General features: G+C 34.4%; 7 protein-coding genes across 12 annotated transcripts; 3 read left to right on the top strand and 4 right to left on the bottom strand.

The window, feature by feature from the left end:
* Positions 1 to 737: 737 nt before the first annotated feature.
* On the bottom strand, positions 738 to 14,339 carry LOC106664310 (LIM and SH3 domain protein F42H10.3). Of its 2 annotated transcripts, none has more exons than XM_014389923.2 (8): positions 14,079 to 14,339; positions 13,858 to 13,952; positions 7,127 to 7,211; positions 6,947 to 7,047; positions 6,339 to 6,430; positions 4,798 to 4,980; positions 4,584 to 4,738; positions 738 to 1,605 (listed from the first exon to the last, which is right to left on the bottom strand). In XM_014389923.2, exons 1-8 carry the CDS (start codon positions 14,145 to 14,147, stop codon positions 1,429 to 1,431), a joined length of 957 nt encoding a protein of 318 aa, XP_014245409.1. In that variant the 5' UTR covers positions 14,148 to 14,339; the 3' UTR covers positions 738 to 1,428. The 2 variants fall into 2 exon arrangements, with proteins under 2 accessions (XP_014245409.1, XP_014245408.1); XM_014389922.2 differs by having other exon boundaries at positions 4,798 to 4,983; positions 14,079 to 14,338.
* Positions 14,340 to 18,349: 4,010 nt separating this feature from the next.
* LOC106664374 (kinesin-like protein KIF23) lies at positions 18,350 to 29,795 on the bottom strand. Its single transcript, XM_014390054.2, has 15 exons — positions 29,695 to 29,795; positions 27,989 to 28,160; positions 27,557 to 27,924; positions 26,629 to 26,796; positions 26,370 to 26,568; positions 26,125 to 26,263; positions 23,946 to 24,142; positions 23,777 to 23,878; positions 23,607 to 23,698; positions 20,000 to 20,127; positions 19,724 to 19,932; positions 19,518 to 19,664; positions 19,220 to 19,444; positions 18,915 to 19,157; positions 18,350 to 18,855 (listed from the first exon to the last, which is right to left on the bottom strand). Coding segments are annotated over exons 1-15 (2,556 nt in total). The 5' UTR covers positions 29,697 to 29,795; the 3' UTR covers positions 18,350 to 18,690.
* Positions 29,796 to 33,186: 3,391 nt separating this feature from the next.
* LOC106664332 (general transcription factor 3C polypeptide 1) lies at positions 33,187 to 54,212 on the bottom strand. Of its 2 annotated transcripts, none has more exons than XM_014389992.2 (32): positions 53,804 to 54,212; positions 53,546 to 53,739; positions 49,181 to 49,317; positions 48,866 to 49,112; positions 48,400 to 48,784; positions 46,042 to 46,258; positions 45,786 to 45,981; positions 45,607 to 45,725; positions 45,406 to 45,544; positions 45,171 to 45,348; positions 44,983 to 45,113; positions 44,671 to 44,905; positions 44,418 to 44,607; positions 44,269 to 44,359; positions 44,027 to 44,204; positions 43,792 to 43,963; positions 43,623 to 43,719; positions 41,492 to 41,953; positions 41,286 to 41,423; positions 41,011 to 41,198; positions 40,817 to 40,928; positions 40,240 to 40,448; positions 40,007 to 40,184; positions 39,842 to 39,931; positions 39,634 to 39,785; positions 39,410 to 39,563; positions 39,262 to 39,347; positions 39,063 to 39,207; positions 33,914 to 34,362; positions 33,653 to 33,845; positions 33,465 to 33,555; positions 33,187 to 33,406 (listed from the first exon to the last, which is right to left on the bottom strand). In XM_014389992.2, exons 1-32 carry the CDS (start codon positions 53,877 to 53,879, stop codon positions 33,255 to 33,257), a joined length of 5,781 nt encoding a protein of 1,926 aa, XP_014245478.1. In that variant the 5' UTR covers positions 53,880 to 54,212; the 3' UTR covers positions 33,187 to 33,254. The 2 variants fall into 2 exon arrangements, with proteins under 2 accessions (XP_014245478.1, XP_014245477.1); XM_014389991.2 differs by having other exon boundaries at positions 39,410 to 39,566; positions 53,804 to 54,211.
* A 2,880-nt stretch (positions 54,213 to 57,092) lies between these two features.
* Positions 57,093 to 69,150, top strand: LOC106664335 (acidic leucine-rich nuclear phosphoprotein 32 family member A-like). Its single transcript, XM_014389997.2, has 8 exons — positions 57,093 to 57,342; positions 62,851 to 62,994; positions 63,105 to 63,224; positions 63,683 to 63,795; positions 63,872 to 63,948; positions 64,011 to 64,114; positions 64,174 to 64,279; positions 65,966 to 69,150. Exons 1-8 carry the CDS (start codon positions 57,295 to 57,297, stop codon positions 66,019 to 66,021), a joined length of 768 nt encoding a protein of 255 aa, XP_014245483.1. The 5' UTR covers positions 57,093 to 57,294; the 3' UTR covers positions 66,022 to 69,150.
* A 5,344-nt stretch (positions 69,151 to 74,494) lies between these two features.
* LOC106664304 lies at positions 74,495 to 242,283 on the bottom strand. Of its 4 annotated transcripts, none has more exons than XM_014389909.2 (9): positions 242,051 to 242,283; positions 207,998 to 208,061; positions 104,522 to 104,615; positions 98,423 to 98,580; positions 96,719 to 96,808; positions 83,679 to 83,814; positions 76,771 to 76,900; positions 76,599 to 76,703; positions 74,495 to 76,540 (listed from the first exon to the last, which is right to left on the bottom strand). In XM_014389909.2, the coding sequence occupies exons 3-8, from the start codon at positions 104,576 to 104,578 to the stop codon at positions 76,624 to 76,626; spliced, it is 651 nt and encodes a 216-aa protein (XP_014245395.1). In that variant the 5' UTR covers positions 104,579 to 104,615; positions 207,998 to 208,061; positions 242,051 to 242,283; the 3' UTR covers positions 74,495 to 76,540; positions 76,599 to 76,623. The 4 variants fall into 4 exon arrangements, with proteins under 4 accessions (XP_014245395.1, XP_014245394.1, XP_014245396.1 ...); XM_014389908.2 differs by lacking the exon at positions 242,051 to 242,283 and adding an exon at positions 232,051 to 232,142; XM_014389910.2 differs by lacking the exon at positions 242,051 to 242,283 and adding an exon at positions 232,051 to 232,141 and having other exon boundaries at positions 96,743 to 96,808.
* Positions 225,210 to 226,299, top strand: LOC106664302 (factor V activator RVV-V alpha-like). Its single transcript, XM_014389906.2, has one exon. The coding sequence runs from the start codon at positions 225,305 to 225,307 to the stop codon at positions 226,217 to 226,219; it is 915 nt and encodes a 304-aa protein (XP_014245392.1). The 5' UTR covers positions 225,210 to 225,304; the 3' UTR covers positions 226,220 to 226,299.
* On the top strand, positions 236,837 to 239,282 carry LOC106664303 (prefoldin subunit 5). Its single transcript, XM_014389907.2, has 5 exons — positions 236,837 to 237,205; positions 237,267 to 237,401; positions 238,793 to 238,867; positions 238,931 to 239,036; positions 239,105 to 239,282. Exons 1-5 carry the CDS (start codon positions 236,900 to 236,902, stop codon positions 239,191 to 239,193), a joined length of 711 nt encoding a protein of 236 aa, XP_014245393.1. The 5' UTR covers positions 236,837 to 236,899; the 3' UTR covers positions 239,194 to 239,282.
* Positions 242,284 to 244,072: the final 1,789 nt, after the last annotated feature.

Here is a 244,072-nt window from a genome sequence, read left to right as displayed (position 1 = left end):
TAAATGTTAATAAACGTTTTTACTTTATAATTATTATTTAAAACAAGTTACTGTTGCCTGACATTAGCCACAAAAAAAAGTGTGAACTGAGAAGAAAAAAGATATCAATGCACAATAAAACCAAGTGCTGGACGTTTTGTATGGCCTCCTGTGATTAGACAATGACCAAATTTTCCTAGTTTGTTTTGATAATTTTGGCCATTTCACATTAAGGCCAAATGTGTTCAATATTTATAATCCTTCGTCATTATGTACAATGTACAATTATTGAACATAATGTTTGTTTTTGTATTATTTGCATACTTTAATGAACAAGTGTATTAACCCAAATATGTCTTTGTGGCAGGATTAAAATAAAAAATGCATTTATTCAAAATTCTGATTATTTTTATTTGGTTGTCTATGTCATATCGTGTTGCAATTGCCTTGATTGTACGATAATAATTGAACAATCCTTAAAAAAAGTGATCTCGTTAATTTTTCAATGGAATGTATTTTTGAAATGTAAAAAAAAAGTTTTACCATACATATTTTTGTATTCTATGCAAATGGTAAATAATTCAATAAAATTGTTCTTTTGAAGTAAAGCATTTATTTTTCATATACACAGGGAGATTTGTTAAGTTCAATAAACTTATTTAAGTTAATCCATATACCTTTTTATCAAATATATTTATCAAAAAATTCAACTTACAAGATACATAAATCTAAATAAAACAAAAATAATAAATCCACAATTAGGCGAATAAAAACAATTTTATTTTAAATTTTAAGGCACTTTTTTGGGTAGAATTGAAACACAATTTCAGTGTTTGTTCGCAACGAAATAATTTAAATGTTCAAAGTAATGAGACTAACTTGAAAATTCAATAAAAATCACAAGTGACATTTCTTTGAAACGAAAGTAGGAATTAATTGTTCATTCCGCATTTGTTGGAGGATTTACTTTTAAAAATTGTTATGTTACTATAGTTAAGTAATAGCTTTTACAGTTAGGAAAAAAAAACTTTTGTCTGAATGGTAACTTGATCGATTAAATAAAAATGATTAAAAAAGAGTTGTGTTTTTAAAGTTTAAAATTAAATGGAAAAAAAAATTAAAATATATTTTTTACTTAAAGGCACATTTTCAAATCAAGTTTGGCTCTGATAAAACAGTATTACATCCTAACTCAATGGTTAACAAAAAATTGTAATTAAAATAGAGCAGAAATAAATATTTAAGCATAAATTACAGTTTACATTTAAAAAAATGCAATAATGGAATGGCCAATTATATTTCAATACAATGGAATGAAAAAATTGGATTTTTTTAAAATGAAAAATTAAAAAAAAAGAAAAAAAAAGTTAAAAGACATTTCAAATGCTCAAGCGGGGAATTTATCGGTTGATGATACACCGGTTTATGTGATGTGAACGTGGTTTTAATTTAAATGGCTGGTTCAACATAATTCGCTGGGAGCATTCCCATCTGCCCAGTCCTTTGAACGAGGCCCGTCATCCAGCCCGCGTCGACAGCAGTACAATCAACTATTATATCACCATCTATGAAAGACACTTCATCACGATCTTGGGCTTCATAGTCGTACATGGCTCTGTAAACTCTCTGAAAAAAAATTAATATATTATCTTAAACAATTTATTATATTATTTTTATGCAAAGAGGTTGAGATGAAAAATTTGTGTCACAAGCAAGGTTTTGAACCCACAATATCTGGATTGAAAGATGACGACCGAAATGACGATGATATAATTAGCTGAGATATAACTCGTAAAAAATTAAGTAGTTTAATAATAAATTGTAATGCAGGGCCTGATGGATTACCAACCTATATTTTTAAGAAATTGTTCAGAAACTCTAGTCAACCCTTTAACTCTATTATTTAATAAATCTATTAATGAAAATATTGTACCTGATGTTTGGAAACAAAGCTATGTGATACCTTTACATAAATCGGGAGATAAATGTTACATTGAAAACTACAGACCTACTTGTAAATTGTCGGTTATACCAAAGATGTTTGAAGATATTATCTGTGAAATGTTAATACCAATTCTGAAGCAAGTTACAGTTGATGACCAGCACGGATTTCTTAATGGTAGGTCAACTTGTCCAAATCTTTTATGTTTTCAAGTTTTATCTTCCTTTGATTCTAAGGCCCAAATGGATACTGTATTCACAGATTTTTCCAAAGCCTTCGATACGGTGGATGATGGCATTTGGATCAGAAAGTTACTCTACACAGATTTGGAAATCAACACAATATTATGGTTAACATCCTTCTTAACAAAGCGATCACAAATTATAAAATGTGGCAATTATGTATCGAACCCAATAATAGTGACATCTGATGTTCCTCAGGGAGAACCTCTTTTATTTACAATTTTTATACATGATCTCCCTCTGTACATTAAACATAGTAAAATTAAGTTGTTTGCTGACGATGTCAAGTTATATAAATCCATGACCTCGGTGTTGGTCTGTAACTTGCTCCAGAGTGACCTAGACTGTTTGGCTTTACGGTGCCACCACAATAAAATATACCTGAATGTACAGAAATGTAAAGTTATGACATAAGGTCTGGGACAAAAAGATAGCCCACCCAATATTTTTTCTCTTAATCAATTTTAACCATTGAAATAATTTTTTTAAAATTTTTTTATTGATATAATTTTTTTTATTTATTTTGAACCGATTTTCTCCATTAGGAACTGTAAAAAAAAAAAAACTACAACTAAGAATGAATGAATAATACTTGATTTAGTAGTATATATAGTATATATACTAGATTAGTAGGAGTAGGAAAGTAATTTTAAATTTTTTGAAGTCTCCAGAAATCTATGGGACAAAGAAATCTGGAAGACCACGGCAAAAACGGACAATTTTAAGGGTTGCATCCAACTCAACTTTAAATTGCTGCGAGAGCTAGTGTAGTGACGAATGTGAAAAACGTCCAAAGGATCATTCGTGCAGCTCCTCACATCAAAAGAATGAAAATGAAAGGCATTTCACCTCTAAGCAAGGCGTGTAAAGAAAGAAGAAAGGAGTTTGCCCATGAACATGTGCAATGGAAAGATGAATGGAAGGATGTCCTGTTCACCAATGAAAAAAAAATTCAATCTCGTCCTGATGGCTGGGCTCACTATTACCATGACCTACGGAAAGAAGAGAAAGGGTCATGATATGGGGTGGTATTGGCTATGATCACAAAACTGATATTGTGTTTATTTCTGGTCGAATGAACAGCGAACCATATGTTAATTTGTTAGAAAACCAATTAAAAAAATATTTTGAACTTGTTCCTAAAGAGAACGTAATTTTTCAGCAAGATAATGCTCCAGTTCACACGGCAAAAGTTGCAAAAGAATTTTTTAGAAAAGAAAGGAACAGAATTATAGATTGGCCGGCTAGGTCCCCGGATTTTATTATCATCGAAAATGTATGGGGGCATCTTGCTAGGAGTGTTTACAGCGGTAGCCGACAATTTCAGGGCGTTGAAGAATTGAAAAAAACAATTCAGGAGGAGTGGGCCAAACTTCTACAAGAGATAATTCGTCATCATTTTGACTCGCTTTTAAATCGTATGATTGCTGCATTAGAAAAAGGTGGTGCATATACAGGATATTAAATTTAATTTGTGTTATTTTAATTGTGTTTTAATAAAGAATTTTATTATTGTTGTTCACTGTGCTATCTTTTTGTCTCACCCCAAATCAAGTATTATTTATTAATTCTTACAAATTATTTTTTTCCAATTCCTAATGGAGAAAATCGGTTCAAAATACACTACATATTAATAAATAAAAATTATACCAATGGTTAAAATTGATTAAGAGAAAAAATATTGGGTGGTTATCTTTTTGTCCTGGACCTTACAGTAAATATACAAATAATATTAACTATACCTAGATTGAAGGTGTTACGCTAGAAAGAGTGGAAGAAATAAGAAATTACATTTGATAGAAAGCTGTCTTTTGATGGTATTGGTAAATTGAGAGCTGATAGTATTAAACTATTGGGTTTTATCACGAGATTATCAGCTGACTTCAATCATAAAAATGTATTCAAGCTTTTATATAGCACTTTTCATGTTATTTTGGTCTGGAATCCGCACTATATTGTGAAGGAGACCAAACTAGAACAAGTGCAGAATAAATTTCTGAGATTTACTGTTTTCAAACTCGGAATAAGAAGAGACCCCTATGAATATGGTCATGTAATGTCCCAAATAGGTCTAATCAGTTTAAGTAACAGACTAGAACTACTTGACATGGGATTTCTTTACAAGCTACTAAATGGGACGATAAATTGTGATGAACTGTTAGCCATGATAAAATTAGATGTGCCTAGTTTCAATTCGAGAAATTATAATGTATTCTGTTACCAAATGCCTTCTACAAACTCCTATGCAATAAAAGGCAACAAGTTCAATGTGGATTGGTTCCATGACAGTTTTTATCAAGTCAAAAAAACTATATTGCATAAGTTATCATTGTAAATCATTGTAGATGTTGTAATGTACATTGACCCGTGTATAAGTAAATAAATAACGAATCAACATCAATTTTTCAAAAATAACTTACACCAGAGGCACGATGTGGTGGAGGTTGTTGTTGTGGCTGTTGCTGGTGTTGTACCACCTGATGGTTTGTATTATGAGAGCTGAGCGATCCGTAGTAATTGTTTACAGGATCTAAATCAGCTATAGAACCAATTTGCCTTCCAACAGGACTGTTAACTAAGAAAAAAAAAACACATGAGCAAATACATAAATGAGAAAAAGTATTAAATAAATACCTGGTCCCCTTTCTGAAGTGTATATAACCGTTGAAGTCTGTCGTGCCGAATATGGCGAGTTTTGAACTTTATTGTTCATTTCCGCATGGATGTAATCCCTGTTTACGGGCTGCTGGTGATGATGAGTTGGAGGCCGTACGTTGTATTCTTGGTGTTGTTTTAGATTCATATTTTCAGCATCGCCTGCTATACAGAACGGGAAAAACTTTTCTTTTAAAGTGATTATTAAATACGCAAAAAATCAATAAATCTTGAACAAAAATTGATGAATTAATTCTGACACGATACTTTGAATAATAAAGTATCATATTGGAAACTCTAACCACTCGGCCACTGTGAGTCTAAGTTTGAATAATAAACTTAGACTCACAATGGCCGAGTGGTTTGGGTTTCCACTTGTATTTGCTACAAGAGTGGTCCTGGGTACAAATCCCAGCATAGCTCATGGATTTTTATCATTTGCGAATAATATGTAGAAAGTACCATAAAGTGGTTTGACCACCCCACCACGACAGCCAACACATAAACATTAAGCCCTCATGTAGGAATGTATAGGAATTACTTTACTTTTTAATTTAAATTATTCACAATTAGGCCCGCAATTGCAAGCGGTTAGGACATCTGACTCATATTTGCCCGGCTAGCAGTCCTGGGTTCGAATCAGCAGAGCCCATGGATTTTTAATTTATAACAGTTTAAAAAATGTTTTGTAAAGTGGTTTGACCCTTCGCCCACGACACCCAATGTGAAGATGGACGTTAAGCTCTGTAAGACAGGACTTTTAAGTTGAAATTATTCAAACTTGGGCCCACAGTGGCCAAGTGGTTAGGGCAACTAGTCTACTCTAAGCTAAAGTTTCTGGAATACTGGCAGAACCCAAGAGATTTTGAGTACAATTGAAAAAAAATATTCCAAAATGGTTGATCCAACGGTTAACTGGACCTACCATCCTAACAAAGTAAATTTACTTTACTCTTTTTCCAAATTTAAATTAACTAAAAACTAAATAGTTAAATCAAGTGTGATTGTCTGAATTAAAAATTTAAAAAGCACCTTTCTTGAAATATTTTTCACATTACTTAGCCACTACCTACCTTCTCTTTATGGCTAATATTAACAATTAAATAAAATTAATATAAACTGTAACTAGTTAAGACATATTTTTACATATTTAACATATATAAATGGCCAATGTGATTTCTGAACAAAAATGATGATATAAATATTATTATAAATATTTTAAATGCTTTTCTTGAAACTTTTAGTTTCAATTCTAGTGTAATAATTGTTATTATTTTACTAAGACCTTAACTCAACAGAGACAAAGAAAAGTTATTAAATAAGTTTTATTCAACAGATAATTTAACTTTTCACAAAAATATTGTCTTGCGTCTTCTATTGCATTTGTTTCTTTTTTACAATTAAAATGCCGTGGGGTTGTCGTCACCTGTCGAAACGCTGTTATTAAACCCATGGGTTGACATTTTTTTTAATACAAAATTATTTTTAAAAAAAAGTTTCGGCATAATTTAACAAATTACCAGATGGTCCAGTATCGACAGGCTCTCCGTTGATATTTCTCTTTTGTTCCATTGCAGCTTTTTTCTCCAGGTCGCCGTGATACGCAACATTACTGTTAAAACAAAACGATAATTTTAAATTTGAACAGGATTCATTCAAGTAGAATTTACATATAAACTATTTGCATAAATAATATTAGTTATATGTCCTGTTGAATTAGCCAATCTGAAAACAGATTGGTGGTATCCGACGAATCGAGGAGGGAAACACAAGCGAAAAACCTTTAAGTTTACCTTTAAGAATTTAAACCTCCTTCAGTTCCTATTCGTTAAATTAAAAAAAAAAAAAAAAAAAAAAAAAAAAAAAAAAAAAAAAAAAAAAGTGATAAAAACCCTCTAAAAAAGCCAGCGAATATGGTTAAGTGTATCCACCGCCTAAAATTTAATAGCCAAACTTGAAAATCGAGTTTTCCACTGCCTTGCATTGTTCGTTTTCGAGTCTATCCACATCAAAAATCATTGACAATACACCAAAAACACATAATCCATAGCGTTTCATTTTTTACTTGATCAACTTGTAAAATAATGTACAATTAATCTCGTTAATATTTATATTTATGGATATTTACCTTATAATTCTAGAGTTCTGTTTTATCCTTAATGTTTCCGGATCGTCGGCGACTTGTGTCAATTTGCCTTTTGTCTTTTCAAACTCCGCATGATATTTTACCTGAAAAATACAAATTTACATTAATAATTCACCTCAGAAGAAGATTGAAAAAAAAAAAAATCAACTGATAAAAATTTACATTAGACTGTAGTTTTGTATTTTCAGCGATTCTCTTCATCTCCGGAGTGTCTGCGACTGTTGTGGCCTTGGCTTTTGGAATATGCCTGCAAAACAATTTCAGACTTAACATTTTTTTTTAACAAGGAATTTAATGTTAGATTTAAAAATTAAAAAAAAGCTTTGTACATGATAAAAATAATCCTTCGCTTGTTACACATGGGAACAGGAATCATAGCAGATGTGGTTGAAGGTGGTAAAAAAATATCCAACTAGTTTACTATTGAGAAATAGCTTAATGAGCTTTATTATAATTTTATTTCATAATAATTAATTTTTTAACAAAATGTTCTTGTGGTGAATTAGTACATCTGCAATTGTTCTTACTACTGAAATATATTATTGTTTGTTAATTTTATGTTAAAAATATCTATTTTAAGTTACAATAATATTAAAAGCAATAGAAAACTTAAAAAAAAAATAAATAAAAATCAGAAAAGTAATTAAAAACTAAAATCTAACTTGATTATTTCTATCTCAAATACTTTTTTAAATAATTACAAAAGCATTGACTTGCAAAGACTCAAGGCTTAATGACCAATACGGTTGCAGCCTTTAATTTATTTAAAAAATTAAAAAACATGAAAAAATAAATAAATAATTACAGATTAAATTTAAATAGTCAAAATTATAAACAGTTAATAATGAACAGGCAGAAATGTTTAAATTATTTTAGTTAATATTCTCAAAACACAATAACTTTGTTTGTCAGTAAGAATGCTCGAAATGTCATATTAGCAGTTAGTAAAAATTAGAATTTCAACGGCATTTATGCTGTTTTTCTTTGCAAAATTTTATGATTCTAATTATAATTCAATAAAATTTGAAATAAATTATGTTTTGAAAAAGTAAATAACTACAAAATTCCTCAAAACGGATATGTAAAAAGCTCTGTCGGATATCAACAGTTCACTCATTTCCTTGTCTTTGTCTGCGAAATCAGGAAATAAGTGAGGTCAACAAAATTGTTTTTTCCCCTCATACCCAAGATAAATAGTTTATACAATAAAATTGAAATTACTTTATCAAAGGCAGAGTCAATTAATTTTAATTGATAATTTTTTATAAATGCTAATTTTGTACTAGTGCAAAGTTCTCAATTCACTAGTCATTTTAATATTGACTTAAAAAAACAGTGAAAAATGTTTCTATAAATATTTGACTTTTGAATCATCCATTTCAGGCATTTTTCGAATTGACCAGTAATAATCTAAACTTGTCCTCTGAAATAAATGGTTCTTCAAACTTAGGTGCGAACTTATCTAACTTAATTAGATAATTACTCCCTTCTTTTTATTTGATTTTTGTTTATTTAAACAAGTTTTTCTTCTGATTACATGTGTTTCTTATATTATAAAATAAGTTGACTAAATAATTATCGAAAATTGAATTACATATTTTACATTAAATTTACAAGATGCTGAAAGTGGAGAAAAAGAGAAGGAAAAACCTTTTATAAGAGCTAATTTTAAATAATAATTTTACATTTACAAGCATTTGCAATAAAAATTTTATGTTAAACCAAATTTTCCTTTTTAACAAATATAAGAAAACTGTCAAATAATTCTTTAGAAATTAGTTCTCTTGCAGTTGCCAGCCAGACATAGCCGCTCGATGTTGCATTGCAAATTAAATTTAATTTCCATCTGTCTTGATAATTACATCCATAAGATGGTTTCAGTTTTGGAGAAGTGCTTCTTGACAACTTTGGTATAATTCTTAAATGGTGGGGATAGAATCTATTGCTTCCATGGTCAATGTGAGAGCCCTAAGTCAGTTTGTATAGTGTGACAAGTGATGTTTTTTGTGTTCATAAACTGTCGGGAAGAATTCTTTTATCCATGGCTGTTAATTATACTGTCCCATTCATCGTTCCATACTTACTTTTTTACCTGAATTTGTTTCAAAAGTGATGATGGTTTTTTGCAGTAACTAATGCAGAGATCATCATTCGCTGCTTCCTTCGCCATTTGATCTGCAAGTTCGTTGCTGATGGCACCGACATGTGCTTTAGTCCAATTGAATCGAACTGTTCAAAACATATCTTTCTGAAGCTGGTGTAGTATTTTTCTACTATCCTCAGCAAGCTAAATTCTTATCGATCAATTTTTTTAGAATGCCAAGAGACACCCGACTGTTGGTTATAATGATCACTTTTTTTGCCAAGGTATTCATTGTTACCACCATCCATCAAAGCACGTTTAAAATTCCAAACAATTTAGCCTGATTATTTGAGCAATTCTCGTCCAATCTGTACTTCAATACAGTCGATATCCCCTTTTTCAAAGACAACAATGGAACGTCTCTCCTTTTTTACTTATGTCCATGTAATATCAAACATTTTTCTTGCTCATAGACTTCTGAAGATGATTCTTCTGAGCGATGCTTAAATGCTCTTCTGCAAGGGATTTTTTTTTTTTTTTGTGCAGTGTTCCATTCTTTCAGATTTTCAAAGAGTGCACTAAAGATCCTCCAGCCACCCCTCTGGCAGACATTTTCTAACCAATGCTGTAAAAAAACTGTTTTGTTTGAGTTATACTAGCAAATGAAAATGCTAATAAACCAAGATCTTTTTTCATTTATTTCATTAATTTTTTAAATTAGTAGTTCTGTTTAAGAAACGTGTGGATGGAAATTAAAACTGGAATACTAAGGATTTTTATCCATTCCACCTTCTCCAAATGCATTTAATATTAGAAAATTTGCATCAAATAAAAAGTAATAAAATTAATGTTTATTAATATATTTTCCATTAATTTCTATTGATTCATTCAATAAACAGGATGTTGGTCACCTGGTGGGCTGTTCGAGACATTGCCTGTTCGGGGACAATGCACTGATTGTGAGTCAGAAACACTCCCATATACCACTCCTACCATTTTTAAAAACCCTTCCTTTAAATGGACACCATCTGATATTTTGGCAAAATGGTGCGATAAATATAAACCTTTATCAGGACGCAAAAGCCTTATCTTAATAGAATTTCCAGTCTGATTTTGCTTTAAAGTTTTAAATGTGTTCTCTTTTAAAATATGTCATTTTGCTCGGTACAGTAGCGAAAATTAACCAGGGTCTCATTTCACATTTCATATTTTATTGAATAAGAATTTGGTAAAATGTATATTTAAATGCATGATTAATTATGTTTTAGAATCAGAAGAGCTATAGAAAAATCTTGTCTGTGCCCTCATTATTAGATCAATTATAGTGGGTATATACAAATTTAGAAAGCACAAATAAAAAATGAAAATAAATAAAAAAAAGAATAGAGCAATGAATAATATAGGAAATGCTTGCTTATGCCTATAAATGCATCTAATTACCATAAAAAATACTAATTTGAACATATAATTTTGTTAAAAACAAGAAATTCACTAAAGGAAGATAACGTACTTGACAAAAGTAAAGATATCATTTACAAAACAAAATTAATAAACACAATACGAAATATATGATAAAAACAACCCTTAATTAATTAAACAAATACACTCGACTGATTTAGTGTTTACGCTTGAGTTTATCAACTGATTTGACGCTATGGCGTAATATGTAAAAATTATTTATAGAAAAGGAAATAAATTAAGGCTCTGTTTGTTTATAAATTTATCTGTTTGATTGATCATACGGAATTCTATGAATCAAAAAGTTCATCCTATCAATAACAATAATTATTCAATATTTAAAAAAAGGATATGTACTTATAATATGCTTGTAATCATTACCAATCAAAATTTATATTATGCTTATATGTGCAAAAGTAAAAATTATTTATCTATTTATAATTGATAATAATGGAGAACACATGTGAAACAAAGACAAATGGTGTAATTTTGAAACGTGTAATTTTCAAAACAAAAAGTTTTATGTTTTTTTTTATAATTTACTGGTAGTTGTTGGGGGAATTCGGTCAGAACTTCTAGATTTACTCAACACATATATTTATTGGCCGACATTTTGGAAATTTTTTTGCTTTTTCAAGGCGGAATTTAAACATGTTAAATATAAAATTTTATAATTATTTTCCCTTTTAGAACACTATATTAAATAAAAAGTTTTTTTTTTTTTTAAATTTAAATGTAAATACAGGGTTTTCTGCATTGAGGACTCATGCATGAAAAAATAGGAAATAATCACACCAGGTCTCATAAAACTTATGTATTTAATACATTCAAGTTCTGCCTTGAAAAAACAAATAAAACTTCCAACCAGAAAAAAGTTTCGACAGTCTAGAAATATGCCTAATATTCATAGATAATATTAATTTATAATCGAGGACCGCATTGGTCGAGTGGTTAGGGCGTCCGACTTGCCATGCTAGCGGTTCTTGGTTTAAAGCCCATGGCTTTTTAATTGATAATAGTTCGAAAAACGTACTGGAAAGAATAAAGTATTTTATTTTTTTACCAATTTGTAACAATTAAAAAAGATATACATATAAATGAACCAAGATATCGGCTTTTCAGCTTATGACAGGCCACACAGTTGAGGGTTGATTTCCACCTAAGCCCCTTGACTTTTTCCCATCTATGACACCTAGTTGGGCATTTATCTGATATAGGGATAATGTTAGGGAATTTAACTGCAGAGAATTTAAAAGCATTAGAAGCCTACTTGGTCAAGAGCCCCTTCAATCTAGGGACTCTCAGGAAGACAGTAATCTACAGAATCCTGTATGACTTCATATGCAAGAATCTAATTTCATTCTAATGCATCCTATATTTATATTTCCAATTTTGGCTTTTATTTTTAGATGCTCTGTTTTTGTCTTGCGGTGAGACTTGCGGCGTTGGCCGGCTGGGAGGCTTTCTCTCTCTCTCTCTCTCTCTCTCTCTCTCTCTCTCTCTCTCTCTCTCTCTGGGTGGGTTGGCCCCAGCCCCCGGGAAGAATTTGGTCCTTTCCATAAAATGTTTATAAATGGTTTTCAATCACACTGTCCAACAGGGATCTATCGATGTTATTTATGTAGAGAAAAGAATGGTTGAGCCTATGGGCACCTCCTCCTTGTCGGCAGCTGTGGCGGGTCTCTCTCCATCACGGCCTATGTTAGTCTTTGACCAATGGACTTTTGTCTAGTCTTGGTCTTGTTAGTCGACTGCCATAGCCTTGCATGCAGCTCCTTAATGTTGGATCTTGCGACTTTTCCTCTATAGTTGCAAGAATCTACACCTTACATCGGACCACAAAATATATAATGTGTTCTGCAGTCTCCACTTCTTCCTGGCAGTATCTGCACTGTATTTCTTCTGACAGTACTCTTATCCAGTGCATAAGTGGAAGTGCACTGTAAGGAGTCCAACCAGAATTCTGGCTCTGTTGCAATTACCTTCAGTAATTTATTTGTAAGTCTTGCAGATGGCATCTTTATCTTCTATGAATCTCTTCGCGCCCCTCATACTTGTGGTATTGCTCCACCTGATTTGAACTCATTAAGGATCCATTTTTGGATGTATCTTTTTTTTGGCAGGGGGTTAGGCGACTAAAGAATTTATATTGGCTTTTTGTCATTGTCTCTATTCCCAAACATCCCAAGCCAGGGTCAGGTCATTGATGTCACTGACTTCTACCAGGGATTCCATACTATGCCATAAGCTTTTTGCTTTTACTACGCATAAATGCCGCCAGAATGTCAAAGAAAATGGTTGAGATTTGAAATGGTTATGATTTCAGACAGAAAAATTATAGCAATTTTAAAGTCAGTTCAGTCTTAGGATTCACTCAGAGGTCTGGAGCACCCATGCTTCTCTCTTTATCCGATCTAATATGCAGTCATAAACTTCGACAAATTTGTCAAATGCTACAGCATCAACATTGATATTAACGAAGTTCCACCTATGACACAAAAGCGGCTGACTCAGCCTCTTACAAAATTTTTGCCCTTAAAAGGAATTTGGAGGTTGAAGAAAGTCAGACTAGACTGACCCAGTTAAGGGGCATACAATACCGGCCATTCAAGGCACAAATTTCAATGAGGGGAAAGGGAAATGGACTGACTCATCCCTGTCTTTAATTTCTAAACAGGGGGGAAAAAAGGAGAAAAGGAAAAAAGGGACAATTAAGCCTAATTCGTTTCAATTAGTCATTTATCATTTGCATTAAATGGCTGGCATAAATGTCTTTTTAAAAAAAAAAAAAAAAAGGAAGATATGAAAATGTAACGATGTATCTCAAGGCTAAGATGACAATGGTCATAACTTAAAATTAACCATGATATCAACAAATCTGCACTTTTTAAAAATGTTTTATAATATAAAATTTATCTTGCGCAGTATAAAAGTAAAGTTTCTAGAATTAAAATTTTAAAATTTTCCAAATTATTTTTTTTTCTATTTTGAGAAAGTATTGTACATTTGGTAAGCTTATCATGATAACTAAAGCGTGTCAAAACCTGTCATATGTCAATGTGTCAAACTTGGCTCAAAATCCTTGTCCAAAAGTTTTCCAATCTGAAATTTTTTTACTGGACACAAAGATGATTCGCAAAGTAAAGCATATGAATTTAAACTACTTATAAATACAAAAAACTATAAAATAAAATTGCTTTTGGGTGTTTCATACATTGAAAATGTTACAAGATGATTCAAATTATAAAAAAATTAAGCTTTATAATAGAGACGTGTTTTAAGTGGCATGACACAGCCGGCTAATTTTATTTAATTTTTTTTTTATAATAAATATAATTAAAAAACAACTTACGCCTCGCAGTATGGATCTTTGTTGAACCCTTTGTAATTCCTCATGTTTAATGTCATATTGCAGACTTGACATTTGAAACATTGCTTGTGCCATATCTGTAATAAAAACCCGGACTTAGAATTTTTTGCTTTTTTTTAACTTTCCAACTTGGCGGACTTTTTTTGGCTTATGAAATTGAACGATTTTTTTTCTCCTTAAAAAAAATTGTTATTAAAACTTACTTTGTCTAAACACTTAAGCTCTTCTATCGGGTACACTGTTTTCTCACATCTGGCACACTTTTTATTCATTTTCTCTACTTTTTATTACATAAAGCACGCAAAAACTAACGATTATCGGATGGGTTAAAATAAAAAAAATAAATAAATACAAAACTTAAAGAAACTTAAAAAAACTAAACAATTTAAAAGTAAAATCGACTCAAGTGTCGTCGGCCATAAAGAGAACTGAAAGTGAGTGAATAAACAGTAAAGGGGGTTTTACCAACGGAATTCGGCCTTGAAAGTACAACCCATAAAAAAAAACATAAAAATAAAAAAATAAATATTTAAAATCCTGAGTCTTTTTTCGCCACGAGGTTTTAATCGAATTCAATAAACGAAAACGAAAATTGTTGAAGTTATGAAAAAAATCTAAAAGCCCAATGGAGTTTGTAAGCTTATGGAAGCGCCTATTTTCAAACAGAACATTATTCGACTATCAAACTGTTAAAAATTAATAATTTCAAGTTTTGAAAAAAAATAAGTATAAACGAATTCACCCTAAGAACATAAATTTACAGCAAGTAGTAGGTTATGGCAGTCAACTGCGTAAATATCTATATTGATAACACAGTTCCATGCCTGATAGAAAACGCACAGACCAAACCCCTGGATCTAAAGGGCTGAAATTTTGACAGTGCTTTCTTATGACATGGATAGCCGCTAAAAATTATTTTTTATTTTTAAGTTTCATCCGTATCTTATATGTATAAATATATAAAACAGTTCCATGACTGACTGACAGACAATGCACAGACCAAACCCCTTGATCTAAATTGCTGAAATTTTGATAGTGCTTTCCTATGGCATCAATAGTGGCTAAGAAATTTTTTTTTGGAATTCCAACCCTATCTTCTACGTATATATAAAAAACAGTTCCATGACTGACTGACAGACAACACACAGACCAAACCCCTTGATCTAAATTGCTGAAATTTTGATAGTGCTTTCCTATGGCATCAATAGTGGCTAAAAAAAATTTTTTTTTTTAATTCCAACCCTACCTTCTACGTATATATAAAAAACAGTTCCATGACTGACTGACAGACAACGCACAGACAACTTGATCCCTTGACAAACCCCTTGATCTAAAGGGCTGAAATTTTGATAGTGCTTTCCTATGAGATGGCTAGTCGCTAAGAATTTTTTTTTTTTTTTTTAATTCCATCCCTATCTATATATACAAACCAGTTCCATGACTGACAGACAACGCAAAGGCCAAATCCCTGTATCCAAAGGGCTGAACTTTCAACAGAGCATCCCTATAATGACATGGATAGCCGCTAAGAAAGAATTTTTTGAAATTCCATCCCTATCTTTTATATTTATGAAACAGTTCTGTGACTGCCTGACAGACAACGCACAGCCCAAACCCCTGGATCTAAAGGGCTGAAATTTTGATAGTGCTTTCTTATAATGACATGGATAATCCCTATGAAAGGATTTTTTAAATTCCATCCCTATCTGTATATTCAAACTAGTTCCGTGACTGTCAGACAGACAACGCCCAGAACAAACCGCTGGATCTAAAGTGCTGAAATTTCGACTGTGCATTCCTATAATGAGATGGAAAGCTGCTAAAAAAGGATTTTTTTGAAATTCCATCTCTATCTGTGTATATATAAAACAGTTCGTGACTGACTGACAGACGACACACAGACCAAACTGCTGGATCTTAGCCACTGAAAATTTTTATTTTTGAAATTCCATCCCTAAGGATATGGACAATTTATTTGTCCATATACAGACCGAAGTGAACTGAAGAAGAAAAGAATTTGAGAAACGGGGGATTATATTAAAATGTCATGCTAGCAATCTGCATCGCATTAGGAAGGTACATGAAAACGGAGTCCTGCATGGACAAAGTTGTGGGTAAAAGCTAGTCTTTATACATACTTGTAATAATAACGAGTGTTCTTGCTTACCTACCCCTTTTTGCTTACAACTTTGGGTATTTTGGTGTGACATTGGACTCAAATTTGATTTTTCATTTACACATTGATTCTTCAGTCTCTCATCTGAGAAAGACCTTTTATAAATTTAAAATTTTAGGCAACATGAAAATCTCTTAACTTACTTGCCTCAATCTATCAACCAGCCTGTGGTATCGCTTTCTGGGTGGTACTGATAAATGCTACACTAAGACTCTGAAAAATTATACAGTGAATTTAAAGTTATGAATCTATACCAAATCTTTCTTACACGTTCATGTTTGTATATTTAAATTATTTTGTAACTAGTTGCATCAATAAATATAACACAAGACACAATTCATTGCTTAACTCACATTTTTACAATACAGGCTACATAATATTATAATTTTTTATTTAATATGGAATAATAATATATTATATATAATTTTTTTTAAAATAAAGAGAGGATCATTTTGAAAATTTCAAAAACTATAAAAAAGGCAAAAAATGTACAATTTCAAAAATTTTAAATTGTGAAGATATTTTAATGCCAATATTTATTTATTTTTTATTATAATAAAATTGTTTTGCATTACCTTTTTGTAAAGATATATTTTGTTTCTTTCTCTGAGGATCTATAAAAAAACTCCTGCTGTCTAGTACAAGCTTTGCTTTTTGACAGCAGACAGGGATTTACAAAATATTATTTTTTATAAATTTATATGTAATGTACAGTCTTACTAATTTTTGCAAAAAAAGATTTATTATTCATATAATTGTGAATGCCTGAAACTCTGATCGAACTGCTCCATGGATATTCGTTCTTGATGGCTTAAATAAAAGCCCTGGACTCAAATTTATTCAGAAAATTATTAAAATTATTAATTGTTAATCGGGAGGATGATAAATAACTAATAAAACTAAATATGGTTGGAGCAATTTAAATTTTGAACATGAACTTCATAGTCAGTAAGGAAGTCCCGATCGACGAAAATTTGTTAATTTTAGAAATTGATCAGGGATGTGGTTCAATGAACAAAACTTTTATAAGTTTGCCAAACTTTCATCGTATATATTTCGCCTTCCTCAGGGCAAATTTATGAAAAAAATGAACTTTTGGAGTAGGGAAGCTGGCACAGATCACTGTTCCGGTACCTCAGTGTAGGGATATTTAAATGTATTGACTTTATGTTAATTTATTGGAATAAATGTAATTTTTTAGTGTGTTAGGAAGGGGTTGTTTAACCCCGCCCGGAGGAATATCGAGTACTCTGGGGTGAGTGATGTCTAGAGGGTAAAAGTAAAAGATCGACTGACAGTTAATTGTAGAAGTGGTCCAATGAACAAAACTTTTAAGTTTGCCAAGATTTCAATGTATATTGTTCAACTTTGTCAGGGTAAATTTATGTTTAAAAAAAATAATATAAGGGATTTGGAATCCACATGGACTTCTCTGTTAAAAGTCCTTAGTTATGAAATTATAATACATTTACCACAAACCCTTTGGGACTATTTTTTTTTTTTTTTTTTTTTTTTTTTTAAACACCTCTTTATTAATCGAAAACTATAGCGAATTACAGAAACTGTTAAAAAAGTTAAAGAAAAAAAAAAAGTTAAGCTGTAAAAAGTTCTGTAACTCACTACTTGTTTTTGATCGATAAAGAGGCTTTTTTTTTAGATTGTAAAGTCTTAATATTTTTTTAAAAATAATTGTTATATTATAGTTTCATAATTACAGACTTTTAACGAAACATCCTTGCAGATTCCATTTCCCTTAGGTATATAGGGATGGTTAGGGTTAGTTTAATACAATAATTAATTAATTATACTTTTTGTCTAGTCTTGGTCGAGATGAAAACATTAGTGTCACAAGTGGGATTCATACCCACGACCTTCGGCTCAATACGCCGTGAATTTAACCGCTTGAGCTATCATGACTTCAATCTCAAGTGGTCAGAGTAGCAGCATATTGAGCCGAAGGTCGTGGGTTCGAATCTCGCTCGTATCACTTTTTTCTTCTCAACCAAGACTAGATAAAAAGTATAATTAATTTAAATAATTAAATCAATTATGAAAAATATTGATCACAATAATTAAGTATATATTAAGTTAAAAAAGTTAAAAGGGAGTATTTTACCTTCATTGGATATTTCTGCACATTTTGAGGTTTTTAATGCATGAAAATCCGGTCTTTAACAATCACTAACAGAATTGACTAAAACAGTACATCACCATATTGATGTTAAATGTGACCTAATAATTTATAATTTAAAAAAAAAAAAAAAAAAAAATGGATTATTTTTAGTAACAAGTCAAGAGTACAGGGATATTTTAATTTATTAATAATTTATACAGAGATGTTAAAATTATTGCTTTAAAGTAGGTAAAATTAGTTTTATCCCTAATTCTAATTAATAGGTTAACATCCCTCGTGTGAACATTCGAGCATTTAACAAAACAAAATAATAATAAATAAAAATAAAATTGCTGAATATTGACATAATTTTGGTTTTGTAATATACATATCACAATTAATTATATAAGTTATGATTAATATTAACAAAATTGAACGCACATGCAGAAGTATTAACAAATTAATCATATAATATAAAAATATTATTATTGATATTCAAATGATAAAATTATAAGCTAAGGTAGAGTTAATGATGACGACGTCTGGAATTGACTGCCGAGAAGCAATTTTCTTGGCAGTTCTCACCAGGCCTTTTTGACGGGGAAGAGTTAGTAGGCGAAACCTGGCGAAGGACTTCGATATCATTGAACATGACTTGGGCACCACCCCCAGATGTCGGTATCACATCGCCCTGTTAATTTAAATTATTTTATTATATACATTATAAACAAAATATTGTCAGTTTAGGACCTTGTACAATCTAGTTTCGATATCACCGTCGCTGTCTTGACCATGCGTCAATAGACAGTATTTGCTTGCGACTTCAGTCACATCTTTGGCGTCTGTTAGTTTTGTTATTGATTTTCTCCTCGCCATTGTTGGCTGCATAATCGTACCCAGAGGGATTTGAGCACCTGGGCGGTGGTCAAGCCAAAAATCGTCGCCAGCAGATCGCGACCTTCGATGTCTTCTGTTCGCCACAGGTACACCCATCTATGTATATACAAAAATATTTGTTTGTAATAAAATAAAATAAATTTTTAAAAAAATCAAACCTTTCGAAAATCCCTTGAGGAAGGCGTGGTGCTACTTGGCGTTGCGTTATTTGCAGCAGTGCGAGCGGAATGGACAGGAGTTTGAGGAGTTTTTGGAACGAGCGATTCGGCTGATCTGCTCTCGGGGAGTCTTGGCTTAGCGAATTGATCAAAATTCGAAACATCATCACTCGCAAGGATTTTCTTGACAGCTTTCAGCTTTTTCTCTTTATTCCTCATTTCATACTAAATGGTTTTAAATATTAATCGATTTGTTAATATTTTGTCATTTAATATTTATTTAAGAAAAGTTTTTTACCTGCAAGGCAGACCTTTGGCTTCTCAATTTACGCTCCAGGTCTAGATTCAACCTTTCTTGCGTCTGGGCTATTTTTTGAGCAAAGTCCTGTTTGGTTTTTTCAGTTTCCATCTTTTTTTTATTTATGAGCAAGTCCTTTTCTGAGAGCTTTGAAAAGAAATCAAACTTGAACAGATGCCCAATATTACACATTAACCTCGTCTTACCTCTCTCTTAAGCCGCTTGACATTAACTTCATAATCATCTAATTTCCTTTTCATTTTCAACAACTGCGTGTCACTATTTACTGCTTTGTTCTCCAAGTTGATCACCTTTTCCTTTTCAGAATCGAAAAGATTCTTGAGAGTGTTAAGCTCTTGCGATGTCATAATGGCCTCCCTTTGGACGACCAGGATTTTTTTCCTGCCCTCTGAACCTTGAGGAAAAAGAAAACAATTAAAAATATTAAAAATTTTCCTCTACAATGTGTAAAGGTGTCTTACAATTTTCTTTAATAGATGATTTCACTTTAGACATATAATCCAACCCCTCTTCAAGATTTTTGATCAGATTCGGCAGAATGTTGTCGTCACATATGTCGATAAAACGCACATCTGGAAGATTGCTAAACCTAAAAATAATGCTATCGTGAATAATTATGCCTTTATAATTGAATACCATGTTGTTTTAATTTTTTTGTTGCATTTGATTAGGTAGTGAGATTTCCTCCTGAATCCTGTCGTCTGTGAAATAATGAACCTGTATTTTGGTCATTAACGATTGTTTGAGTCAGCCTATCATTGCCTGGTTGGTCGCTCAGATGTGTTTCAGCAATTACCTTTTTTCAGTGAAGTATCTTTAAATAAGGTGACAGGTATGGTGTGTATGTCTTTATCTCTATTTGTCGGTTCCTTTGTTGGATTAAGCCCAGGTTTTTGATTGTAGGATGATGGGACAAAATTGATTTAAATTCATCATTACGGATTGTGACATAATTTTTGTCGCTCAGTCACAGCGTCAAATTAAACTTTACAGCCAGCCATAGCATGAATATGTACATATTGGGTGTGTGCATAAGTTTTTGGTTTTCAGAAACAAAAATCAAACTTTCAAACTAAAAAATGTATTGCAGACCCAAATGATCGAACAACAGTTTCCTTTGTTTTAATTTGTCGATGTCATGAGGAATTACCGACCGCATGGCTTCACTAAAAAACACATAAATTTTCTGTTTTCTGCAACATACCGTTAATATTCTGGTAGCAGAAATATCTTTTTTTTTTAATTATTATTATTATTATTTTTTTTAAATAAAAGTCTGATGATTTAGACAAGAAGAAATCTTTTTTTTAATTTTATGTTGTTTTTTTTTTTACGAGGATATTTCAACTATGAGGTTATATGAACTCTTGGGTGTAGATGTTTAAAAAAAGCTCATTTGTATGACTCAAATGCAAGTCCACTGATTACAGCGATGACCGCTGTGTCTACGCCTAAAACTTTGCGGCCTTCAAACATTTTCTCTCAATAATCCCCTACCTTTTAAGTGATTGTCTGGAAGGCAGAACAAGTAAAAATCACATCCGGAAAGGACTAACGGAGGACATTTGTTGCCAGCCTAACTCGGCAATTTTACTCTGAGTGCAGCTGTGTGAAGCCTGACGCTGCATCTATTCACCAGGGTTGGACATTTTTTCATAAACATGGCATGCACAGTTACTTACACCGTGAAAGTACCAAAACAAGGGTTTGGTTGCGTGGTAGCAGTTCCCAATAAATTATTCTTCAAATATCCCACTAAACAGACACTAGGACTTTATGATAATCCTGTTCTTGGTGTCGGTGGTGGTGTTTTATTCTTCTTGCAAAATGGTCCTTCGTCATTTAACATTTTTATAAATGATCCACTTCTTATCTGCAGTGATCAAACAGGAAATAAACCCTTCTTTATTCTTATTAATGTGTGAAATGAAAAAGCTATGCAGTCTTTCTGAGGGAGAGTTTTACAACGTAACCAAGATCGGATTCTTTCTAATGTTGTGAGGTGTACCTGAAATCTCTCTGATTGCTCTGTTACAGGTTATTTGTCCTCTCCTCAATTCCACTAAAAGTTGTAGGTGTAATTAGGTCTTCCACGAGGCTGGTCTTTAATTCATCTGTCTCCATTACAAAAACATCTGTTGACTTACATATTCAATACGCTATCTTCATAAATTTCAACATCTGCTGCTCTATGCCTAGATTGAACTCGTATAGTGAAACAATGCCTCAAATGAATTTTATCTGATTCTGTACAAGTTGCACTTTATTTTAGACTGACATTTGGGATTAACTACCCTTTTTTTTAACAAGCTCTTTCAATAGGCCTTTCCCAACCCTAGAGCTAACGGGGTGATAAATGGCATTTGTAAGTCTAAATTTGAAAAAAACTGTAAAAACTTATGCAGACACACATTATGTACACCATTATCACCATCAGACTGAGTGAAATAGCAAAGTAGGTCTTAGAATATTTCAGCAAAGAAACAAATTATATTTGTTTTTCAAGCATCAAAAAAGCCCTAATTACAAATTTTTGGGAAAATGAAAAAATGTTTTGTGTTTTTCCCCTTGCCTTATTGCCTCAGATATTTTTCGAAAATTACCAAAATCCATATATAATATTTAGCCGTCATAATTGACCTTATTAATTATTTTAATTAATTATACTTTTAATCTAAGGTTTCATTTCAACCAAGACTTTGGATTAAAAACACCAGTGTTGACTCCACCGATCTATAAATAAATTAGAACCGGAGATATAAAATAAAACTTTTGAGGAATTTTTGTTGATTTTATCCTTATTTATCTCATTTATAATTATACAAAATCTAAATGTTTTTATCCTAGGCTTAAAGAAGAGATATTAAGAAATTCAACTATCCAACGGTCGTAATAACGTTGAATTTGGATAGAATCCAGAGGATTTAAGAATTTTTACTTCAAACACCAGACATCAACATAAAAGAATTTGCCTTCAAATTCACCCTAAAAATATCTCAATTTTGAAATGCTATAAAAATTTGTATTTACTGGTTTTACAGAACAGTTAAAACAAAACCTTTTTTTAAACAAAAATGGTTTTTGGCCAAATGAAAGCATCTCTTGTTTTTTGTAACTTTTTAATTACCTAATTTATTTTAATATATCTATTTTATTATCCTAGGTTGGCAAGTGTCTAATATTTTTTGTCCTAACCACTGAAAAAAATAGTTTCATTATGCGTCCTTACTCTTCCCCTTATCTGTTAAAGATGCTTAAAATAAACAAGTCAAATAAAATTTACAATTTAACTTGTGCTTTTAGGTTCGACTTGTATTTTTGCCCCCTTATAGAATAGAATAGAAATGCTTTTTATTTCTTTTCCTCAAAATAGCAACATACAAATATGAACTGTACAAAAAGCAAATACTCATTTGAGATATCAAATAACAACTGTTAATAAATATATAAATATTGTGTACATTTAACATTCACAAAATAAATAGACTTTGAATACCGTTAACAATCTCACACAATAGTAACAAGTTGTAGTTTCAAATAGTAAAAAACGAGAATAAGTAATTAAACAAATGAATAAATAGTTAAATATATTAAATTCTTGGGGTCAATTGATTTCTATGTTTTAATGCATATATTACATAATTGTATAGTTCATGCCAATTTCATCCATTTAAATATTCAAGAAATGTATTTCAATTTTATTAAAATTTTAGGGCAATTTTATTCAAAAAAGTTTTTCCATTGTTCCGCAGAATTTGGCAGATACATACAAAATGGAAGATAGGTTCATCTGTTAACATTGCAGAGAGAACACTTACGCCTCTCCTCGCTTCTAGTGTATGAACAATTTAAATTTAACATTTCACACCTAGTTTTCATTATTATAGACATAAAGTACCTTCAAGAACTGTCTTTTAAATATGTGTTTTCCCCTAAGTGGGTGTTGATAACTTTGTATAATGGATGAAAACGCGTGCTCTCTCTCTCTCTCTCTCTCTCTCTAGACTTGTATTTTTGCCCCCTTATATTAATGTCCTATCAGGAAAAAAAAATCATACAATAACTTACCAATGCGAGGAGAAATATTTGTCATCGGAATCTTTTTTATCGCCACCTTCATTTTCTTTGTTTTCTGACTCTTTCATAATCTGCTGATATGCCTTGACAGATTAAAAAAATAAATAAATAAATAAATAAATAAAAATTGTTAAATAAAATTTAAAGCAATTGTAACTTACGTGATAAGCCTTCCTGCGACCAGGGGTGAAGCATGCGGTTTTTATCGGGGTGGAAACTGCAACTTGTACCTCCTGGCTTGTTTCAGCGAATTTCATCACATGCTTAAATTACAAAATTAAAAAAAAAGTTACAACAGACAATAAAGAACTAATCGAAACATTTATTTACCATTAGTTCATCAAACTCATCAACGCGTGGGCTGATGCAAATGACCATAGTAACTTGACCATCCCCATCCAAAAACGTCTTAAACAGGTGGGTCAACTTTGAGTCTCGGTACGGAATCATTTTGTTCGCACCATTCTGGTTCTCTCTCAATAATTCCAGACAAGTCCGAAGAGTCAGCAGAGAGTTGTTTATATTACCTGAAAAATATTTACAAATATAGTGGGTGTTTTTTTGTAATGTTACCTTGTAATGTGACCTTGTTTTATCAAAGATATAATAATTCTTCATGAGTCTAGACCTGAAAACCGCTGTAGACTTTGAAAATGGTCATTGTCCATTAAAACCCCAAATATTTTTCAAATATTATTATTAATTTTATATTTAACATTTGTCAAAATTTTGACTCTTTTAAGACCCAAAGAATGGTTTTTTTCCCCCTTGTGTTGCCTAATTATTATTATTTAAATCTACCCTCCAGTTTTCCCTCTATTAGGTCTTTCCTGAAGGTAATTTTATTTGAAAATTTTGAAGAAAAATGCATGTTATTACTCATTTTGTACATAAAAAAATGCCTGCATCTATTTAGACCCACAGATTGCAGCCCACGTGATTTTTTTAAGTACAATTTTTTTTTTGGAATTTTTTAATACAATAAGTAAAGACAACTCACTCAGACAGGAAAAAGGGTTGGTTTAGCAGTACTAGTCGCACCTTAATCCCTTACCCTTAATCTATTATATAATGTAAATAAAATGTTAGCATAGGTTTTATAGTCTGTGTATAATAATATTAAGCAAGTTTTAAACCGTGTATAAGCACGTTGCAAAGGGGCGATCGGCTGTAGGCTTAATTGTGTACAAAGTTTTTGAGATATCAGCGCAGTGTGTAGGGAGAAAAGTGCCAATCAGTGGGAGAGTTGACAACGAAGCCTGCAGAAGCGTACCTTTCTTTCTGCTCATTTTTTGGTGTCTACTCTCCATCGTTTCTTCGAGTCTGAGACCACATTGCACATCTGTGCTAGCTCACTTCACGAGTTATTTCTTGTATTCATTTACTATCTGCGAACTGAGAGTCAATCGAATCTACCAACTTGTCTCGTCATTCCATCATCCAGCTTCTTTTCCATCAACACCCAGCCTACATCATCTTGGACAATAACATAACCCTCAATCAGATTGTTCTTTTTTTTATTTTATGTATTTATTAGTCATATCTTTTTTAGTTTGACATTATTAATTTTACTACAATAACGTACCTTTATTATCGCATGCAATATTAGATGGTTTCATGTGATTTTTTCATATTTGTTCTTTACATATATGTTTACATATTTTAATTAGAACTTGTATTGGCATTATACCTCATTTTATAAATTAAATTTGCTCTCGTTATTAGCAAATTCTTATATTATTTATCATTCAATTAATTAAGGTTTTAAGTTGAAATAAAAGTCAGTGTCACGAGCGAGATTCGAACCCACGACCTTCGGCTTGATACGCCTCTCCTCTACCACTTGAGCTATCATGACTTCGATCTCCTCGAGCACTAACTTCCCATCTCAACCCCACCTTTTGAGTTTTCCCTCCTTTTTGCCATTTTTCAAATGTCGTGTAATCTATTTAATTCTCGGCAACAAGTGAAATGGCCACGGAGAGCTTTAGTGAAGTATACTTCAGTTTAATTCATTAAATTCACTATTTTTCGTGGTCCGCTTGACCAATTAATATCATTCAATTAATTAGGGTTTTAAGTTGAGATAAAAAAGTCAGTGTCATGAGCAGGATTCGAACCCACGACCTTCCGCTCAATACGTCGCTGCTCTACCACTTGAGCACATCAAAATTTTCATTTTTCCCTTACGTGCATAATAAATAAACATTTGGAGAAAAAACCTAGTTTTTCAGTTAAAATAATTATTATACAACTACTACTATCACCCTAATCCCTTATCCTTCGTCTATTATAAAATTTCCAAATTAAAATTTGTATTTGTCACCTATGTACATACTAAATAAACATATGGTGAAAAAATGAAAAAAATTGTGTCTAAAAAGACTCGCCTGTTCATGTTACTTTTTTACTGATGGCTGTATAAGTGTTAAACAGTTTTACAAATTATGACATCAATAAAAAAAATATTTGAGGTGTAAAAGAACATATTTTTGTTTAACAAAAATACCTGCTTCACGGAGACGTTGGCCTGTATTTTTGGTCCGATTTGTCCTTTCACTTCCAGCGAGGTCCACTAATGACAGCTGGCTGACAATCATTGACGATTTATCACTGCATAACTCTTTGCCATCTTCTTCAAGAGGCGCCTATACAGAAGAATTTTTACATTTATATTTTCAAGGATTAATTTTGTAAAACTAAGAACAAAAATGATCCACCTATGTGAATTGAAATGTCATTAATGATACGTACTTGGACGATCCGGATAGTGAAGGCGGAATGGCTCCTACTGGACTCAGAGTTGAGCATTGTTTGGGCCATCCTCCTCCTCTTCTGACCCTTGTAATAAAGTTCAAACGCCTCATCCGCTGTTGACACCTCGATTTCATTTACACCATGAACAAACATATTGTGGTTTGAATCTTCCCGCACTATCTTTTGCTGTAATGATCTGAAAAGAGATAATTTTTTAAATATTTCTGTTTGTAACTTATGTAAAATTTATACATACTGAGGACGTATATTTTCATCAAGATCTTCTAGTAGATCGTAAACAGAATTGTTGTAAATTTCAACATACGTTATAAATACACTATAACAATTGTCTTCATCTAGTGTCATTATTTTTGTATCCTCTCGGATTCTTGATATGATGTCTGCTTCAAATTCTCTTTTATCACTGTGAAAATGTATGTTGTGTAATAAAAACAAGACTTTTACTATTTAGAAAAAAATCATTGGTGGTACAAGTAAATTTCAAAAGAATTACAAGGGAGGGCATTGGACCATAGCCTAACAAACTTCATGTTTTTCCAACCAACCTTCAATACGTTGTTGATTAGGATTCAGTTACGGTAAGTAGATTTGTTACGACAATCCAAAGCATAAAAAAATCATGGGGAAAGCCTGGTCGTGCATCAACATCAACGGCGAAGTGAAATAGTCATTCACAGATCAAATGTTCTGCATTTCGTGGGATTAACTTTGTGTAGTATACTATCAGCTGTTAAAACCAAATAATGAAACCATCATTGGTGATCGCTACTGACTACAATTGATGCATTTGAACCGTGCATCGAAGGAGAAATGTGCTAGTTAAAACTACTTGGAAACCCTCAAATGAGTTATCCTACCCCACAGACAATTGTTCTTTAAGATTACTGCTTATTTCGATCAATAACTCATGGCCTGTTAGGCTGTAGGAGCAGCATTTCCGTTCTTACGAGGAAGGCAAATGATGGGTCAATTCTATCATTGCCTCTAAAGACCGGTCAGTCATTCTTTCAACACGGAATTTGTATGCTCCTAAAAAGATGGGAACAGTAGTGGCTAAAAAAGACGTTACCATTTTTGTACAGCAAAGCCCCAATTAAAAAAAAAAAATCTTTAAAACTTACTTGTACCGATAAATAAAACGCTAAGGTTATAGAAATACTTACTCCTTTACTTTTTTATTAGCAGATGACAATTTTAGCAATAAATCCTGATCCCTGTCAATTTTCGCATCGGATTCACTTTGGATATCAAAACCGTTTAGTTTGTCCGGCTTGAAGATAAATTTTTTCGCCTGGTACTTCCTTATGCTGTTAAAAATGACATCGAGAGACCTCGGCATTATTCCACCGTTTTGTGGAGAGCCTGACATCGTATATGTCTTTCCGCTGCTTGTCACCCCATATGTAAAGATTAGGGCATTCCTTCCGCAAAGGACGTTTTCAACCGACGGCAAGGCTACAGTATCGAAGACTCTCTTTTGGCCAACTGACTCGTTGAACACTTCCTTAAAACTGAACTGCAGACCACGGCACTAAAAATCATTCAGTATTAAATATGCTTTCAAAATAAAGCGTAATAAATAAATATCGACTTACTACTCCATTACGTAGATTTGCAGACGAAGGAGGTGTCAATTGAATGTAGTTAGGAGGGATTATTTTTAAAATACTCAGTTCAGGGCATGCCAAAGGTCGTACTCGGCAAAACACCTGGATTGGTTCTTTAACAGCTCTTGCGGCTCTTAAATTTTTTCTCACCCTTTGATTCCTGTAAAATTTAACATTAGGAAAAACAAATCATAATTTACTATATGTGAATCAAATAAAGTTTTTTAGAAGCATCATTGATTAACGAAGGATGTCAATGGAGTGTCAGAGCAATCATAATAATAGACAATACCATCACCAGATCAGAAGGAGAAACATAGCTGTTAATATGAAATTGGCCTAGCAAAATGTATGGAAGCTTAAGTAAGACCACCAAATGCCTTGGTTTGGTGGAGCCGTCTACTATGGAGAACTTGGAGAACTGCATGTAGTAGCAAACAGACTATACCAGGGGGAACTGGAGAATTATATGGCCTTGGTTGCGATTTGTTAAGTGGTGATGATCTCGGTCACCGACACGGTGGGCAACCAATGGCTACTAGATGGATCTCTGATGTCCACCATCTTAGAATCGATTTGGTCGGTATGGGGGTGGCAATGAGGAGGGCAGACTTGCCAGCCGAATGTACTGGGCTAGCATGTGGGGCTAGTACAGACGCTCTCTCACGTCCTTTCCGCCCAAAGAACAACTCATCGTGACTTGGGATTCAAATAATTGCCCTTTAGAAATGTGTGGTGTTTAGTGAACGTTATTTAATGATTATTTGGGATTTGTGGGCACTCTCAACACGACACACAATAATGACACATCGACACAAAAAACAAAAACTTTGAGCCCTGAAGAGGATGTCAATAAAGATCGAAACGTTGGCATGATAAAGACGTAGGAGAATAAACTTCAATGTTGCGCCAAGGTGATGTTCTTAAATCCGTTGGTCACTTCTAGGTAGGTTATAATATGTAAGTGCTTATGTATGAAGAATAAAGAGTGTGTTAAAATTAAGTCTTTACAGGTTTTTATCCGATTCAATCCTGAAAAGGGGCCTACAAAGAAAATATTTTTCTTAAACTTACGTCACATCAGACCACATCTCACGATCTCCAAATAATACTGAACTTAATGCTGGGTGACATCAGCATAAAGATTAAATTGGGAGAAATTAAGAACTAATGGAAGATCATTTATAAGGAAAAGAGTAAAGGTCCAAGAATAGAGCCTTGGGGTACACAAGCTTAAATTTAGAAAGAAAAGGAGATAGAATTTGAAGTTTTAACTCTCTGAAATCTGTCAGACAGGAGGAAATGAGCAGCAGTAGAAGAAAAACCAAAAAGATACAGTTTCCAAATAAGGAAATTATGATTTACAAAACCAAATGCATTGGAAAAATCAAATAGAACAATAATAGTACAATGCCTAGGCGAATCTAATCAAAGGGGCTGTCACACAAGTATGAAATTTTCGAAAGCCAGATTGAAAAGGGCATGGGAGTCAAAAAATAACGATATTTGTTTAAATAAAATCTTCTCAAATGCTTTGGATAGTGATGGGCGATAGTCATTAGCAAGATACAATATAACAAGACTAATATAACAGACTTTTTTTTTAAACTAAAGCGTGACAAAATAAAAATATGATTGTAACATGACGTAAAAATTATTATTGCTTATAATAAATTACACACTAATTCACTTACATAACTGTTTTCGTAGTTTTTAAGCCGGTTCCACTCAAGTCCTGATCCGTTGACAATCCTCAAGTCTCAACTGGCAAGCTGAAGTTAACGGTTTTTCAAAGGCATCGATCCAACTTTGAACAACATCGATTGAACACGTATCGATGGGCATAAATCGAAATTTTCAAAACTGTTTTTTTCAAACTATTTTGGACATTTAATTATAATTTACTTATTAATTTTACAGACAAAGCCTATTAAAATTATACAATGATTACAAATATACTTAGGAGAGCTAATATATTGAATCATTACAGAACATAAATATTTAATTAAAGAAATAACTGACCTAGAATTATAATACTTCAAAAATCCTTCTTGATTCTTTATTCTATATAATCTAAACCTATATAATATCTATATAATATAATCTATATAATCTAAATCTATATAATATAATCTGTATAATCTAAATCTATATAATATAATCTATATAATCTGTACAGGGTGTTCGGCTACTCATGTCACCAACTTTGCCAGTAGATTCTACATTCAAAATTGAACCAAAAAGTTCCATGTTAACTATGGTCCAAATCTCAACAGTTTCGAAGTTATTCCCCTATTTCTGATTTTTTAAGATTTCACTACCTCGCGTGAAATAAACAATGATAACTCCAAAACTAAAAGGTTTTGGATAAATCCGTTGATACCATTGAAAACTACGTTCAATTTCCATTAAGATGTGATCAATACTAAACTTATAAACTTTGGTAAAATTAGTGTTTTAGTAGCCAGAACTTTGAAAAATGTTTCTTTTTTCAAAGTTAAAAAAATTACTATTATGTCTCTAAACTACTATTTCCAAACCTAGAAATTAGTAAATTTCGGAAAACGTACTCCATTTAATATGGTTTTTAGTCGTGTAATTGTTTTTTCAATTACTTTCTTCACTTACTTTCATCTTTGAAAAAGTAATTAAAAAATCAATTACATCACTAAAAAGGAAATAAATGGAGAAGCTTTTCTGAAATTTGCTGGTCTCAAGGTTTGGAAAAAGTTGTTTAGAATCAATCATAGTAAGTTTTTCAACTTAAAAAAAAAACTTTCAATGTTCCAGCTACTGAAACACTTATTTCACCAATGTTTACAAGTTTAGTATTGATCACATCTTATTGGAAATTTAACTAAGTTTAAATTTTTTATAAATCTTTATAATAAAAAGTTTTCAATTCCCCTAAAAAGTGAAACAGGGGACTCTGAAACTCGCTACGTGTTCGAGAACTCTTCTTAAGTCGGCGGCATGCCTACACGCTCTCTGTATGGAGCCAAGGCATGACACGCCTTTATTATGTGGGACACATCGAGCAAACTTTCTCCGCTATAATGCATTATATTATTTTTGTGTATATATTTTTTGTATATATACACAAATGTATGTATAATTCCTAGTCGTTATCATTATATAGACAGGGTGTTTAATTAAATCGTCATGTTGTTTCATTTATAAGGATTTTATTGTCATTTTGGTCAACTTTGTTTTTTTGAACGCGTACAAATTGCTAGAAAAACATACTCTCTAAACCACATGATTATCAAAAAGGTATCGATAGATCTGCTTCACGACTTAACCAACGAAGCATACCATGCATTTGAATTCAGAGAAAACCTGAATATGGATATGTGCGATCTAAACAGGGCATTTGACACAAGATCACTCCAACCTTTGTAAAAAAATATAATTTTTTGGAATAAGGGGTAATGTGTTAGAGTTTTGTAAAAGCTTTCTTGCAAACTGACAAGTTGTAAATAATGTGAATTCTAGGTTTAGAAGTTCTAGTCAGGATGTCCACATGGGTCAATAATTAGACCTATATTTTTTATTATATATGTTAATGATGTTAGTATATTGGTTAAGATTGTATATGATGTTACTGTCCTATAATTGACAGATGACTGAAGTGTTTTAACCAATTTTATTTAGATTATTTATTTACCTACTTGGGCAGCCAGGCCACTCAAAAAGCAAATATCTCATTGGTAATAAAGTTCAGTGATATTTGGCATTGCATCCAGGCGCTGTCAGACAGGGACAAAAACAAAATTACTCTTGTGAGAATTCTTCCTGTGGTCTGCTGTTTGATAAAACCTATTGTTTTATATCATTCTAGTATGCCTTTTTTTACTCAGATGTGTTTCAGCATTTCGTCAGTATGTAGGGGTTATATTTGTCAAACTGACGATGGCAAACGAAACACAATTAAAATCAGTGAGGACAGACATACCAGAATGATAGGTAACTATCAAACAATAAAATTACGCTTGTTTAGATACCAGAGTTTACATACAGTAGGAGGCCGGCAAATTGACAAAGTTTGGAAACCCTTTTGCCCCATACCAAATTGCCAAAAATGTACATCTATCAAACAATGAATTAAGAAAAAATCCCTCAGTTCAATTGGAATGCATCTAGTGTAGTGAAAAATGTTAGTCAAAGGACTATCAGAAACTAACAGTATTACTTCTAAGAGATTAGGTCTAGAATGATAATAGGACTTTTGACTGCTCTCCGTACACATACGTGCAGAATTGCAGTAGCAGAAAAACCGGAAGGAAACGGCATAACATGTCCTGTGTTGGTGTACAATGAGATTCCTACACCTGGGAAAGGCAAAACCTAAAGGATAAATATGGAAGTCCTTGACAAAGTTTTGGGATCTTTTAAAGAGCCTTAAGATTAACGAAGAGTTCTAGATTTCGGATATTGCACAATAGACAAAGACTGGTCATGGTTTGTTAGGTTGTCAACAGATCGACTCACTTTAACCTTTAACCTTGAATCGCTAGGCACGATCTATGCAAATCTTAAAAAAAGATAAAACATCAAAACTTCATATGGAACTGTGGTGGTGTCGAAATTTTAAAATAATCACTAATTTCGTGGTCCACTTGACCAATTAATATATTACAATTAATTAAGGTTTTTAGTTGAGATAAAAAAGTCAATGGCACGAGCGGGGTTCGAGCCCACTCCGTGGCCATTTCATTTGTCGTCGAGAATCCAATCCGATTTGACGTCATTTGAAAAATGGCAAAAAGGAGGGAAATTCCAAAGGTGCGGTTGAGATGGGAAGTTGGTGTCCGAGTGGATCGAGGTCACAATAGCTCAAGTGGTAGAGCAGTGGCGTATCAAGCCGAAGATCGTGGGTTCAAATCCCGCTCATGCCATTGACTTTTTTATCTCAACTGAAAACCTTAATTAATTTTAAAATATAATGTCATACTAATAAATAAATAAATGCCCCTTTGTGAGCAAAAATGTAGAAGGATGCTGAACAGTAAGAAATATATAAATGGCTAAAAAAAATTGTCAAGAGAGGACTATGATTCATGATTAAATAAAATTATGATATTGCAAATAACAAATATTTCTGTATTCTTTCTTTCTTTGTATTGGATATATTTAAAAAAAATTATTTAACAAAAAATAAAATTATTTATTTTCACAATGTCACGGCTATGCAGGGGTGACAATAATAAAATCATTAAATAAATTCATATGTTAATACAAGTAAAATTGCATTTTATAATCTATCGAAAATTTTGGCGTAAGTCAACGCATCCACGTAGTCTCTCTTGTATGACGTTTTCCCTATGAAATGGCCCAATCTCGATATCGCTAGACTATCGGGCTCCACGATTTGTGTGGAAGGGTCTCCAAAGCCGGAAAAGTCCTCTGAAAATTCAAAAATAAGCTTTTTGTGTTATGATAAATGTAACTTAATAAAACGTACCGATAATAATAGGGGATCTCTTTGAGCACAAGGTCACTTTATTCAATTGTCTGACTGTGTGCATAGTTATACAGCCTATTTTTACCAATATCTGGAACAATCAAGTTCGTTAAGAGTGAAATATTTTTATTTGTGAAACAGTGTAGTGAGATTTTGTGATAAATATTTACAAACTTTATTTCACTTACATCAAGAAGATCAAAGGTGTGCACAGGCTGAAGCGCCGGTGTAAAACGTTCTGAGATGCTTTTCAAAGATGTGCCTGGAAAAGTCATACAGTGACCTAGTATAGAACCTAAAAGCCGATCTAGAACTCTGTGGTTTAACGTTCCGTCGATTCGAATCCAAGGCCGGATTGAAATATGTACTGGTTCCATTGATCTAAGGGTTATTTAAAATTACACATGAAAGTTTCAATTTTTATCATGGAAAATAACATGAAAACTTACGAAAAATCCATTTCTTGAAATCTATTTTCTCTTGGAAGATTGACCCATTTCCTTTTTTTCTGATAGCTGATCGTTTTGGGGAAAATCCGCCCTTCGGGTGGTGAAACTGAATTTGTGTCATTTTTATCTTCCGATTCGGGAGGGGTTTTCGGCTCTTCCTCGTCTATATCCATACTGCCCTTTGCCGTGTTGTCGTCATCACACAGCTTGGTTTTCTTTTTCACTGGTTCATCGTCTTGTTCGCCTAAGTTTACATGGAAGGAAACGTTGCTCGTGTCTTCCAAACATTCCCTTTTGCTGCGTGGTATATAGTAAGATTTCACGAGCCAATGCTTTGTGAACATGTTGAGGACAAATCGAACATTGACACATCCGGTTTTTAACACATACTGTCTCATCACCAATGAATCTAAGATGTCAGCAATTTCTTTCGTACCTCCAACATTTTGCTGAAATAAATCGCCATTTATTAGAACAATTTTGAAAAATATTTGAAGTTTATATTTAATAGTAACAGTGATTGTTGTCTGGGTTTCTGGGCACGTCGGCCTGGAGGGTAATGAACTAGGAGGGTGTGACTAGGCGGGGGACGTCCTACCCTTCAGATCAGACCATCACGATCAGGCCTTCTGACACTAAGCACGCAGTGAAAAACACAACAAAAGAAAGATGGTGTGGTCATCAAAAAGACTCTTGTGAGTCAAGAGTACCTGAGCAGGAGACAAGAGATCGTCCTAACCTGACTGAGGATTGGCCATACGTGGTTGAACTGCTGTTGGGCCAAAGCCCACATACAGTTCTTATGCACAGAAAGAATGCTCGATGGGTCCCATGTATTTTTTTTTTGCACCAAAAAATTATACAGCCATGTTACAATATATACAATTTGATATATACAATTTAAACAGTTCATATTATATTTTCACAGACACATCATTTAAAAATTTTATTATCAAGTTATACACACTCGGATTCTTGAATAGGCTTTACTTTCCGTAGTTGGGTGTTCTACTCCTTCTTTCTCCAGATCCTGGTAGAATTTATTTCTGGCTGACGAATGTTGGCTGCAGTGAAACATTATGTGAGTTAGGTCCTCCTTTACTCCGCATGTGTCACAATTTGGGTGTTGTTTTATGCCAATCTTGTGAAGATGATGCAGAAGCCATAGTTTGTTCTTAACCGATGTATGGTGGTTTTGTCTTTTTTTGCCATGTCTAGTTTGTTAAACCACGGTATTGTTTTCACAAATGGAAGTAATGTTTTATAAGCCATTCCCTTATCCGAGGCAGAGTATTCAGTTTGCCATTCTATTTGAATTCTTGTTTCCAATATTTGAAAAAGGTCTGTGGAAGGAATCCTTATGATTCTAGGGGTGAGTAACTGTGTAGCATTTTTTGCAAGTTTGTCAGCTTTTTTGTTGCCGTATATGCCTTTATGTCCTTTAATCCACACGAAAGAGACCTTTTTTTTTAAGTGGAAAAGTTGTTGACAGTCTTTTTTATGTCAGTTACAATATAATTCTTAATGTTAGTAAATGTGTTTTGCAAGCACTGGATTGCACTGAGGCTGTCTGTGCAAATTATATGATTCGTTGTAGGAAGGTTAAGTGTAAAGAAAGTTAAAGCTGCCTTAATTGCTAATAATTCCGCCGAATAAATTGATATCTCTGCTGGCAAAGGAATTGATTCCCCTTTATTGATGCTAGGGCAGAACCAGGAGCATCCAACCTTACCAGACATGAGGGATCCCATCGGTGTCCCATGTAATATAGGCATGTTGCCTTGGCTCCATACAGAGAGCGTGTAGGCATGCCACCGGATGTAAGAATAGTTCTCGGACATAGTAGCGAGTTTCAAATATGTGTTTTATGTTTCTGTGTTTTATATGAGTGACTGTATTTATTAGAATGAATACGGTGGAGGTGATGGTGGAATAGCATTCCCATTAGATTTGTTTGTTATTGTAGGCAGGTCGATGGAGGAATATTGAGTACTCCATCTACCAAATAGAATGAATGCAATGTATTGGGTTGTCCGGAAAATAATGCAGGATTTTGGTATTAAACAAAAAAAAAAGAAACTAGTTACTTTAAAGCAATGTTCTTTAATCAAAATAATTTCCCATACTCTCAATACATTTCTCCCAACGTGTTGGTAACTTATTAATTCCGTCTGAGTAGAATTCAGAATTTTTAGAATTGATAAAGTCAATAAATGCATTTTCCAGTTCCGTTTGATTTTTGAATATTATGTGTTGTAAGTAGTGGTCCAGGTGTCTAAAAAAATGGTAGTCAGTAGGCGAGAGGTCCGGAGAGTAGGGTGGGTGAGGCAAAGTTTCATAGCCAAGCTCCAATAATTTTTGTGACGTTACACGTGACACATGTGGTCGAGCGTTGTCATGCAACAAAATGGGCCCTTTCCGATTGACCAAAGAGGGCTTCATTACTGCCAATTTCTGATGCATGGTATTAATTTGGTTACAGTATGATTCAGCATTGATGGTTTCGCCAGGATTTAAGAAGCTGTAGTGTATTAAACCAAATGAAGCCCACCATACCGTAACCATTACCTTTTTTTGATGAGTTGGGGGCTTTGGAAAATGTATTGGAGCTTCTCCTTTGTCGAGCCACTGTCCAGAACGTCTAGTGTTATCGTAGAGAATCCACTTTTCGTCACATGTAACAATTCTGGCCAGAAATGGGTCATTTTTGTTTCGACAAAGAAGTGATGCACAAACATCAAAGCGCTGATTTTTTTGGCGATCGTTTAATGAGTGTGGAACCCAATTTTCGAGTTTTTTCACTTTTCCAATCGCCTTGAGGTGGTCAGCGACGGTCGTTTTACTGACTTTGAGTTGCTCTGCAAGTTCTCGAACAGTTGTTTTGGGGTTTTCTTCCACCACTGATCGCAGAACATCATCATTAAGAGAGGAAGGCCTTCCACGACCTTCTTCATCTTCAAGGCTGAAATCTCCCTCCCGAAATTTTTTAAACCACCTTTGCACAGTGCACTCATTAACACAACCCTCGCCCCAGACTTGGTTAATGTTTCTAGCCGTTTGGGCTCCGCTTCGGCCGAGTTTAAACTCGTAAAAGAAAATCGTACGAAATTCTCGCTTTGACATTATAAGGATGACTGAATTATTTCCAAGTAGCGGAATGCTACAGAGGTAAACAAACAATATCATTTGGAAGAGGAATAATAAGTGTTGACATTCATACAAATGAGTAATCCTGTAAACGGAAACAGAATATTTTATATAGATTTTTTTTAATGAAAACTTAAAATCCTGCATTATTTTCCGGACAACCCGATATATAGGTGTGAATGTGTATTGAATGTGAGTTGTAATATTTTGCATGTGCTCAAGGCTGGAGAAAAAAAATACAGTATAAATCCTGCTCGTTTGAACTAATTGAGGGCTTTGCTAATGGGTAATTTTGCTAATCAATGCTAACTAAATGGCAACCCAATTAGTTCAGATTAGAAAAAATTTATATTAGCTGTAAACCAGCAATAATTTATAAGTGATCAGTAAAACAAAATGAAAAAGCTTGTTACGGCTTAAATTGCTGACATTTAGTGGAGATGGGAGTGTAAAAAAACCTTGTTGAACATAGATAAAAAAGTGTGTGGTGATATTTGTGATCGTTAATCGACAATTATATAGAAATCGTGAGATGCGGTCTGGTGTGATGTAGGTTTTAGAAAAACATTTTCTTTATCATGCCAAAGTTTCGATCTTTATTGAGGATCATCTTCAGGGCCTGGGATTTACAAACATTGTTTAAATTTAAAAAATACATTTTGGATGTGGAAAAGTGAATTTATACAATGCAAAATATATTTTTTTATATATTCAATCAAAGTATTTCTACTCACTCAAATGTGTAATTGTGCCATTCTTGGATTTTGAAGGGGGGGGACTTATAAAAACTTCAAAATGCAACGTATATAAACCTAAAACAGCAAAATCTCACTGGCACTCTCAACACGACACGCAAGAATGGCACAATTACACAGAAGACAAACACTTTGAGTGAGTAGAAATACTTTGATTGAATATATAAAAAATATATATTTGCATTGTATAAATTAACTTTTCCACATCCAAAATGTATTTGTTAAATGTAAACAATGTTGGTAAATCCCAGGCTCTGAAGATGATCTCAATAAAAATCGAAACGTTGGCACGATAAAGAAAATGTTTTTATGAAACCTACATCACACCAGACCGCATCTCACGATTTCTAAATAATTATAGATAAAAAAAGTTGGGTCAAACTACTGTTAACAAAAAGAATGACAAAAATATACATAAAGGGACCAAAAATGGATAATAAAAAATAATAATAATACACCCCCGCAGAGGAGAAGAGAGGAAAACCAATTAATGATCTCAAATTACCCTAAAACCCCGGAGACCACCCAGAGGGTTGGTTTTATGTTCAATAAAAATAAAATATTCTTGAATAAAATACTGTCTAAACAGCACCACTGTAAAACACCGAATAAAATCATGAGTTGAAACAGGTCTTGGCACATCATAGCTAGAGAGCCTGCGGTGTCATGTGTACAACCTGCTTTGGACTGATAGATCCAACGAGTCGACAAAAAACATTACGTGTGAACTTAGCTTTAGAGCACTTGTATACGTCTGGTTTTTTTCATCGGACAACGGACCTACAATAAACAGACATCATGTACGTATGAGATTTTCCACCATGGCTTCGAGTACTGTCTCTCCCTGGCTCAGTTTTGAACTGGTAGAGTTCACACATGTGTCTAATATTGAACAATAAGAAAAAAACTATTGGCCTACTATTTATACAAGAAAAACAAACAGAAAAATCCGTTGTATGTACACACACACTTTCATTGTAGCCTAGACAACACTACAAGCCTGGTAAAAACCACGGTCCGTTTTTCCGATGAAAAAAATGGACAAATGCACTTAAAGTACAGCGAATTCGCCATATAGTTTGGACTTGAGTAGACAATAACTGACCATTAATACTAATTTAATTAAACTGGAAAATATAAAAAACTTTATTTTCCCGACTAAAAAGTTTCCTCTCCGTAATTTGTAATTGCTGCACCTTGAAATTAATTTTAAATAATTATTGTTTGAACTATTCCTTCTTATTTACCTCAATATCGTTGTATGTTGCTCCAAGTTCTTTTTTGCACTCCAAAAACGTTATCAGTTTTGTAAGATTCGCCTCATCATGGTCTTGTTTCAATGTATCGATAATCGTAGCAGAATCTGTGTGCGCCTCCGGAAAAATGGCCAATCTAGGAAATAATTTTGTTAGTAAAACCTTGCCGATCTTTTGTCCAAAAGCTTACCTCTTTATTTCTGCTTCTATTGTGCTTTTAATGACCTTGTCATAAATTGCTCCGTGCACGTTTTCTTTATTTAAAGTCACAGTTATCTTTAAAAAATAAAATAAAATAAAATAATTTATTTTAATGGATAAATAAATTAAATACCCACTTTGCAAGGTTTTAAAACAAAATAATCATGAGCATGCTGTAAACCTTTATCCAAATACTCGGAAGGTTCATCCCTCATCATGTACAAGGCCAATCTCGAGGCAGTATTTGCCACACCAGATTTATTAGATAAATTAAATTCTTCGCCAAAATTACTACTAAAATCAATTAATTGTTAAAAAAAAAAAGAATATTTAATAAAAATTAAATAAAAAATATACTTACGGTTCTTTCTCTCGTGAGCTTGTTTCACTGGTTTGTGATGTTTTCCGACATGTCTGTATGTCTTCTTCTTCTTCATCTTCATCAGTCTGAGTCTCAGTTTTGTCTAGTTTTTTATTCGACGATGAAACAACCGAAAGCATTTCTTTGAACCTCTGAAAATAATTTATTTTCATATATATGTTTTAAATAAGTAAATTTTGTTTTATACCTTCATGATCAGGTTGTAACTTTCCTCAGTTTCAGACAGCCTTGGATCGAGTACGATTAAATGTTCAGGAAAAGTGACTCCCATTTCAACCTGTGAATTTTTTAAATTACAACTCATAATTAAAAGAGGAAGTGAAATTTAGAAAATTATTTATCAATTACTAACAAAACCCGCTGAATAAAGTTCGACCATGCTTGCACACTCTCCTCCGTTTGTGACGTTAAGCTCCACATCCGTTATTATATTTGAACCGGGCTGTTCCAAATCGAGAATACTCGTGAGGCAGTTGTGCGCTTCAGAGTAAATCTGGTATTGGTACCTTGTTTGCAATATGTTCACGTACCTGTGGGAAATTTATGAAAAATCAACTCGGCAATATTATAAAAACAGGCTTTTACGTTATTGAGAGCTGGTACGGCGATGAAGACAGAGGGAGACAACCAGTATGAGCCGATCGCCATTTCTTGTGTCTCTTCCGGCAAGAAACGATAGACATCGTCCTACACTTAGTCATAACAGACCTTAGAAGCTTATCTGGGTATTGTTGGTAGATGAAAAACAGCTGGTACGAATATGACGTCTTGTCCGTTGTACAACACAGTGAGCTCTAAACATTTTAAACTCGAGATATTGAAATTATAATATGGATGGTTTATTTATTTTTTAAAATTTTTAGTTCTTTTTTTAAGATGGTTAAAGAAATTTTAAAATCTACACTGTTTTGACATCTTGTTCCAATTTCAAGTAATTTATTTCTGGAATTTTTTTTTTGAAAATGGCACGGAATGCCAAAACGCCGTAGATTTGAAAATTTCTTCAATATCTTAAAAAATGGCCAATAGATACAGAACGTTTGGACGATTTGAAAATTTCTTCAATCACATTAAAAAAAAAGGCCTATAAATAAAAAAATAAATAAATAAACCACTCATAAAAAAAGAACAAAAACAGAAAAAATATTTTAGTCATATTTACGTGTATGATTGTGTTGACTACGGAGCAAAGTATGTCGACTGTATTCTGAACTTCGTTAAATGTTCCATACCTCATGTTTAGGTTTTTGGGTACGACCGTTTTATACGCTTTTCTAAAATCAGGCATTAACATAAAATACCTCATTTTTTGACTAGTTTTAACTAATTTATTTATTTAAATAGGGATATATTCACTTGAATTCTTCCAGCGTATCAGGAATTGAAATGTTGTCCAGCGATATGTTATCCTTGTTTGTGATAGTCTTTAACTTGCCGAGCAATTTGTACACCAAACTTGTGAATATTTTGTCAAACTCTTTTTGATATCCTTTTGGCCCCTCGCCTTTGGCTTTTATGAGCGCATCGAGTTTTTCGACAGAGCTCTAAAATTATTACGCATATTTGTATTATATTGTTTGACTATTCGACTGTATAATTTTCAAATTAGACGAATTTTTCTCAATACTCACGCTAAACTTATCGTTAATTTCTGGATCCTGTTTTATTTCTTCTAAACACATGTACACACTGTGTGATGTTGAAGGATTGCGCATCATGTAGTGCATCCTCCTCTGGCAAGCTCTGGATGTTTTGTTTTTAGAAATTTCCTTTAAAAAAAAAAAAAAAAAATGTAGTTTCAATTTGATTTTTTAAAGCGATATTTTGTTAATCTTACCGGGTAAGTTGTGTGGAGAATTTCTCTTATGACGAAGAAATTTTTAGCTATGTGTCGTTTGTTGTTTGTTGTCATGTAAAGCGATGCAACCTTACAAATCAACAGTAGATTGTCCTCAGCAGACATCCAGTCGACTCTTAACTTCACCATTCTTCTCAATGCCTCTTTATCCACTTGGTCGTAATACGGCCTCCTGCCGAATCTGGTGCTTTTCGGTTTGACTATGCGCGTTATTTTTCTGTGTTTGGCTCTCTTTTTCAACTTATACTTGGACTTTTGATCGACTTTTGATACCTGGGCGCCTTCTGCGTTACTAACCGGTGAGACATTTTCACTATTATTAACTCCACTAGTACTGGTAGGTTCGTTATCATTCTTCTTAGACTTGCTTTTCTCTTTATCTGACGATTTTTTCGGTATGCATGCTTTAGTTGCTTTCTTCCCAACATTCTTTTTCTGAACCTAGCAAAAAATAATATTTGAAATGTCAATCAATCTTATATATTGCTTATAAGCTCAATGGACCCTCATTACAGTTCTTAAGACTAATTTTTGAAACTAGTGGCCTTTATATGACCCCTCTATATGGAGCCAAGGATTGGCAGTGCAATTAAATAAAATGCATCCAAATCAGACATATCACATGACCCAGTCGTGTCAACCTCGCCTATTCTTAATCGGGTGGAGATGATCTATGATTCAGTTCTTCCGGGATCACCCATCGACCGTACCATTGAAATATGAGAGCTTATATGCCGTTACAAATCACCGTATGCACTAAAGTAATTGAGTGGGTACTCCACCGTTGACCCTCCCACAATATACATTCAAGCAAATAAAAACTTCCTGTCTTATAAGGAGACTTCTATCATTATTATCCGATGATTTCTCTCATGACTGTCTTTTGTTTTCTAATGAAGGGGGTAACAAGCTGTAGTAAATATAAATAAGACGTTAATCTTTTTTTTTTGTAACGTTTTGGTTGAAAAAAAATAGTGTCACGAGGGGATTCGAATCTATGACATTCAGATAAATACGCCACTGCTCTCTCACTTGAGCTATCGTGACTACGATAGTTCGATCCACTTGGACACCAACTCCCCATCTCAACCTACAACCTTTCGAATTTTCTCTCTTTTTGCCATTTTTTGGTGTCCGAAGTCACGATAGTTCAAGTGGTAGAGCAGCGGCGTATTTATCCAAAGGCCATGGATTCAGATCTCGCTCGTGGCACAAGCTTTTTCATTTCAACCAAAACCTTACAAAAAAGATTAATTAATTGAAAGAATTTGGTCAATAGAACACTAAATATAATGAATAAATAAGACGTTTCATCCATCCTTAAATAGTTCTTCCAATCAGCGGGTTCAAGGGAAAGATCTTTCATCAAATTAATGTGTGTATTACAGCTTCTGTTCAGGAGTCACTTCTTACACCATTTCCTCTTCTGTTTTTTTGCTTTTAATATATAAACAAACAGCAGCGTGGCACAAGAGATAGTCATCCATTTTGAGAAGGTAATTCACTAGATGACGTTTGGAGCGACTGGCTGTGGAGCGGTCGTGAATGCCCCCTCAAATTTCAGGAACTCCAAATGGAGCTGTACGGCTTGGCACGGTTCCATTTGGCGCGATCATGAATGGCCACCTTTAAACACTGTTCTTACAAACTTGGTCTAAATTCTAGTTGGATATCGTATAAAAAAAATGTACTGAACATTAGTTCATTAGAAGATGGTAGATCATCAATTGATATTGTTTTTCTTGCAACACTTTTAAGGATTATGATTAGTCATCCTGAATTGTTGGAGAAGATATCCTTTAATGTACCAGATAAGAGGACCAGATTCACTCCTCTGTTCTTTATACCATTATGTAAAACGAACTACATAAAAAATGCTCCCATTCCTACAATAATAACTAAAGTAGTGATCTGGACTTATTCTGTTCATCTCTGGTCAAAATTAAAGCTGTGTAATTCCATATAATTTGAGTATGTGTACTGTTGTAAAATTGGCTACTTGCCGTTGATGTAATAAATAAATAAATTAAAGAAAATAAACAAGTAAATAAAAGTGTTCTTTTCTTTTTTTTTTTTTTTTCGTATGTGTGGGTGTCTTGGAGTGACTTACCCCTTTCATATGAGGAGGATCTAGGATATTTTTAACAGTTGGATGACTTGGGTCAATTTTGCCTTCATTTGTCCAATACCAATTACGCTTCAAGTGACTATAAAAATTGGGATTATATATAAAAACAAATATACAATTAAAAAAAAAATTGTCTGAATCAGTAGCTTACACAAACATATCGCTGTCAAGACCACCCGCACCAAGTTTGTCGCCAGGGAGGTAGCCCATATCTAACTCAACTGCTTCTTCAATCTGTCTCGGACTTATTGCCTCCAAAAGCTGTAATTTTGTTGTTACATTTTCGATGACGACGGGTTGCCCTGTCATGCTTGTCCGACATCCTAGTATAATCATGTTATATAATTTTTTTTTTCCGTAAGGTTTTAATGGAAATAATGCCTCACCTAAATTTGTATGCATGGCGAAATTGCACAAATCGTACCAGTATTGTTCGACATCTTTGATCGTTTTAAAATTATAATTCATCTGTTCGTATTTCATAGAAGACGAAATGTGATTGTACCCAGATTCAGATGTTGTCGTGTCAAGAAGCACAGCGTGTTTGTTTAAATAAACAAACACCTAAAATTAATGCATAAAATGATCAAGTCAGACGATAGTCGGGGTTTTAAATTGTAAAACCGACCTGATCTTTCTCCTTTAATTTGTGTGGTCCCATTTGCAATAGGCCAATATAGCCAAGGCGTGAAACAATGTCGCTTATTGAAAATATATACCTATAAACAAATCACACTAATAAAATATATTTTGATCGTGATTTCAATGAGCACTTACTTCCGATTGACAGTCAACTGGTTAGCAATTTCATGCGGGAGGTGTTTGACCAAAAAGTATTTCCTTATTGGGTGGTTCAAATAATCCATTATGTTTGGAATGTCATATGGAACGTTGACTATAGCGAGGAAAAGTGTAAGCGGCAGTCGGACAAGAAGATCGCTTATGAGGCACCAACCCTTGCTGTACCCTTTACAAAAAACAAACAAAAAAGTATAATTTTAAATCATAACTACTTAAAAGTAAATTTTACCTTCATGAAATGGAAGAGGAGAAATGAACATTCTCCAGTCAATTGTCGTTCTGTACAGCGTTGACATTTCTTTGATAAAACTTTCATCTACTTTCGCTTCCGCCACAACTGACTTAAGCACGTCTTCGTCTGTGATGGGGTTTCCATCATAGCTGTAGAGCAAGTAGTGCATGTACATATGTAGAATTTTCATCCGAACAAATTTAGGTTTGAACCCGTATTTTCGCCCTGCTTTCTAAAGAAAAACCGACCAAATACACTGTTAAAAAAAGAAAAAATCCAGTTTTTTTAAATAAAAACAAATCAATTTACTTGGTTGTATGTTAAAGTTTCATATTTAGCCGCTTGGTTAGCTTTATCATTCTTATTTTTCATCAAGTCTTTCGTTATAATCGGCAGCTTCATTTTTGCTTGTTCAATGGCCGATTGGATTTCAGAATGGTCTGAAATATATTAATTTATTTTTTCGAGATATTTCTATTTTTTTTTTTTTTCGGTACCTTGATCGACTGAAGGATGACAGATGAATGTCATATGCTTCTCCCTCCCGTGGCCCTTTAGGGTCACCTTAATCGTTCGAATGTGCCCGTCCAGTTCTAATTTTTCAATCAATCTTTGTACAGTTTTTCTATCAACAGTGTACATAGAACCTTCTGAGTTTTCCTCCTCGTTGATCATCTAAAAAGCTTGGCATATAGACAAACTATCCGTTAAAAGTTTTATTTTTATAATTACCCTTTGTAATTTTTGAGGGTCATGGATCACTTTGTGCGTGTTAACGGCTTGCATGATTAAATTGGCCCTTTTTAGAATCCTAACTGTCAAGTTGTTCATCTTAGATGTAGAAGGGTCACCAGTTAATGATGGAAAATTTCTTTAAAAAAAAGAAAAAAAGAAGATTATCACGATAAGCAGAGAAATGTTTAAAAGTCATACTTGTCCGATGTTGGTTTGATGGTAGAAGCGACAATTTTAGTTTCTATAGCATCGATATCCTCCTGACTGGGCCTTGAAGTCGGCAACGGTTCTTTCAATATATTTTTAAAGAAAGAAGGCTGAAAAATAAAACGAATGAATAAAATATAATTATTCCGGCTAATTATTTATATTAATACCCCGTTTTCTTCGACGACTTTTAATTTTTTTTTAACCGGCTGTTTCCCTTTTGCTGCCCTTTTGTTTTTCGTTTTACCGGTGTTAGTACCATCATCTTCATCTTGTGGAGTCACCATTTCCATCAATTTACTCTTCTCTGCCATCATCACATTTTTCATCATGTATTTAGATGAATCAAACTTTTTACTATAAAAGCTACAAAAAAAAATTAATTAAATTAAAATATGCAAGGATAAAATTTTTAAAGAAACCTACTGGTTTATACGTTGTCGGCCTAAATCAATCATAGCAGTGCCGCAAATGTTGCGTTTTAAAAGATATTTACAAAGGCATCGGGCTTGCAGTGAAGGGGCTGCTAGCAATGATCCAATAGAAACTTGCGTCAATCCTCGAGGGCCGGCTTGTTCCACAAAGGAATAACACTGCCTGATCATCGAGCGGTCCAATCTTCTAAAACTCGTATCAAGCAAACCTAAAAATAATAAATCATTGTTTTAAAAAATACCAAGTTTTAATTTTCATTATGTAAACTGGTCTTAATACAAGTTAGATTAAATAGTAAAGCTGTGATTTTTAATAAAAAACAATAGTTTATAAGGAATTTGGTACTTGTTTATGCTAGGGTGTACATCTGATGAACCGCAGGAAACAAAGGTATGTCTTTAAAATCTGGAGGGAGTAGAAATGCAACAATTGAATAACCTCAATAAATAACAAAAAATATGGGCTAAGGGAAAGTCTTCGTACAATGGTGACAGGGGTCATCCAGCTAGGGTCTACCATTGACAATTGGATCATTGTATTAATCAAATAGATGGCCATCAACCGTCATAGAAGGCCTTTGACCACCAGACCTCAAAAATTTGTTTTTCTTTCCCTCCACTCTATGGCAATACAAAAGGAAAGGATTGGAAAATCAAACGAGTAAAGACCAGGAGTTGAGTCATGAGTCTGCTGACAAAGAGCGTCCGGAGACAAGGAGGGTCCAAAAACCAAAGAAAAGGAGAGTCCAAAAACCCAGAGCAAAGGAGAGAGAGTGAAAAACATAGAGGAGAGAGATCAAAACCCAGAGAAAAGGAGAGACCGAAAACCAGAGAAAAGGAGGAGGAAGTGGGAATGGGAGGAGGGAGGGAGAGCAAAAAGCAGAGAAAAGGAGGAGGGAGTGGGAGAGGGAGGGAGAGAGAGCAAGAGAGAGAGGGAGGGATGGGGAGAGAGTGAGAGGGGGGAGCAAAAAGTAGAGAAAAGGAGGAGGGAGTGGGAGGGAGAGAAGGAGTGAGGAGAGGGATAGAGAGAGAGTGAGAGGGAAAGAGAGCGAAAAGGAGAGTACAACATCTAGAAACAAGGAGAGTCTGAAAACCCAGAGAAAAGGAGAGACCAAAAACCAAAGAAAAGGAGGAGGGAGTGGGAGTGGGAGGGTTGGGGAGAGAGTGAGAGGGGGGAGCAAAAAGTAGAGAAAAGGAGGAGGGAGCGGGAGGGAGAGAGGGAGTGAGGAGAGGGATAGAGAGAGAGTGAGAGGGAAAGAGAGCAAAAAGGAGAGTACAACATCTAGAAACAAGGAGAGTCTGAAAACCCAGAGAACAGGAGAGACCAAAAACCAAAGAAAAGAAGGAGGGAGTGGGAGTGGGAGGGATGGGGAGAGAGTGAGAGGGGGGAGCAAAAAGCAGAGAAAAGGAGGAGGGAGTGGGAGTGGGAGAGAGAGGAGGGAAAGAGAGCACAAAGAAGAGTCCAAAAACCCAGAGCAAAGGAGAGAGAGTGAAAAACATAGAGCAGAGAGACCAAAAACCAGAGAAAAGGAGGAGGGAGTGGGAATGGGAGGAGGGAGGGAGAGCAAAAAGCAAAGAAAAGGAGGTGGGAGTGGGAGAGGGAGGGAGAGATAGCAAGAGAGAGAGGGAGGGATGGGGAGATAGTGAAAGAGGGGGGAGCAAAAAGCAGAGAAAATGAGGAGGGAGGGGGAGTGGGAGGGAGAGTGAGGGAGGGATGGGGAGAGAGTGAGAGGGGGGAGCAAAAAGCAGAGAAAAGGAGGAGGGAGTGGGAGTGGGGGAGAGAGAGGGGGGAAAGAGAGCACAAAGGAGAGTCCAAAAACCCAGAGAAAAGGAGAGACCAAAAACCAGAGAAAAGTAGAGACAAAAACCAAGGAGGACCAAAAACCAGAGACAAGAAGGGACCAAAAACCAGAGAAAAAGAGAGACGAAAAACAGAGAAAAGGAGAAACTAAAAGCAAGAGACAAGAAGAGACTAAAAACCAGAGAAAAGGAGGGTTCAAAACCAGAAAAAAGGGGTCTATGAGTATGCATGACCTACAAATGGGTCGAATGTACGCATATGCATGTAGTGTAGATGTTTTCTCAGGTGTCAAAGACCAGAATATAGCCTCTTGAGTTTTCCTTGTCTAACTGTAACAATGTTTTCATGAGGGTTTTGTAATCATAAGTTGACTATGTGTGCATATCTGGCATCGATTCACTTTTCTTTTCTTTTTTTTTACTATACAAAAAGTAGACATGTGCGTACCTCATATTCTTGTTTTGCTTAGAAATAGGGATATGGAGCAGTGTGGAGTTTACAATTCCTAAAAATAAATTTAAGTCAAATTTTTGTATTTATAAATGTTACCATTTTCATCATCATCTTCATCTTCCTCTTCACCATCGAAATTTTCGTTCGGGTTCATTAGTTTTAATATCCGTAATGATTTTTCAGCAACGCCCGATTTCATTTTCCACTCGTACATCGGCGCTTTCGGATAAATCGTCCTGTACGACACCAATTTGCTTTGAAACACTTTCGGATACTTTTGCAAAATTTTCTTTATGTCAAGCTTGGCGTCGAAGTGTTGCAACATGGTTTTATACAAGGCGAAATTTCCCGGCTGTTGCTTCAAGTATTCAAAAAGTTTTTCAACGTCTGATTTCTGCTTCGACTTCACTTTAGAAGAAAATTTAGGAATGTGGAGTAAAGATCCTGTACAATTATGTTTACCAAGTTTCAAATGGAAAACCTAAAAAAACAAATTTTTATTCATAAAATATGCTTTAGTTTGGTCAGTTTTTTTAAATCACACAGGAAAAAAAATATTCACCTGCTTTGTTATTAATTTATGCTTATAGAGAAACTTTCTATAATAAAAAAGCATTTTGGGATCTTCAGTTATAACCTGAAGTCCATATTTTCCCTGGGTGATTTCACCCGAATATCTCGATCTGCCGATTCTCTCTAAAACGCAGTATTGAAGATCCGTGAGTTCCACGAGTGGATTTAATTCTGGAATCGACAGAACTTGTTTTCTTGTGCACTGATCAGCTACAATAACTAATTTTTCTCCCCAACTTAAAAAAATAAATAACAGCTTTAAAACAATTCTATAACATGTCACAATGAGAATGATATTAATTACTTTGCGATCACTTCCGAATAAGACATTTTACGAACGGAAGATGTAATGTCGATCCTTTCATGAAAAGTACTGCAAGACCCTTTGATGCCGTTGTATATAACTGGCTTATGTGGATACGGACATGGAGGTATATTTTCCTAAAATTACAAAATAAATTAGGCAATGATTAAATAAAAAACAAAAAATCAATCATTTAGACGAGCATATTTTGATGTCCAATAAATACAAAACATAATTAGTCTTACAATCAAAAACAAATTTATAACGAGGAACCGCTCATGTCAACTATGGAAATATTTGAAGAATGATGAATGTGAAACATTCAACAAACTTTAGGTTAAAACTGATCTAAAACTATTTACCACTTTTCCTTTGACTTGTAAAAAAAAAATTGAAGTTTATTACTTGTTGAATCAATTCTAATTTTGAGAGGAAAAATGAAAGGAAAAGAGAAACCTTTCTCCTTTAATGATTCTTTTTTTTTTTTTTTTTTTTTTTTTAACGAGGGTATTTCAACTACAAAGTTATTTGAACCCTTGGGGTGCTGGTGTTTTTGAAAAAAAGCCCATTTGAAAGTATATCGGGTTCGAATGGAGGGCCACTGGATTCGAACCTGGGACCTTTACCTTACAGTGATGAGCGCCTAAACGCCTAAACCACTGCGGCCACCGATGTCCCTAAAGATTTGTATTTTTGTCTGAAGGTGGTACATGTAGGATCTGCTGTAGTCTGTGGAAATGCCGTCAGACATCCTTTTCAACTCTGATCACACCAAAGAACAACTTAAATCCAAACGACCATGATATTCTTATAAAATTAAAGAAATATCAAGTCATACAAATGGATTCGTGGCCAGGCTGGCATAATTGAGAAGGAAACAGCGTACAGAATCGCAAGAGCCTCAACCGGTACTCTTCGAGTTCGAGCCTTCAGTGACTCCGCCATCACTTTATCCAGCTCTGGAAGGCCTAGAGGCATGAATGAGGACGCTTAGAAAACAAGCGCCTTGATTAAAAAACAAAATTCAACAGACCTTCCCAAAAAGAAGAAACGTATAAACCCTCTAAGCTGGATAGTTTCATCCTCAAAAGAACCTTTAACCCATATGTCCACATCTCCTATCACTGTATCCCACATCGTAATTGATTGTCCTTTAGGCTGCTCTCATACTGGATGCATAATTTTTGATCGTCCATATTCACTTAACATACAAAATTTCCCAACGTTGGTGATGTTCAACCAACTGACTGTGAGACTAAGTCCTGACATACAATTTGATCCCAACAACCCGGGATTTTCGACTACGGCTTTCTTCCAATGGCCGAGAAAATAACGTGCGTTCCTCTTCTACTACAGTGATATTTGTTAAATTTGAACCAGTGGTATAAAATATAACAGAATTTTAATTTTAGTAACAATTTTTCGTTTTTTTTCATAAATATATTCTCTCATAGACGAGAATTTATTTACAATTTAGGAGGAATCATATGCACCAGTTCACAGAAAAAAAGGCAAACTATTTTGGATCCATTTGCTTTATGCAACCCCAATATTTTGAACGAACTTGATAAACAAAATACACTAGCTTACTCAATTAATAATGGATCTAATAGTCATATTGGGGATGGAAATTTCATTGGCGACTCTTACATCCTGTCTGGTAAAAGTTAGACCTCTGTCCAGGATAAAGCCGAGGTATTTAATGCACTCCAACCAGGAAATACAGTTACCAGCTACTATGACATGTCCAGTCACCACATGGTGAAGAGGTTGACTTTTTGTTTTAGATTAATTGATTTTAAGTTTACATTGCGAAAATAGGCGATTCTGTCAATATTCGAACTCACCCAGTCTCTTGATTGGCCTCCACGATGCTATGAACCATGCTAAGTCGTTAGCGTAGAGGTCCATTCTGTACTTCTTGATTCTTGGTTATGCGACACACAAACATTTCTGTTTTTTTAGTTACAAATAATATTTATTTTATATATAGCCAGAGAGTGCCAAAAGCCTTTTTGAGATAGGACAAAGCCATCTCAGTGTGCATCTTATTATTAAAACCCTCTGTTATGCTACTACGCTTGTAAGCTGACCCTGTGTTGCTAAGTGCACGTTGGAATCCAAATTGTTCCTTTTTTTTATAATATGAGCTTCCATGCACTAGTAGCAAATGTTGAAATATTTTGCTGATTTGTAAGCAGTCAGCAGAGGATCTGCAAGACCATACATAGGCCCCGAACCTATTCTTGGGATAACAAGACCAACTATAGAATCTTCCATCGCAGAATGGATCCAAGCAAAACAAAAGGAGAAGTGGATAAACTCTAGCGGTGCTAGACATAGTAAACTTATGATGAAACAACCCTCACCGAGACTGGCAAAAGCACTGCTGCAATTGGAGATGGCCAAACTCAGAGGTAGGACTACTAACCTGTCACTGGCATCTGAGAAAACATCTACACAACATGAGTATATAAAGCGATGGTCGCATTTGCAGATTATGTAAAGAGGAGGAGGAAACAGCCACTCATATCATCTTCGAATGCGAAGCAACAGCTCAATGGAGGTTTAATCTAACCTACGTAAAAAAAACTTAGGGAATCAAATTGCAGCAGCAACAGTCAATGACCTGATACTTCTAAGAAGAAGGATTGAGTCTATTGACTGAACTAAGGAACTAGGAAAGTACAGCCAGAAGGCTGCAGTGCCTGGGGAGTACAAACCCCGATTCCTAGTATCCTTTTCTACCATACCATACTAAGCAGACAGCATGTAACTTGATAGTGTGCCAAGACCTGCAGGTTGGCTCTCTATGCAAACAACCTTGCTCCATTAACATCTTCTTGAAGGCCAAGCACAGTAACGAGAAGGCTCAGCACCGAAATTGGAAAAGTTGCTCGCTTCTGCCAAAGAAACTTAACATCAACTCTGCGCCAAAACAGAAGCCATGCTCTTCACCAAAAGAAGACCTGCAGTAATCGACCATGTCATGGCATCAGGAAATATCATTCAGTCCTTCTTTTGGAATATCTGTGCTTGACAATGGATAGCAGCCTGACATTCACCAAGCAGGAGATAGAATAGACCGCGGAAAAACTGCTATGAGTCTGCTGTTTCCTCTACAATCGTGGGACTCCATGTTGAGTGCTTTTAACAAAAAGCTCTTTCAGCAGCATTGTTAAGCCCATGCTTCTGTACACTTGCCCTGCTTGGAGCATCACGCCAGACAAACCTCAACATGTTACAAGTGATCCAAAATAAGTTTTTGAGGTTTGTCATCCCCTGCCCAAGATGGACTGAGCGCCTCCACGAGATGAGCAAAATGAAGACCATTCCCATGGAGGTGAAATGAAGAACGCTCTTCAGCAGATGTGCTGCCAGCAGGAATGCCCAATACAGAATAATAGAAGCCTACGACCTTAATAAGCTCTTGAAAATTTACTTATTAAGTTACTTGGGCCCTAAAAATCTATTTTGTGTTTTGATAGTGTGCCATGTGGGTTTTCCTGTTTTTTGTTAAATATGATTTTTGATGTCTTTCAACGGTTTGTAAAGTCAAGAATGACTATTGAAAATGTGAGTTAGTAGTATTACAGCCTTATGCGGAAGGAAAGTCTGCCCAGAGGCTTTTTGTTTCTTCTTGTTTTTTGTGATCCTGCCCACTTCACCTGGTGATAAAGAAGATAATCTGCTTAGACAACAGTATTCTTGATGTACTGGGAAGTTGAGCCAAAGCCATTTGTTGAAACAGACTTTGACATCAAAGTATCTCTAGTGAGCTTGGAGAGGGTGTCAATGGTAACTAGACCTCTCCTCAACAAAGCCCTGCCCACGCTTTAAATTTTAAAAGGATCAGTTACGAGAGATCCATGGGGTTCCTGCGTGGGGCGACTTCTAAAGATGATCATCGGAGCCCTTGCATTAATGCAGAGGCGGTATAAACTTAAAGTTTATTAATGATCAATAAGGAAAATTACAAGATACATAATGATAACCCTCTTTGAACCCAAAATTGATTTACAAGTTGTTAAAAGTAAAATATATTTTTTCAACTACTAATAAATTGAACAACAATTTTATAAAATCCTTGTATTCATTGTCTATGTAATTGTGACACTGTAATTCTGAGGATCAACCATCATCCTGGTCTGCCTGTTCTAGTTTTGTATGTCTGATGTGTTTGCCTTTAATCATATTTCTTCTTCAGTGGTAGGTCGTGTGTATTTTGTACCACATCCCTAAGTCGCCATTACAAAATTAACTCAAATCAACCACTAAAGATGGTGAAAAACTTCATCAGTGAGACAAAGAGAACAAGCAGGCCAGGACAATCAGAAACAATTCATAAGTTAATATGCAATATACCGGTTCGTAATAATTTCCTGCAGAGTCTACATGGTCCAATCTGTGGAAGATGACCAAAGGGCTCCTAGGAACTGGCAGTTCGTAGAACTCGACATTGGCCAGCCTGCGGATAAAGTTCCACAGATAGACTTTGGTGCAATCTTCAATCGGCTTGATCGGAAAACTAGACCGGTCATCAATACGAAGCCACAATGCTACAAAAAATAAATTAAATAAAAGATAGTTTATTAGTAATTCAATTTGTATAAGTAACAATACCTTCGATGGTTATTCCATCGAGCCCTTCGAGCGCAATCTCTTCGAGGAGTGCTGCTACAAAATTTTGATCATTCATCGTGCTTTACGGTTTTCTAGTTCTGAAGTGATGATCCTTGTGACATTTCAATAAGTCTAAACTTATTTATTTCACCGTGGGGCACATTTTTTATACATTCACAGTATGGAAAAGTTCAAAAGCATAGGGGTAAGTATATTGTTCATGTTCGAACACTTTTGTGCTTTCCTTTCTATATTCAAATTTACTGACACGCAATGTTTGTATGTTTAAGACAAAACCTACACATTTGCTATCTTGTTGTGTTGATCAACCATCAAAAGAACTACCTGCAGGCTGCAACATCAACTAAGCCGTCCCTTACTCCCTTCTCTTTTCTCTTTTTCCACTTCATCATAAACAGGAATAACAATATTTACTTATCTTTAAATAAAGGAATATTATCCTTTCAGACAAATATTTATTTGAATAAACAACCGATGAACGTATTTCATTGATTTAGAACCTATAAACAAACACTTTGAGACATAACAAAAGCGGGAAAGTAATCAAATTTAAATGCGCCCGTACGTGAATATTAGTGTTTTATCAAACATTGTGAACATTAAAAAACAATGTTTCCATAATTTCCCATTACATAAATGAATATTATTGTTTTATCAATATAAACATCAAAAAAGATGTTACTTAGTTTAGGTTTAAATAAATGATTATTATTGTTTTACCAACATTACAAACATTACAACAACAATATTTTCAGAGTTTTAGATTAGATAAATGAAAAGTATTTTTTTAATAACATTGTAAACATTAAAAAACAATGTTTCCATAAAATAATGGAATGAAATAATTGGAAAAATGTTTCCATAATTAGATAAATTAATATTATTGTTTTACCAACACTACAAACATCAGAAAATAATGTTTCCATAGTTTTGGAATAAATAAATGTATATTATTGTTTAACCAACATTACAAACATTAAAAAACAATGTGTTCCATATTTTTTGATGAGATAAATTAATAATTGTTTTACTAGCAGTGTAAACATTAAAAAACAATATTTCCATAGTTTTGGATTGGGTAAAGGAATATTATTGTTTTTCTAGCATTGTAAACATTAACAAACTTGTTGAATATTATTGTTTTACCAACATTAAAAAACAATATTTTTTAATGTTTACAATGCTGGTGAAACATTGTGAAACAAAAATATTTTCATATATTATTGTTTCTACAATATTACAAACATTAAAAATCAATGTTTCAATATATTTAGATTGGATAAATAAATATTATTGTTTCTACAATATTACAAACATTAAAAAAACAATTTTTCAATAGTTTTAGATTAGAGAAATGTATATTATTTTTGCACCAACATTACAAACATTAAATAACAATGTTTCAATATTTTTAGACTAGAAAAATAACTATTATTTTTGTACCAACATTACAAACATTAAAAAAAACAATATTTCCAAGTTTTGGATTAGGTAACTGAATATTATTGGTTTTCCAATATTAGAAACATTAAAAAAAATGTTTCAATAGTTTTAGATTAGAGAGATGAATATTATTTTTGTACTAACATTACAAACATAAAAAGCAATGTTTTGATATTTTTAGATTAGAGAAATAAATATTATTGGTTTTCCAATATTAGAAACATTAAAAAAATGTTTCAATAGTTTTAGATTAGAGAGATGAATATTATTTTTGTACTAACATTACAAACATAAAAAGCAATGTTTTGATATTTTTAGATTAGAGAAATAAATATTATTGGTTTTCCAATATTAGAAACATTAAAAAAATGTTTCAATAGTTTTAGATTAGAGAGATGAATATTATTTTTGTACTAACATTACAAACATAAAAAGCAATGTTTTGATATTTTTAGATTAGAGAAATAAATATTATTGGTTTTCCAATATTAGAAACATTAAAAAAATGTTTCAATAGTTTTAGATTAGAGAGATGAATATTATTTTTGTACTAACATTACAAACATAAAAAGCAATGTTTTGATATTTTTAGATTAGAGAAATAAATATTATTGGTTTTCCAATATTAGAAACATTAAAAAAATGTTTCAATAGTTTTAGATTAGAGAAATGAATATTATTTTTGTACCAACATTACAAACATTAAAAAAACAATATTTCCAAGTTTTGGATTAGGTAAATGAATATTACTGGTTTTCCAATATTACAAACATTAAAAAGCAATGATTCCATAGTTTTGGATTAGGTAAATGAATACTATTGGTTTTCCAATATTACAAACATTTAAAGAAACAACAACAATATTTCAATAGTTTTAGATTAGAGAAATAAATATTATTTTTGTACAAACATTACAAACATTAAAAATCAATGTTTCAATATTTTTAGATTAGATAAATGAATATTATTGTTTTACCAACATTACAAACATTAAAAAACATGTTTTGATAGTTTTAGATTAGATAATTGAATAATATTGTTTTGCCAACATCAGAAACATGACAAAACAATGTTTTCATAGTTTGGATTATATAAATGAATTGGTGAGTGATGTGGCAAGATTGTAGGGTTGAGATCACATTTAAAAAGAAATCACCTTACCACAATTTTTGTCGGTTTTGCAAATTACTTATTTATAAACATTAATAATTTATATTATCGAGTTAAAAGTTGATAAAGATTATTTAGATATTTTTTTCAGCTTAATTCTTTATTTTATCTGATTCTGGTGTCGCTGAAGCAAGCTCATTTTCCTTTCCTCTGCTGTTAGCAATTTTTATTACTTATCTTCAATGTCCCCATTTTTGAATTCTTTAGGTTTATTTTTTAATAAAATCTTCTAAACTTCTCGATTTGTTCATATTCTATTTCTTTTTTATTTACTTTTCAATCTTTTTTATTTCGCCTTCATTCAATCTCTCTCAAATATTTTTATTCCTTGCCTATTATTTTTTTTTTGTTCTTATATATAATTGTCTGCTCAGTTGAGTAAATTTATGATATAGTCAACTTTTTATGGATAGGAAAAATTCTGTGTAATGATTTTACATAAGTAGGTAAAATCATTTTATAATTTTTGAAAAATTAAAAATTTTTTTTTTAACGGTGTGAAGTTAGTGGTGTAAGGGAGAGTGAAAGGGGTTGTGAAAGGGGATGAACGATGAGCGATGAGCGGCGATCGGCGATCGCGTGGTGGGAGTGAGATCGATTTGATTGGGCCCGGGACCGCGCGGGGCGCCGCCTGCTCACGTTCAGCGATTCCCGCGCCCGTCGCACAAACCCTCGCCACCGACTCGACGTACGTCGCCATTCGCCATTGTCGATCCGGAATCTGACGTGAACGAGCACCGCGCTTGAGCCAGCCGACAGCCGTACGAGCCTCCGCAGACGTCCGAGAGATCCGCCGCCTCCGCCAGACGAGACATCGCCGACCCCTCTCAATTATCGTCCCGTCTACACCGTAAAACATGGAGAAAAGGATCGAATTGGAAAAACGGGGAAGAAAACCGGACCAAGTGAGTTTTGTTGTCTTGTTATTTTTCTTCTCACCTTTATAAATTTGTCATTTTTTTCTTTTCTTTTTAAAGTAGTATTTTTTTTTTAATATCCTTTTTTTTGATTATTTAAAAAAAAATCCTTATCTGAATCAACGTGCGGAGAAAGCGCGTTTTATTTATAACCAAAGGAGTTTCTTCCTGACCAATCTTTATTAAATAGTAAGTATTTATTATTGTTCTGTTCTTATTTTTTTAAACCTTAATTTAGGGCGAGTTTTCCACGCCGTATCGCGGATTGCACAAGGGCCGATCTATTTTTCCTTTCCCTACTGAAACAAAAACGTTAACGCGCAATTTATCAGAATACGGTTCCTATTAAAATCCAAACAGTTTTGGACGTTAATAAGTTGTTTATTGGCCCTCGTGTGGCGTTTTGGACGTTTGCCGTCTTTGCCGGGCGGCAGAGGACGTGGGTCGGTTTGTTTACGGCGGCCGCTTCGCCGGGACGTCTGAAGCGGTGGACACGCCGCACGGCCACGATCCGAATCATTTTCAAACAATCCAGCCATAAAATCTATTAAATAAATTAATAAAAAAAAATCGTTATTAATTCTATTAAAAAAATCTAAAATAAAATCTTAGGGTTACGCCATCCTCCCACCATTTAATTTGAAATTTGGGGTTCGCTTAAAATGGATACGTGACATTTTCCAGGCGCTAATTTGTTCTAATGGTCGGCCCTTAATCAAACCTCGTGGTGACCAATAATTTCCGTTTAAAAAAAGAAGAAAAAAATCAATATTCTAAAAACATATATTAAAAAATTCATTTTACCCAATTTAAAAAAAAGACGTTTTTTAAATTCGAAATTCTATTACTACTATTTTTTTTTTTCAAAATACAATTTTTTCGGGGTTAAATCGTTCAACCCTTTTTTGAGGGGGTTTGTCTCGAGTTTCGTAGCGAGGCCGAAATGCGCCATCTTTGCCGTTTGGTCGATTTCGATTCGTCTGCGCACTTGCGCGGATCAACTTCAATCTTCTCGCTTCGCCTCGCCCCTCTGAAAATCAGCCGGCTTAACTGGACTTGGACTTAGCCGGGGAGGATACGCTTGATTTGAATTGAAAAGTCGGCCGTGAAAGAGTGAAGAAAAAAAAGATATAAACTCGATCAAAATCATAAGCAACGTTTTCGCCGCGTGCCATCTTTGCCGTAGGGCCGCTTCGTTGTTTCCCCGTTTTTTTCAAACTTTCTAATTATTTTTATCGTCGAACCAGAACACAACCAGAACTAGTTGATTTAAAAAAATTTTTTTTTTTTCTACTGTTAAATTTTTTACATACAGAATTTTACCTAGATTAAACAGGCTTGTTTACTTTCCCCATTAGGGTGCCCCTTCACCCTATTCCGCGTCCATGCCTTTCTAAAATAAATCTTAGATCTTACTATACTTTACATTTTTTTTTTTAATGATTTTTCAATCAGTCTACTGGTCCTCTCAATATACTTGTTAATTTTTTCTTTTTGTATCTATGATATTCTGTTTCTTTCTCTTCTTTTTTTGGTTCTTTTTCTGATTTCCCTCTTTTTTTTTAAGGAACTTCAACGAGTTGTTTTTATTAATTAATATTTTTAAGAGTTTTTAAGTGCAATGAGTCATATTTTTCCCTAACCATCCCTAACCATATTTTTCAACATTTTGGGGAAATATGTAGAACTTTTTAAAAAGTTCTTATTTTTATTAACCTTGTAGGATACAAAACCGCATTTAAAAAAAAAAAATAAAAAATAAATGGTTTAAAACTTATTGGAATCACAATAAAGTACAGTCTAGCAAGGAAAAACTCGAAGATTTTGGGAAATCTTTCTTTGTAAAAATTTAACTTCGAGTTTTTGATATTATCTACAAAACTACAAAGTTCTTTGTAAAGTGCAAATTAAATTCTTATAAAATTAAAATGAAAAAGGTAACTTCACAAAAATAGAACACAGTATCACAAGGAACAAAAATGACATACCTACTCCGAAAAATGGGAAGCAAAGAAGGAAGAAAAAATCTGTTTTTGGACATCACTGCACGAAAAATCAATGGTCTAAATAAACGACAAAATATGTCTGAGACATTCAGGTTCAAATCCATCATAACGCCGCTGAAAAATAAAAGGCCCAGAAAACTTCTTCAAGACGATCTGTGAGTCCAATGTAGCGCTGGTCAGGACTGTATTGAGGTTTTATTTGTCAATCTCGTCATTGGTATATTTTACAATGACATCAATCATGGCTTGGTTGATGAACAAGGAATACAATGGTTCCTTGTCTACAAGGTTCTGAGCATTTACTTTTGAACCAGGCAAATAGGTAATCATATTCTTTGAAGCTAATCTGACGTTTCTGGACGGTAAAAGATCGGTATCAGTCCAGAAGTTTCGCCATCTTTGCCTAACACAAAAGTTACTGTTTTGTTCTCTATCTTCGGAACCTACATTTGAAAAATTTTTTCAAAGTGGTCCTTTGAAAGCGCTTCGTCATCAGGAAGAACGTCGAAAGCGTCAGGTTTATCATTGTCGTTTGGCAACAAATCATTTTCATCTTCACTGTAAGTTACTTCTTCAGAAAAGTATTCCTCGTTTTCATTATCACTGATCTTCCTATTTCACGTTGAATTTCTTTGTCAGTTACAAAATGAGAACTATTTGCCATGGCTGAAACAATCCAGAAAGATTACAAAGAAAAGCATCGAGAAAACTAATTAAATTTATTGAAAATAAATTAAATTTGAACTAAAACTAAAAGAACATGTACAACGTGGGGTCATATTGACCCATACCATGACTTTTCTTACTTTATTCCAATATTACAAGGTCACTGAAAAGGGTTCCAGTGGCGTCCACGTCTACAAGAAGACTAGAAGGAAAGCTACTCAAAGCCTCAACCCCTTCCGATCGCTATACTCTGACACACGCACGTTTTGAAATTTTTGGGCCATTTTGACCCATTCGTTGTAGAACACAGATTAACAAAAAGCGAATTATACTCACCCCACCTTTACTCTTCCTAATTCTATATACTACTATGTATATTTTTTGGCTGGAAAGATGTTTATTAAAAAAAAGTATATGTATATATATTTTTTTTACAACTTATTTTATATTTAAAAAATGTAGCTAATGCATAATGCATTTTTAAGACCTAATTTCCTACCGGTCCTCGCATCAACATTCACAAATATACTATACACTACTATGTAGGTCGGGGGAAGATGTTTATTTTACATTAAAAAAAATAAATTTTTGTGCGGTATTTAGTGATGAGAATGAGATGCGGTGTAATGTAGGTTTAGAAATACATTTTCTTTATCGTGCCACCGTTGGGTGAGTACAAAAATACATTGATTAAACCTAAAAATTTTTATAATTGTACAAAAATTCATTTTCATATCTGACATGTATTTGTATAATTTAAACAATGTTTATAATTCCCAGCCCCTAAAGATGATTTCAACAAAAATTGGAACGTTCTAAATTGGTCGTTCTAAATAATTATTTATTTTTATTTACAAAAAGTAGCTAATGCATTTTTTGGACCTAATTTCCTTTCAGCCCCTCATCAACTTTTATATAAATCCACCATATATTACTATATGTAATTTTTTAGGCTAAGGATGGTGTTTATTTTATAAAACCGTTGTACTTATTTATTTTTAATCGTTGAAGTCGTGAGCAATCATTAATGATGTTAGAAAAACACCTTTTTCGTTTATTTGCCAATGTTTCGACCTTTATTTGGGTCATCTACGGGCCTGGGTGAATTTCAAAACATACGTTAATTGTAAAAAAATAATTATAGAAATGGTAGTAAATAATATAAATTTTGAACCAAATATTTCATATTCACATAAAGTGCCCCGCATACCACAACCGGTTGGTAAATAAATGTATATTTATTAAATTCACTAATTTCGTGGTCCGCTTGACCAATTAATATATTACAATTAATTAAGGTTTTTAGTTGAGATAAAAAAGTCAATGGCACGAGCGGGATTCGATTTGAAAAAATGGCAAAAAGGAGGGAAAATTCAAAAGGTGCGGTTGAGATGGGAAGTTGGTGTCCGAGTGGATCGAGGTCACGATAGCTCAAGTGGTAGAGCATGATGATCGTGGGTTCGAATCCCGCTCGTGCCATTGACTTTTTTATCTCAACTTAAAACCTTAATTAATTGTAATGTATATTTATTTTTGATTTTTTTAGAAAATTCATGTTTGGGCCTTATTTCTTTCTTTCCAGTCTTTTCTCAAAATTACGCAGTGTGAGTTTAACTTCAATTTGCTCACCTCCTAGGTATTAATTTATTTTTATTGGGATTTTTAGGAAAACCCGAGGATGTGTAAACTTTCATTTTTTTCTTGTCTCTCGTGAGCCAAAAAGTTTCAAGTTCCAAAAGGATAGTGGGATACAGATAGGGGTTTAACTATTTGCAATGTAAAGATACTCATCAATGTGCATTTTTTTGTTTTTATGCTGAATAACATTCATAAAAACTGTACGAACATTGTTTTTCTGATTCACAAAATCTTCTTCAACTTCTTTGATCGATTGCTCATGGTACCGAAGGAAAAACTGCAATAATTTCCTCAAATATCTTCGACTTATGAGATTCTGGATGTGGATGGATATGGATTATAATTGGAGAAACAAAATATTAAGTTTGAGAGGCTTTTGTCCATCTCATCATTATTTTTCTCATTTATAATTACTCTATCAGGCCGCATCTCACGATCTCCAAATAATCATTTGTAATACTCTTGAATTTGGATAAAATCAAGAGGAGTTAAGAATTTTTTAAGTGGAATTGAATGGGCATCGGAGAGAATGAATTTGCTGTGCCAAAACTGACAAAGATAAAGCACAGCTTTTGTTGACTACCTGTCTGAAGTCTTCACCGTTCACCTTCAGTCTTCAAAGCCCATTTCCTCATTCAGAAATTTAACATATTAAAAACTTGTAAAAATAGTTTAAAAGGCTTTTTAACTTTCTCCTTGGGGGGTACCCCTTCACTCTAAGCTCATGTCATTCTAAACCCTCTTACTTAAACATTTTTTTTTGTATTCGCTGTTATGTATAATTTTTATTGAGTTCACACCATTTTTGATTGAAATTGTCTTATTAATCAACACTTCTTGTCTGATTAATTGATTAGACTTTCTGTGTAAAAATAAAAATAAAATAAAAAATAAAAACAATTTTTAAAATATGTATGTTTCATTTAGAATAATAGACTTTTACGCTTTATTACACAACAAAGTTGTCGTTCTAGGATTTGCATAATTTTATTTTATTGTGGTATACTAATAATTATATACCATTGATAAAAAGTATGCAATATAAATTTTACAACAGACACCAGTATTTTTTATATATGGAAATAATGGTCGAAATTGTAAATACATTTTTTAAAATCTACAAACGAGTGCTTATGGAAGTTTATTTTAACGTATATAATTAATTTTTTTTTGTTCATGTTTTTAGATTTACGAGCTGAACTTGGATAATTGCCGAAGTCTGACGATTGAAGGTCTTACAGATGAATTCACAAATTTGAAATCGCTCAGTCTCATAAATGTGGGGCTGACTAGTCTCAAAGGTTTTCCAAAGTTACCAAACTTGCAGAAGGTGGGTTTTATTTATTTATATGTGCATGAAAAATACATTCGTACCGTAGAACATAAAATTGTAAATGTTAAAAATGTTAGTGGGGTTTTAATAAAATATTGATTTTCTAGTTGGAGTTGAGCGACAACCGTATTTCAAATGGTTTGAACCTTCTTCAGACGAGCCCTAAACTCATATATTTGAACCTGAGTGGAAACAAAATCACCGATCTTGAAACATTAGAACCACTCGTAAGTGGACTGTTTATTTTTATAATATAAATAAAATTTACAAAACATTTATCATAATTTATATAAAAAAGTAAATTTCCAATAAAGCCAATCAATTTATTTATTTTTTTTTTTTTCCCGGGGGCTTCCAACAGTAAAGTCATTTCAGCCCCCTCTCACTGCACTGTTGTGGCCGATGGGGTACTCAATATTCCGCCATCGGCCCTACAGTCTAAAAGATCACTCACTTACAACAAACAAATAAATAAATAAATTACTTATAAATAAATACACGACACAATAATAAAACACAACACAGATACACTTATTTACACAGATATTCACATATTCATATATTTTATACACTATTTACAAGTGAGGAAACACCCCCGTTTCTCTTAGAAAGCGGAATAGGGGATCCAACATTTGACTTGCTCGCCCGAGTACAATCAATTTATTAATATTATTTACATTTACAGAAAGAATTTGAACATCTAAAAAGTCTTGTGCTTTTCAATAATGATGTCACTACTATAGAAAATTACCGTGAACAGCTTTTCAAGCTTCTTCCTTGTCTTAAATATTTAGATGGGTAAGTGTATAGTTTTGTAATTTTTAAATTTTGATTTAAAGTGTTGTGAACTAATTTTTATCCTTGTATATATTAGTTTTGACGCTAGAGAACAGGAAGCTGAAGATAGTGAACAGGAGGGTAATTCCTTAAATGGGATCGAAGAAGACAGTGGTAAGCCAAAGAATTATCAGCTTGAAAACCATAATTTATTATTATTAACCCTATTTTTTTAGAAAGTGAAGAAGAAGAGGATGAAGATCTGGAAGAAGAAGAGGTCGATGAAGATCTAGAAGAAGAGGAACTCGGCTTGGAAGCCGTGTACAAGGATAACCTTGACGTAAGTTCGTTAAAACAAAAAACAAATGAACAAAAGATTCTAGTTTATTAATTTTTTAGGAAGAAAGTGAAGGAGATGATTACGATGGTGAAGGTTCAAAAGAAGAGGAAGATGAAGATATTGAAGAGGAAGAGAGCTTCCAGGTTGACCAAGACACCGAAGATGGTAAGTCCGTCTCAATTTAAGTGTGAATTTAAAAGTATAAAAATATATTTTAGTGAACTTTTTTGTAAACATTTGTTCTTTTTTTTCTTTTAATCTGGATGTTTTTGGACTGTGTGGTGGAACCCATTTTAACCGGACTAAAGCGGGATAACGTCAATTGTTTGGATAATCCATTGAGCCTGTTGGCATGTGGTAAAAGGTGGAAAGAACAATTTCCAATTAAAACTGAACGATCTTTGTATTTTACATAAAAACGTGTAGTACAGTATGCTGTAGCCAAAATGTAAACCAGAAAAAAAGAGCTTCATTAATTATTTCATGATTAGCTAGCTTCATTGTCTTGCAGTTCGGCTCTTTACAATTGTATTCTGAAGTTTAGATTTAAATTTTACCCGTTGTTGAAATCCCAACACCATAATTACCAGCCACATTTGGCAATATCACACCATTCTCGTACACCATTTTTTACTGAAATTGTTTTCGTTAATCCGAGTTCGGTTAAAAAGGGTTTTACTGTATAAAGAATTTTGTGTAACCATCTTCGTGTTAGTCAGGAGGAGGGCACACAGGTTAGGGGTTAGGGTTAGCTTAGGTTAGAATTAAGGGGAATGTTAGGGGGAGGGACAGATTAGGGTTTGAAATGGATTATAGGTTAGGGTTAGAGTTAAAGGTAGGGTTAGGAATAGTCTGGTTAGGGCTAGGCTTGAGTTTGTGCTAATGTTAGAGTTAGGGGTAGGTTAGGGTTCAAAATGGATTAGATTAGTTTTCAGTAGACTATTTACCATGCTGTATGTGTTAATTTACTTTGTTTTGTATACATTACTTTTTGTTAAGTAAACATGGTTATTATTTATTATTTAGTTTGTATGTATAGATTAGGTAGGGTTAGAGTTAAGGGGGTAATGTTAGGGGTAGGATTACTAATATGTTTGGTTAGGTAGAGTTAGGGCTTGAATTAGTGAGAATGTTAGAGCTAGGAATGGGTTTGAAATGAATTAGGGATTAGGGTAGGTAGGGTTAGAGTTAAATTTAAGGGTAACATTAAGATTAGGAATGGGTTAAGGTTAGGGATCAGGTTATGTTGATGAGTTAAGTTGAGAAATGGGTTAGGTTAAATATGATTACATTTAATATTGAGGATAATGTTTGTGTTAGGGTTGGGATCAGATTAAATTAGGTAGGGTTAGAGTTTGAAATGGATTAGGGATTAGGTTAGGTAGAGTTAGAGTTAAATTTAAGGGTAATGTTAGGATTAGGGATGGGTTAAGGTTAGGGATCAGGTTATGTTAATGAGTTATGGGTTAGGTTAAATATGATTAGATTTAATATTGAGGATGTTTGCGTTAGGGTTGGGAACAATTTAAATCAGGTAGGGTTAGGGTTTGTGTTTGGGGTTTTGTTAATATTAGGTTCAGGTCAAGGTTATAAGTGGGTTAAGTAAGGACCAATTAGGTTAGGTGTGGTTAGGGTTGGAGTTTGAGTTTGTGTTGTCAGGGTTAGGGTGAGTGAGGGGTTGAATTAGGGATTGGTTAGGTTACATATCCGTAATTCAATTTTTTTCTTTGAAACTGAAGTAAATATGCAAATACTTATGAGTTTTTTCAAGTTTTATGTTCATATTTGGATAGTATTTTACTACGTTTTTGGTGCTCGTTTTCTAATGGGAAATTTCTTAATAATTTTCAGATTCTACTCCAAGGGGAAAGAAAAGAAAGCATGAGGGTGAAGAGGAAGTAGATTAAGTATTCAAAAAGAGATATTCTTTAAAACATTATTCTATTAAAGGTAAAAATAAAGATTTTGCAGTAAAAAACCTGAAAAAGTAAAAAAAAAAAAATCATAAAATGCAAGTTCATACTTGGTAAAAAAATGCACAACTATTGGAAAGAAGAAAATGTTTTAAAGCATTTTTAAAAAATGAATATATTTTATTACACGCACAAAAAAAAAGAAAAGAAAAAAGAAGCAAAATATAAAAAAAAAGAGTTGATGTTTGCCCAGTCTGAATTTCAACCGAAATATTTCTTCCGAGTGGACACTAACGTTTTATTTTTTAAAATAAAAATATGTATGTTTATATTGTTTATTATTATTTTTTAAATAAATGGTGTTACTTTAGGAGTCATTATGTTTCAACTATTATTTCCGTTTGGGGTCGAGCTTCAACATTATTTTTAATTTTTTCTTAAAAGTTCGTCTAAACTCTGTGTAAGTAATTGGCACCTCAGATTCATCATACAGGTTAGTCGCTTCGGCATGATCGCAAACGACACTGGATTCAATATTGGCGAACTGGAATGGTTTTCTGCAGAGATGAAGACTCGATGAGCCTGCTGGGGACTAAAAACCCTGAGCATCCTGTTGCACTTCAGCGAATGCAACAGATCCCTCTGGTTTCCATAATCAATGGTGCATTTGAAATGGCCCTTACAAATCTTTGAGCTATTTGATTAGTTTCATCAGATGCGATATTGCTTTCCGTTCTGATGAATTAATTGCTGTATAGTCATTGCATTGCTGAAATTCTGCGGGAAGCCCTTTGCAAGCCCAATATTTCCGTTTCCTATCATTCAAAATTTCTTCATATGCAGTGGTCAGGTTACATCAAAAACTTAAATAATTCAAGTATTTTCTGAATCAATAATTTTTGCCTATAATTGTCTGACACCTCAAGAACTCTTTCATTTCACCTGTGTGTCATGCCCCAGGGGAAGTCGGGTTGTGTTGTTAGTCTTCAGGATAGTCGTATATCCTGTGAGGCCATCATCCACAGCTCTTAAGGATAATCTTAGTCTTAGCACCAGTTTTATGTGAAAATTCAAGTCAATCGTGGACCAGTTCTTGCCACGTCAATATATCAGCCATACTTCCTGCATAGCGTGACATCCCCTGAGTCGAGAGATACACCGAAATCTTGGTTGATACCATCCGTCTTTTTAGCAAACTGTCCCTCAACAGTAAACTTTCTCGAAAACACTTGCTGAAGTGAGTAACATCCTCAGTGATAGTGTTGGCGAGAAATGTAGCAATTTTTATTACATGATTACAAGGACTGTGGCAGGAGTTAGTTCAGGCGACTCTGATCTGCGTTGCCAGTAGTTGGGGTGTTCTCATCTGGTGCAAAGACAAGTTGAGTTTTGTAAGGTGTCAAGAGATTCAAGTAGCGAATGGTGGTAGTATTAATTACTAAAGGGGATGCCTCTGGCAAGTTAGGGACGAGGATTTCTCCATGCCACAACCAATCACCTCAAAGATGGTGACCAGGGGCATTACCCTTCTCTATGAATCTGCCAATTTATCCTTTGGCAGTTCGCTCGAAGACGACAAATGTGCAAGTAAGCTGTTTTCCACTAGACGATTGACGTGCAAGGCCACTATTTTTTTTTTTTCCGAATAAGTCATTTTCATTTGTTTAATTTACATTTTTTATCAAGTTATTCCTATTTTTTGCTGGTGTTCCTGCGGAACGTTTTGGTTGAACATGTTTTTGTTTTTTTATTATTTCCTCTTCAGTTGTGCAGTTTTATTAAACCAATAGTTGTGATAATTATCAGGTCGGTTTTAACAATACAACTTTTTTTGGCAGTAAATGATAATTATGTTTATTTAGGTTTTGTTAATTTTTTTAATTTAGAAAAAAAAGTGTATTTAAAAGAACTTGTTTTCCAATAAATTGTGACCAAAAAGAAAAAAAAAACTTAAATTATTTTTATACTGATTGTTTTTATTCAACTTTATATTTTGTAATGTGTATAGGACAGTGTAAAAATCAGGAAGAGTTAACAATACTTGATGAATTTAAGTGCCTAAATATTTAATTAAGGAATACAATAAAAGAAAATGTATTATGTATAAGAGATGACAAATTTCTAAAGCCCTGGCAAAAAAGCCTGTGATCTTGTCAAAAGTTGTAATTTGTCAAATCCGACTTTGATTAAAAGAATAATAAAAACTATAAAAATGGATTAAAATATAAGAACTTGAGATGATTTTATTACTGGAGTTATTTTTTTGAAATATGTATATTTTGTAAAAAAAAAAGAAAAGAAAAAGTAAATTTACAGAGACATGTATAAAAGTGTTTAATTTTGTCTTTTGTACAGGCTTTTATTCTAAATCGCTTGGCACACGTCATATTTGCCAAACTAAAACTGCATGATAAAAAATTTAGATGTAAAATTGTAGGTACCTATTTATTGCTAATTTCATTCAGCTTAAAATTGCTGGTTTTGTAGAGAAGGAAAAAACAAAAAGAACAAAATATTGTGCTGTCCTTTTTTTGTATTTTCCCAAAAGTTTTATTGAAAATAGTTAATTTCAGTGGAGTTAATGCTAGGGTAGTTAGTTTAGAACAGAGTTGATGTTATATACACAAACGACTACTCTCAAAGCCCCTATAGATTTTCCTTTATATGGAAATGGCCTTGTGATTGATGATTGTATATTCTTTTTTTTAATATATACAAATATGTGTATATATGAAAGAGAGGCACTGCCCATAAGTGATTTCTCATAAATGTACAGCTTACTGCATTAAGTTTTCTTTTGTTTGCCAAAATTAAAAAAAGTTTTTAGATTAGTATTCATTATATATAAAAAATTGGTAAAAAAAGCGGAGATTATTTACATATCCCTTTAGTTTGATTTTATGTGGACCATTTGGATACAGTTTGTACGTTTTGGATATTGTTTCGATGAAAAAAAGTGCTCATAAATCTTTTGGTCAAATTTAAATAACTGTTTCCAAATTGATCAAATTACTATTTTCTTCTGTTTATTGTATTATTATAATGTACAGATTCAAGAGAAATTTAAGTAATTATAAAAGTTGTGTAAGAAAGAGGAAAATATATTTAAGAGAGATTGTATTATACAAAGACTATTTGTCCTGTCCTAGAAGTAGTGTTAAAAACAAAAAAATTGGTTTGTATGGTTATGTAATATGAAGTTGATGTATTGTCAATCTAAATAATTATTACCAAACTTTATAACTTTGGATTTTTTTAAAAATATTCACTCCTTTCATTACTAATAATTTTTCGAGCACACGGCATTTCAGCAACTCGTTTACTATCAAACATTTTTTTCTTGAAAATTTTGAGCTTTAGGTTGTAGCAATATTGGTTGTAGTGTGTAAAGTTTTAAAGAGGCTAATTCCCTAACTTTAGGGTCTTAGCTTTTAAGAATTTTTTAAAATTTAATCAAAAGAAGTAACCAAGAATATTGGAATAACACAGTTCTTCGTAAAGCTTTCGAGGGCTTCATTAGGGCTTTGAAACTATTATTAACTATTCTCAAAGTTAACAAATATGAACATTGAAGTAGGAACATGATTTTATACAAGTGAATTTTTGGGTTGATAGTGGTACATAGAACCTTGCATTCTGCAATGGAATTGTCCTAAACCACCTACGGTTTAGGGTTAGGTTAGGTTATGTAAATTCCTACGTCCAAAGTATAGAAATTATCTCAATTTAATTGTTATCAGCTTTTAATATTATTGTTTGTTAGAAAGGAAAAAAGGAAAAGCACCATTTCTTTGCCAAACTATCAAGGAATTCTCCTCTTCATTAGGAAATTGATACTTACATATGAAACTTGTGGATTTAAACAGTGAATTTCTGGATTGATATAACAAACATCTTGTCTATTCTATATCGGAATTGTCCTAGACCCCCCCCGTGGTTACAGTTAGGGTTGGGTTTGGTTGTGTGGTATTTCGCCAAAAAAGGGAACTCGATAAAATTGATATAAGCTTTAATATTGTATTTTGTATTAAGAAATTAGATATAAGACCAATTTGTTATAAAGAAAAAGGAAAACTACTCATTTTCATTGCCAAACTTTCATCGAATATATCCTTTTCATCAGGAAATTGAAGCTTCAGTACGGCCACAACCTTTGAGCGGAACGCATCCTGTGTTGAAGAGAGCCGCAGCTACTTGCTATTTTTCTACAGATTCGTTAATTTACTTCATCTTCATTTATTTATTGTTCTTTTTCTTATTTCTTTGGCAGTGCCATTCCTTTGTTTTCTTTTTGTACTGTTTTTTGTGGATTTCGGTTTTGTTAAATATTAATATTATTAATTTTGTTAATAAGTGCTGAAGGCAATCCCGGTCGACTAGAAGGAATCTCGCCTCGAGCAGGGGAAAGATTCCAGCCCCTTTGGGCTGGGATTCGATAGTCCAGACAGAATGGAAGATTGTTAGTCCCACCCTTAGGTCAGATTTTTCTAAAGTATAGAAAAGTCCACGTCTCCGTATGCTTGGCCCTCGGGGCTAAACATTGCCCAGAAAGTACAAGAAGCCCCCACCCCACAGCCGACCTGCTCCCATCCGGAACGCAGCACCGCATCTTGCCGCCCAGACATCCCAGACAATGCAACTCAAAAGTCAAAAAGAACAAAAATTTTTCCGGTGAGAGAAGTCATTCATACACAGGGGTGACTGCGCCTCAAAACACTGAGGTCCTTGAGACCCGCCCTCCAGAGCATTGACTGATCATATTTATTTTATCCCCACCCTTGTGAATTGGTATAGAAGCTGTACCTTCTGAAATTAGGGACAAAAACTGAATCATTTTACGACACACTGCAAGGCATAGATCCTCTCCAGAAATTTTTTTATCCTCCTCGTGTTCCGGGCGGTTGCACAAGGCAAAAAAAAATTGAAGCTTACATATGAAAATTTTCTTTTCATACATTTTGAATTTCTGAGTTGGTAGTGGAACAAACAACCATCTATTACACAATAACATTGCCCTAAACCACCTCAGGCTTAGGATTAGGTATAGGTTAGGGTTAGAATTGGTTAGGTAGATTCCTTTGCCCAAGGTATGAGAATCAGGAACCTCAATATAATTGATATCAATTGTAATTATTATAATTAGCATCAAAAATTAAAGGATAAGGCTAGTTTGCAATAAAATAAAAATAAAAGAAACATTACTTCGATTCTTTGCCAAGCTTTCAAGGAATGCATTCTCATCAGGAAATTGAACCTTATATATGAAACTTTTGGTTTTAAAAATAGTGAATTTCAGGATTGATAGTGGAACAAACGACCATCCATTTCACAATAGCATTTTCCAAAACCACCTCAGGCTTAGGATTAGGGAGAGGTTAGGTATGGTTAGAATTGGTTAGGTTAGGTATACTCCTATGTCCAAGGTATGATTACCTCAACATAATGAAAAAAAAAAAAAAAATTGAAGCTTACATATGAAAATTTTGTTTTTATACATTTTGAATTTACGAGTTGGTAGTGGAACAAACAACCATCTATTACACAATAACAATTACAATAATTTGCATAAAAAATTCAGGGATAAGGCTAATTTGCAATAAAATAAAAATAAAAGGAACAATACTCAGTTTCTTTGCTATACTGTCGAGGAATGTATCCCCTTCAACAGGAAATTGTTAAATTAAATTACATAATTACACATGTAACTTGTGGTTTTAAAAATAGCTTATTTCAGGGTCAGTAGTGGAATAGACAACAATACATTCTAAAAATGAGAATCGTTTTAAGTCACCACCTTAGGGTTAGTGTTAGGGTTAGGGGCGAATTAAGTTTGGTTAGAATTGTTTAGGTTAGGTAAATTACTATGTCCAAGGTATGGTTAGGTATTACCTCAATGTAATTGATATCAGTCTTTAATATTATGATTTTTTATTAAGAAAAAATCAGGTATAAGTCCAAATTGTTAGAAAAGGAAAAATATTCAGTTTTTTTAATCAACTTTTGAAGAATGTGTCTTCATCAGGAAATTGAACCTTACAGATGAAACTTTTGGTTTCAAGCAGTGACTTCTGGGTAGATATGTGGCCCCATTTTATATCGGAATCGTGTAAAACAGGTTAGGGACGTGTTAGATAGATTCGTACAACCAGGCTAGGTTTGTCTTAAGGTGTTTACACACTAATTAAATCTCTGCCAAGAAAAGACAATAAATATATCAGGCTGAACATTGGTTGCCATCTTTGGCTCGTCCTCATGAAACCAAGGGCCATGTGGAATCGCAGTCATATCAACCATTTTGATGTTACCACCAGTAGCCCAAACCTTGACCGCTTTGTTGGCTCTGATTTGCCTCTTGTACACATTAAGCAAATCATGGCCAAGAAGCCGTTGGTTGTCTTTTGTTGGCCGAGATTTGTTTTGTGTGTATGTGCCTTTAGTTATTCGTTTTGTTAGCATGTTGACTTATCATCGTATATGCTTTGGAGGAGATGGTACCTTCTCTGCTACTGCTGTATCCTATTCAGCGGTTGGCTGAGCACATTTGGAAGAGTACAGAAACCTACCTCTTCTCCACCCTCCATGGTTTTGATTCACGCTGACAAGATCCTCTGGATACCAATCTACCCATCCACCAACATTGAACACCATTTGTATGCTTTCAGCATTATTATTTTTTTAATATTTATATAAATTTTGTGAATTATTATGTTGTAAAATAGGAAAATATTAGGATATGTAAACAAAACTATCATCAAATATGCAATCATTATTGCTTTTTATCATTTTTGTTATTATTTAGTTTGTATGTACAGATTAGGTAGGGTTAGAGTTAAGGGGGGTAATGTTACGATTGGTTAATATTGAGGATAATGTTTGTGTTAGGGTTGGGAACAGATTAAATTAGGTAGGATTAGGTTTGAAATGGATTAGGGATTAGGTTAGGTAGGGTTAGAGTTAAATTTAAGGGCAATGCTAGGATTAGGGATCAGGTTATGTTAATGAGTTAAGTTGAGAAATGGGTTAGATTAAATATGATTACATTTAATATTGAGGATAATGTTTGTGTTAGGGTTGGGAACAAATTAAATTAGGTAGGGTTAGAGTTTGAAATGGATTAGGGATTAGGTTAGAGTTAAATTTAAGGGGGGTAATGTTAGGATTAGGGATGGGTTAGGGTTAGGGATCAGGTTATGTTAATGAGTTAAGTTGAGAAATGGGTTAGGTTAAATATGATTAGATTTAATATTGAGGATAATGTTTGTGAATGATTATGTTGTAAATTAGGAAAATATTAGGATATGTAAACAAAACTATCATCAAATATGCAATCATTTTTGCTTTTTATCATTTTTGTTATTATTTATTATTTAGTTTGTATGTATATATTAGATAGGGTTAGAGTTAAGGGGGGTAATGCTAGGGGTTGTAAATTAGGAAAATATTAGGATATGTAAATAAAACTATCATCAAATATGCAATCATTTTTGCGTAAACTTTGGCTTTGTAAAGCATTTTATATTCCGGAAAACGTTTTTTAAATTTTGTTATTTTTATAACGGATTTAGTTTAATATGTTTTTTAAATACATTTTTAAAGTTGTTAAGTTTTAACATTTCACTCTAATTTAAAAAGGAGAAACATTTGAAGAAGGCTTTATAAAAACTTTACAAACTTATTTTGAGACACTAAAAAAATATTTTTATTTTATGTGGAAAGGGAAACATTTGAAAATAAAACAAGACTGTAATATTTGGGATGTAAAAAGCTTTACATCCAGTGTTGCTACAAATTCTACCATAACAATAGACGAGTTTAAATTTTTTTCTTTTTTTTGTCCATGCCTGACCATTTGGGTGCTATTACTACATTGATTTATTTTACATGAAAATATAATAAATCATGTATATAAATTGTAAAAAGCAAAAACTATCACTAAAAACTGGACTAAATAGTACAAGTGGGCGTATGGTATTTATTGTGTTGTGCGGGGTTACATAACCAGTCTCTTTTGATGCTACCACTGAAAACGCTACAGCAAGAGTATTTTTTTATTAAAAAAAAAGAAAGTTTTTCTCCAGGTGCAGTCAACGTGTTAAGTGAATTCCATAGCAACTCTCAAAACGGTAGCTATCTCAGTTTTCCAAAATTTTCAGATACATATTAGCATTTTTTTTGTTGATCTGGTTAAGGAAGTTTGACTGTTCCAAATTGTATTTATTAAATTTATTTGTTGTAGCCTGTTGTATATTGTACTTTTTGGTCAATCAATCCAAAATCTATTATCCACAAGAAAAAAATTTCTTTATGATTGTACATTTGATTTTTTTCTGTTATAGTCACAACTATTTCCCCAAATATGTTAAAAAACAGTTGCTACTTTATCATATTTCATAGATTGTACTGGTAATAAAAATATCGCATTTTTAATTTGTTAAGAATTAACATTTATTACAAATAGTTACACTTTTCAAAATGTATAATAAATAACAAAATACATTTAATTGTAAATTTACCACTGCTTAATACAATATCAATTATCATCATGATACACCAAAAATAACAGTAACATGCTATCGACATATTTTAATACCTTATAATTACAAAAACGGTCTTAACAATTTTTCACACTAGTTTCTACTTAATATACAAATTGGGCATCATAAATATAAATACTTTTCAATACATAACCTCTTGTCCGAACGACAAGAACGTTTAAATAATTTAAATGGGTCGTCTATACGCTATAATTATTTTCATTGAGCAATATAATTAATCTAGATTTAGCCCTGCAAGTCTTATTTAATGATTGAATCGAGTGCTTTCTCTCTAAAAATCTTTTTTAAAAATCAAATCGGATTTTAAAATGTGATTTAATTCCTTCCCATTTGAATAAACGATTAAAGTTGAAATCGACTGGATTTACGAAAATTAAATGCGCTAAATTGTTCAATACCCAAGAACTTCCTTATTTTATTAAATGGACATTTTGGAATGCAGTATTCGGTTACAATTTAGAGCAGTATTGGTGTAAAAAGAAAAAAAAAAGTTTTTACATATACACGTTTATCATTATGGATGGACTAAACACTTTATGCAATAACAAAGTGCAAATCCAATTATTTAAAACGGATTTAATCTCGTTTTTAGTATTATTAACTAGCTCACGCAGTTCACAACACTTCTGCATCAGGCAATTGAAAATTTTAATTTCTTTTTGCATATTTGAGCACTGATCATTTTAAATGCATGCCTTAAAAATAAATAAATTTAAACATTTAGTAAAACGCAAATACTTTTATTTTAAATTGTGAAATTATGCTGGGCCTGTGAGTCAATTAAATCGATCGAACTGGTTCTTTTTAGTAGCGGTTTGCAACTGTGGAGGTCATATCAATCCCTTTTGTTTTGTATGAAGTTAGAAATACTTAAAATTGGAATGTTATATTAATATTAAAATTTTAAATTTGTGAAGTAGTTTTGAACTTTTTTTTATACCTTATGCAGCACTAGATATCTGTTTAAAATGCTCTCTCCGAATAGGGAGAAATTAGTCAAAACTTGGATATATAAAAAAAAAAAAAGTCAAAATGTTATACAATTAACCAGTCAAATTTTCATAATATAAATTTTTTTTAGCATTTTAAAAACAGTTTTTATATTTTTCATAGAATGCAATTCCGCAGCATTGGCTTTATTGACTTCATTTATTAAACCAAAGGATGAATCTGTCATCATCAGAGTGTGTTAAAATGAGACGAGATAGATTAGTTTACGAGGCAGCGGTTGACAATTTTTTTTTAAAACACATATTTCCCATTTTTTCTTCCAAAACTACCACCTTTTAAACGTCCACTTTAGATTTGTCTGAATAAATTTGATCAAATTCCTCCCGAAAAACATTTTATTTCACCCTCTCATATAGGTAATTCTATAAATTGTAATTACACAAAATGTGCAATATGCCAGTGAGCACTTGCCTCTACCTAATACCTAAATATATTATTTACAATAATATTTACAGCAACATTTCAAAGTCGATAAGTAATTAAACGTATTTAATTTGACATTCATAGACGTTAAAAAATCTAATAATCAACATTGTATACTGTTCTTTAATTGTTGTAAGAACAACTTTATTATTTTAAACTTATGGCTTACCAGCCTTACATAATCTTTATGAAAAGATTGTTCCTACTCACAGTTAGTTTAAACTAACTGTAAGTAGGAATTATCTTTTTTAGAAAGATTGAATAACAAACTCCACCATTTATCATTTCTATTAGAATTATAATTCTAAAAATAGCAGGTTCTTATAAAAAAAAAAAAAAAAAAAATCACCTTCCTATGTGATCTACTCAATTCTCTTTAGGTTCTCATAATTCCAATATGGAAGCACAAACTATAACTATCACAACATATATCAACTATGACAACAATTTAAAATTCATAAGAACTTTGGCACATCCGATTATTACATCCAACTGGTGAAATTGATGGAAAATTTTTTTTCGCCCTGGAAAGAAAGAGAAAAATTATACAAAAGTTCTTAACAGTTTATTACGCTATTGGACCTTTTTAAAAGGACTGCTCGTAATATCATGCTATTAATATAGTCTCGTTGTAATCAGTTTCTTGTCTATTTAGAGAATTTATAAGCTCTTCATTCTGGTTATGAACTGAAACAATTTAAAATTTTTAATTTTGTTTAACTTCAAACAAATAAAACGTTTATTAGCTGATTACCCATTTGGTCTATAATTGGAGCCATTCTTAAAGTAATTCCTACAAGAAGCATACAGGTCAGAAGAAGGAAACCGGCAGTAATTATTATCGTCCACCTTGCTCGTTTTGGAAGATCCTCAGGATCTACAATCTAAAAAACAAAAAGTAATTAGTATTTTGTATTAAAAAATTCACGTTTTAATTCGATCGTAAAACTTCAAATGGCTCAATTTAGCTTATTATTTATTACTGATTTCTGTAAACCCAACTCACGCACGCACGCGCGCGCACACACACACAAACACACAAAAAAATTGATAATACTATTTGATTCAATACTAAAACTTCAATATCCAGCAGACATGGAAGTTTTCGCATTTGCACATGACCTGCTAATAGAATGTGGTAAAACAAAATTTGATTTGGAAATCTTTGGAAATAAGTGCGTATTTCTCACAGAATAATGGTTATACGAAAAGAAATTGTTCAGCGTAGAAAAGTCCAAAGCCCAGAGTATATATCTAAAAAAAAGTTATGTTTATGATATGAATATTATTTGGGGAAAAAACAAAACAGGATTACTGATGAGATAAGCTACTTAGGAATCATTTTCGATGAACATTTATCATGGACTAAACATATTGAGTACATCCGTATTTGCACGATGCAGCTTATACATAATTGGCTAAGTCTGCCAAGGTCTACTGGGGCCTGGGTGCGTATGAACTAAAAATAATATACAAAGGGCAATCATAACCATTCTAACATATGGGGTCCAAGCATGGCAGGAAACCTTCAAAAAGAAAGGAAAAAAATACAGCAGGTTTAGCGCTTAATGCTTTTGACAGTTATGAATGGCTACAAGACAATTTCCCACGAAGCAGCAAATGTATATTGACTATCCATCATCCTCTTAAAAATTGAAGAAATTGTTGATGAATTTTTAATTAGAAATCGTGAGATGCAGTCTGGTGTGATGTAGGTTTCAGAAAAACATTTTCTTTATCGTGCCAACGTTTCGATCTTTATTGAGATCATCTTCAGGGCCCGGGATTTACAAACATTGTTTACATATAACAATTACATTTTATTGTGGGTCCTTTAAGGAATGAGTATATTCCGTCCTTTAAGGTTTGATTAACCCCCTTGAGGCCGGTGATCTGTCTCAAAATCAAAGGAATTTTGATTTGAAATAAAATACGAACACCTCTATTTTGTTTCTTTTAAAACAAAAATGTATTTCCTTATGAATCAAAAATGATATATAAAAAATATAAAACAACAAAACATGAATCTTTGCTTACAAACTAACAATATAAGAATAATTAGATACTATGGGAATAATATGGGCCTGAAGGGCAAAATTAAAATAATCAACCTTGATAGCCAAAATGGAAAATACCAAACAAAAGAACCATAAATGAAAATGGGCCTCACAACAGAAATAATTTATATTAATAAAAATCAAAGTGGATACAAATCTGATTTGACTGGCTTTCAGCTGGATTTTTTTCTTATTGTTTTTCTTCCAATGCCTAGGCTGGACTGAACTATCCGTTCTCGCTTTCCTGCCTCCAGCATGGAGGGGAGAGCCTGGAAATAATTTGTTGTCATAATTTTTGATGTGGAAAAGTGAATTTATACAACGCAAAATATATTTTTTATATATTCAATCAAAGTATTTCTACTCACTCAAAGTGTTTGTCTTCTGTGTAATTGTGCCATTCTTGCGTGCCGTGTCGAGAGTGCCAATGAGATTTTGCTATTTTGTGTTTATATACGTTGGATTTTGAAGATGACTGGATGTTGATGAATATTCAGCAATTAAAACTGAACCCCTGCTCGGTACTTGTAGTGTATGAGAGTGTATATTCTGAACGAGCGGATGGCGGAGGCTTGTGTGTGGAAGATATTACTGGAACTCCGCGGCACTTGTGAATATATAGCAAAATGGAACACTCATGGCACTTTACTGGCGGGGCAGGAATTGTCAATGGTATGCAGGAATGCGTCAGCTGTCGAAAGCCAGATCATTGAAGTCAATAGGACTGGGCAGCTGCGCGATGTCAAGGGTTGTGAACTTTCTACGGACCAGCACCTAATACTACCCACCGCGAAAGGTCAGATGATAAGGACCCAGATCAAACGCCCTGTCCTTGAGACCAACATCATCCGACGAAAGAATCTACCAGGAAAAGCAGAGGAAATCGCCGAGGATCCCCTGGTTGCGACTCTGGAGGAGGACTCCGAGTGGTCGCCGCACTATCTTACCAACAAGGTGGCTTTGGAAACGCTCCTGCTTCGAATTGAAGCAACTCAGACCAAAAGAACGATTGCCAAGGGGTGGAGAAAGAGGAGGTGACAACCCAGCGTCAGTAGGAGAAAGTACGAGTTTAGAGGGAGGCTCCCGTGGGAAGTAGAAGCCAGTATTAGCCCATAAATTGATTTTTACTAGGTCAGAATTGAGATTGTCAAGTTGTGTGGTGTAGATTAAGGTAGTGTTTTTCACTGGGGGGTCCGTGGGCAATTTTTGACTATAAAAAGGGGTCCATGGGTCAAAAAAGTTTGGGAACCACTGATTTAAAGTGATGTTAAACCGTTAATATGTATTATTACTATTTTATTTCCAAAAGGTGTTTGGGTTAAAAGCCACTTTGCCAACCCTTTCGTGTTGGAACTCCAATCCTCTAATTTAAATTGAAAACATAAATATGGTGCTATCTAATTTCCCTTAAATATAATACATCTGCAACCAACCATAACTTTTATGGCACCTTCTTCAAGTGGTATCTTCGAATTTTTTATTAAGTTTGCCAAGTGGGTACTGTAAGGTTGGCCCTTGGAAAACAATTAATTAACCTAGTCGGCCAACTTTAATTGTTGGGGAGTGTAGAGTATGAAAGACAATTAGTTTTAGTTTAATTTAAAGTTGTAGAAAAAGTGTATAGACTGGGAGGGAAGAAATGTGATGACGGATCCCATTTGCGGCATTGAGTCAGTCTTGTTCTAACGCTGGGAAGAAGATGATCGTGGCCGTCTTGCTGATACTGGGTGAGTGTCTTGTGTTTTGTCCCTACCAGGCTGAGTATTTTATGCAATCCTACCACTACCATTCGTAGAATAGTTTTGGGGAACTATAACACTGTAGATAGGAACCCAAGCCCTTATACCCTTATTGTATAATCGACGAGAAACAAATTCATTTATGTAATTTATTTAAAGATAATAAAATGTTAGTATAATAAGTAGTAGTTAATTGTTTTCCAAGGGCCAACCTTACAGTACCCACCTGGCAAACTTAATAAAAAATTCGGAGATACCACTTGAAGAAGATGCCATGTACTAAAAGGTATGGTTGGTTGCAGTTGTAAATGGAAATGAGATTGCACGATATTTATGTCTTCAGTTTAAATTAGTGGATTGGTGCTCCAACAACGAAGAGGTTGGCAAAGTGGCTTTTACCCCAAACACCTTTTGGAAATAAAATAGTAATAATACATATTAACGGTTTAACATCACTTTAAATCAGTGGTTCCCAAACTTTTTTGACCCATGGACCCCTTTTTATAGTCAAAAATTGCCCACGGACCCCCAAGTGAAAAAGCCACATAAGTGATAATATAAAAATTAAAAAAAAAGTTTTGTTGAATAAGTATTTTTGAAATTATAAATATATATAAATTATAATATTAATTACTTTTGTTTAAAATAAAATATAAAAAAATTAATGACTTGGATGAATGTGAAGAGATATTATGTGTGTATAATTTCTAATCAGTTTCCTTCTTTTGTGATGAGGTTCATAACGGCACTGAATTCACGTTCTACCAAATAGAAAGATGGGAAAGCATTTAACAACTTCTGTACAATAACCCATAATGCAGGATATAAAATTGGGATCTGTTTTTGTAACCAGAATTTGTGTGGTATCCTTGTTCAAACATTGGTTTATGTTCGACATTTGTGGATATTTCAATAAGCTGCTCCTGTATTTGTAATGGATTCATCTGTTTGGTATCTGAGTTTGTCCACGTGCAAAAGGGCTCGACAACCAGTCGGGAATATCCAAGTGAAGAATGACTTCAAATCTTTAGTTCAGGTCTGTATGAAGAGCCGTTAAGTGTTGACAGTAGGCAAGCAAATTTTCATCTCTAATTTGCAATTTCGAAAAATTTGGAAACAGAGCATTCTCCTCTTCCAAAGTTTTGTTTGTAAAGAACAAGTTTTGCAACAAACGCATATATTACGCTTTCAGTTTTGATTAAATTTCATTGGTAGTTTCAAATTAGTTTTGTTAAATTTGGCAAATAAATCAGACATACAGGCTACGTCATTTTTTGAGTTAATTAAATTGTGTTGTAAATCATTATCTTTGGTTTCCAGGAATTCCAACACTGAATCAAAGAGCACATAAAATCGATTTAGACACGCACTTTTATATAACCAATGTACTTCTGTTTTATATTAAATTATTTTATATTATTATTTATATTATATTATTTTATATTAAACCCTGTGCGGACCCCCTGTCGTTGTTCAGAGACCCCCAAATCAATTTTAATTTTCCACGGACCTCCTGAATGATACTGGGGACCCCAGGGGGTCCGTAGGGACCACTTTGGGAACCACTGCTTTAAATCATACAAAATAATAGAAACCCAAATGAAACGGCCCGAGAAATAAGAAAATATATAACTATACTAAACGAGAATGGATGGAAAACAATAATGTGGTTAAGGGGACGCTGGCCATCATGTCAGGAATTAGAAGTTTGCTATGCAAAAATTCCCATCAGTTACATTAAAAAGAAATGGGCTGAAAAAACATTTGAAAATTGGGAAAATACATGGAAAGATTCAGTCAAGGGTCATCAAACAAAAGAATATTTCCAAACGATAAAAGAAAGACTGTCTACTCCAATAAATAATTGTGGAGCAGAGATTCAGGCCTGGAATCATATTATTTTTTGCTGCCCGATGTACGATGTTGAGAGAAGCATTCTAATAAAAGAAGTCATTCTTCAAACGGACAAATCTTGGCCCTTAAGAAAAGATGACCATTGAAACCTCAATTCTTAAAATATGCCACCCAATTCTGATATTAAATTTACTATGATTATAACATATTGATGATTAGCGAATCAAAAATAGAACACTTTCTTGGAGAGAGAGAGAGAGCATGCTTTAGCTGTCTTCTTCGACCTTGGAAAAAGCATACGATATGACCTGGAGATTTGGTATTCTTAAGAAACCCTATGATTGGGGTTTAAGAGGGAACACAGCTAAATTTTTAAAAAGCTTCATAGAAATGAGAAGATTCTGGGTGAGATTAGGTACCGCCTTATCTAGTACATTAATTCAAGAAAACGGGATTCCTCAGGGTTCGGTTCTGAGTGTCACTTTATTTGCTATTGCGGTATATGGTCTTGCTGATAATATAGATGATCGTATAGTCAGGCCTTTATATGTCGATGATCTTTGCTTTTACTTGTCTGGAAAAAATCTCCAAAACGTGGGAAGAACTTTACAAAACGCCATTGACTCATATACTTTTTAAAAGGATAGTTCCTACTCACAGTAAGTTACTGTGAGTAGGAACTATCCTTTTAAAAAGTATTGAACACCACACTCACTCCATCATTTATCATTTCTACCATTGACACATTGTCACGAAAAGCAGACGATGTGGGTTTCAAATTATCTTTGTCCAAAACGGTATTTGAACACTTTTGTAGACTAAGAAAACATCATGAAACACCTCGGCTTTTCCTTTCTGGCGTTGAAATAAAGGAAGTCGACATAAAATATTTGGGTGTTTCTTTTGACAAAGCCCTTCGATGGAAACCACAAATAGCCCAATTGTCTAATTCAGGAAGGAAAATACTAAGCCTCGCTAATTATAATTGGGGAGTGAATAGAGACATTCTATTAAGAATATTCAGCATGTACTTAGGAGCAAAGTTTCGATACGGAGCAGCAGGTTACTCTTCAGCACGAATATCAACTTTAAAACCGCTAGATAGGATTTATTACCAAGTTATCAGGATTGCAACAGGGGCGATTAGAACAAGCCCTTTATATAGTCTCTGCAATCATGCCGGACTATATCATTCCGGATCTTTTCAGGGAGGACGCAATTCTTAGGTTTGTTGCTAGACTTTGGTCTAAGCCTTTCCATCTTCGATTTCCTTCAGTTTTCCTTAACCCTCACCAAGATATGTATTCGTTCATAAGAACTAGGACGAGACCTTTGGGAATCCGCGGTACTGAACTGTTGAGATTAGGAGGAAATAATACCTTGGTTGAAGGTTTTAAATTGCTTGATATTCCACTACCTATTTACGTTCATGCAGGGTTCTGGAGTACTCAATATTCCACCATTAACCCTCTCCCCCTTCACATTCATGCCAATAAATACACTCACTCAGCACACAGACAATATAAGAACATTGTTTCCTCCAAAAATCAGAACAGAGGACCTAGATACTCGCTGCCACGTTCAAGTAAAATTCTAATTTCATGTGTGGTGATTAGTGACCATTAATCGATATTTATTTAGAAATCGTGAGACCACCAGACCGCATCTCACGATTTCTAAATAAATTCTAATTTCAGGTGGTCCTACACACTCTGTATATAGAGCCAAGGAATGTCAACCCTTGGGACACATAAAGCAACTTTTCTCTACATGCTGGACACATACCCAGGCTTTAGCACAATTCTTATTCTTAACATAAGAACTTGTCTGCAGATCTAGCATGGCACACAACACTGCCAACTTTTTTTATTGCATTTTTTGTGTCAGACAGCTGGACTGTGGTAGTTAAGTACAGAATTGTATGTCCAGGCCTATCCAGATAGCAACAATTTTTTTGCTAAGACGCTCACAATTTGATTCATTCTTCTAGATTTATTTAATAAAATAGTTACTTTTGGCTTATTGACCAATGGTGGTCTGTTCAGCATGGGGCCGACGTTTCTACGTTTCTTCTTCTTCTTCCTTCTTGTCGCATCGCTGTCTTCTGAGTCCATGTCCAAGGTGACGTATCTCTCTTCACCCCCTCGCCTAATAAAGAGCACAGTTACGATTAGAATTTTGAACCATTTCATGATTTATTCTTACGCTTAAATATCTTTTCTTGCTTTCAAGAAATTTTACAGTGTGTGAATATATGTGAAAATATATTTCTTTGTTATGATATAAATTACACTTATTAAAAAAAATAACACAAACAGTAAACATTGGTAAATTTAAGATTAGCAATTGGAAAATGCATCTGTGATATTTGTCTGACAAGAAAAATAATGATTTTTGGAATTGATAAACTTCTGCTTGTTCATATTTTATTATTTTTTTAAACAAAATTATTGAACAATTTTTAATAATTTAATTATATTTTTAATATTTGTCACAAACCCTCTAGATCAGGGTCTTGAAGAAAAAAGCTAATTCAATTGTTTCTGCCAAGGATGAGTTGAGATCACCTACCAAAGTTAGGTGTTTGTAATCTGTAGAATTTAAAATTGTTTTGCCCTGTTGACCTTAAAATAAGTCAAAAGCTTGACAGTCACAACTGAATTTGTTTTTTTCTTCAAGACCATATCTTGATCCAGAGTATTATTTAGTGAAAAAGTGGTTTGATAATTCTAACGCTGAAAATTTATTTGCGAACAATTTCATCCGTTACTCTTCGCAAGAAGGAATTTAACGATTTTCTTGTCTGAATTCTGTTTTATTTTGGAGAATAGGAAACACTCAAAGACAAAAATACGAAAGCGGTGAATATGCTTTAAGCGAGCTGGTCAGTCTGGTCAGTGATGTTAGGTTACAAAAAATAATTTATGGTGAAGTGCTTATAAATAGCCAATAGCCTCTTATTTACAGAAAATCTACGCTTAGCTTTTGACTTAGCCGACACATTAGTTAATTTTTTAAATCAGAAAAATTGAAAATTAATAACTACAACAAACAACCAAAGCCACCTTAAGATTTAGCTAAAAGGATGCATCAGCAGTGATGAAAAAGTTTTCTTAGCAAAAAGCTTTGGTGAAGTACTTTTTACTCAACAAATAAAGCATTTTTTTTTTATAATGAAGATGAAATAATGAATTTGTTTTTTATTCATAAAGAGCAGTATCGTCTAAAACCTTAATCTAAGTTTTCTCCAGAGAGACGTCTGGACGTAATATTAGATCAAAAGTTCACTGGGAAGAATGTAGACAAAAACAATACAAAAGTAAGAAAAAGTATAGGCCAAAGATTGTGTAGTAAAACATGGTGTCTAGATCTAAAAATAGCCTACTTGCTCTGTCCTAAAACAGTTAAGACATCTTGTCACACATGCCTATGATGGCCAAAAACCTCGGAAAAGAATACCAAAAATTTAAAAGATTTAGAAAGGTTGATATGCTTTACCATTAGAGAGGCAACGTGTACTAACACTATTTCAGCGTTGAAAGAAGTGAGATTGCCACCATACCACCAGAGGATGGCATACAACTGTGCAAACAGGCTCTTAGGATGCAATGAAATAAAGCCTCACCTAAGAAAATTCAACACAAAGTCCTAAATGAAATGGCTACGATAGCGTCTGACAAAATGAAATTAAAAGAAAATTTTGACAGACACTTTCTAATAAAAATTAACAAGGGATGTTTGTAATAAAAACCCTGAAAATAATAGAGCCTTATTATGATACTCGCTGGATCCAAAATAAAACAAGGAGTGTAGGCCCCAATTTTGACCTAATGAAATTTGTAGGCCGTGTACCATCTATTTTCCAAGTTTAGATCCAAGCAATAGAACTATGTGTACAAGAAATACTTGAAAAGGGATTAAAAAGGTGCACAGATTTACATATTTTCAAACTGCTAAGCAACTATGAAGGCTTTAGTCTCCTTTACCTTCAACTCAAAGCTGGTTTGGGAACACCTACCTCCAATTCCAGGGGCCATGGACAGGCTGATCAAAAGCAGGACTTTGGATCAGGACCACTACTGGCACATGTGCCAGAGTATGCTAAAAGCTAAATTTAATGAAAGGATGGAGAAAGTAGTTCCTACACTGACCAAGTGCAAAATGATCAAAGAACATCTCAACCATGTAAATAAATTAAAAAAAAAAAAATTCAACTGATATTATTAAGGAAATAGCCTTTTAAGCTAAAGCCCATTTAATTAACCACCATAAAAATTGGGGAAAACAGAAACTTGCCCACTTTGTAATGAAACAGCTAAGACATCAGAACATTCCTATGTGACTGCAAAGAAGCTCCGAGATGTTACTGCCTCTATGGAAAGACCTCACTTACGCTTAGGAAAATAAGTGAAGAGGAACTGATCTTAAACCTTAAATTTAGTCAATTCACTAGTTTCATGGTCTGCTTGACCAATTAATATATTACAATGAATTAAGGTTTTCAGTTGAGATAAAAAAAGTCAATGGCACGAGCGGGATTCGAACCCACGATCTTCGGCTTGATACGCCGCTGCTCTACCACTTGAGCTATCGTGACCTCGATCCACTCGGAGTTTTATCTCAACTGAAAACCTTAATTAATTGTAATATATTAACTGGTCAAGCAGACCAGGAAACTAGTGAATTGAATAAGTTTAAAATGAAGTATCACTTCATTAAAGCTCTCCGTGGCCATTTCATTTGTCGCTGAGAAACAAATTGATTACACGACATTTGAAAAATGGCAAAAAGGAGGGAAAATTCAAAAGGTGTGGTTAAGATGGGAAGTCGATGTCCGAGTGGATCGAGGTCACAATAGCTCAAGTGGTAGAGCAGCGGCGTATCAAGCCAAAGATCGTGGGTTCGAATCCCGCTCGTGCCATTGACTTTTTTTATCTCAACTGAAAACCTTAATTACTTAAATTTAGTTCACTTTCTAAACAAATGGAAATAAGGAAGGGATCTTCATCACCAGTCACCCCAGGAAAAAAAATGCTTGAAAAGTTGGAAAGTATCAATAAAAAGCAGTTCATAATTATATTAATTTTTTATGGTGTTGAGTGACAGTTAATTAATGATTATTTGGAGATTGTGAGATTGGGTCTGGTGTGACGTAGGTTTATAAAAAACATTTTCTTTATCGTGCCAATGTTTCAAACTTTATTGAGATCATCTTCAGGGCCTAGGATTTATAAACATTATTTAAATTATACCAATAGATGTATGATGTGAAAAAATGAATTTTTACAATGATAGAAATTTTAGACTAAATCAGAATATTTGTACTGATAATAAAGGAAATGTTTTTCTAAACCTACGTCACACCAGACTGCATCTCATGATCTCCAAATAATCATTATATTAATTATTGGTAATAAATATTGGTTATAAATAATTAAATCAAATTTAACCAAAAAATTACATTTATTTAACAATGAACTAGGCAAAAAATCTTGTAAAATCTTGTTGTTAAATCAGATTTTACTTTTATAATCGTAACACCTTGAATAATTATTTATAAAAAAAAAAGGCGAAAAGAAATTTATTTTCAGCCACTTTTACTTTTTGCTTTTGTAAAGGCTTGAAGTCATGTTGACATGCTTGAGAGATAAATCACACTTATTAAAACACCATACTCAACGGGTTTCTCACTCGGGATAGTTATAAATAAAAAAAACAACACCTCTTTTTTAAAATTTAACACCCATGTCTGGAATATAATAAACGCCGTCTCTTTGAATTTTTGAGGATGTTTTTGTGTCTGATGATGTTTAATAACTAGAACCTTGTAAGGACCGTGAGATGAGAAATATAATTTATTCCTTTCATCCTTTTCCTCCCTTGCGAGACACAGTCATAAAATTACTTGACTTACATCGACTCGCATATAATTCCATTAGTTAGTTATTTTGTTATTGGGGAGAAAATATCTCTTAAAAAAAGGATTGATTGTGTCTTATTGTTTACAGTGGAAAATGAACATATTTCTACACACTTTAATCAATTAATTGTGGTAATTTTTTGAAATGGAGTTGAAAATAATAATCTACAAAGGTTGGAAAAACCTGAGTTTTAAAAAATATGTTAGTCACGTGAGGGGTTAAACTAAATCAACGTTGATTAAACCTTAAAAAGAAAACTTAAACATATATTAGACTCTCAATGAAAACATTATGAAAAGAAACAAAGGAACTAATAAATATAAAAAAATAATTATCAAAAAAATAATTCAAAATGAAATATTTCACATCCTGACTGGCGTTTTTCAAGATTTCAAAAGGAAAAACCTGTCAAAAGCTTTCCTGATAGCAACACCTGTTATTTTGTACAATTCGTCCACTGGTGAAAGACCAAAGGAGCCCTTACAAAATAAAAAAAAAGCTCCAATTGGCCCAGTTCTAAGACGTTGTTTTTAGCTGTTTTTCCAGCTTTTAAAAGCTTCTCAATCGACTTAGAATTTCATTTCGACAAGAAAAAAAAAAAACCACCTTTAATTAATACAGAAGTTATAAAATAAGGTTATAAAGTATTTACCATATATGTCAGTTTATGCAAATCTTTTGATTCCCATCCTCAAAATAATTTATGGGATAAACTAAATAAATTTGCAGTACAGGCAACATGTTGAAAGTACTTTCATAAATATGTACTATAAAGGTTCAGAGTAAATAAAGTAAATAACAAAAACTGAAGAATTTTGGGTTTTCCGAGAGTGCCCTGCAAGGAGAAAATCTCAGCCCTCTATTATTTTACCTTTTCATGGGTGATTCGGATTTACATTTTTAAAGATATTGTCATTTCCAGATATTGGAATATATTGAACTAACAGAAAGGTATCGTCATTCTTTTTTTTTTTACGTGAACGACATAGTCTTGTATTATTTTCAAAAAGATTTACAATTCAACTTAGATCTCGAAAAGTACTGAAACGAAAATTGTCTTTTTTTTTCCACAAAGGTAGGAAAAATAAATGATAAAGACAAGACACATCTTATGTTTAATTAAAAATCAACTTATATTGAATTGACATTGCATTGAAATTAAAAAAAAAAGTTAAACTAAAAACAGCATAAAAGAATGTTTTATATGATACACAATCATATAAGAAAAAATTAACAATTAAATTCATTAACTAAATATCTGTAATGCCAAGCAGAGCGGGTATAATTTACAAGATTCAAACTGTCTACAGAGTTTAGCATATCTTTTAATTTTGTTTCTGTTAAAGAACGAACGGTGAGGTGTCGCATTCTGAATTCTGCTAACAGGACATATAGCCAAAAAATGAACCGCTTCCTTTTTTGTCCTTTAGTTACACAATGAACATAGCTCAACCCTCCTTTTGACCCATAGGGTGAAATTTAGGTAAAATAATTTTAAACAGCCAACACAGATCTCTCAAGTTAATCGGCAGTTCATTCTTGAATGAAAATACATTCAGTCTCCAGCAGTTTATAGACGTACCTACTTGGTTCTCTAGCATTCGCCAAAGACTCTTCCCGATTCTGATCTTTAATATTAAATTTGATAGTCGGTTTTTCCAGAGATAAATTGTCTAATGAAGGACTGAAATCGCAATGGTATTTTACAAAAAAGATTCAACCAACTCTGAAACCAAAAAAGTTTTTTTTTAACCACTTCGATTGCAAGAATTCTAGGTAAGTCTGCAGGCTGGAAGTCCAATCGTTCTCAGCGTTTCAACGTGAAAACCAAAAAAAGGCCTACATCGGATGAAGCATACAGTTCAGCGCAGAAGTCGGCAGGGAGAATAGCTTTTTAATAAAAAAACGCTATAATTTCTCTAACTTACTCCGAGCAAACCCCTAAACCTGAGCTGCATAAAAGCGATTGATCGAGAGACCAATCAAGACAATAAAAACATTGAACTTGTGAAAAAGAGGCACTAAATTGTGAGTGACCAGGCTCGACCATATTAAGTGTCATTTTAGCACTATTTTTTGAATGTGAGTTTTAAAGGAGAGGCGAGGAGTCAGAACGATACCCAAGCATTTGAATGAATTTACAACTTTTATTGCCTTCCCACCAAAAGTCCCCATTTTTCATTTGATGATAGTCTGCCATCTTTTCTAAAAATCATAATCTTTTCTTTATTCAGATTAACATTCAAGCCCCATTGATCGCAGTCCTTAAGAATGTTAATGTTTTCTTGTAATTGAAGGGTTTTTTCGAACATAACGACAATGTCATTTTAATAACATTACCACAAACTCTCCCAACCAAACAATCAGGTAAATCGTCCAAACGACCTGGACACGACAAAAAACCGATCAAAAGTGCTTGTTTTTTGAGAAAGCTCTTTTAAATAACGGCGTGGAGCGAAACCCTTCCGCATGACTTTCAGGTTTGGCGGGTTTAGCGGAACTGTGCCCCTTACAACCACATCAAATTCCACTTCCTTATACATCATATTTTCCTTTTTACATATTCTTCCTCAAACCCTACCAAATGTGAGGTGAGGAATAATATTGCATTGAGAAAATCTTCCTCCACGTCTGAGCTCGAAAGGAGTTCACAGAAGCGAGACGTAGTCAGAAAAACCCTCTTCCAATTAAAAAAAAAAAAAATCAAGTTGAGGTGTTCTCTGATTAGAAGATGCCCTGAAGCAATCAATCTATTGTTCAATCAACAATCAACGTTACTTAACTTTCTTTACAAAAGGAGCAGAAATGCATTACACTTCATTTTCGATGAGACACTCAGTTCAGAAGTTGTCAGTCCCTCTCGCCCTCGTCCTTGCTGCGGTTGGCGGTCTACTGGAACTGTTAAAGGGCCCGAGGATAGTATTGTCGTGAAATCTGACCCTCCTGGCTAGTTTAAATAGGTCGCACACCCTTCGAGAAGACGGCTTTATATTCCATTAAATTTCTCATGAGTGATGGGTCATTTTCCATGAGCACGTAAAAAACTACGTTTTTTGCCCACGGCTAAGAAATCGGGCAAATTGGAAGGCGGTCAATTGAAAGCTTATTACAATTTCTTATCTATTGCTATAGTGCGTCGCTCCAGAACGATTTTCTGGGTCCACAGCTCAATTTGAAGTTTTCGTAAAAAGTGCAAAAATTAAGACATTTCCGAATTTACTGAGGAATGATTGAAGCTAGGAAAACATTTTAAAAAGCCATATCATTCAGCGTAAAAATTAAAAAAAAAATTAGAACTAACGTCTGTGACTTAAAAGGCTGAGAAAATGAGAATTTCCAAAGTTGGCCATTTTTTCGTGCAAAAACCAGGTGGTCGGGTTTTGCTTTGATGGGCAGTGCATTGCAATCTTGTTAAAAGTTCATTTTGTTATTAAAAGCAGTCAACTTTTAATACATATTTTAATTATTGTAAACTTGTATTGAAATACTATTTTTGCTTGCTACAATAAAACTAATATACTAGCTCGAGGAGGCTGCGAACACGGGTTTTAACGAAACTTTTGGTCCAAAAATATTAGTCAAACGTACACTTAAGATATTTAAACATACTTTGAAAAAAAAAAAAAAAATCAATCCAGGGCGAGGTTTTGGTCTCATAAAAAATGAAATGTTTGAGAAATTTTTGTTGATGATGGAAATGTTTTTTACTAGGACACTTTAACGTCACGGCATGATAGGAGGAAAATATAAATTAATAAGTAATTTTGTTTGCCAATTTCTCGTTTTCTTCATAAAAATCTGACCTTGATGAACCGTGTAAACTACAAGTAATGGCGGAAACCGCACTTTTGTCGATGAAACGGAGCTATAAAATAAAACGTTTGGAGTGTTTCGGTTGTTTATTACCCTTATTTTATTATTTTTAATGGTGTAACATCTAATCAAAGCTGATATTAGCAAAAGAGGAACAACGAAGCTTTCCAACAGTTTTAATACCTAGGACATTAGATAAAATCTAAAGGATTTATGGATTTTTTTAAGTGAAACGCCGGACGGTAAGAAAAAAATATAGGTAAGGGCGAATCCAGCCCAAAAATGTCTATATTTTGTTCTATATAAAAATTGATCTTTGAGGGCTTTAATGCTTAATACCAATCAGAATTACAATTAATTAAGGTTTTTAGTTGAGATAAAAAAGTCAATGGCACGAGCGGGATTCGAACCCACGATCTCCGGCTTGATACGCCGCTGCTCTACCACTTGAGCTGTCGTGACCTCGATCCACTCGATTATCTCAATTAAAAACCTTAATTAATTGTAATATATTAATTGGTCAAGCGGAAATTAATGAATTTAATGATTTAAAATGAAGTATCCTTCACTAAAGCTCTCCGTGGCCATTTCATTTGTCGTCGAGAATCCAATCCGATTACACGACATTTGAAAAATGGCAAAAAGGAGGGAAAATTCAAAAAGGGGCGGTTGAGATGGGAAGTTGGTGTCCGAGTGGATCGAGGTCACGATAGCTCAAGTGGTAGAGCAGCGGCGTATCTAGCCAAAGATCGTGGGTTCGAATCCCGCTCGTGCCATTGACTTTTTTTATCTCAACTAAAAACCTTAATTAATTGTAATTAATTGGTTAAGCGGACCACGAAATTAAGTGAACCAATCAGAATTTAAAAAAGTATTTTTGTTCTACTTCTGTCTGTTCATTTTCGTAAGTTTTTATAGTTTTAATAATCTCCATCTGCGCATAAACTACGTATAAAAACCATTATTCCCAAGAAAGGCAAAAAAATATTAGTAAAAATTATTCAAATTTGTTTCACTGCTCCAAGGGCACATTTGCAAGAACGATCGCACACGTCTAATATTTTTTATTGTAGTATAAGCATAAAATGTCCCCCTCCCCATAAATGTTGAAGCCTACCCCTTGTAAGACGATAAGTTTTAATAACAAATGATTATTTATCGCTTTTGATTGATTTTACATATTTATACTTACCGAAGTTGTAGTTTTTTTGGTATATTTTTGTTTGAAATGTCTTGTTAAGTATTCGAAAATTTGTAATATTTAATAAGTATTACTTTATATCAAAGTTTTCTTTAGAATATATCAAGAGTATAAATTATGTATAAATTAGTATATTAATGCTGGTCGGCATGCTAGAAACATTGAACAGGTATGCGTTTGGAATAGAATTTTTGCGGCGGTTTGCCCAAAGCCGTGGCCATTGACGGGAAAACTGATGGTTGATCAAATTTCGGTCGGGGTCGTAATCGAATTACGAAACAGCTTTGAGCAACACGAGGTTAAAATAACGAAGACGACAATTCGTTATCAAACGTAAGAACAACGATGGGGAACTGTTTCACATTAAGTTTTATAAAAAAAATAAAAAAAAACAATAAAATAAAAAGTTTTAAAATAATTTGGTTATTATTTTGGTCCTTCTATCCTCGCTGGCTTTGATAGTTTGAAATTTTTTCGTTTTAGTTGTTGGGTAAATGGGTGTATTAAGCAATTGCGATTTGTTTTTCACCAATAAGTTGTTACTGGGCCGAAAGCAACTTTGTTTTGTACTATTTTCAGTTAGCCCCAGTTTCATAGATTCTATCTGAAGTCCGTTTGCGAACTTTACACTCAAGCGCTGAGTCGAAACGAACCCACCGGGCGGTGAAAACGGCCCAGCAACGCCAATTGAACCCCAGTCAACAAATGATAAAGTTTAATGGCGAGAAGCCAACTTTTTCAATCATGGAATTTGATGCCTTTGGAGAAATTAACCGAGACGGAGACTAGGAAGTGGAAGGCGTTCGATTTAATAATTTACTTTCATCAGGAAAATTAAGCCCTTTCCGACTTCACCACTTCTAAACATAATTCCGAAGTAATTTCTTACGATGTTTAATTATCCTTTGCTTCTTAAAATGCAATAACTTCACACTAGACCTAAAACAATTTTAACATATTAATTTATTAGTGTCAATATTATCCAAATACTTTATATATTGATTATATTTATAAATATCCAAAAACTCCTTCTACAATAGCTGAATATACTTAAAAAACAAGATTATAAGTGCTTATTATTATTAGAACCGCAAAGCTCTTGGTTTTGACCTAATTACATACTAAATTTTCCAACTTCCTCAAAAAGCCATTTTATTCTTCACATACCTTTACAATTGTAAATTCCGCACTAAACATTTTCCCTTACTGTGAACACATTCGAACATCATCCTCTTCCTAAAACTTGGCAAACCAGTTCAAAAAGACTCATCACATCGACCAATTATTTTATTTCCCATCAGGTTCAAAATATAAGAAAAAATTCTCCTTAAAAGTATATTGCCAAAATTAAGCTCTTCTAATCTTCTCTCATTAGGAAAATGACGTGTTTGGAAAATAGGCTGAAATAATAATATTTGATTTTTGTTCTTTCCTAGCCACTGGGGCTTCACTTTGACGATGAACGATGACTTTTCTGTTGGCCTAGGTTTTTTTTAGTGTTTATTATTTTATTTTTATCCCAATGCGTTTATTGTTTACAATATAGTTCAGTATTGATTATTGAACCTGATGATAAAACGATAAAAATGCAAGAAAGACAGCGAATCTGTTCCCTTTGGAAGAAATGAACGTCACAGTAAGCTTTTTTTTTACAAGCTTTTAAATTCTTTGATGGGATTCGTTTTTCATCACATGTGATTAATCGATGAAGGAACGATCCGTAAAAGTGGTGACTGGAAAGTGATGACCGGCTTGACAAGCGATCCGTCAAATTTCTTTCCCTGAAATCACTAGGTTCCTGCGCACTTTTCAACAATCCCGAGATTCTTGTGAGTCCAAACGATTGAATAATGGATAACATTTCCCGAGATGACTTACAATACGTGCATCGATAATTCTTCATCGGACCTAGATCAATAAGTCTCCCAAGGTTCTATCTAATAACGCCGAACCATCCTGTTGTATGTACAGCATTAAGATCAAACACACTACAATTTAAAAAAAAAAAATCGCACAGAATACCAAAAATGCTGTTCTAGATTTTAAAAATTAGCGAAATCCAATTCCGACTACTAGATTGTTTTGACACAGGCCGGTATACCGCAAGGTAGTATCCTTGGTCCTCCTATATATCATTTATACTGCTGACCTACCAACACATCCTGACACTATTATCACCACCTACGCGGACGACACCGCAATCCTATCCTGTGACTTGAATTCTGTCCAAGCTACCTCCAACATCCAGGAACACCTTGAGCTTATCGAAGACTGGTGTAAATGGAGGACAAGACTGAACGAAAAAAATGCACTCAGTGTACTTTTACGCTGAAAAAGCAGTCTTGCCCACCATTGTACATCAACAACAAAGAGATACCAGTTTCCACTCAAGTCAAATACCTGGGACTATATCTCGACAGCAGACTGACGTGGAATCCCCACACAAGACTTAAAAAACAGCAACTTAATACAAGACTTGGACTATTACGAAAACTTTTAAGACCGAAATCGACTTTGACAATTAAGACAAAAGTAACACTATACAAGACTTTATTAAGACCAATATGGACATACGGAGTAGAACTGTGGGGCACTGCCAAGCCTTCCAAAATCCAGCGCATCCAGTCCTTCCAATCGAATGTCCTTAAACAAATTGTTAAGGCACTTTATTATGTCACTAACCACACTATCCACAAAGACCTCAACATTCCTTTTGCCAACGAACTAATCCAGTCCAGATTCCAAACCTTCCATACCAACCTTTCAAACCATCCTAACCATACTGCTCGCTATCCATTCATTCCCACCCTGACAACCCACCACGTCGCCTCAACCGACGATGGCCTCGGGACCTCCTTGATACCTAGGCATACACACTGAGTGCCAGCAATGGCCGGCTCCTCAAAGCATGTGTTCTACCGGTGCAGTGCTGGCATTAGAGTATCTTTTTTCAGAGACCGGTTTTCAGAGTATGTTTCCACAACACTGCACACCATGACATACTTGATCATGATCATCAGTATAACAGTGAACACGACTTGAATTTCCCCTTGCAACTCTCCCCTCCTCCTAAAGCATTTATTCCATGAGACATACGACTATTAAACAACTACCCTCACGTAAAGCTCCAGGTTATGATCTAATTATAAAACAATTACAAAATTTGCCCCACAGAGGCTTACTATACTTAACATACGTATACAACGCTGTACTCAGGACCACATATTTTCCATTGAAATGGAAGTTCTCTATAATTAAAATGATTCATAAGCCAGATAAACCTTATGATATTCCAAATTCCTATCGACCCGTTAGTCTCCTTCTATCCGTGCCAAAATACTAGAAAAACTACTTCTCCGACGATTGCCATTGATTGAAAATTCTAATATTATTTCAGATCATCAGTTTAGAGTCCGCACATTTCACTCGACAACTCAACTACATCGTGTTTTATTTCCGAGGGTTCGCAACAAAAGAGGTCATATAAACCCTCAGGGTGCCGGTGTTTTTGAAAAAAAGCCCATTTGTATGTCGGGTTCGAATGCAGGGCAGCTGGAATCGAACCCGAGACCTTTACCTTACAGTGATGAGCGCCGTGTCAACGCCTAAACCGTTGCGGCCACCCATTGAACATATTTGCTTAATACAATATTTGTAGTGGTAAATATCAGTAAATGTAATAAAAAAAAATCAAAGCTCAAAGTTCATCAAAGTTCTCATCAAAGTTTGGTGTTTTTTAAATTGAAGAAAATCATTAGCCAAACATTTCCCCGTCAATAAGCCAATAGCCGCAATTGTTTTTGGTGAGAGGTGTGCCCGACTTTGACAATAATAACAAGAATCTTTACAAATGGAGAAAAGTGTGTCGAAAGGGCGAAAAGAGAAACAGCGAGGTGGTTTTGAAATGAGCGGTAAATCAAACTGAAGATAAGAATGGGTGAAGTGGTAAGAGTGAGAGCTAATTGATGGCCATGCTATTTGTCAGCGTTTGTCCCGCTGGTGATAAATGGTCAATAAGTGTGTGGTGATGTTGCTGAAGAAGGGTGAAGATGGGCGATGCCGTGCAGATGTCCTTTCTCCTAAAGGGCAAATATTAACTGAAAAAATTAACACTTACAGCCTCTTTGACTGTGATACTAACATGGCGGAACCATCATCCCACTGCCTCACTTTGCACAGCGCCGATTTTCTAGAATGCCCCTTATGCCTGAAACAGTTTTAAAATGCACTTTGAAATATCAACAATAAAATAAATTCTTTCAATTAATTAATCTTTATTTAAGGTATTGATTGAAATGAAAAAGTTTTAGTTTGATTTTATTAATATTTTTTGGGTCTTTAGCATCAGTTTAACTGCTTTGGTCTTTCTTTTTCTCTATATAGTCTGCTTGTTTTAGTCGAGCGTGTGCTGTCCTCCAGAAAATTGGATGAAGTTTTTTTGCTTAAGGTGAAAACTGGAGGGATTGTTTTCGTTGATCTTGATTCTCCAACCGCCAGTCCATGGTTTCAAGCTGTGGTGATTTTGATGGAGAGAGGAGGCAATGAGTGAGGATGACATCGGTGAAAGGGATCGTCAGCTATGTTAAGGGGATATAGGCGTAGTGCGAGAATCGTTTCTGGAGGAATATCAGTTTTAGGATAAATAGCTAAGGAAATCTTGGGATATATGAACGTTACGATCGAAAGTAAGATTTGAGGATGAGGATGGAAGTATTTTCTCAAGTTTCCACAGCAGACCCAAGTGCCATACCCGGGCATACTACCATACTTGAGAAATCCCCAGGAAGACCCCCTCGGAACAGTACTGCTTCAACTCAAGGGTTAGATTAACGACAGGTTAGTAAAATTTATAATTTATTAAATTCATCAGATTTCGTGGTCCAATTGACCAAATAACATCTTTCAACTAATTATTATTTATGTAAGGTATTTGTAAAAATGGCGAAAAGGAGGGAAAATTCGGAATGGGAAGTTAGTGTCCGAATGGATCGAAGTCACGATAGCTCAAGTGGTTGAGCAGCGGCGTATTGCGCCAAAGGTCGTGGGTTCGAATCCCGCTCCTGGTAGCACTAACTTTTTCATTTCAACCAAAACCTTACATAAAAAGATTAATTTATAATTAATGTATAATTTTGTCTGATGTTCGACCATATCGCATTTGTTCAAGACGTCCTGGTTCACTTGGTGTGATTTATCACTTTGGTGTAATTAATTAGTACATCTCTCTTTAAATAATAAAAAAACCATAAAAAAAAAAATATGCGAAAATGTCAAAATAAAAAGCGTTTGAGCAATTATGAAGCTTTTTATAATCCACGCCTGCTTTTCAAGCCTTTCGGATGGATTAAAAAACGTGCATTTAAAAAAAATATCTTTTTCCCGTTTGGTCGGAATCTGGTTGGGTAATTGAAAGATAACGTAACGTTTCTGTTTTCACATAAAAAAAAACATTAAAAAGCTCATGTAGCAATATATAATTAAGATTTGATTAAAAGTAAAAGGATTTGCCAAAATAAAGCCTGTCAAATTAAAAAATTAATGGCCATTGTGTATTTTGTAGAGAAAGAGTAACTGATGGCAGTTGTTTAATGATTTGGAATGAATCTGATTAATGAAGATAGTTAATGTAGCTTCTCGTAATCAAGAGACGGCTCCCGGTAAAGAAAGACATTTCTGAGCAAATACAGAAAATGTTTTCATTATTATATAACGAGGTTCTTTTATCTTCGTTAAAATATATTTAAATCACAAAGCAATTTGAAATATCAAATATGGCTTTTTAAATAAAAAAATTGATGAAATTTATCAACAGATCGACAACCTGCAGTGGTGGTGATGGTGGTGTCTAGGAAGGCCTGATTTCTGATGATGGTACTGGGCGTGGTACTTCATGTATCCTGAATCCGCTTTCATCGCGACTACTTTGCTGTCGACCAGGGCGGCCAACAACCACTCCAGCTGTACCCTCTTCCATTCCCCCTGGAAGAAAAAGCACAAGGTTTATAACATTGTACAGAGGTGAGATTAAAATAACGATATTTAGCAAGGGTGGAAGTAATGACTTAGAAAACATGGTATTTGTACCTAACGGCTGACCCCGACTAGAATTATCTTTGTCATAATTTTATAACTTCCGCGATCATTTAGAGAGAAAAGGAGGAATCTGAGAACGTGCAGAACACACGGTACTTACAGCTAAGTATTGGATCAAATCCCGGAATATTTTAATGCAGGTGAGTGCGGACGAACAAGTGGTCTCTGCAGATAGCGAAGAACCTTCCTACTTCTTGCCTAAAGACACCTGGTATGCCTGGTCAATCCAACTCTTTTCCGGAATCTCTGCAGTACGGTTTCACCTTCCTATCTTCCAAATTCTGCCAAGACACCCAGTGATCCTTGTCTATCAATCCCTTCTCGGAAGATTTGCAGTACCTTTCTAGCTTCATGCCCAAAGGTAACCAATATGCCTGGTCGATCCAACTCTTCTTCCGGGGATCCACAGTACGCTTCCACCTCCCTACCTTCTTGCCTAGGAGACACCCAGTAATCCTGGTCGATCCATCCTTTCAGAAGAGCTGTATAACTCTGCGACCTTCCTACCTTCCTTTCGAGAGACACCTGTTAGGCATGTTCGATCCACCCCTTTTATTGGAAGAGCCATAGTACCTTCCTGTTCTCCTGCCCACAGACACCCAGTAATCCTGGTAGTTCCATCCTTTCAGAAGAGCTGCAGAACTCTGCGACCTTCCTACCCTCCTGCCGAGAGAGTAGAGCGCAGAGTCGTAACCTTCCTACTTCCGTTGTACCCCTTCACAGGTTTTAGCCGAGCTTAGAACTGCTACGTCGTCTTTGTAGGGAGAGACGTTTTCATGTGAACGGAAATCGGTTAGGTAATCAAGGTAAATAAACGGGCTTAGCTCATTGCCTTGAGACTACAGAGCAAATAGTGCGACGACTAGATCGGCTGTGAGATCTAGACTGTACTGGAATAAAAGCAGTTCAAGAGGCAGTCGTTTTAGCTTTATTCTACTGTTATAAGATTCTTTACATTTTGTCTATAATACAAATAATGTTTTCTAGAACATTTTATTTATTATACACCAGTTGTATGATTTTATATTACTAGTTCTGTATGATTATTTTTTAAATATTTCTTTTTACTCATAAACATTTTTATTATTATTTATTTAGAGATGAAAGTACACCGTTAAACTCGTCTCAATTAACCTGGAAGAGACCCCCTTAGTTGAACCCTTTCGACCCGGGGGGTTTCTCACCCTCCACCCTTTTTAGCACTAATTAAAATCAGATGGAGTCGTGTAGTGGTGCTGCTGGATGTTGAACAAAAGAAATCGAGTATTTTCTCCCTCTCGTATTCAGTCCAAACAAATTTTATATATGTACGGAAATAATGAATAAACGTTCAATTTAAAAAAAATTCCAGACAATAGTAAAAAAAAAAAAAAAAAAAAAAGAAAAAGAACACGATAAATGGGCGATTAAAAAAAGAGACTAACAGGACTTCAGGGACGAAAGCGAATTGATCTGAATAAATTTATCATTCCTGTATTTAACGACTTAGTCATGTTTTATCATATTTATGTCATTGTTTTGTTTGTTATCGACTATTTTATATTCATGTTTAAGCAATATAGGGCATTCAAAGCTCATTTCATTTGTGCAATTAAATTAACTGCAGGGTTACTATTTTATGAGATAGAGAGGTTTACGGAAGAAAGGTTGTGAAAGGTTGAAGTAGTTGAGATTTTTTAGTCCAATTTGAGATGTACGTTAACCTCCTGATGTCCCGATTGATTGAAACCTGTTTACTGGGCGTCTAATTATTTAAATAATTATAGATAATTTAGATAAAAGAAAACCAGAGAAGAAACGTAGAACACGTAAAAAACCACAGATAACAGAGAAAAAATGGATTTGCTTTATTCTCAATAAGAGCTCATATTTGCAACGTAGTAAGTAACCTTATATTTTTAGAAATTCATACTTTGTTTATAGCAGAAGAGGTAGAAATTGAGAAACAGAGTGGAGAGAGAGAGGGAGATAATTAGCAAAGCGAGAATGTGTAACAAAAAACAAAATAAGGGGACAAAAAGGGAGAGAACAGAAAGAAAGAGAAAGAGAAAGAAAGAGATAAATAGATAGATAGAGATAGAGATAGAGAGAGATAAATATATATATATATATATATATATATATATAGAGAGAGAGAGAGAGAGAAAGATGGAGAGAGAGATTAGATAAATAGATAGATAGAGAGAGATAAATAGATAGATAGATAGATAGATAATCTTATGATTTTTCCTTCTTGAAGGTGGGATAATAGGTCATCTCAAAAAAACCACAACCAGTTTTTATCCACAACGTTTCGGATTTATTTTAATCCTTCCTCAGGTGAGTTAACGCCTGTACACAGAACAAATATTTTTTTACATTTTTAGATCAACTAGATAGAGGTAGAACTATAGAGGTTGTGATAAGAGTCTAGTCAGGTTCAAAATATTAAAACGTTTTTTCGTAGTCTGAATAAGTACCACACTGGCTATTTTTTTAAATAAACTGTTATAAAATATTAATGACGGACGACCACTTTTTTAACCATTGTAAGTAGTGAAGAAACAATGATAACCATGTTGATCTAAAAGTGTAAAAAATATTAGTTCTGTGTACAGGCGTTAACTCACCTGAGGAAGGATTAAAATAAATCCGAACGTTGTGGATAAAAACTGGTTGTGGTTTTTTTGAGATGACCTATTATCCCACCTTCAAGAAGGAAAAATCATAAGATTAACTGTTGAGGTCGAATATAAGAAAAGATAGATAAATAGAAAGAGAGAGAGAGAGAGAGAGAGAGAGAGAGAGAGAGATAGATAGATAGATAGATAGATAGATAGATAGATAGATTAGATAGATAGAGAGAGAGAGAGAGAGAGAGTGAGAGTGAGAGAGGTAGAGAGAGATATTTCTGGGGAGAGGGGTGTTTAAAACTTTTTTTATAAGCCTGTTTTAATGAGGGCTCTTTCTGATGAACATGAGCTTTTTTTGCTTTTCTTCTTGCAACAGAACAACTAGATTACCTTTTCTCTTAACATTTTTTTAAATTATTATTAATAAAGGCAAGCCTTAATATTTTTGGTTTAAATTCCTTAATGTTTGAAATTAAGTTTTATAACAAACAACTGTTCGTTTTAAACGTTAAAACGAAAATATTCGTGCTCATAATTTATTACTGGATTCTTTTCGAATGAGGGCGTCGGGATTTCGTGTAAGATCCCGCGGTTCTTGCTAATTGAACAAAGATATGAAAAGCATCCAGTTTTGTACAACAGAAGCTAATTAAAAGCTGTTTGCTTTGCTGTCATCTCGACCTAGGAGTTGGCCGAGTTATCTTCGGATCTTAATTACAAGGGTTCCAGTTCGCTCCTCTTCCTTCCAAGTATTCTGTTTGAAGAAAATTAATTCCAGAGGGAACGGTGATATTATTATTTGAATATAGATTGAATTACTCCTGGCTGGTTGTTCAACGGGTGACATTGTACTATAATTTACACGTATGACGATATGTGGTGTAACCTTTAAAAAAGAAAATAAAACAAGGAAAAGTATTATATTTTGTATATTTTTAATTTCCCATATTGTTTGTCTAGATTTTAACAATAAAAATAGTATATTTAATGTGTAGGACAGGACTTGGTAAAGTATTGATCTTGCTTGTTCAACTGACTGTAAATCTGACAACTATGGAAGTATCGACATAAATATCTCATACAATAGAATAAAATATATAAAATGCCAATAGGAAATATTTAATTATCATCTCACTCTCTTTCTCCCTTTATCTCTCAATATCACTTTTTCACTTTCTTTCTCCTTTTTTGTGTTAATTATTGTTTCTTTTTACCTTCTTTTTGGTTTGATGTCTTTACCGTTCTTCTTCTTTTTGGGAAATCAATAAATCACTCTTTACTTCTTCTTCTTTCTCTATTTATCTCACTCTGATAATACCTTTCCTATGAACATCTGTTTCTCTTTTTTCTATTACACTTTCCCTCTTTTAATTATTTTATTTTTTCTGTCACTCACTCTCCCTTTTTTTAAGTTCCTTATTATCTTCCTTCTCTTTCTATTTCTATCTGTAGACTCAATATTTTTATCACACTTTTTAAATTGATTTTATTATTTACTATCTCTTGTGCTTGCACTTTTCTAAAGGATATGAACATATGACTTTGTTCATAATCTATTTCTTTCTAACTTCTTCCTACTAATTATTTTATTTTTCACTATTATATTTCTTTCTGTTACTCATGCTCGCTTTTTTTTGTTGCTTATTATCTTCCCCTCTCTTTCTCTCCTCCACATATCAATCTTTAAACGTAATTTTTTATCACACTTTTTGACTCGATTTTATTACTTATTTTCTCTTTTATTTGCACTTTTCTAAAGAATGTAAACATATCACTTTCTTCATACTTTCTTTCTTTTCAACTTCTTTCTATAAATTATGTTATTTTTCACTATTATATATCTTTCTGTTACTCATTCTGGCTTTTTGTGTTGCTTATTAAAATCTCTCTATCTTTCTCTCCCTCTTTACATTTATTTGTATCACATTTTTTGCTCGATTTTATTATTTTCAATCTCTTTTGCTTACACTTTTCTAAAGAACGTAAATATCTCATTTGTTCATACTTTCTTTTTTTTAACTTCTTTTTATTAATTTTATTATTTTTCAATATTATATATCTAATATTATATATCATATTAACTCATGCTCGCTTTTTGTGCTGCTTATTATCTCCACTCTCTCTTGCTCTCTGCCTACTTATCTTTTTTAATTTTTCTCACCCTCTATATAATTATCTATAGACGCAATTTTTTATCACACTTTTCGACTTGATTTTATTACTTACGTGTGTGTTTCTTAGTGACCTGTTGTTTCATAATTTGTTGAAGTCGTGAGCAAGGTTCAAGAATGAGGTAGTATAGAAAAACACCATTTTCATTTTTTACCGACGTTTCGACCTTTATTCGGGTCATCTTCACGGCTTAAAGTGTGGTGCTATTCTAGCGGTGTCATATTGGTTTTGTGTAAAAAACATTGATCACAATATGGCTTCACAAGAATAGTACTACCCTTTATGCTCTGAAGATGATCCGAATAAAGGTCGAAATATCGAAAAAATGAATAAAAAAATGTTTTTCTAAACTACCCCATTCTTGCCCGCTCCTCACAACTTCATCAAATTAGATTTATTACTTACTATCCCTTTTCCCTGCAGTTTTGTAATAGATGTAAACATCTCACTTTGTTCATATTTTCTTTCTTTTGAACTTCTTTATATTAATTATTTTTTGTATCATTCTACGAATTATTTTTTTCTCTCTCGCTCTGGAAATTATCTTCTATTCTCTGTTTCTCCTCTCTCTATCTCTTTCTCTGGTAATTATTTTATTTATAACTCATTTTTTATGTTATTATCTCTGAATATTGTCTGTTTTTCTTTTTTATCCTTCTGTCATTTATCTTCTTTCTCTTTTATGATTCTCGTGTATAGTGGAATATATAAAATATTACGTACAGCACGGATAAATAAATAGTTAAATAGTTGGAAAATTGCATTCAATTAGAAAAGGGGCCAGGAGGGTGGAATCGGTAAGAGGAGTGTCGACGAATAGGAGAAACTGCTGAGTTTTCGTGTCGGGGGTTGGATAAGTTAGAGGGTTGTTAAACAGGAGTTAAAGGGGCTCGGAACGGTCGCAATCACCGACGGATCCCTTTCCTTGTTCTTCCCTAGTATTATGCTAATTACCAATAGAACGATTCTTCCCGCTTTACAAGAAGCGAATTTACGTTTATAAAAAATAGACGATATACAATTTAAAAAAAGATTTTACTTACATCTCCTTGAAAGTCGCCGTCGGTGGCGACAGACTTGTCCATCATATCCGGAGGCATTGCCACCTCTCCACACCCCCAGCATTCCTCATCTAACCTATAAATAAATATAATTGAATTAATTGAAAAATAATAAAAAATAAAACAAAATGAATAGACGAAAAAATTTAATTTCATTAAAATGATCTCTTGAAAGGTGATTCTTTAATATTGTGTTAAATTAATCATTTTTTTATGTGAGGTTTTCGTTGAAATGTAAAAGTTAGTGTTACGGATACCCACGACCTTCGGCTGGGTTCCAATGCCGCTCGTGACACTAACTTCATTTCAACCAAAACCCTACATAAAAAAGATTAATTAATTGAAAAAAGTAATTTGGTCAATCAGACCACTAAATGTAATGGATTTAATTGTGTTAAATTGTTAAACTTGTGTTTGCAAGGACAACTTCAGTCCGCCTATTCTCGCTTGTTCTGCTAATTGCAAGTTGATTACATTTTATTGAAAATATTCGAACTATAGACGAACTTATGAATTTACTAATCATATCCGGGAGCATTGCCTCCTACACCTCCAGCATTCCCCATTTAACCTATAAATAAATATAAGTGAATTAATTCAAAAAATAAAAAATAAAACAAAAGATATGAATAGAAGAAACAAATTTAATTTCATTAAAATGTTCTGTTGAAAGGTTATTCTTTTGCACATTTCTGTTTGCAAGGACAACTTCGGTCCGCCTATTCTCACTTAATCTGCTAATTGCAAGTTCATTGTAGGTTGTAGAAAATTAATTAATCTTTATTTAAAGTATTGGTTGAGGTAAAAAGTCAGTGTCACGAGCGGGATTCGAACCCACGATCTTCGGCTTTAGCCGCTGCTCTACCACTTGAGCTATCGTGACTTCGATCCCTCGGACACCAACTTGCCATCTATTTAATTTCATTGGAATGTTAATTAAAAAATGTTAATTGGTCAATCGGACCACGAACTGTAATGGAATTAATACTTAAACTGAATTATATCTTCATGAAAGCTCTCCGTGGCCATTTCATTTGTCGCCGGGAATCACATAGATTACACGGCATTTGAAAAATGGCAAAAAGGAGGGAAAATTCGAGAGGTGAGGTTGAGATGACACGATCGGATCGAAGTCACGATAGCTCAAGTGGTAGAGCAGCGGCGTATTTAGCCGAAGATCGTGGGTTCGAATCCCACTCGTGACACTGATTTTTTATCTCAACCAATACCTTTCAGAAATAATAATTAATTGGTCAATCAGAACTCGAACTGTAATTGGTGTTTCGTAGACGCCGACGGGAGAAAGTATTGGGTATCTACCCTCCAAGTCCGGGCGCTACCAGGGATAGTTGCCGGCTGTTGCGTAAAGGATTTAGTGGATAAAAATACCGAAAATAAAATCTGGCCAGAAACAACTTATGTTGTCGACTCACAACAGTGAAGATCAGAAGATTAGTTCGTGTTTATCGTGATTGGAGTCTGGGAGCCACTCGCCGGACGAAGCCAAAGGGACGTTCGTGCGTACAGGTTGAAACCCAGGGAGCGACTCACTGAAGACAGCTGATGTACGTTCGTGCGTACAGGGAGCGACTGACGGTTTTTAGGACGTCTTGCTGAAAATGACCTGTTTCTCCCTCCAGCGTCTTGGTGTTTACAAATTTTCTGTTTTTATAATTTTTTAAAATGATAAATTTAAGATGATAAATGATAAGATTTCTAATTAACTATTAATACATAAAAATGTTTACATTGACGTAAGCAATGGGTTATAGAAAATATTCGAACTCCAGACGAATTTAACAATTTGCTAATCTACAAAAGTTGTTACTTTCTGTTACATCTGGCCTTTTGAAAATGCCAACGATAGTGAAAACATTTGTCTTTATTTTAATATATTGGACATATTAGACATTTATTGCTTTAGGATGAAGTACATCGAGTAAATATTTGTACCATCTTTTTTTATAATAATATTTATTTGTATTTTGTACGTATTAATTAAATCTTAACGTTATAAAATCTCGGGCAAAACACTAATGCTAGTGCCATTACTGCACCCGGAGGACACGTGTTATGAGAAGAACAGTTTGTTATCGGGTTCAGGCGAGGAGGTCTCGGGGCCATCGTCGTTTGAGACGACGTGGAGGTTTCTTAACATGGGAAGAAGTGGAGTAGGCAGGAGCAGTAGGTTTAGGATAGGTTGAAAGATTGTGTATGCGGGAACAGATAAATTCTTTGACGTAGAATTCTTCTGAGCAATGTTGATTGGAATACTTGGACTATTTGGTTGTTAGATAGCTTGGTGGTACCCCACACTTCCATGTCGAAATAATGTTTTGTTTTTCCACAGTAGTATAATATATGACTCGTACAGTTCTGACCGGATGTCACTTTTGATGAGATCGCGTGGCCACAGGCGTAGATTGTCAGGATATGCAATTATGGCGTGTGTAACGTAAACAATGTTGAGACCAAAATGATGGGTGGGACAGATCGACAAAGAAAGAAGTTTTAGCTGTAGATACCAAGGACGGGTTTGAACTAGAAGGGGTTCTGTAGTTGCTGGATGCTTTGGCGAGCTGTCTGGATCTAATAATAAGTCCATATCGGTATGACGGTTTTGTTTTTGAAGCAAAGACTGTCTATCGTGTTAGTCTAGTAATGACGTCATAGTTATTGCTCGTGCTAAAGTGAAGATTTGAACTTACATATTTCTCTTCTTAGGACACGGCACAAGGATGTGGTTTTTGGGAGTGATAACAGGGCTGACTGGAAGAATTTGAAGTATTACGACTTCAGGTTCCTCTTCACCCCTTAAACGTATTATCATGCACAGGATTGAAACACTACCTGCACATAAATGAGATTCGTAAAGTGCACAAAAACATGCAAGAAACAACAACCATATCGAAACGATAGGCAGACACGCAACCTCAAGCCACCTTCCGCAGCTATAAAAAACAAGATGCTGAACGCACAGACTTTTCTTGTCTAATAACTATGTACCAAATAATAAAAATATAAAATTCACACTCATTCTGTTGAGTTTGTTGGCACTGTGAGGTATAGAATTTTATTTGGGGTGTCTTGACAATTAATACATCTATGGTCGGAAGGTGTTTTTATTCTCAAAGAACGCCCAATTTCGTCCTTATAAATAAATTTAATAACGCAGATATGACAAGTTGAGTTCCGTACAAATATTTACATCCTCACCCATATCGGTCCGCCTCTGAGCGATATTTGCACAGTTGAACTCCCAGATTTCATGCGAGAGGATAGTTAACATTCAAGCACCGCGGCGGGGAATGTTCTCCAGTCGAGTTTCATCTTGTTCAACAAAACGGGCTCGGGATGAATTTTAGACGTCAAATAATACAAAGGTTTGCTTTTAATTACCACTCGGCCGAACGTCTAAATTTTCCGAGAACTTTTTCACATCGCATTTCAAACCCGTGGCTGGGGGGGGGGAAATAAATTTTTCATTATAAAAATGTCCGATAGTCACGATTGATTTTGATCAAACTGCCTTCATGAATCTTCGATGTAGGTGGAATTTGTGTACGCTGGAGAATAAAACGCACCGTCATTTTTGTAAGGATTATATAGGGATCGATCCATACCGAAAAGGCAAGATTAAAAATAAACACGAACCTAACCCACTAAGGGAGGCTCCGAATGAAAAATACCGATTTCAAGAAAAATTTTTGGTCTGTGGACTGCAAGAAGTGATACGCAATCTTCTATTAATTCGAGATTTTTAAAATTTAAAATATACACTAATTATTTTTTATTTTTGGCATGGCAGATCTGCCTCGGCATAAAGCAAAAATAAAAAAAACATTATTCAGAAATCGTGAGATGCGGTCTGGTGTGATGTAGGTTACAGAAAAACATTTTCTTTACCGTGCCAACGTTTCGATCTTTATTGAGCTCATCTTCAGGGCTCGAAGTGTTTGTCTTCTGTGTAATTGTGCCATTCTTGCGTGTCGTGTTGAGAGTGCCCTCTCTGAGTGACACACTTTGTGCCCTGAAGATGATCTCAATAAAGATCGAAACGTTGGCACGATAAAGAAAATGTTTTTCTGAACCCTACATCACACCAGATCGCATGTCACGATTTCTGAATAATTATCGATTAACGGTCATTAATCACCACACATTAAAAAATCACTTTAATTAATACAACAATCATTTATTTTTATAATTAATTTTATGTTGTATTTTATATAAAAACCAATTATATGTTAAAAAATACACTCAAATTAAAAAAAAGTATCTTTGTTTTTGATTTAATACGAATAAAATAGAATAGAATAAATTTTTATTTGTACATGTGCAATAAAGTATATTCAATACTTTTAGAATGTAGGGAAAGTGACGTATCACTATGGCTTCCTACTATTTACTTAAATCATTTTTATAGAGATAAGAGAAATTCCATAATGATTTGTGGGGAAAAATATGTTCAAAAAAACCACATGCTGAGATAATTATTCAGAAATCGTGAGATGCGGTCTTGTGTGATGTAGGTTTCAGAAAAACATTTTCTTTATCGTGCCAACGTTTCGATCTTTATTGAGATCATCTTCAGGGCTCAAATCACACCAGACCGCATGTCACGATTTCTGAATAATTATCGATTAACGATCACTAATCACCACACACATGGAGAACGATGAAGTCTGTATATAGAAAATGACAAAAAGAGGGAAAATTCCAACGGTTGTAGGTTGAGATGGAGAGTTGGTGTCCGAGAGGATCAAAGTCGCGATAGCTCAAGTGGTAGAGCAGCGGCGTATTGAGCCGAAGGTCGTGGGCTCGAATCCCCCTCGTGACGTTGACTTTTTTATCTCAACCAAGACTTTACGACCTTACATAAAAAAAATAATTAATTGAAAGAAGTATCTTGGTCAATTGACTACTAAAACGTAAATGGATCTGTATATAGAATTAAATAAATGCATATACAAAGTGTAGACGAGAATAAATAAATGATTAAATAAAAAATTAAATACGTAAATAAATATCCGTATAACGTTGTATTTGATAACTATGACAAATTTATAAACCAGGTACATTGTGTTTGATCCTCTTATGTTTCCAATTTGCATTTGTTGGATATGCACAAATGGATCTGCAAATGGGATTTGAGGAAACACTCATACGCCTAAAGAATTTGCTGTCCTATATTTCCTCCTCTACCCCATTTCATGTTAGTTCACTCGTGTAGGTCTGTCCATCTGTAATATCCGGGAGAGGCGGTGGCTAGCGGCAGAAATATATTTTGAATTGCCTGTAATTTATTGAGATTTGTTTTACAGGTAAAATTCCATGCTGGGCATGCAAATAGCAACATTGGTTTAATAAATACTTTATAAATTGGCAGTTTATTGTGTTGGCTCATGCCAGACTCTATTTCTGAGCAATGGGAAAAATGTTCGTATAGCCGCTTTCCCGTTGCCTACAAGATTACTTCTGTGAGCACCAAAATTCAATTTGGTATCAAGAGTGATCCCTACATACCTCACAGTTGAATGTATTTTATAAAAATGTAAATTATTACTGGTTACAAATTTTGAACTATGATTAATCCTTTTTAATTATTGTTATCAGCTTATTCTTAATAATATAATTACTCAATTAATTATACGCAATTTTTTTCGGAATGAATGAAATTTGTGTCTGGCGGGATTCTAACCCATGACTTTCGGCTAAATAATAAAATTGGAATAAAAGGGAGTCGAAATGGGAAGTTTGTGGCATGGGCGATCTAAGTGACGGTAGCACAAGTGGTAGAGCAGCGGCGTATTTAGCCGAAAGTCGTGGGTTCGAATCCCGCCAGACACAAATTTTTCGAAATGAAAAAATTGTGTATAATTAATTGAGTTATCATTAATCAATTAAAAAAAAAAAAAAAAAAAAAAAAAAAAAAAAAAAAACGCAGACAAATTATCTAGAAAAGCCGCTTCAACTGGAACTCCTCGGGATGGGGTACCTCTGGCCACTTTGGGCAGCTTATCTCATCACTTTCCAGATTTTTCTGAGGAGAACCCCTTCCAACTCGGCTTCGAATTGGCCACTCCAGTCTTACCAAGTTTTCTTCTCAAAACAAAAAAAAAAAAAATTCATACCTCCGATCACTCTTTCCTATTCTATTTCTCTTCCTCTTAAACCTTCCAAGAAGTATATAATAATTCAAATTCGATATTGATTCGTTTATTCCGATATTTTCACACAGTAAATTTTATTTTGTAACGAGTTCATTAAAAATTGTTACAGACATTATGCAAGCAAATTAAATCTCCCTCACATAAAAAAAAATCTCAAAGGCTTTCTTACAAAACATCGTTAATGAATATTCACAATCGCTTTTGTATTAATTCGTGATAATTATTATAAATTTATGTTATTAGGGGTATTAGGAGGAAAAATCTTAAAAGCTCGCCGACCCCGGTAAACCGGATGAGGGTTGTTGCAAACATCAATATTTGTTTACTACACTCAACTTCAAAAGTTGCCGCCGTTCTTTTGTCGCCGGTTTCCATTCTTTCATTATTTCCTTCGTTGTTTTGTACCTGTCTTGAGGACTTTTTTCTTTTCTTTATTCTTAATTTATATTCTAAAATTTAGAGTGTTTCCTTTTGGGAAAATTGTCAGAAAAAGTCTTTCTAAGGATTTTTTAAACAATTTTTATCAATATATCAGGCGATTTGTTTTTCGTCTAGAATGAGAAATTAATACAGGATCGTATTAAAAAGTTATAAAAAACAAAAGACGAATTGACAATTTCATTGTGACTTGATATTAAATGTAGGTTGTACAATGTCTTTGTATCTACGACGCTCTTCACTCACTCTTGTCTCTCTCTATCTCTCTCTCTCTCTCTTGAGTCATATCTCACAGGAAGAAAACAAGCTGTAATTGTAGCGAATGGTGAGAATTTTTGAGAAATCTTCGTGAGAACTTGTTAATCTAGAGTTCCACAGGGTTTTGTCTTAGGTCCAATTTTGTTTTTCATCTATGTCAGAGACATATCTGCTTCTATTGAATATAGTAAATATTTGACGTAGGCAGATGACAACCAGGGTACTTCCATGTCACCTTCTGAATTAGAAGATGGTATTAGGAAGGTGAAACTTGGATTTTGAAAGGATTGGTAATTGCGCTAAAAGCATCGACATTGTCGTTCAGAGCGCAGAAAATGAAAGCGATAGTCATTGGTAGTCCCCGATATGTTAATACCTTAGATTATATATATATATATATATATAAAAACTACCATTCCTGTATTATTGTATCGCTCAGAGAGTTCTTTTATAGAAGTGTATTTTTTTGTTATTGTTGTCCTTAAGGGAACCTGTACTCAGGACACATCCCAGGACATAATAAAGTTTTTCTTTCTTTCTCTTTTACCTTTCTTTTTGTATATGCTTATATGGCAGTATGTCTTTATTTCACGCTCAATTTGTCTATCTGCCTGTCTGTGCCTCTCTCCGTTTTGTTACTATGTCTATATTATTGTTTTCTATATGTTTTTATTTCAGAATGCATCTGCGTGTTTATCTGTGCCCCACTTTCCAATTCTACCTCACCATCTTTGCACCCCTTTCCTATGTACGTTTGTCTCACTCCCTCTGACTGCCTGTCTCTCTCTCTCTCTCCCCTCACATATCGCGTGTAGTTAAGAGGGTTTTTAATCACTGTAAATTTGCAGTAGAAGATTGGAAACGTTTGAAAGTAAAATGTTTACTATGTGTATGTTTTTTTTGAAAATGTATGCCTATATTTAATACCATCTCCTATGATTTCTTATGGTTTAAAGAAAGGGTTAATTGGCTGCAATTGAATTCAATATTTCACGAAATTCATCCTTCCTCGATAGCACAACTGCTAAACAAAAATTCATTTTTTACTTAAAAACAACGGTGAAGTGTTTTCATTATCTGATTTAAGGCGTTACTTTTGCAAAATTTAACGTTTTTCTTGACCAAATTTGAAATGGTTTTCTCAATTTTTTTTGTAAAATATAATGAACCTAACTAGTCTTCCAATAAAATTTTAGGTCATTATTTGAAAAACAAAAAGTTATTTTTTCAAATTCCCTAAAAAATTTTTTTACGACGGTGCAACAGCAGAGGTCATATCAACCCTCAGGGTGCGGGTGTTTTTGAAAAAAGCCCATTTGTAAGTACGTCGGGTTGGAATGCAGGACCACTGGATTCGAACCCTGGACCTTTACCTTACTGTGATGGGCGCCGTGTCAACGCCTAAACCGTTGCGGCCACTGACGCACCATAAGCCAAAGCTTTCTTAAAATTGTTCTAAATAATTGGATAATTATAGAAATCTAAAAAATATGTATTTTTGGAAATTTAAGAACCTTTTTGTTACCGAGACAATTTCCTGAGTGTACACACTATAGAATAATGTACGTACTACAACCATTTATGCTGGTTTTCTTCTGGGTAGATAGTTTTACAGCTATTTGAAGCCACTTAAATACAAGAACGTTTATATGTGTGGTGATTAGTTAATCGATAATTATTCAGAAATCGTGAGTTGCGGTCTGGTGTGATGTAGGTTTCAGAAAAACATTTTCTTTATCGTGCCAACGTTTCGATCTTTATTGAGATCATCTTCAGGGCTCAAAATGTTTGTCTTCTGGGTAATTGTGCCATTCTTGCGTGTCGTGTTGAGAGTGCACGTTCCCCTCTCACCTACATCACACCAGACCGCATCTCCCGATTTCTGAATAAAAAAACGTTTATAACTTGAATATATTTATATTTTATAAAACTGCTTAAATAATATCATGTTTAGCATACTTAATGTAAAGGCTTTTTTTCTTACACAAGAACGAATATCGACATGGATCACCTGATCGGCCGTCTTCCAGTACAGTCTTTTCCAACCGTTCCAACATTTTGCTCCTGCTCGGATTTTTTAATATATAAAAGGCGCAAGAGTTTTGCCAGTAGGGCGCCTTTTACCTTTAACGGCGAGTGGAAAGTTTTCATTTTGCCGGAAGGGGTGAATGATGTACAACGATTACCGCATCACGGGAAATACAGCCGAGAGGAGGATTTCCTTCCGGACAAAAGAGCGCATCTTTTGTTTCAACACACTTTTATCTCTACTGACTATAAAAATATTTGGACTGGTACGATTCGACACGTCGATAAAATGATAAATCAGACGAACGCAAACAGAAATTTCCCTGAGAATGTTTTGATAAACTATTGCTTCCATTGTAGAAAATCTTATTAACGAAGTAAACAGCAATGGATACAGAAATCGCCCTGGAATTTTTTCGGTAACACGACTTGGAATACTGCATGAATCTATTGAAAATAATAGTAGCACTCCAAGGGAGAGGGATAAAAGAGGCGGCCACAAGGTCTTCTGAACCTCGACCTGAATACATTTATCGTGCTCCCCTGTTATTTATAACTCTCTGGCCAGCTTCCAGGTATTAATCAGCCTCCATAATTTTGCCAGCGGCTTCTTAGCGCAGGATCTTGCTTGCGGATTTTCCTGTCCTAGTTGCAAGAACCTGCACCATACATACACCTAATGAACCTACCACATACATACATCTCTCTAAAGCTGAATTCGTGTCTAACTCCGGGTCAGCAGCGTACGGCGGTTGCTTTATCAGAGGCACATGAGGGTTAGGGTACTAGATCCTGTTGCATAGACGGAGGAGAGTGCATAACCATCTGTACTACGGAGTAGCAGAAATGTTCCAAAGTCCAGCACCTGCTACATGGGAACGGACTCGTAGTGGCTTAGTGGCGATGCTCCTAGCGGGAACTTAGAGAAGAGGTGTTCTTCTATCTCTGACCTCCGCCCAAGCACTTGCGTATGACGTTCCTTATACGTTCGTACGAGATACGAAGGATCGGACCATCGAAGCGTATAGCGTTGAGAACGCTCAGACTACGCTGACGGAGTCCCTCGAATGCGTGAGAAGTGGCGGATGGGAACGGATAATGGTCGGTGGTGCTTACATGAATGGCGTCCTTTACCGAAGGCAGCCTCCTCTAGGAGGTGGTTAGCAATTCCACAAAACAGGAAGTTCTTACGCTGGAGGAGACTCAATACTGTGGGAGATAGCCTATCGGCCTATCGAGATCTAGGGAGTGCTGATGCTGATGCATTTCAGCCATCTTGGGTAGCCCTTTACGCACGGCATACGGTCTGATGCTCAATGCTGACCCGACCACTCGGATTGGGCAAGCGGGGAGTGAGGTTCGTCTTGGCTCCTCGGGGCTGGACAGCCTCTACACCAATCTCATTGTTCCGACCGAATATTTGAGAACGCATCCAGTCAGGAGTCAAATCAGAATCCTGGTTCGGTTGCGGTTGTCTTCCAGTAATTCTTTTGTAAGTTTTGCTGATGGTCCTTCTATGAATCTCTTCGCGTGCCTTATACCTCTGGTATTGTTCCACCAAGTTTTGGACTTATTAGGGATCCATTTTAAGATCATCTTCTTTTGTGGCAGGATCCTAAGTCACAGAAGATTTCAAGACCGAGAGAGTCCATGTTGCCCCCTCTTTGGACAATATGTCAACCTTTTCGTTGCTTCTACGTCCCGAGTGCCTGGTATCACTGACTTCCGTCTTAGCCTCTATGCAGTGCCAAACAGTCTTTACCTCCACCTCGCATGAGAGTACCGCCTGACTGTCAGAGAAGAGGGCTATCTTCCGGGAATGTATTCCACCTCGGGCGCAGTGTTCAATCGCTATGATTTCAGACTGGAAAACAGAAGCATATTTACCTAGGTTTACCGTCAGTTCGTAGCACTTCAAATTAAAACCTGATTACATACACTAATTCAAAACCACACAAGTTTTTATTGGGCACGGAAAGGCAAAATGAAATCTATACCGATTGAACGTCATGAACGATTCAACAAGAGATAGCCAATCACAATCGGAAGAAAGAGATCATACTTTTTCAGTACAACCACCAGAAAGTGTCACAATGACAAAATGAATTAATGTTTGATCACTATGTGTGGTGATTAGTGACTGTTAGTCCATAATTATTCAGAAATCGTGAGATGCGGTCTGGTATGATGTAGGTTTCAGAAAAACATTTTCTTTATCGTGCCAACGTTTCGATCTTTATTGAGATCATCTTCATGGAAGTTGCATTGTATAAATTCAGTTTTCCACATCCAAAATGTAATTGTTATATGTAAACAATGTTTGTAAATCCCAGGCCCTGAAGATGATCTCAATAAAGATCCAAACGTTGGCACGATAAAGAAAATGTTTTTCTAACACCTACATCACACCAGACCGCATCGCACGATTTCTAAATAGTTTGATCACTAAATGACAAAAATTTGTGCTTATTTCTTGAATTCAAAAACAAAATTAATTTTGTTGTTATGTAAAAAGTAAATTAATATAATTCATAACATATCAATTATAAATTTAATTACATATGAATTTATTTTTTAGCGTCGCGTCGATCACACTAGCCAAGCCTCAATGCTTATATATTAATGAAATTTTTTAAGCGGGAAGGGGCACAAATTCCAGAATCGAACTCACGACTGTACGAGCCGAGAGTCTGACGCCTAACCACTCTACTGTATATCAGTATTGTAAATAATGTAATTAAAGTGGTAAAATCATTATTACTGTAGCAAGGAAAAAATCCATCAGTTCTTTACTGAAGATGGCGCAATGCCGTAGTAATTCAACACGCGAGTAAAGACGGACCCAATACATAACCCAGTGTGGGTTCAACATGAGTTCACCGACTCGCAGACCAACACCCAAAATCAACTTTCTAATTATTCTTAATAAGTTATTTGATTAGACGTTGGTTGTAATCGCTCTCTCTCCCTCTCTCTTGCCAACGACCTGATGGTATATTAAGGACAAAATACCATTCGAATATGTGGCAAGTTCGCCGCAAAACCTTATTGTAATGCAGGACGTACGTCGTCGGTAAGTCATTTAATCGAGTCTGGCATTCGATGCATATCGACCATTTCTCAGCAGTTTTCAATATTAAAAATTATTTTTCCGGTAAATGTAGATGCATTTTTATATGGAATACACAAAGTAGTTAAATAATGTCGAAATTTTGGGACAAAATATAAATGATTTAAATCGATTACTGGTCGCATAAAGGGCCATGTTACACACGCATATTTCTAACCAAACGGACCTGTTTTATATTCATTGGTGTTTTTACGTATGAACTATTATCCGAATACGACCTTAAGAGAAAAAAATGTGAGCAAGAGTAAAGTTTATAAAAGGCCGGAAAAATTGTATTAAGCTTTTTATTTTTTATTTTGAAATGGCCACTTTTTTAAATTCATGCATCAAAGCGATGAACCCGCTGACGATTGGTTCAATCGTTTAAATCAAAACTTTTCGGATCTCGTTACGAGTTCACCTGGATTTTTAAACCTTCCTCAATATGTGAATATATTTTTTCCTGCCGGCTAGCTGCTAGGGCTCCTAACGTTTTGTCTATCTCATATTTTTAAAATTACCCCTATTTTTGATGTTTAACCTTTTCATACATCATTAAAATGTCCTAAATCAATTAAAATATACATTCACGCTATTTTATATCTAACCTATGTTTGACAGGTCTCAACAGTTCTTGATTGTTGTTACCTTCCTCTATAATTAAACCAAAATTATGTATAGCCTAAACCTACGGTAGATAGCCCGGCAAGGCATGATCACCATGACGCCCTCCCTTCACTCATGCCAATAAATACATTCACACATAGTAAAAATTATGCATTCGATCATTCCCTATCCTAAGGCGTAAGTTTATGTAATTGGTTCGACAGATCTGGGGTACTCGTTGTTCCACACAAACCGTGCCCATACACACAACCACTCACGCAAATAAATACGTATATATATATATATATATATATATATATATACAGTGACTCACAGATTCGTTCACAGCTGTATGCAAATTTGGTTATATCATTATTTACTTTACAAAACAATTGTAGGACATCAAATAAACGTAGTTTTTTCATAATTTTATTTATCTTAACACAAAAAACAACCAAAAAATTAAATTGTTCCTTTATCATGATTACTAAAATAATATAAAAGAAATTACCGTGTGCGAACGATAATATGATTGTGTCATAGAAAGTCCTTTAATACTTTGTATGTCCTCCTTTGGCTTTCAAAACTGCATCAGTCCTTCTGGTCATACTTCTCACGAGATTTCTGTACTGTTCTGGATCAGTGTTTTTTCCCAAAGTCGATCGAAGTTTGACGCGTCTCCTGCAGTATCGGCTAAAGATCTTTTTACTTTTCCCCACAAGTGCTCAGTTGGATTAAGGTTAGGTGACTGTGGGGACCATTCCATGACATTAAAACCACGATCAGCAAGCCACTGTTTGGTCAGGAATGGTTTCTTCACTTTTCCCGTCGCTCTTAATCCGTAAACATCTCCGTTTGTTTCAGCACTGTCATCCATATTATCATTATCACGCGGCCTATGCTGAATTTGGACAGCATTGACAATCTGTCCTGATCGAAAGTAGCGTAGATACAACGCCTTTTGGCCTCGGAAAATTTTGTTTTATGACCACTCCTCTTCTTTTTAAAACAACTATCGTAAATTCCGGAAGATCTTTTAGGTTTTGTTATTACCCCAATAATAACAATTTATATTTTTTTGAAATTTCACGATAGAGAAGTCCTTCTTGTAGAGATTTTATTATTTGATCTTTCAAAAATGTTGAAAATGGCTTCACACTGTAATTAAACGGAATAGATCATAACCATTAAGGATAGGAACTATTTTCAATATGTAAGAAAAATAACTAAATTGATGATACCTGATAACAAATTTGAGACGAATTATTGAATGGATTTTGCGCAATTTGCAATGAAGTAACCCGAGACACAAAACACGTAGTAAACTGGCTCAATTCAAAGATATAAACATAAATAATGATTATTAGGGTGAATGTTTGTTTACCAACAGTTCAACGAACTCAATCCTATTGCTGATGTCTGGATTAAAAAATACGGGATTTGCTAACTAGAGATAATAGAAAATTGTTTACTGATGTGAACAAATCTGTGAGTCACTGTATATATATATATATATATATATATACAGGAGGTACATATAGGAGGTACCTTATGCAAAAGCCAGATAATCCCCTCCATAGCTCGCTCATTCCATACAAATCTTACAAAATTAAAATTTTAACTCATCATTGAGTACTGACCTGACTAACTCTATACTAAACAGTACTACTTAACTACTAACTACTCCGTATTAGTGACAATATCTGATTGATCAGTGAATACTATTCTAATAGCAAACTTCCTCAGAGAGCTCTACGTGGGGCTTTCTTCCTTGTGGGCCTACCCTCTGGCTTCACCATTTTGCATTTTTTGAATTTTCCTTTGGAGGGAATTTTCGAGCGTCCAAGGGAGACACGAAATGTGTTTCTTCGACTTTTACATATTCTCATTCTAATAGTTTAATACACATAGCACAATAACCTTTACATAATTTCTTATTAATTAGATATACAAATAATAAGCTATACAAAAAATAGTCTTGTGTCGAAGTATAAAACTAAATAACCTAGACTACTTTAAACTTAATTTGTCCGCGATATTCTACCACAAACACACCCAAACATAATATAACTAATGCAAATAAATAAAATCGATCAAATTAAGAATACTATTTCAATCGACGTGAAGGGGCTCCCATACGCGACCATATAAGTTTATCTGCTTCAGGTATCGAATCAACTTATTATAATCATTGCTGTGCCTTAAAAGGTGTTTAAAACTGCATGCAGACCACAACTGCGGTGCTAATTCTTCTCACATTGTCAATACGTGCTTTACAGATACTTATATGCCTCGTAAAAAGGCACCTCCATGGTCTTTCTTTGGCGAAGAGATGCCCATTGTCGGCCTTGTGTGGCCTACCGCAAGTGCGTTAATGTAATTCTCATTTCCTCCAACAGTTTTATTTCAAGTAGTTTGTCGGTCATGGCGGTCCAGTTCGCCATACTTTTCAGCATTACATTTTAATTTTTCACATCCGCTGAACTCACTGTTGTTTCAGAGTCACCCCAAAATCCCATTCTCGCTTATAAATAACTTTCTAATTTTACCTTCCAGATATGACACTCTCACATCAAATGCTCGATAATTTTCGCGGTGGCGGATAGTCTTGCCATTCACGCAAACAATTTACGTTCATACCAATACAGAACACAAAACAACACCACATTGAAAAACTCTGATAACCCTGAATTCATCAAATAATGTTGTATTAATAATATTTAATTAATTTGTCTACGAGGAGGCTAGATTTCAAGAATAAATCACCTAACAAATTATTTTCAAATTTAAATACAAATAATAAAAGATGAAACTCTCTTTTGTTTTTTTCCGGTTATTGGCTGAAATATCCTGTTGGCCTATGTTACCCAATGGTACATGGGAGGTACACCAGGTTTTTAAGGCTTGTGGGAGCTCACTAATTTAATGTAATAATAACTCCGAATACGGTAATAATAATTTAATACTATTTTTTCACTACCCGATTTTACCCGCTAATATTTACATTTTGTTTCAGTCGTAATAAATTATTTCTGTTCTACTATCAATACAATTAATATCGCACTTATCAATCATTCTTGATAATGAATTTTGAAAATGAAAGCGTACGAGCGTAAAACATTTTTAATTAACGGCACCATGTGAAACCTTTCCGCCTGACAGTCAGGTTTGGCGGGTTTAGCGGAACTTTGCCCCTGTTGGCTTTTTACCTTTTTTTCCATCCTCAAAATGTACTTTAATAAAAAAAACAAGTATTAAAATAATCAGCGTTTTTAAAACTTCATTTTAATCACTGCATTAATTATCCATATTAAGGCAATATTAACGCATTGGTAATTTATTTACTTTGAAGTTTTTACCACCTTATTACACTTTTTTAATAAATTATTATTTTTTAATTTGCAGTACATTACAACCACATTAAATACGCTAACAACTAACACTGAGAAAGGAAATATACTATACTGTTGTATACAATTAATATCAAAAGTCGATAAACTACCTGTTGACCAATATCTTGAGTATTGTATGGGGTCGATTTCGTAAACTGAGATTAACCTGGCTGAATCTGTCCAGCGAAAGGCTAACTAGATATTTGCCTTTTAAATTTGGCGCATTTAATTACCTTCTCTATGTTGATAGAGGATTATTTTTCGTGGTACCGGTTAAGCGAGGCATTACATCTTAGCCGTCTCGCCTCCCTGAGAAACTCAATTGTGTTTTTCCTCGTACTCTTTATATCTTTTAAAAAGAGTATCTCTAATCTCTCGAAAATCTCTCGCTTAATATTCCGATTCGTCGTTTCTATAGACGGCTCTTGTTCTTCTACGTTCTAGTCTTGTTTTTATCACATCATTTTATTATATATCTTGCTGTTTATTTTAGATTATTCTTTGATTATGTTACGTTACTTACTGCTCTTTTTGAGCCTTATCTGTAGAGTTTATATTATAAATAACTAAATATACACAGAACTAGACTTCTTATAGGGAGCGTGTAGGCAAGCGCCAGATACAAAGACAATTCTTGGGAGTAGGAGTCACCTGTTTCGATTTTTAAGGGAAACGGTAAGTTTGTCTGTATATGTTATGATGCAGAATCTTGTACAATAAAAAGACTAAATACAGCATAAGCAAAATAATACATTTAAAGTAAGGTTCTTCTTGACATGGAACAAACTGAACATTTACAATGTACGAGAAGCTTCTTTTTCTTGCACAGCAGTAATCGTTTAACCAGGCAATATTCAGAGTTTAAATTTAAACAAAAATCAAAATTAACCAAAATGAATCGAAAACGTACCTTAAGTAGGAGAATAAATTTGAAAGTTGCGCTAAGGTGACGTCAGACTGTGGCGTTTTTAAATCCATTGGTCACTTCTAGGGAGGTTATAATATATAAGTGCTTATGTATGAAGAATAAAGCGTGTGTTTAAAAACGAAAAAGTCTACGGTTTTTTTATCCGATCCAATCCTGAAAAGGCCCTAGAGATTTTCAGAAGTGGGATTCGATTCAATTCAACCGGCGTGGTAACGAAGAGAGTGGACATAACTTCCATAATTTTAACTTGTTTAAAGTAATTTGAGCAAATGGATCGGAATGATGAGACCACGTGGTGGATGAGGTTAAGCAAGAAACAACTTGTGGCCGAGTTGAAGAAAAGAGGCCTGAACAGACGAAGTGAGAAAGGTGATCTTATGTACTTGGATAAGCTCTCGAAGACGATTTATGTACTGCGTCCGACCTGGATGAAGTGGTCCAACACGAAACTGAGGAACGAGTCAAGCTTTCGTCAGAATATCGTCCTAAGTTCACACTCACGTTCAGAGATGAGAAAGAATCAGGATAATTAAATACAACAACGATTTATTCTTGTTTATATAATTGTATAATGTTTTCATTTAGTTTAATTATTTTCAAACTATTCTATTTGTATTAAAAAACAACTACTTTTTAGATGTATTTAAACGTAACTTACTGATGTTATATTGTTCTTTTGTCATTACTGATTAATCATGCTATGCTCTACTTATTTTGTTTCAATGTATGTAAGTAATTCTATAGATGTAATTCTATCTGATTGTGACTTAAGAAGTGACTATAGGCAAAATTTGGGATGATATTGTAATGACGCTCCTTGCGCAAATTATTGAGAATTTTATAACCTTATGTGATTCCACTTGGAAACGATTATGTGAATTTATGTCAAAAAGAAAGCTAAAAGGTGATTTATGATTTACTTATTATGCTGCTTGTTATATATTTATGTTATGTACTTATAACTGCTGTGCATTTTATGATGTACTAACACCTTGAGCTCCTTATGACTAGTTTTACTAAGGTGAGGTCGAGGGCGACCTCGAGGGTCAGAATTGGCCGAATTGTAGGAGAATACATTTGAATGTTGCGCTAAGGTGACGTCAGACTGTGGCGTTCTTAAATCCATTGGTCACTTCTAGGGAGGTTATAATATATAAGTGCTTATGTATGAAGAATAAAGCGTGTGTTTAAAAACGAAAAAGTCTACGGTTTTTTTATCCAATCCAATCCTGAAAAGGCCCTACACTTAAATCTTTTATTTTGGCACGAAATAGTAAAATTTAATACGTCTTTGTGTCAGTGCACTCCTTTCCGGATTGGGGCTTATCTCCTCTTGCAATGTGTTTGCGATGACCGTCCCCTCTCTTCCACAGTGCAGATTTTTTTCTTCAGAACGATCATCACAATGTAAAATGTATTAATGTCCGGTTGTAGTTTGTATGGATGTCTGTGTGAAGGAGGAAGGATGGCAGTATATTGGGAGCTGATATGACTCCATTGCCGTTAGCTTACATTAAAATAAGCCCTGAAGATGATCTCAATAAAGATCGAAACGTTGGCACGATAAAGAAACTGTTTTTCTAAAACCTACGTCACACCAGACAGCATTTCACAATCTCTAATAGTTAAAAGAAGGTATGGTTTGAGCCGTGGTGTTGTATTCCGAAAATTTATTATCTTCAATTTTTCATTAAGAGTAGACTAAAATGACCTTATTTCCCATATTAAGATCAAAATTACCCCTCAGCTTACACACCATTTACTGCATTTTACGTGACAATAATTATTTTAAATCTTCTCAACGCTAGTAGCTATCTCTTGAAGGAGCCCACCTGAGAATGCTGTAAATGATTCACGTCAAATTTCCACAAATGCGTAGCGCAAACTACTTTGCACACCCATCTCCGGAGTGGAATACCGAGGATTTAGATTAAATCTGTCGTCGTTTGAGTGTTCCGTGTCATCCGGAGAATATTCGTGTCAAAAATGTCATATCTATCACGCTTGCTTAAATTTTAACTGTAGTTCAGATATTTTTCTATGATTGACTAGCTTTAGTTACAAATAATACAAGGTTATTTTTTTACATTTGTTTGTCTGATGAGGACCCACGTGAAGATGATTTAACTTAAGAGACTCTCATATTACATTTTCTCCAGAATTGAAGAGAAATTAAAATTACGATTTTACTTCATTTCTTACTCACTGAGGCTTGGATTTAGGAATCTCAACTCAACCCCCTTTTTGAATGGGGTTATTTGCAAAAATACGGTAGTAATATAACCGAGGGGAATATTTTTACATTTGGATTCCACCTACCGGCAATTGAAGTTTAATATTTAATGTACAAGTTCAGACCGGAGTCAAATGATTATTAGTACATGTTTCGACCGTGTTAAAAAAAGAATTAAAAGTTTTTGTTAAGTGGTGAGATTTTGAATCAAAATTTAAAAAATAAATGATTGGTTCAATAACCGTTTCGTGAACGAACGATTACAAATTAATTTCTATTATTTATGTTTAAAAATTTATGATATAATTGTTAATTGTTAAAGCAATTTTTTAAAATCAGATTTAGATTTTAATGCAGGCCCTGATGATGGAATAATTCCAAAACCTTAACAAGGATAAAAAAGGCTTTGTTTGATGACCTGAATTGGATCTTTTGTGCTCCTTAATAAATAAATTTTTTATTTATTGACAAAAAATCTATTCCCTTTACATATCTACTATAATTTTATTATCGTTCTGTTTTTGTATATTAGCTAGAATTCGTCGACGAATGTACAATGAACTGAACGTGTGGTGTTTAGTGACCGTTAGTTAATGATTACTTAGAGATCGTTAGATGCGGTCTGGTGCGACGTAGGTTTTAGAAAAACGTAACTTTTTAGAAGTGGTTGACGTCAACAGAGAAAAACACAGCATCAATTACAGAACGGACACATGTAAACTCAGTCGCAGCTACGCTAATGTCATTAATCAAATACAATATCAATAACGTACATATAACTAGAGACCGGATTTTTATGCAGTTGCATATTTTGTTTGCCACCACGTACTACCCGACCGAGGAAATCGATTATCTGTCCGAATCATGCATATTTGAACAATATCGCATATTTGTAGGATTTTTACGTAAAATCACATTTATCGCGCAAAATATTTGAAATATTATATTGGTTTTCGAGGGAAGCATCTGTAAATCTGTAAAAAAATAACAATTTGACGAAATTAATTAGAAGAAAACTGAAACAGGCAGGAACGACGGGAGAGAAAATTCTAGAAATACCGACAAAATAATATAAAACTTCTTCTTAGGTCTTATTTTAATATTCAAAATTCCCGCATATTTTTAGTGACCGTTTTCATGGAAGGCAATTTAGAGAAGTACTTGTTTATAAACATTAATTATACTCAATTAGTATAAAATATATAATTTAATTATGTAAGTGAGAAAATATTTTTGTTAAATGCAAATAAACTCTAGGGGGCGTCAGTGGCCTTAACGGTTTAGGCGTTGACACGGCGCTCATCACTCTAAAGCTGGGAACACACCCGATGCTACTCCATGCGACGCTACCCGACGCAAATTCAAACTCCGATTTTCCATAAGGTTTTCCATTTTCCATACCTTTAAGGTGGCCATTCACGATCGCTCCGAGCAGTCCAAACGGAGCGACGCCGTTCCAAAAACCACGTCAATGGCAAAACTGAACTGGCGTGCCCGGCTGTGCCGAATATTCGACCGGTCGAAACTCCATCGCGCCACTCCAAATATCTACGGCGCGATGACGGCATGGCGCGTTCGTGATTGGGAAAACCCTCGTTTTTTTGGCGCAGTCTCCGTCTTTCTGTCACTGAGCAAACATCTCCGTCGTACATTCTCAAAAAGTCAAAAACTTTTATTCTTTATTGGTAATGACATCCAATCGAGATTTTATTGTTGAGGTGATTGAATTGTATGAAAGTTTACTATGTTTACGGAAAATTGTGGACAATGATTATATTACCACGATAGAAATCAAAGAAATTCTGTTCTCAACCAGTCGATCGACCTTTCCAAAAAAAAGGATACAAATGCAACGAGAGATGCGGTATTGATAACCCCTAAGCGCTGAGCAGAAATCGTAGTCGAGAACATAAGTTCTTCATAGATCATCCCTGTAGCGAGAAGTCGTAATGTGGCTGCCAAACTTTCATGTAGAGTGATGATTTCTCTCAAGACTGTCTTTTGTTTTCTAATCAAGGGGGTAACAAGCTGAAGTAAATATAAATAAGACGTTAATCTTTTTTTTGTAAGGTTTTGGTTGAAATGAAAAAATAGTGTCACGAATCCACGATATTCAGCTAAATACGCCGCTGCTCTAACCACTTGAGCTATCGTGACTTCGATAGTTCGATCCACCAACTCCCCATCTCAACCTAAAACCTTTCGAATTTTCTCTCTTTTTGCCATTTTTTGTGTCGGAGAGGATCGAAGTCACGATAGCTCAAGTGGTAGGGCAGCGGCGTATTTAGCCAAATATCGTGGATTCAGATCCGGCTCGTGGCACTAGCTTTTTTCATTTCAACCAAAACCTTACAAAAAAGATTAAATAATTGAAAGAAGTAATTTGGTCAATAGAACATTAAATATAATGAATAAGTGAGACGTTTCATCCATCCTTAAATAGTTCCTCCAATCAGCTGGTTCAAGGGAAAGATCTTTCATCAAATTGATGTGGGTATTACGGCTTCTGTTCAGGAGCCATTTCTTACATCGTTTCCTCTTCGATTTTTTTGCTTTTAATATATAAATAAACGGAAGAGTAGCACAAGAGATCGTCATCCATTTTGAGAAGGTAATTCACTAGATTCGGGGCGACTGGCTGTGGAACGCTCGTGAATGCCCCCTCAAATTTCAGGCACTCCAAATGGAGCTGTACGGCTTGGCGCGGTTCCATTTGGAGTGATCGTGAATGGCCACCTAAGGTTGCATTACCCTCGTGCACATCTATCTGATGCTATGCCACGCTAACCTACCCGACGCTCTCGATCCCCGCTGTCCAGATTTCCGTCGGGTCGCCTCGAGTACAATCGAAGACAAAAGAACCGAACACTCATATTTTTATTCAAACTTTTTATTATTATCGTTATATTAATTACAACATACTTATTTTAATATAAACCAAATTAACTGTGATTAAAAATTAATTAGTTTTATTTAAAAAATTAATTTTAATGCTTTAGGAGAAAATTAATCAAAACACCGGAATACGATTTTTTGATATAATGAATTTAACTAACAATTTATTGTACTCGCTTCGGCGGTACATATACTGAAATTGGAACAATTTATTACACGGGTTTGCTCATAAAATTTAATTAACAATTTATTTCATAGTTTTGCACGTAAAATTACACCATTTTCGTCGGGTAGAATCAGAACAGACACTTCTATTTTTTGTAGCTTATTTCAAACTAAGTACATGTAATTTTGTCGTTATATTAATTACAACATGTTATTACCAATTAAACGAGATCAAAAATTCATAAGTTTTTATAAACATTGTTTAATTATGATGGTTAGGAGTAACTTTATTTAAAACAATTAAGTTTAACAAACAATTTATTAGATCGTTTTGTTAATACAATTTAACTAACAATTTATTACAAGGTTTTGCTCAAAATAGTGAATTAAGAACAAAAGACGCGTTGCGATTGTGATAGTGATTATTGTGATAAACGCTGTGGACTGTACGCGACGTGTGCTTGCGTCGGATAGATGTGCACACCCCACCAAAACGTGGCAAGGCGTCGGGTAGCATCGGGTAGCGTCGCATGGCGTAGCATCGGGTGTGTTCCCGGCTTAAAGGTCCTGGGTTCGAATCCAGCGGCCCTGCAATCGAACCCGACAAATGGGCTTTTTTTGTATCTTGACCGGCACTCCGAGGATTCAAATAACCTCGAAGTTGAAATACCCCCGTTTAAAAATAAGAAAACAAACAGTTTACTGCATGTTATTGCATATTTTAGGGTTTTCAACTGCATATTTTATGGCATATTTTGGCAATTTTTACTGCACAAAAATCGGCTTTCTGCATATAACACAAAAAATATAATACAAAATATAAAACGATCATTACACTCCACACATGAAACAATCCTACATCTAATTCTTCAACAATTGTTCTCTCCTTTCTCTAATTATCCCCGTCTATAATAATTCTGAAAGGTTAACCAAGCCCGAATTGCAAACCATTACCCATTTTTTCCATTGTCGGCCCCTTTCACCTCAAAGAAGCCGACTCCTCGTGGAAAAATGGATTTCTATCTCTACTTTCTTCCCCACCCCTTCAAAATCCAACGTATATAAACATAAAACATCAATATCTCACTGGCACTCTCAACACGACACTCAGCAATGACACATGTACACAAAAAACAAACACTGAGTGAATACAACTACTTTGATTGTATCTAAAATTTCTATCATTGTATAAATTCATTTTTCACATCTAGCATGTATTTTTATAATTTAAACAATGTTTATAAATCCCAGGCACTGAAGATGATCTCAATAAAGATCGAAACGTTGGCACGTTAAAGAAAATGTTTTTCCAAACCCACATCACATCAGATCGCATCTCGCGATCTCTAAATGACAATGACCAGAATATATTTGGTGAAAAGGGGTAGTTAGAAAATTCCAGGGCAGACGGTGGGGTTCGAACACACGACCGTTCAGAGCTAAGAGTGACCCCAACCACTTGGCAACCGCAGTCGCTATCTTCAGTTTAATACGATTTCATCGAATCCCTTTCATAAAAAAACAACATATTTATGTAACTATCAGGAATAAATTTATTTAGCAGGAGCCTCCGGTTTGCTTCGTATGCAAATATTCTATTAAAGGGGAAACAGAAAGGGCGCCCTGTTTCCAGATTGCATCTATAAATGAAATCCAGCCATTCGAACGATATTGTCGAGCCTGCAGGTTTCAATTAAGTCCTTGCGATTAGGGGAAAGTTACTCGAAGAAAATTTCTTTTAAAGGGACGTTCAAGGTGAAGAACAGATAAGTAAACGTATGTGTACTTTCCACAGACTGACTTATTTATTTAAGGGCGATCCTGAAGTAATCACGTACCTCCATCAGACTTAACTAACGTTAGCAGAAAGTAAGATTTACGAGGTTTTATATTTATTTTGATCATTTTACCTTTACTTATTCTTAAAAACTTCCTCTTTTTAATTAATGTTTTCATTTAGCTCGTATTTAGTAAAGGGGAAATATTACCAGGAAAAGAAATAAAAATAAAAAATAACCGTGCGGTTTATCCGTAAATAACAGAGGTCAAGGCTGGCCGGGTTTAGGGAAGAATTTATGAAAGAATTATGAGACTGCAGTAAATTTAATTATTCATTACTTTTTCACGAAGCAATATAAATATCAACATATAAATGAATGTATGTATTGACTGGGTGTTCCATTTAAGACACCTCTTTTTATAGTTTTACAAAATAATCAACTGAGTAAAGAAAAAATACAATCCGTTAGAGTTCGTGGGCCGATTGACCGAATAACCTTTTTATCAATTAAATTAATCTTTATGTAAGGAATTGGTTGAGATAAAAAGTCAGTGTCACGAACGGGATTCGAACCCACGACCATCGGCTAAATATGCCACTTGATCAGTTTTGATAATTGACAAATGACGTCAATAAATAATTAGAGGCTAAATAAGGTGAAATGATTTTTTGGGGATGAATAATAAAACAATCGATATCTATGGGGACAAATCTTCAACATCTATACCGTAGTCAAAATAAACAATAAATAATGTTTTTTTTTTTTTTACTTCCTTTGTTTACTTTTGTATTGATTAATCCCATTTTAACAAAAAGGAGCATTGATTGATGATGATTATGATCTCTGTCAGTAATTTTCCTTGGTTGATTTCATTTTATACTTTGCTTATTCTTAAACCTTTTTCAATAGATTAAGGTTTTTAGTTGAGATAAAAAAAGTCAATGGCACGAGCGGGATTCGAACCCACGATCTTCGGCTAGATACGCCACTGCTCTACCACTTCAGCTATCGTGACCTCGATCCACTCGGACACTAATTCCCACCTCAACCCCACCTTTTGAATTTTCCCTCCTTTTTGCCATTTTTCAAATGTCGTGTAATCGGATTGGATTCTCGACGACAAATGAAACGGCCACGGAGAGCTTTAGTTTTTTAAAATCTTAACTAAAACCCTTAATTAATTATAATATATTAGTAGGTCAAGCGGACCACGAAATTAGTGAATTTAACTTTTTCAATAGCTCCAGTCAGGCATTTTAGCGTGTTTGATACAGTCAAGGTCATAACATTATTAGAGGAAGAATTAGGACGAAGTCCCCAGGAGAGTTATTGCTAATAGGAAGAGTTCTTCGGGACTTCAGAGATACAGGACTTCATGCAGTTATTCCGAGGAAGTTGATAATTAATTAGCGCTAATTGGCCGAAGCCGGCCTAATAACAACTTTTGAATGAATTCGGATTAATTGGGGATTTGACAATTTTGATATCACCGGAATTTCCACAGCGCATCGACTCCATGGTTTCTTTTAATCGATTTGGTCCGTCGAGCCCCCCCCCCAAAAAAAAAATCTAAACTCAATCGGCCAAAACTAGGAAAGCTGTTACGGAGTTTAAAGCCATCCGTTAAATGTNGGTTATTGGGAAAAAAGGGCCAGGGGCAACGGTGGGAATCGAACCCACGACCGCGGCGTGAGAGTCTCTCATGCTAACCACTCGGCTACCGCGGTCCCAACGTCGATTTTAAAATTAATGTTTGTATTTTCTGAAATAGGTTTGGAGAGGTCCGAAGCGTTCTATCATACCAGTCAATAAAAACAAACGAAAAACAAAGCAACAAATGTTCAACTTGACTAGCGATTTTTTCTGTCCTCGTCGTTTATTTTTGCCCTATCAATAAAACTAAAATTTTCATATGCATAGTTCATTTTACGAAACGACCGGTTAAAATAAAACCAATTAATTGACGAGCAATTAATCGGTGGACGTGGGATTATCCTTGGTGATATTAAGCATAGGGTCTAGCCTATTTATCGATGAGCCCTAGTAAGCGAGAAAAATTTAAATAATTTATGTTTAATATGGGTTCTGTCTTTGACGTGCATGTACTTCACGGTTATTATACATCAGCGATCTGTTCTTCTAAGCATGATAAGAAAATAATACGCAAGAATAACCAACAGAAGCTTCCTGTAAAGTAAGACAAAAACTGTTTTTTTTTTTTTTTAAATCAAACCAATTTGAATCCATTTTAAGAACCCTTTTAAAGCTCTTAAATACAAAATCTTACGCTAAGTAAAAACACATTTTTCGACAGGATCATAGAAGGTTTTGTTTGACATTGATGGCAGGTTTCAATTTAAAAATCCATAACTTCTCTAACCTCTGGATTTTGTTCAAATTAAACATTATTACAATCGTTAGAGAGCTTAATTTTCATATTTCCTGTTTAACCCAATACCCTATTGATTTTACATAATCATTATGAAGAATCTGTGGTGTTTCATGACCGTTAGTCAATGATTATTCGAAGATAATGAGATGCGGTCTGGTGTGACATAGGTTTTAGAAAAACATTTTCTTTATCGTGTCAACGTTTCGATTTTATTGAGATCATCTTCAGGGCTCAAAGTGTGTCACTCAGAGAGGGCACTCTCAACACGACACACAAGAATGACATAATTACGCAGATAACAAACACTTTGAGCCCTGAAGATGATCTCAATAAAGATCGAAACGATGGCACGATAATGAAAATATTTTTCTAAAACCTACGTCACACCAGACCGCTTCTCACGATCTCCGAATAGTTACGAAGAATAATGAAGGATGAAATGAACAACAAGAAACGTTTTATATTTTGCGGAGGTCAAATTTATGCGATTTCGTGCAGACTATAAGGTTCGAAAATCCTGCAAATTAGAAATTTTCTGTAGATTAATGATGTCGTTGAATTGGGTTTACAGCATGTTACTACTACTTTCAATTCGTTAACAAGTCATGGTGAAAAAAAAGGAACAACACAATTTGTTTAGACAAATTTAAGACAAATTTAACTCAATTTATTTAGTTTAAAATTAAATCCATTATCTTTGTAGTTACAGGTAATTACGGGCTACCATAGTCAAAATAAATAGTAAATAATGGTTTTTTACTTCTTTTGTTTACTTTTCTATTGATTAATCCCATTTTCACAGAAAGGAGCATTATGCCCTTCCATTCTGCTACGCCTCCTAATGGTCAATTTTTCCTTCGTTGATTTCATTTTATATTAGTCTTGTTCTTCAACCTATTTTCATGGCTCAAGCCAGGCATTTTAATCTGTTTGATACAGTCAGGGTCATAACATTATTACAGGAAGAATAGCGCAAAGTCCCAGGAGACTAATTGTAAATAGGAAGAGTTCTTCGGGGCTTCAGAGTTACAGGGCTTCACACTAGGAGGCCAGGACAGGGTCGACCTAGATCTACAAACGAGAGAGACGATAGCTCTATGAAATCGGAGCATTACGGAAAATGAGAGATGAGAAATCGCCCATCAGTGTACTTTTTATTGCGTTTAATGCAATAACATATTACTATTCTTTATGCTCTTTAAGTTTTTCATCGTTATTTTTCCTTAGATGCTTACTGACATATTTAAAACACCGTTTGTTTGTCTATAAGCGTCGTATTTGCTGGAGCTTTAATGTTTTGCTTTTGTCATCTTACAGTTCCAAGATCAATGGTGGTAGTTTTTTCAGGCTGTAAGAACCATATGGCATAAGAAGCCAGACGGTCTCTGGGAACAGGGCCAATTGGGACGAAATGACCTTTCTTTATCGACGTTCTAAGGACATTTTTCATTTGGCCCCAGAAGTGGTTAATACAAATAATTCTTAAAATAGTAGACGCTTTTAAATATAAAAAAAAAACTTTTAAAATGTCTAAATTCTTAATGGAAATATTTTAATCTGTAAAAAAGAATTAGTTATTTATTTAGGCTTTAAATAAGTCTTAATTTATATTTTTTGTGTCTGTTTTACATAAGACTTTATTTATATATTTTTTCTGTCTGTTTATTTAGAAAACTACCGAGACCAATCGTTCAAAAATAGTTGCCTCAGCATGGCAAATACGAGTCGGACGTTTTAACCGCTTAGCCACTGTGGTCCTCACTAACAAATATAATAATTTAATTTGTTCAAAGAAGTTTTTCAATTAGCACACTTGATGTTGAGTTAACTCTTGTATATTTCTTGTAATTATAACGCATGTTTTGTACACTAAATGTTAATTTCATTATGAACAACACTAGATTTTTTCTTTACTTATTTTACAACTGCATACAAGGGGGGCGTCGGTGGCCGCAACAGTTTAGGCGTTGACACGACGCTCATCACTGTAAGGTAATGCAGGTATCCAGCGGCCCTGCATTCGAACCCGACATACTTCCAAATGGGCTTTTTTTTTTAAAAACACCGGCACCCCGAGGGTTGATATAACCTCTGCTGTTGCGAACCCTCGTTATAAAAAAAATTATGTTATTTACAAGCCATATGTTTTTAGTTGGTTCTATTTAACTAAAGTAATGAGTTACGATTGTTATGTAAAGTGTGGTTAAGGTGAAAAATTAGTCTCCCGAACGGGACTCGAACCCACGAGTTTTGGCTTTTCTTTACAAATATTTACACAATATTGTATGCACATTTTCCAGTAAAAGTGGCCGTAATTGGCTATTAAGGCGTGAAGTCAACATCATACTCAGGAGTTGCCAACGTTACAAAATCAGATGGTCACGAGGCCATTTGGTCGGAAGGAAGGTTTGAGCTAACCAGGCTTCGAATTAATGAGTTCCTATGAGAGAATTTAGAGTGAAATATATTGTAGTGAGAGTGGGTCTAGGTTTGACCCGTAGGGCATGATGATACAGGATTGAATAGTATGATTGGTACTATAATGCACCAACTATATTTGGATAGTAGGGATTGGATTTTTTGAAGATTGGAACGCTTGACCTACAGTTCAAGTCCGTAGGTCCAAATTGTGGTGATAGTGCTAGATCCTGCATGATATTGTTTTGTTAAGTAAGGTATTTTTGTCCAGTAGTCTCTTCATTATTTTATAAGGTTACAGCCAATTCTTTTTAGTCGTGTGTATGTGGATTCCTCGTGTATTTTGTTCAACTAAATAAAGTTCCACGTATACCATTCGCCGTATAAATAGACAGGTGGGATATCAACACCTTTTTTTCTTATGCGATGATCACCGCTTGATGAATGTGGGCTGAATGTCTTTGCAGATGAACACCTTTTCTTCTTGCGAAGGAAAATGTGACAGTCCACCAAAAAAAGTCTAGCTTCCATCTCATTCTAAACCAACAGGCCTCTTCCAGTGGTTTCCACCTTCCCATTAGTGAGGCTTTGGGTGGCCCTTATAAATTTCACCGTGATAGAGTGTAGACTAGAAATGATAAATGATGGAGTGAGTGTGGTGTTCAATCCTTTTCAAAAAGATAGTTTAGACCTAAAACTGTCCATAATAAACAACCTAATAGAAATAGACGTATATAGAAAACCCACAACTACAGACACTATGATACCAGTGGATTCTTCCCACCCATGGTCCCAAAAGGCTGCTGGTTTCATTTAGCTCATAGACCGGATGTTAAAACTTCCGCTTACACCTGATAACTATAAAAAATAATTACAAACTATTAAAACTTTAGCAAAAAATAACGGGTATCAAGAAATATTTATTGATAGGTTGCTAGTTAAAAGAAAAAAAAATTAACTTTAAACGAATCAACAATAGGACTTAGCCACCCCACCACAAATGAATCATTAGGTTTCCGTTGTTTGCCATACATTGGTGAATTATCGGAAAAAGTTAGTAAAATTTTTAATCAAGAAGGTTTTAGAATAGCTTTTAGAAGTACGGGCTCACTTAAAAACATCCTCTCAAAACCAAAAGCAAAGTAGACTACTTGGCAAAAAGCGGGGTTTACCAACTTAATTGTAATGATTACGATATTACATATATAGGACAAAGCGGTAGAGAAATAAAAACAAGAGTAAAAGAACACTTGCCTAAATCGAGCAAATTTTCGGAATTTAAGGGCCATCTAAAAGAAACAAAACATAATTTGAATTCAAATCTAAATACAAGAGTGTTACATAGTTTCAATAAAGGGAAAGAACTAGATTGGTTTGAGAAATTTGAAATTAAAAAATGAAAAATTGACCATGGTGATAAATGCATTAATAATATAACAGATTTTGATCTACCTCCCATTTTAAATATGTACATAAATAATATCAAACATCCAAATAATTAAACTAATTATTTTAATTGTTATTATTTTTATAGTAATTTAATAATATTAAGTATTTACTAGTATAATATTTATTTGTGTTATAATTTCCGCGTTTCGCACGTTCAAATTGAGCTCCATTAAAAAAATCAGCTGATAATTGGAACGTCGCGTTGGCGGAGGTATCAGCGGGTTCACTTTGGCAATTCATGTCGAGAGACGTGGTTGTAGAAGTCCTTCAACCTGATGATGAGCTAAAAGGCTCGAAATCCGGATCGTTGCAAAACAACTTATTGTAAGTAGGAACTATCTTTTTAAAAAGGAGTGTAGACTATGTATTTCGATTTTGGATTATTCACCTTGGATCTTCACTGTAGAAGCCAGGTTCATGGTTCATGGTTCAAGCATATGATGATGCGATTGAAGGTCGCGGATACCAGTAACAGGAGCAAATGGGGACACATTTGTTTGAAGGAAGAATAATAATAAAATATTGCTTGTCTTTCCATAGAGAAACACTTCAAAGATGTAACAGCTAAGGTTAAAGCTACGAATGAATATGTTATGGTCCATCTCTGAAAATGAAAATATTTCTTTAGAATCGAAATCCAAACTATTTGAACCTGTTACAAAAGGCGTAATTTGCTATGGGCCTCAAGCCTCTGGAGAGACATGGTAAGGTAGAGTTTTTATTAAAAAATATTCAGACTCCCAGTCTGGTTCGCCTGCTTTCTTGTACACTGAAATTTACTGATTATTATACAACTGAACTACACAACTGTTCTAAAAATTTCAAAAATGGAGGACTAGATTTTCCAAAATAGTTGGGCTGGAAGCCATGAAATAGGTGTGGGTATAAAGAATTAAGTGCACGGCCTCTAGTGATGAGACCTATTTAAATAATGGCAAGTTCAAGGGCGTAGAAAATCTTATAAAGTTATTTAGGGAAATTAGAATAGCGCTAAGACCGTATTGCAGCAATGAACTTATTCAATGCCTTTTAGAAAATGAAGATGATCAGGTTTACAGGCGTTAAGGTTTGATTGTGCACGCAATGACTATATTTGGCGTGATTTGGGATTGGGTAACTTAAGACTAATTATAAAAATTAAAGGTTGCGTTCTAAAACTTAATGAAACTCCTTTTATAACTTCTGAAACTGAATGAAACATTTGACACTTAAATGAAGAGGAAAATCTGTAACATTTTATTGCGACCTGTCCAAGATTTTTTGTTTTGATGAAAAAATGGCTAGGGTTGGACGTTCTCCCAGTAAACGTGTGAATACATTATCTAGATCAAACCTGCAACAAAAAATAGTTGCTTGCTACTAGATAAAGTACTAGATAAGTAAATAAATGACTAGATAAATAAACATGTAAAAAAATAATTAAATAAAATAAATACGGAAAATAATCGTTGATTCTCCTGACGGCCAGGGCCATGGAGACAAATGCTACTCATTGTACATATGTGATATAGCGTGTCTCTTCTTCTTTTTTTGTTGGGCCCAACCCTGATTTCGGAAAACCGAAATCAAGGTCCCAGAGGTTTTTTACGATCGGACCTGACTACGATTAATTCTTTTATCGATCAGGCACCTTTTATATTTTATTTAAACCAAAGTAAATAGAAGAAGAAGAAGAAGAAGAAGAAGAAAAATAACTTTATTCTGGGACTGGTGTCCCCTTAGAATAATTTACATGAGACAAAATATAATAACCTTCTATGAAGTCACATAATTTAAAAAAAAGGAAAAAAAAGATAGATAGAAATCGTGGCACAATGTATGCCAGTAAGGCGGGCCAAAAGAGAAAATTACGAGGTATATTAAACAAAGACAAAAATAATAAATGTTATCGTGAGGTCTCTGCTTGGAGGGAGAGGAGGTGATTATAAAGATGGGATTTAAATGAGGAGAAGGAGGCAGCGTGACGAATAGATAGGGGAAGGGAGTTCCAGAGTTTAGGGGCTCGGATCAGAAAGGATCTTTCGAAGGTATGGGTTGTATGTTGCGGAAGGATAAGGTCGATTGGGGATGAGCGGGTTTTACGGGTGTGATGTGAGGAGTTGAATTGGAGGGATTGGATGATATAAGGAGGACGACGAGTGTGGATGGACTGGAAAAGAAAGCAACCTAGGAAATACTGGGCACGGAAGGAGGGGAATAGCCAGGAAAGTTGGAAATACAACCCCGACACCCGGGATCCCCGAGGGGTGCCGTACACAAATCTTACGCAACAATTGAAAATACGCTTCAATCGCGCGTTCTCCCTCTCCGAGAGACCACCGTATGCCACACAGCTGTAATCGAAGAAGGGAAGTCTAAGGGAAGATACAAGGAGTTTGCGGGTGGAGAAAGGTAAGAGAAGCCAGGACCGACGGAACAGGCAGAGGGAGGCGATGGAATGGCGAGAAATTTGGGAAATGTGAGAATGCCAGGAAAGGTTTTGATCAAAGACTACTCCTAGGTTTTTAACCGAGGAGCAGAAGGGGATGGGGTGGTTATTTAGCATGAGAGGTGGGATGCTGGGGAGGGAATTGAGGAGTTGCTTGGACCCGATAATTATGGCGGTGGATTTGGACGGGTTGAGGACTAAGGAATTTTTATGGGCCCATTCATTGATGGAGTTTAGATCTTTTTGGATCTTGAGAATGGCCGAGTGAAGATCAGAAGGGTGAAAGGATAAGTATATTTGGGAGTCATCGGCATACAGGTGATAGTTACATGACTGGATGGAGTCGGGCAGATCATTGATATAAATGGAAAAAAGGATAGGAGAAATGCTAGAGCCTTGGGGCACCCCAGATTTTAAATACGACATCAAATGTTTCTTAAATTTGAATCTTTAATTACAATTTAATATTTTCACATAAAATGACAATATATTTAATCAATTATTATTTTTAATTTAAAGAATCTTTTTATACAATAACAAACCTATCTTAAATCTACAAACCTTAATTTTAAAATGTTATTTGATTCTCGGTTGAAAGATTATTATTATTAAAATTTTGACCTTCAAATTAGTAAATACAATTAAAATATTAACAACTTTTAAAATGAAATATTATTTCTTTTACTCTTCTTTATAAAAATATTTATCCTTTCAAAATTAAATTACAATTATTATTTTTTATTTTGACGTCAAAGTAATAAAATTAACTTACTTGAATAGTGTGCACACCAAATTTTTATTTTTTACCAAAAATATCTGTTAACCCACACAAGCCAGAAAGGGATCTGTTTTTGGACTTGTAAAAAAAATAGCCCTTTCTTGGCCCCTACTCCTATCACTGTTTGAGTGTGTGGAGGGGCAATGGCGGTTCATTTAAATCTGAATGTGACACATATATAAAAAATTGTTCATTATAAATTTATATATTGTAAATAAAGCATTTTTAAATTGAATTGAAATAAGAATTCTCTCAAAAGTTTTAAACTGACCAAATTTTCATTATTATTGAAGGGACATGACGGTACACAAGTATATAAAGAAACTTTGGAGAAGAATACTTAATAAGAATTAAGTCAACGAAGTAAATAACACAAGTAAAGGGTATAAAAAATAAGAGAGTTTTCAAAATAGTACGCCGATGAAATATTTCTTTTCTTCAAGAGGAGTTAAAAAGAGTTCATTTTGATATTTCTTCCCACGGGGAAAGTTTTTCGTAGGAAACTGTTGACTTTCCAGCCAGTTGTATTTCACAACAGATAAAATCCGGAGTTCTTAGATAAAAACACCACATTCTTTTACAAGATATTCTTCCACTCCCTTCAACCGGGGCGAGACAATTTTACAAAATATTTAACAACTTGGTATTGCAGTAGAGTAATTTTTTTTTTAAATTTTCCTTCGAATCTGGCTTTAGCATTTGTCAACGTTCCTTGGAAATCCGTTTTATAGATGTTGAATCAGTTGAACAATCCGATTCACTAATTCACTGCCGATCTTTAATAGAGGCTATTTCAATCTTTCAGGCGTTGCAAACACGTCGAGATTGGCATTTCCAACCTGGCAGTTTGGACATATTCAAACAATTTTAATTAATTAATCTTTAATTAAGGTTTTGGTTGAGATAAAAAAGTCGGTGTCGCGAACGGGATTCGAACCCACGACCTTCGGCTAAATACGCCGCTGCTCTACCACTTGAGCTATCGTGACTTCGATCCAGTCCATTTGTGTCGTCGAGAATCCAATCCGATTACACGACATTTGAAAAATGGCAAAAAGGAGGGAAAATTCGAAAGGTGGGTTTGAGATGGGAAGTTGGTGTCCGAGTGGATAGAAATCACGATAGCTCAAGTGGTAGAGCAGCGGCGTATTTAGTCGAAGGTCGTGGGTTCGAATCCCGCTCGCGACCCTGACTTTTTTATCTCAACCAAAACCTTAATTAAAGATTAATTAATCGAAAAGAATTTATTTGGTCTATCGGACCACGAAACCAAATAGATGTAATATTCAAACAATGTTTTTGATTTCCTTCCTTTACACAAAACTCTCATATTACTTTAAGTAAACGATTTTAATCAATAATAATTAGAAATTAAAACATTCCTTTCGGATTTTTACGGTTTTATGATTTCCAAGGCTATTTCCACACACTGCTGTGTAGACTGACACCTTCGATTTCAGCGGATCGATATTACACTGGAATAGACAATTCTATGTAGCGTTGGCAACCTCTATCGTGTATGGACTGAAAGGCATTTTAACCAATTATTCTCTCAGCCAGAAACAATTCAGAGAAAAAAAATATTAGCCAGATATTTTCACTCTTAAATAACGAAATAACTTTTATGATGTGTTTTTGTATTACTGTGTGTAAATTAATCGTTCAACAATAAAAATAAAAGATCATCATTTGGAAACAACATTTAATTTAAAAAAATGGATTTAACAAATTGCATGAAACCGTTTAAAACTTATTTTTCAGTACAAAATAAATTATCTCATAATCAACCATCATCCTAATTCAAGAGTGAGGCTAATTAGAAGCAAAAAATGGAGCTTTTTTGTCAACTGTTCGATGGATATACCCCCCCCCCAAATCTGGACTATATTTTTGAAACTCAAAATTTTGCCATGGGACGTTATTGTGCTTCTGATTGATTACCTTATCCATCCAGAAGACATGTTGAGAATAATGTCGATTACAGTTAGAGAAGGATGAAGAAAAACCAGACAAAAACACTGGGAAGTTATGCCAAATTATCGCAGAAAAGACAATGGTCTCTGATCCATGTAGGTCGAGAAAGGCTAAGAGGCTAAGAACGGGACTCTTCTGGCGGAAAAGAGCTTTGGTGTTCGTTACCAATACCGAGAAAATAAATGTTGAGATAGTTTACAATGACGAAAACTAGAAGCATGCAAGACACGCTATGAAGCCACTGCTGACTTATGCATTAGCATGCAAGGCTGCAAAGGATCGTTGTTCTACTAATGCAAAGCTATCTGAGTTTTTTTATGTACATAATATTTGTTTATGCATTTCGGGTAGGTGTAAATGTATTTATTAGTATAATTGTGAAGAGTAAAAGTAATTTATTAGCAAGAATGATTCTTTAAATCCGTCCTGAGAAATATCTGTTCTCTAGGATGTGAGTATGATATCTGGAGAATGAAAATAATTTGTTAGATCCATTATATTTAGTGGTCTATTGACCAAATTATTTCTTTCAATTAATTAATTCCTTTATGTAAGGTTTGGGTTGAAATGAAAAAAGTTAGTGCCAGGAGCGGGATTCGAACCCACGACCTTCGGCTAAATACCCCGCTACTCTACCACTTCAGCTATCGTTACTTCGATCCTCTCGGACATCAACTCCCCAGCTCAACCTACAACCTATCGAATTTTCCCTTCTTTTGGCCATTTTTGCAAGTGGATCTAGGTATTTATCGAAATTTATCTCATTTGTTGAAGTCGTGAAGAGCGGTCAAGAATGAGGTCGTTTATAAAATTTTTTTTTCATTTTTTTGCCGACGTTTCGACCTCTATTCGGGTCATCTTCAGGGCCTGGGTAAATTACAAAAGATATGTTGAGAGGGCAAATTTAATGTGCGGTAAATTTAATTAAATCTTAAATTGTATTTTTTCCAGTCTACATATGTTTTGTAATTTACCCAGGCCCCGAAGATGACCCGAATAGAGGTCGAAACGCGACAAAAAAAAATGAAAAAGCTGTTTTTTACACTACCTCATTCTTGACCGCTCCTCACGACTTCAACAAATTATTGATTTCCATAGTGTGAGTCTGACATACCCGTAAAATGAAAGTAATTTATTAGCGTGAATGGGGCTTTAAACCCTCCATGAGAAATATGGTTCCTGGGGTGTGATGTATGAAGAGTGAAAGTAATTTATAAACTTGGATGAGTCCTTTAAACTCGCCCTGATGGATAACGAGAACTTTAGGATGAGGGAGATGTCTGGGAAATAAAAGTCATGAATTAATCAGAAAGTCAGGTTTGCATCTCCCCCACAGGTACTGTGGAGTGTAAAATAAACTTATTAGCGCGAAAGGAAGAGGTTATTTTAACCTTTAGGAATTTCGAATTCTCTAGGGTAAAAGTGTGATGTCATGAAACTGAATGTATTTATTAGCGTAAGTGAGGCCCTCAAATCCACTTCGAGAGATGGCGTATAGTCTGTTTTTTCCAATCCTCCTCAATCCTGATAAATTTTTAATACATACTTGAAACTTGAAAAGACTAAAAGTAATTTCGTCAATAAAAGTCCAACTTTTAGAAATTCACTTACAATGGTCAACATCCGGATAAAAACTCTTGAAAAGGACAAAGTTCAACGTTTCTTTCTCTAAAAAGTACTATTGACCCTATAAATAATTGATCAACGTTAACACACGAGAGGAAGTCGCGGGATATTTGGCCAAGGCCCAAATCAACATCACTTGAAAATGAATCGGAAATTATCACTTCTGCCGATAGCCCGTTCCACAACGGTTGGAGTTTTGTAAACAATCGATTTCCAGCGGAACGCGCAGTTCCAGATGTTACTGCGGTCGTCTCTTGCCTGTTTCAATAGATTATTACCAACGCTGCTGGAGACGGACAGGTCGATTAAATTTCTCCAGTGAGAAAACGGCACAAATTCCCAAATATGTAAAGTTTCGTTATGGAAAATTTCGAATAATAAATTATTCCGAACAATCTCATTGTTATAAGTTTGTGTAAACATTACCAAAAGCGAGAACAGGCAGAGCAAGTTAAACATTTATTACGTTTTTACATCTGTAAACATTATTTTTATGTATTTTTTGATCAAAAACATATTTATGTAACGTTGAAGTTCTTAAAAAAAACAAATTTATTTTATACAATAAATTAAACTATACCATAGTAATTATTATACGAATGATATTAGTTCATTAAACCAAGCAAAGTTTATATCAAAATGAAGGTGTGAATTCTTAAAGATGTCGTGTAGTGTAGATAATCGTTACTTTTTATCGTTTTTGATCGATTAGGCGAGTGGGCCACGCGGTGGTTAAAATTAGACCAAATCGAGCCGTAAACGTTTAGCATCAACACCCTGTCAGAATCGTAAAACTCTCAACAGTTTAATATTATTATGTGTACGGTTCGATCCGCACATGGATCAGCGAAACGCTTTGAAGATCCACAGCCTCTTTGTTTATTCCGAGAAATAACTTTCCGGACGGAGTAAACGTGCCGAAGCTCTAAATGTAAACGGTGTGTAAACGTTTTCTGTAGGTTTAAATTTCCGGTAAATAATCTATCCGATTGTCAAGAAACTCGCCTATATATGTTTATCAGCTTGTTAACCTTGTCAACAGTTTAAAGAGAACAATGTAATTTTTCGAGATTCAAACTGGGCAATTTGTAGAATATTTAAGATCCTCAAACTCAGAAAACTGGTTTCAATATCCTCCATGATATAAATCAAGAATAACTTACACGTAAACATTCTTTTAAATACACGCTCCCACAACTTTATAAATACTGTATTTATAACGTTATGGGATTAATATGGGTATAAAAACTAAAATAAAATAAAATAATAAGTCTGTACCCATTAAACATGAAAGATCCTTATATTAATAACAAATTAATGTATTGAATATATCTTATAAATGGTTACAACTAAGTTAGTAAGGAAAAGGGAATATTTTCTTATGATAGAAGGTAATTTAGTGTGCGGTTGAGATGGGAGGTTGGTGTCCGAGTGGATCGATGTCACGATAGCTCAAGTGGTAGAGCAGTGGCGTATCTAGCCGAAGATCGTGGGTACGAATCCCGCTCGTGCCATTAATTTTTTTTATCTCAACTAAAAACCTTAATTAATTGTAATATAGTAATTGGTCAAGCGGACCACAAAAATGAGTGAATTTAATGATTTAAAAATGAAGTATACTTCACTAAAGCAATTTCGTCGAGAATCCAATCCGATTACACTACATTTGAAAAATGGCAAAAAGGAGGGAAAATTCAAAAGGTGTGGTTGAGATGAGAAGTTGGTGTCCGAGTGGATCGAGGTCACTATAGCTCAAGTAGTAGAGCAGCGGCGTATCAAGCCGAAGATCGTGTGTTCGAATCCCGCTCTTGCCATTGACTTTTTTATCTCAACTAAAAACCTTAATTAATCGTAATTAAGTGTAAAGTTATTTTTTGGTTTCCTTTTTTTCTGGACGAGTTGTATAGTATAGTGTAATAAACCTTTATGAACGAACACCACTCCACAAGAATTTTTCACTAGCAGTTTCTTTGTCTTGATAACGTCACACACTTTTATTTTTATTTTATCTTCTTTCTGAAGTTGCAAGCGACCGAGTAACTCCAAATCCAGCGTGGCTCTCCCTTAGGCCTGCCGCCGTCCTCTCCTGCCTCCTCAATCGTTGGAACTCTGCCTTATTGATTGTTTATGTCGCTTTGGCGGCCTTTATGTCATAAATACTCCTTTGGCATGAAAAAAAGGAGAAAAAAAAGAAATTTTTTGACTAACATGCTCAAAGTTGACGAAGAACTGCAACACATGCTGGGCGAACTCTTAACTGCCAGGCTGCACATTCTTCCGCAGCGGGTAATACTCAACATTAAGTTCTGTTCTTCAGCTCTAGAAGAAGCGTCATCTTACGTGCATCGGTGATAAAAGAAGCGTGAGAACGCTGTAGAACGAAGCAGAAGAAACACGTTGTTCCGCTGTAGTACGCTGCGTTTCTTGTTGATAAGACTGAATTCCAAGAGTCAGATAATGGGGACGATCTTGAAGTTTTTTCTATTTGAAGTACCTGCTTGTGTTCTTTTTTTTGCTTGTTTGTACTTGTCTATTTCAATTTTAGGAATAACTAAAAACTAATTTCGAAATTATGGAAAATTTACAAAACTTAGTGTAAAAGAAAATTACAAAATATCAGTATGAAAAATTGACAAAAAATTAGTATAAAAATAAAATTGCGCAAAATTTACAAAAGGTCAGTATAAAAAATGTTTAATTACTATCGTTAATAATTCAAGGAATTTAGAAAATTATAGAATAGTGTTTGACCTTTACAGAACAATCGATTTTTTATCGTTTTTCATAGCATATGTTGTTATGTTTTTTGTTGAGAAACATCAAAATTACATTCGTCGAAAACTTGAGTTTGTGAGAAATGTCGTTCGAAGTGTCGGTACTATAAGTTCTCCCAATTGATAAATGGCGCCTCTGCCATCTTTTGAATCATCTTCGATTTCTCGGGGTGGAGAAAAAGATGATGACTCGCATAAAAATAAATGTAAAAATTATTGAATCATTTTATGCCAAGCTGTTGTAAAGAATTACATTGTCATTTTCTCCATGTGTTTTTTCTTTTAATTTACAGCAAAAACTTCTCATCTCCCTCTCTCTCATATACATAAATACATAAAAGAATAATTTTGCTACAATACATATTGTCGTCACCGCAAAAAGCCTGATGAAAATCCAATTATAAAGGGGCGCAAATTAGCTAAACCCGCAAAAGTTGTTTGTCAGGCGGAATGGTTTCATATTATGTCGTTAATTTAATATCTTTTAAATTACACTTTCCATGTTTAAAAATCACAATCAACAACGGTGGATAATTTTAAAATAAAACAAATTCTACCAATCTTTGAATACTTCTAGATTAAAAAAACACTATGTTTGTAACGATTATGGGTATGTGTTGGTACAGATCGTCTTTTTTAAATTTTTTAGTATATTGCCAAAGGATTATTTATTTAAAAACCTTAATAAAATGTTGTTCCTTCTCTATCAGTATTTGAAAGAATAGATTGAACACGAATACAGCGATAATAGTTTTAAAATAAAATATTGATTTGTGTATATATACAAGTGTGAAATCTGCTCTGGGGATTTTACTTAAAACAAAAAAATTGGGAAAAACTCTAAGGGAGAAATGATGAATCGAAAATATATTTCAAACTCTCCAATTAGTACGGTTCGAATTAATTCCGTTCGTCGGTCAACAGGGTGCCGCAGCAGCGAGGGCGGTTTTCGTAGGAGGGGAATGCGACCCAGGCCACCCCCGCATAACCCGACGTCGTTAGATCACGGGATGTGCGGAATTCCGGCCGCAACTCTTCCACAAATATTCAAGAGAAACTAGAAGCTTTTCGTAAAACTGAGACCCACATGCAACGTCGAGTCTGGTATATATTTCATAACTTTTCCGAGCTTGACTTTCTACCCTGCTTGCATTTATATTGAATTCTGTTCAAACGGGATTAATTTCATTTTTATTCTCTTTTTTATCAACAAAATGCCTAAAACATAAATACAATTTCTTCTATGTTTCCATGTAGTATATCTTTTAATTTATATTTTAAGAAAACATATTTGGCAACAATCAAAAGACCCTGCAGACAAAAACATTCTTAACAATATGGCACTAAAACTTCAACGGAGCCTGGAAGGGCATTAAAAAAATTAAAGACCAATCGCCCAAATTCCGTCATTAAAAAAAGATGATGGTACATGGGCGAGAGGCAGCAGAGAAAAAGCCGAATTGTTTGCTAGTTACCTTGCTGAAATCTTCAAACCAAATGAAAACATCAATGGCAGCTTACTTGAAGTAACAACCACGCCACAAGAAGAAAATAGAAAGCGGTTTCACCTAAAGAAGTAGCACAAGAAATTAACAATTTACCTGCTAAAATGACTCCAGGATACGACCTTATCACTGGAGAAATCCTAAAACAATTGTCAAAAAAGGGTATAGTTAAACTAACATACCTATTTAATGCTGCTATCAGACTGAAATATGTTCCCATCATCTGGAAATTCGCGGAAGTCATTATGATAAAAAAACGGGAAAACTGGCGAACGAGGTCAAATCATATAGACCAATATCGCTACTACCGACAGTGTCTAAACTCTTCGAAAAGTTATTAAAACAAATAAAACCCATTGTAGAAAAAAACTAAATCATTCCTGACCACCAATTTGGATTCCGAACAAGACCTACAAGAATAGACCAAATTCACCGAGTAACGGACGTAATAGAAAAATCTCTTGAAGAAAAACAAATTTGTTCTGCTATCTTCCATGATGTCTAACAAGCTTTTGACAAGGTCTGACACGAAGAACTCATCAATAAATTAAAAGGTATGCTACCAAAGCAGTATGTCGATATTATCAGTTCCTTCCTAACTGACAGACTGTTTAGACAAAAAAAAACAACAACAAGAAGATCAACATTCAAAATTAAATACAATAAATGCAGGAGAGCCACAAGGTAGCATATTAAGTCCACTGCTTTACTTGTTATACACCAGTGATTTTCCGAAAATAGATGGAGTAAAAATTTCGTTTGCAGATGACACAGCGGTGATATCACTAGGACCGACTATCACCCATTCAACCAAAATCCTCCAAAATGCATGTAATAAGATAAACGAATGGACAAAAAACAGGAAAATCAAGCTAAATCAGCATAAATCAGTTCATCTAATCTTTACAAACAAAAACGTGACTACAAGTCGTAAAGCCTATGTGGACATATTGTGGATACAATTCATCTATGGGGTACCTAATACAGCAATATCAAAATCATACTGTGAGAAGTACTTACCACATGTAGGGGTTAATAATAAGGCAGAGAGATGAGTAAGAAGCGTTCCTCCTCACAAAAAGGGAAAGAAAAGGTAAAAAGGGAAGGTTCACAAAGGATAAGACAACAACTCTTTTGCTATAAGAGTTTATTAAAACCTATGTACAATATATACATATATATATTCCTATATCCCACCGTCACCATTCGTTCAATAAATTCCCAAACACCCAGTCAACAGAAATAATAATGTTTTCTTTTGAGCTTACGGCTCCCTTTTAAAAGTACTATTTTCCAGTTTACGGAGAAGAGGTCCGACCTGTTTGCCGTGTCGCATACACCTAAATCTTATCCCCCTGTTTCCTACATCTCCTACCACGACGTCACTATGGTGGGGAGTCAATCATGTATGTGACAATACAAACACTGCAAAATAAAATCTTACGTAACATGGTAAATGCACTTTGGCACATAAGGAATAAGGACTTACATAGGGATCTTAAAATCCTTGAAGTCACGGTGGAAATATAAAGATTTGCCGCCAAACACCAAGCTCGCCTCAGCCAGCACGAGAATGTGGAAACGACCAAACTCTTACACAACCGAGACATGGTCAGAAGATTAAAAAGAACAACGCCATATGAACTTGTATAGTTAAAGATTAATAGTGAATAGTCAAATGTTATCCTTATTGTACCAATGGGTTTATAAGAATGTAAACATTTATTTATTCTATATTATTATTGTAAAATTAATGGTTCGTCTAATAAGACCAGTTTTAATAAATAAATTTAATTACTTAAAAAAAGAAAAAAGAAAACAGATACAAGACTAATTGAAAGCAGAAAATGAAAAAACATTTACTTCCTTCATCAAGTTTTCGAGGAGTTCCTTCATCTTTGAAACTATCATTAATAATTCACAAGGTAGGATCTTATGTTTAAAGTAGGGTTCCGCTCGGTTAGAAATGGCCAGGGTCTTACGTCAAGGTAAGTTTAGGCTTGGTTAGGAATTCAAAAGGACTAAATGTTTTTTTAATTGCATATAAACAATACAAAGAAATAAATAACAAATTTGTCGAAATTTCCAAATTTCTATTACTTACCGAACAAAAGTCCATGGAACGGAAATTCACCCTGCATGAAGCTTAAACTTTTATTTGTTATATTAAAAATTAATAAAAACAAACTAGTACCGTGCAGGAAAAAAACTATTTGTAAAAGGGGCAATGATCCGCTAAACCAGTCAAACATGGACGTCATGCGGAAGGGTTTCACTTTGTGCCGTTAATTGAACATGAACCTACACTTTCAATTTGTAAAATTCGCTATCAGAAATTGAAACTGAATTGAATTTCAAGGTAATTTAAAACAGTTTCTGTGACAAAATGGACGTAGTACTTTTACGGACATGTTTTTACCGTTTAAGTAACCATTTTTTTGCGATTATTCTTTGTTAGTAATACACTAATTTTACGTACAAATTGTTTTTCTTAAATAATGTCCAAATATTTGGCTCTAGCAAAACAAATATATATAATGTAGTACATATACTACTCGCGTCACACTTTGCCAGTAAATTTTACACCTCCAGAGGAGCAAAAAGGTTCGTATGAAACATTATCCGATTCTCAACCCTTTCGCATATAATCTACATTTTATATTTTTTCACCTGTCTAAAGTTTTCGTCACAAATCAGCTCGACGCTCTTGAACTATTCATTTTTGGGGAAAATCATCGAAAAAAGTTTAAAAATGCATTCTTCTAGAAAGTTTAATTTTTGGGAAATTTAAACACTAAATCTTTCAAAAACTGCTAATTTAAAATTGGTGAAAAGTGAATTTGCAACCACACTGGAACAATTCACAGTAAAGTGTGGTGGTTAGTGACCGTTAATCGATAATTATTCAGAAATCGTGAGATGCGGTCTGGTGTGATGTAGGTTTTTAGAAAAACATTTTCTTTATCGTGCCAACGTTTCGATCCTTATTGAGATCATCTTCAGGGCTCAAAGTGTTTGTCTTCTGTGTAATTGTGCCATTGTCGTGTTGAGAGTGCCTCTTAAATGTTTACAAAAAAATAAACCCTAAATCTTTTAAAAACGGTTAATTTAAAATTTGTAAAAAAACTAATTTTGCATCCTCACTGGAAAATGCGCAGTTAAGCTTGGCAAATTTCACAAAAACTACTTCGTTTAATATGTGCTGCCCGTCGGGGAGGAGGTATGTTCTACAGACAGATCGCTGAGGAACACGGAAAGTAATGTCAAGTTTTAAGAAATGGTCTTCACTAAATAAGTTATTAAACGCCCAACTCAAGAAAGAATTCTTGATAAAATGTAGAAGAAACAATGTTTTTCCTAATTATCTTAATAACGTGTTAAAAGTGGACAAACATATTTTACGGGTGAGCATAGCTACTTACATCAAAAAACTAGATTCCATATTTTATACCACTAAAAAGAAAATCTTGAACCTGGATATAAGCACTGCTTATTCCCAGATTAAAGGATTTGAAAGAGACATAGCTACCAAACAAAACGAACTAATTATTCAGAAATCATGTGATGCGGTCTGGTGTGATGTAGGTTTCAGAAAAACATTTTCTTTATCGTGCCAACGTTTCGATCCTTATTGAGATCATCTTCAGGGCTCAAAGTGTTTGTCTTCTGTGTAATTGTGCCATTGTCGTGTTGAGTGTGCCTCTTAAATGTTTACAAAAAAATAAACCCTAAATCTTTCAAAAACGGTTAATTTAAAATTAGTAAAAAAACTAATTTTGCATCCTCACTGGAAAATGCGCAGTTAAGCTTGGCAAATTTCACAAAAACTACTTCGTTTAATATGCTTTTTAGCGGTACACCCTTTCGTTTAATTACATCGAACCAAAATGCAGAAATTTTCTGCTAAATGGAAAAAAATGGTGACGTGAAAAAGGAGGAATAGGATTAATCTAGTAATAGACCCGGGTACAATTTATTTCCCTACTTGAACGTAATAAAAAGCCCAAAAAGAAAAAAAAGAGAAACAATACACATAAAAAAGAGACAATAAACATAGGTAAGGACCATATTGGAAAAAAGCCTATACTACACAGTGAAAATAGAAAAAGAAAAACAATGCAGAAGTTTTAAAACCCAGCTTTAATCAAATAATAAAAAATTGGTTGTTAGAGTTTTGGAGATTTTAAGGATTTACTTACAAATTTAAAATATGATTCCTGTACTACATAGTTCTCCAAGCGTGATATGGAGGGAACAAAATTGTATACTTAACATGCTTTATTGAACGTTTCCTTGACATTCAGTATTTTATTTTTCTATTTTACTATTTAGCATTTAGAATTAGAAGCACATTTTACTCGGAGCATTTGTTTTTAAATAATTCGCACTCTTTTTTGTGCGTTAATAACAGCTAGCATAAAATTACGTACATAAAAGTTATCTCGATTTTCAGTCGACTGCAATGCGGGCAGTAACAACAGAGTGTTTATCGAAAGTCGCTGGAGGTGTGCCCAGTGTATACATATAATATAAGGGCGTGCCCTGTTTCCCTTGAGTATACTGGACAGACGAAAAAATTGAAAATTTTTCACATAGTGAGTTATGGCTTTTCGAAGGGCCGAGGCCCAGAATATTAGCTTTGACGGTTGTAAATTTATAAAATGATTTAGAAATCCACCCTCTGTGCTGTAAATTCAGTTTTGTTTTCTCTCGTAAATTGAGACAGAGAAAATTGTGAGGTTTTTGCAACTTAGTTTGAATATAGTTTGAATTATACTTGTCTTGTTGAATTTATTGCCACGTTTAAAGAAGCAATTCAAACAGAAAATGTAGGTTTTGAGATAATTTTTGAAAAAATGAGTTGAGAGTATAACTGTAACTTTATCGTTACTGATAATGTTGATCTATATATTCTCACTGTGTTGGCCTGTCACACTCATTTCGGCATTTCCGGCCTTTCTGTGCGGTTCTCAACGCTCTGAGTATCTGTGCGACGCGCCTAATCCTCGGGTCAAATAAGTATATCGAAGTTTATACTGTACGATTACCTTCGTAAACGCATAAACCATGTATCTAAACTATACTCTGCGCATAAAACACCTGTTCTAACGTGTCTACATAATCCTAGGTCCTTAACAACCTGCAACCCTCAACAGCTGTCGACGCACTAGTGCATCCAGCCATGACGTCAACGGAGGCGTCCAGCGATTAAAGTACTAGAAGTAACATTCCAAAGGTGAAGTTTTTTATTTAAGTGGTGTCGTAATGAGACCGTTGGGCAACTTTAGTTCACCCTAAGAATGTAGGTTCCGAGATGGGTGATTGGGGCATGACCAGTCATTAGAGAACAAGGCTTGGAGCGGGGAGAAGATTGCTAAGATTGTCACTCTTTACATTGTCTAGATGGTTTCGGAGAAGTATGGTCCACACCAAGAAGCGCCACTTCTACGTTTGCTAAGGATCACCACGGATTTTGTATAGCTTCCTGGTGGAATCTATAGAATTCATCCACATCGGACAACAGCAATACTTATCTATGATAGCACGCAGTCATGCGATTTGCTTCATATCGCTCAGGACGAAAGGACATAATTTTGTTACATCTTGACAAGTCGACACGCACAAAATAGTAAAATGCCATCTTTGACCCCTTGAGGAGGTGGAGTCCTCTCTCTGGCCACGGCAACTCGCCATTAAGGCCATCCTTGTCGAGGGATGCCTGGGACAATAACGCTCATGACTTCAGCTTGCGCCCCACATCCCAGGCCTTCGCTTTACAAGTAATAAGTGGTTACGACGAATTCAGAAGCCAAATGCGTGTTGGGCTAACTTTCCAGCCGAAAATCCACCTGGTCCGGTCAGTATTGGCCATATTCTTTAGAGAGTAAAAATTTCGGGTCTGCCTCAGCACTGAATATAGCGAATATAGGCAGTTTTAAAGGTCGGTAATAACAGAATTACAAGTTCATCACCCCGAAGTCAGCACAGAGAAATCTAAGAAAAAGTAAAATTGTTACTTTTTCTGGAAACTTACTTTATCATATATCACTCGCTGCAAAATCTAAAGTTTTAGTTAGTGGTTTAGTTAAAAATTTAATTATTAAAGCTTTAAATATAATGGACATTTAGTTCAAGATGATCAAATGCATATGACACGATGATAAGAGAGTAACTGTAAAATACAATATTGTTTGCCACGCTGGATGTTGTGGGTTAGAATATCAGCAAAGCCCACCCCCCAAAAGGAGTTTTATTTGAGAGTAACTAGTTAAAATATATTGCAAAGTGGTCCTAACTCCTCATCCTCGACACCTCAAGAATGGTCGGAAATGAAGCTGTCTTGAACGAAAGGAAATAATTTAATTTAAATTTTACAAGATTATTTAAAAGTTAGTGTAATCTCATCGGGAGGCAATAAAATATTACAAGTTTACAAAAGAGTATGTAATACAATAAAAATTAGGAAATTATTTCTCTATTTTTTCTATTCTTTCTTTTTTCCTATTTTTGGACATCATGTATTTAGATTTATTTTTATTAATTTAGATTAGATTTTTCCTAAGGGGGGAGGGGCGCAATAACAATGTATTGCAAACCTACAAAAGAGTAAGTGAGTAAGTAATAATATGTGGTGTTTAGTGACCGGTACTCTCAACACGACAGAGAAGTATGACACATCTACACAAAAAACGAACACTTTGAGCCCTGAAGATGATCTCAATAAAGATCGAAACGTTGGCAGGATAAAGAAAATGTTTTTCTAAAACCTACTAACACCAGACCGCATCTCACGACCACCATCACTAAGTAATAATGTAATAGAAAAATATTTCTCTATTTTTTAAATTCGTTGTTTTTTCCTTTTGTTGCATGTCTCTTCGTGTATTTATTGTTTTAAATTTATATTAGAATAGATTTTGTGGAGGAGGAGGCAATAACAATATATTGCAAGCCTCAAAAAGAGTATCTAATAAAAATGTAATAGGAAAATATTTCTATATATTTATTTATATATTATTTTTTATATGTCTTTAGGTGTTTAGATTAGATTAGATTTTTGGGCGTGGGGGTGGGCAGGCGTTAACTATATATTGCAAAAAAAAGTTTAATAAAAATGAAATAAGAAAATATTTCTCTATTTTTTTTTTAATTCGTGCTTTTTTCCTCTTGTTGGAAATCTGTTCATGTATTTAGGTTTATTTTTATTAAAATTCGATTAGATTAATTTTTTTAGGGAGGCAATAAAAATATATTGTAAGCCTCCAAAGAGTATTTGTAAAAAATGTAATAGGAAAATAATTCTCAATTTAAAATAAAACTTATTGTTGGATATCTCTTTATGCTGCTGTTGTATAATTTTAGATCCAGACGACTGTTATCTTTTACTATTGGGTTGTCCGGAAAATAATGCAGGATTTTGGTATTAAACAAAAAAAAAGAAACTAGTTACTTTAAAGCAATGTTCTTTAATCAAAATAATTTCCCATACTCTCAATACATTTCTCCCAACGTGTTGGTAACTTATTAATTCCGTCTGAGTAGAATTCAGAATTTTTAGAATTGATAAAGTCAATAAATGCATTTTCCAGTTCCGTTTGATTTTTGAATATTATGTGTTGTAAGTAGTGGTCCAGGTGTCTAAAAAAATGGTAGTCAGTAGGCGAGAGGTCCGGAGAGTAGGGTGGGTGAGGCAAAGTTTCATAGCCAAGCTCCAATAATTTTTGTGACGTTACACGTGACACATGTGGTCGAGCGTTGTCATGCAACAAAATGGGCCCTTTCCGATTGACCAAAGAGGGCTTCATTACTGCCAATTTCTGATGCATGGTATTAATTTGGTTACAGTATGATTCAGCATTGATGGTTTCGCCAGGATTTAAGAAGCTGTAGTGTATTAAACCAAATGAAGCCCACCATACCGTAACCATTACCTTTTTTTGATGAGTTGGGGGCTTTGGAAAATGTATTGGAGCTTCTCCTTTGTCGAGCCACTGTCCAGAACGTCTAGTGTTATCGTAGAGAATCCACTTTTCGTCACATGTAACAATTCTGGCCAGAAATGGGTCATTTTTGTTTCGACAAAGAAGTGATGCACAAACATCAAAGCGCTGATTTTTTTGGCGATCGTTTAACGAGTGTGGAACCCAATTTTCGAGTTTTTTCACATTTCCAATCGCCTTGAGGTGGTCAGCGACGGTCGTTTTACTGACTTTGAGTTGCTCTGCAAGTTCTCGAACAGTTGTTTTGGGGTTTTCTTCCACCACTGATCGCAGAACATCATCATTAAGAGAGGAAGACCTTCCACGACCTTCTTCATCTTCAAGGCTGAAATCTCCCTCCCGAAATTTTTTAAACCACCTTTGCACAGTGCACTCATTAACACAACCCTCGCCCCAGACTTGGTTAATGTTTCTAGCCGTTTGGGCTCCGCTTCGGCCGAGTTTAAACTCGTAAAAGAAAATCGTACGAAATTCTCGCTTTGACATTATAAGGATGACTGAATTATTTCCAAGTAGCGGAATGCTACAGAGGTAAACAAACAATATCATTTGGAAGAGGATTAATAAGTGTTGACATTCATACAAATGAGTAATCCTGTAAACGTAAACAGAATATTTTATATAGATTTTTTTTAATGAAAACTTAAAATCCTGCATTATTTTCCGGACAACCCGATATATATACTATACATTTTACTGTAGTATACTTTTTTTACGAGGGTTCGCAACAGCAGAGGTTATATCAACCTTCCGGGTGCCGGTGTTTTTGAAGAAAAAAAAAAAATTGTATGTAGGGTTCGAATGCAAGGCCGCTGGATTCGAACCCGGGACCTTAACTTACAGTGATGAGCGCCGTGTCAACGCCTAAACCGTTGCGGCCACCGGCGCCCCCCCCCAGTATACTTACTTAAATCTATTTTATTATTGTATTATCGTTTGTGATCAGTTGAAGGTCAATATAATGTGAAAAAAAATCTTTATTATGTTTAGAGCAATTAATCAACAATAATAGGATGTTCCAAAAGAATCGTATTTACCCAGTCTTTACTATTGATGATCTAAGATCCTTCAGGGGTTTTGTGAAGCCTATATAAAGGATCATCTGTATAATGAAGTCACTGAGTGAACCAATGATAATCCCACGCTAATGATCGATTTGATGAAGATAGATTCTAAGACAATGTTGCTAATGTGCATTGTATGAATAAGTGGCTTGATCTCTAAAGAGCGCAATTGCAGCGTTCCTTGTTGGATTTAATTAATTATCTGTACGTACAGAAAAAGTCATATTTGGTCGTTAATTAAAGACAAAAGAGTGCAAGTGATACAGTTTCATAAAAAGAAATGAAATGAATAACGTTCTGAGTTATGTCCAATTGGTACAAGTTCAAAACTTAAATGAAACCTCGAATTAAGTTTGATGTAGAAGAAAAGCAGTATTTCCGATGAAAGTATGAATTAATTAGCCCTCCACCGCTCAGAATCCGATTAACTCTGATTAGACAACTTTTATGACGACAGTTGAATATTCATGCAAAGAAAATCGTGCAAATTGTGCAAAAGCGGGTTCAAACAGGAAAAAAACTCCCTTCGGGGAAATTCACCGGCAAATGCGTTTAGTCGCATTCACCGACCGTCAAAATGAAATTACAATACACCCGTTTAAGTCGATCTTGATCATTTACATTAGCAGTGAACTACGTCCACATATGTCCACAAAGTTTGCCCATTCCGATATCGCCATTTGAGGCTGGCCGAGCCGGTAAACGCCGTCGTTATTAATGTAGGCTACATACACGGGAAACTCCGTCTAAACAGGCTTTTGTTATACTTGCAGAACCGCTAAACCCAACAACTTGCGGCACCGATGAAAGAGCTCCGAAAGTTGTCCAAGTAGGAAAATTGCGTTAAAACGGGGCCCCTGAGCGGCTTACTCGTTGAAAGTTAACACTAAGTAATTTATGTCAAAGTTGCCGAGATCTACCACGCATGGATATGCAACAATTGCTTCTGAAAGAATAAATTGATTTAGAAATTGTATTATTGTCAAATCGGACGTGTACGTTGATACGAGATAATAAAACTTTGTAAAAATGAACATTTTATCAAATTAATTAAGGTTTTTGGTTGAGATAAAAAAGTCAGGGTCACGAGCGGGATTCGAACCCACGATCTTCGGCTAGATACGCCGCTGCTCTACCACTTGAGCTGTCGTGACCTCGATTCACTCGAACTGAATTTTCCCTCCTTTTTGCCATTTTTCTAAAGGTGGGGTTGAGATGGGAAGTTGGTGTCCGAGCGGATCGAAGCCATGATAGCTCAAGTGGTAGAGCAACGGTGTATCTAGCCGAAGATCGAGGGTTCGAATCCCGCTCGTGACACTGTCTTTTAAATCTCAACTAAAAACCTTAATTAATTGAAAGATACTATTTGGTCAAGCGGACCACGAAACTAGTGAATTTTATTAAATTACATATTGAAAATGGTTTTTGATTGAAATATTTAAACTAGTATGTAACGCCTACATATTTTTAATTTTACTGTGTTTTAGGGCTGCCTCGATTTTACAAACGACTGTGCTCAAATTGCGGCATCTTTCATGGCATAATCATATGTGATTTATTGTCACTAAATCTTTTTACTAGATTTTTGTAAACTAGCATGATCACATATTGTCAGTTTTCTGTGTTTGTAAATGATGGTCTTCTGGAAATCTAATTGTGTGAGCAGAACCATCATTTCAATTAAAAACTAAATCTACATACTTACCCCACTTTTACTATTGTTATACTAAATTTACTTTATATTACAACTTTTGATAGGGATATCCATTATTTTAGAAATTTTAACATAGATTAACGCACACTGCTAATTATTCAGAAATCGTGAGATGCGGTCTGGTGTGATGTAGGTTAAAGAAAAAATTTTCTTTACCGTGTCAACGTTTCGACCTTTATTGAGATCATCTTCAGGGCCTGGGATTTACAAACATTGTTTAAATTTAACAAATACATGTAGGATGTGGAAAAAAGTGAATTTATACAATGCAAAATATATTTTTAAAGTTATGAGGAACACGCCTTTGTCTTTGACAAGTAGACCGGTTTCTAGGGAAAATCGAGTTGTTATATAATAAATATAATTCAGTATAATAATTTCAAAGATAATTTCAGGTTCTTGTAAACAAATTGAATCAAAATTACACCGACGGGAAAAAAATCCGCCCAATTGATTTGTTTTTCCGTTAAAATAAATATCTGCCCTTAATTTGTCTCATGATTTTTACCAATAAATATTTGTTTATGCTATCTGTTAAAATGGGAATATAAATTACCGGTAAACACACTTAATCCTTATTCCAAAACAAGGATAAAAGATTTTTCAATATGTACTTTATACGGAATTCAAAATGTTTGTTCAGTCTCATTTGAATCCTGAAGCATTAAACTATTTAGTTATTCAGAAATCGTGAGATGAGGTCTGGTATGATGTAGGTTTCAGAAAAACATTTTTTTTATCGTGCCAACGTGTCGATCTTTATTGAGATCATCTTCAGGGCCTGGGATTTACAAACATTGTTCAATAAAGATCGAAACGTTGGCACGATAAAGAAAATGTTTTTCCGAAACCTACATCACACCAGACCGCATCTCACGATTTCTGAATAATTATCGATTAATGGTCACTACTCACCACACCTTTGTACACTGCTAATTTGAAAAATATCGCAAACGTCACTGCGTACGATTTAGAAATATGACGCAGTTGCCTCCGGTGCCATTTTTATTTATATCACTCCTCTTTATAAAATTGCACTTTATACCAACAGGACAATAAATTGCCTAGTTTATGAAATGGGGGCTGGACTTCGTGAAAAATGAAAACGTATTTCACCCCTTTTATTTTCCGTCAACCATTATGTTCTCAGTCGTTTTTCTTATAATGGAGTTGTAAATAAACTGTCATAAAATTTATATTATGACGGCGCCGAATGTATATATAAATAAATTTCGAGATTTCTCCATGTGGTTTGTGGGATGATGAACTTGTAATTTGGCCTCTATCAGCCATTCTGGTACGCCTATCCTTACTTTGTTGGTCTGTCAGACGCGTTTCGGCATATCGCCATCTTTAGTGTTAGGGTCTGAGTGATTTCGATGTAGTTAAATCCTTTTAAAAGTTCGGAGGGACCAGGTCGACACATGCTGAAACGCTTGACTTTTTCATTATTGGAACGATTCAATTTAATCTACAATGTAACTATTCAGAAATCGTGAGATGCGGTCTGGTGTGATGTAGGTTTCAGAACGTGCCAACGTTTCGATCTTTATTGAGATCATCTTCAGGGCATTTTCTGAATAATCATCGACAAACGGTCACTAATCACTACAATTTAACGTTAAAAATTAAAATGCTTTTTAATGGCAGGATTTAAGACAATAAAACACTTTTGACCCTTGAGCGAGACAACTTAGAGCCAAGTCCATTGGAGCCTTCAGTCCATTCAGCTTCAGCTAATCGACTCGGAATTGCATTAATCTTCGGGTTGTACAAAACGTATTGTCAACGGGGAGATATTTATTTTTGTGTGGTAGGTTGCAATACGGAACAAAAGTGAAAAAAACCAAAACAGCAAAACTAACAACCCATTGGTAGCTCCAAATTACTACTAACTTACTAATTCTACTGAAACCAAATACTGAAGAATTGATAAAACTATGGCTTCAAAATAAGATAGGGCGTTTTACAGTTGAACTTGTTCATAGAAATATAAACAATGGGATTCGCGTTATTACAAAGGGTCACGAAAGTCGTTCGGAGTGATATCATTTATTTACTTTCCTCTGCCCTAAACCTTGGCATTTCAATTCTCAACTTTCTGCCTCATTCTAAGTAAGAAACTTTGACTCGTTTCATTTCAGATTGAGAAAAAGTCCTTTTATTTGTTAATATAAAAACCAAGCTTTCTGAAGCTTTTCTATCATTGTACTTAGAACTTTTGATTATAATTGGTGTTAAATATAAATTCTTGGTGGATTTGATGTCAAGGAAAAATTGATTTTTCGATAAGGTCTTCACGGTTCTTATTTGGGCTTTTGTCTTTGCTTCTATTTTTTAAAGTCCAAGGTTTTTCACATCACCATGAAAAATGCCGGAATGACAAAACAAAAAACAAATGTAAATACTTCAAGAGGTTTCATACATGTTAAATTGGTCTGAAAAGCCTATTGTTCAAAGTATATTCGAGATATTTTACACTTCGAGTGTCTTTAACCTTTCACAACTTTATCTCATAAAGGTTTACTGTAATTTCTAGTAAATCTATGAAAAGAACATTAAAAACCCTATAATATTCATATGTTTTTCTAAGTGCAACCTTAAGTGAACCAAATGCAAAATAGTTTTAAAGTTTCCCAAGTACTTTCCTAAAATTTAAGAGTATTATTTTAGGTTGGGTAAATATAACAGACATGGGGTTTAAAGAAAACTTGTCCCTAGTGAGTATTAAACGCACGTACTTAATTTGTCATTCGTTCGTTATTACCAATTAATTAAGGTTTTTAGTTGAGATAAAAAAGTGTCACGAGCGGGATTCGAACCTACGACCTTCGGCTTGATACGCCGCTACCACTTGAGCTATCGTGACTTCGATCCGCTCGGGCACTAACCTCCAATCCAGAGTTGGGCAAAATCTAACTAATTCAATCATAATTAAGACTTTTGATTGAAATTTAATCATGATTGATTCAGTCATGAGTAAATTAATCATTATATGATTTAATCATAATTAATTCAATCATGAGGTATGACTAAATCACTAGTCACTTACTACCAATCATGACTAACTATCTGAGTGATCAATCATTAATCATTAGACATGACTAATTTTTGCCCAACACTGCTCCCATCTCGATCCGATCGAAGTCACGATAGCTCAAGTGGTAGAGTAGCGGCGTATCAAGCCGAAGGTCGTGGGTTCGAAACCCGCTCGTGACACTGACTTTTTTATCTCAACTAACAACCTTAATTAATTGAATGATATTAAGTGGTCAAGTGGACCACGAAAAATAGTGAAGAGAGTTATTACCAATATAAAATTAAATTTAATTGCCAACAATTCGATTTTTCGGTTACAATTTACAACAAATAAGTTAAGATTTTAAACTTCTATTTAAAAATAATAAATGTAATAGAAAGGAAACATCACATAAAATTTCAGAATGTTCTCTTATAAGGGAGAAGAAATAGGCTGAATTCATGAGAGCAGTTGAAGTTTTAAGCAATAAACGATATCAGGCACATTTTGATCATTTAATTGAATTTTTAAAAGCTTTTTGTTTTGTCTTATCAATTCAATTTGTACAAAGTCTATTTTTGTTCACTTGTGATAACTAAGTGATTTTGCATTTTGTTTGCTTACAGTTACCATAAAACCAACCAACGAATCTCACAGGGTCATCTCAATGCTCTTTCTGTTAGTGTAATCAAATTTACAGCAGGATTTTACGAGATACGGAATAAAGTTGAAGTAATTTGAAGCGTGAAATCTCGAATATAATTGGCAATCAGACTTCGGACAATAGGGGCTGTTTAGTCCAATTTGACTGGGAGGATCAACTATAGAATTTTTGCCGTCTGTTCACCGGAAAACCTGTATATATTTTTGGCAAACGTCTCAACGAGGGGAATGAAATTAAATGGGATTTGACTAAAAAATTGATTGATGGGATGTAAAAAGCTATATTAATAATTATTTAGAGATCGTGAGATGCGGTCTTGTGTGACGAAGGTTTAGAAAAATATTTTCTTTATTGTGCCAACGTTTCGATCTTTATTGAGATCATCTTCAGGGCCTGGGATTACAAACATTGTTTGGATTATAAAAATACATTTATAATGTGGAAATGAATTTATACAATGATGTACGCAATATAGAAATTTTAGGTTTATTCAAAAAAGTATTTGTACTCACTCAAACTGTGTGTTTTCTCTGTATATGTGTCTGTTGTGTGACGTGTTGGGAGTGTTAGTGAGATATTAATATTTTTTGTTTATATATATTTGATTTTGAAGGAGTGAGGAAGGAAGTGGGAATAGAAATTCATTTTTCTATGTGAAGTCGGCTTCTTTGAGGTGAAAGGGGCCGACAATGGGAAAAAAGGGTAATGGTTCTGGCTTATCTTTTTAGGTTTATTATAGACGGGATTATTAGGGAAAGGAAGGATAAAATGTTACTGATTTAGACTACGAAGAAATTGTTTGATGTGTGGAGTGTAATAATATTTTATACGTTGCATTATATATTTTGTGTGTTATGGATATTGAATTTGATTAATGATATTAGCGTAGCTGCGGCTGGGTTTACATTTGTCTGTAATTGATGCTGTGTTTATCTCTGTTGATGTCAACCATTTCTAAAAAGTTACGTTTATGTTTGTTTTGTTCTGTGTGTAATATTTTTGGGTTGTTGAAGTCGAAATTGCGTTGGTGTTCAAAATGGTGGATAGTCAGTGCTATAGGATTTTCGCAATCCTAGATATGTTGTTTTACCCTCTTGTCCAGATATTGGGATGGAATTCCGATGTAAGTTGCCGGATACATAGGACTTTGCAAATTACATCAGATTTATTTGTTACAGGTGTGGAGAGGGAGAGAGAGAGAGAGAGAGAGAGAGAGTGACATAACAGGACTTCTAGAACGGAAGCGAATTGATCTGAATAAATTTATCATTCTTGTATTTAACGACTTGTTTGTTATCGACTATTTTATATTCGTGTTTAAGCAATATAGGGCATTCAAAGCTCATTTCATTTGTGCAATCAAATTTACAGCAGGATTACTATTTTATTAGATAGAGAAGTTTACGGAAGAAAGGTTGTGAAAGGTTGAAGTAGTTGAGATTTTTTAGTCCAATTTGAGATGTACGTTAACCTCCTGATGTCCCGATTGATTGAAACCTGTTTACTGGGCGTCTAATTATTTAAATAATTATAACTAATTTAGACAGATAATTTAGATAAAAGAAAAACAGAGAAGAAACGTAGAACATGTAAAAAACCAGAGATAACAGAGAAAAAAAATGGATTTGCTTTATTCTCAATAAGAGCTCTTATTCGCAACGTAGTAAGAAACCTTAAAAATGTTAGAAATTCATACTTTGTTGATGACAGAAGAGGTAGAAAGTGAGAGAGAGAAGGAGATAATTAGCAAAGCGAGAATGTGTAACGAAAAACAAAATAAGGGGACAAAAAGGGAGAGAACGAAAGAAAGAGAAAGAGAAAGAGACAATATATATATATATATATATAGAGAGAGAGATAAATAGATAGATAAAGAGAGATAAATAGATAGATAGATATAGAGAAAAAGAGAGAGAGAGAGAGAGAGAGAGAGAGCGAGAGAAAGAGAGAGATTAGCTAGATAGGGAGAGAGAAAGAGAGAGAGAGATAAATAGAAAGATAGATAGATAGATAGATAGATAGATAGATAGAGAGAGAGAGAGAGAGAGAGAGAGAGAGAGAGAGAGAGAGAGAGAGAGAGAGANAGAGGTCAGAGTACATTTCGTCAAACAGGGTTACGGTTCTTCGAATAATGGTAACACTGCCAGACGTTTTTTCAAAGATCCTACATTCACCAGTGAAATAACAGCTGTCGACGAAATCCTAATCCAATGAATTGCCACCATACTAGAAGTCATAAACATCAATTCGATGATCGATTCGGAGAATTTCCGCTGGTTTACGCACGAAACATTCAGAAGTACTCTTAAGACTCTCTAATACACGCCTTCCACGGTGCAGAAGCTTTTATTACATGGTGCTTATATTGTTCAGAATCCAATTCTCCCAGTTGGAATGTCGTTCGAAGAGGCCCAAAAAAGCAGGAATAAATATTACAAAACAGCATCAATAACTCTCGGAAAACCAAGCACGAATGAAGACAATTTTTCACAAATTTATGGAGACATGAGACCCTTACATAACGCATATGAGACCTGAGCCCAAGAAAAAACGCCTCTCACTGAGTGACGAATCTAAGGAACTGTTGATTTAAGTATTCTTGACTTTCAAATCCTGTTAGTCTAAATATTCTTTATCTTTGAATTTACTCATCAAACGTAATGCGAATATTCTCTAGCCCTTTAAAATATCTAGTCTATATAATATGATATATTGATACCGGTTTATTGATCATTTTTTTAGTCATCTTTGTGCCTTGAATTGTACTTCATCGGGGATTTTGGACAACCGATTCTCGTGTGCGCGGAAATCAATGAAAGATGAAGCCCAACTGATGAGTTAATGTGGTTTTCTTTGAAAAATCGGTACAGGATGTTGATAATTTACCACCATATAAATAGTTGTTTCTTCGATAGGTGTTCATCGCGTGGCCCTTGGACCAATTGCAATCGAATAAGCACCCCCCAAAACATAAAAATCGACGGTTTACAAATTTTCCGAAAAACAAGGTTTGGCCCTGGGGCGAAGGCGGAAAAAACTCAATTTTTCAAAAGTTGGCATTTTAAAAATTTAATACTCGTTTTTCTTACAGTAAATTAGCTGTAGAATCAATAAATAATAATTATTTACCGCTCAAAATTGGATTTAGCATATATATATGTATATATTAAAAAAAATAGAAACCCCATGATGATTATTTACGAAATGTTTTCGATTTTTGGACAGTTTGCTGTAGTCAAAGGATTCGAAAATAGTTTCATTGAATTCAGCATATAAAAAAACCTAGAAAACAATAGACATGATGATTATGACATGTTTTCTATTTTTGGATTTTGGACCACCATTGTGGACAGTTTTGTATAGTTCAATCGATTCGAAAATAGTTTCATTGAATTCAGCACATAAGAAAAACCTAGAAAACGATAGCCATGATGATTTTGACATATTTTATATTTTTGGGTTTTGGACCACCATTTTGGACAGTTTGCTGTAGTCCAATCGATTCGAAAATAGTTTCATTGAATTCAGCATATAAAAAAACCTAGAAAACGATACCCATGGTGATTATGACATGTTTTCTATTATTGGATTTTGGACCACCATTGTGGACAGTTTGTTTTAGTGTAATCGATTCGAAAACGGTTTCATTGAATTCAGCGCACTAAAAAACATAAACACAAAAAATTTGGCGAACCTAACTTAAATAGCACGGGTGTTATTGAATCTTTTCCGCTTTTTGGGATTCGGCCCCACCCTTGCGGCGTTTATCATTGTAAAGGTCCCGAGTTCAAATCCAGGGCTGACGCCAAAAAAGCCTGTTATAAAATTTGGAAGTTGGTTTAAAAAAAATATTTTTGTAGTTCTTAAAAAATTATCATGTTTAACAATTTATTATGATTGTAAATTTGACCCTCGTTCATTTTACAGTGCTTGCATTCAGTTTTTCAAAAAATGGAATTTTTTTTTAACTTTGGCGGTAATTAACGCTCAATAAAAGGGAATGTTATTTCGTTCAATTAAAACTGTAGGAGATCCTTCCGCCGATTTACTACCGTTCCAATTTACATTTTAACCAACTCAATGAAAGAGGAGGGACTTTATTGTTTATTTAGCATAATTCAATAAAGGGCGAGGATATAGTTAGCGTCAATTTCACTTCATAGTCGAATCAAATAGCAAATTGGTCCGTTGTGTGGTAAAGGCGGGCACGTTAATTAACAACTCGAGCATTCCCGGAGGGTTTAGATAAGTTTAGACTCTTGCGATACGCGTATCGATACCGTCTCCTGGCGGCGTCTTAAAGGAACAACCAACTAACTACTTTATCCTAATTTGCATAATCGTCTTTCAATAAACGTCCCGTTACACCTGGATGCTTTTCCTTTCCAAAAAAAATTGTAAGAATTTTTACCCAAAACTATATTTCCTGGTTGGTTTGTAGTTTATTTGGTATTTTTCGGTGTTTGTCGTGGCAAAAAAATCTTCTTATGCTTGATTTACATCGGCTATCCGCTAAGCTTATTATTGAGAAAAAACATAAAAATCTTATATTTTCAACAGTTTAACTTTGATTTTTCCTTCTTGAAGGTGGGATAATAGGTCATCTCAAAAAAACCACAAACCAATTCACAACATTTCGGATTTATTTTATCCTTCCTCAGGTGAGTTAACGCATTGGTTAAAACAGTTAAGAAGGAAAAATCATAAATAAAATTGTTGAGGTCGAAATATAAGAAAACATCGTTACTCTAATCATGGGAATTATCAACGGACATGCCAGCACTGCCCATCGGGGAGGAGGTATGTTCTACAGACAGATCGCTGAGGAACACGGAAAGTAATGTCAAGTTTTAAGAAATGGTCTTCACTAAATAATAAGTTGCTAAACGCCTCACTCAAAAAAGAATTCTTGATAAAATGTAGAAGAAACAATGTTTTTTCCTAATGATCTTAATAACGTGTTAAAAGTGGACAAACATATTTTACCGGTGAGCACAGCTACTTACATCAAAAAACTAGATTCCATATTTTATACCTATAAAAAGAAAATCTTGAACCTGGATGTAAGCATTGCTTATTCCCAGATTAAAGGATTTGAAAGAGACATAGCTACCAAACAAAACGAACTAATTATTCAGAAATCGTGTGATGCGGTCTGGTGTGATGTAGGTTTCAGAAAAACATTTTCTTTATCGTGCCAAAGTTTCGACCTTTATTGAGATCATCTTCAGGGCTCAATAAAGGTCGAAACGTTGCACGATAAAGAAAACGTTTTTCTGAAACCTACATCACACCAGACCGCATCTCACGGTTTCTGAAAATTATCGATTAACGGTCACTAATCACCACACATTTCAAAACGAACTAAATGGAAAGATTCCCCCCAATATCATTACAGAATTTAGGAGAAAACAGAGAGAATTGACAGGGAAAAGAAGAAACGAAAATTAAAACTGAATAAAAAACTATATAACCTATTAAATGAAATTAAAATGAATTATTAAAATTAAAATAAACTGTTATAAAATATTATTGATAGACGACCACTGTTTTAACCATTGCGTTAACTCACCTGAGGAAGGATTAAAATAAATCCGAAACGTTGTAGATAAAAACTGGTTGTGGTTTTTTTTGAGATGACCTATTGTCCCACCTTCAAGAAGGAAAAATCATAAGATAAAAATCTTATCACACTTCGCACACGATAAGTTTAGAAAATATGACAGAAATGATCCGTTAATTATCTTGATTGAATGCCAGTGAACACCCTATTTTTTGTAAGTTTGCATTGTTTTTCTCTTGCCAAATTGACCTTAGGAACCGACGAGAGGCAAGCCCGTTAAGGAAACAGGAAAAAATTGCAATTAGCACAGGGTACATTAGTCTATGCTATTTTGAAAACAATAGTTTGGGTCTGCTCGATGCAACTTCATCCCGATAAATTAGATTTTAATGCCAAATTAAGCATAGTTATATAAGTAATAATGGAGAGGCATAACGCCCGAACTGTTGATTTAAGCGGACGAAGTCCAAAACAACATTCCAATACTATTGTCAATTACAATTAATCTCAAATAAAATTTCCTGGGGGACTTCGGATTCGAACATGAACCGCTAGTCTTCTCGGCCCCCTGGGTTAAGATTTTTAAAAATGATATATTTCATAAATATAAATAAATATAACTCTTTTTTAATTTATGTCAAACAGCTAATGAAATGTTATAAACAATAATCTATCAACATAAACGCACATCACATAACTATCTAATTGGGTACTCGATATTTCGCCATCGGCCCTCTCACACTATACATTCACGCCAATAAATACACTCACTCTCAACATATACTACGAGACACAAAACAATACATGTATCAATATTATATGCAATAAAACAACCCCGTTTCTTTCAAAAATCGGAACAAGGCACCCAAATACTTGATGCGTGTTCAAGCAAACAAGCACAACTCTCAAATTGATGGCATTCCTCTCTATATGAAGCCAAGCATTTATCTTATTATAATTTGAACAAAAAAAAAATCGATTAAGAAGTTGACCTAGCCTTCGTTGGGGTACCAAGTCGATATGGTGTTTTTTAAATTTTTTGTCCAACAAAAACCCACCTCAGTAATTACGTTCGAAAAAAAATGAACATAAAAACCGTAAAACATAAAAATGAATTGCCAATAGTATTTCTAGAAGCAATAGGGCATGAGAAATAATTGTATACTATAAAATTAAGCTGAAAGTGAAGTTTGGACATAACTTTGTTGTTTACCTTTATAGAGTTTGTTCTTTAAAGAGTTTATATGTTCTAGTTGTGCTATTTTTGTTGTGCTTTAAAGAGTTTATATTCTTTCACACTTTTTAGATTAAGCAGAGTCAATTTATCGAGTGAGTTAATTGGGCTTTTTAATTGCTTTCATCGTCTGCATGTGGTTTGCTAGGTTCAGAAGCGGAAATTTTGATTTGGAAGTGGCAAAGAGCTTTGGTCGACCATTAACAGTTGATGGTGATCAAAGTCAAGCTTTTGTCAAAAATTGCCCACACTCGATAACGAAAAGACACTTGACATATCTCATACAAACGTTTCTACTGCAGTAAATAAGTCTTGGGTAAGATCAGGCTTTGGTCGAGGAGAAAAAACGATACAAAATTCGAAATTTATGAGATTTGGCAGGAAATTTAGTAAGCTTTTAGACTTTTCTCTTTACACTGGCTGATTTTCCACGCCTCTTCAAAATATTTGCAGTAGAAGGCAAATAAAGTGGTTTTGACCTAACGCACTAGAACAGCATTCCTGCTATTTTCAAAAAATCATATCTCCGGTTGTATTGGACCGATTTTAATAACTCAGTGCTCATTTTTCTCGCAAACAATCTAGTTTCAAAGAAAAATGGTTCTCGTTAAAAATTAAGAATTTGAATTCGACTTATGTCGAATCGAGGTCGAAAAAAATAAATCGACCTAACATGAACAAAAAACATGAAATATGAAGGGGAGTCTCAAATCATACTTTTTTCCTATCAAGAAATGTAAAGAAAAAATGGGGTGGGCGCATTATATAAATATTTATTAGATTATTTGGTTCAAAATTTGTATCAATCATATATATANAAACAGCACGCTCGCCTCAGCCAGCACGAGAATGTGGAAGCGATCAAACTCTTACATAACCGAAACATGGTCAGAAGATTAAAAAGAACAAAGCCATATGAACTTGTGTAGTTAAAAATGGATAGTGAATAGTGAAATGTATATCTTATTGTACCATTGTTATTGTTTATAAAAATGTAAACATTTATTTATTCTATAATATTGTAAAATTAATGATTGGTCTATTAAAACCAGTTTTAATAAATAAATTTTATTAATAAAAAAATTATTGGATTATTTGCTTGAAAATTTCTTTATAAAACAATACCAAGAATGATAAAAGATTAAAAAACAAAAACAAAACACAAATGAAGAGGCGAAAACAGAACATTTTATTTATATTTTTGGATAATGAGTTCTGTGGCTTGTGGATCGTTGACATCATAATCTTTTGTGATTTTGATGTTTGAAAAGCTAGCGGATTTGTGCTATACGTCGGTGTAAAGTGGTGGCACATTGCCGACACTCTGAACGCTCAGCCTTCAAGGTCTAACTGAGTGATTGATGACCGTTTCGAACAAACTTCACTTTCGGCTTAATTTTATATTATCCATTAGGGGCTCTTGTCCTATTGCTTCTAGAAAGGCCATCGGCGATTCATTTTTATTTTTTACGGGTACTTACTTTTCCGACGTAATTACTTTGCTGAGGTGGGTTTTTTTGTTGGGCAAAAAAGATATTTCTTAAACTATATATCTTTTAATATAAAGGTTGTTGGTAAAAAAAATTAAAATAGAATATTAAGTTTTTAAAATCTATAAAAATTAAAATATCAAAATTAATTTCTTACAAATATATTGTGTTCTTTGAAATTAACCCGTATCAAATATATTTCTCGGTTGTTTTAAACGAAATTTTATCAAAAGAAGACAGTTTTTTTGGGCATTTTTTTATCTTCAAAAGCTTGTATGTGTACACGATTTAAAAGAACGGAGTGAGAGGATGTGCAACATAGAAAGCCTTAATTAGCCGGTTAATTTGAACAATTTAAGTTTATGCAATTTTAAAGTTGATTATTATTTAACGTAAACACGGTATTAATAACTTGTTGTTTACCTTTATAGTGTGTTGTTAATTATTTTACACTCTTTCGATTAAGTAGAGCTAATTAATCGAGTGAGTTAATTGGCTTTTTAAATTGTTTTCGACGTCTGTAAGTGGTTTGCTAGGTTCAGAAGCGGAAATTTGGATTTGGAAGTGGCAAAGAGCTTCGGCCGACCGTTAACCGTTGATTATGATCTAAGTCAAGCTTTTGACAAAAATTACCCACACTCAACGACTCCAGATAACGTTGAACTTGACATTCTCATACAAGCATTTCCACTCATCATGGATATGTTTGTCGGATGTGTGGGTTATCGAGCAATTCCCTCTTAAAACGCAATTTAAACGGCCCATTTTCCAAAAGATTGACCATCAAGGATGAAATTTAGTTCTTTTAACAAATGTCACAGAGAAATGATTTTAAATGAAAACGCAGTGACCCACTCCGAAAAGCCGGATTACACCTCTAGAAAATAATGTACATACTAAATTCGATAGTTTTCATGGTCCGCTTGACCAATTAATATCTTTCAATTAATTAAGGTTTTTAGATGAGATTAAAAAAATAAAAAATCAGTGTCACGAGCGGGATTCGAACCCACGACCTTCGACTAGATACGCCGCTGCTCTACCACTTGAGCTATCGTGACCTCGATCCACTCGGACACCAACTTCCCATCTCAACCCCACCTTTTTGAATTTTCCCTCCTTTTTGCCATTTTTCAATTGTCGTGTAGTCTATTTGATTCTCGGCGACAAATGAAATGGCCACAAAAAGCTTTAGTGAAGGTATACTTAATTTTAACTTATTAAATTCTCTAGTTTTCGTGGGCCGCTTGACCAATTCATATCTTTCAATTAATTAAAGCTTTTATATGAGATAAAAAGCCAGTGTCACGAGTGTACATACGTTAGGATTGGGGTGCCTTATTTTGAGCTTCTTCCGCTCAACAAAACCGATAATTGTGGTGTAGACTGCGTACTAAAGTCGGCAATTGATGAAAAAAGAATAACTGGGAATTGAAAAGTGATAGGTTTTTCCACCAGGATAGGTTTGCCCTCACGCGTATTCTTCTGACATTACCCCTTCAGAATTTTCACATATTCTGGGCTCTGCAAAAATGAATGCTAAATCTATTTCAGGTAAGAACCTGAGAACTACTGGGAGAATGGAATTTTAAAATTCCACGAAGGATGGCAACATGAAAAATGGTTCGCATACACTGACAGGCAAAAAATTCCCCTTTGTAATATAACTTCATTTGTATATATTTTTATATAATCAGTTTCAGTAAGTTTCACGTTTTTTAACATTTAATAATTGAGTCTTTGACGAAAAAAAAGAAAATTTCTAAGAAAAAAAAATAAAAAAAAGATTGGATGAATAAAATTTGTTTGAAAATTTTACGTAACTAAAAATATCGCATATTTCCTCCTCTTGCCTTAATTAAATCTCGAAGACGCCTCGGCATACTTTCTACCAGTATGGAAATGGTTCTTTCCTGGGGATTAGTCCATTCTTCATGAAGAGACCTTTAAAGATCGTGGGGTGTATCAGGAAGAGATGGGACGTGCTCCTATTTGTCTTCTGAGGTTATCCCATAAATGTTCGATGGCGTTCAAGTCTGGAGAACGGGCTGGCCAGGCTAAGACCCTGATCTTATGCTGTTGAAGGTACGTTTGTACTATGCGAGCAACATGTGGGCGGGCATTATCGTGCATTAGGATAGGCTTGTCGCTGTTATCATCGAGGATAGGCAACGCATGACGTTCCAAAATTTCATCCACATAGCCAGTGGCTATCAAAGAGCCTGACAACCCCCTTCCCCAAACAACAACCAACTCTGTGTGACTCTTCATTGAAATTCCCGTCCACACCATCACTGAGCTATGTCAAAGTTGGCTCTGGGGAAAATTACAAGCTTCGTACTTTTCATTTCGCCTTCTCCACACTCTTTCATGCCCTTCTGGAGATCGTAGAGCAAATCTACACTCATCTGTAGAGAGTACAGCAGATCAATCGTCCAAAGACCAATGGTTGTGTTCTCCAGCAAATGCGAGCCGTGCAATTGTGTGTTGTGGTCAATTCTGGTCCTCTTAGTGGGCGAAAAGCCATCAGTTCATACTGATTTATTCTTCTTCGAGCAGTGCGTACAGAAATTTGAACACCTCGAACTTCCTGGAGCTGATGAATCTCTTGAACAACAGTAATGTGCCGGTTTCGTAAAATTCTCAAATTCAAAAAACGGTCATCCTGTGGTTATGTTACTCAAGGGCGTCCAGAACCGGGCCTCCTAAGGTGGGTCCCAGTTGCTCGAAAACGTCTAACGGAGTCTCTCAGAGTTTCGTAGGGAACTTCTATGGCAACAACCGCATACCTGATGGAACGTCCATCAACAGCAATTCCACACCACGCGCGACATCCTCAGCACTAAGTGGCATTAAGTTTAAAAATTGAAATTAAGAAAATAAAGATTAAAACTAAATAGTTTGTGTGGTGATTAGTGACCGTTAGTCGATAATTATTCAGAAATCGTGAGATGCGGTCTGGTGTGATGTAGGTTTCAGAAAAACATTTTATTTATCGTGCCAACGTTTCGATCTTTATTGAGATCATCTTCAGGGACTGGGATTTACAAACATTGTTTAAACTTAACACATACATGTAGGATGTGGAAAAAATTGAATTTATTCAATGCAAAAAAATTTTTTTTAAAAATATTCTATCAAAGTATTTCTATTACCAACGTTTTTTCCCTTCGTCAGCTCTTTTCACCTCAAAGACGCCGACTCTTTATACAAAAATGTCTTTCTATACCGACTTCCTTCCCCACCCCTTCAAAATCCAATGTATATAAACATAAAGCAATATCTCACTGGCACTCTCAACCCGACACACAAGAATGGCACATGTACACAGAAAACAAACACTTGAGTGAGTAGAAATACTTTGATTGAATATAAAAAATATTTTTTTTTGCATTGTATAAATTCATTTAAACATCATAAATGTATTTTTATAATCTAAACAATGTTTGTAAATCCCCGAATAGCCCTGAAGATGATCTCAATAAAGATCGAAACGTTAGCACGATAAAGAAAATGTTTTTCTGAAACCTACATCACACCAGACTGCATCTCACGATTTCTGAATAACTAAATAGTTTAATGCTTCAGGATTCAAATGAGACTGAACAAACATTTTGAATTCCGTAAAAAGTACATATTGAAAAATCCTTTATCCTTGTTTTGGATTAAGGGATGTGTGTTTACCGGTAATTGATATTCCCATTTTAATATATAGCATAAACAAATATTTATTGGTAAAAATCATGAGACAAATTAAGGGCAGAATTTTATTTTATCGAAAAAAAATCAATTGGGCGGATTTTTTGCCTGCCAGTGTAATTTCGATTCAATTCGTTTACAAGAACATGAAATTATCTTTGAAATTATTATACTGAATTATATTTATTATACAACTTCCCTAGAAACCGATCTACTTGTCAAAGACAAAGGCGCGTTCCTCTTAAAGTTTCGATTATTCTGGCCACAGACTTATCAGATTTGAATATAACTAAACTATTTGCTCATTGTATATTTATTTTGTACAAAGAGCAATAAATCAAATTTAATGTAATATTTTGTTGTAGAAGAAAAAATTTGCATTGGCACCTTCTGGAGGCAATATATTGTTTTAATCACGGATATTCAATTAATCACTTTCTAACTAAGAAAAGAGGTCGACTGATCAATGAATTTTTTTTTTAAATCTTAGGTAGAATTTCGTCAAGAAAAATCATAATTCTTTACTGCTGAAATTACGACATTGATTTGAATTGTTAGGCATTTCCAAGGTTCCAGTCAAAATAAAGTTTTATTTAACAATTTTTGTTCCAGTTTATATTATCAAAAGCAAAGCTGTTTTAAAACAGAAACAATATTTTTATTTTATTTTTTTTTTTTTGCCGGCTAACTACCAGGGTCATCGCCGGCGCCCCACATATAAACCTTCTAATATTTTTATTAAAAACATATATTTGATTGTAATTGCGGTTGTATTTAGCAACGGTATAATATAATAATCAAATATTCGACGATAAAACTATTTACTTTCGTTAGACGAGTTCATCTTCTTATTACCTACAATCTATTATCCATAACTTCTTTCCTGGCCTGTAAAAGTCAGGAGATAAAGTTGTTTACTGCCGAACGACTTTTACATACGAGAATAACAAGAAGTTTGGCGGTTGAGTTTTACGGGTCAGCGGGTAACGGCAGTTTTCGTGCCAGGGTCGAAGTGAATTTGTCTCCGAGAAAGGGACATTTATATTGCTTTTGTTCGAACCCGGTCAGAATAAAGTAGTTCGACAAAACCCTTCTCTTTTCCAAGGAGGCGTTTCTTGTTTTGTTTTTATTAATATGGCTCTTTCTCACTGCCGAACATCTCACGAGGACTACCTGTGGCGGGTCGTTCCAAGCAAGCAGACACCTGAATTAAAACTTTTCCCATTTTGGCCGAGAGAAACATCAAGATCCCGTAAACATAGTAAAATATCGTCAATTCAAGAAAGCCATAAAGGTGCTTTTAACCTAAACATTTTCGACCAATATCTGTTTTATTTCACCGTTTAGTCTTTTTATACTACCCCATTATGAAAATGGAATTTTTCCCTATTAAACTTTACAGTCTGAACATGGGTGTTTATTAGTACTTTTCAGCATTGCAGCTAACGGACAAACAGGAGCCGCAGGTTATCGTTCTTTATACCTTTTATAAAATTCGATAGTAATATATTTACTTTGAATAGTATTTGCTTTGAACTAAAAAAAGTAAAAGTCTACTTTTATTTTCTACCGAATCTTTTCTGGAAAACTTGTTGCGTGTCTCGTGTCAGTTCGATGTGATTACGCTCGGCCAGTTTCATGTCTCATTCCTGTCTTTGTTTAAAAGTGAAACGTGATCTTCATTCATGTTCGAATCCCTTTTGTTATGCCTTCCTTTTAATTTTTATTAAAGAAGAAACCCAAATCAACGAGAAAATGATTTTATTTAAATCAATATGATATTTAACAGTATATTTTCTTTGCCAAACTTAAAATTCTTTAAATTTATTTATGCCATTAAATTAGAATAATTGATGTGCAACACCGAATTCAATGAAACTTTTTTTAGTGATACTAAGCCGAAAAATGTTAGACACATGTCTGAGTTTCTCTGCCCATGGACCCTAGGAAAGAAAAAAATGTTTTCCCTAATTTACATATATTTTTTCCCCCAAAGTTATTTATATTTATTATCAATGGATTCGTAGCATAATAAAATAGTAAGTATTAAATGGTATTAGATACACAAAAATTTACAAAAACCAAAAGACGCTTCTAAGTAAAAAAAAAAAGTTTTTGAAACAAAAAAAATTCGGATTTTCATAATGATTTTAACATGTCAAATCACTTTGCCATGTATTTTCCAAATTAATCAGTAATAAAAGCCTATGGGCTCTGCCGACGTCTAGCATGGTAAATCCAAATCCGATCTCTTAATCTCTTAATTACACAGTTGAAAAAACACATATTTAAATTAATCATTACAATGGGAGGCTAAGAACGGTGGGACCTGGATTGCAATGAAATATTTTTTTGTTGATAGTAAGTCAAAACTTGACAGAAACGTGTTCGAGCTTTCTTGCTGATGAGCCCCAGGACCCGGGAAAAAAAAGTTATCTGTAATTTACATAATTAAAAAAACGATGGTTTTTTGCCTTTGTTGTGCATATACTCCAATGTTTTTATTTAGCCGTAAATTCTTATTTTTAAATAATACAATAAAATAATATGCAAGACCGTATTGAAAAATATTAGATTAGAAAAAGTTATATAAACCGGAAACGCTTCCGGTAAAATAAGGTAAAAGAAAATTGTTAAAAAATCTTTTTATGTAAGGCTTTGGTCGAAATGAACAAGTTAGTCACGAGCGGGATTCGAACCCAACCTTCGGCTCGTTCGGCGGGTTCGAATCCCGCTCGTGACACTAACTTTTTCAATTCGATCAAAACCTTACATAAAAAGATTAATTAACTGATAGAAGTTATTTGGTCAATAGACCACTAAATATAATGGATTGTTAAAAAAGTTGGATCTTCATAATCCACTTTGACCTCCAGCATGGCAAATCTATGTCAGGCGTCTTAACCACTTGGCAACCCTCCCAAATATATATATTTGGGTTGTAATTTATACCTCCAATGGTGGCTACATTCGTGGGGCCATCGATTTCAAGTAGTGAAAGTTAATTTTTAAAACATGGTTTATATATATCAAACAATTTATTTTTTAACTGCGATAACAAAATAATATGTGGGTCATATGAAATTATATTGGTTCCATCAAAATTTTCAAAGACCCTTTTAATAAAGTAGGGAAAGATAATTTGTTTAAAAAATGATTTGGATTTATTTGAGTTGCTCATTAAAGATCTTAAATATAATGGGGCACTCTCAACACGACACGCAAGAATGGCACAAATGCACAGAAAACACACTTCGAGCCCTGAAGATGATCTCAATAAAGATCGAAAGTTGGCACGGTAAAGAAAATGTTTTTCTGAAACCTACATCACACCAGACCGCATCTCACGATTTCTGAATAATACACACAAACACACACTTAAATATAAATTTGTGTAGAAAACGAAAAAAAAATTTTTTCTTGGGATAGATGGGCCGAGGGTAATGTCTACGGCATTAAGAATGTTTTTTTTTCTTTTTTTTTCTTTTTTTTTTTAACGAGGGTTCGCAACAGGAGAGGTCATATAAACCCTCAGGGTGCCGGTGGTGTTTTTGAAAAAAAAGCCCATTTGTAAGTATATCGGGTTCGAATGCAGGGCAGCTGGGGAACCCCCCAACCCGGGACCTTTACCTTACAGTGATGAGCGCCGTGACAACGACGCCCCCTAAGACACACACACGCACGCACGCACACGCGCCCATACACACACACACACACACACACACACACACACACACACACACACACACACACACACTTAAATATAAATTTGTGTAGAAAACGAAAAAAATATATTTTTGGGATAGATGAGCCGAGGGTAATGTCCACGGCATTAAGATTGTTTAAGACAGCATATTTCTTATTTGAGCCTAACCAACTCTTCAAAAGTATTATTTTACGTCTTTTTCTTAAAATTCGTGTACGGAGACCTAAATTTTGACGTTTTTCAAAGTGATTATATATCATTCGTTAAAAAAAATTCAAATGTAGAATAGTAATAAATATGCATTAATTGAAATTAGATGTATGTAAAGTTAAAATAAAATAAAATAAAATAAACGCACACTTAATAAAATTAGCTATTGTAGAAAATTGTTTTTTTAAAAACCAATTTTGATCCGTTTTAAGCACACTTAACATTTAAATAAGTAAAAACATTTGTTAAAAATAAGATTCCAATTTATTTGAAATACTCATTGAAGCTCTAACTCGCAAAAACTAATTTTGGTTTACCGGGTCAGCGGAAGATATTTCTTACCCAATGTGTAACCAATAAAAACTCCTCAAACGTATTATTTTATGTCTTCATTTAAAATTGAATTCAATCAAATTATGTATTTAACGCGTTAGTGGTAGAAGAAACAAAATATGATTGTTTTGAAAATTGTTTTTTTTTCTTTTTTGACCTATATTAATAACAATTGACTTTTATGTTATCACAAATGAGAAAAAAAGCATGAAATACAAAATAATACCACAAATGTTTTATTTACGGAGGCTAAAGTTATGTCGTTACGCATAAATTGGATGTTTCTAAGGTCCTGTAAGTTTTCGTATAGATCAGTCGAGTCTGAAGTTACCACTGTTTTCATGTTTTTCGAGAACAAAAAATGAGCGAAGGTTGGAAGGTAAAATCTTTTTGGATTATTCCCAAAAATTGGTATTCAGGGTCTTTTTTGGGGTTAAAAAATTGAATATCAACTTTGTTTCTTGCCAAAACACATTTTGATCTACTTGTAAGATAAAACATTGAATATTTTTATTCTTGAGCACAATGTTTCCTCGTGCAATTAGTTTGAATGATTCTGAAATCCTCACAACCTTAAAAGGCAGAAAAGAAAAAAATTACTAAGTATTCTTTCAAAGGAATATTTTATCTGGCTCGATTGCGCTTCACTTGCCTTAATTTCAAAAGCCTCACAGAATCATTACTCTCCTTTACGTGCTTTTTCCCCTTCTACACCAGTTTTCAGAGAATATTAAGTCCTGCCTACTTTCTATAAAAGCATATGTCGATTTTTTACAATTTGCACGATCCCGAGTGATATTGGGATTGATGATACGGGTCGATTTTACGAGGTGGTTCTCCGTTATCCTTACTCTTCCTGTTTCAGGCCAAAAAATCCGTTTTAAAGAATATCCGATTTAAAAATATTTTCAATATAACTAAAATGTCCTAGAGAAATAATTATCCATTATTGACATATGATACTAAGTTTGTTTAGTATAAAAGGAAAAAGTAAGACAAGTTTTCCAATTCAACTTTTAGATTACCACAATTTTAAAAACAAAAAAATTCCTTAATAATCCTGAATTGTTCCAGTTGTTAAAAGATTTGTCCACTATTGGTTTAAATTAAATTGAATCTAATTTATATGTTATTAATAATTTTTTTCAATTAATCAAGGTTTTTAGTTGAAATAAAAAGTCAGTGCCAAGAGCGGGATTCGAACCCACGACCTTCGGCTAGATACGCCTCTGCTCTACCACTTGAGCTATCGCGAACTCGATCCACTCGGACACTAACTGCCCATCTCAACCCAGACTTTGGAATTTTCCCTCCTTTTTGCCATTTTTCAAATGTTGTGTAATCTATTTGATTCTCAGCGACAAATGAAACTGCCACGGAGAGCTTTCGTGAAGTATACTGCATTTTGCTTATTACATTTATTAGGTTTCGTGGTCCGCTTGATCAAATAAATTAATTTCAATTAATTAAGGTTTTGGTTAAGATAAAAAAGTCAGTGTCACAATCGGGATTCGAACCCACGACCTTCGGCTAAATACGCCGCTGCTCTACCACTTGAGCTATCGCGAACTCGATCCACTCGGACACTAACTTCCCATCTCAACCCCACCTTTTTGAATTTTCCCTCCTTTTTGCCATTTTTCAAAGGTCGTGTAATCTGTTTGATTCTCAGCAACAAATGAAACTGCCACGGAGAGCTTTAGTGAAGTACACTTCATATTGCTTGTTGTGGCCAACAATATTATAGTAATTATTTAGATGCCATGGGTTTGAGTTCTTTTATTTTGTAGTCCTCTGGTCTGTGATCAGATGTTTGTGACTCTCTCTGAACAACTTCAATAGTGTGAAGACCGCGTTCTTTGTCCGCATGCGTGAACGATAACCTCTTGTTTTACGAAGTGTCAGTCCGGTGTTCAGTCTGCCTTAGACAAAATCCGCCATCGTGAAGGCACTTTACTTAACCGCCGCATGAATCATAAGAGAGGCTATATATCCTATCCGCTGACGTCAACTAGACATCAGGTAACAATCTCGTGCTGATACGTTGTGCTCGAGATTGCTCTTTTTATTATTGTTGTTCCCTGCCTGCCGCATCTACGGATTTGATAATTAAATTCTTCACCAAGAAGTGAACTCAAATCTTTTGGAACTTAAACTCTTGATTATTTATAAGATAATAAATTCATATGTAAATCAAATTTAGTTATAAAGAATATTGTTAAATTAGATTAAAGTGCCGGCATCTATTACTGTAATTTGTAAAGACTTAATAAATGTTGAATCCGGAATCTTATGTTCTTATTTAATAATTAAATGTATACCAGCCCTACCGCGGATCCGAAATTAATTCAAGCATTTTGCAAAATTGTTCGGTCAATGTACATTGCTTATTACATTTTATTAGGTTTCGTGGTCCACTTGATCTAATAAATTATTTCCAATTAATTAAGGTTTTGGTTGAGATAAAAAAGTCAGTGTCACAATCGGGATTCAAACCCACGATCTTTGGCTAGATACGCGGCTGCTGTACCACTTGGGTTATCGTGACTTCGATTCACTCTACCAAAACCTTAATTAATTGAAAAGAATTTATTTGGTCAAGCGGACCACGAAACCTAATAAATTGTAATAAGCACTCTCAACACGACACGCAAGAATGGCACAATTACATAGAAGACAAACACTTTGAGCCCGAAGATTACCTAAATCACACCAGACCGCATCTCACGATTTCTGAATAAGTAATAAGCAAAATGAAGTATACTTCACTGAGAATCAAATAGATTACACATTTGAAAAATGGCAAAAAGGAGGGAAAATCAAAAGGTGGGGTTGAGATTGGAAGTTGGTGTCCGAGTGGATAGAAGTCACGATAGCTCAAGTGGTTAGAGCAGCGGCGTATTTAGTCGAAGGTCGTGTATTCGAAATCCCGCTTGTGGCACTGACTTTTTTATCTCAACCAAAACTTTAATTAATTGAAAAGAATTTATTTGGTCAAGCGGACTACGAATCCCAAAAAATGTTATTCATAAATTTTTACACTTTGTTGGTAAAACTCACAATTTATTTTGACATGTATATCGCACAATTACGGCAAATCGTACCGTTGAGTTAAGTCTTTAAGCAATTCGACCATGTTCCTCTCGTCTTCGGGTTTCATCTGATAATCAACTCCGTACATTTCCGCGACGAGGCATCTCGCATCGAAGCCAAAATTGTCAGAGCCTTCATCTTTTAGAAAATCGCTCTTTTTTCGCTTCCCTTTTCCGATCTTATCCTTTTCATCTCGATCGTAGCCGCCCGACATTATTTAAGTTGCTGTAAAAGTCTATCGATTTAAAAAAAAAAAAGGAACTTTAATAAAATGTAGTGGTAAATTTGGAGAAAAATTAGTGGAACGAGTGTCATATGAAATTTGATCACATGCTTAATCGGTTAGACAAAATCGAGTTTATACTTTAATAGAATTCCAACGACTGTACGACAAACTTCGCAATGTAAAGTAAACATATTTTACCCATTTTTAATTTTTAACATTTTTAAACAAAAATATTGTTAATTTCCAAATAACTATTGACATCGAACCTAAAATATTAAGTTTTTAATAACTCCATTGTTCTAACAAACCATTATAGTTATGTTACTAACAACGATGTAGATGACTGTATTATCTTGTCAATAAAGCTGCCTGATTTACATGCAACGTACATGGGATCACAGCCCATTAGCTGTTCTTTATCAGAACTTAAATAAGTAGCGTAAGGTTATCGCTGAATTTTTATGAAAAAGCAATTTTTATATTGATTTTCCAAACTATGCCGGTATCCTTTTCACCAATATAATTATTAATTACAGATTTGATGTACGAAACATAAAAATTCTAGTTTTAACGGGTCAAAGATCCGATAAACCCGCCAAAACTGTGTTTGGTGGAAATGTTTCACTTTGCGCCTTAAATTGAAAATGTTTTGACCTTGTACTTTTTATATTTTGGAAATTCATTATACAAATTAGTTTGAAAATGATCTTTAAAAAAGTTCCGGTACCTCAGCGCTATAGTGATTTGTAAATGTATATAGGTTTTTTAATATATGTTTGTATTGTGTCTGTGTTGACTTTATGTTAATTTATTGTAATGAATGTAATTTATTTCACCAAATTATTTCTTTCCCTTAATTAATCCTTTTATGTAAGGTTTGGGTTGAAATGAAAAAGTCAGTGTCACGAGCGGGATTCGAACCCACGACCTTCGGCTAAAAACGCCGCTACTGTACCACTTGAGCTACCGTATCGATCCTCTCGGACACCAATTCTCCACCTCAACCTACAACCGTTCGAATTTTTCCCTCTTTTTTGCCATTTTGAAATGTCGATCAGGATTCGATTCTCAACAACTTATGAAGTGGCCACGGGGAGTGATACTTCTTTTACTTACTAGATATTAATTCATTTACGTTTTATTGGTCAATTGACCAAATTAGATCTTTCAATTAATTATTCTTTCCATGTAAGGTCTTGGTTGAGATAAAATGTCAAGGTGAACAGGTACATGGAGGAATATCGAGTACTTCATCTACCAAACAGTATGAGTGCGATCAATGCATATAGGTATCATGTGTATTTTGCTAGTGCTTCGGGGCTGAAATGACCAAGCTGTCCGATGCCCCTGTCAAAAAAAGGTATAATCTAATGTGCTAATATTTTAAAGGATTCTACTGTAAATTTGGATCATATTTAAACCGCTAGTTTGGACGAGATTGTGCATTAAAAATCGTTTGAATTTTTTGTTGAGAAGAAAATACAAAAGATGTAAGTTTAAAAATTTAATTTATATAATTGATCAATTGAGGCTTTACTTAGACAAATTTGGGCAAGTGTTATGGTGTTATAGAGTGTTTATCTGCCTTAATACAGGCTGGAATCTGTCTAGACTATTTTGAAATGTTTGCCACAAAAGCGGACCCGAGGAGTTTGACGTGACCGTAATGAAAACTCCTCGGTCAAAGGCTAATCCCCTTGTCAGAGGGATTGTTGAACTCCTCTGTCCTCGTCCGGCCACTTGTAGGACCGTTTCCTTTCCGATGCCCCGATAGCGAAAGGATGGACGGATTCTGTGTTAAAACGGGTTTTAAAGGGAGTTCCCCCTAGGTCGGGGACGTCCGTGCATCGATTTCTACTTAGTGTTGATGTGGGCCGACGCCGAGCATGAGGAGTTGAATGGGTTGTGGGTATTCTATCCAGAATTTAGGATTAAGCCCGTTTACGATAGGCCTGTGACGAACCCTTTCCCTGAACAAACACAATTTAAATTTCAGAGTTGTCGGATGAAACATATTTTACGCACTATGCACCACACAACTTCTACACTATTTATTATATTTTGTAGTATTACATTATCTTAATAAATAGTATTTTTATAATAATTATTAAACATATTTATAATGCGTGTAATTTTGTTATCATGCGTATTTTAACGTTATGAAGGGGCGAAGAAATGCTAAACCCGTCAAACACGAACGCCAGGCAGAATGGTTGCACTTAGCGCCGTTAATTAAAAAACAATTTATTAATACTGTACAAACAATGATATAAAAAATATTGTGAAATATTGTATCATATACATAAAAGCATACACGTATGTCATAAATTCTCGGCATATCATCAGTTAAAATATTTTCTCTAAAATCGTGCAACTTGTAGAGAATACCTATTTCTCTTGAATCCACTATCAAACTTTAAAACTTTCCCAATTTATATATGTTAATGAAGACATTAGCTTGAACATAATTTCCGGATTATTTAAATAATTGTATTTGATTTTAAAAGAAAGAATATAATGTCTCGTAGGTTTGTCTCCCTTGACCTCAATAAACAGGGTAAATAACTAATTTGTTGAATTAAATTTTTAACTTACTCTAAGATCATGAAATTAAAAGCGTAACGAAAACGATAATGGACAAGGAGGAAGAGAAGTTCAAAAATAAAGATAACACTTCACATCAATGAATCAATAAATGATGTAAATATAATTTTTTTTATAACCAGGAGTGGTGTCCATTTGACCATTATTATTTTTTTTTACTAGGACATGTTGTTTTCCGTGTTTTTCCTTTCCCGCCGACTCCTTGATTAAAAGGTAACAAAAACGGGAAACGACATGAAAAGAAAAATAACTAAATAAGATGATTTTTTTCTGATTAAAACAGAAAACAGTGACCAGAATAGGATTAAATGTCCAACGTTTAAAACAGTTTTGTAAAACTGTTCATACAATAAAAAACAAAATAAATATAACTATAATAATCAGTAATTTCCTCAATTTTAAATCGATGTGCGATCGATAAAAACCTGCTTATATTTTCTTTGTAAATACTGAATTAAATATAAAAATATGTATGTTTTTAAACTTTTTTCTTTTATTTGAAACTTATTGAAAATAAAAATCGACGAGACACGCGGATAAATCACATGAAACTACATTTTGTCCTCCGTACATCTGCATAAAAACGAGAGTATAAAACGAATTATTTTTCCGCTCCGTTTCCGATAGAGATGAAAAAGACATGATATGCGCTCTCTCTCTTTCCTATATTAGGGCTGTCTGTGTAAATATAAAAGAGCAGGATCCGTATGGCCCGGGTTATTATTTTTTGATTATTAAGAGACCGTTTTCCTTCGAAAAAGGTCACAGGCTTACCCTACGCGTATCATATCGAGGACTAAATCCATCCCCATCAAACCGATTTACTTTTGTCCTTTTATTGTACTTTTTCCCCCGGGTTGCCATGGTCGAAAGAGAAAAGTTTTTATATCATACGCAGTATTAACAATAAAAAATAACATTAACAAAAAAAAGTGACTGTTGGGAACGTATAAATAATAACGGTTCGTAGAAAAGTAAGTGTGGAAATTACAGCCTTGGGGCCCAAATCGTTAATCCAATACTTCAGTGTCATAAATATTTATGGTATATGTGATATATTAAAATGAATGTATTTATTAGCGAGAATGCACGATGTAAGACTCCTCGGTCCCCTGAGGAATTTCAAGTAATAGGGCAGGAATGAATTATGTATTGTACTGCATTTATTGGCTTAAATGAAAAAGATAAATGAGAAATCGTTTTTATTTGTATCAATGTACTGAATGAATGTAAATTATTAGTTAAACATCCTGTAAGGTATTGGTTGAGATAAAAAATTCAGCGCCATGAGCGGGATTCGAACCCACGACCTTCGGCTAAATACGCCGCTGCTCTGCCGCTTCAGCTATCGTGACTTCGATCTACTCGAATCCCGCTCATGGCACTGACTTTTTTATCTCAACTAATACCTTACATAAAGATTAATTTATTGAAAGATGTTATTTGGTCAATCGGACCTCCTAATAGATGTAATTTATTAGTTTGAAGGAAAAGATTCCGAGGGATAGCGAGTACTCTGGGGCTGAGGGAAGGAAAAAATGTAGATGTAATTTATTAGCTTAAATGGAGGGGCTTATCCCCATTACCAGAAGCCTATGAAGTACTCGTGGGCAACATGTCCAGCTAACCAGCTTTTAAGTGTGTATATTTTGATTAGAGGTGCAAAGTATTTTGTTTACTGTATGTATATTTTATTCTTGAGAGAAGCCAGAGGTGGCTACCAATAGGGTATGGAGACAAGATAGTCGGTTACCGGCAAAGCATCACAGACATGCATATGACTTAGAATAATGAATTAGTAGGAATGAAATGGTAGAAGTAAAAGAATAGAAGAAGGAATAATGAGAGGGATGTTGATGATTAATTTAGTTTACCCGGCCTATAAATTAAACAATGAACAAACAATATTGTATTTTACAATGATTATGACAATTAGTTAATAATGATATAATCCAGCACGTCATAACAAATATTGGCAGCTTTGTAACACTCTGTCCACTTTTTTTAATATTTGGAATTAATGACTTGTTCCGCACCTTTTAACCTGGTAAGAGTTTCTAATTGTATGACTGAGGCAAGAACTAACTCTTGGAAGTTTTAATCATCATATAATCCAGCACGTCCTCATATAGTAATGATCAGTATTGGTAAATTTTGACTGTCAGTGCACCGGATAGTCAGCAAGTTTAACATATTTTTAAGATTGCCATGTTTTCCGGGTAGAAATTACAAATTTGATAAATAATACGTTAAAGTAGATTTTTACGTTTTATTTAAATACAGTGTACAATTGGATCAGTCATAAGTGTTTGTGTGTGTGTTTGTGTATCTTGCCGGTCGGTTGATATGAATTGCTCCGAGGATTTGAATCAATTTGACACATTGTTTATGTTTGCCCAGGGGCTGAAGCTTTGCGCAATATATATTCCCCAGATGCGCTTTTCAGACAACTCTATCCCCGAATCTACGATTCAATTAGAAACTGTCCCAGAAGAACAGGCCGTTTTTGTTTTTATAGCTTGTTTCGATGAACAGTGTAGTTGTTCTACATAGTCACCGAAATTCCGGTGGGTAGGTTCAACTGAACAAAATAAATTTTTTATCTTTATTTTTCTAGAAACAAAACATTTTTTTTAAATTCTCTGGTTCTGTGCAAATTAGATATCAAGAGTTTAGACTGAAGGAGTTTAGAAATCCTAGGAAATTAGATTAATATAGAGTTGATGCTGGGCGTCGGTGAACTCAAGCTGAACCGGCTTTGCGTCACTTATTGGGTCGCGGGTTTATTGAACTATTCAAACGCAATGTCGGTTCAGCATAATAATTATATTTATTTAGAAATCGACATCCTTCCCCACCCGTTCAAAATCCAACGTATATAAACAAAATAGCAAAATCTCACTGGCACTCTCGACACGACACGCAAGAATAGCACAATTACACAGAAGACAAACACTTTGAGTGAGTAGAAATACTTTGATTGAATATATATAAAAAATATATTTTGCATTGTATAAATTCACTTTTCCACATCCAAAATGTAATTGTTATGTGTAAACAATGTTTGTAAATCTCAGGCTCTGAAGATGATCTCAATAAAGATCGAAACGTTGGCACGATAAAGAAAATGTTTTTCTGAAACCTACATCACACCAGACCGCATCTCACGATTTCTAAATAAATATCGATTAACGGTCACTAATCACCACACATAATAATTATATGTGTGGTGATTAGTGACCGTTAGTCGATAATTATTCAGAAATCCACCGTTTCGATCTTTATTGAGATCATCTTCAGGGCCTTGTGCTAAAAGGCATACAAAAAAGTTCGTTCATAGAATCCCATCATAGAACAAATTTCAACTACATATGGACACGAAGCTAAACGTATTCTGAAGGACATCGCCAACTATGAGAAGAAACTCGCATCGGCTAGCAATTAGAGATCTTTTTTGTTGAAATGCAGACAACACAAGGCCCTGACGATGTTCTCAATAAAGATCGATCGTGGGTTCGAATCCCGCTCTTGCCATTGACTTTTTTATCTCAACTAAAAACCTTAATTAACTGTAATATATTGATTGGTCAAACGGACCACGAAATTAGTGAATTTAAAGATCGAAACGTTGGCACGATATAGAAAATGTTTTTCTGAAACCTACATCACACCAGACCGCATCTCACGATTTTTGAATAATAATAGTAATAATAATTATACACGAAATGTCATTTCTGATAGTATTCATCACAGCACGATCGATAATTTTAACACATTTTACATTAATTGACAAACACTGTAATCAAATGAAGGGTTAATATGATTCAAATTAGTCAATCTATACTACCCGTTCCTAGATGAAATATATTTAAAAAAATGTTATCCTTTTTCATTTGCATGCTTTATTTTTTGACATAGACTGTTTAGCTCATTAGTAAGTCCTGGATTTAAATTATACATGAGCCATGATGAAATACCAGAAATCTTTGTAGGAATTGTCGCAGCTTATTTGACTTTAGAAAGTTTCGGAACTGGGGCCTCTTTCTTCCATTTCACAGTATTTACTAAAACTCTATTATTTACAGGTTTAATATTTTTGAACCGGTTGAATACATATACGAATAAGGACATATACGTCGAAGTATGACTGTGAATTGGATCACCGTAGTGTGAAGAAAGGGGCGGATAATGTATACAAATCAAGGGCGCCTGTCGTGGAAGACAATGTATTGCCTGAAGGGCCGACGGTTTCACCCTTCCGCACTACGTACAATCTCCCCGCCTGGCGTCCTTTATAATTCCTAAAGGTTACTTTATTCAGACGTCTGTTGCCCAGTCGTAAAATGAAAAATCTCCTTTACATCTTTGAATAAGTTATTTATTAACAAAATGGCTGGAATTAACGGTAAAATGGAACCCAGAGGGAAAGAGTTTTTTCATAAAGTATAACGTACAATTCTATATGAGAGGATTTGCAAAGCGGAATCCCATCAAATGTGAAACGGGAACAGCGATTCGGAGCGGTTGTATTTAATTACAGTCTGTGGCGGTTTTGATTTGCGTGCACTGTTGCTTCAATTGCGTGTCGGATTCTGACTTCTCGTTTTATACAACCGAATTATAATATAATTTATTTTATACTTTATAACATCTATTTCTAAAGCCCGCTATTTCTCCCCACCATCTCGACTAATAGAAAAACAAAGACTTAATGACAAGACCAAAGACAAGACCGGCGGATGCTTGTTGATGTAGAAAGAGGAGAAAAGAAACGTGTCTCTTATTAAGTTTTAAAATTTCTATATAAAGAAAGTATTCTGGTTAATGTTTTAATTTTAATTTAGTTAACGGTGTACATAAGTAAGACACACAAGTAAGTGGTTCTTTTTGAGCATGCACAAGAATTGTGAGTAATTGTTATTTTTATAATTCTTTGTTGTAAGCATTGATACCTTTTATAATTTGTGGTTAAAAATATATTTAATTTAGAAGTTAACCGTTTCTTTTGGTCCTATTTTGTTTATTGATCCACTGAGGAACCTTCTATTAAAAATTCAATAATCATTACAAATAGTGGTAGAAGAGCGTGGTTTTCATTATAGATAGTGTTTTCTAGTTAAAAAAATAAATTCATTCTTCTGTTTATGGCCAGTTTGTTGGCTCTGGTCCAGCAGCAGCCCCTTTGCAACCGCTAGCTCATGTACATTATCAACCACCGCACTCCGAGACTGCACCACCCAACTTCCAGGAAATCATCTACGCTATTTATTCTCTCTGTTGAAATGTGTGGCGTTTAGTAGTCAATGATTATTCGGAAATCGTGAGATGCGATCTGGTGTGAGCTAGGTTTTAGAAAAACAATTTTGTTTTATCGTGCCAACGTTTCGATCTTTATTGAGATCATCTTCAGGGCTCAAAATGTTTTCTACATAATTGTGTCATTCTTGTGTGTCGTGTTGAGATGGAGTGCTTTTTGTTAAAATGCGAGCCCTGAAGAGGATCTCAATAAAGAAAATGTTTTAATGTTTTTCTAAAATCTACGTCACACCAGACCACATCTCACGATCTCCGAATAGCTATTCTTTCTCTGGAGCCTCCACGCACTAAATAAATTTTGAACTTCCACTCTCCAAGAAGCTCGTCGAACTTGGAAGTTGCTGCTGGCAATCAACTCTTCAAATCATCGACTTCATCGGAGAAAGACCGTATCTGTCCAAAGGAAGTACCTGCCCATTACCACTCTTCTTCCCGATCATCATTTTCCTGAGACTTCCGATTCCTTGATAAGAATTCTTCTACATACTTGAATTAAACTTATTATTTTTTTTATGAGGGTTCGCAACAGCATTGGTCATATCAACCCTCAGGGTGCCGGTGTTTAAAAAAAAATCTTTGTAAGTATGTCAGGTTCGAATGCAGGGCCGTAGGATTCGAACCCTGGGCCGTTACCTTATAGTGACGAGCGCCGTGCCACTCTTAAGCCGTTGCGGCCACCGACGTCCCCTAAACTTATTATTATTGTATATGTATATATGTAGCTAGTGTTATACCTTAGTTCACGATTTTTAGTTTTATTATTTTTACTTTTGCATGCCTCGGGACTATTTATAACATCGATTTCATAAAGCCCGCTGACCGAAGGATTCTTTTTGAGAAGAAGAAACGTGTCTCTTATTAAGTTTTAAAATTGGTCTATATAAAAATCTGGTCAATGTTTTCATTTAGTTAAAGGTATATTGAGTACGATACACAAATAATTGGTTCTGTTTGTGCATGCACAAGAATTTTGATTCATTGTTATTTTTACAATTCTTTATTGTAAGCATGGATCTTTTTTTATAATTTGTGATTAAGTTTATTTTGGTTTAGAATTTAGTTTAGAAGTTAACCGTTTATTTTGGTTCTATTTTGTTCATTGATCCACTGAGTAACTTAGAAGTTTGGCCGTTTTAAATCATCTCGGTTTGCCTATTCTACCTTTTTTGGTCTTGTACGATTGGTGGGTTTATTTTCTGTTTTCCTCTCGCCTGACCAAAAAAAAAGAAAAGAAAAAAAAACCAGATGAAAACGTCCAAATTTTAAAATATACAGTGAAATTAATGCTATTTCTATTTGTTTTTAATTAATAGCCAAGTTAAAGGTGATTTCTATATACATATACTAATGCATTACATTGCCCTATTACAATCCTTGAATATTCTACAGTCATTATTCGAAATAAACAAGAAAAAATACGGGCTCGGAGTGAGAACCCTGTGGTACTCCAGAAAATGTTGAATTCTTATCCGATAATGAATTATTAATGATAATAGAGAAAGAACGACCAAATAGAAGTGATTCGATGAAGGATAGCAAAGGAAAATTCCAAGGATTTTCAACTTAAGAAGAATATCAATGTCAACTCTATAGAAGACTTTAGACAAATTTGTACATACAGCGTGAACAGTATTTTGATTTTCAAGGGAATTATCAATAAAATCGTAATAATGAAATAAATTGTTACTAGTGGATCTACCCGTTAAGAAACCATGCTGATTGATGTTAACATATGATCGAAAAGCCACGTTTAGGTAAGAATAGAATCCAACATTTTGGCGAAAATAGAAAATTTGCAAACAGGTCTGTAATTGGATATCAAATGGGAATTACCTTTCTTATAAGTACGTACGTGAGAAAATGTCTGTCAAATGAAGTAAAAAGTCATTAGATTCTTGTAAAAAAATTACACAAAATTGTCCTTTTAAATAAAGTTTTAACGTTACTACAAACATTAGTACAAATAAATAATTCATAAAATTATTTAAGGGACAAAACGTAATTTAAAGCTCTAACTTTGAATAATGGAAAGACCTTAAATCTCTTTCATTCGTCGTTAAACAAATAAAAAATATAGCTTTTCCTTTTAGTCCGTTAGATAAATATGAATATTGTAATAAGAAGGCTTTTTTTAAACATCCTACCTGTTCTTTAATAAATTCTACCGTTTTATCTGCATGTTGGAATCCGAAACCTTTTCAACACATTCTAATCGGTTGGAATTACTGAAATATTCCCCTTTGAAACATAACCCTGTGAAACATATCGAGTTAAAATGCGAACGGCCCGAGTTGGCGGCAGTTTATTCTTGACTACCGTTCATTTCGAAATTGTTCTCGATTCTGATAACACTTTTACACTAAGGATGACGTTTTCCGGTAGTTTAGTCAAGAATAAGAGACCGGGGTATTTAACCGGTGGACCGCCTACTGCATATTCATTAGCTGGCGGTTTCAACAATAATGTGGAAGAGGTAAATTAGACCAACTGGCCCCGTAGGTCGTGAAGTGCTGTTCATACCTGCTTGAACGATCTACCTATAGGTCGATACAAGCCCGCAACACTCTGTATATCCCCTAACCCCCATTAGAACCATTGGTTTAAGACTAAACGTTATAGAATAGAAATTACCGCCAATATATTTCCTGGTCCGATTGACCAAATAACTATTTTTTTTTTTTTTTAACGAGGGTTCGCAACTGCGGAGGTCATATAAACCCTCAGGATGACGGTGTTTTTGAAAAAAAAAGCCCATTTGTAAGTATGTCGGTTCGAATGCAGGGCCGCTGGATTCGAACCCGGGACCTTTGATGAGCGCCTTACAGTGATGTCATCCACGTATTATTCTTTAGTGTAAAACATATTTTCTTTTTGATATTCTGTAAAGCGCTTACAATTTTTGACGGAGATGACCTAGTTTGGTTTAAAATCCTCTAGCCCTCTTAAAAATATTGCTGATTGTAAAATAAATGTGTCAACGCCTAAATCGTTGCGGCCACCGACTCCCTCTACGAAATAACATCTTTCAGTTAAGTAATCTTTATGTAAGGTATTCGTTGAAATGAAAAAGTTAGTGTCACGAGCGGGATTCGAACCCACGACCTTCGGCTAATTACGCCGCTGCTCTACCACTTGAGCTATCGAGAATTCTGACATCATGAAGTCACGATAGTTCAAGTGAGATACTCTCTAACTTTTTCATTTCAACTAATACCTCACATAAACATAAATTAACTGAAATAGAAATTACATTTTTGCACGTTCCCATTTCTTATTGTAGTTAGATAAAAAGTAATACATATGTTACTTTTATAAGGTGCTTTATCTCACGTGTGGTCTCGAGTTTTGTTTGGAAATGATAAAAGCGAGAACCGTCTTAATAAAACTCCCATTGTTTGCTAAAGGACCTCTTTTCGCTTGATAAATTCTTTTACTGAGAAAGGGTTAATATTAGAATTTAAATCATATCCTTATTCCTTCGCAAGTACAGGCTGAAGAAATCTCCTGGATTTAATGCTACTTATTTTTCTCCGCCTTTTCAGACTACTAAAAATAAAGGAAAATATATCTGTTTCATTTATTGACCGTCTTGGATGAAATTTCACTTTAGTGATTGAGTCGTATTACAAAATACAACGATTTATTCTTACTACCTTTTTGACAATAGAATAATAATGGATACAGCATGGCTCGCAAGGGTGCTTAGCAAAAAAAATAATTATAAAAGTCATCCACGTATTATTCTTTAGTGTAAAACACATTTTCTGTTTAATATTCTGTAAAGCGCCTACCATTTTTGGTTTAAAATCCTCTAGTCCTCTTAAAAATATTGTTGACTGTAAAATAACTCAAGAGACCCTTTCCTCGCTTAACTTTTATAATATAAGTCAACATTAACATCACGCACGCAAATTTTGGAGTGTACTATCAACTTGAAACTTTAATCGAAAACAATCCAAAGTTTATAAGTAGAGAGATAGCAAAGAAGTTGGCCGTATCATCGCTTTACAGTCTTAAGTATTTTAATCATTATTAATATTTGGGTTTCAACGTCAAACTCAAAAATTTGAAATTCCATATATAGAAATTTAAAAAATTAGAGGTGGTATGTTTTACTTGAACTTTCGTTTTTTATGAATAAGTTACATTTTCTTTATTTTTTACAGTAGATATTTCAGGTGATTTTACGTGGAAGGCTTTCTGCGGTTAAAACTTATACAACAATTTTCTTTACATTTTATGCAATTAAAATAACTTTTTAATGTATGTGTGGTGATTAGTGACCGTTAGTCAGATATCGTGAGATGCGGTCTGGTGTGATGTAGGTTGAGGAAAAACATTTTCTTTATCGTGCCAACGTTTCGATCTTTATTGAGATCATATTCAGGGCCTGGGATTTTTTTAATGTATGGTTTTTTTCGTGTGTTGTACATGTATTTTACAGTCACGCTGTGTATCTTGATTTGATTTTTTTGTATGGGAAGAAAATATAAAGATCGCCTCAATTAGATTAAATATATAAAAAGTTACAAAAACCAAAAGACGTCTCGAGTAAAGTAGATAAAAAAATATTTTTGATAGAAGCACCATATTTTAAGCACTCTTTAAAGTATATAAATACGAATTTTTTTGCAAAGAATAAATAAACAGAGGTATTTTTTTGTCTCCTATGTCCGGTGTTCCACATAAACTTCCATAACTCATCCGCATTTTATTTAAATTCCACGTTTTTACAACTGTTGGAAAGCTAATATTTTTTTGTTTAGGCCTTTGTTAACAAAATTTGGATTTTAAGTATTTATATGTGAGAGGTATAAAGATAATATCAACGAAAACTTCTCAAACGATTTATTTTATAATTCACGTACTATATGTTTATGGTTGACAAGTTTATAAGGTTCTAAACCACATTAAAAATTCTTTGGTGAATTCTTTTCAAATTTGGTGATTTTAGAGGGGGGGGTGAAATGGAGCCATAGGCGAAAAATTTGAGTTTGATTTTTTTGATTTCCCCCAAATATTGTGCTCAGGGCTTTGCGGGGTGGAAGAAACTAATGTCAACTTGGTTTCTTGTTTAAATTATGTTTTAACATATTGTACTTTGTTACTTTGTTCGGTCATACGCTATCTCTGTCCCTCTCCTTCCTTGGAACTTTGCCTGCATGTATTTGGTTAAGTTTCTTTTTATTTGCTTGTGTATCACCACGTCTTTCTAAGTCACATTCCCTACTCCTCTCTCCCTCTTTCGCTCTTATTCAGTGTGTCTGTATTTCACACTTTATCTACCAGTCTGTGCCACTCTTCTTCTCTGTAGCAGTGCTTGTTTGAATTTGTCTCTCTCCTTTTTTTCTACAATTTTCTAAGCGTCTTTCTTTCTCCCCTCTCTCTCTCTCCTCTCTCCCCTCCCTCCTTCTCACTCTCCCTCACTCCCTCTCTCTCTCTCCCTCCCTCCCTCCTTCTCTCTCTCTCTCTCTCTCTCTCTCTCTCTCTCTCTCTCTCTCTCTCCACACTTTGTCTTTACCTATCACTATCAGTTTGTTCATCCTAATCTATCTGCAGTATATACTAATGTTTCTATCTGCTTCTCTCCCCCTCTCTCTCCACACTTTCCCACTCTGTTTCGTTCTCCCCATGTTTGTTTCTTGCCTTTACCTATCACTATCAGTTTGTCCATCCTAATCTATCTGCAGTATATACTAATGTTTCTATCTGTTTCTCTCCCCCTCTCTCTCTGTGATTGTATAAATAAAACCATATGCATTCACTCATTATCTCTTCCTCTCACTTTCTTAGTCAGAGTCTTTATTTAACGCTCAGGCTCTTTATCTGTCTGTCTGTGCCTGTTTTCCTTTGTAGCTGTGTCTCTATGTATTTGTTTTTATTACTTTGTGCATAAGTTCTTCCTTCTCCATCACTCCACTTTCTTTCTCGCAATCTGTCAGTCTGTCTCTCTTTCTTTGCGGCTGTATTTAAATGTATTCGTTTCTTTGTGTATTTATGTTTTTCCTGTTTCAATACGTGTGTGAATAGGTCTTTATTTATGTTTTACTTTTTCTTTCACACTCAGTGTCTGTTGCTGTCCCGATGTTTTCGCTCTCCCTTTTAAGATTATTAAATAATTTAATTACATACTTTAACGAACACTAATCATGGACCAATTCTTACAACCATTGCTACTTGTTTTGCTATTTTTCCTATTTTGTCGTTTTGTCATTATATTTAGATCACTACACTCGAGGGTCACTACATGAGCATAGTTCTAGTAATAAACTATTTATTATGCTTATTAACTTCACTATTTTTAATATGTTTTTGCCTGTGAAATCGATTTTAAAAAAGTTAAAAAACATGGTTGTGTTTGGTCCTAAAAAATAGAAAACCCACCAAGCAAAAGAAACGACCTTTAGTAAAAAAAAAAAAAAGAATAGACGAGACAATATTTTATTCCTTTGTAGAAGATGAGGGTTTGGTTTAATAATCCATTAAATTAATAAACTGATGGTCATTTCGCGGTAACAAAGAACGTCACAGTAATCAACAATCAATTGTATTTCGGCCGTTTCCGATTTAAATTACCAACTTATTTAATTAAATTACGGTTTGATAACCAGCGGGTGTGCAAGGATGGTTGTAATAACGTTTTTCATCAAAAGAAATACATACATTTTGTTTCAACATTTTGCAACTTTAGGATGTGAGTGACGTAAGGTAAAAGGTAAAAACTGCGCCGGGTGATGTTGGCAGGTGTAAAAGATCATCCCAAGGTTTGCAGGGGGAAAAAAGGTTATACGAGGAACATTCATACCATTCGGGAATACTTTTAACAAGTGTTTTTTTTTACATTAAAAGGTGGTTTTGACAAAACGGTGATCTGTATTAAAATTATCTAGTTAGAACGATTATTTTAATATCGAACTATGGGCCCGTTTAGGATGTTTTTATCATGTAAAACACACCTGATTTTCAAGGAATTCATCCCTATACTTACATTTAGCATATAAAAGTGCGCTATGCCTTTGTGTCGAATATTGATTTTTGGTTTGAAGGCTGGAACATTAAAGCTTTTATATTTTAGAGGTAGACCGGGCGGGGCTTGGTTTTAATAAGAACGCTGGATCGAGTTCTTGACGAGAGCTGCTATTGTTAATGACACTATTTCCCTTTCCTTTCTCTTTTCCCGGTTTCCTTTCTAATATTAGGTAGACATGACAGAAAAAAGAACTTTCCTTTATAATTACGATAGATAACAATTGACTTTTTTTAATAGAAGAAGTTTTTTCTCGTATTTAACTAATAATTTTTGAAATGATACGTTTGTAATTTATCATCCAAATCACCCTACGAGCTAACTATTGCCAACTACATCGAAGCGAGTTTATGTGTTATAATTTAGTTTAATTTTTCGGTAAATATTGATGCGGCAACGTCTCGACGATGATTGAGTTAAAGCATCAACCCTTCCTCTCTCATCTTCACTGGAGTTCTTCAAGAAACAAAACCCTTTATGCTGGTTATTAATAAACATCAGTAACCCTTTATTTCGCAATATAGGAAAAAGTGGATTAATTTCCATCAGGTTGATTTGTAAAACGTTTATGAAATTTTCTTCGGGTGGAATATATTGGACCCATATTTCACAACGTTGAAATCATCCGAAAGTAATTTAAAAAGTCCAATGTTGAAAATTATACGTTAATAGAATTATTAAACATGGAAATATATACGTAATTATATAGTGCGTTAAAAGACACTCGTATTTTCTTGTTGATTTTAAACTATATGTAGTTAATTAATCAGAAATCGTGAGATGCGGTCTGGTGTGATGTAGGTTTCAGAAATACATTTTCTTTATCGTGCCAACGCTTCGATGTTTATTGAGATCATCTTCAGGGCCTGGGATTTATAAACATTGTTTACATTTAACAAATATATGTAGGATGTGGAAAAAAGTTATAGGAAATGTAGTACAACATACTTATTGTAATGTCAATTAAATTAAACGATATTAGAAATTCACGATTTCGATAAAAATTATTTAATTATGATAGATGAAAGCAAAATCACCAAGACACAGAAAAATCATTTAGTGATAGGCTAAATTTTAACTAACGATTCCATTATGTGGTTTTATTGGTAATAATGTGTATTACCTCCTCTAGCTTCGAGAACGGCCTTATTGTCAACAGAATCCCATTGTTCAAAAAGAGGACTTTGAAACTATCCAACAATTTTGGAGGCGGCGAACGATGTCTAACCAGTCTCCCATAAGTTTTCTGTGGGATTCATTTCACGTGCTGACTTTGTGTACTTCAGTGCAGACAAAGTTCCATTCTGTATCATAATTAGTTCGGTACGGGCATGGACGATTCCATCACATACCATAACTGTCCTTGAAAAGGCTGTGAATCACCCATGGCACATGAAGCAAAACGTTCTCCACACACGGTCCCGGTGAACAGATTGCGACAAACCAAACTGACACTCATTTGTGAAAAAAAACAACAACATATTCCTAATTTTCAGGTGTCCAAGCAAGATGCTGATTTGAGAATAGTCGCCGTTTTTAATGGCTTCCTTGATTCCGGCATCTCCAAACTGTCCGTAATGTACGGTCCACAAGTCAACTTCAGGCTTCGAGAGAACAGCCTAATCTCCAGTCGCCCGGCATCCGGTATCAAGTTATCTACCAGAGGAGAGGAATTGAGTAAAAAGGCGACTATTCACAAATCAGTATCTTGCTTGTACACTTAAACAATGAGTGCCGTTTTGGTTTTGGCAAGCACATGATCGTGATTGTGTGTAAAGAAGAAGTGTAGAACGCTTTGTTTTATGTTAAGGGTGATTCACAGCCTATTCAGTTATGGTATGGGGTGGAATCAACGGTCATGCCCTTACCCAACTGTTTATCATACATAATAGATTTTTCACTGCACTAACGTTCATTGAGAAAGTTCTTCTAGGAACTATGGTCTCTTTCCTTCCATTTATTGTGGCCAACTTAGTGTTAATGCTTTTACAATTATGCAATTGCAGCTGCAATATATTTCAACTTCTATATGACAATTAACCTACATTTCTACGTATCTATGAATATGTTTCCATCCATTTATTTATCTCCTCCTGGATCTACAGTATATACCGTTTTCTTTCCAATACATCTTATCCAAGATTTTATATAGTGAAAGCTGATATTGATTATACAGAATAATATTTTTAAATAGTTACGTATTTCAATGAAGGAAATGACATATCAATGGAGGCTACAGTGATTCGTGAGATCAAGACTCATGTCGATCTAGACGGTACCGGTCAAAACAACTGAGAATACTATAATTTCTGAGTTAGTGCCTACTGGAAATACTACCATATTGGGAAAATGGTGTTGGGCTAGAAATCACATGAGATCTAGACGGCACCTTAAAAAAAAAAAACTGAGAATACTATAATTTCTGACTTAGTGCCTAGTGAAAAAACAACCAGGTTGGGAAAGTTGTGTTTGGGTTACGTCATGAGATCAGACGGCATATCGATCTAGATGGCACCGGTAAAACAACTGAGAATAATTTATTGTTAATGACTAGTTACTAAAGTCATAATTGTTGTATAACGTATAAATTATTAGCATTGTACATTAAAGTATAAAATACATCGTAGTGTGAAGTTTAGACAAGTCGTGAGTTCTAGAAGGCATGTCGATCTAGACGGCACCATAAAAACAACTGATAATGCTATAATTTTTCGTTAATGACCGTAAATTAAATCACAATAGTGTATTAATGTGTTTTAATAATGTAATAATTTACTTTCAATCAATTATTCTTTTTATGTAAGGTCTTAGTTGAGATAAAAAAGTCAGTGAGTCAGTTAAGAGCGGGATTCGAACCCACGACCTTCGGCTAAACACGCCGCTGCTCTACCACTTGAACTATCGTGACTTCGATCCTCTCGGACACCAACTCTCCAACTCAGCCTACAACCGTTCGAATTTTCCCCTCTTTTTTGCCATTTTCAAATGTCGTGTAATCAGGATTCGATTCTCAGCGACTTATGAAGTGGCCACGGGGAGCTGTTAGTGAAGTGATACTTCTTTTACTTATTACATATTAATCCATTTATGTTTTAGTGGTCAATTGACCAAGTTACGATACACTCAAGTGGTAGAGCAGCGGTGTATTTAGCCGAAGGTCGAGGGTTCAAATCCCGCTTGTGACACTGACTTTTTTATCTCACCAAAGACCTTACATAAAAGGAATAATTAACTAAAAGAAGTAACTTGGTCGATTGACCACTAAATCATAAATTGATTAGTAATAATTAACATTGAAAATTTTATAAATATCCTTATATTTTATACAGACTTGATGCTTTGTTATTTGAATGTATTTATATATATGTTTGTTATCTGGGTTAATGATATTTAAGTGTTGTTTTATTAAGAAAAACAGAACTACAATGTCTAACCTTTATTTTGTGGTTAATGTTTGCGAGCATGTTGAATGTAGTGATTAGCGTCAACGTATGTTCTGTTAAACGAAGACTTTTTGTTATTTACTACTGGTCCGCTTCATGATATATTTAGAAGGTGAAGCATGTACTTCATCGTCCTACTTGCGATATTTTGTTGAATAAGTGGTCAAATAAGGAAAAAAATAGTGGAGTCCATGGTAGACGGTAAATGTTTAGGGGGTATACAGAGCGTATTTAAATATTAATTTGTTTCGGAGAAAAGGGGTTGGTAACAATGGTAGGAACACGTTGGCCTTCTCTATCATACATAACCGTCTTGATTAGCTACCAACAATCCACTCTCGTTTGCATTTTAATGAGCCGAGCTTTTCTAAGCCCCTCTTTGCGTTCTCAACCGGCCGGCGGAGGTAGTTCGGGCAACACAAGGTTTTCCCGTACGGACGAAATTGTAATATAAAAGGGAGCCTGTTTAGCTCAGCTTTACCTCTAGATGTTGAATGAGCGAGATGAAAATAAAATTCCGTCGCAGTAATAGAGGGAGTCATTAGTGCCATCTGCTTTAATTTCAGCTTTTTGAGCACACCTCGTCTCTTCCTAGGGCAATTTTCCGAGCTTTTCTCTGGTGGTGGCCCAACTTCCAGATTATTTACGATGAACAGAAATAGTTACGGTTATCTCTCGGCAGTCCCAACGGCCTGGTTGGGGTTGATAAATTTAAATTTGTTTCTAAAGATGATTAACAGGATTAGCAGTTCGGCGGAATGCAGGGAAGTTACAAAATATTATCCATGATAGAATGTTATTTATGGCATCATGGCATATAAAACTCCTTAAGTATTTTTGCGGCTATACCAAGAGATTGGATTTTATTCCTATCACACTCCATGTCAAACTGTAATTCGATCATACAGAAGAGTTTAAGGTCCAATCCTTCACCATACATTTTTCATACTATTCTAAATTAAATAATCGACGGCTATGCCGGGATTCGAACCCAGAACCGCTAGCGAGACATGTAAGAATTGGACGACCTACTCAACCAGCCACCGCTTTGGTATATTTCATTATAGCAATTTTATCATTTTTAATCAAAGAGAGAAAATGGGCCGTATGCTAGATTTTTAAAATTTCAAATTAGCTATCCATTTATTGCAAACTATATATAGTGTGTTAAATGCCATGGTGGATTCACTTCAAACAACGTAATGCAGTGCCACCAGAAGGAGGTTTCTACTTCACTTTCCTGAGATATTAACATTTTTGTGATTTTAAGTCAAAAATCAGATTTTTTACATAAAATCGTAATTTCTCAACTTTATCGGCATTAAAATACAAATTTGATTTTTATTTCGCCAACTGCAATAAATTTTCCACAAGAAAACAATATTTCCGTTGAAAAATTCGCGCTACTGAACACATTAGCCGCCCAAAGAATAACAAACCGCAAAACCCATGTTTTTTTGAGGGGGGAAGAACTCAATTGTGGTTCGTGCAATGAATTTTCCATCAAAATTTCCGGGGCTTCACCAAAATTGCCATATTTTATAAGTATTCCAAGGTCAAACTCACTTTTACATTTTTTAAAAACTGTTCTTAGTAAAATCTCCTTTGCGAGGCTGAAAAACCTGGAGGTGATATCGAACCCAAGAAGAGCGGCAACCCAAGAAAATCGTACATGTCATATTTTTAATAAAAACATTTATTAGTTGGTACCAAAAATCAGATTCATTTGTCTCATAAACTGCACATAATTAAAGAATTGAAATCACATGCAAAGACATTAGGGAAAGAAGGGAAGAAGTCCTCCATGCAGTTACGTCTGTTGCTCAACGTTCACGCTTGTGTATCAAATTCAAAGAAAATAATTTCTAACACATTCATCAGTTAATTTGCAAAAAAGTGCATAATTTGGAGTCATTTTCATTGTAATTTTTCTTTAATTATGTCACTTTATGAGAAAAATGAATCTGATAAATGTCAAATTTGTGTTTTATTGATGTTAAAGTTGAAAAATTACGATTTTATGTAAAAAAAACTGATTTTTGACTAAAATCACAAAAATGTTAATATGATATCTTAGCAAAAAAGAGTCAAAATAGAAACCTCGTTCTGGTGGCACTGAACTACGTTTGATTTCGTGAATCCACAATGGCAGTATTGAAATTTAACCCTGTAACACCCTGTATAGAATAGAATATTATCAACATAAACTAATACTTTAAAAATCTAGAAGTAACTGCTCAAAGAAGAACAAAGTGTTTACAAGGCAGTCGTCCGTTAATAATAGATGAAAGACAGCTTTTGCGTTAGGAGAACGTTAAGAAAATTCTATCCAACCCAGGAAAATTTGAAAAATAAGAAGTGATGAGAAGCTGGAAAGACTATTTATCTACGAATATGGATCTACCAACATAGGGCTGAAATAAAAGTACGGAGACTGAAATGGATAGTTTTAAGTGTTAGATGTATCGAACCCTTTTTTATTCACGAATGATCTTGGTAAAAAAGCAAATTCCATTTTAACTGCCAAGCTTTTGACCTATTTTAAAGTCGTCTCTAAATATGTCTACAAAATGGTATAATTAAGTTTTTAATAGACGATTTCAGAATTTCTTTGCAGAACGACTCATCCTGAGTCCTCATTCATCGACGGGACTGAGTCGTTCTTCAAAAAAATTTGAAATTATCTATTAAAAACTCAATTATGCCGATTTATAGACATATTTTGTTTTGCCCTGATGATGACCTTAGAATAGAACGAAAGCGTGGCGGTAACAATCGAATTTGCTTTTTCATCAAGACCATACCGTGATCCTTAATTATTCGTGAAAAGGATAGGACAGATTTTTAGAATGGTGCCATGAAAAGGTATGTCCGTTCCAGAAACAGATGTCAGAAGATGTGGAAGCAGAAGTAAGCCAGTTGGGAGTTAGAACATGGCGGGATAAGTCAGATATGTTTGGAAAAAAAATTACCAATGAAGCCAGCGATAGAAGAAAAAAGCAATAAATAAGTAATTAAAAACGTATTGTGTATCAAACAAATTGATATGAACGTGAAGGAGGTGATGGACTTTGGAACTCGTGGGAGACAAAAGTGGAGAAAGGCTAAAAGGCGGTGGACAGGAAGATTCTTCCATTGCGAGACTGCGAACAAACCACCTCTAACGCAGCTGCTTCAACTTGGCTTGTGAAGAATCTTCTTATGAGAAAACATCAGGAAAACGGCATTCATCGTGTGAGTTTTTTCCTATTCCATATTTCCTTAATTTTATTCCTTAGGGATTGCGCATACGTAAATATGAATTCATTTATTTTTAGCAATAGTTTAAAGACTTCTTAATTATATTTTAAGTTTTTTTTTATATTGTTTCAAGAAGAATAGATTTTATTATTTTGTAAAAATTTAAGTTTGAAGATTCAATTTAAAAGAAATAATTGGATTGAATAAATTCTGTTTCCCTTACATTGCTTTTTATTTTTAAATTTTTCCTTTTAATGAAATAATAGTAATAGTAAAAAAAATTACAATTATTATTGTAATTGTTAAAATTGTATTTTAATTTTTTCATAAAAAAGACCCTAAAAGTCTAACAATTGTAATAAATTTGTTAAGAAACTACATGTTATCGTGTACATGATTTCAGTTATTTCTCAAATATTAGTTTTAAACAGTAATCGTATAATTTCTCGTGTCAATAATTCCTACTAACAATTTGTATAAATTGGTATTTCTGAGATATTTGAGCACACTGGGAAATAGGGACCAGGTGGCAGCAACAAGTTGGCTTCAATGGTCCACTGAATGTTTATCGAACCGTTAACTCTATCTCGTTCAGCTAACATGTGTACGCTAAAAAAAATTAGTAACTTATCAATACCAGAGAAAAATTATAACAAACAAAAACTTAATAAGTACAAAGACGAAATTCAGACGTAATATTCCTCTAATCAGAGTTAGGGACAAATTCTACCGTGATAATCATTTTAGTGGTAATAATACGGTTAGAAAGATATTAATGCATGAATAAATTAAAGTGGTTCGTAATATCTTCAAATTATACCCAATTATATTCTTTCTTCTTCGAAGGGAATTACGTTCATATTTCATTCCGGTGAATTTAACTAGTTTGTCTCTGGCTTTTCATAATCTAAATTTAATTTCATTATTAATTACCCCAAAATGGAGAACGATTTATATATAAATTAAACTCTGAGTGAAATTATTTACTTGTAGCTAGTTATTAACCTTTTTTTCAGTTGTATTTTATTTAATTAAATTAAAGGTATTTGATGAGCCCCCTAACTGAAGGGTGCAACTCCTTGGCTTTATATAGAGAGCTTGTAGGATTGCCACTCGATATGAGAATCGTGGTTGAACACGGCAGCGAGTATTTGCATCCCCTATTCTGGTTTTTGGAGGAAATATGGGTCATTTTATTGTAAACTGCTCAAAAACTTATAGGGCTATTACAAATTTTGTAGTATTTACTTTCCATAGAATTTTTATTTTATTTTTGTTATAAATTGCGTTACAATTTATCAGAGATTATTATGTTTTCTTACTGAAGGAAAATCTAATTTGTTAATTGGCCACAATAATTTTTTTTAAACAGATAATACAGTGTTAGTTCCTCTGTTAGTTAAAACCTCTGTGCAACAACTCTGCCTCTATGAGGTCTGGCATTGTCATCCAGAAAGCGAAAATCCCTGCCAACGAGCTACCTGGTTTGAGGGATGTATTCCTCGATAATTTCTTGTACATAAAGCATTACGGTGAGGTTACCTTCAACAATATGGAATCGAGTTCGTCCTGTAGTGTAAATCCCAGCCCAACAATTACACCGCCTCCTCCAAACTGCACTGAAGGGAGCACGAACTGGGGCATCGTACGCACCCCCATTCTCGGTAGATTCTTCGTCGCCTGCTATCACTATACTGACAGAAACGCGAATCATCAGTAAACATAAGTGTTCTCTTCTCGCTCGCTGCACCATATTCTCCTGATCTGCTGGTGGCGGGCTGTTGCTGCAGTTCGTCTCAAAGGGGCATACGATGGGTGGCCAATACGAATCGTTTGTATTGATAAAGCCTTGCCAAAATATCTATGTACTTAATTCAGGATCTGGCGGGCACTATGGAAAGGGTTATAATATTTCTGTCCTCCCTTATGGTCGTAATGCGCTGAGATACACTACCAGGCCTCCTATTGGCACTTCCAGTCTCTAGGAACGTCAGCATCTGCGATATCCACTTGCCGGTGACTCTTTCCCACAATAATACTGCGAACTTCTGGTTCATGATGATGTCTTTCCATCGTTAAAGAGAATACAACTCGAAGAAAAGTCGAGAAAATTGTTTGTTTAAAAATGACTAGTCTTCATGTTAACTATTGTTAAGTAAATCTGTTTTCAAAAATGAGGATTAACATTTGTTTATTTTTGGTTTGTATTTTTTATTTGTTTTATCCAACTAACGGTAAATTTAATTAAAATTAATAGAATAAGAAAGAATTACAAATATCCCTATTAGTTTTTGTGCAGTTTACATAGTAATGATAGTTTTATAAGCGCGTGTTGAGAGTGAGTGTATTTATTGGCGTGAACGTGTAGTGTGCGAGGGCCGATGGCGAAATATCGAGCATCCAATCGACCCTTAATTAGGTTAGTAATGAAATGCCGCAACGGTTTAGACGTTGACATGTAAGGTAAAGGTCCTTTGTTCGAATCCAGCGGCCCTGAAAACGAACAGGGCTACAAATGGGCTTTTTGTTTCAAAAACACCGGCACCGCTCGGGTTGATATGACTTCAGCTATTAGCTAGAGGACGGATGAATATCAATTATTACATCACCTAACTGAACGGTATGTAAAGAAGTATGTATTTAAGGATTAGGAAGTGCAGGCGTTTGGGGCTGAAATAACATAGCTGTTAACAGCTCAGGGAGCCGAACTTCGAAGGCTGGCGGATGACCGGCGTCTGATCCCGGTGAATGTACATGAGTTTGCAGACTTGAGCTTATATAAATCATCATAATTTGTACCCTAAAGAGTGAAATATCTCGACTACAATTGAGAATCAAACGTTGAACCATAAGGACTTTTCAGTTCAAACTGACATTTAGGATATCCTCTTAAAGTAGTGAAGTTGGTTAACTGCCCCCTGTATATCGTGTAAAGGGAGGCTCCAGAATGCTCCCTTGTGAGCCAGCTTAAGATCTCGCTGTGTTCTGCCTAACTTTAAAGAAACATTCAGCCCTCATACCTAGGATCATGTATTAGGTGCTGGTTACAATGTTCTTCAGTTTCCTTAGTAATCCTTAAGAATGTAGTGGGACTATTAAAATATAATTATTAACAATTAATTAAGGTTTTCAGTTGAGATGAAAAAGTCAATGGCACGAGGGGGATTCGAACCCACGATCTTCGGCTTGATACGCCGCTGCTCTACCACTTGAGCTATCGTGACCTCGATCCACTCAACCACACCTTTAGAATTTTCCCTCCTTTTTGCCATTTTTCAAATGTCGTGTAATCAATTTGATTCTCGGCGACGAATGAAATGGCCACGGAGAGCTTTAGTGAAGGATACTTCATTTCAAACTTATTAAATTGATTAGTTTCGTGGTCCGCTTGACCAATTAATATCATACAATTAATTAAGGTTTTTAGTTGAGATAAAAAAGTCAATGGCACAAGCGGGATTCGAATCGAATTCAAATCGAAAAAGGAGGGTAAATTCTAAAGGTGTGGTTGAGATGGGAGGTTGGTGTCCGAGTGGGTCGAGGTCACTATAGCTCAAATGGTAGAGCAGGGGCGTACCAAGCCGAAGATCGTGGGTTCGAATCCCGCTCGTGCCATTGACTTTTTTATCTCAACTAAAAACCTTAATTAATTGTATGATATTAATTGGTCAAGCGGCCCACGAAACTAGTGAATTTAATAATTATTAACAATACAACAACTGCATGAATACCCATGAATGTCATTTTGTTACTGAGAATCTAAATCAAATATCGATTTTGTTTATATTTTATTGTATCGACCCTTCAATTTGTAATAGTAAAAAAATCAGTTATTTTCTTTTCATAATATGAATATTCAGGAAGCTTGGCTAGATTAAATAATCAATCATCATCATGTGCAAGTTTTTTTTCTTAAAATCGCCAAAAACCCAACGATGCTCAAAAAATTTTTTGTCCCCGCTCTCCGTTTCGACAGGCGGCAATAAAATTGTAAATTTGTCGAGATTAACGAAATTAATTACCGCGGTACGTTTGTAATGGTTGGGGGGTTGGCCGAAGTGGGCGGCCGTTCTTCCACGGTGGGAAAAGGGTTCCGGGTTGTCCTATTCACGGCCCAATGATCGATCACTTCCACCTCAAACGAAATACATACTAACAGCCCTTATGTAACGGTAATAGTTAAATCGATCAATCTGCATAAATCGTTGAAGAGCATAAAAAAAGTCAACCCCTCGACCTCATTCATGAAAAAAGATGATACCGTAAAAGTGGTATTTGTTCCAAATTTTATGACGAATTACTATTAAAAAGTAATTAAACAAAATTAATTAATTTTTAAATATTACATTAAAAAACCCGAATATGATCTACATTTAAGAAGCGACCCTCTACATAGGCATATACTAAATACTAAAGATCAGTAATATTTTTAAATTACATAGATTTTCTAAACTATTACTTTACTTTATTCGAAGAATTACTTTATTTAATAAAAAAATAATAAAACGATTAAAATAGTCGATTACTAATAGTTTATTCTTGGTGTTTGCCTACGTCCCTTTGAAGGGAGAGTTTAGTGTCTCATCGATCTACTCGCCCATTTATGCCTTTGAACCTCCCTAGGCAATTACCTCACCGACACCCTAAACCCCAGCAGGCCTCGTTCTCGTCCTGCTCCTCGGGGCTGTACGGCTTTATACTTCCACCACGTCAGTTGTGAGACATGACGTCTTCCGATATCTCTCTCGTATAGCACAAAATGGATCGTTTTACTGTTACCGGTTCCTCCTCGGACCGTTGACAATCCACCCGGTCACTGGGTACCAGGGGCTCAGTGTTGATTTTTCCGAGGCTATTTATTTTTTCTAAAAACTCCAGGGGCTTCGTACTGTTTGAAACAGTGAAACCTCGGGGTGAAATAATTATTTTTTTCTTTTTTCCCATTTGTAACCAAGCATACAGATATGTCTAGTCTTGGCGTTAATTTGTAATTTCTTTAACTCTTAACTCCCTAAATATTGATGTGTTTAAATATCAATCCTAAGAAAAGATGAAACTTAACAGCACTCTCCGCAAAAGATGAAACTTTAACTTTCTACAGAAAAAAAAAAACTATGTACCTAAATACTTTGACCAGAGGCTGAAATGGAAAAGACATAGGCAACATACTAAAGCTAGATGCTATTAAACATTGGCCAGAAATAATACAGCAAAAAATGATAAATTCCAGTTTGGCGTACTGGTTATACACCACAAACCGCTCTAGTAATGTGGCCAAAATACGTACGATCCCTCAATAAATATGGAAACAACTCCATCTCCGATCCTAACACATTTATGAAGAAAAGGTAGCTTTCGAAAGTACCTCTTAATTCTTGAGATACAAGGAAGCTAAAATAAATGGCTATAACGGTACCTGACAAAGTAGATAGTTCGTATAACAGACTACTTTGCCCCACCCTTCAGGGATTCCATGGTAAACTGACGGTTAGGGATGGTTATGATTATGAATTAAAGATATTACAGGGAGTGGCGTAGGCGTAAAAGGGTTGAATTACATCCTACCAAGGACCCCTTCGCCTGGTTCCACCTATCTTCCAAGCTGAGATCTATTTAATCCATAAAAAAATGAAAGGTGCATGGATCTAAATATTTTCGGAAGGGATCCACGGTACACTGATGGATCAAGGATATTACACAGGATGTGTAGGGAGAAAGGGGCCGAATTACTCCTATCAAAATTCCTTGGACTGGTTCCAGATTTTTTTCCAAAATGCGGCCTTCAATCCATAAAGAAGAACAGGACGTGCATAGATATAGATACTTTCGGACAGTCAGCTAAAAGGCACTAAAAGCGTATAATTTTAGCTCCAAACTAGATAATTAAATTACCTTAAAAAAACGAAGATTGATTGATGACGTTGATGCAGGTTTGGGGACAGGAAGGTAAAAAATAAAGTGCGCCGGCTGACGATCAAGCCAGAATGGGCAGTCTTCTTACCCATGTGATCGGAACAGCGCCTTGGAGAGTGTGGTAAAGTTGGAATTGTGAAAATTGGCTAACAAACGAAAAAACTTCAATATGGACAAAAGCACCATTCTCAGAAAAGAAAGGCGAATGTGCTCATTTTTCGCAGCAAGATTTGAGAAAAATTGTAGGCCTCTATAATGGCCCTCTGAGCTAACTTAGAAAGATAAGCAAAACCGACAAAACTGACTCTCTCTCAAGAAGACCAAAGTCATGCTTTGTGATTGTGAAGCCCTAATTTTACTTTATAAAATTTAGACAGCCATTTTGATACAAAACTTTAAAAGAACACGTTTTATTTTCCGATTTTCTTTCGATATTCAATACTTGCTTTCATTAAAATTCAAACAATACAGAATTATATTATATAATTGTCTGTGTTTCACGAGACAATTTACGTGAATAAAGTATAAAAAGGATCAAATAAGAAAATACCTTTTTTTGCACTATGGAAGATATTATCACATTTCTTCCAAAAAGAGGTTGATACACTCCAAGCCTGAAACAGAAGTAATTCAATTTACCCATAGTTTTAGACTGTTTAATAATTATTTATTCTGATTTATTCCAAACGCTCTCAACCAAAAAGAAATATGCGCATATATTTTAGAAAACGGTGGTGATTTTAAATAAAAAATTATATGTTTTATGGTGTATTTCATTTGTTTGAATAACACAAATGGAAAATTGAGCCGGATACAGACAAAATGAGAGTTGTCCCAATCAAGCGTGAATCGCCGTCACTTCCATGAATTAGCCGGAACGAAACTATAATCCCGCCTTTGTTGTACAGAGAAAAAAAAAGAGAACTGTGCTTACAACAATAAACCGGCTCAATAATTTCGAAATTATGAAACAATAATTATAAAACGAACGCTTTTAAGACTAACGGACCTCGCTCCTTCAGTTTATCACACCCCTATTCGAAAACCTTTAATCAATCCATACCTTCATAAAAATCTAATAAGCTAAAAAAGTAAATTACATTTTGTCCTAAATAATGTGCAATATTTTGCGGTACACAACGTAAATATTCGGTCATTAAACAAAATAACATGCATAAATTACCATAAAGTCGATCTTGTCGACTCTACGTTTTAACAATGTCGGCATATAAAATAAATGTAAAAAATTATTATTTTTTTAAATCATCGAATTTTCCATTTAAGGTATTGCAATTATTGTGTATTATTTACTTTTAGTCTCTATCTATGTTTCAAAGTATTTTAACAAACCAAAGACATTACTACTACTACTATTACTACTACAAAAACGGAAGGACACCCCCAGTTTCTAACTAATGGGTAAATTGTATTGAGGGGTGATACGAGTTAAATGCAACAATAATGTCTGGCAATTGGGAATTCTTCATTATGAGGAAAATGTCATCAAACGTACCTTTTTAACTAATTTATTGACCAATTTTTTTAATCTCAAATGAATCCAATCAAGATCATTCGTAATCAGATCAGCAGTAATAGGAGAGAGACTTCCTTCCATTGCAACACCATCAAGTTGCTCATAAAATTATTGTATATTGTATACAATAAATTAAAAATGGTTATTTTTATAATTATTGTATCACCAATTTGTTGCTAATCAGGATGCGGTCACAAAGAAGTATTTTAACTTCACCAAGCTTTCGATCTTTATACAGTCTTCTTCAAAGCTCTACAGACAATTACAACAATTTGGGCTTACCATTAATAAATTAAGAGAAGTCAACTTACACTTTACATCGTCATAAATAAATTTGATTACAGTAATACATTTTCTAAACGTCTAAAAAACTTTTAAAAGCAATATACAACATTAATTAAAACCTTTAATTAAAGTTATTTATAAAATTAAAATTAAAAAGCGTGACTAATTTTTTTTATAAATGTAGGAAGGTAACCAACGATAATGTTGAAGGAATGACATAGTTAACATTAAACGATGTCTAAATCAAATCACTGTAGATGACTCTAAGATTGTTAACATCCCTTCTTAAATTCAATGAATTAACATCTGCTTTAATGTGAAGCATTTCTTTTATAATTCTCCTTCCCAAGACTTTTTCCATATCAACAACCTTCACTTCAAAAAAATTATGTCATGGTGATGTTTGGACAAAGCAGTTCCTGGTCTACCCACGTCAGAACAACCGTACCTTTGTTGTCTCCCTCTTTCCCCAAGGTACTGTTTTGTCTGACCATAATATATCAATGGACAGTTTTTGGGATGGAATATACGATATTTCTGGAGGCGGATCTTTACATTTTAGTTTTGAAAATATTTTCCTTCCAATTGGATTATTGAATTTTAAAAAAAACTACATCACTGAGTTTATTCTCTAAAAGTAACTTAATTTTTTTAGTAGCATCACCAATATAAACAATAGGACAAGATCTCCACCTTCCCGTTGTTAATAAGTTCTTTTCTTTAAGGAATCAACTTTTTAATAAGTGATGTGGGACTACCAATACTTTTTAACATGACGGTCATCCTTGTGAAAAGACTCATCATTTAACTTTAGTGCTCTGTCAGTGAGATAAACAGCTACATTTATTTTCATTAAAAAATGATGAGATGCAAAATGCACCACTCTAACCCTGATGGACGGCTTCGGGTACCAGTTGGTAATGATTGATCCATCATCCCTTCCGATTACCAAAAGGTCCAAAAACGTAAGGACGCCCCAAGTTTCTAACTAATGGGTAAATTGTAGTGAGGGGTGATAAGTGTTAAATGCAGCAAATGTCTACCAATTGGGAACTTTTTATTATGAGGAAAAGGTCATCAACATATTTTTTAACTAATTTATTGTCAAATTTATATCTCAAATGAATCTAATCAAGAAGATCGTTCGTAATCAGGTCAATAATCCTCCCATTGCAACGCAATCAAGTTGCTCATAAACATAGTAAAAGGTTGTTTATTAAGTGTAAAATTGAAAAGCACTTGAAGATTCTATTTATAAAGAGGCAAAGATCCGTTAAACCCGCCATACTTGAATGTAATGAAGAAGTGTTTCCCTTTGCGCCGTTAATTGAAAATGTTTTATGCCCATATATTTTCAGTTTTAAAAATTCATTATAAAATATTATTGATAATTGCCAGATGTTGCAAACTTAATAACGGGCGCCCAATTATTTTATTTAAATTAATTTTTATTTACCTCTCATTTATTACCTTTATTGACCTTACAAAAACTCACCCGATCTCAATAGTTTCCCAGGGAGCTTTAGATGTTTTTGGTGCTCCTTTAGAAAAACTTGCATGAACGTACGTATATGAGTGTGCGTATAAAGTGTGATAGTGCTTAATAAATTATTAAATTGATTACTATTACATTTATAAAATAAAGAAAATTAAAATACACTTTTCATTTTGCAAATAAGTTTGTAGGTTTTTTTTTTTTAAATGGAGGTTTATATGATGAATTATCTCATGGATATGATGCTGAAAGATGAATTATCTCATAAATTTGCTTTAGTATGTTGTCTGGCAAGTGAAGAGTATGTAATATCAGAAAGAGACATAATAAGAAGAGAACGTTTTGCCCCATGCAAAATTATTCACATACACAAGTAGATAAAAAGTGACATCTGAGAAGAAATTTGACCCATTATTGGAGTCGTTTGAAGACTGTGAATTGTGAACATAATGGATGTGAATTAATCCATAATGGACTCACGTACCGGTTACTTCTGTTTCCTTTTCTTCCTCTGCGACAGCAGACTGACGTCGAATCCCCCCCCCCACAAGATTTAAGAGACAACTTATCAGACTTTTTTGAAAGTTACTATTTAGGATTATTATTTTAGGACTGATACCTGTTTTGATAATCTAAACTCAACTTGCTTTAACGATCATTTCGAGACCTCACCCCTAACACTTCATACACGCCAACTTTTCATTGGTTGCTCTTCACAAGCGTCTTCCTGGTCAAGTTATTACCAGGAGAAAAAGAAAGATATATTAAGGCTACAAATAAATTATTTAAGCAATAATACACAATGCCAATTGTGAACACAAAACCACTATGACACCACAGGAACAGCACCACGCTTTATGCCCTGAAGATGATCCGAATAAAGGTCGAAACGTCGGCAAAAAATAAAAAAAGGTGTTTTTCTAAACTACCTCATTCTCGACCGCTCCCCACGACTTCAACAAATTATGAAACAACCGGTCACTAAGAAATACACACTAATTTTTATCAATAATCGATAAAGGTGTATGTTATATATTTGATTTGTTAATTGTCAGAAGTTACGACAATGTGCACGACGCCGGATCGGCCGTTGTAATATGCATATGTCACTTTAGAAAATGAAACTAAAGAAGGAAATGAACGGAAATAATTCATGAGGTGTAGGTGTAGAATAAGACATGCGAGTTGTATGCTATGCGAGTGAAGTGGTCCACCTGAAAGATTAACGAAGTTAGGAACGCGGTTGTTTTGTGTGTGCCCGGTGAGGGTCCGTAGACTTTGCTATAGCAGATAGAGATATCACTTTGCCGAATTCAAACGAACCCGGGCGCATATTTCCGGCATGTTTTTCCTTCCTGGGGAAATAGTTTTAATTGTGATATGTCTCGGATGGATGAAAACGAGGAGTCTGAACATCAAGTTGTTTTCTCGACATAACACCTGTTAATAACAATCGTCACTATTAATTGTTTGAAAACTAGATTTATGTTTATATAAGGTATTGGTTGAAATGAAAAAATTAGTGTCACGAGCGGGATTCGAACCACGAACTTCGGCTAAATACGCTGCTGTTCTACCACTTGAGTTATCGTGACTTCGATCCACTCGGACACCAACTTCCCACTTAAACCTATCTTTCGAAATTTCTCTCCTTTTTGCCATTTTTCATTTCAATTAATTTATTGAAATTAATTAATTGAAAAAAGTTATTTGGTCATTCGTACCACGAAATATAATGGATTTAATAAGTAAAACGAAGTATATCTTCACTAAAGCTCTCCGTGGCCATTTCATTTGTCGCATAATTACACAACATTTGAAAAATGGTAAAAAGGAGGGAAAATTCAAAAGGTGCGGTTGAGATGGGAAGTTGGTGTCCGAGTGGATCTAGGTCACGATATCTCAAGTTGTAGAGCAGCGGCATATCAAGCCGAAGGCGTGGGTTCGAATCCCGCTCGTGACACTGGCTTTTTTATTTCAACCAATACCTTACACAAAGATTAATTAATTGAAAGAAGTTATTTGGTTAATCAGACCACGAAATATAATGGATTTAACATACCAGAAATTGCTCACCATTCAACATAGAAAATATATTTTAAAAAACTTTCACCTACGAAAATCTACGACAGATTGCTTGATATAGTTAAACGATTGCAAGGTTTTAACCGCTTCACCAATGTAATATAAAACTTCGCCTTTGGGGACATTAGATTTCAATTCTATTTAATTATGCAGAATGCCCAACCTCTTAGTTTGTTTGTTTTGAAATAATTGGCTGTTCATTCATAGTAAAGCTAGTTCAAACAAACCGAATGTATTTTTCGTTGAACGAAGGCCGCATTTAGATAAAATTTATGGTATTCCTCGTGATCCCTGACGAGTTGTATTGTTGTACACAATTCAATTTGTGCTCCTAATCTTCCAATAAATTGGTCGTTATCGCGGCCTTTTGAAAGAGACTGATAAACTGAAATGCGGTATTATAAATTTCTGACGTCTGACGACCGCGTGCCAACCAATTATAGAGATTGCAATTTCTGTATAATGGAAACTAAATATGTAATCTGTGGATTGCTCTCTCTGAGGATCCAGGCTTTGGACTGATTTTTTAATTAATGCTGCAAACATTTCCCACATAACTACTGACAAATTATACTTAGCTTAGTTCTGTTTATTCATTTAAAATTACATTAATCAGTCCAAATAGCTCAAATTGAATTAATTACCGGCGACAAACCATCTAAGAAACAAGCTAATTTTCTTCATGAACATCATGCAAGCATGTATAGCGAGACTACTAATGAACAAAATAAATCAATTTAGTAGCTTTCTCTCTACCCAGGCAATTTTTTATATAGATTACTTTTATTGTTACTGTTTATTGTTTAGTTTTGAGTCCTTCCACATCGGATCATCGCCATGAGCAATCAGCATGTCCAAAGGAAGCAAAAAGCCAAATAATAGAATTTTTTGTACACAATTATTTTAAAAAAGATTATTAAACAAGTCCGGCAACGTTTATTGGTTTAGAAATCTTTCAAACCAAATTCGTCCTTTTGAAATATTTAAATTCATCTTTTTGCAAATCGGATTTGTCCTTTTGTAAATCAAATTTACCCTATCGCAAATCACATCCACCCTTTCACAAATAAAATTCACTCCTTTGCGAATCAAATTCATCCTTTTACAAAATTATGAATTTAATTGGCAAAAAAAGGGATTTTGATGCGTAAAAGTATGAATTTGAATTGTGAAACGGTGAATTAAATGTGCAAAAGAGTGACTTTGATTAGCAAAAAATTAATTTCATTTGCAAAGAGTGAATCTGATTTGTAAAAGGGAGAATTAAATTTGTAAAACGGTAAATCTGATCCGGAAAAAGTGACTTTGGATTTGAAAAAAGAGTGAATTTAATTTGCAAAACGGTGAAATTGAATTGATAAAAGAGGAATTCGATTAGCATAAAAGTCGATTTGATTTTGGAAAAATGGGTATTTAATTTGGAGCAAAAAGCATTTAATTTGCAAAAACTGAATTTGATTTGCAAAAGAGTGAATTAGATTTGGAAAAGAATAAATTTCATAGGTAAAATAGTTAATTTTATTTTGATTAGAATGAATTTTATTTACAAAAGAGTGAATTCGATTTGGATAAGAATAAATTTCATTGGCAAAAGAGTTAATTTTACTTGGATTAAAATGAATTCAATTTGCAAAAAGAGTGAATTTGATTTGGACAAGACTGAATTTTACTTATAAAAGTAAGGATTTGATTTGAATAGGGTATTTGATGGAGAAAAGAGTGTTAAATAGAAAGTTATTTATTTTCTTCCAATTTATAACACTACACGAGTAAAAATTGATACGAAAAGTGTTCGAATGGACTTTGTTATACTAGTCAGCCAAAATAGTATCATGACGATTGCTTTTATGTGAAAAAACAGTTAATAACTTCTTAAATATATATTTATTAAATTATATATATTAAATATATATTTTCCTTGATATCGCAAAGCTAAATAACAGAGGAATTCACGATGTTTACTCGATTCGAGAAATTCCCAATAAGATCGTGAACGCCCCCGAACAGGACCTAACAGAGTTAACATAAAGATTGTAAATACCCCTAACATTGAAATCGTATTTTTTTGCAATTTCAGGGTCATTTTGTGCAATGAGTGGACAAACAAAACCAATCAAGTCTGCTATTTTACTAGGAAAAAGGGTTCTTTTAATAGGAGATTCAGTCGTATCAGTTGGCTTTACGTTTAAAATCTAAAAAAAAATTTATATAAATAAATTAAGTATTAATGTTAGGTTATAAGAATTAACAATTTATCGACAGATTTTATGAAAAAAAGTCGATTACATCGTTGGTAAGACCGAATCAATGTTTAATATTCTAAGATGCTTTTAAGCTTGAAGATGCAGACCTAAATATTTTGCTTCTATTTTTAAAAACTGTATTAGAAGTAGGCTGGGTTTCCGAGCAATCATTTATAGCAGGTCAAGTAAACCTCTTTACAATAAAACTTAACTCTGTACAAGGTTTTGAAATCTACTGTTTTTCTGAAATTAAAATTCTTATTAGAAAATTGCTAGAAAAATGCACAGAAAGTTGCGCTCTAACGGGTTAAATGGTTTTAGCGCGATTCGATCAATTTATAAAAGTACGCTTCTTTTTCGGTATATCTTTTTTTTTAAATAGGAATTTTGTTATCTTTAACATTCGATCTAAATCATGCCACACCTACGACTATCTGTGTATTAATTAAAACATATTATCATAAATTCTGGAGATAAAATCTTTCTGCTTGCAGCCCATGGAAAACCATGTGGAGTATGAAAACTACCCCGCCCCCTGGCTTAACATAAGTAATCAAGGTTCGTGTCCCTGCGGGTTAGGAACGTGGTTTTCTATGGCATCGATCTTCCGTATAAATAAAGCTATGCGAATTTCAAACTCGAGTTTTATGTAAAATGTTCAAAAAAATGTTTCACAGCTCGTTTTAACATAACCTTTTTAGACTATGTGTATAATTACAAATCAATTTATAATGATATTTTCTCAATGATTAAAAAAAATACAGATGTAAGTTTTTTAAAGAACATTTAATACTAATAGTAAGTGGAAAAATATAAAGAAATATACGGAAAGCTTAGTAAAACATGAAACTCAACCAATTTGAGGCAAAAACATCCCTCAAAAAATCTAAATTTTTGTCTTCTTGTAATAGTAAGCATTAGGAAACGGGCGATTTTATGTTAACCGTACAAACATTATTATTACTGTGTATACAAGGGAAAGATTAATTAATTAACGCGCAGTTTAATTGGTGTTTGGTAGGATGTGCTTCGAATTGGATGTCAGATGTCATCCCGGATTATCTCATGGTATCCTATCCTCCATGTTTGTTCACTAGGGGATGATCAATGATCATTAAACTTCGGTTTAAGTCGGACAAAAGGCCAAATCAATTAAACATACTTGTCATATTAAATCGTTAAATTGATTACTAACTATTTTCATTCGTTTAAAGCGTTGATCGAAAAATATCTCAACAATATCAAATATTCAACCGTTCCCACTTAAGTCAAGAAAAGCGGATTAGTGGGCTTTATCATATTAAAGAGATAATTAGAGATATCTGGATCCGTCAATATTGGTTCAGGGAGACCAGGGTTAATGAATGCAGTCGAGTTAAATTTTCTCTCCTTCAGATAAAATTTTCAAAAAAGCACGGCCAAAATTATTAAGTGGTCTTTTTTCTTCTTTATTTTGCCGTCTGCGTTTATAAATGGTTAACCAGTAGATCAGGTGCCGTGGGGATAAAAGGATAATGGACGGGTTTTTCATTGGAACCTCGTCTCTACCTCTTATAGCCAATTTGTATCAACTATATTGACATTATTATCATTTTATTCATGTGAGTTTATGACGACATATTTGTTACTTTGCATGGTAGCGCTAAGTAGTCGAGAGTGAAGAATTAAAACAGCACGATCGCTTTAAAAAGCCAAAAACGGATATCAATAATAAATAAAACCAAAGTCAATTAAATTCAAATAAACAAATTTCATTGTCAGAACTAAACTGTACTAATTACACCCGTAATTGCACGTTGTAATAGAAATGTGGCTCTAGGTTTGTGTTGTAATGAAAACCGCAAGCGCGAACATCGATTTTGCCCAAGGTAGTTCTGCCAACGATAATAGAAATTATCAATGAAAGTGTCGCCGGCGGTCCAGGAGTTTCGGCTTAAAATGTCACAAAATAATAAATTACACTTTGCCATTTATAGGTTGAAGAATAATTAATTGAATGGCGTGAAATCGATGGTTAACAAATATGAAATCCTAAAACGGTCTTGAAAAGGGAAATGTCGTAAAGTTTATGAGGACATAAATTATTTTTATGTTTTATCATTGCTAAATAAGCCCGCTTTAGTGGCATACTGTCGCCACTATGACATCATATATGTGATAAACAAAAGCTCGTTAGCTATTATCCAATAATGAATTTTAGATAATGACAAAATGTCATGTTGTTACTGTCTTATTTAGATCATCGCACTTTGTTATCGTAATACTTTTTGAATACATTTTTATACATTGAGAAAATAATATAGTTATAAACAAATCTGCCACGTCTGTTGGACTATGAATGGCAAGAGAAACCAGCCAGTGCTTGACCTCTCTTTTATTAGTTTGGAAAGATAGGAAGTCACCAGGCGAGGGGGATTGTAAGGGTGGGACGTTGAAGAAAGAATTTGGGCCAGTGGGTTAGGGTGGAGGGATAGTTTAGAGTGGAAATTGAAGAAGCGTGTTCGGATATGATCGATATGATCCTTCACGAATGGGCTTTTAAGCCCTTTATGGATCATTTGATTTGTGACGTAAAAGGGGGCATAGAGGTTACGGGAGGAACTTGCATTGAAAGGATTGAACCCGTTGGATGTGGAAGATTTGGCCGAGCCTTTCACAGTTCGTTCCGTATGTCGAATAGCTTTCACGAGTATTTTGTTAGCGGTTAGTTTGTTTTTTATGCTTAGTGTTGATGTTTATTTTAGTCCCAGTAGATGTCTGAGTATGCCATATCTCTTATTAAGTTCTTTTGGGTTGTTTCGCATGAAATTTTCGCTTCCAAGGGAAAGGCTTTTTAGTAAAATTACTATATAAAAAAAATTATTGCAAGTATTGGAAGCGTGACCAACTTTTTATGCCGGAACTGAAGAACTCTGAGTGTTGAAATGAAACAAAATATGAAACGCTTTTTGGACATGAACATAATTTTCGAAAAATTTTCCTTTGACGAAGTTGGCTAAATTCCTAAACAGGTGAAAATATGTTGGATACGAATCTGGAGAATAAGGTGGATGCTGAAGAACTTCGTAGCCGAGCTGTTTCAATTTGTTTTCAGTATGTTTTGAAACATGAGGCCTGGCGTTGTCGAGGAGGAGAATAGGACCTTTCCGATTAACCAATGCAGGTTGTTTTATGAGCAATTTTTTATGAATTTCGTCAATTTCCTTGCAGCACGATGTAGAGGTAATGGTCTCACCTCTAGGCAAAAAGAAGTACTGAATAATTCCAGCCATGGACCACACACCATGAATTTTTGGGTGTAAATTTGGTTTTGGCATGTGCCAAGGGAGGCGGTTTTGCGGGTTGAGAGGAAGAGAATTCCAGAGATTTGTGGCACGAGCTAGGAAGGACCGCTGAAATGTGGACGTTTTGTGACTAGGAAAATATAGGGCATTGGGAAACGAGCGGGTGTTAAGGAGTGGATAGAAGATTTGAATTGAAGTAGATTGAAAATATAGTGTGACTAATGTTTATGAAGTAAAGGAAGGAGCCTAGGAATACTTCCTACGGAAGGAGGAATAACGCCAGGATAGGTGTGAGACGGGACATTCGGGAGGCGCTGAAAATAAATCTGATACAACCGTACATCAAACTTTTTAGACGATTATTTTGTTCCTCCGAAAGTCCAAATAAGCGACACAGCTGTCAAAGAGGAGAAATATAAGGGATGAGACAAGGAGTGAAATGTAATACGTAGGTGTATGTCGGTTCAGTGTAAACCTTCTATTTAAGAAATGCTCAAGGTAGCGGATTTGGTCGGTCGGTCGTGTATTTTATGTGCATCGGTAGGCTGGTTTAACGTTTGAGGTAAACATTTTGCTTTTTTACTCGTTCAACCTGATTCAACCCGCCCAGAGTGCACCTCTCGGAAATTAGGTTCAGATAATGGATTGATTTTGTATCTAGGATTGAATTGTGTGTAGATAAGATTGAGGTGTCGTCTCCATAGATTGTGAGTTGTGTGTTTGGATGTGTATGTAATACATAAATCAGATAGTTCCTTTATAAAAATGAAGCGAATAACAGGGAAATACTTTTAAGAAAAACGTATTAGTACTGATAAAAACAAAGCCGAGTCTAAGTAGATTTCAGAGTTTTCTTAACTTAAAACAACAATGGTACAACATGGGAGTGTTGTTTTCTATTTATTTTTTAGGAAACCAGTGTTTTAGTTTTAATTTAAATGATTGATTTTGAATTTAATTTTTTTTTTATTTATGTTGAACTTTCAAGGAAAAACGAGGAAGTTACTGTTTCTGGAAAGAGAGAGGCTAAATCCAAACTTGTGAAGGCTTTGCGGGACGACCAAGCACATTTCAAACTTTTACGCCAATTGTTATATTTTTTCACAGTGTGAAAAAGTTATTTTACAGGAAAATTGACTCGTCTAGGAAAATTCGGACGCATGTGTAGTCCAGATCCATGTGAATGCGTGTATAACTCCCCCGTTAATTTAGTACAGCGGAGGCTGTTTGTAATCCACACGGTAATAATATATCATAAGTGAGTTCGGTCTCACATCTCTCTCCGGCTTAATAATTCAACTGATGAAAGCGCCACTGGTAAGCAACATTCCGAAGAGTTCGATCTAGGAAAAAAGTAGATTTTTTGACAATCTCATTGCCGATGTCCAAGGCATTCCCATAGAATTTCAGCTCGGTATAAGGACAGATTCAATTAATTTCGACCGTAAACAAACACAGTGGGAGTAGATTATAGTGATAGGAACTGCTGAGTTCTAGATTATATTCAACTTACTATGTAAGTAAGTAAAACCTTACCTCTAAATTGCCTATAAATACGTAACAAAATAATGCTAACGTACTCTCAAAGACATAACAGCGGACCTTGTATTTTTTTATTTTTAGTAATAACTATGTATAAATAGATTAATAGTTGACTTAAAACGTAAACGCAACATTAATAATAATTTCTTTCAATTAATTAATCTTTATTTAAGGTATTGGTGTAAATGAAAAAGTTAGTGTCACGAGCGTTTTCGAACCCACGACCTTCGGCTAAATACGCCGCTGCTCTACCACTTGAGCTTCGGTTCACTTGGACATCAACTTTCTACTTCAACCCAACATTCAAATTTTCCCTCTTTTTTGCCATTTTTCAAATGTCGTGTAATCAGGATTCGATTCTCGGTGACAAATGAAATAGCCACGGAGAGCTTTAGTGAAAATATACTTCGTTTTACTTATATCGTGGTTCATTTCATTTCAACCAATACTTTACATAAGTATTAATTAATTGAAAGAAGTTATTTAGTCAATCGAACCACGAAATATAATGGAATTAATAATAATAATAACAATAATATGGCACATAAATAAAATAATAATATTTGCAAGTATGTACATTACAAATAAAATTACAACAAAAAATAATATTTTGGTACATTCTTGCCTGCTATCAAAAAGCAAAGCTTGTACTATACAGCAGGAGTTTTTGGAGATCCTCAGAAAATAAACATATCTTTACAAAAGCATAATGGAAAACAAACAAATAAAGAAACATAATACAGAATAAACGTGTAGTATGAAAAAACAAACAATCAAATTAAATCTTGGCTTTTAAATATCTTAATTACAATTTAAAATTTTTGAAATTATAATTTTTTGCCTTTTTTGTAGTTTTTGAAATGATCCTCTCTTTAAAAAAATTTAAAAAAAACAACGCGTGTTAGCTAATGAATTGTGTCTTGTGTTATATTCATTGATGTAACTAGTTACAAGAGTATTTTTACATATATACAAACATAAACATTAAGAAAGATTTGGTATAGAATCATTACATTAAATTCATTATATAATTTTTTTCGGATTATATCTATAAGGTTTACGTAAAATAATTTTAAGCGTTTATAGTTACATCTAGTTACATACAAGCTTAGTATAGCATTTATTAGTAAACCCCCCCCACCAGGAAACAATACCATAGGCTATGGATTGTGCAAGAGAAAAATATACTGCCCTTAAGAGTTCAATTTTCAGAAAATTCCGTAAATTCTAAATTGATAAAAAGCTTTCTCTGACGGGAGACCAAAGAATCAATATGTAAATTAAATCTCAAATTTGGGTACAAGGTCAACCCAAAATATCTAACACTGTAAGCAAAAGGGATTAATAACATGTTGATTGCCTTCATAGAGGGATACTAATCCTTTTACTCTCTTTAGATTAAGAAAGAAAATCAGTTCAATTTCATTCTTTCCAGAGCGAACTAATCGAGTGAGTTAATTGGTTTTTAATTGATTTCATTTGATGAAACAACTTTTAATTTTTTTAAACGTGTTTTAAGTCGAGCCACGCTCGGGTGGTGCTTTCCCAAAGACGGACGTAGTAGCCTTCGTTACCAAGTTCAAGTTTTGGGACCATCCACGTTAAAATACATAGTTTTAGGGTCACGGGAAGTCTCGAAGGAAAACAAAGTATTGGTTGACCACGATGTAGGACGAGTAGAGTTCTGGTTTTTCTTGCCCCTACCACATTACGGAACAGTCATTTAACGATAGGTAGTCAACTCCAAATCCTTAATCTAAGGGTCTAAAACAGTCATCAGAAAGATTCATGAGAATAGACGTTCCGCATCAGGTTCTTGAGAACGTTTTGCCTCATGTGCCATGCGTTACATCCTTTTAAAAATATGGGGTATTATCGACTCCATGCACGTACCGATTGCCATACAGAACGATACCCATTAGCTCCATTTATGGTGATAATGCTCGACCCCATGTAGCTCTAGTTGTCATCCATTACTTAGAGGACATAGGGATTCCCACAATGAATTGGCCAGCACGTTCTCCTATAGAACACTTAGGGGACATGATAAAGAGACGGTTAAAGAATGGGATTCTGTTTTACGAGACGAAATCCGATCTCTTATTTACTCAATGCCTAGGAGATTTAAGTCCTTCCGCGTGGCCAGAGGAGGAAATATTTAACTAAGAGTAAGACTAGGCAATAAATTGTTAGTCAAATTTTAATGTACCACTAAATAATTTTCCTATTTTTTGAGTGGATTTCCTTTCAAACCATCAAAATTAAATATATTCTTTTAAAACTCGTGAATTTCATGATGCCCGTTTACGTTAGTTTAAATTAAAATAAGTATGTTATAATTCGATAAAAAATACATATTGTTTTACGTAAAAGTGTATTATAGAAATAAACTAGTGCTTCAATACAAACTACAGTTTTACTAAAGGACAGTCACGTGTACCCAAAGAAAGTGCCTACTAACTTGTTTTTAAGAATTGTAGTGCGGTTGATAAAGTTAAAAATTGTTGTGTGTCCATATGTTTTGTTTGAGTGCGTGTATTTATTAGCGTGAATGGCGAGGGGTGAGGGTGAAATATAACGTTGAGAGCGTATGAGTGTGTGTTCGAGGTCGATGGAATTATATTTATAAAAGTTCTCTAGATTAGTTTGAGTATAGGTCGGTGGAGGAATATCAAGTACTCCACTGACCAAACGGAATGAGTGTATTGTATGGATGTATTTATGTGTATGAATGTATTTATTTGTATGAATGTAGTGTTTGAAAGGGTAAATAGAATATAGACTTAGTTGGGGGCTGAAATGACCTAGATGTCGGAAGCCCCAGTCAAAAAAAAATATATATATATAAAAAAATAAAAAATGCATGTGTGATTGGGTTTGTACATAGGAGTTTGTATGTATTTATTGTATGAGTGAGTGTGAGAATGACTAGTTTTAGGGAACGTAAGGGCGGCGAAAGGACCAAAGAAGTCGATGGCGCCCGACTAGAGCCCAACCTCGGAGTCGCTCAGGCACCAAGGTGGGTGACTCCCCCTGATCTATCAGGCCTCCTAGGAGGTCTCGTAATTCTAATAATAATAATAACAATACTTTATTTCCTAAATGTAGGACCATCCTTGGCAATATTATTCTCCTCCCTCACTCTCCCCCTTCCATTGACAGTTTTTGAGGGTTTTCAAGTATCAAAGGTATAGAAAGGAAGAGAGAAAGATACAAAAAAAATAGAATGTAACACTTAACTAAGTAAAAATACAAATATTGTGTAAACAAACATGTAAAAGAGAAAAAAATGGAACAAATAAAATACAAACCATTGTGAAGAACGAGTGAGAATGTTTAAAAATTGAACTGCTGTACTACAAAGTATCCATAATGCCACGCAAAGCGTGCAAATTTAATGAGTGGTCGGCAATAAGAGTCGAGCAGAGAATTGAGCTGGGATTCACTAAGCTTGGAAGTACCCAGGTAAAGCATACGGAACTCGGCAAGAACAGTACATATTGCTAAATAATGGAATAAGTCCTCTCTTGCATTTAGGTTACAGACAGAGCACCAGGTAATTTATCGGTCCATCCATGGAGTGTAAGATATAAATTCGATTAATTAACCTCATAAAACAAATTTGATTGAATGTTTAGTTTGTTGTAAAACAAGAACCTGGACGATGATATGGCACTAGTCGCAGCCGCTTCCCTATGATTCTCGCCTATTTAATCAAATGATAAATAAAGTATAGACATCATTCATATCGCTAAATATCGCCGCAGGATCAATTAGGCTACATCGATGTTAATTGCATATCGAAATATATCGTTCACCATCGACGTTACTGATAATGAACATCACTCACCGAAAAACCGAAACAATTGATATGTCGGAATAAACATCATCAAGGTGACCACCAATACTGATGTAAATTGGTAACAGACTGGTCGTGCATATTCGTGCCAGTGGGAATAACGAAAACTTTTCCAAAAAGCTCATGTGATACGAAAAGACCTTACCTTTACCAAAAGACTGTGTTAAAATGTGGGTAATTGTAATACAAAAAAGTAACCCTACCCTACCGAACCGTAAACCTAATCCGTTACTAACCATAAGCCTAATCCAAACTCTAATCCCACCTAACATAATCTTTCCCTAATTTTAACTCTAGTCCTACCTTTACCTATACCTAACGTAACAGTCTTTGACTCTACCTTTTCTTACCATACCTTACCTATCTAATAATAATAAACAAAACCTAATCTAACCCAACCCGTGAGCATTCCTTGGTAATGCGAGTTCGGTGACGCAAAAATGATTACATACAAAAAATGCGTATCCAGCCCAAAAACATATCCATGTTAAAAAAATTCCATCCGGGTATTCTTCACAAATTTGTGTTTCAGGGAACTCTGAACTCTACGATGAAGTTAGAAAGACTGTACGCGAAAAATGTCACAGCGTTGCCTAACTTTGGAAAACTGCAAAAAGGATTTCTATTCCAGAAAGATAACGTTCGGCCCAACATTTGCTCACAAAGCAGGGAAATCCGAATTCTGTTATGACTAGTTAAATGATATTTATGTCAAAAAGAGAAATAAATTTCATGTGATGGGTTTGGATAAAGCGAAGGACAAAAAAAGGAAAAAACAACGAAGAAATTTAATTAATATTTAAAATTGATCTTGAATGAATTAATAAAATTGTTTCACCCAAATGTCAACCAAAATTTAGTCACCTTTTTTTACTAGAGGAAATCTAAATTAACTGTTTAGAATGGAATAATCGCTGAGAGTCAAGACCTCAGGCTCGCCGGGTGTATTCTTGGGCGGTTTTTTTTTTTGTTTTTAATTATTTTCCTTTCGCCGTTTTTAGTACACAATTTAGTACAAATTTATTAGAATTGATTATATATAGCCTACTTTGTCTCAAGGAAAAATTAATAGTTTAGCAGAAGTAATTCCCGCGTAGGAATTTTTGGACAACCATCCCAAAGTACCAGCTTTCCCGCACCTGTTTGAAGGAAACCTAATGACAGAGGATCGCAGTGGGATATATTTTGAATAGTAATTTCATTTAATATTAAAAGAAGAAAAAATATAATTTTTTAAATGAAACAAACTGTATTTTTCTTGATTTTAAGCTAATGTAGAAGTAATTTAGAATAGAGTTCACGTCAGAAATATGCACCTTGTAATTTACCCTGAATAGATTTTTTTATCAAGAAAAATTTATTATTTTTTCAAAGAGAATATGAATGCAATATTTCTAACGTACGTAATATTAAAAATATTTAATTAGACATGTGATCGCAATAACGAATGTGAATTCATAATTTATTTTGTTTTCTTTCAAATTCTCAAAATTTTCACACTTACATTTCCAAATTCCAAATTTTTACCAAATGCCACTGTCGACACTCTTCATTATTTTTGCATTCATCATTCCAGAACTACTAGGAGTCACTGATAAAACATATGGAGCGAGAAGTGCCAATAAAGGGGAATTCCCTTTCGCCGTTTTTATCTATGGTAATTTGTTCTGCGGCGGGAGTCTTATGACAATGAGTAAGGTTTTAAGCGCTGCACACTGTTTTTTTCTCTGGGACCGAAACGATAGGAAAGTTTACCTTAATATAAAAACTGCAAAAGTAATTGGGGGAACGGTGAATTACACGGACCGGTCAGACGGTTACCAAGAAAGGACGATAAAACAGTACAGCCTTCACCGGGGGTTCCAGCGCCGGCAGGATGGTAGCTTCTTCCACGACATCGCGACGGCAGAACTGAGCGAACCTTTCGTCCCGAGCAGCACACTGCAGCCCATGAAGATCGTATCAAGAAACAAGGAGGAATTCAAGAAGGCCTGGGAACAATTCGTCGTATCCGGAAAACCCTGTATGGCTATGGGATGGGGGGTTACAGATTACCCAAACACCAAGGGTGAAGTCCCGTCAACGGTCCTGATGGTCATCGAAGTCAAGCCGTGGGAAGAGCGCAGATGCAGAGAAACGGCGTGGAAAGCCGAAGATTTGGTGACTAAATTTGGTGAAATATGCGCTTCTTCTGGTAAACAGGGCGAAGCCTTTTGCGACGGCGACTCAGGCAGTCCGTTGGTTTGCGAAGGTTATGTGTACGCTTTGGCCACGGCCAATTGGGACTGCATCGACATCACTTTACCACAGTACTTCCTCCTTTACTGGTTTTATCTCGATTATTTCGATTTTAATGAACGGAGCTATGCCCTATACGGACGAACCGGTGTTGAGTTCAGTGTCATTGTACTCAGTCTCCTTCTCGTTCTAAACAACTACGTTTAATTTTTTACGTACACAATTTAACACATCTATACACAAAAATTCGCTTCTTGATACTTTCAAAATACACTCTTTCAATCACATGATTTAATACTTTTATAATATAAAATTTGACATATTATATAAATATTTGTTATAACGACGGGAATTTTCTACCTTTCAATTTTAGTATATAACAGGCAAATATATGTCCCAAAACGGAACAAATTACAACAAACGAGCAGAATCACTAAAACGTACAAACCAAACTCAAAACACATCATCCAACAACGGTTGCTACGTAAATACAATAATACTGATAAAAAAACATATGTAAAAAAACAGGCAGCTCATAATCAGTCATTAATTTCGCTTTCAGGTGAAGGACAACTCGCCAGGATTTTGTAATACGCTGACATCTTGGTAATTTTATCATGTTATCTTGCAACAGTATTACTAGATCCACAAAGACAACAATTGAAAAGAGGAAACCTATGAACACATAAAAAAACTCACACAAACCATTCATAACACTACAATACATAAAAATAAAACCACCTAACCCAGACAAAATACCACAGAAAAAAAAATGTAAGAACGCATAAAAAGTAAAAAAAAAAACAGAAAGACCGACTAATGAAGATTGACAAAACGATTATGACAGACTAAACAGGTAAATTAGGCAGATCAAAATATAAGTTCATAACTCCGCAAAGCTCAACAAGAATTATCACGAATTGAACTTATTCATAATGTATTAGCTAAAAACTGACTTGATGATTGGTGTTCATCTGCGAGTCGATGAACTCATGCTGAACCGGCATTGCGCCATCTTCAGTGAGGAACTGAAATGAGTTTCACTCCGATAAAATGAAGACGAACCCAATAAGTGGCCCAAAGCTGGTTCAGCATAAAACCGACTTGCCGTTTTCTCGTCCCACCAGTCGAATAACGCACGAAAAATAATATTCGTAACAACACTCAAATTTACGTTTGGAAACAATTTAATAAATTTAGTTACTTTATGTAAATTATTTTATTAATTAATAGACAATGTTATTACTTGGAGTTAGATCAAGCAATCTGATCAATAAGGAACTGCAGGAGGTGATATTTTTTGAGCGCTGTTGAAAATGCTACATTCGTAATAGGAAATCAAATTCAACAGGATTTTTGCCTCGTATTTTTTAGCATTCGCTAAACTACGTAGTTACCTTTCAGCCATGAACATTGATAACTTGTCTTTATGATCTAATAAAAGTAAATTTCGTCGAAGATTTGATCAACGAATTTGGCCCTTTATCAAATATCCAACCACATTTGAGCAGAGCTATATGAAAAACGTCCAAGCAACTTGAGCTGTAAACAAATTTGTATACGGCTTCGCAACAATCGATCAGTTTCCGATTAAACAAATATCTCTGTGTTTTCAACGATGCCAAAAATAATGGAATTAAAAATAAAATCGTTAAATATGAACAATAGAACCGACAAAATCCTCATTTTATGAAGATATGTAATATTTGTTAAAATCCTATCATTTGTGAGGTGTATGGATAAATACATGATGGAAGAAAAGAGACATTTTTGTTTATTATATTGCTATCACATGATTTACTCTAGTTAAAAAAAATAACCCTGCCAAACTGTGGCGGGTTAAAAAAGACGTCGGTCCCTTGGCCAAGGAGAACGTGTCGAACAGGGAAAAGGCCATACTGACAAGACTACGCAAGGTCATGCAAGAATAACTCATGGGTAACTTCTGCAAGAATATAATAACGGTCGAGCATATTTTCAATTGTAAAAGGTTGGATGTTTTCAGCAATAATTCTATATAGCGTCGGCCCTGTGCGTAGTTTTGGGTCACGGATACGGTATCTTAAGACTATAGGAATTTTTGAATCTATATAGCTTTTGTACGGTTAGTCAGTGTTGTGTTTATGTTAATTTATTGGAATGAATGTAATTTATTAGCGTGAAAGGAAGGGGTTGCTTAACCCGGCCCAGATGTCGGGATTTGTCCAAGGGGCTTTGCTAGGGTATAGTTCACCCCAATTATCCCTACATCAACTCCCTGTACCAAATTCCATCTGTATATTATATATGCCACTTCCTGAAACTTGCGGTTATTGTTTTTCTAAAGGTCTCTATTATAGAGATTATGGTCACTTGAAAGGGTATGTCAAAGTTGTGTTTTTCCCTAATTTTTTCAGGTACCGTTATAGCCAACTGATTTATTTTAATTCTATTCAGATATATATTCTATTGTATTTTATAATGTAATACTAAATATTACACATTTGCACACTGACTTATTTAATACAATTTATAGGGGGCGTCGGTGGCCGCAACGGTTTAGGCGTTGACACGGCGCTCATCACTGTAAGGCAAAGGTCCAGGGTTCGAATTCAGGACCGTCATACTTACAAAAGGTTTTTTTTTCAAAAACACCCGCCCCTCGAGGATTGATATGACCTCTGCTATTGCAAACCCTCGTTTAAAAAAATAAAGAAAGAAAGAAATTTAAAAAAATAAAAAATATAATTATACAAGATTTTTTTCGACTGGTGCATTTTTTTACGTATTTTTTATCTGTTTGCTTATTTTATGTTTTGAAAAAAGCAGAGTCACTTAGACGGAAACGTTGAATTATTCAACATAAGGGCGGGAGCCGTGAGCTCAGTGGTCGGTTTCTTTAGCGGGACAGCTTGCAGGGGCGATATTTTATCCTTTTTCTTTGTACACACATCTAACTGGGCAAAGAGTCTCGGTGAAGAAATCCTCGCCTGCTTCGCTTATTTTTGTTTTGTTCGGTGGACGCTTCAAGAAAAACCCTTGTTGACAAAAGAAAATCATGACTGAAAATTATGTGACGTATTGTTTTTATTTGGACCTTAGATGTATAAGAGTATAGAAATTTTTTTTTTTATGAATATGCATCTATTTCTCTGCAGTTTCAAAATCCATTTATTTACTCTTCTATAACACACTTCGTTATTTATTGTCTTCAAGAAAAAGAAGAAGAATTTTCAAAAATGCTAATACTTTCTCAGCAAAAACAGCAAAAAAAGAAGAGAGTTTGAACTATCAACCAATATATCAACACTTCTTTAAATTATTAAATTTATTCTTGTAATGATTATCAATCAAACCAATAATTGATACATACATGATAAATATATAAAAAAATATTTAAAAACAAATGAAATAACCCTTTCAATTAAGAGAACATTCACTGCTTCTACTAATTAATTGATGTTCCTTATTCAACAACTTGAGCAGATTGTGTCTAAATAATGCTTTCTAGCTAAGTTAATAACTTTCAGATATATTACAGCAACAATTATTAACGGTCGTGATAAATCAAAGGAAATCAATCAAAGGCCAAGCAATACTGCGGTTTCGTAGGGCCTGATGACGGAAGAATATCATCTCTCTCGTCTGTAGACCTAGTCGACTCTGTCTTGGCCTCCTAGTGTGAAGCCCTGAACCTCTGAAGCCCAGAAGAACCCTTCTTATTTATAATTAGTCTCCTGGCGACTTCGCGCTAGCTCTATTCTTCCTTTAATAATTTTATGACCCTGACTGTATCAAACACACTAAAATACCTGACTGGAACCATTGAAAAAGGTTTAAGAATAAGAATAATATAAAATGAAATTAACGAAGGAAAAAGATTAACTGACAGCGATCATTAAGCAGAATGGAAGGGCATAATGCTCCTTTTTGTGCAAATGGGATTAATCAATACAAAAGTAAACAAAGGAAGTAAACAAAGCATTATTTACTGTTTATTTTGACTACGGTAGCCCATAATTACCTGTAACTAATGTACAAAGATAATGGATTTAATTTTAAAACTAAATAAATTGATAGGTGCGTTAAATTTGTCCATCAGTGTTGTTCCTTTTTTCAATGTTACTTGTTAACGAATTGAACGTAGTCGTAATATACTGTAAATTCAATGGAACGACCTCACTAATCTACAGGAAACTTTACAGATTTTCGAACCTTATAAACTGGACGAAATTGCATTAATTTGGCCTTCGCGAAAAAAAATTAGAATTGGTGATAAATATAAAACGTTTGAGTCGTTCATTTCATCCTTCGTTATCCTTCATAATGATGATGTAAAATAAAAAGGATACTGACATGGGCAGAAAGTATGAAAATTAAGCATTGTAACGAGTGTAAGGTTTAATTTCAACAAAATCTAGAGGTTAGAGAAGTTAGATTTTTAAATGGAGACCGGTGAGAAACAAAACCTCCTTTGATCCTGTCAAAAAATTTGCTTTTATTTAACATAAAAATTCGTATTTAAGAGCTTTAAAAGGTTGCTTAAAACGTATTCAAATTGATTTGATTAAAAAAACAACTGTTTTTGACCTCCTGTACAGGAACCTTCTTTTTGTGTAACTTTTTGTATATCTAATATTATTTAATACTTTACTGCGTATTATTTTCTTAACATGCATAGACGAATAGATCGGCTGATGTATCATGACCGTGAAGAACAAGTCAAAAACAAAACCAATATTAAATTTTTTTTTTCTCGCCTTCTAGGGCTCATCGATAAATAGGCTGGACCCTGTACTTAATATCACCAAGGATAACCCCACGTCCATGCACTGCTCGACAATTAATCGGTTTTATTTTAACCGGTCGTTTCGTAAAATGAACTATACATAAAAAAATTTTGGTTTAACTGATAGCGCAAAAATAAACGACGAGGACAGAAAAAATCGCTAGTCAATTTCAACATTAACTCCGTAACCGCTTTCCTAGCTTTGGCCGATTGACTTCAGATTTTTTTTTGGCTGGGCTCAACGGACCAAATCGATTAAAAGAAACCATGGAGTCGATGCGCTGTGGAAATTCCGGTGATGTCAAAATTGACAAATCCCCAATTAATCCGAATTCTTTCAATAGTTGTTATTAGGCCGGCTTTGGCCAATTAACTCTAATTAATTATCAACTTCCTCTGAATAACTGCATGAGAAGTTACAATTCGCAATACCATGAGATCAGTATAATGAATAAGAAACCCTACTTATCGTCTGTGCGATGTTTACGGATGAAAATTCGTGAGGGAGAGAGAGATTCATCTCAGAAACTAATTAAAATGTTAGTATAAAATTATTAACTTTGCCTTTGTTATAAAACGGACTTATGTAATTCCTCTTTAACAGAATAATTTAAAATAGAAGTTTATATTAAATTATTTTCGTGTTTTCATATTGTTTACTGTTTAATGAAAGAATAAAAGAAAAACGTTCCGATCTTATAATTAGACGGAGTTATTTAACAAAGATGAAGAAATAAAACCCAAACGACCTAATTAATTACTCCTTTTTTACCAGTTCTGCTGCGTTCGAAACATTTCCAACGTGATATTATTTATTAGGGGGATATTTTCCGTAATTACGTTAATTTAACCATTGTTAACGTGGTTCATCTTAAATTCCGAGGATATATTTTCATTAAACATTTATACATTAACATTAATAAATAATCAATTTTATTTTATTTCCGTGAAAATATATATTTAATCCTATTCAAACTGTAATATTTGAATACGTTTAGAGAAAAAAGGATGATTTTTATTAAATAAAAAATTATGCAATCGAAAAAAATTAACGTATAACTATTATGAAATTATTACATATTCGAATGTTATTAGGAAAAACATGAATGGAGTTGAGTAACCCATGTTAGTAAATGTTATTTCTCATAAAACATTTAAACTGTAAAGTTTCCAGAGTTTGGTTAAAATATTTATTACCAGAAGCGTCCAAAAAGTAAATAAAATCCTGGAGACAGTATCGCACTTTTTTTTAAAATATCAGTGTTCTCACCTTTGAACGTCGAAAGGAGAAAGACCGCGGTTTCGAACCAAATCACAACTGAGCGAGTACTGAGCTCTTCCTGGGTCAGATCCGAACCACTTGTAGCCGAGGAGGCAGGCTCGCCAACTTCCCATCGAAAATAACCCCCGGGACGAAATGGGAAAACAACCCCCGGATGGCCATAATGCATCTGATGGCTAATTTTTCGTCCTATAACCCTCCGGTCTCGACGAGGATGCGTTTATCGCCGGATTATTGGCGGTCCACAAGTGCCCCATAAATCTAACTAAAAAATGGAAACTAATTTCTTTTTTCCTGTGATATCGTGATATTCAGCCGGAAATAAATTTGTTCGGTTATGTCAATATTGATATGCAACTGGAAAAGCTATATACCCTTGACCTTTTTGCATGTAAGCTGCTGATAAACTGACAGGCAAAAAATTCCACCCAATTGATTTTTTCATTTTCTCGATAAAAGAAAATTCTGACCTTAATTTGTCTCATTATTTTTACCAATAAATAGTTGTTTATGCAATGTTTTAAATTGGGAATATCAATTAGCCGTAAATACACTTAATCCTTAACCTAAAACAAGGGTAAAGGATTTTTCAATGTTTACTTTTGACGGAATTTAAAATGTTTGTTCAGTTTCATTTGAATTCTGAAGCAACAAACCGTTTAGTTTTCATCTTTGTTTTCTGAATTTCAATTTTTAAAGTTAAAAATGTCACTTAGTGCTGAGGATGTTGCGCGTGGTGTGATGATGTATGGTCCATCAGGTATGGGGTGTTGTCATCGGAGATCGCTATGAAACTGCGAGACGCCGTTAGACGTTTTCGAGAAACTGGGTCCTACACTCCTACCAGAGAAAGCCCGGTTCTGGACGCCCTAGGGTACCGATTTTTTGATTTTGAGAATTTTGCAAAACCGGCACTTTACTGTTGTTCAAGCGATTCATCATCTCAGTGGACAAGCCAAAATGAAAGGTACGAAGCGTGTAATTTTTCCCAGAGCCAACCTTTTGAACGTAGCTCAATGGTGGTGGTCGTGGGTTCGAACCCAGCTCGTGACACTAACTTTTTCATCTCAACCAAGACGTTAGAATAACACAAAGAAAAATTAATTGAAAGCTTAATATGGTCAATTAAACCACTACACATAAATCGATTGTAGGATAAGTACATCCTTTTTAGGGGAAGGTGTAGATCAAGCCTGCAGTTAAAAAAGGACTATAGTGGGAAAATCAAGGTTTTTATACAGTAAGGAAGATTTAGTAGATGAAAATTAAGATGGACTCAAGCGGATAAAAACAGCTTAAGAGTTTTGAAAATTGTATTAATTAAAAAAAAAAAGAATTTTATGAAAATATAGTTGACTTGTAGACTGTCAATTCTACAACAAAAGTGAATAATAATGTGAAGACGCCAAAATCTTTTAGAATTGTTAACTTCGACGTGCATCCTTTATATCATTTATAGTGCTGACCTACCTATATACCCTAATACCACTATAACTACATACGCGGACGATAAAGAAAAGAACATTTGAGCATTTTGAGCTTATCGAAGACTAGGGCAGAAAGTGGAGGACAAGCTTAAACGAAGAAAAATGTATTCATTGAAAAAATAGTCCTGCCATTTCAAGTCAAAAACTTAGGAACTATACCTAGACAGCAGGCTGACATGGAAACCCCATACAAGACTTAATAGAACAACATAATAGAAAACTTGGACGACTACGAAGACTTCTATGATCGAAATTTGTCTTGATTGTCAATACTAAACTAACACAAGACTTTTCTGCGACAACTTTGGACATATGGAGTGGAACTGTAACATCCAGCGCATTTAATCAAAAGACCTAAAATAATCGTCATAGCTCCTTACTATGTCACTACCTCACAATGGCCTCAATATTCCTTTTGTCAACGAAATGATCAGTTCCCGATTCTACGTGTTGTACACTAACTTTTTGATCCATCTTTATCCTACTGCTCGAGACCTTTCTTCACAATTCCATCCCGAGAACCCGCCACGTCGCCTTAAGCGATGGATACGAGACCTCCTTGCCACTTAATCACTAACACTGATTGTGAGTGCCTGCATTGGCTGGTTTCTCATGTGTCCTCCAGTGCAGCGCTGTTAGTGTTAATATGGTAAATAGGAAGGGTTCTTCGGCGCTTAGAAAGCTGAGAAACAGGGCTTCACACTATGCGGCCAAGAAAAGGTCCACGGACGAGAGAGACGATAGATTCATCCGTCATCAGACTCTACGAAACCTGGAAATTACTGGAAATGAGATAAGAAATCGGATAAGACATGTTCGAAATGTTTCGATTTCTGCAGGACTGTAAGAAGAAGGCTAAATGAAAATAACCACAGGGCCCGGCACCAGGCTCGTAGAGAACCTATTCTCACCGCAGCTCAGAAAATGTCGGCGTCAATTCGCATAGGAAACATGTAAATTAGATACTGGAAGATTGGGGACGAGTTCTCTTTACAGATGAGGTGAGACTTGGCCTCAAATCTTCAGATGGGCGTACTTTCATATGGAGACGTTGGAGGAGAAAGGTACGCTCCATGCTGTGTGATTCCTCAGGAGGCATTCCATGGGGTGGCATTTCATTGGACGCCCGCATCGAATGGAAGATCTCTAACTTTACCGGGGTACCATTTCCCCCACATCGGTGAGATTCTTGCTAATGCCTGACCCCATAGAGCACATATTGTGATGACTAGCCGAATGAGATTGGAATTGAGTGTGGTCAGCTCGGGGTCCAGATTTGAACCCAATCAAATGCATTTGGGACCAACTTAAGCGACGAGTACGACGGCAAAACGCAGATCCTAACACCCTAGAAGAGCTGGAAACGGCAGTTCTTGATGAATGGGAAAGGATTCCTCAGGATTTTACCGGACATCTTTTCCAAGAAATGCAAAGGCGACTAACACGACGTGATTCGTGCCAGAGATGGAAATATTCAGCATTAATTTTATTTTAAATTTATATTTATTTACTTATTTTTGTTTGCTTGTTTACTCAGTAATTTATTTATTTATTTTTTCTTTTTAGAATTAGGTAATAAACTTTTTCTTTTTCAATGTATTTTTACAACCAAATAGATTTTTGGTAGCGAAATATGAATAAACCTAAATATATCAGATTTTATCAGAAATCTTTTCCAAGAAATGAAAAGGCGTTTAAAGGACATGATTCGTACCAGAGATAGAAAAATTCGGCATTAAAGTTTTGTTTACATTTTTATTTATATTTATTTATTTGCTTGCTTTTTACCAATATTTTTTTAGAATAAATAATAATTTTTTTTTTAAATGTCTTTTTACAACGAAATTTATTTTTGGTAGAAAAATATATTAGATCTAAACCTATATATTAAACCTATATTAGAAGTTAAGGGTGGGCGTTAATTTTATCCATCAATGTATTATGTAGGTATATGTATTTTATTTGTTGCCAGTAATTTAATTATTTTATGTACTGGGTTGGTGCAAAATTAATGCAGGTTTTGAAAATTTGTTTTATTTTCGCAGGTGTTTTTTATATAAACAAAGCTAAATCCTCAAATCTAATTTATGGATTGTAATAAATATTTTTAACTGTTACCTTTTGTACAAAACATTTTAGTTTATATTTTATTGAATTTTATATGAGTGAGGACCTGCAAAATTAAATAAGTTCAAACTAGATTTTCGTCAAATTTATTTGTACGGATTTAAATTTGGGCGAAGTGCGGCCCAAACCGCGTAACTTCATTACAGTTTGGGGGGAGGGAAGCATTAACGAATGCAAGGTGCAGCCATGGTTTTGAAGACAGGGAAGATCCGCGGTAGGCCTTCCGCTGTGGACGACGACCAACTCAAAATGTTCATTGAAGAAAATTCACGTAGCACAATACGGGAAATTGTGGAAGAGCTTAGTGTTGACCACTCAACCATAGTTCGCCATCTGTAGCAAACTGATAAAGTAAAGAAGTTGGACATGTGGGTACCGCGAAGTAAGTACCAAGAAAGTACCAAAGAAATCGACTCTTTGAAATTTGCACGTCTCTTCTGTTGCGCCGCCACAATGATCAATTTCTAGATCGGATCATCACGTGCGATGAGAAATGGGTTCTATACGAAAACAGGAGGCGTACAGGTCAGTGATTGGACAAGGATGAAGAGCCAAAACACTTCCTGAAACCAAATCTGCACTCAAAAAAAGGTTATGGTGACTGTTTGGTGGTGTACTGCTGGGGCTGTTCACTTTAATTTCCTGAATTATGGTGAACCTATCACAGCAGAGAAATAAAGCCAATAAATTGTCAAAATGCTCGGGAAACATCTTTGACCAGCATTAGTAAATAAGGGGCCGATTCTTCTCCAAGAAAACGCCAGGTCACATGCCAACCCTGCAGAAACTTAAGGACTTAGGATATGAAACAAACGCATCCTCCATATTCACCCGACCTCTCGCCTACAGACTTCTACTTTTTTTAAAGGAATTTTGATCACTTCCTGAGGTATAAATTTTTTAGAGAAGCCTAAAACGCCTTTCAAGGCTTTATTGTGGGTCGAAATAAAGATTTTTATGTCAGCGGAATAAAAGCGCTTATTACACGTTGGCAAAGATGTACAGATTGTGATCGAAAAAATTTCGAATAAATTTTCTTTATTTTATAAAAATTAAAAATGGTTTTGACTACCTTTTGAAAACCTGTATTATTTTTACACCAGCCCAATATAATTTTATAGTTTATCTATGTATGTTAAGTATTTTAGTAATTTAAGTTATCAGTCTGTATATGTAAATAAATAAATAAAAATCAGTCGTAAGAAAATCACATCACCTTACCGATGACTCTAGTTTCAAGTTTGAACACCAGTAAAGTGATGAAAAGTCAGCCCCAGCCCACCAGAGGCACCAGCAGAGCATCGAATCACCTTTTTATCCCCTGGTTTAGAATTAGGTTTCATTCCATCACCAAATCGTGCCGTGCTTGTTGTTTTTCGCCTATTTTTGATTTTTCTAGTAGGAAAATGGCATCTCAGGCGGAAAAGATTCCCCAGATGAAAGACGAAAAGGGCAACATCATACAAATGGTAGAAGTTGAAAAGCTTGCCATCAACTCACTTAGGCACCTGAAGAAACAAATTGAACAGGTATGAATATACCGTGGACATATCGCCGGCGTGGAAATAAATTTGAAATTTATTCTTTTAGGAAATAGGCATTTTCCAAGATTCAAACCAGACGCTGAGGATCGCCCAGAGCAAGTACATGGAAGCGAAGGAATCCATGGCCAGGCTAGAACCAGAGATCACCGGATCTGAAATCCTAGTGCCACTTACTTCTTCTGTATCCTTATTTTTGTCAATTTAAGCAAGAATTGATCTTGTTTTGATAGTTTTATATCTTTGGTTTGGTGGCATGTAATGCTGAGGATGCCAGGTGTTCGACAGGGTGCACTTTGTTTCAACCAACGGCGGGTCAGAAGGAAAGATTCAGGAGGACTCATTTTGTCCCATGAATTCCCTGTCACACACCTCTTTTCGACTCATTACAAACAGAAGTAAAGTAAATAAGCACCTGAAATGTCATGAATTTAGTTATTTTGATAGTGCAGTGCTTTCAGCTGCTATTGCAATAGTCTCATGAACAGTACATCAATATTCTGTGTATTTCCATGCATCTTTGTGTTCAATAATGGATCTTGTAATCGGCAGGGTTGGTTAGAGCAGGTAGGGATGCACTGTGATCTATATCATGATAGATTACTACAGTCAGTTCTGTTACTGGGTCAAAACAATTTTTATTCCTGAATCGTCATGATTTTAAGGATTAGGTGAAAAAATTTCAAAGAAAATCTGAGATATTAACAAATTTACAAAATGATTTGTTCATTTCATTCAGTCGACCATTATTTTAAAATTTACTTAAATTTCTTTAGTTCAGGATACTTTAAGAGGTTATGTCAAACTTTGTGATAAATGGAAAGTAGAGGAAAACCCTTCAAAGTGCAGTGTAAAAACGTACTGTCATGTACGGACGACCAGCATCAACAAATTAAAGGAAAATACATCGCGTGGAATCCTCCCGATAGTTCTGTGAAGCATCTAGGAGTTCATCTGGAGAGAAGACTATCATGGAAGTACCACTTAAATAAAAAAGGTGACCAAAGGATATGCTTGTCTGGGTATGCTTCCTATTATAAACCGCAAATCCAAGATAAGGTACTACCATACTCTTTATGCTAATTTATAAATCAATCGTAAGGCCCCAGTCCTTTATGGGTGCAAAATATAGGGAGCAGCATCTTCATATAAAATAAAGCAGCTGCAAATATAACAAAATAAAATAACGCAAACAGCGATAAATGCCGAGAGGTATGTAAGGAAGATGCACAAAAAAAATGCAACTCCCGACTATACAAGAGACAATTCATGAGCAATTCCAGACTTAGAAAAGTAAAAGGTGCTGTCCACTTCAAACCTGAAGCCATATTTGCAAAACATGTAAATAGTATAAAAACATTTGTGATATAATGTGATAATTTATTTTACATTATAATGATATTTATAAAGTAACAATTTCTCCTAAAATGAATACTGTGATAAAACCAAATGGTCCAAATGTCTGCAACTGTTAAATATTTATATACATGCACTAATAGTAAAACTCTTTGTATATAGTTGGGCTAGTGATTTTATAAATAAATAAAAAAAAAAATCCTTAAATTTTTCTGAAAGATATTTGTCCCTGGTGTTGTTATAGACGGGGGCAAAGTTTTAGTAGACGTTGGTACTGGATTTTTAATAAACATGGTAATTTAATTTTTCCTTGAATAAACTTTTAATTTGAACGATCATCACATATTTATGTTTCAGACCATTAAAGAAGCAAAGGATTACTTCGATAGGAAAATAAAATATGTGTGTGGACAAATAGATGCAATTAATTTGATGGCAATTGAGAAAACTAGAATGAAAGATGGTATGTATTGCATAAAGCATATATTTAATTGAAAATGCAACCATTAATGATTCAATTTTATCTTACAGTCATTGTGAGTACATTAGAGAAAAAAATTCAAGCACAGATTGGATCCAAAATACGACAACAACCACCACCTCAGCTGGAAACTGCCTAATGTTTTTGTTTTAATTTATTAATTTTGATCTTCACGCTATTATTAATCTTTGAATTTAATTAATAAAACTGCATATATATAATATACAATTCAATGTGTATTTTAATGTTTTTTAAAATAAAAAATAATACCTTTATGTAAAAAATTATTTCTTTTTCAATAGATGTTATCTCTAATTGGTTATTAGGAGTAATAGTTGAAATCAACGTTACATTTTTAAATGATGTGATGTGCAATAAGCACACTGGTGGGCACTCTGAACTCAACAGACAAGAATGACACATCTATACGGGAAACAAACACTGAGCCCTGAAGATGATCTCAATAAGAATCGAAACGGCACGATAAAGAAAATGTTTTTCTAAAACCTACATCACACCAGACCACCATCTCCGAATAATCATTAATATCCAATCTTTACTCCAATTTGAAACTCACTCTAACAGATGAACAGAAGTGGACTCAGTAGGCAGTGTTTTAGTTTTAAAGTATTGACTGCACAATTTAGGAATTGGGACTTTTTTTTGTAAAGTTTTAAAAAAGAATATAATCTAACAGATACAGAGAGCCGTATAAAATGGAAAAATAAGTAAATCCGGTAGAGATGAATAAAATAATAAAATATTTCAATAAAGTGATACAGTTTGTTGAAGTATATTAAACCTGGCCTTTTTGACACAACAGATCATCCTGGTAACTGTTCTCCAATTAGAATGGAGATTCTTTCTCCTTCTGTTTGTGTGCGGTTAAATGGTATGTTAAATACACAACAAAACAATGGTTGATTGTTAATGGTGCATCGCTTAACAAAACAATAAATAATCTAAGCAACCTATGTTTTTACTAAATATCTTGGTACAACAAGAATATTCAAAGAAAAGTGTAATATTGTTAATATGATAATAATAATATACTGTTGATAATATTGTTAATCTCATTGTATTCTACGGTTTGCTATTTAAATTTATTTTTTAACTTGACCCACTCTATTCCACAGACGGAGACAACCAAAAATGCACTTTCATAAAAAGTAGTCTATTTTTTAAAACAAGCAGCACTCCAAAATCGCAACGTTTAAAAAAATAAAAACTACTTTTTATGGAAGTGTGTTTTTGGTTGCCTTCGGTTGTTGTGGATAGCGTGGGTAAAGATAAAAAATAAATATTCAATGTTAAAACAGAGGCAAAATCATTGAACAGAGGATGAGTGTTAAGAGCGTCAAAATGACATTCTTCGTCAACTTACATTCCAATATTGTATATATTGTCAACAAGTAACAACTTTTTGTAACACTATTAATATGAGTCATTTAAAGAATAAGAGTTTTGAACCATCTTCATCAAGGAAATAAACTGCTCAAAAATGAATAGGGATAGTTGTACTTTATTCTTATTCCGTTAATTTTAATAAAATTAACCGATACATTCTTGTTGGATAAAACAATATTGAAAATATAAATAAAAAACAAACAAATGTTAATCCTCATTTTTAATAATGGATTTACTTAAGAATAGTAATTACTCATTTTGTAAACAAACACATTTTCTCGTTTTTTCTCCATTTTAAATCAGTTGTATTCTCTTTAACCATAGAAAGACATCATCTTGAACCAGAAGTTCGCAATATTATTGTAAGAAGAGTCACCAGCAAGTGGATATGCCAAGGATGCTTGGTAATGGATCTCAGTACATTTCGATGCTAAGGGAGGACAGAAATATTGTCATTGTTGCAAAACGGAACCCTTTCCATAGTGCCCACAGATCCTAAATGAAGTATAAGATGTTTTGGCAAGGCCTTTATCAACACAAACGAATCATAGTCGTAGGAAGTTGTCCTTACATTGTGTGTCCCTTTGAGACGACCTGGAGCTACAGCCCGCTATCAGCAACTCAGGAGAATAGGGTGCAATGAGCGCCTAGAAGAGAACAATTGGAATGCTGTTATGTTTACTGATGATTCGCGTTTCTGTCTGTATAGTGATAGCAGGCATCAAAGAGTACACCGGGTATGCTTAAATTTCATGCTCCGTTCAGTGCAGTCCTGGGGGAGGTGGTGGAATGGTCTAGGCTGGGTTTTACGCTGGAGGACAAACTGGACTTCATATTGTTGAAGGAAACCTCACCGCAGTCCGTCATGCTCAAGAAATTATCGAGGAATACATCCCTCAAACCGGGGATCCCATTGCCAGGGATTTTCGATTTCTGGATGATAATGCCAAACCTCATTAGAGGCAGAGTTGTTTTCAATATTTCGAAAATCTTAGAAGAGGAAGGGAACCCCTTCCGCCATTGCCTCCAGACCTCAATCCCATTGAGCACTTGTGGGATGCTTTGCAAAAAAGGCTTTTCCATCACCATCTGCAGCCAGTTGACCTGTAACAACTTAGTGCGATGTTGCAACATCTATGAAGTGAAATTCCCTACGAAACTAGTGTCAACCTTATTAATGGTATGCCCTAACAGGTGCATAGAGGTTTTACTCTAACAGAGGACATTATACACAGTATTAATTGTTTAAAACAATTATTGTGTCCAATGAACAATATTATGAAATTTAAACCTTTTAACTTGTTATTTTTCAAAATCCATTAATTAAATTTTCCTTAAGTAAAAAATAAAATAATTTCTAATAAATTTTAATACAAATGCTAGGGAAAGTAAATACTACAAAATTGGCAATATCCCTATTCATTTTTGAGCAGTATGGAACAATTCTTCTTGAAAGATGATGATAGTTCGATATTCGTCCTCTTCTAAAGAGTTTATCACATTGACTCAGCAACTGATACGGTCAACTTACTGGAGGGCTTACAAATACCGTTGTAAATGATGTAAATTTGAAAATGATTTCAACTTACATGAGAAAGATGAGCTGTCATATATACTGAAGTTGAAATGAATGCGTCAAAAATCATCTCTTGATGCCTGTTTCCACTTAAACTTGTGAATTGAGAACTAATTTACTGTTGAAAGACAGAACTCAATGGAAAAAAACAAATTTGGTCGACAAAATTGTCTTCAACATAAAGAAGTTATCATTAAATATCAATATTATCTTTTAACGACTAACGTGAAAAAGTAGGAGGGCAGTGTTGCATCAAACCAACTGTCAAATCTGTTGCCACTGGTCCCAGTATCATCTCAGCCAAATCAGATAAATCTCATCAATTTAATTTCAAGAAGAAAAAAAAATACAGTCCACTTAGAATATGTCCTGATAGAATTTTCACAAGCCCGGTAGCTCTGAAGTGTGGATTCGGCAAAAAAAAAAGAAAGAAAGGGATGTTTCTTCGGAAATCTCAACTCAAGGTCGAAGTATGAGCCTAAAGTCAAAGAAGTTCTTAGTAATGGCGGATGGTTTTGGTCGAGGGGTGGACCCGCGTACTCGTAAGTCTTTTCTACGATATTTCTGGAGTTAATTATCGAAAAGCAAAGATAAAATATCGAGGTTTGTTTATTCAGTCATTTCCGATGTTACTTTGAGAAAGTGTGTAATTATATTTGGGATTATTTTAAGATCTGATCTCCCTGGTCTAGTCTTAATGCCGCCATTAAAGAATTTTATTTTACAAGGGTATGTCAAGTACAACTTTTGAACTCTCGGGGTGCCGATGTTTTTGAAAAAAAGCTCATTTGTAAGTAGGTAGTAAGTAATGCAGGTTCGCTGGATTTGAACCCAGGAGCTTTACCTTACAGTGATGAGCGCCGTTTCATAGACTAAATCGTTGCGGTCCCCCCCCCCGCCTATCATTACAGATATTAACCTTAAATTAGAATCATTAACTTTTGGATCTTACTTCATTTATTCACCTCTGTTGTGTAAATGACAGTTTTATTAATCACAAAAAGAATTTCATTAAAGGCCCCGGTATGTCAATAATATATGACAAAGTTCAGGGCATTTTGAAAAACTACTGTCTTTGTAAATGGTTGAAATGGAGATTCAAAGATGGAGGTAGTGAGGATATTTTTCGGAGGAATACATTAAATTCTGCCCACTTAATTATGAAAGTTTTTTTTAAACTCCCTGGACAAGATGTTCGTCGCTCAAATATAGATTTTATTAATTGTATAAATATTTATTATCAAAGTGTGAATGGACTTATGTCAAAATGTACTGAATTTTATAAAGCGATAAATAGTTGTAACTATGGTATCATTTTTCTTAAGGCTATATTAGAAAATTGCGCAACTTGTGTCAATAGACAAAGTTCTGTGATTGTTTATGGACAAATCAGGAACAAATCACTTGTTCTGTAGACAAAAATTGCAATCTATGGTCTCCCAGCTCAGATGGAAAAGTTGAGACATGTTGTGCAACATTTCATAATGGAATTGTTGCTCTGAATCTTGTTTCATCCTTGCATTTTATTTCCAACCATAAGTAGCAAATTTTCAAAATCCGTGGTGGTTAGCTGCATGAAATTTCTGAAACTTGAACTCTCTTTTAATTTTCATTTTTGCAGAAGAGTCGATCCAAATATAGGACCGTCTGCTAAAACATTCCCTGTCACCAACAGTAACGATTAATTTTCCTTTTTTGATAAAAATTAAAACTGCACAAGCATCAAAGACGCAGGCCGCTATCTCACTTGTCACGGAAACTAGTTTAACTGAGCTGTACAGTTGTGGATGTGTGACAAAGTTTCTAGTTCATCTAGGATTTGTTCTGCAACAGTCTACATACAAAATTGGTGATTTATCTCCAGCACAGTCACGTGATTTTGTTTATGAGTGTGAACTTGCCTTTAAGGAAACTAATCTGAATGAGATTTTCCTATCAAGTGAATTTTTTCCTCCCTGCTTTAATGTCTTTAGAAAAGATAGAACAGTTGTTACTAGCAGCAATAACCCTGGGGGAGGAATTTTTATTGCTTCAA

Source organism: Cimex lectularius, unplaced genomic scaffold (assembly GCF_000648675.2).
Source record: "Cimex lectularius strain Harlan isolate CLEC.00 unplaced genomic scaffold, Clec_2.1 scaffold190, whole genome shotgun sequence".
Lineage (NCBI taxonomy): Eukaryota > Metazoa > Arthropoda > Insecta > Hemiptera > Cimicidae > Cimex > Cimex lectularius.
This window is presented reverse-complemented; position numbering and strand designations above follow the sequence as displayed.

Bases quoted from the DNA above. Each gene is read 5' to 3' on its own strand.
- LOC106664332 (XM_014389991.2), bottom strand. From the start codon at position 53,879: ATGAATGATCAAAATTTTGTAGCAGCACTCCTCGAAGAGATTGCGCTC. The intron at 45,349-45,405 runs GTAATTATAAAA...CAAGCTTTTTAG, and splicing joins ACCCTCAAAAATTACAAAGG to ATGATCAACGAGGAGGAAAA. The intron at 39,348-39,409 runs GTGGGTATTTAA...TATTTTTTAAAG, and splicing joins TTGTTTTAAAACCTTGCAAA to ATAACTGTGACTTTAAATAA.
- LOC106664335 (XM_014389997.2), top strand. From the start codon at position 57,295: ATGGAGAAAAGGATCGAATTGGAAAAACGGGGAAGAAAACCGGACCAA. The intron at 63,796-63,871 runs GTAAGTGTATAG...TGTATATATTAG, and splicing joins TGTCTTAAATATTTAGATGG to TTTTGACGCTAGAGAACAGG. The intron at 64,115-64,173 runs GTAAGTTCGTTA...TTAATTTTTTAG, and splicing joins TGTACAAGGATAACCTTGAC to GAAGAAAGTGAAGGAGATGA.
- LOC106664302 (XM_014389906.2), top strand. From the start codon at position 225,305: ATGCCACTGTCGACACTCTTCATTATTTTTGCATTCATCATTCCAGAA.
- LOC106664374 (XM_014390054.2), bottom strand. The intron at 26,797-27,556 runs GTAAGTATTTCT...ACATTTTCACAG, and splicing joins GCTAATAAAAAAGTAAAGGA to TGATAAAAGAGAATTTGAAG. The intron at 19,933-19,999 runs GTAAGACACCTT...TTTTTCCTCAAG, and splicing joins ATCATCTATTAAAGAAAATT to GTTCAGAGGGCAGGAAAAAA.
- LOC106664310 (XM_014389922.2), bottom strand. From the start codon at position 14,147: ATGAATAAAAAGTGTGCCAGATGTGAGAAAACAGTGTACCCGATAGAA. The intron at 6,431-6,946 runs GTAAATATCCAT...TTGTTTTAACAG, and splicing joins CAGAACTCTAGAATTATAAG to TAATGTTGCGTATCACGGCG. The intron at 4,984-6,338 runs GTAATTTGTTAA...CGTTCTGTATAG, and splicing joins TGTCGATACTGGACCATCTG to CAGGCGATGCTGAAAATATG.
- LOC106664303 (XM_014389907.2), top strand. From the start codon at position 236,900: ATGACTCTAGTTTCAAGTTTGAACACCAGTAAAGTGATGAAAAGTCAG. The intron at 237,402-238,792 runs GTATCCTTATTT...TTTTTCTGAAAG, and splicing joins TAGTGCCACTTACTTCTTCT to ATATTTGTCCCTGGTGTTGT. The intron at 238,868-238,930 runs GTAATTTAATTT...TTTATGTTTCAG, and splicing joins CTGGATTTTTAATAAACATG to ACCATTAAAGAAGCAAAGGA.
- LOC106664304 (XM_014389909.2), bottom strand. From the start codon at position 104,578: ATGCCTCCGGATATGATGGACAAGTCTGTCGCCACCGACGGCGACTTT. The intron at 83,815-96,718 runs GTAAGTGTTAAT...GCTCTTTATTAG, and splicing joins GTATCACAGTCAAAGAGGCT to GCGAGGGGGTGAAGAGAGAT. The intron at 76,901-83,678 runs GTAACTATTTTA...TTTGTTTTTTAG, and splicing joins CATTGGTCAATAAGCCAAAA to ATTGTAGATCCTGAGGATCT.